This window comes from Delphinus delphis, chromosome 7 (genome assembly GCF_949987515.2).
Source record: "Delphinus delphis chromosome 7, mDelDel1.2, whole genome shotgun sequence".
Taxonomy (NCBI): Eukaryota; Metazoa; Chordata; class Mammalia; order Artiodactyla; family Delphinidae; genus Delphinus; species Delphinus delphis.
Genome location: NC_082689.1, coordinates 75,661,434 through 75,905,226, shown reverse-complemented (window position 1 = coordinate 75,905,226; position 243,793 = coordinate 75,661,434). Strand labels below are relative to the sequence as shown.

The 243,793-nt window shown below is 35.7% G+C and overlaps 1 protein-coding gene across 1 annotated transcript; it reads left to right on the top strand.

Annotated features, from left to right (window-relative positions):
• The first annotated feature begins 283 nt into the window (after positions 1-283).
• Positions 284-160,774, top strand: KCNJ3 (potassium inwardly rectifying channel subfamily J member 3). Its single transcript, XM_060015702.1, has 3 exons — positions 284-985; positions 11,410-11,626; positions 156,491-160,774. Exons 1-3 carry the CDS (start codon positions 284-286, stop codon positions 157,075-157,077), a joined length of 1,506 nt encoding a protein of 501 aa, XP_059871685.1. The 3' UTR covers positions 157,078-160,774.
• The last annotated feature ends 83,019 nt before the right edge of the window (positions 160,775-243,793 follow it).

Below are 243,793 nucleotides of genomic sequence, written 5' to 3'. Positions count from 1 at the left end.
GCGCTCGGGTTCCTGGTCCTTGCAGCCCTCCTGCCTTGAGTGTGGGAGAACACTTTTTTTGTTTTAAGACTCAGCGTGGAGAGAAAGCCTCCGTCCCAGGGGAGGAGAGGCGTCTGCGGGGGGCAGAGACCGCAGCTACCTGCCGGGTGCGCCCCCCGCCCCGGGCACGCAGGCGTTCGTCCCCCCTTTCTCTCCCGCTCCCACCTCCTCATTGGTGCTGGTTTGCAGCGCTCGGCTCCTGCGCCTTCGCTTCGCGTTTGAATCTGGCTCGCCCCTCCGTATTATGTCTGCACTCCGAAGGAAATTTGGGGACGATTACCAGGTAGTGACCACCTCGTCCAGCGGCTCGGGCTTGCAGCCCCAGGGGCCGGGCCAGGGCCCGCAGCAGCAGCTTGTGCCCAAGAAGAAGCGACAGCGGTTCGTGGACAAGAACGGCCGGTGCAATGTCCAGCACGGCAACCTGGGCAGTGAGACGAGCCGCTACCTCTCGGACCTCTTCACCACCCTGGTGGACCTCAAGTGGCGCTGGAACCTCTTCATCTTCATTCTCACCTACACCGTGGCCTGGCTCTTCATGGCGTCCATGTGGTGGGTGATTGCCTACACTCGGGGCGACCTGAACAAAGCCCACGTCGGCAACTACACGCCCTGCGTGGCCAACGTCTATAACTTCCCTTCGGCCTTCCTCTTCTTCATCGAGACCGAGGCCACCATCGGCTATGGCTACCGCTACATCACCGACAAGTGCCCCGAGGGCATCATCCTCTTCCTCTTCCAGTCCATTCTCGGCTCCATCGTGGACGCCTTCCTCATAGGCTGCATGTTCATCAAGATGTCCCAGCCCAAGAAGCGCGCGGAGACCCTGATGTTTAGCGAGCACGCGGTGATCTCTATGAGGGACGGAAAACTCACGCTCATGTTCCGAGTGGGCAACCTGCGCAACAGCCATATGGTCTCCGCGCAGATACGCTGTAAGCTGCTCAAAGTAAGTGCTACCCGCCCCCTCCCCACCTGGCGACCGCCAGCCCTCAAACCTGGGAATTAACTCACCTGAGAGCCACCCTCAGGCTCCTAGGCTTGCCTAAAGCCACAGGTAAACTTCCTTGTTTGGGAGCTGGGGAGGGCGTGGAGGACTGGGCAAAGAGAGTACAACTGACAGTTCTGTTCTTTTCCCACCCACTCTCGTGCTCTTATTTATTTTATTTTATTCTTATTTATATTCGTCGGATGTATTTGTGTCACTTTCTGGACTAGTAACGCCAGCGGAGTGGTGTTGGCTCCTGGACCTCTGAGGTACACGAGTGCCCTATTCTCCTTCCTACCCTTGCTGCTTTGCTCTTTGGAGAGCTTTTGAGTTTTTGTCAATAGGCTACTCCAGTAAACTTGAAGTATTAAAACTGAACAGCTTTTAGTTTGAAGAAAAAGGTGCTGAAATTGCTTTAATTTTCACTTAGGGCTTTTCTTTCTTTTTTTTTTTAATTTCTTTTTTTCCCCCTAGTAGTATTTAGCAGGTGGATTATTCCTTCAGACCCAAGAACATTTATTCTAACTCTATCTGTGGTCATCTTTTTTAACAAGTACACAGACCAGAGAAGCAGTTTATAAAGTGGAAAAACAACACCTGGTTGTTTTCAAGTTTTATTTTTACCAAATATTTTCCTAGAGAAATATTCTGTGAAAGCGTGAGTGCTTTTCCTGTAGAGTCTCTTATTAATTTTATTCTTAATTGCCGGTTTGTATGAAGCCTTTGTCAATTACAGATTTCACTTGAAGCTTTTCAGCATCCATTAAATAAGATTGCTTCCTACCATCAGCAGTGTAAATGCTAAAAGAAATTGCTCATGGAGTGATTATTAAAGCAAGGTCCATCTAGTCGTTAGAGGGCACCACTACAAACAAGAAGAGAAGCCCACTCTAATCACTCATCCAATTAGAGTCTAGGAATGAGGGATATGAGCCCAGTTCTCTATGTGTTCTTTACAATCCATCTTTTTGAGGGATTTGCCTTAGTTTTCAAATGTTCATAAATTGAAAAGATGACCTCAATACAGTCTTAAAAATTTATCTGAGATTGCATGGAAGAACCATAGCCCCATTCAGAACTTAGCATTAATAAAATGAAAACCTGAAATATTTAAGTTGAGATTTTGCCTTTGAGATTTCAATTTTACTCTACAGGTCCTCTATCGTTTTACACAGCCTCAGTTTATATGGTAGTTAAAAGTGGTCCAATGTGCTTTAAAAAAAATTTGTCTCTTGTGTCATTTTCATTACTCATTTACAAGGTCTTACCCTAATTATTCTTGACCATCTTGCTCAGTATAGTGTTGGACTTAAAGCAGCTCAGTTGTCCTGTCACTCCACATCATATGCATATTTACTATGCTACAGACAGTAAACAAACTAATTGTGTATAGCTTACTGGAAAATTTTCAACCTGGTTCTGCTGTATATGTTAATTAAGATAATGGTGAATACATAATTTGAGTAGATCATATTCTTTATAATTAACTCCAATGGGCTGCATGTAATTTTTTTTTAATTTAACTTAGTATCATGCTATGGACCACATTTGAACTGAGTTGTTTGGATCAGGCTAAACATGTTGTAGACATGTTTGTTGCAGGGGTGTTTGTTGTATGTGCCTATTTCTATGAATAGAACAAGATATATAACTCTCTTTTTAGGTTAGGCCTACCAGCAACACTTTGTAAATGTAGTGCAAAAGCCTCTGTCGTGGAATCCATGTTCATGTGTCACTTTGAGATTGTTACTGAAGAGTAGTTTATCATCTTGATTGGTGTATTGGAAACTTAAAATTAGACTTTAAAGGTCAGTTATTGCTGTTCTCTAGTTTTTCAAACATATAAATACGTTTATTAAAACAAATATCTTTTTGAGGAAACATATTTAGATGTTTTTAGACTATCAAATTTTATTTTAACAAAATCAGAAATAATTAGAATTAATCTACACAGTAGGTTCTTGTTTTTGTTTTTGTTTTTTTACAAAGTTGTAGTGAATCTGAAGCACCCAGTGTCTACAGTGGTTCAGGACACTGATAGTGATTTTTATGCAAGTATCACATATACCACAAGGAGTGTCCTGATCAAACAAAAAAAAAGATTTCTACTGTTGGCAAACTTGGAGCAAGGTGCTATATTAACACAAGGTGATAAAAACATCTAATTAAAACAATATGTATAATGTTCTTATAAAATTTTTTACTTTTGATTTGTTGGGAAGATGTCAGTGCTAAAAGTAAAAATAATTGGCATGTGGAGTCAATTTATATTTAAACAAAATTATGGTGAAATTCTGTCCTGCTTTTTTTGTGAGGGGAGAGGGTTGATCAGTGGCAGCTCTTCATCCAACCAGTTACTGTAGTTTGCTTGAAGTTGATTTGTCCTGTAGCCATGGTGATTAAAATGAATTCTCATAGCTCTTGTCATTTCCTTAGACTTCATTTAAAAGGAGCCATGTTTTATTAGGAAACTAATAACGTTCGGCAAAATCAGAGGGAAGATTTGCCTTTAATAAGTGACTCTCATTTTCTTTTAGGGACTGAGATGAAGTGATCCAAAACAGCCAGTTATATTTTTAAAGAGAAGCTATACCAAGATCTTAAAGTAGTAATATTTTGATATTGGTCTTATACATCCTTACTAAATATTATTACACATATTCAGTTTCTTCTCTTAACTCATGTTTGACATTTTAAATGTAAAATTTATGTATCTTTAATACAGAGAAATACATAGAATTTTAAGGCAACAAAACCATAATATTTAATAATAGTAATTACAGTCTATATGAGTTCTTCCTATTACCTAATTTAATTTCATTTATATTTTTCTATTGCTGTTTTCTTATTTGCTGACTAAAAGCTTATTTATCAGTATTACTATAAGAATTATATTTGATGATTTAAAGCACTTCTATTCTTGTAAAGAATAGAAAAATAAGAACATGCATATGACTTTCTAATCCTGGCTACTGTGAAGTTTTCTGTGCATTTTTTTTTTGAATTCTGTGTCTTGATGGAAGTTTTTCTCTTATAACTTCTCTAATTTTTAATTGTTGTTAACTTATATGAAAGCAAATTTTATTTCAACTCTATTCCCATCTTCCAAGCTTGCAAATACTGAAATTTATTTCAATATTTAATTATAGATCTTCCAACTTTATGCTTGGAGCAATCAGTCCTTTTTTAACTTAGAAAAAAAGAAAGCAGATTAAATAAAAATTTAAGAATATAATTGGAAGTTATTCTTTAAAATTTATAATGTTATTATGACTATAGCTCTAGAAAGCTCTTTTAAGATGAATGTTCTTTCTCTTTTCCTCTTTTCATCCCCATGAAGACGTTTTATTTGAATTTAATTTTTTTAACCTAAAATATAGGAACTAATGAATAGCAAGGTCATGTTAAGTTAATATGACATCCAGTTTAAAATTTTAATAAAAATGCTTGGATTAAGGAGTTGAGACTAATGGTTGATACATTGGACCCTGTAATTCAGTGTTGGGTTTAAAGGATTTGGAAATCTCACTCTCTCCTACAAATCTAATACTAATGGTTGACTGGCCTAGACTTCCATCTTATTAGGGAAAGATTTAAACTTTTTGATGCATTATTCAAGAATTTGCACACTTATTATCCAAAAACCATCCCAGTTACATGTATACATATGTGTGTGTATATATATATGTAGACACTCAGTCAAACCTTATTTACATAAAGTAAACATAAAATCAGTTATTGTTAGACATATATTTTGAAATTAAGAGGTAAGGTTAAATTTTTCTCATGGAAGTATAATTTTATATCTTCATATTTTTATTCATGGCATATAGTCATCATCTTCCTTTCCTAGGATGTCAGCTATGCAACCCTTAACTTTCACCTAATGAAAGGTAATGATGCCCAGTTATCTTCTAATATATCACATACATTATTTTTATACTCATCTTTTCTATTCTCCATTTATATGGATACTCAGAATTGAATGCTATCTAGTTTCCTCATATGAATGTGATCCAGTGCAGATGCAATAAAAAACAAAATTGCATCTGCAAAACTAACAAGCTCATCATTTTTTTCATATATCTTAATATTTTGTTAATCTTTTAACCGCAGTGATTCCTGGACCACTTGATTCCTGATTTTTTTCATATATTTATTAGTTTGCCTTCATTCCATACCTTGCACTTTAATGCAATTATGGTTTTGACTCTATATGACCCTATTCTGTATGACTGACTCTTTTCTCCAATTGGTCTTGGTCAATTTGTACTTTAGTTTTAATCTTGAGATCATTAGTTATCTCCTTTAAAAAATTAATTCACAAGTGAGTATCTATTAAAAAACTCTTCTTCTGAACATCGTACAAGTGGTTAGTAAAAAGATTCAAGGAGTCTAAGACTGAGTACCCCAGAACTCTTGGGGCTAGATCTTATAATGGTCAGTGAGTGTTTTTAGGTGGGTTTATTATGTCTTTAAAAAAGAAAGTACAGTTTCTATGGAGTCTAGCTTTGCCTTCTCTGACACAAGTACAGTAATTCTGTAATAGGTATAGAACTTGGGTTCTTTTTAAAGACTATAATTACTATTCTTCTTTTAAATAGTAGTCATATGTTGTTTTGTTTGTTTTTTTATTTTTAATATGGTTCCTGAAAAGGACAGGGTGGCTTGTGCTCAGGGGAATACAGTGTGAACAGAAATAGGGACATAAAGACCCAAAAATAAACAGTAGTAGGTAAGAACAAATGATGAAGAGAAGCAGGAAAAAGCACTTGATGGATTTGAGGGTGTTTGTTTGCTGAGTAGGAGGGGAATGTGCAAGTAGGGTTACAAATCCTGTCCACAGTTATTATTATAAATTCCATAAAAAGTCCTCAAGGAATTATAAAGCTGTTCTTTCATTTAAATAGTATAGAAGCCTCACAAAATTTATTACAGGATAAATTACATTCCATCTATAAGTTACTTTCTTTTCATAAAAGTGAACATATTTTTATGGGATAATTGGCTTAGCATTAAAAATCTTTATTTTAGCCTTGATGTTGGTCATATTTTTTTCCACCTGTGTATTGATGGAATTTCAAACTTAAGGAGTCAAAAGAGGGGAGTTCCCTGGTGGCGCAGTGGTTAAGAATCCTCCTGCCAATGCAGGGGACACAGGTTCAAGCCCTGGTCCAGGACGATCCCACATGCCGTAGAGCAACTAAGCCCATGCACCACAACTACTGAGCCTGCACTCTAGAGCCCATGAGCCACAATTACTGAGCCTGCGTGCCACAACTACTGAAGCCTGCGTGTCTAGAGCTCATGCTCTGCAACAAGAGAAGCCACTGCAACGAGAAGTCCATGCACCGCACCGAGGAGTAGCCCCCGCTCGCCGCAACTAGAGAAAGCCCGTGCACAGCAACGAAGACCCAAAGCAGCCAAAAATAAATAAATAAAATAAATAAATTTATAAGAAGTCAAAAGAAATGTACAACTGTAGACAGTCCAGATGAAATTCTAGGTCCACACTTTCTTCTACCTGACTTTAATTTTGGTCTGAGTCCCAAAATCATTGCCAGAAATGCTTTGAGTCACAAGGCATTGTTGTTCTTTATACTGGTACCTGCTTTTGGCTCATTTCCAAATTTTAGATTCCACGTAGTACTCTGACCTCATTGCATGTAATTTTATTTCTGACTTCAGCATATATTCAACACACACACACACACACACACACACACACACTGCACATTTAAAGAGGAGAAGTGACATTACAGATAAAATGGTGGGGAGGTGGTAGGCAAGAAGGGCTGCCCTCTCTGTCTTCAACTATGTTTTCCTTTCTGGACCACTGGCCCTCATTACCTTTTCCAGTAGGTACGTGTGAAAAGTGGTGGTGGTGGTGGGGGGGGGTGGATCAAGCCTTAGAATATTATAGAAGTACATCTCAAGAGTCAGATGTTAGAGATTAAATTTTTTTTTTTTTAAATTCCCCTAGCTTCCCTCCGAGCTAGGAAAGAGCACAATGGCTATAATTAGAACACAATAATGGGTTGGAGAGATGGGAGAAAGGCAGCAAAGAGATTGATTGTATTGGTGAAGTGTGTCCCTGCTGAATGAATGTGGGCAACTGATCACAAATATCCCAGAAGGAGGATGGCGAAATGTGGATCTCCTTATGCCAAGGGCAGTTCTAAATGTGTATCCAGAGCGGTGTGTGTGTGTGTGTGTGTGTGTGTGTGTGTGTCTTTGTCTTTGGATACATACGCTACAGTCCTTTATTTGTAATAAGAAAGCTGTCTGTCTGTAAAGTACATGATGATAATAATCCCTTCTAGGCATCTGTGACTTTTGATTCCCTTTCCACCTGTAGTCAGAAGTTGTAATTTATTATCTTGCAGGACTTTTTGGACTCTCAGGGAGTTCAAAGTCATTTGACATTAGCTGCTTCTTTGAAATTAGTACATGTAACTATAAAATGAGGCACAAACCTTAAGTTCTAGACATATATCCATGTGGCATATAATTAAAGTGTGTGTAATAGAAATACTACATTTCAATAGCAATATTTTTATTACAAAGAATAACTTAGAAATTATTGCCAAAATCTAAATTGCACACAATCATTTCAAAAAATCCAGGAGGTTCTACTTATAATGTTTTTGGACACTAAATTTAAACAAACTTTATGCCTTAGAGTTCCTTGAGTTTTGTCTTAACTCTCAGAATTTCCTATAATGCAACCAACCAGAAAGTCTTTAAAATGGCAGAAAAATCTTTATTTCCTTCCCCAAAATATTTCATACAATTGATAATAAAAGTTGTATGTTAAGTTATTCTCAAGTGCTAGTGTTTTCAAATTATGTTCTAAATTTTTAAGAATTACCAATTTTCCATGAACTGTTTTCCCTTCCACCTTTTCCCCACTTATTTATTCAATAGTTTCAAGATTTTAAATGATTATTTCATCAAGTAAATTCAACCTTAGAAATTTTAATAATTTATTGTAGCACTCTTCACCTTAAGCAATTGTTTAGAATTGTTGTTGATCTCGACTGTATCTATTTACATATTATCCAGGAAAAGGTCATGGTTCTGTGTTCCCTTTTGGAATTAGGAGGCTTATAGAACAAGAGGAGATAATGTAGACCAGGGACAAACTGCTCTACTAATGAAAGATTTCTTCTTTTATCATAATTCTTAAGATGACATAATAAATAAAGGTTAAATTGGTTTTTACCTACATTTTTTATGCCTATTATCAAAATTTCTGGGTGAAATATGGTAATTGGTATCTAAATAAGAGAACTAGAAATGGATGAAATATCATTGCTACTGATTTATTACATACTCAAGGTACAGATCACAGTTTAATTTTATAAAGGCACATCCATAACTCCTCTTTTTCCTTTGTATCTTTTATGTATGTGTTACAGTTCCTTGAACAAAAGTTCTCTAACTCCACTTATACCAGTTGAGAGAGTATAACTTACATATGCTTCTTTTCCCCCCTTGCTCCAGAAAAATCTCTGGAATTGCCCCAGAATTAGAAAAGCCTAGATTAGAATTCCTTGTAAACCTAGAGTAGAATGTGCATGCTTCTGCAAATGTATTTGGTAGAGATATGTCAGGTTCTGGGACATCCTATTTGCCTGAGTATTGATAAGATAACCTTGCTCTGCCCAGGAGCTCAGACTTCAAACAATTCCAGTGCTCCAGGCACCTGCCAAACACCCTTTCCTCCTCTAAACAGAAAAGCTTTCTCTTTAATTCACAGTGAGTAATAGGCTTCCCAGTCTATTACAGAGTCAGAGAAGCAAACAAAAATCAGGGAGGTAAGCATATTGATAGTTGAAATATCTGTTGGCCTAACAAAAAGGAAGAAGACGTGAAAGATAAAATTGTGGATGTGTGTAGTACCTCAGTGTCATTTAAAGTAAGATTAAATTTATCCACTGGAAAATAATTTTTAGTGAATAAGTAGGGAATTTCACTTATGGGAAAAAAGATGTAAGTGTGGAAAACATCTTTCAAAGAAATGAAGTATTATTTTCCCCATAGTATCACAAAATAGGTGCAGTTGTCAACTTTGTTTCTGCCAAGACTTGGATAGGATATAAAGCATTTGGGAAGGGGTATAGGCATAATTTTGAGTATATGGAACACATTTTTAAAATCGAAAGATAACGTGGAATCTGGAACGTTATGGACGTTAATGGAACAGATTCATGCATATTTAAGTCTCAATTACCTACATATGAATTAACTGCTTTGCTAAAAATAAAATATTTCTTATTCTAGGTTGGCATTCTCCTGATAGCCTATCTGTTTCTAGGCCACTTCTTTTTCATGGGTTATTGAATGAGCAGAGAATATAGAAGCTAATGGCTACTCTAAGAATGAGGTGCAAGTATAAATAACAAATATATAAGTAAGGGAGATGAATTTTAGCCTTGGCGTACGTATATAAAAATTAGAAAAATATATCTTCTTTGGGGGAAATTATTTTAAAATAAATGGGAAACTGAGTTTAAAAATTATGTTTGTGAATATTTTTATTTCATGCAGAAAAAGCAGAGCTTAGAATAGTTGGTAAAATGACCCAAATTCTGATCATTAATTATAAATGTCAGAATACCACCTTGTGTTTATATAGCACCTGTTTCTTAGTAGGTGAGAGAACAATGACCCAGGATTTTTTGTTTTTATTTATTTTTGTTTTGTGTTTGACTTTTATTTTGTTACATTAATCAATACATGTTATACAACTGTGTATTTGCAAAGATGCTGGTCTCATCTGTATTTTACCAATTTGAGAATATATATAGAAAGCTAAATGAATTCTACTGGCTTAGAAATGACTAGTTTTCTCCAACATTGGTTGTTAGAGCTGCTGTTTTTATTTTTGCACCATCAGGTTTTTCCATGTTTTTTTTTTTCTTGTCAGTAATCATTTTCTTCTTCTTTTTAAATTTTTAATCAACTAGTCATAAGGCAGAGAAGAAAAATAGTCTCAGTATTTTCATTGGACTTTTTTTCTACACAAATAAAACTCCTGAGTATCACTAATTACAAAGTAGCCTCTCTAATTGACTAGTTCTGCTTTTGAGACTCTGCAATTGCTGCGGTAACAATTTGCCACCAACTTGGAACTCCTGGTTTTGTTTTGCTGTGGAGAACAGCTTACTAAACCATATTTTTCAGTATTTTCAGGCTCGTTTACAAAGCCAGTGTCTTTCCGGGAACTCTGAAAGTAAGGATTTTGTCTTCAGTCTACCGATTCATTGGACAGACCAGTGTTGCAGAGTCTGTTTTGTTTATTAAATTTGCTTTGCAAAGAGTCTCTTAAAATATATTGGATTCTTCCAAACCCCATTCAACCAGCAGCAAGCCTCCCTCCACCCTGATTTTTTTAACCCAGCTTTTATTTTATCAACATCATCATATAAATATTTGCTTATCATGATCCTTATAAGCAACATATATGAAAAATGAATAGAAAAGAAAGATGTTTATTTTCATGGTTTGCTAATTGTTAATAATCGTATTTAATTTTTTTTAGCATGCAAGCAGTTTGTTGAATTAAGCTTTACAGTGATTTATACTGATACTGAGTGCCACTGCCATGTGAAAGTTTTAGTAAACTACAAGTTTGTCTAATACAGAGTTTTTAAACTGCATTTTGATTTAAAGAAATTCAGTTGAGCACAAAGTTTGACTAATTTTACAATATATAAAATAAATAGAGAAATAACTTTAATGCAGTTTATTACTAGTAGTTCGAAAGCCACTAGTTAACAGCATCTGCCTTTATTTTTATTATGTGAGCTGTTGTGTACATAACATTATTCAATATGATAACATCTTCACTATTCTATTCTAGTTTCTATCTATTTGTTACTTTTCAAAGGTCCTGGAAAAATAAATTATTATGTTTGCTTTGTAATAATGCAATAAATCTGTTTTTAAATTATGATCAACCTTTTTTAGCTTTAACAAACTCCGTAAGAATTGCCTACTTATTTGCTTTGGGAGGAAAAAACATCTGGCGTGTAGTGCATTATCATTTAGTGATTTATGTCAAGCAGTAGCACATATACACTTAGTTCCACAGTTTGTGTTAACAGCCATTGTTGGACCAGGCATTTCTCCAAAGCTCATGAGTTAGGGACTGGTAATTATAGTAAGTCGTGTATTATAAATAATGCATGTATGTTCCGCATGAGCTATGTGGGATTTCGGCCCATTTGCTAGAACATAGCTGCATAATGATTTGTTTGGATTTTGTTGCAGATGATTGATAGTGCAGAATGTTGGCAATGATGTAAATTACTGTTGGGCTGCCTTGCAAATTTCAGTACAAGTGGTGATTTCTTCTCTTTTTCTGTGTGCTTGTCTAGTCTCGGCAGACACCTGAGGGTGAGTTCCTTCCCCTTGATCAACTTGAACTGGATGTAGGTTTTAGTACAGGGGCAGATCAACTTTTTCTTGTTTCCCCCCTCACGATTTGCCACGTGATTGATGCCAAAAGCCCCTTTTATGACCTATCCCAGCGAAGCATGCAAACTGAACAGTTCGAGATTGTCGTCATCCTAGAAGGCATTGTGGAAACAACTGGTGAGTAAAAACATAGATATATCATGACGTTTCTTTATTCCATAATAACATTATATTATATGCACAATACCTATCATGGTTTGGGCTAAACGTCTCAGCTCGCAATAATGAAAGTAATGACTTGTCTGTTATTTCTTTGTAACATTAAGTTGATACTGCTTTGAAAATGAAGATTTACTGTTGTGATGATTGCATTTGTAATGTTAACTCAGAAATACTTACTGCAAAAAAAGAAAGAAAAGGAAACTGAGATGACTCCTAGAAATGATTATGATGTTCTAGTTTAACTGCAGACTTGATTTCCTATAATCATATATTTTTTAGAAGATTTAAGGTTAAAATAAATTCAGGGTAATTAGTGAGCAACCTGAACTCAGCATGCGTATTCTTGCCTTAGGGATGGTGATTCGGGTGTCATTGACAGAGTTTTAATATGCTACTATATGCAACCTCAGTGGAAAATTCCGTGTGTGTGTGTGTGTGTGTGTGTGTGTGTGTGTGCGCGCGCGCCCGCGGGTGGGCGCGAACCACACTAAAGTAACATTTTAATTTCAAAGTGGGTCAGTAGATTTCCCCAGCTGAACCTTGACCAAAAATTTTTTGAAAAGAAATTTTCCTTTTCGGCTTTGGTATAGCTATGTGCTGTATGTTACTTCTTAAGATGTGATATAGCGTTGCTATGCTGCAATACCCACAGTTTGCTACTGTCTGAGGAGAATAAGGTTGGCAAAGGAAAGAAACAATAAATCAGAGTATATTATTTGGGGCCTAAGCATTGCCAGTTGGTTTGGAACCTGCTGGATGCTTGAGACTAATAATGGAATATTTACATAATTATATCTATCTATCTTGAGTTTTACCCTTGCTACAAGTAGTGAGAGAGCAAGAAATAATTTAGCTTTTAATTTTTTTCTACCAATATCATTCTAATAATCTTAAAGTGCTAGTTATTATGTATAAACTATAGCATTGAAAGTAACATCGGCAATAGCATAGATACAGTCAAGCCTTATATCAAGCCTTACATAATGAAAGAATCTCCCATCTTGATATAAAGCTTTGTCCAAGGGGCAGGGGGAGGCAAGCCACTGTAATCTTATACATCTGTTACATAACACCGATTTGAAATTTGGGCAAGATACTTAATCTCCGTAAACATTTTTTCTCATCTCTCTAAAAGGAGAATGATATAATAATCACTTTGAAGCGACCTGTTGTATTACTATTATTTTATTATCATTAGTGCTTCAGTTTAAATTTAAGGTTTTTGAGAACAGTGAGTAAAGACTTAATTCATCAATCTATATCTGGGATTTGATTTCTGTGGACAATTTCATGGTTTAAATTCTCCAGTTTTTGAACTTAAAATTGAATTGATGTCATAGTATATTTCTAAAATATCATATATTGATAAATAATGAAACCAATTTATAAAGGCTTCTAGTTCAAGAAATCTTTACATTTAAATTTTAGTTTTTATTTGTCTCGTTTATTGAAGTAAAAATACATTGTTAGAGCTTAAACAGCAGATTTTTTACTGATTTATTTTTAAAGCATATGGTTCTATCTTTGACACAGCTGGTTATAGTTTATTAATTGCTTATTATTATTCTAATCACTGTCATGAGTAAAGTTTCTGTTTCACTTGACAGTCTTAGAAATCTTTCACTAGTTCTATCTATCTATCTATATATCTATCCATCCATCCATCCATCCAACCATTTTTCCTACTTATCTCTGGTTAGTGTGTATTTCTTAAGAATGAGAAAATTTTTCTACAAAATCACAGTGCAATTAAGAAAAAAATCAGGATATTAAACAATGATACAGTACTATTATTTAGCTCATAGTCTACCTTCTCATTTTATCAGTTGTCCTAGTAGTTTCCATCATAGCCCTTTTTCCCTGGCTCATCAATTTAAGGATTATGCCCTCATTTGTTTACTTGTATTCTCAGTAATTTCCATCATAGCCCTTTTTTCCTGGTTCAACATCAGTTTTAGGATTATGCCCTCACTTGTTTACTTGTCTTCTCAGTCTCATGATGAAATAGTTCCTCAACCTTACTTTGTGTTCTTGACCTTGATGTACTTGAAGAGTACAGGCCAGGTATTTTGTAGAATGTCTCTCAATTTGGATTTGTCTGAGGCTTCCTTATTCATTATATATTTTGTTGATTTTTGACTTCTACATAGGCATCTTAAGGGAATATTGAATCAGGTTGTTTTTAAAATACACCTATGTATTCTTGACTTAATTGATGTGTCTTCATCAGATTTCAGAGGATCATGGTTAGTAAATGATATTCTACATAAAGTCATTTGGAGTTTCGTAACATTAAATTATTCATTAGGACTGTAGATTTCGTTTTACCATTTTCTGCCCTCTCCCTTTTTTTTTTTTTTTTTTAATTATGAACTGGCAGAGACTACTTTCCACAGAAAATGTGAAAACTTGACTGGAGACTGAATTTCTTATTTAGAGATTGCCTTTTATGGAGAAAAGATTAAAGCCTGCCTCCTCTTAACCTCTTAACTAAGCCTGTTTTCTAGATTTAGTATAGCAAGAATAACAGCAAAAACATTATGAATAATTTTTAGAATTTATTTTGTGGAAAATGTATCTGACATTTTGTTTGTGTATATGCCCTAACTGATTAAATCACACATTATTCAAACTCTGAAAAATCTGTCTATATTTTCAGACCTCCCTGAGTCTGGTAAAAATAACATAAACATTCTTATGTCCATATGATCATTTAAAGTTATACTGAGATTTATTTAGATTCATTTTTCAGGATGTTTCCTCCTTTATCCTCCCATTCACAATACTTTCTCACAATATTTATTGCTTGGAATAAGACAAATATGATCTTTTGTGATGTTTTGAGACATCAATAATACTATTTTGGCTCCAGTGTTTTTTGTTATACAGGCTTGTGACTAAATGTTAACAATGTAACTTTCCATCATATTTAACATTAAAACACCAAGTTTTTAAATCATTCATTCATTCACTAGACAAATAACTGAATGTATGCTGTGTGCTTGGAAATATTTGAAATACTGGCAATATAGTGGTGACCAAGACAGGCAGAATCCCTTTCCCTATGAAAGTTATATTCTAACTGGAGGAGGAAGACTGCGAAACAAAACAAAAAAATAAATAAGCAAGGTATTATCACATAGTAATGTGTCAGGAATAAAAACCAAAACAAAACAAGGTTATGGAAAAAAGAGTGCATCCCAGGGTTAGGTTGACGGTTAGGAAAGGTCTCTCTGAGAAGGTGACACCTAAGCAGAGACCTGCCTGTCAAGAAGGACCTCCTGGGCCTGTCTGGAGGGAGAACACAGCAGAGGCTGAGAAACAGCTGGTACAAGGGTCCTGAGTCAGGAACCAGCCTGATTGATTCCAGGAACTAAAAGAAGGTGGTGGTGGTTAGAGCAGAGTGAACAATGTGGAGAGTGGGGTGAGGAGAAGTCTGAGAGGTCAGGGGTGGGGTGTGGGTGCACCTCTGCACTACAGATGATTGCATCGCGTCAACAGCGAGTGCTGGGATTCGATTCAAAAGCAAAGCCTGCATTTAAATGCTAGAGTAATAATTTAGTAATCTCAGACTCTATATAACAAAATAAAACACACATTTTTTTCCCCTAGTGGATTGCATGTAGTTTATTTAAAACCCAGTGACCCCAATGCCTAGGGAATGCATAAAACTTTAGACCGTTACCACTTTTCCGTTATTAACAGTACTACCTACACAGTCCCCAGCCCCCAAGACAGGCACATAATTGCTCACTTTGCTGCCGTCCTCTGATGAGAATCTTCTGATCTCATTTAGTTTTTGCTTCTTCCCTTCCTGTAGTCTCAGCAGGAGTGGTAGTGGTGGTGAGGAGAGAGATGAAAAATTAGAAGATTTCTCATTTCCTTGAAAGTTTCAGCTTCCAGCTCAGGACTCACAATAATTACTTTCCCCACTTCCTTGGAAATACTCCTCAGTGATCACGTTCAGGGATTGTTGCCTTCTTTGCTTCCAACGAGTTGGACTTTCACTTCCAACAAGGAACACAACATTTGCCTCTTCATGAATAACCTTTGCTTCTCGGCTCACGTAGCAAATTTCTAAACATAGGTTACCTCTAACTGTTGCTCTCTTTGCTGATTCTCCCGGGAGGGAGAACACTGCTAGAGGCAAACAGCATTGCAGATTTGGCTCATTAGAACCCGATGCTTTCAAACTTCAATCTGCTCTCTGCTGCTATTTGGCAGTCTTCTTAATTGTCTTTTCTGCACTCCCAGGCTCTCTCCCCATGGGATCTATTTTAGACCTTTTCTCTCCTTCCATGCCCCCAGTCCCAGCTGTCCTATCCCTTCCTAGGCCTACTACTCTCCACCTAGTTTATCGAAAAGAATGTGACACTTCAATTTGTATACATTTTTTTTACTCTCCTTATCCTTTTCTCATGGTTATATCCCCTTTTTCTTTGCTGGTGTCTGTGAGGAAAATGTCTTTATTCTTCTCCAAATGCACCTGCTTTATCGTCATGTTTATTACCTGTGACTCAAGCGCCAATACTTACTATACCTAATACCTAAAATCTCTTTGACTCTCTTTGTTCTCAAACGTGTCCAGGTCTTTCTTCATGAAAAACGTAATCCGGTTATTTATTCCTTTATACTCAAGGTTCATTCTGGGATTCAGAGACACCACATTTTCCCTCTCCCTCTTTTTCTGTTTCTTCTAATTTTTATTTTCCAGGTGTTCCTTATACCCTGCATGGCTCCCTCTTCTTATAAATTTTTCCTGGATCTCTGCCCTTGACTTCTTTCTTCTTGAATCTAGATACTCGATTTTAAAAAATGAACCCACAAAGTATGCACAAGTTCATTATTTCTTTTATCTCAAGCTATGAAATCTCTCACCTGCTGTGGCTTTATATATGCCATCAATTTCCAGGACATTTGTCCACTCGGATGTCACTATTTTAATTCAGAGTCAACTTGTGTAAATACCAAGTAATCATCTTACCCTCAAATTACATCCTCATCTGGAACGTTTGTCCCTATTAATCATGGCTCTTTTGTCGAAGGCCTCCTCCCCTTTCCTTTCTTTTTTATACCCAATTAAGTTGTTCATTCCACAATATTTGTTGAGCACCTATTACAGGCTAAACAGTATTCTAGACCCTGGGGACACATTAGTTAACAAGACACAATTCCTGTTCTTGTGGGTATTTATAATCATATATGGAAATCAGACAGCAAAATGACGAAGTGCCTCATTTAGAGTGTTAGAAAATAAGTGCTATGGAAAAAAAGTAAAGCAAGGCAAGAGGGTTTGGGAGTGTAGGGAAGTCAGAGTAGGCTGCAATGAGAAGGTGACATTTAAGCCCAAGCACAGTATCTTGAGTAAAACAAATCCCTTTGCTTTGAAGGGGATTTCAGGTAGAGGTTGAGCAATTGTAAATGCTCCAAGGGAGCAGGTACCTGGCTTCTGCTCTCTGTTAGTGGTGTCTCTGTAATTCAACTCTTCCTCTGAGAGTTCACATAATAGTACTTCTAAATCACAGTAGTTGTCTCAGGAATGGATTTAGTATCTGCTTACATGCAGATTGTGCACTATTGAATGTTTGCCTGGTGAATGTGCTTACAACACTACTATCATGATATACCTGTGCTCAAAAATCCCTAATGACTGCCAGTCAAAATGCATGTGTTTCTTCCTGAGACAATTAGGTTGCCCTGCTTACTGTAATGTCCATACACTCGTGCTCACTGTTGATTCCCATGTCTGCAATAATACCATTTTCACTACCTAGGATTCACTACCTAGGATAGCATTTCTGTCTTCTCTTACATGGCATAAGAACTGCCATATTTGTTCAGTCTTCCCTGGGCACTTTAGTCCATGTGCTTTCCTTTAATCACTTATTTAAAATACTGTGTTTTACTATGAAGGGGCTATTAAATACATGCTTATTATAGAAAAAATACAAATATGCAAAATAAAAACCTTACTCTTACTTTCAGCTACTATACAGTTAATGTATTGGTCATTAACCTTTCAGGTGTCTGTATTCAGATATATTGTTATATTATGCTACACGTACTATTTTATAACTTGCTTTATTGTATAATATGTTTTAACATCTTTCATGTCAAATTACAGTTCTACACCATTCATCTTAATGGCTTTATTGTATGCCAATTATGTATCTATCTTAATTTTTATTACCTATCTCCTGTCTGGAATTTTTAGGCATTTCCTTTTTAATGAGATAAATACTCTATAGTCCATAGTTTTAATTTATTTACCACCAACTTTACTATTTTATATAAATTCCTAAAGATGGAATTCCTAGGTAAAGGGACATATACATCTGTTGGTTTTTAATATCTATTTCAGGGTTGTTATACAGAAAGTTGGTACCAATTTACAACTGGCTATGAAGGTGCCTATTTCCTCATACCCTTGCCAACAATGGATATTATAATTGGTTTCATTTTTGTCTATTTGACATTATTTTATTCTTTTTGATTACTAGCAATGTTGAAATTATGGTATCTATTGGCTATGAATTTTATTTCCTGAATTCTCAGTCACTAGTGCTCATTTTGCTTCCAATTTATTGCTTGCATAAATTGCTTGTATAATTAGCACACTATTTTGAAAAACCCTGTCCCTAGTAGTCTGTCTACTATTATTAAAATAATTTCTTTATATATACATGTATAATTTTTCACATTCATCTCTTATGTGCTTTATTACATCTCCAGATAAACTGTAAACTGCCAAGATTGACTGAGGACTTTGTTTTGAGGCTGTATTTTTTTTTTAATGTATATCCTAGGTTGCAGAAAGTAGTAGATACCAGTAAACACTTCTGATCTGTTTGTTGTTATTTTTAACTGATTTTAATAGAGTTGCTCTCTTTTTATAAGCTCGATTTCTGAGTCATAAATTGTTTTCTTATAGGAAATTGATCAACAAATGCTTGTTGATTATCCATATTATAGTAGGTGTAAGACAGTACAAAGATGATTAAGGAGGAAGTCCACAGTCCAAAGGGAGAAAGAAGTTGAGCTAAATTGAGTGTTAGCAATATGTGGTCAAACAGATGTTATGTCACGCTACAGTATAGGCCCAGAGTAGTGGTCCCGGATGGATTTGTTCTTAAGGAGTCTGAGAAAGCCCCCTGCCCCCCGGCAGAGGACACAGCATGAGGTGAGACAGGAAGGTGAAGGAGAAGGTCATACAGAGGGTAAGGAGAGCTGGGCATTCTGGCCCAAGGAACGGCAAATGAGAATTCATTTTGTTAGAGGAGTCAAACCATTTGGTATGGTCTGAGTAGAGGACAGGCGGAGGGGAATTGGCTGGAGATGAGCCTATCCTTGAGGCATGGTTTGAACCTAATCCTATAAGCGATAAAGCCCTTGAAGGACTTGAAGCAGGAGAATGCCATGATTGTATTTGTAAGATTCAGAGATCCCTCTGGCTGCAGGTGGAGGATGGGTTGAGTGGGGCTGAGACTGGAGACAGACCAGGTGTTAGCTGTTACGGTAGGCCAGACCAGAGATAATTGGGTCCTGCATGAAATCGTCTGACTCAGGCAACTATGTGACTGTTGAAAATAATGAAAAAGGCCTCTGGTTCCAAAATAGTTGCTTATAATTAAACAAGAATGGGAAAAGTGCTCCGAGATCCTTCCCATTGAAGTTCCGCTCCCTACTTAGAAGAAGCTGAGACACCCAGAGAAACAAAAAGATAAATTGGGAAAAATAAATAAAACAGCACGAACAAGCCACTAACTCTTCTCCTGACTAGTGAAAAAAACAGTTGGAAATTTCCTAATGAGTAAATCACAGAGCAGAAGCTCAGCTTGTGAATAATTGAGATGTGCCTACAATTTTCCTCTATGAATGATTCTACAATATTTGGCTTTATGAGCTGTAATTAATCATTACACTTTAATGATCCTTCAGAAGATAGTGATCTGGCAAACCCCTAGTGTTACTGCAAATGAGCTAGCTCTCTCCTGACCATTGGAAATTTTATTCATCCTTCCTTATTGCAGGTTCTGAATCATTAGCCTGTGAGCTCCTTGTATCTGTTGTAGTCAGGACCTAAATCAGGGATGTCTTGTTTACTTCTCTGGTTTCCCTATTCCTGCCCAGATTGCTATTACCTTTTAAAGTAATTGCTGGTGTTTCAGAAAACTTACCTTATCAAGTAAAAGTCCATGACCCGTGGATCACTATATATTGGAACCCAAACTACCCTCCTCCAAGTAACTTCTATGATTATATATATTTTTAAATATTTATTATTTCTTAATTGTGTTTTCTTTTCTCTTTTAGAGATACCTTTTCAATAATTTGAGTCAAAATAAAACTCAAATTTTTGAGAAACATAGTTTTTCTATATAAGGCAATTTTTAATGAACAATTCCTAAATAAAATCCTAGTTTATCATTTTCTTTTGATAGCTGTTATAGACGTTTTTCCAGGGACTTTAAAAAATGAATGCCTAAATATTGAGGCATGAAGTAGGATGACCAACTATCTCCATTGACCTGAAACTGAAAGGTTTTCTGGGGCATGAGTCTTTCAGTGTTAAACCAGGAACTCTGAGCAAACTGGGATGGTTAGTCACCCAATTTAGCAGTCAGGAATGTTAGTTAAGCCTTCCTAGATATCTACTTCAATTTAATGGAGAAGTTTGCTTCATTGGTAATGGAATAGGTCTTTTCAAACTTATGATTGGAGTTACTCCACTGTTTTCCACTTTCCACATTCAACATTGAAGCCTCAAAAATACATAAAAAGAATATTTTCACATGTTATTTTCTCTATTATTTTCACTGCTATCTTGTATAGAATATTTAATTAATACAGTCCTTAGCATTTTAGAATGAAGTTTTTCATTTGTTGTGCCGGAGGGTGGTATGGGTAAATTACTGGGGATGAGGTGAGTTGGGGAGGGTTGACACTATATTTGTCACAATCTTGCCTATGGCAGATATGATAAAAGAAGTCAGCAAACCTTGTAGATAATCAAGCTAATTGTTAAATGTAAGCAAGGGGGATTGTAATTGGGGAAAGCAGTTTTGGTTAAGATGTGGCATGGTCCAGTGACACAGAACTTCATAGTTTAGACATTAACTAAGTAATTTTCAGAGATTTTCAAGGTGAAGTCCTGGTACTACCTGCATTGGAATCCCATGGGAAGCTTATTAAAATGCTGACTTTGGAGCCTTTGCCTAGACTTACAGTGTTCAAATATCTGATGTTTGTGAATCAGGAAATTTGCATTTGTGATAGGCACCCAGATGATTCTTATTAAGAACATTAAAGTTTGAGAACTACTCAATTTCAGCTAGTGAAGCCACTAATATTTATTGAATTAACTACTCAGCAGAAATATTTTGGACCAATTTAGCATATTGGCATGTGGTAAAAATGAAAGAGAACATAGCTCTTTAAATTTCTGAAGTCTTCAGAGATGAAGCTTGTTTTTTTTTTTAGAATGTGTATATATTATAAATAATTGGCCTATACAATTATGGAGGCTGGTGAGTCCAAAATCTGTAGTGTGGGCCAGCAGGCTTGATACGCAGGAGAGCTGATGGTGCAGATGAAGTCCGAAAGCATTCTTCTGGAGAATTCTCTGTTGTTCAGCAAGGACACTCTTTTGTTCTATTCAGGCTTCGAATGAGTGGATGAAGCCCACCCATATTATGGAGAGCAATCTGCTTTACCCCAAATTCACTGATTTAACTGTTAAAGAGATAAAGCTTTGTGTCGATTCAGACTGTGCTGATCAATGTAGCCAAATGCAAATTAATGTGGGTGGAAAACGGTGAAAATCAAGAGTATGGATTAAAATGCATTGCTATTCATCATGATAAGGAAGAACAAGATGTGATAGCTATTGTGGAACATTGTGTGAAGATGTAATATAAATACCAAACAAGGATGTTAGTGCCATTCACTGCTGGAGAGAATTCTGATCATTGAAATCACTACACATGGATTTGACCAGAACACTGCATGCATGTATTTACCGTTTCATAGAGGGATTATCATTATGCTTACTGCAAAGTTCAGAAGGACAATTTTTTTCATAATTTTACACTAAGACTACTGCTGGCTATTAGTCATTAAAGCTAAACTATTTGAGGGCTTTGTTTTCTGGGGTAAGTATTGTGGAGATTGCAGAGATTAAAGAGAAATATGCTTTTAATAGGAAATGGATAATGAGTAAGATTTGAGATCCAGATAGAGTGAGTTTATCTTGACAAGTAAGGATTCTAGACCCACTTTGCATTGCTTCACTTTGATTAGTTACTACTTTGTTCTAGACTCTATTTGAAAAAGAGCTAAGATCAGTGACCCATTCAGCTCATAGAGGAGAGCTCAGAACTGCAATTCAAGTGGGAAGTCATGGCTGCCATTGTTATTGTTGCAGTTGAAAATGAATGTTGAATAAAATAAAAATATATGAAGTTATTTTATAAACTGTGGCATTTTAATATTTATTAATGATGGTAACAAAGTGCCATTACAAGATTGAGAAGCTCTCAGCATGGGGCAGGGGAGGAAGGAAGACGATTAATTCTTTGTTGTCCAAGGATGACTTACCTTTGTAACCTACATTGTGTTGGTTATAGGTGGGGTGTATTTGCTGAATGTCTTGTGCCAACAATATACTCATGAGCCTGAAAGTAGCTCTAGTTATGATCATTCCTGCTGCCTAGTTCAAAGAAGAGTGATGTCTAGACTATTTCAGAGGGATGATTAAGATCTTAAAGGCTTTTGACGAAAGAGCATCTTAGTCTTCCTAAATTACTGTCAAGCAAACTTTTCGTACACCTGTAAATAATTTTTAATTTAATTTAGGCCTTTTATTTTATTTTGTTTAATTTTATTTTTGTTTTAGATTTCTTGTCATTTAAGTTGGAAAATGTCCTGATGTTAGTTTTCAAAGCCCTATTTAGGCACATGTAGCATATCTACAACTCTGTAGCATATCTCAACATTTAGATACAGGTAAAATCCGAGTCCATGAGAGGAGAACTTTCTTCCAAATACACATAATATGAGGGGATAACTTTGGGAAGTGAAGAGCGCAGGGTGCTTTGATGATTATAGAACGTTTCGACCTTAGGAACTGAGTGTATGTCTGTGTATAAGCTCCCAGCACTTTTTTTTAGTACTTTTTCGGTGCTAAGGGTTTACTTTCTGACTCATGCTCCTGATTCAGCAGTTCCCCAGAAATGGCTCCAATCCTTCCGTATTTGGCAGCACTACTTAGAGAATACAGAGAGAAAATGATGTAGCCTCTTTGTATGTGTGTATTTATTCAGATTAGCATTATCGGTTCCAAAAATGTTTTAACATGTGTTATCTGTTTCTTTCTGGTTTTGCTTTGCACTACATTTCTCCCAGTGGCTTTTTTCAAATATGCTTCATTACCCTCCATTTTAATTTGTATACATTAAATGCAAAGGTTTGTTAAGCTTATTTGGATTATTCTCTTCATTTAGTTAAGGGTTTAACATTTTATAGCCTGTAAATTACAAAATGGTAGTGACTCACCATAATCCCTTATCAAAACGTTTCAGAGCCTTAAGTTTTTAAGGCCAATTTGCTGAAATCGAGGACAGACTTTGGTCTTGAACTTTCAATGTCTCTCTTATGCAATACACTGATGGTCTATTGCTTTTTATTCAGTTATTTACTATTGTTTAAATTCAGTCTAACAAGCTGAATTTTGCTTATCTTTTAAATGTGTCTAAAACCTTACTAAAGAAGGGACCTAACATTTACAGAGTGCCCTCCTATACTCCAGGTTCTACTAGACCAGTACTACAGATATCAGTTAAAATACTGTACCTTATTTGAACTGATCATTTAATCATATCTGCCCAATATGATGTCTTCCCTGGCTTGGATATGCTTGGTTATATCTAATATGCTATTTTCAGCTTCAAAGAAACATATTTCTTCCTTTTCTTTACACAAGAAGCCATAATATTATCAGAACCAGAGAAAGTTGAGAGGAAGAAAAAAAAGGCACATTTATGATTTTTAAAACTTAGCTGTCACCTAATTAAATAGTAGAATTGGAATGATAGTATTATAAAGATAAAGTGCACCTTAGTGATAATCTAGTTAAATCGGAAATGGAAACTCTGATTCAGTGAGGTAAAACAACTTGCCCATCTTTTCAGAACCAGTTGGTGGAAGCGTCTGGAATATATTTTTGCACTTTGACTCACTGTGGCATTCTTCTCATCACCAACAATGATTCACTTATCTAAATGCAATTCTTGCTTACCTTCTTCAAAATAATTTATAATGATGGAGATTATATTTTTTTGAAACATGTCAAGGATTTTCTCCCTATTACCAGAGTTTAAATTTTAGATCAGATCAGCTAGTTGCCTAGCTGAGTAGAGGGGAAGGCCAGTCAAGAGATATATGCCTGGGCTTCCCTGGTGGCGCAGTGGTTGAGAGTCCGCCTGCCGATGCAGGGTACATGGGTTCGTGCCCTGGTCCGGGAAGATCCCACATGCCGCAGAGCGGCTGGGCCCGTGAGCCACGGCCGCTGAGCCTGCGCGTCCGGAGCCTGTGCTCCGCAACGGGAGAGGCCACAACAGTGAGAGGCCCGCGTACCGCAAAAAAAAAAAAAAAAGAGAGATATGCCTTATAAATAGGCCTGGTCTTAAACAACATTGCAAAGTCCTTTTTTTGGCTAAATACGATACAGCTGGTAGTTATTGAGATCATCATATTTTTTGACAACTATATATTAAGCAACCTCTGTATTTCAAGCAGTGTTCCAGGCACTGGGTACACAGTGATGAATAAGAAAGTCTGAGGGCCGCAGCCAGCAAAACTCATGATCCAGTGAGAGATAACACTTACCCAGGCAGTGGGAGTAATGTAAATTGGGAAATAAACCATGTTAGTGGGAGATGTGTAAAGACCACAACCTATGGTTAGAAAGGATAAGGGAGTTAGCTAGGCCAAGAGGGGTGGAAAGAGTATTATTGGAAGAGTGAACAAAGTTGGAAGAGACCTCAAGTGTAACAGAAACAGAAAACTTGCTTTGTTTAAGGTACTGAATGATATTCACATGGTTAGAGATAGAATATATGTAGGGTAATGGAGAAATAAAGGAGTTTCAGGAGATAGCAGCGGAAGAATAAAGGCTGGAAAATGTAGCAGTTTTAGTCATTTATGTTTTTGCACTGAATTGTTATGAGTAATGAGGAGCCACAGATGACTTTTAAGCAGAAGGATGACATGATCATAACTGCATTTTAAGGAAAAATAAATCACTCTGGCTGACCTTATAAAAAATATTTAACAGGAAAAACTAGAGATGGGTTGATCAATTAGGGTGTTAGAGCAGTAATTCAGATGAAAAGTGATAATCTGTTGCTAGGGGAAGTTTGAAGAAGCATCCACTTTTGGCTAGGATGTTGGAAAAGATTTGTTGAAAACTTGAAGTATGTAAAATTTCATGTTGTCCTTGATGAAATTTGATGCCTGAAGATGAAGGAGAAGACACAAGATGAAGCAGCTGCAGACCTGGGGGTGCAGAATGCAGGGACTATATAGCAGAAGAGTTTCTAAATTCAGATTTTGACTAAAGAGTGAGATGTACGAAGTGGAATAAGCCCAAAAGGTAAGGCTGGAAATGTATTGGGAGATCGTGGATAGGCCTGAGGGACAGAGCTTCAATTTATTGGGCAAAAAAGAAGGTATAACAGGTTTTAGAGCAGGAGAGCGCTATGGTCAGATTTGTACCTAAGGTCTCTGGATAATAGTATGTAAAGTAAATAACAGTAGTGTATATAACATTGTCTTTCTCATTTCATTGTTTTCTGTGTTCATTTTGTACCTCCTGGGAGAAGAAAGATAAGTAAAATGGATATGGTTTGGATTTCTTTAGCTTTTGAAAAATGCTTTACATCAATACGATATGTAAATTTTGTAAATCAGATGAGATATGCTCAATACTTTAGTTAAAATAAACGGTCCTAAATTATTATTTTCAATCAAAATTTGTTGCAAAAATTTATTCTTTAAAAAAATTTAGATACATAGAATGAGTTTGTCTTCAACATGATCTTTTAAAGATCCACTACAGTGTGGTATAAAAAATAAAGTGTCAAATTAGAATTGGAATTTAAAAACCTTTTTTAGAAGAAATCTGTGAAGATATTGAATTCATTCAGTTATATATTTGTACTCTATAATTTAAAATTAAGTTCTAGAGAGTGCTTTTGAATAACACCCCAACTGTCTTTCAGAATTCCTTAAGAAATAAAATTATGACTCTGTGAAGAAAAATAAAATCTCAGAAATTTGATATATGTTAAAATTAGATGAAAGCTTTGTGTGAAGATAAAAATGACAATTTTTATAGTTATGGAGATTAGTCTATTAGTGAAATATCTAACTAAGAAGATACTATGAGTACCTGAACTTACAAAATGTTGATGTGTGTGTTTGTATAAATGTGCTTTCTGATGAGAACACTTAAGATTAACCAAAAGCTGCTATTATTATTATAATATTTTGATCTTTGCTATTATAAGGATAACTTAGTTCAGTGAGTGCTAGGTATAGATAAATTCTGCCCTATTTTTTGAGTAAAATACATTTTAAATTGATCTAAGGGAAAATAGGTATAGATAAGTCCATTTTTCCTTGGGGTCAAGGATTTTCTTTCATTGTGTTGCCACACTGAACTTCAAGTTGTTATACATTTCCTGCTCATGCAGTGGTTTTTACTCTGCAAGCAAAAGTGAGAGTAGAAAATAACCTGTTGAAAAATGCCTTCACTGACACCTTTCATTTCTTGGAATTGTACCAGCAGTCATGTGCCCTAGGAATGGGTTTTTGCCTGTACGTGGTAACTTTGCCATGCCTCAATACAGTGTAGTTTCAAATTAGAAAATGATCTTAACTGTCTGGGCAAATAAAGTCTGATGTAATGGGTGAAAGTAAATTCTATTCTAGTGTTATAAATGTAATGTTTCACTTTACATTATTTGTAAAGTAAAATGTTACATTTTATTTTTATCCTACATATCTACCTTTAATGTAGAGCTGAGATGTGAAGAAGTATTACTTAACTCTGAAAGAGTTTTTATGACTCATCTGGACTTTTAGTGTTTCCCTTGGGAGATTATCCTGCAACTTAATGGTTCATATTTCAAAAATAATTTTCTTAGACATTCAAAAAATCTCCTTCAAGAAATAAAACTTCACTGATAATATCAACTAAAGCCTTTTGATTTTTTAAAAAATGAAATCTTTAAGATTTTTACTGTGGTTTTTTTTGAATTTTATTTAATTAATTGTTTTATACAGCAGGTTCTTATTAGTTGTCAATTTTATACACATCAGTGTATACATGTCAATCCCAGTCTCCCAATTCATCGCACCACCACCACCACCCCATGCCACTTCCCCCCTTGGTGTCCATACGTTTGTTCTCTACATCTGTGTCTCAATTTCTGCCCTGCTAACTGGTTCATCTGTTCCATTTTTCTAGGTTCCACATATATGCGTTAATATACGATATTTGTTTTTCTCTTTCTGACTTACTTCACTCTGTATGACAGTCTCTAGGTCCATCCATGTCTCAACAAATGACCCAATTTCGTTCCTTTTTATGGCTGACTAATATTCCATTGTATGTATGTACCATATCTTCCATTCATCTGTCGATGGGCATTTAGGTTGCTTCCATGACCTGGCTATTGTAAATAGTGCTGCAATGAACATTGGGGTACATGTGTCTTTTTGAATTATGTTTTTTTTCTGGATATATGTCCAGTAGTGGGATTGCTGGATCATATGGTAATTCTATTTTTAGCTTTTTAAAGAACCTCCGTACTGTTCTCCATAGTGGCTGTATCAATTTACATTCTCACCAACAGTACAAGAGGGTTCCCTTTTCTCCACACCCTCTCCAGCATTTGTTGTTTGTAGATTTTCTGATGATGCCCATTCTAACTGGTGTGAGGTGATACCTCATGGTAGTATTGATTTGCATTTCTCTAATAATTAGTGATGTTGAGCAGCTTTTCATGTGCTTCTTGGCCATCTGTATGTCTTCCTTGGAGAAATGTCTATTTAGCTCTTCTGCCCAGTTTTGGATTGGGTTGTTTGATTTTTTAATATTGAGCTGCATGAGCTGTTTATATATTTTGGAGATTAATCCTTTGTCCACTGATTAGTTTGCAAATATTTTCTCCCATTCTGAGGGTTGTGTTTTCATCTTGTGTATGGTTTCCTTTGCTGTGCAAAAGCTTTGAAGTTTCATTAGGTCCTATTTGTTTATTTTTGTTTTTATTTCCATTACTCTAGGAGGTGGATCAAAAAATACCTTGCTGTGATTTATGTCAAAGAATGTTCTTCCTATGTTTTCCTCTAAGAAGTTTATAGTGTCTGGTCTTACATTTAGGTCTCTAATCCATTTTGAGTTTACTTTTGTGTATGGTGTTAGGGAGTGTTCTAATTTCATTCTTTTACATGTAGCTGTCCAGTTTTCCCAGCACCACTTATTGAAGAGACTTTTTCTCCATTGTATATCCTTGCCTCCTTTGTCATAGATTAGCTGACCATAGGTGAATGGGTTTATCTCTGGGCTTTCTATCTTGTTCCATTGATCTATATTTCTGTTCTTGTGCCAGTACCATACCATCTTGATAACTGTAGCTTTGTAGTATAGTCTGAAGTCAGGGAGCCTGATTCCTCCAGTTCCGCTTTTTTTCCTCAAGACTGCTTTGGCTATTCGGGATCTTTTGTGTCTCCATACAAATTTTAAGATTTTTTGTTCTAGTTCTGTAAAAAATGCCATTGGTAATTTGATAGAGATTGCATTGAATCTGTAGATTGCTTTGAGTAGTATAGTCATTTTCACAATATTGATTCTTCCAATCCAAGAACATGGTATATCTCTCCATCTGTTTGTATTATCTTTAATTTCTTTCACCAGTGTCTTATAGTTTTCTGCACACAGGTCTTTTTTCTCCCTAGGTAGGTTTATTCCTAGGTAATTTATTCTTTTTGTTGCAGTGATAAATGGGAGTGTTTCCTTAATTTATCTTTCAGATTTTTCATCATTAGTGTATAGGAATGCAAGAGATTTCTGTGCATTAATTTTGTATCCTGCAACTTTACCAAATTCATTGATTAGCTCTAGTAGTTTTCTGGTAGCATCTTTAGGATTCTCTATGTATAATATCATGTCATCTGCAAACAGTGACAGTTTTACTTCTTCTTTTACAATTTGTATTCATTTTATTTCTTTTTCTTCTCTGATTGCCATGGCTAGGACTTCTAAAACTCTGTTGAATAATAGAGTGAGAGTGGACATCCTTGTCTTTTTCCTGATCTTAGAGCAAATGCCTTCAGTTTTTCACCATTGAGAATGATGTTTGCTGAGAGTTTGTCATATATGGCCTTTACTATGTTGAGGTAGGTTCCCTCTATGCCCACTTTCCAGAGAGTTTTTATCATAAATGGGTGTTGAATTTTGTCAAAAGCTTTTTCTGTATCTATTGAGATGATCATATGGTTTTTCTTCTTCAATTTGTTAATATGGTGTATCACATTGATTGATTTGTGTATATTGAAAAATCCTTGCATCCCTGGGATAAACCCCACTTGATCATGGTGTATGATCCTTTTAATGTCTTGTTGGATTCTGTTTGCTAGTGTTTTGTTGAGAATTTTTGCATCTGTATTCATCAGTGATATTGGTCTATAATTGTCTTTTTCTGTAGTATCTTTGTCTGGCTTTGGTATCAGGGTGATGGTGGCCTCATAGATTGAGTTTGGGAGTGTTCCTTCCTCCTAAATATTTTGGAAGAGTTTGAGAAGGATGGGTGTTAGCTCTTCTCTAAATGTTTGATACAATTCAAACATTCAAACATGTGAAGCCATCTGGTCCTGGACTTTTGTTTGTTGGAAGATTTTTAATCATAGTTTCAATTTCATTACTTGTGAATGGTCTGTTCATATTTTCTATTTCTTCGTGGTTCAGTCTTGGGAGGTTATATTTTTCTAAGAACTTGTCCATTTCTTCCAGGTTGTCCATTTTATTGGCATAGAATTTCTTGTAGTAGTCTCTTAGGATGCTTTGTATTTCTGAGGTGTCCATTGTCCTTTTTCATTTCTAATTTTATTGATTTGAGTCCTCTCCCTCTTTTTCTTGATGAGTCTGTCTAATGGTTTATCAATTTTGTTTATCTTCTCAAAGATCCAGCTTTTAGTTTTATGATCTTTGCTATTGCTTTCTTTGTTTCTATTTCATTTATCTCTGCTCTGATCTTTATGATTTCTTTCCTTCTGCTAACTTTGGGTTTTGTTTTTTCTTCTTCCTCTACTTCCTTTAGGTGTAAGGTTAGATTGTTTATTTGAGATTTTTCTTGTTTCTTGAGGTAGGCTTGTATAGCTATAAACTTCCCTCTTAGAATTGCTTTTGCTGCATCCCATAGGTTTTGGATCATCGTGTTTTCATTGTCATTTGTCTCTAGGTATGTTTTGATTTCCTCTTTGATTTTTTAAGTGATCTCTTCATTTTTTAGTAACGTATTGTTTAGCCTCCATGTGTTCGTGTTTTTTTTTTTTTTACCTGTAATTGATTTCTAATCTCCTAGTGTTGTGGTCAAAAAAGATGCTTGATATGATTTTAATTTTCTTAAATTTACTGAGGCTTGACTTGTGACCCAAGATATGATCTATCCTGAAGAATGTTCCATGTGCACTTGAGAAGAAAGTGTAATCTGCTGTTTTTGGATGGAATGTCCTATAAATATCAATTAAATCTATCTGGTCTGTTGTGTCATTTAAAGCTTGTGTTTCCTTATTTATTTTCATTTTGGATGATCTGTCCATTGGTGTAAGTGAGGTGTTAACGTCCCCCAGTATTATTGTGTTTTGTCGATTTCCTCTTTTATAGCTGTTAGCAGTTACCTTATGCATTGTGGTGCTCCTATATTGGGTGCATATATATTTATAATTGTTATAACTTCTTCGTGGATTGATCCCTTGATCATTTTGTACTGTCCTTCCTTGTCTCTTGTAACATTCTTTATTTTAAAGTCTATTTTATCTGATATGAGTATTGCTCCTCTAGCTTTCTTTTGATTTCCATTTGCATGAAATATCTTTTTCCATCCCCTCACTTTCAGTCTGTATGTGTCCCTAGGTCTGAAGTGGGTCTCTTGTAGACAGCATATATATGGGTCTTGTTCTTGTATCCATTCAGCGAGCCTGTGTCTTTTGGTTGGAGCATTTAATCCATTCATGTTTAAGGTAATTATCGGTATGTATGTTCCTGTGACCATTTTCTTAATTGTTTTGGGTTTGTTTTTGTAGGTCCTTTTCTTCTCTTGTGTTTCCCACTTAGAGAAGTTCCTTTAGCATTTTTTGTAGAGCTGGTTTGGTGGTGTTGAATTCTCTTAGCTTTTGCTTGTCTGTAAAGCTTTTGATTTCTCCATCAAATCTGAATGAGATCCTTGCCAGGTAGAGTAATCTTGGTTGTTGGTTCTTCCCTTTCATCACTTTAAGTATATCATGCCACTCCCTTCTGGCTTGTAGAATTTCTGCTGAGAAATCAGCTCTTAACCTTATGGGAGTTCTCTTGTAGGTTATTTGTCATTTTTCCCTTGCTGCTTTCAATAATTTTTCTTTGTCTTTAATTTTTGTGAATATGATTATTATGTATCTTGGTGTGTTTCTCCTTGGGTTTATCTTGCCTGGGACTCTCTGATTTCCTGGACTTGGGTAGATATTTCCTTTCCCATGTTAGGGAAGTTCTTGAGTATAATCTCTTCAGATATTTTCTCAGGTCCTTTTTCTCTCTCTTCTTCTTCTGGGACCCCTATAACATGAGTTTTTGGTGCATTTAATGTTGTCCCAGAGGTCTCTTAGGCTGTCTTCATTTCTTTTCATTCTTTATTCTGTTTTGTGACAGTGAATTTCACCATTCTGTGTTCCAGGTCACTTATCCGTTCTTCTGCCTCAGTTATTCTGCTATTGATTCCTTCTAGTGTATTTTTTATTTCAGTTATTGTATTGTTCATCTCTGTTTGTTTGTCCTTTAATTCTTCTAGGTTTTGTTCTTTAATTCTTCTAGGTCTTTGTTAAACATTTCTTGCATCTTCTCCATCTTTGCCTCCATTCTTTTTCTGAGGTCCTGGATCATCTTCACTATCATTATTTTGAATTCTTTTTCTGGAAGGTTGCCTATCTCCACTTCATTTAGTTGTTTTTCTGGGGTTTTATCTTGTTCCTTCATCTGGTACATGGTCCTCTGTCTTTTCATTTTGTCTGTCTTTCTGTGAATGTGGTTTTTATTCCACACTCTGCAAGATTGTAGTTCTTCTTGCTTCTGCTGTCTTCCCTCTGGTGGATGAGGCTTTCTAAGAGGCTTGTGCAAGTTTTCTGATGGGAGAGACTGGTGGTAGTTAGAGCTGGGTGTTGCTCTTGTGGGCAGAGCTCAGTAACACTTTAATCTGCTTGTCTGCTGATGGGTGGGGCTGAATTCCCTCCCTGTTGGTTGTTTGGCCTGAGGCAACTCAGCACTGGAGGCCACAGGCTCCCTGGTGGGGCCAATGGCAGACTCTGGGAAGGATAACCCAGAGAATCCAAAGAGCACCCTCCAGAACCCCCGCTGCCAGTGTCCCTGTCCATGTGGTGAGCCACAGCCACCCCCTGCCTCTGCAGGAGACCCCCCCTATCACTAGCAGGTAGGTCTGGTTCAGTCTCCTGTGGGGTCACTGCCCCTTCCCCTGGGTGCTGATGCACACACTACTTTGTGTGTGCCCTCCAAGAGTGGAGTCTCTGTTTTCCCCAGTCCTGTAGAAGTCCTGCAATCAAATCCCACTAGGCTTCAAAGTCTCATTCTCTGGGAATTCCTCCTCCCATTGCCAGATCCCCAGGTTGGGAAGCCTGATGTGGGGCTCAGAACCTTCACTCCAGTGGGTGGACTTCTGTGGTATAAGTGTTCTCCAGTTTGTGAGCCACCCACCCAGAGCTTATGGGATTTGATTTTATTGTGATTGCGCCCCTCCTACCATCTCACTGAGGCTTCTCCTTTGTCTTTGCATGTGGGGTATATTTTCTGGTGTGTTCCAGTGTCTTCCTGTCAATGACTCTTCGGCAGTTAGTTGTGATTCTGGTGCTCTTGCAAGAGGGAGTGAGCCCACGTCCTTCTACTCTGCCATCTTGAACCAATCTCCTGGCTGCCTCATTTTTTACACATTATTTCAGGGTTAAAAGCAGAAAGAGGAGGGAAGAGGGAAGGATAACAGAGCTTTCTCCTAGAGAGACTTTTACATTGTTTTTAGGAAAAGACATTTCCTAGGAGATTCTCTCTCCATTGCATTGGTCAAAACCTCCTCCAACTCTCTTGTCCCAACTGGAAGAATTTTAGAAATTGAATATTTTGAGCAGTGCATAATTTCTTCGATGAAATAAATTTTTAAAAGTTAGAATGAAAATCTTGCCCTTTACATGTCAAAGTCTCCACTTAAACCCTGTGAGGTAAGCCAGGATACCTACTTAATAGGTTAAAAGGGGCTAGTACTGCACTTTGTGTTTATTTTTTTTTCCTGCCATTATGAGACTGCTTGTAGATAAAGCTTGGTAGAAAGTGAATTTTTCTGCTGTGTCTTATTCTGCATTTGTTTGTATTTGACATTTTGAAATGTCCTAGATATCCCAGGACAATTTTGTTGCTATGGAATTTGTCATTGTTTCTGAATTAACATAGTATTTGTGGACTTTCTCTTTCTCAACCCTTACTTCCTTTTCTTCATGGCAGGCCATACATTTCTTAGCCACTGGTGTTTAGATAAATGAAAGACAATTGCAGACTTCAGTGGACTCTTTAGAAACATAAAAGCATCTTACAGGGTCATATTTTGGAACAGGATTCAAAAAGATTTGTGGCTCTAATCATTTTTTTCCCTTTTGTATCACCACTTGGTTTGAAGTTTTCCTTGGACGCAGTGCCAGTCTGGCAACTCAAGTAGCTCATTAGCTGTTCATTTCTGCCTCCTTTGCATTATTTCACTAACTCCCATCAAAATTCAGTGTGTAGCTCTGAGCCTGCTAAGAACAGTCTGGCCAGATATCATTCAAAAGCATGTATTATTTACAGATCACTTGAAAGTACCAGGGATTAATCAAGGATGGAAAGTACAGAATCACATTTAGCTTTTATCAGTGATTTATTTTAAAAGTGGAAAATAATTCAGATGTTTAGTGCATTTCTAGGAAACAGAGGCCAAGTCTGCCCGCCACAACATTAGAAAAAGCAAACAAATAAAAGCTTTAGTATTGATTTTTGGTTTAACCTATTGATATGTAGACATTTTGTTTCTCAAAATCTACTTTCCTTGTACAGAGTTAGAGACTAAACCAGCCAGTTAACCTATGGTAAGAACCCACTGAGTATTGAAACAGATTCTGACCCTAGCAGATTCCATTTTTTTTACCTTTTTTTAAGTTACTGTAGTATAACTGTCACTGAATTGGCTGTGTATGCTTAAACCTAATTCTCAAATGATTCTTTCTTACTCTATATTAGTTATACATTTAAATTTAAAAAGCATAGATTCTTACCTTCTATAAAATTAATCTTCAGTATTCTGCTTTTCATTGAGATATGCTACACATTTCAGTGAAGGGTCAGCTTTCTTTCCATTTTCCCTTACAGAGAAAAAAATGTCGTCCCCCGCAGGAAAATAAAATAAAATAGAAACTAAATGTGTCCTCCTGAATATTTTCACCAGTTTTAAGTTGAGACTGTCTTTTGGATGACAGAAACAGCCTGAGTAAGGGATGCAATGCAAGCCTGCATTGTCTCAGGTACATGCTTACAATAATAGAGAATTACATGAAATTTCCATATTGCTTTGCATTTTAAGGCCAAAGTTCCAAAGCTGAAATTCCTAAGTGATAAGTGCCTTACATTATAAGGTAGTGCTAGATATGCTTATGTAGGACTTTTAAAAAGATAGCAAAATTGGTGACTATTAACCCTTATTCCCAACTTTCATTTGGTAGGCTATTGTTGAGATGTGTTAATGTAGAGTATGTCAGTCTACTGGAGAGTTTTTTGTCCTGGGGCGCTTCTTCATCCCTATGGCATAGAAGATTAGAGGAGAGATCCTAGTGAGAGTTCCTATTAGAAGCTGACGTGAGTTTGTCTTCAAGTTTGGTGAGCATAAGTGAACACAGAGAGTGCTTGGAGAAGATCAAAATTTTGTGCAAATTTACTTTTGCAAAATTTACAAACTATTTGACTACATGACTATATTGCTAAAGCCCTTTTCAGAGATTTGGAAGGATCCCATCCAAAGGGCCCTGAGCTTAAACTACCTTATGTTTATGATAAATCCACCTCTTATATAAACTAATATTTGCTTCCCATTTTCTAAATTCATGGAAATTCATGAAAATTTACTGGCGATGCTTGAGATGACAGAGTTCTGCATGACTGAAAAAGGCTAATGTATCTTGAATTTTGCCTGGCAAGCATGCCTTAGTTTGCCAAAAGCTCACTGCATACCAAAGGAAGTGGCTGGGCTTCATCTCCCCTGAGGGAATCCTGCCCAAGAGGGCTTTTTGCTGGAGGGAGTTAAGAAAATCTGGGATGATTGATTCCCCATGGTCTGGAATTACAGTCCCCTTCACCGCCCCTGACCCCACACAAAGGCAGTGTGAATTAGTGAAACACCAATTATAAGAAATTGTGAAGTGCCTACACACACACACACACACACACACACACACACACACACACACACACACACACACACACACACACACACACACACCCCTCCTATGAAAGAACCAGCAACTAATGATTGCTAGAATGGAGAACAGGACAACCAGCTTGTGTTAAACGAGACGGAGCTAGAGAGGTGTCAGTGTTTCAGTCCTCTGCTTCTAATCACTACTCCCACTGGCCTTTCCAATTTTGCAGAACCAGCGGATGGAAAGAGGGTGAGGGAGGCGATGGAGAGAGTGAAGGACCAGACCACATGCCCCTGCTGATTTGGAGTAACAAAAATTAAATTTGACATTGAAGTTTGATTTTAGACAAGACTGAGCCATTTAGTAGTAAAAGTGAATTGTAATGATCAATAAAGGGACTGTTCTCTCCCTGAAAGTTGAGATGTTGTCATTCTTTGAAGAATCAGGATCCAACAGAGTGAACTAAAAGGCAGAAAATAGAGAAAAAGGAAGCTTTTTTCTCCTGTTTACATCAAATTCAGGTTGTTCAATAAGCAGGTTCCGTTTATGTTCAGTCAAGTAATAGCTAGCATTGGCTTTAGCTCTCCGGACTTTGCACCCCATTGTGGGCCTGTCTCCAGGTCACGGGAATGAATATCTTAATCTGTGTTCCTATTGACACAAACCACCAGAGACTGTAAGGCAATCAGCCTTACAGGGTAAAAGGAGACATAATTATGTGGCAGCTTTTCTCCAAGCATGAAGGGAAACCCTGGAAATATGCTTAGTAAAATCCTACATTATTTTGTTTCCATCGGGGATATAGTTAATTAAATTTGCTTGAATTATTGATGTAAGTACAAAATATCTTTGAATGTTAAGAAATCCATTTTAAAAGCAGAACTTGGCATATGTAGACACATTGCTAATTGCTCTGAGAATTTAGTTTGTCTTTATATATTATCATAGATGGCTTCATTCATTTATCATTTTAATATTTATTTCCTTCAGAATAGTCAAACTTTCTGAAAAAAGTCACTGTTTGTGTATCTTTCACATTTTCCTCCATAATATCTTTTAAGAGAAGCAAAAGAAAACTGAGAAATTTTGATTTTGAGTGACAGTTCCTGGACTGTTTCACAGAAGGGTATTCTGGTTAGAATTTTAGCTCTATCCTTTTAATTTGATACAATAAAATATATAATAAGCTCAATTATGAATTTTAAGTTATAATTCTTGACTGTTAGGAGAAGGCTACTGTGTCCCCATAAATGTCCTAGGGCAGTGTGTACAATGTACGTGGCATTATTTTTTGGAAATTTGCAGTGTCTTCTGAATCATTCTTGCAGTTTCTCTTTCCTATGTGCCTTTCTCTTTCTCTCTTGTTGCTGTAAACTATATAGAGTTTTCCTGAACTTGTCATTCATTTGTTGGTATAATAACTCATAAAGTTAATTATTGCAGCCCTTGATGCAGGTCATTTTAATGTCTAGAACCAGAGCCTGTTTCAAAACTAAGAGACACTCAAAGCCATTACCTTCCTGCCAGCGTATCTTGCCTTTTTAGAGTGGGAGAAAGTGGCAGGGAGTCACTGGTCCTAAGTAAAAAGCAACAAAACAGGGCTTCCCTGGTGGCGCAGTGGTTGAGAGTCCGCCTGCCGATGCAGGGGACACGGGTTCGTGCCCTGGTCTGGGAAGATCCCACATGCCGTGGAGCGGCTGGGCCCGTGAGCCATGGCTGCTTAGCCTGTGCGTCCGGAACCTGTGCTCTGCAACGGGAGAGGCCACAGCAGTGAGAGGCCCGTGTACAGCAAAAAAAAAAAAAAAAAAAAGCAACAGAACAAAACAGAAAGACCTAACATTGGATTCTGCTTTTAGCCATGCTTGTTTAACTTATGCTAGTACCACTTACTAATTCTGAGGGTTTACAATGCATGTATTTAACAAGGGAATAGAAACTGTAAAGAGTAATGAATGTGGGGAGGAAAGATCAGACTCTTACTCTTAAAATTATACATGTGAAAGAAAAAACCCCCAAAATTTCTATGCAAACAGAGTGACAGAGACAAAGTATACTATCCTGCCTGAATCATCTAAAAAGGGAATGCACTGTATTAGACAACAGTTGTCAGGACATTGGATATCAGACAAGGAAAGGCAGTGATCCCTGAGAGACAAAAAACAAATGAGGTGAGCCCACGACTGCCCCTGCTTAATGCCTGCACAGCTTCCAGACTGCAGTGCAGGGAGAGGGCACCAGGTGGGGCCTGGGGGTTTCCCTGAGGGAAGGGAAGGAACTGGGAGCCCAGACAGATGAAAGTGGAAGAATATTCCAGAGGAGAGAGCTGCACAGAGACAGACCTTTGGAGATCTGCTGAGGTCTACAGTCTTCAGGCTCATGTGCATGGGGAGACTACCCCAGGTGAGGGAAAGAACCACTGAAAAAGATTAGAGGGACCAGTAACCAGAAATCACAAATGGCCAGGGAGAGTTCTTGTTCTCACCGGCCAGAGTGGAAAACCTCTTAATTCACGGGACCTCGTATTTCAGTCTTAGGGGAGAATGCGCATAAAAATATACTGAAGAGTACTCAGGCTAATACTTCAAGATATAATCTTCAATGTATCCTTTGACAAATATGTTCTTTCTGCCTTTATCTTGACATTGGGGAAATAATTCAGTATTTTCATTTGCGTTTGGCAACTGACTAATATGGTATTGTGTCTTATAGGCATGTATGTGAGTTTTCTTCTCTGTAAATAGAAATGAGAAGCAGTGAAGTGTAGAAATGGAAAGACTGACTGATGGGAAGAAAATCTCCTTATCAATTTGCCTTAGAATGAAATGAAATAAAAGTGGATACTAAGGGTTTCCTGGAGGGAAGTAAAATTTGAAGTTGACAAAATGTTCACCTATGGTACTTCTTTTATTAACTCTTTTCTTTGGATTATTTTTATTGGTGGTGTTTGTTTTTACTCATATATTTAAAGAGAAAAGAGGATTTATTTATTTGAGTCTTTTATAGAGCTGTCTTTAGTAGCTCCTATCTCCTTAAAACACAGTCCTTATTAATGATTTTATTTTCCTCTGAAACACTGAATAAGCTAATAACCGGTCTGGGTTACTTTAGTGCTTCTTGTCACCTAAAACACAAGTAGAAATCTATATTGTTCTTTTACCTTTTAGAAATAAAATAAGAGCTAGATTTTTGTCATTTTTCCTTTCATTTCTAGAGAATCTAGAATTACTTCTGATATTGGGGTGCTGAATAAAGCTTTATAATCCAGTTTTTCTTACCCAGTTTAGATCTTTTACTTACAAAAACTGAACAGAATTTGCAAATCACAGGGCTTTATCTTCATGTAAAAAGTCATATGATTTTCAGCTTGCATGGCTATATCGTCATACTTCCCAAACAAAGCAAAACAAACAAAACAGTTTTCTTTACATTTATGAGGTTTACTTAAAATGGAGACCTTTCTAGAGATTACCATCTGGCAATCTGTGTGCTGGATTTAGTTTATTGATGTATATGATGCCCATAGTTTTAAAATAATGCTTGATATTTCTTTCTTTTTTTTTTAAAAAAAAGAACACTTATATAACTTGGAGATTCAAATAGAAGTATGGATTTTCAAAATTTTTCTTGAAAAATGAGATTCAACAATACCAGGCTTGCTTTATTGTGCCAAGCTGAATAGCAGCCATTCTCTGTCCCTGGGTCACTCTCTCTCCAGTTTCCCACAGTCCTCCGACTGTTGACCTCACTCATTCGTGTTACCTGCTTGACACTCTTTGAGTTTGCGAGCTCTGCTTTAGAAACTAAAGCCCCAGTCAGCAAGTACAGTTTCAGATTCAGCCTGGTTGTCAAACAGCTGAAGATTATGAAATCTTAAAAGCCAAATTCCTCCTCTGATAGAAGTGAAAATCTAAAGGGACTAAAAATCCAGGTTCAACAATACTTGAGTAAGCTTGAAATAGGTTTTACTGAAGGCTTTCTGTGTTTCTGGATCATAAATTCCCCATGTAATGGTATTAATTATAGATTGTTTTTCATTTTTAATTCTGACTGCTGTCTTTGAGTTATCAGTTTTCATTATCAGGTCTCTGTCTCTGTATTGTTAAAACAGCAGGAGAGATTTCTTTATTGTTTTTCTTCAACTCTGCACTGTCACTGGAAACTATTTTTAGCATGGCTTCTGCTATTATTATTTTCCTGATTGATCATATGTTCCCTGTTGTTGCCAATGATTAAAAAAATACCTCCTGGTCTCTTGGAAACTAGTTCAATACAGATTTTACTTCCCATCCCACAAACCAATATGTTCATTTTTGTTAATAGAATTTTAGTAGTATAACTATTTAATGGAAGCCATTCTTCATTAGGGAGGGTGCTTTTGTTTTCTCCTTAATACTTTGATGCCGTTGTGATTACTGATGCTTTTTTAGAGAGAAATTGTAGAGCTCTGATGTCATGCCCTAGATGAGACTTTCCAATTTTAGCATCTGTCCCCTTGGCGTAATTCCTGGTGTTGACAGTTGGGTAAGAAGACACCCCTGGGTTTTAAGAAGTCCTCCTGCTACAGATGGTGAGTTTTTGCTTGAGTCTGCTTTAGCACTGACTCTTTAATCTCCTTCATAGTTTTTTTTTTTTTTTTGGTTTAAGTTTTATGTAATCAAAAACTGAGAAGTTTCTCATATAAAATCAGTATAAAATCATTTTACTGTGGCATAAGATATGAAATCAACAACAAATTTTGGACTGACCAAATCTACCAGTTCTGGCTCTGCTTTTTACCAGACAGAAAGTAAGACAAATTGCAAATAAGACCAAGACAAAGAGTTCAGTCATTTTTCTTGAGCTTTTGTACTGAGTACCTAATAACAATATTTTACTCACTATGACATAGCTTTCCAGAGAATCTTATAACTGGAATAATTAAAGTTGAGAGGATATATGGTCTGTATTTCTGGTCAGTGCTACCTCTATACTTTTTGAGAAACATATTTTAATAATCTTAAGAAATATTTATTGAGCACTTATTATAGCCTAGTTCTTATTTTACGTGTTTCATATATTATTTAAACCTCTTATCTTATTAGGGAGACACTGTTTTCACATTTTACAGATGATGAAAGTAATTGTCAGAGAGGTTAACCCTAAAGCCACACAGCTAACCAATGGTGCCTTTGAGATAGGAGCCCTTGCGGTCTGCCTCTAGACCATGTGCTGGTGACCAGTATGCTGCACTGCTTAATTATCTCCAGGTTACTGTATAAACCCCTTTTGTGCCACATTTGTTTGATAAGTTTAATTCAAACTATCCTGTATAGAAATAAAAATATATTCTGTTTAGCTTTGCTATAACATTGTTCAGTATTGTATTTTAATGGAAAGTTTTGCTCACCTACAACCTTAGACTTTTTTTTTTTTTTTTTGGTCTTCTTTAAATGGGTGACAAGGAATTGATTGTGTTACAAATTATAAGAATTGTTTTATTGATATTGGGACATGCTCATTTCCTCATTCAAATCTGTGGAAGCAGGTAGAACTGGATGAAAATTTGAGCAAAAAATATTCCCAATATCTATGTGGAAAATCATAGCTGGAAACAAAACTTAGAATATTGACTTGAGGTTTCAGATGGCAGGTTTAACATGAGTTTAGTCCAAATTTCATGGAAATGACAGAAAAATGTATGTGCAAAAAAGTGAGTCCATATAAGAATCCTGGGAAGCAGGAAAGGATACAATCAGTAAATAAGCCATTTTGATGTATTTCTAAAGTGCGTAAAACAAATGAAATGGAGTAAGGGAGGAATCAGAGGAGAGAAATTCAGAACAGAAATATCGAAACTGAAATTTGTTTCAGAGCAAAGAGACATTGCTGCCTATGGACCTCACAAAAATCTTCCCCTTAGGGAGGCTGATAGACAGGGATACTTGAAGACAGTTTGCTGAAGAGGTGGTCCATGTGGGCCCCTCTGCCCCTCTGCTTGGCTTCAGTGTTTGTAACCTCAATAAATCTGGGAGAACAGTTGTTTAGGTTAAGTGAGAATTTTCTCCTGTGGGGCTGAGGGAAAGATGATGTGGGTATGGACTGAGAGAAGAGCCAGGCAAAGCCCATCGAAGCCTCAGGACTCCACACTGCTAAACCAGAGGTGCTTTTCCTGTTTGAAAGGGGCTCTTAAATTTAGATGACACAGCTCTGAGATGCTTAAAATGACAAAGAGAAGTCAGTTAGGGAGATGAAGCTATTATAGCAAATGAATAGACAAAGATGTACCAGGTAAAATGAACTCAATGATTTTTAAAAAATCAAGTAATATATTATTTAGAGACTAATGCACCAAATAGAAAAACAATTGTTAAACGTAGCAGTCCATCAGAAGATAGGGCTTAAACCTTTTGGGTAATACATATAAGAGACTCAAAAACAAATACAAAATAATAAAAATGAATTATAAAATACAAGGGCAATTTGACAAATCTACAATGATACCATATTTCTGTCAAAAGTAATACATCAAACAACAGCAAAACTAAGTAATATATAGAAGATATTATTCAAGAAGATTAGCAAATTCAGTTTATTATATGTATTGTAAAGTGACCACGGTACCCTACTGAGAATAACTTTTATTTTTTTTTTTTGCGGTACGCGGACCTCTCACTGTTGTGGCCTCTCCCATTGCAGAGCACAGGCTCCGGACACGCAGCCTCAGCGGCCATGGCTGACGGGCCTAGCCGCTCCGTGGCATGTGGGATCTTCCCGGACCGGAGCACGAACCCGTGTCCCCTGCATCGGCAGGCGTACTCTCAACCACTGCGCCACCAGGGAAGCCCAAGAGAATAACTTTTATAGATTTATAGAATATTTGCAAACATTAAACATACATTAGGCTATGGAGAAAGTTGCAAAATATTTCCAAAATTGATGCTCATTTGGCCACATTTCTTGCTACCATGAAATAAAAATAAAAATTCATAGCAAAAGATATATTCTTTACCTGACTAACCCCAATCTATAGCTGAGGAAATTTAAAAAGTTTAGAAAATGTAAAAATCAAACAAGCAACAATTTACTTTATGAAATTTGAGTTCAAATAATTCAAGCTAAATTTACAGACTATTTGATTCAAAATGACTAAGAATTCCACAAATTAAATCCTGTGTGGTGTGCAAATTTATAGTCTTAATAGTACCTATTAGCAAATAAAAAAAGGCATAATGAATTCAACTTAAAATAGAAAAGAACAGGGCTTTCCTGGTGGCGCAGTGGTTGAGAGTCCGCCTGCCAATTCAGGGGACACTGGTTCGTGCCCCGGTGTGGGAGGATCCCACGTGCTGCGGAGCAGCTGGGCCCGTGAGCCATGGCTGCTGGGTCTGCGCGTCAGGAACCTGTGCACCGCAGCGGGAGAGGCCACAACAGTGAGAGGCCCACACACCACAGGAAAAAAAAAAAAAAAAGAAAAGAACAATGAAATAAAGCTACAGAGGTAAATCAAATGGTTAGAGAGTAAAACAGAAATTTGTTAATTAAACCTCTCCAGTCCCAAAGTAGAAGAGAACACTGAACCCCCAACCTGATTGTTTAAATGGGCAAGAAAATTGACAAATAATTGGCACAGTAGAGAGACAGAGAGAGACAGAGTGAGGGATGGGAGGGAGATAACATGCTATGCAAATGACTCTTTGAGAATAATGGTGAATAGCTATCTTGATATCAACAACAAATAAAATAAAGATGAATACATAATATAATTGTGGAATTGAGATTTGCTACTCATAAGACATGCTGCATATATGTCACCTGTGGGTTCTATTTAACTTACTTTAAAGTTTTTTAAAATTAAAATCACAAAAGGCTGGCTTTGAATTACTGATTTCAGATTATGTAGGTTTCTAAGGAAAAAATAAAGACATCTACGTATATATTGCAAGATAGTGTATTTAGATGTCTTATGTTTTCTAAAATAACCTTGCTTTGATGAAAAGTATCTGATTATATTCACATTACAGATTGGAATATTTTATTTGTATTGTTTTGTCATGAAACAAACTTTCTGTGTGCACTAAATATTTATAATTATACCTTACAGGGTTTTTTTAACTTTTTATTTTATATTGGAGTATAGCTGATTAACAATGTTGTTATAGTTTCAGGTGCACAGCAAAGCTATTCAGCCATACATATGCATGTATCCATTCTGTCCCAGACTCCCCTCCCATCCAGGCTGCCACTTAACAGTTATTTATATATATATTTTTAGAATAGTTTCACTTTTGCTAAAGTGATCTATAAAATGTATATATCTACAAATATAGGCTTTTGTATACGACAATAAAAGTATCTTGACTTTTTAACAATGAATCTAAATACCATAAATAAATATATAATAGAGTAAGTGTGCCAATAAAAGGGCTTAGAAATTAACATGAATACCTCTTTGGTTCTTTATAGTATTGAGCTTAGAGTTAGGAAAAATCAAGGACTCAGTCAATTGCCCTACAATTATGACATGCCTCATAAGGATCATCTTCTCCATAAATTTCTTGTTCAAATTTGTAATGGAGTTCTATTTGATATTTCCATTAGGAAGTCCAGTATATATTTCAGGTTCAATCAGGATGAGTCTAAAAGATGTGGATCTGGGCAAACTCCTGCCTTTCATAGGTACAGAAAAAAAAGAAAGCAGATTTACTGGTTTCAAAAAGCACACCATTATATTTTAAGATGGAAATGTGATGAATGTAGTTGTTTATTTTTTAAGATTGTAAGGCAATTTAAATTGCAGAATACAAGAAGATAAGCTTTAGTCAAATATCTTCTAACCTGATGATCTTTTCCTTCTATAATGTAGACTTGGGACATGAGATTTACATGTAGACTTGATTTTTATTGACTTTTGTACAAGTAATCAACGTCTGTCACCTCATTTGATCCTTATAAAACCACTGTATATTTAAAATATTCTAATTTTATTAATGGAGAAGCCGAGAACCTCAAAGAAATTCAAAAGTTTGTGCAAAGGTACATAGCTCATAAGTGGTGGAACAACTCAATGTGCTATCCTGCAAACCTATTTACTCTTGAACTTAATGTTCATTAATGGTATTACTTATAATAAACTATTTTGCACTTGTATTGTTATTACATTTTTAAATCCTTCAGGACAGATTTTATGCAATGACTTTCCCAAGTGCTAAATATTTCTGGTAGGCTCTGCATAAATGTTCATTAATTGATTTTTTTTTTTTTTTTTTTTTTTTTTTTGGCTACACTGGGTCTTCGTTGCTGCCTGCAGCCTTTCTCTAGTTGTGGTGAGCGGGGGCTACTCTTTGTTGCAGTGTGTGGGCTTCTCATTATGGTGGCTTCTCTTTGTTGCGGAGCATGGGCTCTGGGTGCACAGGCTTTTGTAGTTGTGGCTTGCAGGCTGTAGAGCACAGGCTCAGTGGTTGTGGCACATGGGCTTAGTTGCTCTGCGGCATGTGGGATCCTCCTGGATCAGGGCTCAAACCCGTGTCCCCTGCATTGGCAGGTGGATTCTTAACCACTACGCCACCAGGGAAGTCCCTCTTAATTGATTTCTGAACCAGACTGGTCCCTGGAGGGAGAGAGGTAGTTGTTACGTAGGAATTAACCTTTGAACCAGTGAAAAGTGAAGTAAGTTATGTACCATCAAGAGCAAGGTAGCCAAGTATTTGAAACTCCCAGGCAATTTTCTGTTTCCAAATGTTCTGCTTTCTGGCTTTCCCATAGTCTAGGCAGGAAACAACATTTTGCTTTTACTTTTTGACTGAGATCTCCTATTCTTGATCTTGCTTCTGACTTGACTTTTTCTCTTGATTGATCTGCCGGTTTTAGAACCATCAGCCCTTCTTCCTGATTACTTCTCTCATTTCAAGCTTTTGTTTAGGTTCTGTGCTATACAGTTGGCCCACCATATCCACAGGTTCCACATCTACAGATTCAACCATGGATTGAAAATATTAAAAGAAAATTTCAGAAAGTTCCAAAAAGCAAAATGTTGCCACTCACTGGCAACTATTTCCATGGCATTTACATTGTATTTATAACTATTTACATAACATTTACACTGTATCAGGTATTATAGGTACTCTAGAGATGATTTAAAGTATATGGGAGGATGTAGGTAAGTTATATGCAAATACTACCCATTTTATAAAAGGGAATTGAGAAACCTCTCAAATTTTGGTATCTACAGAGGTCCTGGAACCAATTACCTGTGGATACTGAGGAATGACTATATTCTAAGTCTGATTAACTCAGGCAGAGTGACTCAGAAGAAACAGCTAGGGCATCTTTCTTGCCAATTTCAGAACCAGTTAACATTTTTGAGCCTTAATTTTTTAAATTAAACTTTTTATTTTGAGATCATTGTAGATTCACATGTACTTGTTAAGAAGTAACACAGATCCCCATGTACCATTTTACCTCATTTCCCCTAATGGTAGCCTTTTGTAAAACTACAGTACAGTATCACAACCAAGATAGTGACATTGGAACAGTCAAGATACAGAATATTTCCATCACTACTACATGGATTGCTCATGTTGAATTTTGAAAGTTCTTTATATATTCTAGACGTTAGTCTTTTGTTGATTATGTGGTTTGCAAAAATTCTCACCCAGTCTGTAGACTTTTTATCATCTTCACAGGATCTTTCAGAGGGAAAAAATTTTTAATTTGAATGAGGTCCAACTTATCAACTTTCCCCTTTAAGAACTGTGCTTTTGGAGTGAAGTATAAGAACTGTTTCCCCGGCCCTAGGTCCCAAAGAATGTCTCCTATTTTTTTCTAATAGTTTTTAATTTTACATTTTACATGTAAGTCTGTGATCAATTTCGAGTTAATTTTTATATAAGGTGTAAGATCAAGGTTCATTTTTCCATGTATGCCAATGAATGTTGAATTGCTCTAGCACTATTTGTTGCAAGTGCCATCTTTCCTCCATTTAATTGCTTTTGTACCTTTATCAAAAACCTAGAGGGATAGGATAGGGAGGTTGGGAGGGAGGCGCAAGAAGGAGGGGATATGGGGATATATGTATACATGTAGCTGATTCACTTTGTTATACAGCAGAAACTAACACAACATTGTAAAGCAATTATACTCCAATAAAGATGTTAAAAAAAATCAGTTAGGCATACTTGTGTGGATCTGTTTTTTGATTCTCTAATCAATTCCGGTGATATATGTGTCTATTCCTTTGACAAAACCAAATAGTCTTATTTCTATAGCTTTATAATAAGTCACAAAATCAGGTAGATAGATTCTTCCCATCCTATTCTTTTTCAAAGTTGCTTAACTATTCTAGTTCCTTTGCCTTTCCATATAAATTTTAGAGTAATCTTATGTCTATAAAACATCTTGCTGAGATTTTGATACAAATTGCTTTAAACCTATAGATCAATTTGGGGAGAATTGGCATCTTTACTATCTGCCAACTCAGGAACAATATATGTCTCCCCATTATGTAGATATTCTTTGATTTATACACTCAGCATTTTATAGCTTTTCAAGACACAAATCCTATATGTGTTTTGTTAGATTTACTCCTAAGTATTTCCTTTTTTATTGATTGTGAATGGCATTATACTTTTTAAATTGTGTCTATGTGTTCATTTCTAGTATATAGAAATAAAATAGATTTTTAAAATATTTATATTCTACCTTGATATAGACTGAATATTTGATGTCCTCCCCCTCCCCCTCAACTCATATATCGAAATCTAATCCTCAGTGTGATGGTATTTGGAGAGAGAGCCTTTGATTTGATTCAGTCATGAAGGTGGAACCTTCATGAACAGAAATCGTGTTCATATAAAAGAGACCCTAGAGAGCTCCCTTGAGAAGACACAGGTAAAATGGCCTTTTTTGAGCCAGGAAGACGACACTCACCAGACAACAAATTTGCTGGTGCCTTAATCTTGGACTTCCCAGCTTCTAGAACTGTTTGTTTATAAGCCACCCATTCTAAGATAATTCTGTTATAGCAGCCTGAATGGACTAAGACATACCTATAACCTTGCTGAACTCACTTATTAATTCTAGGAGAATTTTTATTGATATGTTTTTTGTAGAGTTTCTGAAATTTTCTACATAGAAAATCATGTCATCTATGAAAAAGCACAGTTTTATTTATAAGTTTCTTTCTGATGTGAATGCCATTTATTTTCTTTTCTTGTATAATTGCACAGGCTTGAACTTCCAGCGCTATGTTGATTATGAGTTATTGGTATGGACATTCTTGCCATATTCTCTATTTTAAAGAGCAGCATTCAGTTATTAACATTAAATATAGTATTACCTATAATTTTTGCAGATATTCTTTATAAAGTTGAAGAATTTCCCCCTTTAATTCCTATTTTCTGAGTGTTTTTATTATGAATGAGTGTTAAACTTTGTCAAGTATTTTTCGGCATCAATTGATATGATGCAGTGATTCTTCTCTTTTAATGGGCTAATGTGGTAGATTATATTAACTGATTTTTAAATATTGAACCAGCTATGCATCGCTGGAATAAACCTCACTTGGTCATGGTTTATAATTATTTTTATATGTTGCTGAACTCTATTTGCTTATATTTGTTAGAGATTTTGGCATCTATGTTCATGAGGGATATTGACCTGTGGCTTTTATTTTTTGTACTGTTTTTGTTTTGGTATAGAGTAATATTTGCTTCATAAAATGAATTTGAGAGTCCTTCCTTCCTTTTCTATTTTTTTGGAAGGGATTATGTAGAATTGGTGTTAATTCCTCTTAAATGTTTGGTAGCATTCTCCAGTGAAACCAGCCTGAAGATTTCTATTTTGAGAATTTTTAATTAGGAATTAAATTCTTCATAGTTACAAGGCTATTCATATTTTCCATTTCATACTGTATTTTGCTAGTTTGTGTTTTTTTAAGGAATTAGTTCATTTTATCCAAGTTGTCAAACTTTTGTGTGTAGAATTGTTCATAATATTTTCTTATTAAACTTCTAATGTCTACAGGGTCTGTAGTGATAGCTCTTGTTTCATTACTGATGTTTATGTTTACCTTCCTTCTTTTTTTGTTAGACCTTTGATAAAGGTTTGTTGATTTTGTTGATTGTTTCAAAAAAACAGCTGTTTGCAACATTGATTTTTTTTTAGCTGTTTTTATTTTCATTGTTTATGCTCTTATCTTTATTATTTCCTTCCTTTTGGCTTCTTTGCACTTATTTTGCTTTTCTTTTTCTAGATTCTTGAGGTAAGGTTTTAGAGTATTCATTGGAGGCCTTTCCTCTATGCTAATGTATGCATTTAGTGCTATACATTTCCCGCTAGTGTTGCTTTGTCTGTATTGAGCTAATTTAGATATGTTGTATTTTCGTTTTCATGCAGTTCAGTGTGCTTTTTTGATTTCCCCTGAGATTTCTTCTTGACCCATGAATTATTTAGAAGTGTGTTGTTTGGTTGTCAAGTGTTTGGACATATCTTGTTACAGGTTCAGTGGGTACTGGAAATGAATGAATATTCTGTTGTTCATTAGTGGAATATCTTATAAATGTTGATTAGCTCCTGTTGGTGGCTGATGTCTCAACTTGTTCTATATCCTTTCTAGTTTTCTGTGTAATTGTTCTATCAATGGTACAAAAAGGGACTTTTGAGTTTCCAACTATAGTTGCCAATTTGTGTACTTCTCCTTTCATTTCTGTCAAATTTTGTTTCACATATTTTTCATCTATGCTGTTTGGGTACATACACATTTAGGGTTGTTATAACTTCTTGGTGGATTGGTTCTTTTATCATTAATTAATGTCCTTCTCTGTCCCTGGTAATTTTCATTTTAGTTGTTGTGTTTTATACTTCTAAAATTTCCATTTTGTTCATCTTTATGTCTTCTACTTGTTTGCTGAGACTGTCTTTTCAATTTGTTTCAAGTGTCTTTACACTTGCTCACTAAAGCATTTTTAGGATGTCTGCTCTCAGTGTTTTCTCAGATAATTCCAACATCTTTGTCATCTTGGTTTGATATCTATTGGTTGCCTTTTGTCATTCAGTTTGAGACCTTTCTGTTTCTTGTAGTGACAAATAGACATTTTACGGGTCTCTGAACCTCTAGTTTAGGTGGCTTCCTCTGACACTGCTTGGATGGGGGAAGGTAAAGTATGAGTAGAAATCTAGGTTCTCACTAAGCCTCCATTGACATTGGAGTCTCCTCCTTACTGATGGGCAGGAGTGGGAATTCTGGCCCCCTACTAGGCCTCCACTGATACCTTGCAGGCTGGGAGGTGCAGCAAAGCCACCTTACTTCTCCCCAGGTGGCCTCCACTGACTGTATAGGTGGAGGGGTGTGACATGGTTACTGGTAAAAGTTCTGTCTCTCTAATAGGCCTCCTCTTACACTACCATAACAGCATGGGGGTGAGGGGGATACTTTGTTACTGCCAGCTGGGTATAGAAGTCCAGGCTCCCATGTGGTCTCCACTGACAGAACAGGGGTGAAGGTAGTGCTAAAGTTTTTTCTGTGGTGTTTGACTGGAGTAAGATTATTGCCTAACAGCTTTCCATCTTGCTGGGCTATCCTTTTTCTTTTCCTTTGGCTAGAGGGAGCTAGCTTTTGTTGGGGCTTTTCATATCTGTGCCCATTGGTGTTTCTTGGTTGTGAGTTCTTTTGTTCCAAGTCTGGGATATATATGAAGTAAAAAGGAAACCCAGTGAATTAATTACCTTGTCTTTCCTTGGGCCCTGAGATCCACTGCCATTTTGCCTTTTTCTTTTTCAGTTGTCTTGTGTTTGCTTTATATATAATGTCCATGGAGTTTACTTGTACTTAACTGGAGAAACAGGGATAAGTATATTCACTATATCTTCCCGGAAGTGGAAGTCCCTCTGAACTTTAATTACTTTATTTATAAAATGTATATCATATAATCTATTAGCTGGTTCCCTCCTAGAGAAATTTATGAAATTTTTGATTCTTAGACAAACATATACTAAAATTATAAAAACATGTAATGATATTATCCTCATTATCATACTGGTGGTAAGGATATACATACACACATATAATATATATTTATTTGAAATTTATTTATTTTGAAAAGGAATGACAGTGAGCACAAAAAGTTCATAAAGATGGCTGAAGTGACATAGGAAATTCATAAGCACCAAACTCTTCTCTCAGATATTTCTTGTTATAACTTCCTGGAAAATCATTTGTGAAATGTATTTCCTAACTTATTACATCATAATTATATGGACAGTGTTTTTTTTGTTTTGTTTTGCAGTACCTGGACCTCTCACCGTTATGGCCTCTCCCGTTGCGGAGCACAGGCTCCGGACGCGCAGGCTCAGCGGCCATGGCTCACGGACCCAGCCGCTCCGCGGCATGTGGGATCTTCCCGGACCAGGGCACGAACCCGTGTCCCCTGCATCGGCAGGCGGACTCTCAACCACTGCGCCACCAGGGAAGCCCTGGACAGTGTTTTTATCTAAATGAGAATAACAGCACACTACTCAGATCATAGAAATAAAATCTAATCTGCCTGTTGTAAAATGACAGTAAGAGCTTCTAGCAAGGAAACTACTTCCGGCTGTTGCTATTGAAAGATCAGGGAAGCCCCAGAACATTACTCTTGTGCAGCAGGCGGTACATACCAAACTTGCAGTACTTTTTCATTGCATAAACCACTTTAGGGTTGTACTTTATAGTCTATTAAGTAAGAAGTGAATTGAAAATAATGCCTCTCTTGGGCTTCCCTGGTGGCACAGTGGTTAAGAATGTGCCTGCCAACGCAGGGGACATGGGTTTGAGCCCTGATCCGGGAAGATCCCACATGCTGTGGAGCAACTAAGCCCGTGCACCACAACTACTGAGCCTGTGCTCTAGAGCCCGCAAGCCACAGCTACTGAGTCCACGTGCCTAGAGTCCGTGCTCTGCAACAGGAGAAGCCACCGCAGTGAGAAGCCCACACGCTGCAACAAAGAGTAGCCCCTGCTCGCCGCAACTAGAGAAAGTCCGCACACAGCAACGAAGACCCAATGCAGCCAAAAATAAATTAATAAAATAAATAAATTTAAAAAAAATGCCTCTCTTGAGAAGTCAGTATTACACTTGTCATAAAATGTATACCTTTTGAGCTGTTAACAATTATTCCTTTTACTCATTTATCATTGTGATTAAGACTATATTCTCTAGTTCTTTTAGAATGATTTGCAAAATAGAAGAGTTGTAAGGCTAAAGAATTATTGAGGGGGAAATTGAGAAAATTCAATTAGAGTTCTACTTCACTTTTTATCTTTTTGATTTTTTTAAATAAAATTTATGCAACAAGGTATATTCATAAGAAGAAAATTAGTGTCCAGGATTTTTTTTTATTGTTGTTGCTGTGGTCCCATTAGGGAAGAATTAATCTAATCTGTTTTCTATCCCTATTGTGGGAAAGTGGGGGGTGAAGTAGGGGGGTAAAGTGGGGTGGTAAGTCACCACATTAATGTTCTTAAAAGTCTGAGCTCTCCTTACACTACCCCCCATCTACCCTCACTACAAGTAAACAGTCTTGCAATCTCATGCCTGTTCCAGATACAAGATAGAAGAGACTGTTGCTTGAATTTGAAAAGGATAAATAACCCACCATGAAGGTAATTTCTCAAGAGAAATGGGCTTAAAGCTATAGGTCTTAGAAATGGTAAAACTTTGATTGAGCCCAGAACCCTATGGAACCCCAGAGGAAGGCCAGATGTTTGATGGAGTGATATTTGGCTACTGGGAGCCAAATACCAAGGACTGTGACTTTGGGAAATAAGGTGAGAGATTCCAGTGCCCAAGGTAGGAAAGCAGCTCATCTTCAATGAACACACGGGCTTGGTCAGGGAACATCCCCACAGTGACCAGTTCACACTAAACTTAAAGTTCTTCTTCAAGTTTTCTGGATAAAATATGCCTCCCTGGGACTCTAGTAAATCCCTAGAGATCATTAAGGGTCCTTGCCTCTACCACGTCCCACCCCAAAATATAATACAGAAGTAAGTTAGAATTTTCTGTCACTCTTTTGTGACAAGAAGAAATAAACCATATAAGATTGTTTTGATTTAAAAAAATAATATCTTGACTTTTCTTCCACTTGAGTTCATGAACCAAATTCACACCTATTGCACATATGCCTATTTAAACAATATTTTTTAAAAAGTGACTACTATTTTAAAATCAAATTAAAATTGATTGATTGCCTGTTTTCTTTTTTCTCTTTCATGTGCTAGAGATACAGTAGCCTTTCAAATAAAACTTCTGTAAAAATTAAAAATGTGTTGGCCTCTTAGAGGTGTGATAGCTCACCTTGATAGTCCCCTTTAAGAACTGAAAAGTCGAAAATTATACGTGGGTTCTATGGTAGAGGCTGGTTTTTCCTTTCCAATTGTTGAGGTGTATGATATTATCCAGTGAGAGCAAGTGAGAAAGCAATTCTATGTGACATTTCTAGGATGACTGGTGCCCTTTGTCTTATATATTGGAACCAAACTCATTCAGTTGTAAGATCTAGTTTAGAAGAAATATGAGTACATTGAAAACTACATTGATTAACAAATTTCTTAGAAACCTATACTTTTCTTTATTCAGATGAAAATAGAATAAGTAATGATTTACGTGCTCAGGAAACAGTGATCAAATTCAAATTTTTCTTTTAACTATAACTTTCAGTGAGAAGACTGCTATACTGGGAAACACAAATTGTTTCATATGATTTTAGGAGATTAGACATTTGGTAAGTATACTACAGATATGGACGTATTAACAATTCTCTGTTAGCTGCTTGACTTTTCCGTAGCTCAGTGTTGAAAAATGAAGTAGCTTGCAAAGCACTGCACAGGTTTCAACTAACCAGACTCATTGCAAGGAGAACTATTAATATTTTCATTATTCAACATTAGCAGGAGTCATTTTCATTTCATTTTTAAAAGTTACCAGATGCACTACATAAAGGGAATCACTGCTTGTATTTTGGGTTGGAATGGGCAATGGTGGGATAAATTCATGTCAGCATACAAGTCAATCTGTTCTTATAGAAGCTATTAATTTTGTATAAATTATCGTTTAGGAATTTAGCCACTCACCACTAAATAACAGATTCACCGACAAGTAAAAGACCTTTTAAATCCGTTTAGTTGATACCAAATGACCCCCCCAAAATTAAAGTTTTCTCAGATATCTACATTTGTAGCAGGCTCATCTGTACGTCCATGGAAAAGTTGGACTTGCTCAAAAGTTTCAGGAGATCTGCTTTATCATGGTTCATGAAGGTAGTTAGCTTGCCAACTCTCAGGATGATTCCCCAGTTTTCTGTCAGTGTCAATGTTCTGCGAGTATGCTGTGGACAAACAAGTAAAATAATCTTTGGTTGCATCTGATTGTCATAATGTTGCATAAACATAACCCCAAACTGTTGAACTCTACAAGAATGTGACTCATCTCAGAGGGTTGTAACCCAAGATATTTTATCATTTGCTTTTCTGTATTTTAAACTGTCGTTGAGTACTGTTTTTGTTTGTTTGGTTTTGGTTTTTTTGCTTAGTGTTATGATCGTGGTAAAGAAACATAACTTCTCTAATACTTATTTCTCTCATCTAAAATGGGAACAGATTATTTCTGAGAGTACGGTGATGAGTATACATTAGCCACTAAATAAATATTCACTCAACTACCTTTTTATAGACTCAAAACTCTTAACATCCAATTAAGATGCTACATTTTCAGAAGTTATCTTTTTCTCATATTTCTCCCTTTGAATAATGTTTAACAGTAGACCTATATAAATATGTTCAGCATATAAATGGAAAAGAGCCATGTGAAGACCTTCTTTATATTTTATTTGAGCACAATTATATTATGCTGCTATAATTAATCAGGTGATTAATTAACAAAGCCTCTTAGCTTCAATATCTATAGGGTTTGGTTATAAGCTTTGCTAATTCATAATAGTATTGTAATACTAATTATTGCTAATATAATTAAAATATCTATACTGAACAAACTTTCAGACAAAACAAATGTGTAAATTATGGAACTTTAAAAAACTTAACCTTTTGTTTTCACTTAATACAATGGTGACATATTCCAAAACTGATTAGAATTCCTTATATGTGACTTTCTGAGAATTCTTACCTTGAAATTATACCATTTATTGGAATAGGTTCTGAACTGTGGTCTAATTCCATTGTTTCATGTCAGCCTGGCATAAATAAATAGACAAGCAAACACGTAAGCAACAATGGTGAAAACACTACATTATCAATTTATCCTCAATCCCGTGGATGCTTCTGCCTCTTATACAACTTTATCACAAGATAGAACTAATTAAAGACATGGCTTTGATTTACCTTTGTGGATTTGTTATTAGTCATAGGCCTTTGCTAGTTTCCTCTTCATTGCAACTCTTCATAGATCATGAGTAGAATGCTAAGATATATAAGCTGTGTAGCTAGAATGACAAAAAAATCTTCATAATTGCCTATATTTTCTAGCGAGAAATGAGTATTTTTCACTTTTGCCTTCAGTGATAAGGAATTATTTTTCTTCAAATAAACTTTGAAAATTCGTATTTGGAACTTGGCAAATTGAGCTTCATATACGATCATTATAATGGCACAAACTCTTTACCATCCATATTGCTTTAAAATTATAAGGCTCTGATGAATTTTCATTTTTCTATTTTTTTGAGATAGAAGTTTAGCCTGCTGACTTCCAGTCGTTTCTCTTTTCAGATATATGTTACACATTTCCCTCTAAGATACAAATTCCTCTCTAAGGAAAGCTTTAGCTTTATTTCACAAATTTGGATAAGGTAGTTTTTCATTAAATATAAAAATATTTTCTATTTTCTAACCATTTTTAAGCTAGGGTATTTAGAATTCATTTCATAATTTTCCCAAATATGTGGCATTTCAATTTAAACTTTGTTATTAATATCTATCTTAATTGCTTTCCATACAAAGAACATACCTTATGTGATTTGCATCCATTGAGCTACAGTGTACAGTAAGTCCCCTACATATGAACCTTCAAGTTGCTAACTTTCAAAGATGTGAACATGCATTCACATGTCCAATCATGTAAGTTAGTTCCGGTGTCTGGCGTACATTGTTACGTGCAGCTTGCCCTCCCGTCTCCTATTGCTGACGATCCTTCAGCTCTACTGTCTCCCACCTCCTTTCCCTCCAGTCAGTAATTCTTCTTGCCTGTTCACTCGATGCCAGCCCCTGTATGCCAGCTGTTGTACTGTCCTACTGTACTTTTCAAGGTACTGTACAGTAAGATTAAAAATGTTTTCTTTATTTTTGTGTTTGTTTTTTATGTATTATTTGTGTGAAAAGTATTATAAACCTATTACAGTACAGTACTACATAATCGATTGTGTTAGTTGGGTACCTAGGCTAACTTTGTTGGACTTACGAACAAATTGGACTTAATGAGTGTGCTCTCAGAATGGAACTCGTTCGTATGTAGGATACTTACTGTACATCTTTATTGTGTACTCCTTTCTATGTATTTGTTACATTTCACTGTAAAAGGTTGAAAGACTAAAATGAGTTCTCATAATATGTAATAAAATCATAGAATTATATTTTCCAGAAAAAAATAAAAGACTTAATTGTTTGCTTCTATTTCATTAGTTTGCTAGAGCTGCCTCAGAAAGTACCGCAGACTGGGTGGCTGAAACAACAGAAATTTATTTTCTCATACTTCTAGTGGCTAGAAGACCAAGATCAAGGTCTCAGCTGGGTTAGACCTTGGCTTGTAGATGGGCGTCTTCTCCCTGTGTCTTTACATGGTTTCCTTCCGTGTCTGCCTCTAGTATCTCTTCTTTCTATGACATAAGTCATATTGGAGCAGGGCCCATATGTGATCTCTTTTCAATGTAATTACTCATTTAAAAGCTATCTGAAAATATAGTCACATTCTGAAGTGTTGGGAGTTAATTAGGGCTTCAACGTATGAATTTTGGGGGGACACAGTTCAGCCTGTAACATCTATTAAAATTGCTTTTAATACATTTAAAGAAATATAATTTCTTTCATTGCAATTAATTCCCTCTTATAACTATCCATGCAAACAAAATTGCATGGTGTTTTCTTGAGTGCAGAATAAAATATAATCTTGAATACAGAAACAACATATTGGTGTACTCAAACTGAGATTACTTTTCTTTTAAAATATACATTATCATTAAAAAATTAATACAACAAAAAACGTCATTTTCCTTTACAACACCAATGACCAATTAAGAAATGTGATGGAAAATCAAATCCATTCATAATAACAATATAAACTACCACACACACTACAAAATACATATGAATAAATTTAAGAAAGGTGGAAGATACACAAAAAGTATGAGGCTTTATAGAAAGATATAAAAAACTTAAAGAAATGGAGAGAGATGTTTCTAGTTAAAACTAAACTCTATGATGTAAAATATTAGTTTACTAAAAATTATCTATTTGGTGTATCCTTAACTGCAGGAATAGGAAATATTATGAAACTTCATTTGATGATAATAATGGTGATCATGGTAATGACTAACCAGTAGCCTTTCCTGAATACTTACTCTTTGTAAGTTCCTAAAGTTCTTCAAACACATATTGCTTGTTAGGTCCAAACATTTCTGAAATAGTTACTCTTTGTAAGATCCTGTATAAACCTTTGTACCTCTAAATACCTTGGTCTCCTCAACTGTAAAATTGGGATACTAATTGTTCTAGTAAGACATGAAGTGTTAGGAAGTTTGGGATTCTATTGAAACTATTGGATGTAAGGATATAGAAGTGTAATAAGTAAAGGAAGCTGTTGTAAATGTGACTAGATGCATATTAAAACTTTTGTAACAAAAAACATCATGAATAGAGTTAAAAGATGAATGGCAGTCGTAAAGAAAACATACATGAAATATGACAAATTATAATGTCTAAAACATTTAATAGATGTAACTAATCAGTATATGAGACAGTTTAATAGAAGTAATATTAAACAGTTCTTATGTACCAGTTATTGTCCTAAAACAGCGATCCTATTTGATTAGTACTATTATTGACCTCAGATGAAGTCCTTAATCCTGTCTTATTGCACACAAATTTTGTCTAGTGAATTATAATATAATGACCATTGTTTTTGTAGCAAGCCTTTTTGAGCTATTGAAATATTCTTTGTAATGGTCTGCTAAAACTATAATTTTGAGGTCAAAGGCCAATAATATGACAGCTCCCCATGCTTTCAATACAGGTTATATTAGTTATACTGCCCCATAAATGTTTATTTATGTAATGTTTATTAATAGCAGAATTTCTGATTGACTTGAAGCCACTTAGAAATAGCAAGCTGGCTTATTAAAATTTTGTTGACACTAACATTAGTGAAAATGTCTCCTTTATTTCATTTGTTATTTCTTTATTTATTGTTGCCTTTACTTGGATTTAGGATGGTAAGATATCATCTTCATTGTAGTATTAGTTCTGAATCTCAGCACTGGAGCATAAATACCTTGTCCTCCACCCAAATTTTAATTTCCAGGGAGACATTTTTTTTTTCTTTGTTTTGTTTTAACCATGTGAATGCCTTTTACTCACAATTTTAAAATGGCATTTTGAAAACATAGTGTATCTGAAAACCTTGAAAAAATGGAGGTGGAAAAGGCTTCCAGAGACTACTGAAAGGGTGGGGTGGGGGAGAGGAAAAATTTTGGCATTAATATATTGACAGATTTTAAACATCGTTCAGATGATATTTCGAAAAAAATTTTAATATATTTATGTCAATACTATGATACATAGCTGCTTATTTATCCATGAAATTTGTTTTATCCTTTCTTTTAAGAAACATTATTTTGAGATAATTTTATATTTACAGAAAAGTTACATAAATAATATAGGGAATTCCCACTTACACATCATCTAGCTTCTCTTTATGTTAATATCTTTTATAACTATAGTATAATTGTGAGAACCAGAAAAAACATTAACTCAATAATTCCTTACTACATACCTAATTTGAATTTTACTAGTCTTTCCACTAATATATTTTTTAAACAAACTTTTTATTTTAGAATAGTGTTAGATTAATAGAAAAATTGCAAAGTTTCCTTCTATTTCTAGTTTGTGTCAAGAATAAGTGTTGACTTCTATCAAATACTATTTCTGCATCTACTGAATAGTCATTGTTTTCATTTACTCCATTGATGTCTAAGTCACATTGATTATTGGGTGTTTAATCAGCCTAGCATTCCTTCAGTAAACCTTGAATAAAACTTTCCTTCAATAAATACTTCAATATGTGATATACTATCCTTTTTATATAATGACAAATTTGATTTAGAATTTACTTAGGACTTTTCATGTATATATATAGTATATATATATATATATATATATATATATATATATATATATGTATTTAATATCCATCCATCCCTTGGCAAGTTGGTTATGGGATTATACCAGCTTTATGAAACCAGTTGGGAAGACCTTTTCTCTATCTGAAAGAATTTGTTTAACATTGATATTATTTCTGCCTTAAATGTTCAATATAATTCACTAGTGAAGTTATCTGGGTCTGGAGTTTTTATTGAAGCAGTGTTGCTATCTTAATCTTTTGAGGAATAATTCACAAATATAATTGGATGTATTTAAATTGTACACTGTGTTGATTTGATATATGTATACATTGTAGAATGTTTACCAGGACCAGGATAATTAACACACCCATCACCTCACATAGTTAACATAGTTATTAACCTTTTTTTCATGGTTGGAATGCTTAAGATCTACTCTCAGAAACTCTCAGGTGTACAATACCATATTATTAACTATGGTCACCATGCTGTACATTAGATCCTCAGGATTTATTCCTCTTGTAATTAAAAATGTATACCCTTTGACCTATATCACCCTATTTCCTCCTTCTCCAGCCCCTGGCAACCACTGTTCTATTCTCTGTTTCTGTGAAATCAGCTTATTTCATTCAGCATAATGCCCTCCAGGTTCATTCATGTTGTTGCAAATGGCAGGGTTTTCTTCTTTTTTAAAGCTGACTAGTATTCCATTATATCTTTTTCTCAGCGGCCATGGCTCACGGGCCTAGCTGCTCCGCGGCATGTGGGATCTTCCCAGACCGGGGCACGAACCTGTGTCCCCTCCATCAGCAGGTGGACTCTCAACCAATGCGCCACCAGGGAAGCCCTTCCTTTTCTTTTTTAATTTATTTTTTATTGAAGTATTATTGATTTAAAATATTGTGTTAATTTTTTCTGTACAGTAAAGTGACTCAGTTATACACATATATACATTTTTTAATTATTCTTTTCCATTATGGTTTATCCCAGGATATTGAATATATTCAATAGTTCCCTGTGCTATGCAGTAGGACTTTGTTGTTTATCCATTCTATATGTAATAGTTTGCATCTACTAACCCCAAACTCCCAGTCTGTCCTTCCCCACCTCTCCTCTCTCTTGGCAACCATAAGTCTTGTCCTCTATGTCTGTGAGTCTGTTTCTGCTTTGTAGATACGTTCATTTGTGCCATATTTTAGATTCCACATATAAGTGATATCATACGGTATTTGTCTTTCTCTTTCTGACTAACTTCACTTAGTATGATTATCTCTAGTTGTATCTATGTTGCTGCAAATGGCATTATTTCATTCTTTTTTATGACTGAGTAGTATTCCATTGTATATATGTACCACATCTTCTTTATCCATTCATCTGTCAATGGACATTTAGGTGGTTTCCATGTCTTGGCTATCGTGAATAGTGCTGCTATGAATATAGTGGTGCATGTATCTTCTTGAATTATAGTTTTGTCTGGATATATGTCTAGGAGTAGGATTGCTGGATCATATGGTAATTCTATTTTTAGTTTTCTGAGGAACCTCCATACTGTTTTCCATAGTGGCTGCACCAACTTACATGTCCACCAACAGTGTAGGGAGTGTTCCCTTTTCTCCACACCCTCTCCAGCATTTGTTATTTGTAGATTTTTTAATGATGGCCATTCTGACTGGTGTGAGGTGGTACCTCACTATAGTTTTGATTTGCATTTCTCTAATAGTTAGCGATGTTGAGCATCTTTTCATGTGCTTTTTGGCGATCTGTATGTCTTCTTTGGAAAAAGTTCTATTTAGATCTTCTGCCCATTTTTCGATCGGGTTGCTTGTTTTTTTGTTGAGTTGTATGAGCTGTTTGTATATTTTGGAAATTAAGCCCTTGTTGGTTGCATCATTTCTTTCTTCCTATCTCTCTCTCTCTCTCTCTCTGTCTCTCGATATCTATCTATCTATCTATCTACCACATTTTCTTAATCCCTTTATCCATTGAAGGAAACTTAGGTTGCAAGTGTAATTTCTTTATCAGGTATAGCACTATTCAGACTTTCTACTTTTTCTTGTAGCAATTTTGTCAATTATTTGTTTATTTATTCTAAGTTGTCAAATTTACTGATGCAAGTATTACAAGCATTATCTTTGTAATATCTGCAAGATCTATAATGATGCCTCTCTTTTCATTCCTATAACTGGTAATATGTATTTTCTCCATTTTTAATTCATCAGTCTTGCATGAGATTTATCAACACTTTAAAAGACTTTCAAAAGATAAACTTTTGACTTTATTGAGGTTCCCTCAATAAAGGTCTGCCACTTTTGTCATTGACTTCTTATTAACATTTGCCACTTTTGTCATTGACTTCTTATTAACATTCTTTTTTCCTTTTTTCTATTTCTTGTTGAGTTGGGTTACCATATTTTCTTAGCTTTTTGAGATGAAAGCTTAGATTATTGATTCTGGATTTTTCATTTAATTCAAAATGTTACCTAGTTTTCGTATGACAAATTTTGTCACATAGGTTTTCTTTTTAGAGTTTTGATGCTAAATATTATTTGAATATTTTATTTAATCTGATATTTTATGCATTTACAAACATTATTCTGCCTAAGCAATTCATACCAAAAAAGATTAAGACTCCCTGTGAATATTTGTGGCCACAAAAATTACTCAAATTCAAATAATTTTGATTTTTGGTGGAGTATATTAGATTGTTTCTCTCCGTAGTCAACATTTTATGTTCATAAAACCTGAAGGCAGAGGTAGATATTTCATCCTAATGTTCTCACTCGTGTTATTTTTCCACAGAAAACTGGTTTCCCTTATAGTTTGGTATTGAATCCAGACTAACATGTTCTTTATTGCTTTTAAGTTTACATAGAAATGAAATTACACAAAAGAAATGTAAAAAATATAACATAATTTAATCTAAAGGTTAGTGAGATAGATTGGACAGTTTGGGTTTGGAGTTTGCCTCTGGCTTCTACTAGCTTTTTGATATCAGATAAGTTAATTAAACTTTCTTAGAGTTTCTTCATCTGTGAATTGGGGATAATTAATATAGCTGTAGATATCTGGAAGATTCTGTCACCAATTCTGTTATGTTTTAAGTGTGCTATTGTTCTTCTACACCATCTGCCTCTAAAGATGTCACTTTGAGGACCTTCACTTTTTACTTTTATTCTGATGGTCTTCAGCAGTTTTACATTATGGTTCCTGGATTTCCAGACAGTTTATATCTTTATATAAATAGCATACATGGTACATGCCTCCTTATTATCAGTATTTGATCGATCCTAGAATCTAATCTCCGTCTTCCTCACTTCAGGTCAATGAGAATTTCATGTTTAGATATAGATGGTGCTTCTGTTCTACAAGTTTCTTATATTCTTCATTTTGTGTACATATAATGGGACTTGATACCAGTACCAAAGGGAGTTAGCTATTATCTATGAATATAAATAATAATGATGGTGATTGTAGCAATTATCATATATTTTAGTCACCTCCTATATTTAAAGTTCTATCTTAAGCATTTTATATTCATGTTATTTTATTTGTCAAAACAACACTGTACTGTGTACTCAAGAGCTGATATCCTCTAGTGTAGTTGTGACTCATGTTTGATAATTCAGTGAATATTGAATAAATTCATATTTTTATGTATTAGAAATCCATACATTAGATTTCTATAAACCTGCTTCTGTAGAAGGTTCTATGTTCATAGTGCCATTTTTTATTAAATATGCTATGTGGTATAAGAGAACAAATACCTTTATTTTCATTTTAATTTAATATTTAGGACAAAAGAATTTGTTAAAATTTGTAAATTCTAAGAAATTTATAGTAGAAAGAGCCCAAGATATATGTGAGAGGATTTTCTCTGAGATTTACTGGGGAACTATATGATCTTGGAAAAGTTATAAAACTTAACAATTCTAGGCTTCTCTATCCTTGAAAATTAAATAAGTAAAAAGAAAAATGATCGGCCACTAGAAACACATTAATAATGAATTTAAAAGGTACTTTTAAATGACAAGGCATTATATAAATATTTTCACAGCAAGTATGAGTTTTTTTAGAGTGAAATACAACATATTAATAGATAAAATATTACAAATGAAGAATATAAGTCAACATATTTGAATGCAACAGAATGTTCTTTCCATTCCTCATTTTTTTTTCTTTTTGGCTCTTACTTTCTGGATGAGCAACCAAGGAAAGCTGCTGATTTTGTATTTGTGAGCAGCAGAGCGGTATAATAAGTGAAGTGAATATTTTGAGGGAAGAAGGTTTAGTATTGCGACATCTGGTTCAGGCTGTTCCCTTTATCAGAAATAGTGCCTCTAAACTATCAAAAGTAGGAATAGGAGCTTAAAATACAATTTTCACCCAACCAAGTAAACTCTGCCCTTTTTCTCTTCTTATATTCGTCTCTGTATCTCCCAACTTACAAATGTGCACATTTTGGCTTTTTTTTCCCCCTTCACATGAGATCTTATTAAGTAGTATGAAATAGAAGAAAGATTTGGATACTTCACTCTATTTTGCAAGCTTAGTTTTAATCTCCAATTTTGATGGTATCCTTAAAAATTCTCCCCTTAAAGTTGGAGAAATGCTCAACATTTCAAGCTTATTGAATATAATCTTGACTAAGTAAGTTTCCTTAATTTGAGGCATTTTTGTAAATCTCTTGACAATAGAGAATCTTTTGACAGTTATTCCCTACATCTAAGTAGAGTGCTTTTGCAGGGATGTTGGTGGGGAATCCTTCAGAATTTCAGAATTATTTTAGTGTGGGGAGGATGGCACTTGGTCAGCAACATTGTTCAGAATTTATATCAAGTTTGACTTCCAGAGAAGTGGTAGTATTTGAAATGCAATTGAATACAAATTAAAGACATAAAGCACACAAGTTAGTGATGTCCGAGCTATTTCTAACCAAGTACATTTGCTTAGTACTGTTGGGTGTCCCTGGAGGGATTGCAATCTTGGACAACAGGTGAGATGTGACAAAGGGAAAAGCTTCTTTTTTGCCATGAAACAAATGCTGATTCTCTTAATTGGATTAAATAATAAGCTGAATATATAAGAGGACAGTTTAACTACTCAAAAATCCAGTTTTAAAGAAAAGGGTACTTCTAGATTGTCTTGACAGCTCTTTTTTTAGCCTTTCTTCAGGGCATTATGCTAAGTGATTTTAAGTTTGCAGCTTACACTGTTGATTGGACTCGAGTTTGTCTAGAGGCCTCTGACAGCAGTAAAACAAGGCTCATAAGCAAAGAATTAAAATAGATGATGGAAATTCCCTGGTTTTGCTGACTCACGAACAGATGGTGCTCCTCATCCTTCCATTAAATGCTCTTTTATAACATTCTTGTCTGTAGCCAACCCAGAGTGAGTCTCGTGGCTGTAAAGCCCAGGTTTGTGTGGAATTAGGCTGAATTTTGGAACAAACTCACAGTGCTGGGACACTAATGTCAATTTTAGTCCTTTGTACAGTTGAACTGCACCCCAGTCTAGTGTTTGGACTAAGATGACTGACTTTCAGAGGTACCAGAAGGATGTTGCACTTCTGATATCAATGTGGTTCTAAAAGTCCATTGATTTGCCATTTGAGCTGGTTCCTTTTGCAATATACTTTAAGGGCCTTCTTCATATTGGTTCTATTTCAATTTAATTTTATTTATAAAATATTTCAAACATATGGGTAAGAAGAAATATTTGTGTGTCCACTATCCAATCTTAACAATTGTTTACATTTTGAAATGTTTGTTTGAAATTTTGTGTTTTAAAAACACAAATCGCTAAGACCTAACTACATTTTTCTTTCCACATTCTCCTTTCCCCAAGGAAATTACTATTCTGAAATGACAAATATCAATACCATGCACAGGTTTTTATTTTCATCATATCTGTATGCATCCATAAAAACAAATTTTGATTATTCTGTTGATATTTAAAATGCAAGTAAATTTGCTACTTGCTTTTTTTTTTAACTTCACTGTATGTGTTGAAAACTTACATCAGCTTATCAGTTTCTGGAAAAAGACTTTCTGGAATGCTGATTGGAATTTCATTGAACTTTTAGATTTATTTGGGGATGTTTGAAATTTTCATAATATTTATTTGGAGAGACTCATAATCTTCATAATATTCCCATCCTTATATGTTTTCAATATTTTTTCTTGTTTTATTGTGCTTTTTAGGACACTCATGTATACTGAATAAAATAGATGATATCCTTTGACTTTATTACTATTCTGTACTTTGAAAGGAGTGCTTCTAGATTTTACCATTAAATATGAATCAGATTAGGTTTTTCTAAACTTCTTAAAATAACTGCCTCAGAGCTTGTGAGAATTATGTAAAATGTGGTTATTTATTCTACTTGCTTTTTAAAATTTACCTTTTGTGGTAGGCAGAAAAGTGGCCCCTCAAATATGTCCATGTCATAATCTCCCAAACATGTGAATATATTACCTTACACATCAAAAGGGGCTTTGCAGATGTATAAATTAAGGATTTTGAGATGGGGAGATGATCGTGGATTAGCCAGATGGACCCAATGTCACTTCAAGGGTTCTTATAGTTTAAAGAGGAAGGTAGGAGGTAGAGAAAGAGTTGTACTGATGGAAGGAGACTAGGTTGATGTGGCCACAAACCAAGGCATGTGGGCAGCTTCTGGAGGCTGGAAAAGGCAAAGAATGGATTCTCTCCTAGAGCCTCTAGAAGGAACTCAGTCCTACCAATTCCTTGGTTTTATATTTCTGACCTCCAGACATGTAGCATAATAAATTTGTGTTTAAACCACTAAGTTAGTGGTAATTTGTTACAGCAGAAATAGGAAACACATATGCCTTCTGAAGAAACTGCTTTGCAAGACTCTGATCTGATTCAGTGTGAGGAAGAAAATACCTTTAATATTATGTATCAAGTAACAAATGCTGTATCTACTTTTAAAAGTTTTTTATTGGGCTTCCCTGGTGGCGCAGTGACTGAGAGTCTGCCTGCCGATGCAGAGGACACGGGTTCGTGCCCCGGTCTGGGAAGATCCCACATGCCGCGGAGCGGCTGGGCCCGTGAGCCATGGCCGCTGAGCCTGCGCGTCTGGAGCCTGTGCTCCGCAACGGGAGAGGCCACAGCAGTGAGAGGCCCGCGTACCGCAAAAAAAAAAGTTTTTTATTTTGGTGAGATTGATCTAGAGGTTCATTCAGTCTTACCAAGTGTATATAGGTGATGTATCCACATGCCCCCCAGAGAGTGGGCCAGCATTTTAAGACTGGTTGAAGATGAGGGAAGCAGTTACTTGTTGTAAGTGAGATCCGGACTAGATGTTTGAAGACCTGACAGTTATTTATTTGCAAAAGTGTCCCCAGCAAAACCAGTTCACCTCCTGGGAACTTGGTTTCCATTTTTTTGTGCAGCAGGATTGATAATATTTCCTATTTCCAAGGGTTGTTGGCAGAAACGAATAGGATTTTGTATATAAACAGTCAAGAGATAACACAGAGGGATATGGTAAGAGGGTCTCTAATCCTGGAGGCCTGCACATTGGGAAATAGTATCAAAAAGAGAAAACAAATTGAAAATCAAAATGGATGAGATCCTTTCTAACTGTGGCTGTCATATTAAACTTCATATTGACTTGAAAAATATTGTAGGTAACCTCCACTGGTTATTGAGAAGGCTGGGAAGCTTTGGAGGAAATGGGTTGGGGAGGGGTGGGAAAGGGTTCCCTGCAGATGGTCTGCTGAAAGTGCAGAGAATTCCCCATTCTACCTTGAATTATCTGATCAGGCAGGTTATTTAATTCTCCAAGCCTCAGTTTCTTCATCTGTAACACGAGGACAATTCCAAAGCTTTCCAAAACTGTTGTGATGATAAAATAAAGTAATGAAAATACCTAGTCCAGTACATTTATATTAGTAACTTTGGGATTTACACTTCTGGCAATCAATTTTGTGAGATTTTCACCTGGTTATTAAAAGGTTAAATATGTTATACAGTGCCTTTCTAATTTCTTTTTTATGCCATGACCAGAATGAATCTAGTCTGATTTGGACAGGTGACTTCTTGTATGGCCTCAGTTTTCTCTGCCTTAACATGAGGATATTTGAGAAGCTGAATATAAACAAGTGAGAAGATTTAGCTCTAAACCTATCACATACAAACTAGATGTTTAATAGAAAACCACATCCTTTCTCTTTCTCTTCGCTGTTGTGCAGCTACTCGTATTAGGAGGACTTTTTAAAGAGTGTATTCTGCTTATCATAGCCTCTGTCTGACGGTTTATAGCTGGTGTATGGGGATCCCACCTGGATTATCCAAAGCTGTCGTTTAAACAACGAGTCTCTCTGTACTCAGTTGTGGCATCAGTTTCTGTTGTCAGCTTACTACATCACCAAATTAAGTATGAAAATACTGTAACTATATCAATTATATTCTGGGATAAAAGAAATACCAGTGTTAAAAGTAATGAAAGTAATCATTTAAAATGGAAGCTAAAGGGTGAAAGCATTTCTGATCATAAAATGCCCTCCTTTCTTTGTCCCTTTAGGTTTTTTGGTTTGACCAAGTTATGCTTGATCAACTGTAGAATCTCACAGCTGCTCAGAGACCAACACAAGCCATGATACAGCCATTTAATCACTGTGTAGGCCTTTGTGTAGATAACTTATTTTCCTCACTGTGTCACATTTTACAGCAGAAGGAAAAGTTGAATACCACATACATGTAGCCTGGCATTTCCTTGAATAATTAAAATTACAGCCACTAATCTCTTCTTCCTTTTACCCTAAGGATTATTCAGACAGAATAGCCTTTTTGATCACATTTTCCCCTACCTTTCTTGAGCGAATTTTGAGAATTTGCAATTGTTTACACTAGCCTCCATCTATACGAGCCCTCTCTTGGTTCAGTGGATGCACTATATTCTTACTATTTAGGAGTCTGCACGTGCTGTTCCCTTTTCCTGGGATGCCCACTGATCCCCGCTGACCCCAAACACACACCCACATACATACCTATTTAAAAGCTTCTCAGCATCGTGAACATTTTGGGTCAGATAATTCTTTGTCAGGGTGGTGGTGCATGCAGGCTGTGCTATGCATTGTAGGATGTTTGCAGCATCTCTGGCATCTACCCACTAGAGCGCCTGCAGCGTCCCTCCCAGTCATGACAACCAAAATGTTTTCAAGCTTTGCCAGATGTCCCATGGGGAGCAAACTCACGTTCCGTTGAGACTCACTGCTTTAGTGCTTACTGCAACTGTTACTTCTTTTAAGGAGGACTTCTTGGACCCCTTAAAGTAACATGACTCCCTCCACCCTTATCTATTCTCAAATCAGCCTATGCTATTTGTCAGTTTCCTTTGTAGTACTTACCACAAATAAAATGACATCATGAATATTTATTTAGATATTTTGCATTAGTTGTTTTTGCTAGAATGTAAACTCCAGGAAGGAAGTGACTTTTTCTGCCTGGTTCTGCACCATATTCCTAGTGCCTCATGCTGCTGCCCACATATGGCAGGCACTCAATATGCATTTGTCACCTTAATGATCTTTGATGTTCATTTCTTACTGCATAAAATTAATAGTTTTTAAATGAATGATTCTTTTTTTTGTTGTTTGTTTGTTTTCAGTGTTTTTTTTTTTTTTTTGGCCGCATGGCTTATAGGATATTAGTTCCCCAACCGGGGATTGAACCCTGGGCCCATGGCAGTGAAAGTGCCAAATCTTAACCACTGGACCGCCAGGGAATTCCCTGAAATGAATGATTCTTTGTGATCCCTAGAGTGCCAACATTGAGTTTTGTTATTGTGATTATATTCATCCTTAGCCCTGTGGTTCCCAAACCATGTGCCAAGGTACCCCACTGAACTCACAGGGGCTGTGGAATATTTTACATTTTCAAGGAAAATACAGTAACATTTGCCATAAACCCTGCAAACGACTAGCTCAGCTTAGTTCAGTTTTTAACGTTAGACTGCATTACATTACTTTTGATGATGTCATATCTTTGTGAAGGGTAGGTTTTCGACAGTGCTGTGATATAAAGCTATTACCAGAAGGAAGGTTAGTGTGGAACAGAAAATGGAGGTAGTGATGTTCAAAGTGATTACAGGATTTGAGATATGGTGCCAAACAGGTGTGCACGTGCCAAGAGTAAGTACCTGTGGTTATTTAGGAATGAAATAAAATGCTATTTTTCTTTTGATTTATGTTACTAGTTTTTCAAATGCCTACCAAGTTATTAAGGACGTAAATAATGAGTAAGTTGTTTGTATTTAACTATTTAATGAACAGCATAAGTAGATATTTCTTTTGGATAAAAGGGTAATGGAAAAATTACTGAAACAGGAAGGGAACAATGAAGAAAGAAAGTGTGGAAATCTCTGCATTTGCCAATTTAACCATTTTCATTCTAAACACTTTTTTAAAAAATTGACACCAGTTTCTAGTTCCTTATATAAACAGTAACGTACTCTAAAGGGTCATACTATAATATATTTCTGACATGATACATCATTATGACTTGTAAAAGAATATGTGGTAAGAAACTTAAGATGGATATGAACTGCAAATTTTCTTCTGCCATTATGCTAAAGCTCAATCCTCAAAGAAAATGAGATTGGTTTTAGAGGATTTTCTAAGTTACTCAAAGTAGAAATTTTAGTGAAAATAATCCATTCTTATTTATAGTTTTCATTTTCATAGGGAGTGTCTGTTAATGCTGAAACTGAGCTATTATCTTAAGTATGTGTTAGACCTTATCATTGTATCTACCAGAGGGTTACTAAGCTGCTCGTAGGTTATTAATATCTTGGCTGTACTAGGTAAGGTTCTTGTAGGAAGTTATTTGGAATGGGCCTTAACTGTCACTTTTAATTAAACTCCAAATCTCCTTGCTTTTGCTTTTTCAATAACTTTTACTAAATTGTGCCATAGATTGCATAAATGCCATTATAATTAAAGCAAATTTATTTTAGCTGAAAATCCAAATCCTATTTAATTGCTTGGACATTCTTTCCATTTGTAATAGATTCTATATACCAATCCCAACATTCTGTGGTTATATGAATTACTGCAGATATGGGTGGAAGGGAAGCTTTATGAATCCTGAAACTATTAATCAACTTTGCTTAGTCATATTATTCCTCTATTGGTAGTTTTAATGCCAGTAAAGGAATAATATGAAATAATAATATATACATTTTCAGTAATAAATTGAAGTCTTTTAAAAGAAATTTTTAATTGTGATTATGTCTACAGACTTGTATTATCACCAGCTCTGGAAAAGTACTACAATGAGAGATGAAATTTTGAATTGAGTTCCATACTTCGAGGAAATTCAATAATTTACAATTCTCAGTATTAAACATATTTACAAAAATATAATATTTTTACGCTTTCACATGTACTTTCCATTAGTTCATATCTTTGCATTTCACAGCTGTCTCAACAGTCTTCTTTGAAATTCTAGATATTGTGCACCAAACAAATTAGTTAAGAATTTGTGTCACTGAGACTTCTTGGAAAGATGAGTAGAATTCATGTTGGTGAAATCTTCCTAGTCCTATATTCTGCTCCAGCACAGCTCTTGGAAACTGGAAGCAGTGTATATAGCAGATTGAAGGAACTGAGAAATAGGATTTTTTTTACCTCTGTTTTTAATTTTTTTTTCTTTATCTCTTTCTTGCCTGCAGTGTTTTAAGGATGAATTATTGTATCGTGATTATTTTGTACCATTTCTAATTAGATGATTTTCTGATTTAAGGGGGTTGTGTTTTGTTACTTTATTCATTTCACGACTGATTAATTTTAAAATATTGTTCTTGTTATTGTTTTGAAATATTGGGGAGGTAGTTAATTAGGGTTAGGTTAGGAATCATAAAGATCCTGTAATTTTCATTATCTAGTTTATTAGAAGGAGTTTTGCTTTTCCCTACTCTAGTCTCTGGATGACAGCTCCCTTAGAGCAAATTACTGAAACCATACTTTGGAGGGCGTCAGCAGAATTTGGTTGATGTGATAAATTTGGTTGATGTGATAAATTTGTGATAAAATAAATGTTAAATTTCCTTTCATAAACAATAAGCCTCATGAAGATAAATTTTAAAGGTTATTGGTTAAAAGTAATTTGTTCAGAAGATGAAAAAAGAAAAAAAAAGCATTTAGTCTATTACACACACACGCACACACACGCAAACAGGGCTTTTTAATAAATGATACAGGGCTTTTGATAAATGATGCTGGGACAAGTAAATGGTCGTCTGGAAAAAAAATAAATTTGAATCTATAGCTCACATACATGAGGTAAATTGCAAACATATCAAATATAAGAAATGAAGTTATGAAAGTACTAGATAAAAATATTGAGAGATTGCTTGATGAATGTGGAATGAGGCTGTGGAAAGCTAACTTGATAGCAATAAGAAGGAATCTATATGAAAGTTTAAAGTTACTGGGGTCAGATAGCTGGAAAGATAAAGGTAAGGAGGCAGAATAGGACAGACCTAACTCTGGGAATTGAGAGGTAGTGTATTCCAAAAGGTAGAACCCGTTATACCTTGGGCCATTTATCAAGCCGTTGTTCTCCATTACAGTTGGTGTCAGCTCTATCCAACATGGTCACAGTGTTCTGAGAGTCCAGTGGAAAAGAAACAAACACTTTTCAAGAGGAAAGTAGACTCTAGGTACTAGACAATGCCATTGATTGATGGCAAGACCATAGCCTTACACTGAGGTCAGGTGGTGGATTCCTCTAATCATTACGGGATAAACTGATACTAGCAAGGTGGGTTACACAAGTTACGAAATAAAGAACTTGGAGCACAAAATTAGTGGTGGCTTCACACAAAGGGTGACTTGTTACAAAGTATCAGGAATAATATACTAGTTTGAATGACTCTTGTTTATGTTTGGGATTAATAAGAGAAACCACATAGGGTCGTGGACATTTAGCCCATGTGTGCTGGGAAACAGATACCAAGATGGAAATGAAAGAAAATCTGTGTCAGGATGCTGGAAATACATAAACTGACACTGAGAAAGATGACTGGTTTTGAGTGAGGTCATAAGCCAACATTGACATTAACCAATCGTCTGTAATGAAAACTTGAATTTACGGAGAAATCTAAACAGAGATAAAGGATTTTAAAATTGTTTGCAAAGATGCAGGAATGTTTTTGTATTTTATATACCAAATAATATACTCAGTGGATCAGTCTCATTCCCCTATCCCCATCTCCTTACATTTATTTTCTCCCTGGGATAGTACATTGAAAAAAGAGAGAGAACAGAGATAAAAGCTGAGAATGACTATGGTAACAATTTCTTTCTTATCTCAGTTATTTTTTAATTTGTTGCATACTCCTGGAATAAAGAAAACTGTAATGTACAATTCATGGGTATTAAAAATGCATCTTGGAATTTGGAATGGTTGAAACACGGTAATATAAAATCTACGTTAACAGTTGCTTTTGTTCTTGAAATATGGTTTTTGACGGTGTGATGATGAATGGTAATCTTAACCTTTTACTTTCCTTGTTACTTTCCCTTAATTGGTGGAAAAGAAAGTGTACTTTGGCAAGTAAAAACACGTCTAAAATATTTGATTGATTTTAAACTTTACCTCAGAAAATCAGAGCAATGCGAAAGCTGAGAATCATTCTGAATTATTATCCTTAAATTTCTGTTTTCAGAGGCCACTTCTTGTAGTTCGGATCAGAAATGGCAGTGGCAGTCTTTTCAAGCCTTCTTGCCTTTACCAATCTCGGTGTCTAAAAAAGCTCAGAAAGTTATAATTATTCGACTGTGCAGTTAACCAAATGTGTTGAAATTTCTTTTTCGAAAACACTTATACTAACTCAGTATTGTGTTAAAATAATATTTCCAAGTTTAAATTTACTTTATTATCATTCCTGTGAAAATCATTGGATAGTTAGTGCCTTTTGGTGTACAGATCATCGGCCTTTAGGAAGTCCGGTGGCAAATTCCAGTGAACAGATTGGGACAAAGCAGTAAAGTGAAGTAAACTTGGGGACTAAGAGGTTCTGGGTTCAAAGTTATATTCAATATGGGGTAAATGACATATTTTAACAATTGCAATTAACTTTTAATTTATATTAATTGATTTATACTTATTTTAATGTAGTCTTTGCTTTCAATACATAAGCACCTCCTTGAATAATTTACTGAATTTCTTCTAAGCATGACACCATGGGATTGCTTTCTGTTTTGATAACTGCTGAGATTAGCACCAAAAGATGAATTTTAAGAGTGTGTCTGAGGGATGGTTGTTAAATCTGGCATATTTTTGGACCATGGGCCATTGTACTAGGTAGTTAGCTTAAGTGTGATTCTTAAAATAGGAATTCGGGAGTAGTCTAATGGAAGCATTAGAATATTAGGTACCTAGAGTTTGGGGAGAGATTTTGTGCTCCAGAGTTTCTTTGGAATACTTTTTGGTTTTGAGCAGATCCGTGGTGCTGCCAAATTCATTTCTCTCCCACATGTCAAGAACCGTTGAGCTAAGAGTTATGTGAAGTCGTGTTTCAGTTAACACCTTTTGTTTCTGATGTGGTATCACTAGTATTTTCATGTTATTTTAATAATTCAGACCTTGCCCTTTGGGGTTGCATATTTTTCTTTTATGCACTTCTAAAAGTTTTAAAGGGTTATTAAAGTGACTGAATGTCTAATATTCATACTTGAGAGCATATCCTAATATGTAAATTATGCCTGCTAAAAACATTTGTGTAGTCATTATGAGATGTTACATTATTTCTTTAATACTTTGTCAGAGAATAATTTTTAGATACCAATTCATTAGTCTTCAGCTATTTTTATACTTACTATACAACTGTTAATACCACCAATGCATAATTGCTAGAGGGTTTTCTTTAACTCTGTCCTTTCCTAAGAGTTCATATTTCCAATTATGGCATCCCAGTGGGCTGCAAAAAACGTCATCAAATGTAGTTTTGTCACATTAAGTTGGCCAAGGATGGATATTGGTCTCCGATTTTATTAAATTAAAAAATTTTGGACACTAAACTTTAATATTCTAATTATTTCCAAGTATACCTTCTATCATTTGCCAATCATAATTTGCTTTCAAGCACATAATTTCTGGAATGACACATATCCTCAAAAAAACCAAAAAAACCTCACTGGTCCAGGACAAATGCTTTAAAGGAAATGTTTTAGAGTAGAACTAGTTCCCTCAGATGGAAACTAATATCCATGTCTGTAAACTCTGCTTCATTTCATCTCCAACACTGACTTAACAGCACTTGGATAAAGAAGGCTATACTTATCCATTTGCATTTCTTCGGTGTTTTAACTTGAAGTAGTTTATGGTCAGATGAGTAAATTTAATATTTTGTATCAAATATTTATATACAGTACAATCTTTATTATACCCCAATAATATAAACATTCAAAGTAAGAGAATTGATTGGTTTAGAGTTTTATATTCACAAATGACTAATATTATAACTCCCTGCAACATCTTTGACTTATTTTAGGATTTAATTATTTAAATTAATCATTCATGGAGAAATATTTATTTTTTAAAGCATTATGTGCTTCCATTATTATAAAAAACTAACTGTAGTAATAAAGGGGCAAATATTTTGATGAAATGGTGAAATCAGGTGGGAACACTATAATTAACAGTTGATGGAAACCAAGTACCCTGCTTAAAATTACCAATTTTATAAGTAATGTGTTGAAGCAATTCTGTAATTAGAACTTAGAATTCTAAACATGTTAGCAAAAGCAAATGCAAAGTAATTTTTCGAAACCATGATTAGCTTTTAAGGATGTCACTTATTTTTAGCATTTATAAAGACAATATAATAATCAGGCACTTTTTTGTTATTAAATTCAAATGAACATCCCATGCAGCTATTACTCTTTTTTAACCTCTCTCATTGAATTTTATTTTTGCTAAATTTTATTTCTTCTAAGATAAAAGAATTGCCTTCTTTATAATACTTATTGAATATCACAGAACAGTGTCTTTCCTGTTGGGTGAAATTTTAAAAAATAATTTCAAAAAAGCTTGGTCAGTTTATTTTGTTATTCAGGAACCAGTATTTTGTAGAAGAGTTTTTGCTAAACCACTCATCTATGTTATTTGTATCATATTCCTGTATTACAGGGCTGTTTGCTTCACAGAATTGGGTGTCTATCTTTTTCTATGTTGGATGTTTCCTAAATACATAAATTCTTCATTTTTTTTCTTTCCTAAAAGTTACTACTGCTAAAAAATTCAAGATTGAATTTATAGCATATTTTATAAGTAAACATTAAAAATAATCACATAATAAGATTTTATTAAATATACTAATTGAATTAAAATACATTTTATTAATGTCGTTATGTAACACAACATTCATTTTAGAATCAAGGGAATTCAGTATGTGTCCCTTTGGAATTGTATAGAACTTTTCTGCTAAATGACTGGGCATAAGTAATTGCATAGCATTGAAAGGAGAAGACTTTAAACCAGGGCAACCTGGGGAGATGGGAAAAGTACCAGGAGGGAGGGAGACAATGGAGTTTAGGTACACTTGACTTGTCTATGAGATAGACGAAAATTCTCTTCAAAATGCTGAGCTTGCTTTTTTCTTATTTTGTTTTGCAGTTCATAGCAAACTGCAAACTGAAAAAAAATTTCTATGAGCATTTTTAAATGGAACAGGAGAAAGGAATTCTTAGGCCTTCTTCCCTTCAACTCTCTCATGTTTTTCTTTCTCATCCTCCCTCTCTGCCTGGAAGTTTAGAGAATAGATGGGGAAGGAACTTGAATAAAAGCAGTTGCTCACTGTTGGTCATGATAAAGAAGTGCACAGAATATATTGACATACATATAATTAAGGAATTAATTTATAAACTATTTAATTAAATTTAGTGTATTTGAAACTGAAGATTTCAGACATTTCATGGTAATTTTCAACCATAATATTTAGTAAAACATGTTTTTTCCATACCTAATACAGGAAACATTCTTTCAATTAGGTGATCATATCTCTACAATATGGTTCAGTAAGGACAGATAAGTACTTTACAAAATTATTCTTGATTATATTGAATTAATATCCTAGTCTCACTGAAGATATAGTTCAATGCTGATAATACTGGAAAGAGATGACAGTACTAAATGTTTAACAATGTTCCACAAGATTATTAAACTTTTATTATTTTTTGTCTTGTATATTTTTGTTTTGTGTAATCCACTGGCAATAAATAGGAAAAAATCCTTCCACATTAAAAAAGTTAGATTTTCAGAAGAGTGGAATTATATTCTGATGTTTTATTTTAAAATGACATCACACATACCAATCACTCAGTTTCTAAATGTTCCAAAGAAATTTTTCCAGAAGTCTTTTCAACCAATTTTCACACGCACACACACACACACACAAGCACCATCATCATCATCAAATTGGAAAGATGCAGTTGGGGCATGAGTTGACTTTGTCTGCCGTCAAAAATTACTGACCCAGTGCAAGCCAGACAACTGTCAACAATCCTGTGAAAGTCATAAGTTATCTTCCTCTTTTCTGTCACTTTGACAAATTCTCTTTATCTTTTGTTTCTATTTCACTATGCCCCACTTTCCCATTCACTGCCAGTGACCTGATACTTTTTATAGCTCTGCATGGTGAAGGATGTTGGAAAGTGATAGTTATTATTATAATGTTACTTTTATTTCATCAATATTTATTAAGTGCCACCAAAAGCTCCAGTTACATGTTGAATAGATTGAAAAGTGATAGTTGTACCATTCTTGCTCTTGAAGGGATCAAATTCCAGAGAGGAAGAGAAATGAGAGAGAGGGGAAGAGAGGAGAAGAGGCAAGAGGAATGCGTGTGTGTGCATGTGTGTGTGTGTATGAGAGAGAGAGAGAGAGAGAAATGTGGGAACACATATTCCAGCGTAATGTGATAATCTCACTAATAGAGTAATATATGCTGTTATATAAGGGGATACAGAAAAGGAAAATCCTACTTGGAAAGGCCAGGGAGGAATTTACTCACGAGGAAATATTTGAACCGAATTACTAAAAGGAGTTTTTGAGGCACACAAAGAAGGGATTTTTATGAAAGGGAAAAAAGGTACAAAGGTAGGAGATGGTCTGGCAAATGTGCACAATAAGTATTTCAATATGGAAAGGTGTGTGCACGTGCGCGCGTGTGTGTGTGCGCATGTGCACATGTGTATGTGTATATGTTGTGAGAGAGAGGGTTGTGTGTCAAGTGATTTGACTGCTGGATACTGAGGCAGATTACTTTCTCAAATGACTTAGTTTTATCCCGTAGGTGATGGAGAACTATTTTAGTCAGAGGGGATGTAATAGGATTAACGTCATAGGAACTGACTGTCATCAGTGGGAAGGATGTTAGAAGAGGAAAAGACTGGTAACAGTGAACAGGGAGAGCAAAAAGAACATGGGCTTCAGATCAAGGCAACAGAAGTGGGGACGGAGTAGAAGAACCTGATTATTGCTGAAGTGGGTTAGCTGGAGGGAGAGGGGATGGGTCCAGTGAGAGACACCTGAGTTCCAGCTTGCACAGTCTCTCAGGTGTGGGCTACAGGAGGTTTGTGGTTGTGATGTTCTTGATTTATCCATAAGTATTATTCATATATGTTATGCACACCTATTTAGAAGCTATCCCCAGGATTGCCGGCTTCCTCAATAAAGCTATCCTTCCTTTTACCCTCCCCCCAAATAAATAAATAAATTAGGGAGAGTATCTTGAGTTATTTGAGGCGGTCCAGTGTATTCACAGAGGTCCTTAAATGTGGAGAAGAAAATCAGAAGAGTCAGTGTCAGGGTGATGAAATGTGAGAAGGACTCAAATAACCATTGCTGGCTTTGAAGACGGAAGGGGGCCATGAGCCCAGGAATTAAGGTAGTTTTTAGAAGATGGAAAAAATCAAGGAAATTAATTTCCTCTACGGCTTCCAGAAAGGCATGCAGCCCAGACGATACCTTGATTTTATCCCAGAGAGACCCATTTCAGATTTCTGGTTTATATAACTGTAAGGTAATAAATTTGTTTTAGACTACTAACTTTGTGGTAAATTGTTATAGCAGCACTAAGAAATTAATTCACCCTGGAAAATCAATGAGCCTTATGACTGTAACTTTTTCCCTACAATCTTGTGCTCAGTTATTTACATGCAGATTACAAGTGTTACATTAGTAGTAAAACATCAAAAACCTTTGAATTTTAGTCTTTTGTTGACAGTAAAAACAGTCTAGAGAAAAAAAAGAAGCAACACAATAATAAAACAAAGATACAGATGCAAGAATTAGCCAAGAGGACTCTGTTTAGAAATTTGTACTTAAGTAATATGCATTTTAATTAGTGAAATGATAGAATTCCATAGCATTCAAGGTCTTGGCTTCTGATTGGCTTGCTTCTTGGCTACTGAAGATATAATAAGATAAAAATAGATCTTAAAGGAAAAAATAGATATTTGGATACTTCTTACTTGTCTGAACTGTATCATAATTTATTTACTGTAGCTATATCTACATATAGAGATGAATGATCTAAGTGTGCAACTCATCTGTGACTGTTTATTTCTCCCACTTTGCCTACCTTATACTTAGTGGTAGCTCAGTAGAGACTTAATGAATTCAATTGCTTTTATTCAGTGTTTTATTGGGTCAGGCTCACAATGGTGAACCGGTGTGTACTGCTGGGCAGAACGTTCAGTGGTTTCGAGTTCTGTGAAATGTTCTCAAATGGATACATAATTCTTTGTGCCTTTTAAGCTGTTCTTGTGATTATTTGGCCTGTCAGTGAAATTGAGTTAAGCAAATTATTGTTTAATTTGTGATATCTTAGGAGCTTCTTCTTGCTCATGTGCATAGTGATTATTGGTTAGTGTTATCTGATGAGGTAGTTTAAAGAAGCACCATAGTGCTTGAGAAGAAGAACTATGGGGCCAGAATACCTGGTTAAATGTGGTTCTGCTATCTGCTTACCATGTAATTCTGGGCAAGTTCCTTATCCTTTCTATGCCTCAGTTTCCTTATGTGTAAAATAGCGATAGTAACAGTGCTTATCTGAGAAGGATGTTGAAAGGATTAAATGAATTAATATATTTAAGATACTCAGGACAGTGATTGGCTCATGGTAAGTGCTAGACAAATGTTAGCCATAATTATTTACTCTCCATGCGATTGAAAATGGGTGAAACATCCATTTTAAACTGTTGTGAAACATAGCATAAGTATTCATATGTCTACAAAGCCCGTGCACACACACCACACACACACACACACACACACACACACACACACACACACACACACTTTCACCTCCAGCATGCATTTTACAGATCTGAAAATGGAGGCAAAATGACATGATAAACTATCTGCTAATAAAACTATGTCCCCAACTGCCTGTCTGGTGCCATGCATGGGAACTAATAAAATGTTCCCTTGCAATCTGCCTCAGTGAAAGATTTGGAAGAGAGATAGTTTCTTACAGTCTTCTACTCAGATCAGTCACTACAAGGTATTTCCGTTTATTTTGTTTCCTTTCTCAGTTGACCAGGGTGTGTGAAAATACAAAATGAGAATAAGGGTTAAACTTACATTACTTCAGCCAAAATTTCATATGCCTTTTGAATGAAGAGCTCCACATTTAAATCATGAAAGAGTACTTTCAGCATGTTTTGGTGAAGAAACACTCGGAGGCGACTTTGGAGCAACAAAAATGGCTTGGATTTCAAGAGCGTTGGAATAGGCACAGACGTTAAAAGATTTTTATCTGCATCCCCCAGTGCATTTTGCATGATTTCAGGATTTTTTTTAAGTAATGTTCACAGATCTGTTCCTTGTTTTTTGGACTTTTTGTTTCACTTGGAATCAGACAGAAACAAGGAAACATAGGAATACGGTTTTTCATGACACAGTAAGAGAACAGCTCTCAGTACATGTGTTTCTGCCACCACTAACTTCCTGGATTAACCACAAAATTATAATATTTCTATGTCTTTAAAAAACATATAGAAGATACCATGACTAAATCACAGTTTTAAGTGACTTATAAATGTTAACTTGTTAAATCATCATAAAAACTCTGTAGACACTAGATTATCCCTATAGAGCAGAGGAAAATGAGGCACAAAGAGGTTAAATAACTTGCCCAAGATCTCACAGCTACAAAGTGGTGGAGTCATATTTGAACTCAGGTAAGCTTATACTCTAGGTTTCTTTTCTTTTCTTTTTCTTTTTTTTTTTTTTTTTTTTGCGGTACGTGGGCCTCTCACTGTTGTGGCCTCTCTCTTTGCGGAGCACAGGCTCTGGACCCGCAGGCTCAGCGGCCATGGCTCACGGGCCCAGCCGCTCCGCGGCATGTGGGATCTTCCCGGACCGGGGCACGAACCCGTGTCCCCTGCATCGGCAGGTGGACTGTCAACCACTGTGCCACCAGGGAAGCCCCTACTCTAGGTTTCTGAACTATAAGACACAGTGTTTCTTTTCCATACAAGAAACTCATTAGTAATTATTTCAATTATTCTATTTTTTAAATGCCTAGTTTAAATTCTATGTATGCTACAGCCTGGGAGTGTATTTGGATTACTACTCTTTTATTGGATTTGGTGCAGTAAACTATTTCTCAAACACATATCATAATGAAATTCAACTTGGATATATGAACAAATGATGGAAGAGTTTGGTACTCTTTCCATTTTATAAACTTTAAATTAAAATCCATTTTTAAAAATTTTTTTCTTTATGGGAGATAAAGTTGGAAGTTCATAATATACCTCATTAAATTTTAAGGTATTTTAAGGTATTACTTTAATCATATAGCAATAACTGTGGCAAGAGTAATTTGGTTTTCCAATTGGTAATGTTACCAAGGATTTTCAAACAATGTTTAATATTTACAAGTTCTCACTTATCACACAAATATTATTTATGACCACTTCTAAACTGGACAAAATTTATATTTAGCTTATCTATCTGAACCAAAAAGTTATTGACATTATATAAAAGAAAAAAAAAGAACTTTTGAGTAGAAAACAGATATGACTTTTATAAAAGATTTGGCTTTTATAATAAAGCCAAAATGGAAGACAACTTCACTTTCTAAAAGGCAGAGTGCTATTTTTAAACCCTATGGTGTCAAAAATAGTCCCAGTCGGGCTTCCCTGGCGGCACAGTGGTTGAGAGTCCGCCTGCCAATGCAGGGGACGCGGGTTCGTGCCCCGGTCCGGGAAGATCCCACATGCCGCGGAGCAGCTGGGCCGGTGAGCCATGGCCGCTGAGCCTGCGGGTCCGGGGCCTGTACTCCGCCGAGGGAGAGGCCACAACAGTGAGAGGCCCGCATACCGCAAAAAAAAAAAACAAAAAAAAGTCCCAGTTGGGCTGCCTGGATTTGTGCCTTTGACCAAGTTACCTACCTCCCTGTGTCCATTTCCCAGTTAATAAAATGATCACAGTAACTGTGGAACCACAAGAATGAAGTGCTTCAGTATGTAAAGCATTTAGAATAGTGCCTACAACATACTAGTGAGATTTTGTTGCCGTTGGAATAATTGCTGGTGGTGGGGAGGAGGGAGAAGAGGAGGACTAGGTGTGGGAGAGCTTTCCTGGACTGTGACCCAAGTGTGCTAAGAGCAGATAATACAAGTCAACGTTATGTAAGTGAAACCTACTCCAAATGTTGCTATCAACTGTTCTCTCATAGAGAATATTTGATGATTAAATAAAATGTGCAGTTTCATGTATAAAGATGTGTGGTAAAATCATTGTATTCGTTTACTACGGCTGCCATAACAAAATACCACAGACTGGGTAGCTTAAACAAAAGGACTTTATTTTCTAACCGTTCTGTAGACTAGACGTCCAAGATCCAGCTGTTGGCAGGTTTAGTTTCTTCTGAGGTCTTTCTCCTTGGTTTGCAGATGGCCACTTTCTCACTGTGTCCTCACATAGTATTTCATCTGTCTGTGCTCATCCTTGGTCTCTGTGTCTGAATTTCCTCTTCAGTCGGATTGGAGTAGGGCCCACCCTAATGGCCTCATTTTACTTAATTACGTATTTAAAGTGCCTATCTCCATATGTAGTCACATCCTGAGGTACTGGGAGTTAGGGCTTCAGCACATGAATTATTTATATAAAAAAATGCAATTCAGCCTTTAAGAGTCATATTTAGGGCGAATGAATTTAAGACTAATGACTAAATGTCTGGACCAACTTTGAAATGTCACCATCTCCTTTCAAAGTTTCAATCTTGAAATTGATGGGTATCTGTCTTTTAGGATTACCTGTTGTGATATGAATGTCATCTTCTAAGGAAATGGATTGACTATAATATAACCGCTGTGCTCACTCAGAATGAACTTATTTTAAAAATATGATGGAAACTTTTGAAATAGAGTTTTGACTCCATATATTTAGAACTGAAATGACCACTAGTTAGAAAATTGTGTTTACTTTTTATCCCCTCACTTTAAGAACTGATGTGAGAAAGTTATAAAATTTTCCTTCTATAGACCCTTGGGAACTTAGGGACACTAAAGGCCCTTTCTGAAAAAAAAATTACTCAAAGTTATAGATATTTTACTCATTTATGGGGTATTAGACAATAGACATGAGGAATGTTTTTTGGATCAATGATGTTATCCACCAAAGCTACAAAACTAACAATTGGTTATTGGACACCATTTATATGAGGAATGAAATGTCATTCCCCGTGTTACTTCCAGTCAGTCAAATTGTTTCTTAGTACTCAATGCTATTGTATTTTGTACCATTGAGGTGCAGATATATTTTCAAGATTCCTCTGTTATTTATCACACCGGCCCAAACAAAACAAATCAAAACCTTTTCTGATGGCATCAAGATTGCTGTGCATCATTAATAAAGGTATTATCATAAAAAGAGTTTCATTTTAGTCAAGTGAATAAAGCGGGAAAATATATATACTCCTTTGTTTAGCACAGTATTTTCTAAAAGCTGAATTATAAAGTGTATTATTATTATTATTTACATCTTTATTGGAGTATAATTGCTTTACAATGGTGTGTTAGTTTCTGCTTTACAACAAAGTGAATCAGTCATACATATACATATGTTCCCATATCTCTTTCCTCTTGCGTCTCCCTCCCACCCTCCCTATCCCAGCCCTCCAGGCGGTCACAAAGCAGCGAGCTGATCTCCCTGTGCTGTGCGGCTGCTTCCCACTAGCTATCTACCTTACGTTTGGTGGTGTATATATGTCCGTGCCACTCTCTCACTTTGTCCCAGCTTACCCTTCCCCCTCCCCATATCCTCAAGTCCATTCTTTTGCACTGCTGGTGGGAAAGTGTATTATTTTTAATGAAGAGCAAACCAAGGATGAATTAGCCATGTTATATCAGTATAATGCGTATGTTACAAGGGAAGCAGAAGATTTAATAGTTATGTTTGCAAATATAAACCAGAGAATATTCATTTGTTATTTTCAAATTTAGTTTACTATACAACTTAGAGGACTCGAGATATCAAGTGGGAACAACTGGTGATATTGCTTGGCTTTTTTTTTTTTTGAGTCTTCAAATAAATGTCTTTTCTGCCACTCTAGAGAATGTATGTCAATTTAAAAACAGTTAAAAAATATATTGAGATGAAAAAAATTTCCATACTTGGAACATGAAGGAAACATTTTTTTGTATTCTGTTTCGGAATTAAGGTTCCATTTCATTCTCCTTGCATTTTCTGTAACATGAAATATTGCTGACATTGCATTGTCTTCCTCTTGTTGTTTTTCCAGCTCCTCCATTCACTAATGGCTCTTTCTCCCAGCATTCTTTCTGAAAAAAAATTGATTTTCAAAATAGTTTTTTCTCTTATTTGCCCTTTTCACTGTCTTTTTGAATAAAACTTCAGTAGAATTTCAACATATCTTTATGGAACTGCTCCGCACCAGGGATTGAGTCAACCTTGTTTGTTCTTCTCTCCTTTTGCCTTTCCCCTTTCCCCACCACAGCAACCATTGGATGCTGCTTAGAAACCCTAGGGAACTAGGAGCAAGATATGAATGTGACTGCTCCAAGCATTACAGAGGTGTTTATTTACCTCTTCTTTTTTTTATATATAAATTTATTTGTTTTATTTTATTTATTTTTGGCTGCGTTGGGTCTTCGTTTCTGTGCACAGGCTTTCTCTAGTTGTGGTGAACGGGGGCTACTCTCCCTTGAGGTGCGCGGGCTTCTCATTGCAGTGGCTTCTCTTGTTGCGTAGCACGGGCTCTAGGCGCACAGGCTTCAGTAGTTGTGGCATGCAGGCTCAGTAATTGTGGCTCAGGGGCTCTAGAGCACCAGCTCAGTAGTTGCGGCACATGAGCTTAGTTGCTCCGCGGCACGTGGGACCTTCCCGGACCAGGGATCGAACCCATGTCCCCTGCATTGGCAGGCTGATTCTTAACCATTTTGCCACCAGGGAAGTCCCTATTTACCTCTTCTTATTCTTTCAGTTTTCTCAAACTTCCCCAAGTCCAATTCTCATGACGAGCAATTTAATAGATACAAAAGCCGTATCTGGGTGGATTTAGATGTAGATAAGTGTGGCATACTTTCCCCACTATTCAACCTGTATTTCTCAGGTTCCTTGAACTTACACTGTGTCCTTCTGCATTCATATTTTTTTCCCCATGATTTTCCCTCTAAGTGGAAAACAACTTCTTCTATCTGCCTTTTGAGAAGCCATATATCCTTTGGTGGTCATCTCAATTATTCCAACTATCATTCCATGGTGCTTTCCAACTAAATGAGATTCAAAGATGTTCATGACTGTAATCTTACCCTTCCTTGTAATATAATCCAAAGTATACTTGTGTTAATTGGTCAAAAAACTCCTTGAGTAGAGGGAAGAATGTTCAGGAAAAGACTTAGGCATTTGTCCACACCATTTCTTCAGTTTGGAAAGTTAAGAAATTTAAAAAAGAGAGTGGCTGATATTGCCATGAAATGCATGAAAAGTGAGATGAGAAGAGCCTTGAAGATAACCAATATTTAAGATACAGTAAAGGAGGCCAATCAGAGAGAGTAAGAAGAAACACACACATACCACATATCTATATTCTTTACTGATAAATAAGGTAAGTACAATCTACATGAATATAGTTCATACAAAATGTGTACCAGGCAGAACAGAAATATTGAGAAGATATAATAAAGAAACTACAAATTATTGTATTCAGTTGCTTTTGGGTGGATAGGGGTTACTTAAATATGAACTCATGAGTGGTCCTGGTGTACACCACAGACTGCTGGTATTCTAGAATTTGAATTGTGGTGCTGTACTGCTACAATTGAGAAAAATGGCAGTCTTCTCATTTTACAGAAGCAGCAATGTACTGTATAAATTCTTCTTGCATCTAAATGGATGTTTTGCCATTTTCTCTTATTCCTTTGATACCACAGCTTGTCTGCTAACAAATGTAGTCTTTTATATAAATATTGATGGGAAAATTTGAGGAGGCTGGTGACATTTATAATAGACAGGTGTTTTGCATGGCTACGTGTTCTTCTTATTTTTAAAATATTAATTTAAAATATATTTATGTTTTCTGATATTAGTATTGCTATAGTCTGTAAGATTGAGGAAAAGATATCTCTAGATGAGTTTGAGATATTTTTTAACTCAAGTAGGAGAACAACTAGTCAAACATATTTGAAAGGATAATTTTCAAAAAGTGAGGTGGCATGCTCCGTGAAAAATGGGGAAATCCTGGAGAAAACATGTTATCCAAAATTTGCCTTGGTGTGAATAAGAGGGTTTTAAACAAAACTATGTTATCGTCTCTTGATTTAGAGTGATTCGTGATTCGTCAAATATTTGTTGATGTGAATGTTAACTTTTGCTATTATTGGTTGTCCTGTGTTATATTGTTTTCATAACCCTTAATTAGCTGAAGGCTTAGAGATTATTTTACATTTTGTAAAATATATTACTTATGTGGAAAATGGTACATTTTTTGTCTTTGGTTTCAATTCAGTTTTTAAAATGTTTATTAAGTACTCATTGTGTGAAAAGTACTGTGTTTGCAGCTCTAGGAAATGCAAAGATACAATTTCAGACTATCTCCTGGAGTAGATACACTCAAATACCCTTAACTCTGATAAAATCAGACTGGGAAGTATACTCTATATGAGTAAAAACAGCAAGTTAAGACATGCTAGGAGCATTCTTCAGTTGAAGTGATTCTCTCAAGTGTGAAAGTGATAAATAATTTTGGAGAAGGTAACCTGCTATATTCTTGAAATCTTTATACTTTAAGCACATCATTATTCATTTCAACATTGTTAGAGAATAAGGATTTGTGCATACATAAATTTTCCAGACAACTGTTGCTTACCTCCTCAAACACCAATTCTTTTTTCGAGCATGATTTTTAAAATTTACTTAAAAAGTAAAATAGAACAATATAAAAAATGAAAACAAAATTGTTAAAATCTCACTGCTGGGACTTCTAGCTTTAGCTTTGACATAAAGAGCTTGAGACTTTTTCTTAGTTGTATAATATTGCAATAAGAAAAAGCACAAGGATTTCTGAGTATTAGATTTATTTCTAACCAGCAAGCCCAGAAGTTACCGTGTACCTAGGGCCTAATAGTAATCAGGCTAAAGTGAAGAACTCATTGGCCCCAGAGGAAATTAAACCCACTATTTCTTTGAATTTACTTTGTTTGTTGGAATATCATGGGGCTCTTATATGAGGAAAACACTAAGGATACATATTTACTTTATCTAGGAATCTGAATTGTGTGAGTTTGCTTCATGAAAGCCTTTATTGGAAAAGAGGAGCAAAGGGATCTTGGAAACTAGAATTACTTTCTTTGGAAAATACTAACTCTATGTGTTATGATCGTAATAGACTTGAATAGGGATAGAAGTCTGCTCTGATTGTTGAGATAATGCATTCAAAAAAGCCTTGAAATATACAAAACACCATTCAAAGGTTAGATATCATTATTTTATTAAAACATAAACTCTTCCTGACAAAATGAAGAATTAGCCATAAAACATACATAAAGAAAATAATTTTCTTTATCCTCTCTTCTCAGCATTATGGATATGTATATTTACCCAGGTATTCCACATTGTCCTCTAGAATCTAATATCTTTGTTGAAATTCTGTGCAGAAATGTGTAATTTTGACATGGAAGAGCCCAAACAGGAAAGGCTTTGGATATTCAAAATAAATAGGTAGATAGAAGAAAAAAGTTTAAAGGCAGTGTGATGGAGAGAATAAAGATTTGTGACAGAGAGCATTTGAAGCAAAATTTAAGTAAATAAAATGAATACTAATGTGATCAGAATTCTCTAGTAAGAATATTATTAATAATACATCCTAATATTTTAGAAATTCAGAGAAATCAAGTTCCATCCAGTCTGTTCAATAACAAGCAGCTGTTTTACTATATGTAGGAAAAGGGGAAGGCAACTGATCTGTTTCATAAATACCACTGATATCATGGGGCATGATCTTGGCTCCCTTTCATGAACAGATAGATACCAGATAGTATTCTGACAAAAGTCCAAAAATAGCACAACTTTCAAGACAGGTTGACCAAATCACACAAAGTAATACAAAGAACTAAAAAGATATCCTATTTTGCCTTCACAGGTAATACAGTCATGTATGGAACAAACCTGAACTTTAGTGAATCTAACTTTGACAACCAAATTACTAGGGAAATAGAGCAACAGACACCAAACATAACTTGTACCTTCTTCTGACACTTTTAATGTTTTCCTAATTATATTGTTGCATGAACTTCAATTATCTCCTCCACTTACTAGGGAAATAGAGCAACAGACACCAAACATAACTTGTACCTTCTTCTGACACTTTTGATGTTTTCCTAATTATATTGTTGGATGAACTTCAATTATCTCCTCCACTTGCTTTCATTATTCCTGTTAATACTCGTCCTGAAATGGACACTCTTAAATTACTCTGAGGCTTCTCAAATGAATGATTAGCGAGGCAGGATGATAGATACACTAACATTTAGCTATTTCGTTTGTCTTTCATTTCTCACTGTAATTTTGTTGTGAGGTTATGTACTTTGCAGAAAGTTGCCCCCCCTTCAAAAAACTCAAACAGCTTTATAAGGGTAATCATAAAATTTAAGAGTGTTTCCTTCTTTTTGATTACTAAGATTCTGGGGTTTGAGGGGATGAGTTTCCAATTAGAAGGCATATGTTTTCAAATCTATATGCCTCCAAAGGTGGTGGTCCTAGCAGAGAAAAGCTCTCTGGAATGTACAGCAGGAGTTGAGTAAGAGTCCGGAGGGTTCTGCTAGGGAGTTTTTGCTCCTTCTGCCTAGGAATGGGATAATGGGAGGACCCCAGCAAGGTAAGAGGGTGATCTTTGAATAAATCAGAAAAGTACCCCAATAGAGATGACAAGTATTTGGATTTCGACAGCCTTAGTTAAATAAGACTTTGAACTTATCCTCTTGTTTCTCCTCACCTTCTTCAGTCTGGGGAGTCAGAAGATGTCAAGTGATAAGAGGCTAGGAGGAGGTGGAACTTAAAGGAGGAGGGGAAAACAGGGAAGAATACCAAAAAAAAAGGGAAGTCCCGCCTCCACTGTCAGCCTCTGGAAATTATTAGTTGTGCCTGATCTAGGGCAGTATTGCAGTTTCAATTGGTTAAGATTAAAGTTTTAGTAGTTTAAAATATGTAATATAAGAACTGCTTGTTAATTAACTTCTGAAAGTGGTTAAAAATCAAAAGTATGTGCCCCAATTTCTGTCCAGGGAAGAGGAGGAAAGGGGCATACAAAGTTCATTTTGGAAAGCTATAATGTTAAAAACATAAAGTTTCTTATTGCTCGTTGAACTTTCTGAGTCCATCCTGTTCAGCGAACTGTTGACACATGCTTTACCTCATTTAATTTTCATGAGGTGGATTATATTATTATCATTTTAAATAATGTGAGTCGAGGAGAGATTACAAGACCTGTCTGAGTTCATACAGCTAGTGATTAACTAAATCAGATTTTGAAACTAGACTCTGACCAAGAAATCTGCTCTTTTAACCAATATGGACAGGTGTCAGAGCTGGTAGAATAGGAAGTAAGGAAGTACAACTGTAGAGAACAGAAATAAACTCCTGATCTAAAAGCTCTGAGGGAGATAAAGGCAGGAGAGTTAAAGCAGGGGTCTGGGAACCAGGGCATCCAAGCAGAGACCAGAAAGCCTTTAGTATTATTTGACAAGAACAAGTCACATTTTTTCACAGCCAAGGATGGTGATTCAAGCCGAAAGTACACCAGATCAAAATGGTTAATCAGCAAGATGCCTAATAGAATGGGACAAATGCACTGGCAAACAGAATTTATTTATTCATTCGAGAAAAATACATTAAAAATATCTAAACCTGCAATTACGGGCCAGGTTCTGTGTTACTCCCTGAGATTAAATTAATCTAAAAAGCAAATAAAAGCTCCAGTCCTTATGCAGCTTCTTCAGAAGGCAAAGTGGAATTAGAAGTGGACAGGTTTTTCTTGAACTTTTTTTTTTGGTATTGGCTTGTTATGTATTTTAGATTTCTCAATCTAAGATATTTTCTTTCTTTTTCCTCTATTTTACTGAGGTGTATTTGACATTTGGCACTCTATAAGTGTAAGGTGTGCAGCATAATGATTTGATTTACAAAACTTCATGAAGTGATTTTTTACAGTGAGTTTAGAGAACATCATCTTGTATAGATACAAAATAAAAAAATAGAAAACCCTTTTTTCCTTGTGATGAGAACTCTTAGGATTTCCTCTCTTCACAACTTTCATGTATAGCATACAGCAGTGTTAATAATATTTACCATGTTACACATTACATCCCTAGTACTTATTTATCTTATAGCTAGAAGTTTGTACCTTTTGATTACCTTTCTCCACTTCCCCTCCCTTCACCCCCCACCTTTCGTAACCTCTTTTTCTATGAGTTTGTTTGTTTTTCATTTTTAGTTTATAGGGTTTCCCAACTGTAGGTACATACAAATCAATTTTCAGATCTGTTGCACAGCAGTCCACTGTGGTCCACTTGACGTCTTACATGTGTTGCAGAATGTGCCAAACCATCCTTTACCTATGCCCCTTCTCAGGGTTTTTTATGCAGCTGCTGATTCTGAAAAGTAGGGAAATGCATCCTAGGAGTGCATCACTTAGTCCTGAACTAGACTTGGTCTCCCTGTGGGCAGAGCAGAAACTCACCTCCTGCTTGCATGTAAGAGCAGAGGATTCCCTGAGCTCAGAGTTCCTCTCTGATGGCATGTCCCACTGCACTTACAACTCCACATAGACCTTTCGGTTACCTTGTGGAATTTAGGGCTCAGGGAACTAGAGCACCGATGCTCAAACTTTGGCTACTGACTTTGCTGTGAGTAATAAAGTTAATTGTCCTCGATCCAGGAGTCCTGTGTCTTCTGTGAGAATCCATGGAGCTGTGACAGGCTAACTTATGAGCTCATATAGTTATTTCAATGTGAATTCTCCTGCTTCTAGCACTTAATCACACTTATTTAAGTAGTGTAAAATTCTATTTGGAGCAATGCAGATTTTGTTTAAATCAGTCTATCACAGATAAGTGATTGTATTGGCCTGAAAAACCATTCTGTATTTTGATCATAGCCGAGGGCAAAGATAGAGGTCTTGTGGCCTCACAGAATGATTGACCTTGTTTATTTATTTCTCCTTTAGTTATTTGTGTGTTTTTAGACATGACTGTTCTATCTTAAAATATTAACTTAGTTTATCGTGCTGTCAACCATACTTCAACCCATTTGAATAGAGAAAGGTCTTCTGAACAAAGTTGCCATTTATGATTTTAAACAAAATCACGGAATAGGAAAAAGATAAAGGAACTCTTTATCACAAACTCCTAGCATAATTTTTCAGAAGGGAATTAAAAATAAAATGAAATTTTATTGGAAATGAAAACCCGGAGTTGTACTAAATAGAGCATTGGAAAGTGCTTCTTAAAATGGTCAGTTTAAACTTAGGCACCGGGCTGACTCAATTTTTTCTTTCCTCAGAATATAGTATAGTTTCTAAGGATTCATATCATGGCTGTTGAAAGTAAAAGACTGCAAGTTCTTGGGGAAATAAGTGAGCTAATGAAAAATGCAAGTCACATCATAAGAATTATATTGGTGAGCTTGCGTTGTGTTTTCCCCTCTCTTTGAGGCAGTTCAATACCTGCAGTCTGCTTTTCACCACTTCTTTTTGCTCCGTGGAAAACATCCACTGATGACATTGAATCGTTTTGAGTAATCAAAGGCAACTGCATAAAATCCATCAGGATTGTGCCTTCCAGGCACACGCTCATCAATTTATGGTGAAAGCTGGAAACCGTACGCATATATCTGAGCAGATGAAAAAGAGGAACACTGCGGTGCTCGAGTGCTCTGCCTTTTCACATCTTTTTAAAATCATGATTTCTAGGACTATACTATACCACAAAAATTCAGAAAAATGTGATTGCGAGACTTTACCATGACTACACGATCCTCAATCTTTATTATAATCCTTACATGCATAAAGTTTTCTAAAGTTATTTCAAAAAGCAGTATGTGTCATTTAAAACCTATAAACAGAAATCTTCTGAATGAGAACATTGCATCATACAATATTTATCATCTTAAGCTTCTCAAATTTTAGGTTTGCCAAGTATTGGCTATTGGATAGTTCTTTTAAATACACACACACACACACACACACACACACACACACACACACACACACACACACACAGAAGCTGGGCTGGGATTTAAGTTTCCAGAAACTGGTGACTAACCTTTAGTACATATGTCTGTAAGCTCAGCAGCTAGTACAAGGAGCCTGGCATTTAACAAATATTTGTTGGTTGAATGAATAAATGAGTGAATAGTACCACAAGAAATGGCCATGATTTGAACATAGGTAATTGGATTTAATGCCTCTAGGCACTCATACTGCAGATTCTGAGCCTTGACATTATGGTAATTCTTTTTTTTTTTTTTTTTTTTCATGAAACAAGTGCCTTGCTATTTTCAGGGACTGTTGTGTGTTCTCTTCCAGCAGTGTAAGGTGGAGGTGTCTGGAAATGCCTCCAAGCTTATCTATGAGGAAAGTTTGGTTTTGCTGAATTGGGAGCTGACAGTTCAAATCTAATTGGGAGAATCAGATTATATATAAATTTATATCTTGGGCCACTAAGTAAGAACTTCTGTTGCTTTATTGATAGGAAGCTATTGTTCAGATTGAGTTGTTTTTGTCAGATAGGAGAGAATATATATTTTGTTGTCATTTCTCTTTGATGTTTTTATTTCCTTTAAGAGAACTGATTTTACTTTAGAAACTTTTGTTCTTATTCAGTATTTCCTTTCAATGTTCTTTAAAACATATCTGCCAAGAAAAATAATTCACCTTCTTGCAAAATGTTAACATTTTCAATTTTAAGTAAAAGCCACCTTGCCAACAGTGTTATTTCAAAACGTTTGATTTGTCATGATATGTTCAGTCTATTTTTAAGGTTCTCCAAATTGAATTTTGAAGTTGGTGCTTGTTCCAAGTTAAAGCAGTGTGCAATATGTTGCAGTACAACTGAGTGGAGGAAAAAAAGTGATCCAGGAATAAATATATCTAGAAGAGCACTCACAGCTACATTCTCTTTTTTCATTTCCCCAGCAAAGGGGATTAACCTGCCAAGTGGTATCTTGCCCTCAAAGTCATACTGGATCTCATTTATGAACAAGTGTAATCATTACTTTTGATGAATATTTCCACTTATGTGAAGCACTAAATATTGTTGAATAATAAATAAATCTTCTGAATTCTCATTCTTTTCAATCAAAGGTAATTTTGTACCTAGTTCTGTTGACATAAATTTGTAAACAATACTCAGCATGTAGTAGATGTTCAGGAAATATAAATGAATGATGCAGTGTTGATATCCATTTTAAAAAGCCTAGCACTTTCCCTATCAAAGAATGATTGCAATGTATTGTTTTCTTTCCTAATTCCCAAACTGCATGCTAGCCACTGTGTAATGGGATATAAAAATGAGTATAAAACAATGTTGCAGCCATCAGGAAACTCACAGTAAGCCAGGGATACAGGTCTGTAATACTAAGGGAGAAATGTTACACAGGACACTTCATCAAGGAAGGCTATCATTTTAGTAACATTTGCAAGTATTTGGGAATAATCTGATTGAAACTACCATTTTGAAGAATCTACTTTTCGAACAACCATAATTTTCTTTTCTCTATGAAGCCTATATTTTAACTTTAGCAAATGAGTATGCATAGTTGAACAGAAACATGCATGTCCCTTGTCACAAATCAATGCTCTACAGTAAGTAACTTTGGTTGACATCGTGTAACTTTACTAGATTATATTCAGATTTATAATATTGAAAAATATATGCTGATTTCATCTATGCATAACCTGTTTCAATTTTGTTAATTTTTTTCTTCACATGTTCTATGCCTAAGGAAGCCTATTATGTTGACTTTCTCGTTCCTCCTTTAATTGGCTTGGTGTACAATTATATATTTTCTACAGTTTTAGAGGAAAATGAGTGTTTTATAAAATTGGAGATCATAAATCTATCATCTCAAATTAGGAAAATAAAAATCAAGTCAAACTGTCTCTTTGAAGCTGAAATTATATTTTACTGCCTATTGTATATATGAATATTACATACTAGGTGTTCATATATACATGTATGTGTATAGTGAGTGTGTGTATAGTGAGTATGTGTGTATGTGTGTGTGTATATATATATATATATGTATTGCTTCTCGTTTAGTGGGCAATCAACACTTAAAATTAATTCCCTATGGCTATTTCACTATTCTAATATAATAATATTCTTTATTATACTTCTTTTTATAAATGTTTCAGAAACTTTAAATGCCAAAACTCAATTTGTTTCTTTTTTTTATTATCTTCATGTATAACTTTTTTCCTATTTAAAAATTTTCAAGTCTTATAGCTTCTTAAGGGCATTTTTATTTAGTATTCCAGAGCCAATCTAGTAGGCTAAAAGTCTTTCTTTTAAGTGCTTTATAATATTGATTTGCTACCTGTCTAGATGAAATAGGTTATGATTGGTATTTTTGTTCTTTAGACTCTTGAAAAGCAGACCTTTTTTTGGAGTAATAAAAGAAACCCTGGTGTTTTATTTTTGCATTTCTTTGTGAGGTGATTTTCTTTTTATCCTCCCTGTTAAATCAGTGTGGAGCCCAAAGCATCATTACAGAGTAAGGAAAGACTTAAATAATTGGATTTCTACCTGGGAAATTGGATTTTGAGGAATTAGATTTCCCCATTGGAGTGTGAATGTCAGTAACTCAAATTCTAGGGGAAGGGCATCCTTTGGAATATCCTTGCAGACTAATTCACAAAACCCTGGACCATTGTTATTTTCTACTAAACTGCAGATTTTTTCATTGGCATTTCTCCTACTATCACTTGCATACCATGGGTTATGGATTAAACAGCAAACTATGCTGAGTGTCTGAACAAAGATTGTGACATAGTGCTGAATTACATAATCGTGTGAGGTTATCTGAAGTAATTGAAGTCTATCTTCTAGGTAGAAGATTTACAAAAAAGAGACTCATTTTAGGAATGACACTCAGGATATACAGTAAGAAAAGAAAAGATGCCAAACCAGGTAGATACTCAATAGAACTTCTGTGGATTTCTGTGGATATAAAATATCCTGCAGAGTATCTTCATGCAAAAGGGAAAAAATGCAATTTTTCCAATTATGTTGTCTAGACAATGTTTAAGTATCCCAGTTAGCTGCCTTTATTATTTTCTCCCAGTGATTCACTGATACGTTGACATAATTACTTGTTTTGTGTCTTTTAAACAGTAGCCACCTTGTTCAATGAAGTGACACCTTTTGGTCCTTACTCAGTTGCTGTTCCTGGGTCGTGTTTTTCCATCAAATGCAGGCAAAGTATTTAATATTTGAAAAGCTAATATGGAAGTCTGTGTTGCTCACTCATTTTTGAGTCACTTAATTAAAATCATGTGTTAAAAGATTATAATAATAATTATGAAATAATAATTTGTGATAGTAATTATGAAAAAAGATACTATATAGCAGAGTTGAATGGCTCTGTGCAGACACCATTTAAAGTAGGTTACCTGGGTTATCAACTGAATACTTTGTTAGTTTTTTTGCTGTTACTACTTAAAATTTGGAAGGGTACTTAAGAGTCATCAAATATATTTATTAGGAGGAACAATAAATTCAATTGTGTAAACTATTCCTTTAAAGATAGAAAAGTCTTGGGCTTCCCTGGTGGCGCAGTGGTTGAGAGTCTGCCTGCCGATGCAGGGGACACGGGTTCGTGCCCCAGTCCGGGAGGATCCCACATGCCGTGGAGCAGCTGGGCCCGTGAGCCATGGCCGCTGAGCCTGCGCGTCCGGAGCCTGTGCTCCGCAACGGGAGGGGCCACAACGTTGAGAGGCCCGCGTACCGCAAAAAAAAAAAAAAAAAAAAAAAAAGATAGAAAAGTCTTTTCAGAATACTTCTTCAGGATCTGTGGCTATAGCTGGCTGAGTCTACTCTAGACCCATTCTCGAACCAGATTTACACTGATGACCAAAAGGCACATAGCCTGTTCTGGAGTGTCTAGAAAGGGCTCACCTGCTCAGGGTGTAGGAGAAGGAAAAGCCTCATCTAAAGCCTCAAACTAGATGTTTAGACTACTGGCCTATAAATATAATCTGTCTCTTATTTGTGTCATTGAGCACCTACTGAGACATACTATGCATCACCTAATGTTCTAGCTGCTTGGCATATACAGGCAGCTGTCACCTTTCCGGTGCCTAAGCATTCCCATTACACCCTAGGAGCATCTTCTGACTTCTTCACTCATTTTGTAAAATTGAATATTAACATGTGTGATTGTGTTTCACAAAGTTGATGTGAGACTTAAATTAGATAATGGATATTCTTCAAAAAGCCTGAAATTTGATACCATGATACATGTACAGATATACATTTAATTACAAAAGTAAAACATGAAATATGTCCTTTGTTTAAAATTTCCAGTAACACAGAACTCTGTAAAATAAAAAGTGAAGTCGCTCTTTCCCAAACCTCATTGTTCACAGTTTAGTGTGTTCTCTGGTGTTTTTAGCCATGTCCATGCATACAATGCAAATACATTTATTTTTGTTATTGTTCCTGTTTTAGTGTTACTATTTTATAAAAATGGGAACATATTTTATATGTATGTATCTATGTATATATATATATGCACATGCATACATATATACATGTCCATTAATATCATACTATAACTTGCTTTTTTTTCCTGAAAGATATATTGTGGGCATTCTTCCCTATATACCATATTTTATGGTATGTATGATGATTTATTTAACCATCTCCCTTAGGTTGAACATTTAGGTTGTCTCTACTTTTTTTTAACATTAAATGAAGTTGCAACAAATGTCATAGTTCATTTATGTTAATGCTCAGCTTCCAATATTCATGGGCTTTATTGTTTTTCATTGACTTATTTCTGCACTGAAACCACACTATATTAGTCACTGCAACCTTTTGTATGTTTTGATATCAAGAAAGGCTAGCCTTCCTTATTACTCTACTTTTTCCAGAAATATCTTGGCTGTTCTTACACAGTTTTTTCTTCCAGATGGACTTTAGAATCAACTTGAAAAGTTCTACAAAAAAGAAAAAAAAAAACCCACAAAAACAAAAAAAACCTTGTTGAGATTGCCCTGAATTTTAGATGTATTTGGGAAGAGTTCACATAATTAAAGTGTTGGAACTTTTGTCTAGGAACCTTCAAAGTTTAACCATGTGTCTTAAATTTGGTGTGTGGTGAGCAGGATTGCTGTGGCTGAGGAACAGACTGTGTGTGTGGTGAATGCGTGTGTGCATGCATAAGTGTACGCTGGGCTGGGAAAAAAAGAGGGCTGAATACATAAGATTGGCGTCTTTGAGGATTCTATGTATGATTTTACAAACTTGTGGGAGGGTGGCATAGAAGAAGGGGATGGATAGAGAAGCCAATAATGTGGTCAGGTCCTAGATGTTTCCCAGGCTCTGCTTGTTGGATTCAAACATCCACTCTTCTTTTACCTTGGACAACTCAACATGTAAATCCTATTGTCTCTAGAACTGTCTCCAGAATTCTTAGAATAAAATCCTCTTCCTCATTATTTGACTCCCATCTACCATGCCAGCCACTTTTCTGGTTCTTCTCCAAGTGTAGGTTCTTGGAACCTGATATTTCTGTGTATGTGTCCTGCCCTCTGACCCCTTCCTGGGCATTTTACTCCTTAATAAAGCTAACACTTAACTGACACATAATATGTGTCAGGCACTGTTCTCTGTTCTTGGGACTTATCACTGAATAGCACAAAAAATTCCAATCCCTCATGAAGCCTATATTCTAGTCATAATATATAAGAAATTATATTGTACATTAGTATGTGCTAAGCACTAAGCATAAATAAAAACAGAGCAGAGTGGGATCATGTAGGAAGTAGGTTGTAATTTTCAATAGGATAGTCAAGACAGAGTCAACAAAAAGGTGACATTTGTACCAAGTCTTGAAAGTGGCAGGGGGATTAGCAGTGCAAATATCTGGGCTCTACAGTAAAAAGCTTGCTTTCATTGAAACTCAAAAACAGGTCAAGAAAATATATACATATTCCTTCATTTGTGTTATGTTTGTCTAGTGTTCAGTGACTTATTTTGATCTATAGGTTCAGGTTGGCCCCCCCGCCACCATTCTACTTCCCTCATATCTATTATATTTACTATAGCTTTTTTTTCAGTGACTTTCTTCTTTATGTTCAGCATACTTATGTTTTTCCTCTACATCACTAATTTTCAGTTTTTATTTCTGCTCTTTTTAAAAATTTAGGTTTTTTTAAATTTGTTTTTATTTTTAAAATTAATTTTTTAAACAGCTTTATTGGAGTATAATTGCTTTACAATGTTGTGTTAGTTTCTGCTGTATATGAAAGTGAATCAAATATACGTATACATATATCCCCTCTTTTTTGAATTTCCTTCCCATTAGGTCACCGCAGAGCACTGAGTAGAGTTCCCTGTGCTATACAGTAGGTTCTCCTAATTCTGCTTTTTATTGCCTTCGATATGGATTTTAATTGAGCTTTAGTATTTAGGATATTTTGCATTTTCCCCTTATTTCTGCCAACTTCTTTTATAATATCTTGCTCAACTTAGCTTGTCTTCTCCTTGTGGCCCATTTTCTTGTTTCATAGAGCTTGATGCTCTTTGATAATACCAAACAATTATTTTCAAAAGTATATTTGAATCCTATTTAAAAACTATTTTTTTGTTTTACTGTAGTGCTTTTCCATAGTGCCTTTAGAGGAAGTTTTGGCTTGTTGTGTAGATTATGTTTTAAGTTTAAAAAAATATAAAAGCCTAATTAAAAGATGGCTGTGCAAAGCAGGACACTTGGTATCATCCCCGTCAGAGGAGCAAGCTCCCATGACCTTCCTGTCCCCAAGAGCCTCCTGCCTATCTGTATCCCACATGACTTGGAGGAGGCAGCCAGTAGTGTTTTTAGAATCTGTTGTAGACATTCTCACTTTCTTTAAGCCTCAGATGTAGAAGATAAAGTGAATGTTAAGCCTGTGTACTCCGCCACATGCCTGAGTTTAAATCCCACTTTTGCCCACTTGTGTTCACTGCATGACCAAGGACAAGTCACTTACCTTAACTTGGTAACTTACTTGGCTTCATTATACTGATCTATAAGATAGAAATAGAATGCCACTGACTATAGAGGGTTGTCGTTAGGATTAAATGAATGGATATATGTTAAATATTTTAAAGAATAATTAGCACATAGTGAGAATTTAGTAAGAGGAACACTAACTCTAAGTGTTAGCAAATTTATTCTTAATTTTAACGATTATGTATAGATAACAGAGTTTTTACTTATTGTTTCTGTTTACTCAGCTTTAAAAGAGAACAACACATATATCAGTTGTTAGCTTTTGTGTTTACCTATCTCAGTTTTCCCAGGCTCCTGCAATATTCCCCCTTTCGTATTATACCTAGAATTAAAACAAAGCAGAACCTCGAAAATTAAACTTAGCCCCATCTTCTTAGTATGTATGAATGTGGTTTGGATGTGTATGCTGCTGCTTTGGAATTTGATCCTGCTCTGACTATTTGATTCTGACTGTATTTCAGTCAGGGCCAATGTGTAAATGTTTATATGTGTCTTTGAAGAAAGAACCTGCTACCCATTATGTGATGTTATCAGGGTTTTAAAAGGGGTTTTGTTTTTTGTTTTTGACAACAACTCTTCAGCTGTACTGTGCCTGTAGTCTTTTTGTCTATAGAAAGTTCTGGTGGGGACAGAAGAAGAGTCGCCATGTGGGGAGGCATGATTCAGTATGGCCGGGGGGAGGGAGCAGAGTTGTGCTGCCTGGTGTTCTGGTCCCTGCTGTGACTTGGTTCTGTTATCTCATACATACTTTCAGTTACTATTGCCAGTTTGGAGCTGTGTATCTCCAAAGTGTTTTTGAACAGAGAGCTTCAGAGAAAAACTTAGAAGATCTGGATCACAGGTTCTTAATCATGATTTTATCCTTCATTCTTGAACTAAATTATTGTATCTCCTTAATCATAACTTCAAAAACCTAGGATTTAAATTCTGGCTACTAAAATGCGTACTTTCACATGGGGGTGTGCTGACTTTTTTTTATCCTCTGTCATGTATTTGAAATCAGAGTGAAAATAGTTAATTAGAGCATCTCGTTAACAAGATGCCTATAGAAACAGATGTATTGTGGCATGAAAAGGAAATGTAGTCAAATTAATAGTGACATTTGAGCTGAAGTATAATACAAAATTAGTAAATAATGCTGATTACCTTGTAGATGAATAATAATGCTGTTCTTATTATGAAAATTATTCTATTTTAAATATTATTTTTGAATTGCAGGAAAAATTAAAAAGAACACAAGAAAGATTACAAAATCTAAAAGTTGTGATAGTATCTTAGTATTTCAATGCATTCTATATTAAAGTATTTTTTAAAGCTTTTATATTTCTAAGAAAGATTTATTTCAGGGTTATTAGGGCTATTTAAAAATTTAGAGGGCTAGAATTTTATTAGCTAGGATTTTTCTCAAAACATTTTATTTTTTGAGCATTGGTTTTATTTATAAATAATGAAAATAATACCTACTCCAAAGAGTAGTTTTTCAGATGCAGTGAACGATGATACATGAAAAATAGCACAACACATCATGTGGCACTAAAGATAGTGAACATTAAATTTGATTCTGACTGTATACAGGCTTGTGGGATACCTTGAAGAAAATAGTTATAAGGGTTTCAACTTAACAGACAAGTGCAAGTTTTAGCTAAAAATCTAATCAGTAAATTTACTGCAGAGCTATTTCTGATATCATGTCATGTGCTTTGCTCGTCAGTCACACAGGCCTTTCTTTATTTCCTCCATTGTCCTTATTTGCAAAAATTCTGTATTTCCAGATTTTCTAGCAGATATTTCACATTATTGTAACGCAGAGAAGTGGTCAAGTAACTGAGGATGAAGGAGAAATCATATCCCACCATATTCTCATGATAAATTTTCTGCTGAATTTCTCATGAGATAATAATAGCTCAAATATACTCCGCTGTGACGAGTAAGTGCCAGGTACCATGCAAGGTGCTATTTACGTAGCATCCAACCCTGTAAAGTAGATGTTATCCACATTTTACTGATGAATAATTCCAGAGGGAGAGAATGGAAGAGTTTATCCATGTGCACATACTAAACAACAATGGTGTTGAGGTTGAAATCTGGATAAGTTACACTCAAAACCATGTTCCCAATTGGAGGAATGCTTGCCAACGTTTGACATGTTCTTAACGTGTTGTTGTTTTTTTTTATTGGAGTATAGTTGATTTATAATGGTGTGTTAGTTTCAGGTGTACAGCAAGGTGAATCAGTTATACATATACATATATCCACTCTTTTTGTAGATTATTTTCCCATATAGGTCATTACAGATTATTGAGTAGAGTTCCCTGTACTGTACAGTAGCTTCTTATTAGTTATATACTTTATATATAGTAGTGTATATATGTCAATCCCAATATCCTAATTTATCCCTCCCCCCCCCTTATTCCCTGGTAACCATAAGTTTGTCTTCTACATCTGTGACTCTATTTCTGTTCTGTAAACAAGTTCATTTGTACCCTTTTTGTAGATTCCACATAAAAGCGATATCATGATATTTGCCTTTCTGTGTCTGACTTACTTCACTCAGTATGACAATCTCTAGGTCCATCCATGTTGCTATAAATGGCATTATTTTGTTCTTTTTATGGCTGAATAATATTCTATTGTATATATGTACCACATCTTCTTTACCCATTCCTCTGTTGATGGATATTTAGGTTGCTTCCATGTCCTGGGTATTTTAAATAGTGCTGAAATGAATATTGGGGTGCATGTATCTTTTCAAATTTTGGTTTTCTCCAGGTATATGCCAAGGAGTGGGATTGCTAGGTCATATGGTAGCTCTATTTTTAACTTTTTAAAGAATGCTCCATACTGTTCTCCATAGTGGTGGTACCAATTTAAATGTTTGAGGTTCCCTTTTCTCCACTCCCTCTCCAGCATTTATTGTTTCTAGATTTTTTGATGATGGCCATTTTGACCGGTGTGAGGTGATACCTTATTGTAGTTTTGATTTGCATTTCTCTAATAATTAGTGATGTTGAGCATCTTTTCATGTGTTTGTTGGCCATCTGTATGTCTTCTTTGGAGAAATGTCTATTTAGGTCTTCTGCCCATTTTTTGATTGGGTTGTTTGTTTTTTTGATATTGAGCTGCGTGAGCTGCTTGTATATTTTGGAGATTAATCCCTTGTCAGTTGCTTCATTTGCAAATATTTTCTCCCATTCTGAGGGTTGTCTTTTTGTTTTGTTTATGGTTTCCTTTGCCATGCAAAAGCTTTTAAGTTTAGTTAATCCCATTTGTTTATTTTCGTTTTTATTTTCATTACTCTAGGAGGTGGATCAAAAAATATCCTGCTATAATTTATGTTATAGAGTGTTCTGCCTATGTTTCCCTCTAACAATTTTATAGTATCCAGCCTTATATTTAGGTCTTTAATCCATTTTGAGTTTGTTTTTGTGTACGGTGTTAGAGGGTGTTCTAATTTCATTCTTTTACGTGTAGCTGTCCAGTTTCCCTAGCACCACATATTGAAGAGACTGTCTTTTCTCCATTGTGTATTCTTGCCTCCTTTGTCATAGATTAGGTGACCACAGGTGCATGGGCTTATCTCTGGACTTTCTATCTTGTTCCATTGATCTATATTTCTGTTTTGGTGCCAGTACCATACTGTTTTGATGACTGTACCTTTGTAGTATAGTCTGAAGTCAGGGAGTCTGATTCCTCCAGCTCCATTTTTTTCCCTCAAGACTGCTTTGGCTATTCAGAATCTTTTGTGTTTCCATACAAATTGTAAAATTTTTTGTTCTAGTTCTGTGAAAAATGCCATTGGTAATTTGATAGGGATTGCATTGAATATGTAGATTGCTTTGGGTAGTATAGTCATTTTCACAATATTGATTCTTCCAATACAAGAACATGCTATATCTCTCCATATGTTTGTATCATCTTTCAGTTCTTTCATCAGTATCATAGTTTTCTGAGTACAGGTCTTTTGCCTCCTTAGGTAGGTTTATTCCTAGGTATTTTATTCTTTTTGTTGTGATGGTAAATGGGATTGTTTCCTTAATTTCTCTTACAGATCTTTCGTTGCTAGTGTAGAAGAATACAAGAGATTTCTGTGCATTAACTTTGCATCCTGCAACTTTACCAAATTCTTTGATGAGCTCTAGAGTTTTCTGGGAACATCTTTAGGATTTTCTATGTATAGTATCATGTCACATGCAAACAGTGACATTTTACTTCTTTTCTACTTTGGATTCCTTTTATTTCTTTTTCTTCTCCAATTGCTTTGGCTAGGACTTCCAAAACTATGTTGAATAATAGTGGCAAGAGGGGACATCCTTGTTTTGTTCCTGATCTTAGAGGAAATGCTTTCAGTTTTTCACCATTGAGAATGATGTTTTCTGTGGGTTTGTCATACATGGTCTTTATCATGTTGGGGTAGGTTCCCTCTATGCCCACTTTCTGGAGAGTTTTTATAAGTGGGTGTTGAATTTCATCAAAAAACTTTTTCTGCATCTATTGAGATGATCATATGTTTTTTATTCTTCAGTTTGTTAATATGGTGTATCACATTGATTGATTTGGATAGATTGAAGAATCCTTGCATTCCTTGATCATGGTGTATGATCCTTTTAATGTGTTGTTGGATCCTATTTGCTAGTATTTTGTTTAGGATTTTTGCATCTATATTCATCAGTGATATTGGCCTGTAATTTTTTGTGATATCTTTGTCTGGTTTTGGTATCAGGGTGATGGTGGCCTTGTAGAATGAAATTGGGAGTGTTCCTTCCTCTACAATATTTTGGAAGAGTTTGAGAAGGATAGGTGTTAGCTCTTCTTTAAATGTTTGATCAAATTTGCCTGTGAAGCCATCTGGTCCTGGCCTAACCTGTTTTAACATTAAGCATAAATAGGCTATAATAAAAAATAATCACGCATTATCAGTTTTCCATTATTACATCATTTGAGTTTTTCTATATTTTAATATAGAATTTTAGGCAGTTCCCAAATTGCAAATGGATTCTCTTCCAAAAGTTCATTTCCAAATCAGACTTCAAAACATGAGGATAAGAAATAACTTTTATTTAAATTTGACAAAAAGCAACTATTGACAGAGGAAATAAAGAGTTAGATGGAGCTATATAAAACTCCAAAGAGGGACTTTTTTTTTTTTTTTTGCGGTACGCGGGCCTCTCACTGTTGTGGCCTCTCCTGTTGCAGAGCACAGGCTCCAGATGCACAGGCTCAGTGGCCATGGCTCACGGGCCCAGCTGCTCCGCGGCATGTGGGATCTTCCCGGACCGGGGCATGAACCCGCATCCCCTGCATCAGCAGCTGGACTCTCAACCACTGCGCCGCCAGGGAAGCCCCAAAGCGGGACCTTTTTTGAAGTACTAATGAAAGGAATCCTGAGAAGAACAAACAATTTTCCTAGGAAGTCCCTTCAGCAATTGGAATATGCATGCATGTGAAAAGTCATAATCTATAGGTATGTGTACAAAAGAGGTGGGTTTAATACCTGGGAAAAGACTTTTAAATATAGGGCTGAATGTGCAGTATTTTGTACAAACCCTGACATAACAGACTAAAGAGAGGACTGAAAGGAAGTGATGGACATTTGGGGCAAAATAATTTCCTCCTGCGTTCCTGAGGTGGTGCCATCAGTCTGTGGTGGCTCTGTTGTTGAAATGGTGTAAGTGGCTGGATAGGAGCAGAAACCTGGAAGGATTAGAAGAACCTTGGGCTAAGATGAAGTAGAAGTCTTATGAAGATGACTTATTTTGTACTCAAAATAGGGTATCTGTAAGTATCTGTATTTTTTTCTTTTTCTGCTTCAGAAAACATATCAATAACACTTTGAAATGATTTTAAATTTGTCTTTTTCTCTTCTTGATTAATTTGTCAATGGTAGTACAGGGATAATTTCAAAGTGGCCTCATCCTATGAATTACAAATTGTAAGAAGTAACTGAAAGAGTGTATTTTTACTTTGTAAACTCTTGGTATCTAGATTTCCGGAGCTTTGCAATGAAAGGACTGTAATATAAATATTTTTAATAGTGAATCAAACTCCTTTTAACTGTTTGCTTTATTCAAATGACAGAATGTGATATGAAACATGGGCATGTTGCAGTTACATAGTGTGTTTTAAAAAAGTTTATATATCATATACAAATTAAAGAGAATGATGATAATATTTGTCAAATTTAAATAAAGTGATTACCAGTTTAGAAAATAGGACTTTGAAAAAGTTGATGTTTAATGAGCTATAAACAGGATTACATAATGCAGACATGGGAAATTTACTAAATAAAATGCAAAATATTCCAATGTTTTTAAACTACATTAACATACAAGGAAATACAGGAAAGTAGTTAAAAATGTGTTCTGTGTCCATATTTGTGGCTCAAATTCTAGTCCAGCTACCTTATAGCTAGTGTGCCTTTTATGAATTATAAGGACGTATTCAGGTTATTTTTTTGGAAGACAATGAAGAGATGTTTAAATAGAATACAGTTATATCCCATTCAAAATAATGTTGTTTCTCTCAAGAACTGTGAAGGTTCTGAAACTTGATTTTACCCTATTTGCAAGCTAACAAGCCAGCTGACCACCATTATATGCATGCTGGCAGAAGGCACAAGACTCCTCAATTGGAGACAATGGACCTTATTACACATGGCACAGAAAGCAGCATGAGCATCAGCATATTTGTCTGTCCCCCATGCCTCCCATGTCCCATTAGGGCCATGCAATGGGCCCAGAGAGATGCTGCACATGCAGTGGGTTTGTTTCACAGCTGAGGAACCCAGGGACAAGTACTTTTTGAGCAAGCAGAAAATATCACAGCACATGGAAGAAAAGCAGATCCCTCTTCCACTGGAGAGCAAGCAGCTACGTGGTTGTCACAGTCTGGTGGACTTGGCCTACTTAGTTGCTTCTGTGACTAACTAGAAAAACTGCTCCGTATCAGGAGATGGATAAATTCTGCATTTGGCACACTCAGCAAGAACATGCAGGGATGCTCAGAGTCCTGGCACACTGCCTCTCCCCTCAAAATACCCTTTAACCCTACACTTTCTTATCTGTATTCAAATTTTTACATGAATATTTCACCCTGTGGGCCACTCTGGTTAATCTGATCAAGAGACTAGACCTATATTAGTTCCATTTGTCTCATAGAACATTTAATTAAAGCCAGGACTCCAAGCAGCGGCATGGAGCCAACCTGCAGTATTGACCTCAAACCTGACCCCCAGGGTCGTCCCAGACTCAGCCAGCTGAACAAATTCCATAAAAACCAGAGTATATATATACTTTAGAAAGGCACACAACTTTCTCTTTAAGTCTCTGCATTAACCTTTCTTTTTTTCAGAGGAATTACTCCAGGTACAGAGGTGTATTAAGGATTTCACCCGTTCCACCTTGGTCTGAAAGAAGGATTTGTAGAACAATCTTCCGTAACAGTCTTGGCCAGTGAGTTGAAACTGACCTAAATACCTTCTATGTTCAAAGTAGTATCATTGATGACTTCATCTAAAGTTAGGGACACATTTCTTACCACTTTTCCTAATTGGATGGCTCCTATTGTAGGGATAACTACCCAATGAGTAAATATACCAGACGTCAGTCATTCATCCCTCCTGGGAGCTTCCCATGTAACTAAGGGTGTCCCATTCCCAATAAATCTCCACAGTCATCTGAGAACTACGTGATCCACTGGTAGTGTTTCCTTAAACACTTGAAGGGCTCTTATGACCACTCCTAAGGTACAAGTCAAAGCAATTTACAGACAAGTTAATGTCTGGCTTCCACAGAACTAGTACAGTCCCAGAGGCAAACATGGTGCCCCTGGAAGGAAGGTGTTAATTGCAATGCTTGTTCACCCCAAGTATGATCTACGTCAGTCAGGGGACACAGGGTAACAGTATTTCCAACGTGGCCTCCTGGCCAGCTGGTAAATCTTAAGTTCCCCAATTCTAGTTCAGCCTGTGTCTTCAGAAGGATTGTCTGAAGGCAGTCAGTCTGACCTATAGTATTTTTCTAAACCACATACCAGGTAGGTGGCACTCATCCATCCCGTGGAATAACCTAGTGAGAGAGATGGGAATGGAGGTGGGGAGACACTTAGAGGTGCTGAAAGGCATTTTGCCTGGGAGCTGCAGGAGCTGGGACCACCTTCTCATGCTTCTGATTGACTTCTCTCTAAAGTTATAGAACCTGGAGATCAAGTCAGGGTCACCACCATTTCATGGGGAATGGCAGATCTAGGAGTCATTTACATGTAAGCAGTTTACTACCCTTTGGGAGAGTGTAAGGCTGTTTTTCTTTTTTTGTGACGAAGGCTCCAGAATGGCTTGTAAAGGCGAAAGATCATTAATGTCCCTCCCTGCTCTGAACCTCCTGAGTTCTAACGTGATCCCTCCCCAGATGTTGGCATTGTTACTCTCCCTGTACTCCTATAAAATCAGCATATCTTGTTCCAGTAACTATAAATTCACCTTTCCTCTAACCATCCTCTCCATGCATCCAGACCTTTCATCCAGAGTGTCAGATGGAAGACGGTTTCAGATGCATTAATAACACCCCCCCCTTGCCTCACTTGGGTCTCTGTCATGGACTCAGACATCAGTGTATTCAACCTAGTGATTATTATCTTTATGACCTGAGGACCGTAGCAACCCAACAATAGAATTCAGGTGGCTGAACCAGAATTAAGTTTGAATTCCATAGGCCACATTTTGGCCAGGCTGCCACTCAGAAATTACCTGCCAAGCTGGCCTGAGGCTGTTATTAGAGGAGAAAAAGAAGCACTGTGGGCAGGAATGGTACGACGGGATCTGAAAGTTTCAAAAAGAGGTCTATATAACTCCTCAACCCTGTGGTCCTCATCGTTACCCAAGAGATGACCAAGAAAAGATGAACTATTTGGGAAAACTGCCATATTTAGTAAACTGCCTTTACTAAGGTGTGTGGATCAGAAGAAGGTGAGGGAGGTGCAATCAAAAATCTTTTTCAGGGGCTTCCGTGGTGGTGCAGTGGTTGAGAGTCCGCCTGCTGATGCAGGGGACACGGGCTCGTGCCCTGGTCCGGGAAGATACCACATGCCGTGGAGCGGCTGGGCCCGTGAGCCATGGCCACTGAGCCTGCACGTCCGGAGCCTGTGCTCCACAACGGGAGAGGCCACAGCAGTGAGAGGCCCGCGTACCGCAAAAAAAGAAAAAACAAACAAAAAAAAACAACATTTTTCAGAGTAGTTTTTCAAAATCCACGCCACTTCTTAATGACAATAGCATTTAAGGATGACGAGAAGCGTGAAATGTCCACCAAATACCTGGACTGCTGGCTTAATGCTGGGCAGTTTTTGTGGCAAATGTTGTATCATTGTCAGAAGTAGGTAGATAAGTTGTCTGGAAAACTAAACACATGACACAGTTTAGTTTCATAGGTCACAGTGATGTAGCTGGGGTTGTCTAAGCAGATTGGAATAGTAGTTGCTTCATGCTCCCCCATCAGCTTATTTCACCATCTCTAGGCACTGCAGGTAACCCTGCCCAGAGTGGGCATCTTACCACATAGCAGAGGAAGGGCAGCAGGACGAAAACCTTCAACTCCTGATAAGTCACCCGGTTCTTTCTTCTGATCTTCCCGGTCAGATGGTAAGACCGGGTGAGAGGGATTTCCCCAATATCTCAGATCGATGAGGACTTCATTTCAATAGGCAGAAAACTGGGAAAAGGGGGGAATGATATCGCCTAAACAGCGCTAGACTACACAGTAAGCAAATTACATAAGATAATCAGGTTAATTGCCAAATTGAGAGGCAAAGTGAATTGTCTACAAAAGCAATTATCAGAAACATGCATACAAGGCTGAGAATAAGTAACATTGGATCGACAGAGTACTCAGGTTTTTGTTTCAGCAACATCTACCATAGAAAGCTTTGGCTTGGGGTTTTTCTTTTATTCGCCACTTTTCTGTCAGAAGCAGAGAGGTCAATGGTGTCTTTCTTTTTTTTCTTTTAAATCTTTATTGGAGTATAATTGCTTTACAATACTGTGTTAATTTCTGCTGTATAACAAAGTGAATCAGCTATATGTATACATACATCCCCATATATCCTCCCTCTTGCGTCTCCCTCCCACCCTCCCTATCCCAGCCCTCTAGGTGGTCACAGAGCACCAAGCTGATCTCCCTGTGCTATGCGGCTGCTTCCCACTAGCTATCTATTTTACATTTGGTAGTGTATATATGTCAATGCCACTCTCTCACTTTGTCCCAGCTTACCCTTCCCCCTCCCTGTGTCCTCAAGTCCACTCGCTACCTCTGTGTCTTTATTCCTGTCCTGCCCCCAGGTTCTTCAGAACCTTTTTTTTTTTAGATTCCATATATATATGTTAGCATACAGTATTTGTTTTTCTCTTTCTGACTTACTTCACTCTGTATGACAGATTCTAGGTCCATCCACCTCACTACAAATAACTCAATTTCGTTTCTTTTTATGGCTGAGTAATATTCCATTGTATATATGTGCCACAGCTTCTTTTTCCATTCATCTGTTGATGGACACTTAGGTTGCTTCCGTGTCCTGGCTATTGTAAATAGAGCTGCAATGAACACTGTGGTACATGACTCTTTTTGAATTATGGTTTTCTCAGGGTATATGTTCAGTAGTGGAATTGCTGGGTCATATGGTAGTTCTATTTTTAGTTTTTAAGGAACCTCCGTACTGTTCTCCATAGTGGCTGTATCAATTTATATTCCCACCAACAGTGCAAGAAGGTTCCCTTTTCTCCACACCCTCTCCAGCATTTACTGTTTGTAGATTTTTTGATGATGGCCATTCTGACCTGTGTGAGGTGATACCTCATTGCAGTTTTGATTTGCATTTCCCTAATATTAGTGATGTTGAGCATCCTTTCATGTGTTTCTTGGCAATCTGTATATCTTCTTCGGGGAAATGTCTACTTAGGTCTTCTGCCCATTTTTGGATTGGGTTGTTTGTTCTTTTGATATCGAGCTGCATGAGCTGCTTGTATATTTTGGAGATAATCCTTTGTCAGTTGCTTCGTTTGTGAATATTTTCTCCCATTCTAAGGGTTGGCTTTTCGTCTTATTTATGGTTTCTTTTGCTGTGCAAAACTGTTAGTTTCATTAGGTCCATTTGTTTGTTTTTATTTCCATTTCTCCAAGAGGTGGGTCAAAAAGGATCTTGTTGTGATTTATGTCATAGAGTGTTCTGCCTATGTTTTCCTCTAAGAGTAATATAGTGCCTGGCCTTACATTTAGGTCTTTAATCCATTTTGAGTTTATTTATTTGCATGGTGTTAGGGAGTGTTCAAGTTTCATTCTTCTACAGTAGCTTTCCAGTTTTCCCAGCACCACTTACTGAAGAGGCTGTCTTTTCTCCATTGTATATTCTTGCCTCCTTTATCAAAGATAAGGTGACCAGATGTGTGTGGGTTTATCTATGGGCTTCCTATCCTGTTCCATTGATCTACATTTCTGTTTTTTTGCCAGTACCGTACTGTCTTCATTACTGTAGCTTTAGTATAGTCTGAAATCAGGGAGCCTGATTCCTCCAGCTCTGTTTTCCTTTCTCATGATGGCTTTGGGTATTTGGGGTCTTTTGTGTTTCCATACAAATAGTGAAAATTTTTGTTCTAGTTCTGTGAAAAATGTCATTGGTAGTTTGATAGGGATTGAATTGAACCTGTAGATTGCATTGGGTAGTATAGTCATTTTCACAAGGTTGATTCTTCCAATCCAAGAACATGGTATATCTCTCCATCTGTTTGTGTCATCTTTCATTTCTTTCATCAGTGTCTTATAGTTTTCTGCATACAGGTCTTTTGTCTCCTTAGGTAGGTTTATTCCTAGGTATTTTATTTTTTTTGTTGCAATGGTAAATGGGAGTGCTTCCTTAATTTCTATTACAGATTTTTCATAATTAGTGTATAGGAATACAAGAGATTTCTGTGCATTAACTTTGTATCCTGCTACTTTATCAAATTCATTGATTAGCCTAGTAGTTTTCTGGTAGGATCTTTAGGATTCTCTATGTATAGTATCATGTCATCTACAAACACTGACAGTTTTACTTCTTCTTTTCCGTCTTGGATTCCTTTTATTTCTTTTTCTTCTGTGATTGCTGTGGCTAAAATTCCAAAACTATGTTGAATAATAGTGGTGAGAGTTGGCAACCTTGTCTTGTTTTTGATATTAGTGGAAATGGTTTCAGTTTTTCACCATTGAGAATGATGTTGGCTGTGGGCTTGTCATATATGGCCTTTACTATATTTAGGTAGGTTCCCTCTATGCCTACTTTCTGGATAGTTTTTATCATAAATGGGTGTTGAATTTTATTGAAAGCTTTTTCTGCATCGATTGAGATGATCATATGGTTTTCCTCCTTCAATTTGTTAATATGGTGTATCACATTGATTGATTTGGATAGATTGAAGAATCCTTGCATTCCTGGGACAAACCCCACTTGATCATGGTGTATGCTCCTTTTAATGTGCCATTGGATTCTGTTTGCTAGTATTTTGTTGAGGATTTTTGCATCTATGTTCATCAGTGACATTGGCCTGTAGTTTTCTTTTTTGGTGTCATGTCTGTCTGGTTTTGGTATCAGGGTGATGGTGGTCTCATAGATTGAGTTTGGGAGTGTTCCTCCCTCTGCTCTATTTTAGAAGAGTTTGAGAAGGATAGGTGTTAGCTCTTCTCTAAATGTTTGAGAGAATTTGCCTGTGAAACCATCTGCCTAGGCTTTTGTTTGTTGGAAGATTTTTAATCACAGTTTCAATTTCAGTGCTTGTTATTGGTCTGTTCAAATTTTCTATTTCTTCCTGGTTCAGTCTTGGAAGGTTATGCTTTTCTAAGAATTTCTCCATTTCTTCCAGGTTGTCCATGTTATTGACATATAGTTGCTTGTAGTAATCTCTCATGATCCTTTGTATTTCTGCAGTGTCAGTTGTTACTTCTGCTTTTTCATTTCTAATTCTATTGATTTGAGTCTTCTCCCTTTTTTTCATGATGAGTCTGGATTGTGGTTTATCAATTTTGTTTACCTTCTCAAAGAACCAGCTTTTAATTTTATTGATCTTTGCTATCATTTTCTTCATGTCTTTGTCATTTATTCCTGATCTGATCTTTATGACTTCTTTCCTTCTGTTAACTTGTGTTTTTTTTTTTTTTCTTCTTTCTCTAATTGTTTTAGGTGTAAGATTAGGTTGCTTATTTGAGGTGTTTCTTGTTTCTTGAGGTAGGATTGTATTGCTCTAACTTCCCTCTTAGACCGGCTTTTGCTGCATCCCATAGGTTTTGGGTTGTTGTGTTTTCATTGCTATTTGATCTAGGTGTTTTTTGATTTTCCTTTTGATTTCTTCAGTCATCTCTTGATTATTTAGTAACATATTGTTTAGCCTCCATGTGTTTGTGTTTTTTACAGATTTTTTTCCTCCTGAAATTGATATCTAGTCTCATAATGTTGTAGTTGGAAAAGACACTTGATATGATTTCAATTTTCTTAAATTTACCAAGGCTTGTTTCATGACTGAAGATATGTTCTATCCTGGAGAATGTTCCATGAGCACTTCAGAAGAAAGTGTATTCTGTTGTTTTTGGATGGAATGTGCTATAAAAATCAATTAAGTTCATCTTGTTTAATGTGTCATTTAAAGCTCGTGTTTCCTTATTTATTTTCATTTTGGATGATATAGCCATTGGTGAACATGGGGTGTTAAAGTTTCCTACTATTATTGTGTTACTGTCAGTTTCCCCTTTTATAGCTGTTAGCATTGGCCTTATGTATTGAGGTGCTCCTATGTTGGGTGCATAAATATTTACAGTTATTATATCTTCTTCTTGAATTGATCCCTTGATCATTATATAGTGTCCTTCTTCGTCTGTTGTAATAGTGTATTTTAAAGTCTATTTTGTCTGATATGAGAATTGCTACTCCAGCTTTCTTTTGATTTCCATTTGCATGGAATATCTTTTTCCATCCCCTCACTTTCAGTCTGTATGTGTCCCTAAGTCTGAAGTGGGTCTCTTGTAGACATCATATATATGGATCTTGTTTTTGTATCCACTCAGCCAGTCTATGTCTTTTGTTTGGAGCATTTAATCCATTTACGTTTAAGATAATTATCAATATGTATATTCCTATTATAATTTTCTTAATTGTTTTGGGTTTGTTATTGTAGGTCTTTTCCTTCTCTTATGTTTCCTACCTAGAGAAGTTCCTTTAGTATTGGTTGTAAAGCTGGTTTGTTGGTTCTGAATTCTCTTAGCTTTTGCTTGTCTGTAAAGGTTTTAATTTCTCCGTCGAATCTGAATGAGATCGTTGTTGGGTAGAGTAATCTTGGTTGTAGGTTTTTCCCTTTCATCACTTTAAATATGTCCTGCCAGTCCCTTCTGGCTTGCAGAGTTTCTGCTGAAAGATCAGCTCTTATCCTTATGGGGATGCCCCTGTGTGTTATTTGTTGCTTTTCCTTTGTTGCTTTTAATATTTTTTCTTTGTATTTAATTTTTGATTGTTTGATTAATATATGTCTTGGCATGTTTCTCCTTGGATTTATTCTGTATTGGACTCTCTGCGCTTCCTGGACTTGACTATTTCCTTTCCCATAATAGGGGAGTTTTCAACTATAATCTCTTCAAATATTTTCTCAGACCCTTTCTTTTTCTCTTCTTCTGGGACCCATATAATTCAAATGTTGGTGCGTTTAATGTTTTCCCAGAGCTCTCTGAGACTGTCCTCAAGTCTTTTCATTCTTTTTTCTTTATTCTGCTCTGCAGTAGTTATTTCCACTATTTTATCTTCCAGGTCACTTATCTGTTCTTGTGCCTCAGTTATTGTGCTATTGATTCCTTCTTGAGAAATTTACATTTCATTTATTTTGTTGTTCATCATTGTTTGTTTGCTCTCTAGTTCTTCCAGGTCCTTGTTAAACGTTTCTTGTATTTTCCCCATTCTATTTCCAAGATTTTGGATCATCTCTTCTATCGTTACTCTGAATTCTTTTTCAGGTAGACTGCCTATTTCCTCTTCATTTGTTTGGTCTGGTGGGTTTTTACCTTGCTCCTTCATTTGCAGTGTATTTCTCTGTCTTCTCATTTTGCTTAACTTACTGTGTTTGGAATTTCCTTTTCACAGGCTGCAGGTTCGTATTCCCATTGTTTTTGGGAATTGTTTTTGTCCCCAGTGGGTAAGGTTGGTTCAGTGGGTTGCGTAGGCTTCCTGGTGGAGGGGACTGGTGCCTGTGTTCTGGTGGATGAGGCTGGATATTCTCTTTTTGGTTGCAGGACCATGTCTGGCAGTGTGTTTTGCGGTGTCTGTGAACTTATTATGATTTTAGGCAGCCCCTCTGCTAATTGGTGTGGCTGTGTCCCTGTCTTGCTAGTTGTTTGGCATGGGTTGTCCAGCACTGGAGCCCACTGGTCATTGAATGTAGCTGGGTCTTAGCGTTGAGACAGAGATCTCTGGGAGAACTCTCACCGATTGATATTATGTGGGGTTGGGAGGTCTCTGGTGGTCCACTGTCCTGAACTCAGCTCTCCCACCTCAGAGGCTCAGGCCTAACACCCGGCCAGAGCACCAAGACCCTGTCAGCCACATGACTCAGAAGAAAAGGGAGAAAAAGAAAGAAAGAATAAATAAAATAAAATAAAATAAAGTTTTTAAATGAAAAATTAAAAAAATTATTAAAATTTAAAAAGTAATAAAAAAGAATGAAATAAGAGAGCAAGGAAACGAATAAACAAATCCAGCGATAATATCAATTACTAAAAACTATACTAAGAAAATAAATAAAATAAAATAAAATAAAAGCGGGCAGACAGAAACCTAGGACAAGTGGTAAAAGCAAACCTATACAGACAAAATCACACAAAGAAGCATACACATACACACTCACAAAAAGAGAAAAAGGAAAAAATATATATATATATTAAAAATAAAGGAAGAGAGCAACCAAATCAAGCAAATCAACCAATGACAATAAGCTCTAAATACTAAACTATGATAAACATAATACCAGAAACAAATTAGATACAGAAAGCAAACCCCAATTCTACAGTTGCTCCCAAAGTCCACCGCCTCATTTTTGGGATGATTTGTTGTATATTCAGGTATTCCACAGATGCAGGGTACATCAAGTTGATTGTGGAGATTTAATCTGCTGCTCCTGAGGCTGCTGGGAGAAATATCCCTTTCTTTCTTTGTTTGCACAGCTCCTGGGGTTCTGCTTTGGTGTTAGCCCTGCCTCTACATGTAGGTCGCCCTCTGGCGTCTGTTGTTCACTCAGACAGGAGGGGTTTAAAGAAGCGGCTGATTAGGGGGCTCTGGCTCAGGTCGCGGGGAGTGATGGGTACGAAATGTGGGGCAAGCCTGCAGAGGCAGAGGCCGGCGTGACGTTGCAACAGCCTGAGGTGTGCCATGTGTTCTCCCAGGGAAGTTGTCCCTGGATCACGGGACACTGGCAGTGGTGGGCTGCACAGACTCCTGGGTGAGGAGGTGTGGATAGTGACCTGTACTTGCACACAGGCCTCTTGGTGGCTGCAGCAGCAGTTTTAGTGTTTCATGCCACTCTCTGGTCTCCCGCACTGATAGCCGCGGCTCATGCGCGTCTCTGGAGCTCGTTTAGGTGGTGCTCTGAATCCTCTCCTCGCGAAACATTGGTCTCTTGCCTCTTCGGTAGCTCCAGACTTTTCCCCAGACTCCCTCCTGGCTAGCTCTGACACACTAGCCCCCTTCAGCCTGTGTTCACGCAGCCAACCCCAGTCCTCTCCCTGGGGTCTGACCCCCAAAGCCCGAGCCTCAGCTCCCAGCTCCCGCCTGCCCCGGCAGGTGAGCAGAGAAGCCTCTCGGGCTGGTGAGTGCTGGTCGGCCCTGATCCTCTGTGCAGGAATCTCTCTGCTTTGCCCTCTGCACCCCTGTTGCTGTGCTCTCCTCCGCAGCTCCAAAGCTTCCCCCCACCTCCCACCCCTGTCTCCACCAGTGAAGGGGCTCCCTAGTGTGTGCAAACTTTTCCTCCTTCACAGCTCCCTCCCAGAGGTGCAGGTTCCATCCCTATTCTTTTGTCTCTGTTTTTTCTTTTGCCCTACCCAGGTATGTGGGGAGTTTCTTGCCTTTTGGGAAGTCTGAGGTCTTCTGCCAGCATTCAGTAGATGTTCTGTAAGAGTTGTTCCACATGTAGATGTAGTTTTGATGTATTTGTGGGGAGGACGGTGATCTCCACGTCTTACTCCTCCGCCATCTTGAAAGTCCCCCACTGTCTTTTTTAAAAATTAACTTTAAACTGAAACCCATAGCCTTCTTGACTGTGTGCTAATATAGATCAATAATAAACATACTTCCTAGAATAAAATATTTTTATTTTATTTTTACCTGATATTCAAAGAACTAGTATTACATACCTAGTTTATACAAGTTTTTATACCTTTGTATGACTCTTCATAAAGAAATAACATTACCTATTTCACATAATGAATATGAAATTTCACATCATTGAAAAAATGTGTATTATATATATGCATATTTATTTAACTTACATTTTTATGTTATTTACTTATATTTTTCCAAAATTTAGTTCCGTACCACATATATATGTACAGGGCACTAAATATGGTTAAAGGTGATTAAGACTTGTTCTCTACATTAAGGTTAAAGAGTAAGAAAAACTGGCAAGACAAGAGCACATTTAAAAACATGTCCTACTGGATAGGCCAAATTAAGGGCTAATTATTAAAGCAATTTATGAAATTAAGAGATTATGTTCTTAAAATAATACTATCATAGGAACAGAAAGAAAAGTTAATCAGAGCAGAAGACCCAGAAATAGATTCAGCATATCTTAAACTTAGCATTTCAAATCAATATTTATTTTTAAAAAATCATTAAATGGTACTGTAACAGTTGGTTTACTATTTGAAAAATGTTCAAAAATATAAAGTTCACGTGAAGAAAAAAATAAAAATCAAACCAAAATTAACTAGATGGAAATGTAATTTAAATATTAATTTGAGCTCAGTTGTGAGTAAGCTATTAATTAGATCAGTAAAAAGAAACTATAATAGATAAATACATAAAACTTACTTTCCTGGCAAGTGCTCTGGTACTCACTCTCTTATAAAATTTTATCAGAATAAAGGCATTTTATTTGCCAGTCGTCATGTGTGGTCCTTCCGCTATTCCAAGTTAAAGCTTATTTTAGAGTTTATTATTATGATGTCTCTTGCATTCTCTTGTCCAGAGCAGAAATAGGATGACTAGGTTTTTTCCTGTGTGGAATAAAGCCTGGATAACTTCCTTTCAACCTTTATGTATTTATTAATTTAACTGTATATTTACTATGTTCCAAGCAGTACTCTAAGCACAGTGTAAAAGACTCACTTAAACCCAGTATACTCTGATTGACACCTGGATTCAGATGAGGGACCTGAGTGGGGAAAGGCCGTGGGGAAAGACAAAGAGTCTTTTGGGGACACCTAAATCTGAAATTCATGGTCAAAAGAAAGATAGGAGACATGGCAGGTGTTAAATGATAGGTTGTGGACTTTTTGATGATGGGCATTCTGACCTGTGTGAGGTGATACATCATTGTAGTTTGATTTGAATTTCTCTCATAATTAGCGAAGTTGAGCATCTTTTCATGTGCCTTTTGGCCAACTGTATGTCTTCTTTGGAGAAATGTCTATTTAGATCTTCTGCCCAGCTTTTTGATTGGGCTGACTTTTTTCTTTTTTCTTTCTTCCTTTTTTGTTTGTTTGATATTGAGCTGTATGAGCTATTTGTATATATTTGTACATACATTTTGGAGATTAATCCCTTGTCAGTCGCATTGTTTGCAAATATTTTCTCCCATTCTGTAGGTTGTCTTTTCGTTTTGTTTAGTTTCCTTTACCGTGCAAAAGTTTTAAATTTAATTAGGTCCCTAATACAACATTGTAAATCAACTATACGTCTATTAAAATATATATTAAAGCAAGAAAATATCAAATGAACCTGAAAAAAAAAGAAAAGACAGCTTGTATGAAATGTGATAGGGATGAGAGAGTGATGCCTCTAAAGTGGTTCCTTATGCTTTTATGCTTTGGGAGCCTCTGCTAATGAAGTAGTTCCTCAGGAAAGATAGGAGTGTTTGGGAATAGTTTTCAACATTGTTTCAAGCCCCAGCATCACTTCCTTGGAGAGCAGTAGCTTGGCCCCTATCAGCTAACCATGACATCCCCCCCACACACATTTTGTCCCTTCTTGTCCCATCACCATGAGTTGCTCCAGCAAGACTTCAAGTTTCAGAAATGTCCAGGAAAGAAGCAATTTTCAGTGTGCTTTGAGCTGTCAGTGAAAAAGGATAGGAGAAGGAGAATTGCAGGTGTGCAACATAAACTGGTGGTATTTCATCCAATTCTGCCACACTTAATAAGCCTGGAGGAAGGGTTTGGTCCCTGTTGCTTGAAATTCTCTTTAAAATAAAAATTTAAAAAAATGCTAAAAACCTCCTTGGGTTTTAGATTGTTCCCTAGGTGTCAATTGATGGGCAAAGGGAAAAGTCTCACTTAGCAGCATTTCCTGCTGGTGACAACTAGATAGAAAATTCTGTAAGAGGAAAACGATTTACTTTACGAAAAATACAAAATACCTTGAATCAACTTGAAAAAAAAATTTAGGACCTATTCTAAGAGCATTACAAAAATAATTGAGTAGCATTTATTTATTCCTTAGACTGATTATTAAACAAAAGAAAATTTGAATGTCATCACCCTCGATGAGAAGAACCAATATTAGAATTTAAGTAAAACTTTACTTAAATTGATCTCTAAAATGAATGCAGTTGTAATCAAAAGCTCAGTAGAATCAAACAGGCACTTATATAATCAAGGAAATTTTGACAGACTGCCTTGCCACAGTGTGGAGGATAATGAAAGTATCCTATTTGTTAGTTGAAAAAGAAACATAAGGACAAAAATTAATATATATACATATATATGTGTTTCTATATATGCATATGTATTTTTTTAATTTTAAAGAAATCTTAAAAAAAAATCTCGATCCAAGCTTTCCTAGTGTATTATGACCATTCTATTGTAAAAGCTGCAGAATATTTTGAGTTCTGTTAAGGAAAATTAGAAACTTTCTAAAGCTGTTTCATATTTCTTGTAGGATATTGGTTTCATGGTAAGACAGTGATTCTGAGTCTCCAGGGTAACCCCCTTTTTTCAGACTAAAGAATCTTTTTAAACATTGACAGATCTTTCTATTTTCTCGTTCTTATAGGCACAGTACAATTCTGGGAGTTGATGTGGGCTCTACAAAAGTTTGTTTTGATTAATTTGGTTCTCCCAAACCCAGGTGAAGAGACATTAGCTTGTCTACACTTTATTTCGCTATGTCATATGTCAGATTGCCTAACATATGACATAGTCAGTGAATGAAGCTGGAAAAGGGGCAATAAAAGCTTCATTACACATATTATGGACATTATCAATAATAATGATCAAAACTAACATTTACTGAGCACTTCCTGTGTATCTCATATATGTTACTGCTTTTCACTCAATGTCTCCGTTAATTCGGGCAGTATCCACAAGCTAAATATTATTACCGACATTCCTGTTTTTCAGATGCAGGAATTGACATTAGTAAGGAATTGAAGTTAACTTACTAACCCAGGTTACACAGAGAGCAAGTAGCTGGATTTCACACCCCTAAGCATTGTTTCAGATGGCTAGAGTTTCTTTTGTATACTTAGTCATCAGCAGGGGCTGCTGTCCCATGTTTTTTGTTTTGTGTTTTTACTAGCCTATGTGCCCTCATTAGTAACCAGCTTTCAGCCATGCCCCAGTTTCTCTCTGCCTGGCACAGCGGTCTTTTCCAAGTGCAAACCACAAGCCTTACTTGAAGAGTAGCTGACATGAAGTTTCTTCTTGGAGAGCATGGTATTCATGGTCCTCTAAGAGCGGCTCCACTTGTTTCTGGAATCATGAATCAGAGTCACCTTTCCATTGTCTGATTCTTTCCACAGTCTATTTGCCAGAATTTACTTCTATTAGGATCTGGATTTAAGTCATTTTTTTCCCCTTTTTCTTACATGTGTTTGCTTACTTTGGTGAATTCTGATAAAGCATAACTTTAGATAGATATGGTAATATGCCACTGTTGAAGATACATTTGTTATTATTTGGGGTTAGTTTTATAATTTTCTCAGCAAAATATGAAATAACATGTATTAGATGTTGACATCATCCAGTAAGTTGAAACAAATTTCACTATAGAAACTGAAATGCGTAACTCTTGTGATTGATCTTATAAATGCAACTTTTTGCCCTAAGGACAAAATGTTAAGAGTGGAGGAGATTTTGAGTTACAAACTCTGATGGTGTCAACTGGTATCTTCCTCACATATAAAGAACTACGCATTATACCCCGACTGTGTCAGAGACAAATGCATTATCCTTATAATAGTGTGTTTCAAAATTGGGTTTACATGCCCCAGATAAATAGTCACAACTTGTAGCTTTAAAGATGTGTATACTGATCAACTGGTTGTGCTGTCTACACAGTTGCCACTCACTGTGCAGTTACTACATTTCTCTTTAACTAAATGGTGTCACTGATTCCAGTCTTCACACATCCTCTTCTATCCTGTCATTACTTCCTCAAAACATCTGCCAATATTATTACCTGATGCACACATTTTTTAAAGAGTAGCTTTTCTTTTTTAACTAAATTGAGTGATTTCTCTTGGTTTTTACTTAATTGTGTGACTTTTGACATAGATGACATAGCTCCATTCCTAGGGGACAAATGTCATTTTATGAATTACAAAGCTTTCGAATATATCATGCTTAATATAATGTACAGGGGTAATAATTGTGTAAGCCATGGTGATTTGTAGAATATAAAAATAAAGTATGTTAAAGGAGGAAATCAATATAGTAAGCTGATAAAATTATTTTTGCTCACTTTTCGGTCTATTTCTTTTATAATTATCTCAGTAGAAATGCCTTCCAGGGCCTTTGGGTGAAAATATACAATCAGTGATGTTAGGTGCATTATTGTGAAAGGTGACCACCCAGGACCATTTTAAGATCTTTGTAAATCCTAGGAATACAGTGGTAACAAAAGGATTTATTGTAAACTGGCAATTTAACAAAATACTTTTAGAGCCAGAAAGCAATTCTGGAAAAGATTACAGCCATAAATAGGTAAGACAGTTGAAGTAAGCACCATGACTTCTACAGAAGCAAGGCTGGTGTATTTATGGCATGTTGAAAGTGCAGGAATAGCTGCTGTGGCCCCCAGGAGTTAGGCAGATAGGAGAGTAGAGTTGCCTAATTTGTTTGACTTGTATTCAATATAAACATTTCCTTTAAAGCTATATTTCAATATAATTAGTTTTCTGTATCCTTCTTTTTTCTCCTTAAGGAAGAAGTTCTTCTTAGCTTCTTCAATATATGTTTTGAATTAAACTCAGTCCTAATAAGGTAAACATATATGGTTATTAATTCTGCTATAGAGAGTACTCAGGAATTTTTAAAATATCAACAGCTAATTCTGTTCCAAAGACCTGTATTAATAATTGAATAGCAAATAGGTTCTCCTGCATTTTATTCAGTTCTTTATGTCCTCTTTTTGCTTTCTAAAACTGCATTAGACATTAATATTGATTGTAGAGTCAGCTTTCAACAGTGTCCTTCTTTGTAATTGATTTATAGGTTTATTATACATGCCCTTGTTCACCAGAAAGAGTCAATGCTGAATAGGTGGAAAATGTATAAGTCAACCCAGTTTTGACCTTATGTGTACTTACATGTAGGCATATTTGAAGCACTCATGTGGTTTGACTGGGGACAGATCCCCTTCCTGTCTTCCTCATATCCTGGTCTCCTCCCTTCATTCTACAAGGTCCACATGAGCAGACTCCCTGACTTCACTCTTAACATTCACAGCCTCACACTCTGCCCTTCAGTCATACAGGACCCCTTATTGTTGTTTATACTTGCCAACTTTACACCCACCCAGGGCCTTTGCATTTGCTGTCCTTTTGTTGAACCCCTGTTCTGCCAGATATTTTGCTGGTTCCCTTTGCTCACTTTATTTATACATCTGTCCATCAGGGAAGGTGTTTCTTGACACCCGACATATGGATGCATACTCTATCACACTGCTTTATTATTCCTCAAAGAGCTTATCATTGCCTAGCATGATGTTATTCAATTATTTATCTTTTGTCTCTCTTCCCATTAGAATATGTATTTCATGAGGGTGTTCCTTTGCCTGGCACATAGTAGATTCTCGAAGTTGTTTATAATTGAAATAATTAAGGAATCCTTTAGGAGAAATTCAGAATATTTTTAATGTAAGGGAGTAAATTAGTTAACATAATCAAACAAAAAGATATAAAAACTACAGTAAATGAGAAAAAATTGCTGTACATAATGCTATGCAAAACGGACTCTTGATTGTGGGACTTAATCAAAGGTTTTAAAAAGTTGTACATTTAAAAAATTTTTCACACTACAGTATGATTATCACTGACTCAAAAGAAAAGAAATCGTAGTTATTTTTGGTTTTGACTTGTTTTTAACTTTTCATGTGTGTTACATTTTGAAGCCTGCTATCTATATGTAGATATAGATACAACTATAGATACATACTTACATATACATATATTTATGCCTCTATACCTCTATATCCATCTGTCTGTCTACCTATCTATCTATCTAATCACACAAGGTGGTGTTTGGATAAATGAGATTCCTAAGCCAAAGGAAGTCATATTCGAGTTGGGGAAACAAAGCACATCCACAAATATTATTAAAGATATGTGAACTGTTGAGAATATAAAAGAACTAAAAATTGACTGTAATAAGTTATATGTGTGCTAGTTAATAAATGTAAATAGGTATGTATTGATTGACCAGCAGCAGTATTCTTTATAACTCTGGGTTATAAAGTAATAGAAAATTATGAATACATCAGCAAATGTTATAGTAAATAACTTACCATTAAACTTTCAGTTTATGGAAGTCTTGGAAAAACAAATTTCCATGGGATGACGTTTTCATATAAGTGTGGATAATTATTCTATAGATATATTCTGAAATATGGATTTAAAGTGAGTTAGTCCTTTATCCTTATTGCAATTTCTCATTGACTTTTACTTTCGTCACTAATAATAGTTTCATATCTAAATGACAAAGCCTTGTGAGAGGTTTTAAACAGCTCAGGATTTTGTTTTTGTTCTCCTGGCAAGTCATTTGGCCCTGAGGCATTATGTCACATCCATGCAGGTCCTCAGTTATAGAAGTGACTAATGTGAGAAAACAAGAGGATGCCACAATCATTTTAGTGCATTAATTGCATTCAAGATACAATCTTTTTCTTCCCGCAGATAATAAGAACCCACGTTTGTTTTTCTTCCCATTTATTTCATGTTCCTTTATCATCCTAATAATAACCTGCAATCTGCTGCCTTAATCATGATAAGCAGTCTCAAGTCACTTTGTCTCATCACACTGTTGGATAAACACTTCTGATTTAAATTTCAATAATTCTACATTAACAGTGCTGATATGAGCCTTAGATGTCTGATGGAAATTCTGCACAGGGATTACTTAGTAATTATTGGTTTCATTGAGGTTTATGTTAGAGCTGTAGTTATTGCAGTGCCAGAAGTCCAAGCCCCAGAGAGCAAGCCAGGCCAAGCTTGCATGATCACTGCAGTTCACCTATTAAATATGCCATAAAAAATGAAATTAAAGTCTCTACTGGGTGATCAAACTGACTAAAAGTCATATAGAATTTTAGAATCATGGACATTTAAAGATGTGACAGCTCTATTACATTATCTAATCAACCTCCCACCCCTATCTTTCTCTTGAGAGACTGTTCTCTTAACGCTGTTTTTGATTATTTTGTCTAGTCTATTTGAAATGACTTGGCCCATAAGCCTTCTATACTTCCCCCAGGAGAACTTTCCCTGCTCTAATAGATTTCATTGTTAGAAGTGCTTCTTAATTGCTAAATCTTTCCCCTTTAATTTCATGCTATTGTCTTATTTTAACCTTTGTTTTATTGTCTGGTTGTTTCTATACTTTATATACAGACCACATCTCAAATAAGTGGTACATTTATCCAATTGGGATTCAGAACATGGGCAACAAGAAAACTTATGAAAGGTAAAACTTGGTCAACCAAAGTCATATTTATTCATCAACTAAGTAGTTCTATTATTTAATATGTCTGTTAGATACTGAAATCATCATTTTTATGTAATTGTCTCTTCCTCCATGTTCGTATATTAAAATACTGAGCCATGCTTGGTCATTCAGAGATGTTCGTCCCCTCACCCTTGGTGGTGGAGGGAGAGTTAGAACAAATATTCCACTGACATGTGCTGTGGACTGAATTGCGGCCCCTAAATTCATTTGTTGAAGCCCTAAACCCCAAGGTGACTATATTTGGAGATAGGACCTTTAAGAGGTAATTAAGGTTAAATGAAGTCATGAGGGATGGACCCTAATCCAGTAGGACTGTTGGCTTCATAAGAAGAGGAAGAGAGACACCTTTCTCCCTCCCTCCCCCCATCTCTCTCTCTCTTTCTCTCTCTTTCTCTCTGCCCCCGAGCCCCCCCTCCCCTGCTGCCGTACACTCAGAGGAAAGGACACAAGAGCCCTTATTGAGAAGGTAGCCGTTTGCAAGCCAGGAAGAGATCTCTCCCCAGGAACTGAATTGTCTGGTGCCTTGATCTAGGACTTCCAGTCTCCAGAATTTTGAGAAAATAAATTTCTGTTGTTTAAGTCACCCAGTATGAGGTATTCTGTTGTGTCAGCCCAACCAACATGATGGATGCATCTGACATTTTGTTTGTCAGTAGTGTGCTAATATAATAAAAATCCCATAGCACTTGCATTTTAGTTGCAAAAGCTTTTTTTTTATTACCTTGTGAGATTCTCCTGCAGTCCTCATAGTGGGCACAGAGACTGCCAGGCAGCCCTCACTGGTCATGAGGCAGTTGGGGCACTCAACAACAAACAGCCAGGGAACGATGCGGAACGGGGCTGAGAATGAGCCCAGAAATCTGTTCTGGTTGTATGACCAAGCAAAAGTTAAAGAATATAAACTTTTTAAAAACAAACACAGATGTGGAAAGGATGTTATAATGAACTCCCATATACCCATCCCCAGATTCAACCAATATCAGTGAAACATAATCAGTGCTAATTTTCCTTCCTGTAGAATTTTAAAGTCAAATCCTTGACATCATAACATTTATCTCTAAATACTTCTGTATTTTTTTTTGTTTGTTTTTTAATTTATTTTTGGCTGCGTTGGGTCTTCTTTACTGAGCGCAGGCTTTCTCTAGTTGTGGCGAGCGGGGGCTACTCTTCGTTGCGGTGCAAGGGCTTCTCATTGCGGTGGCTTCTCTTGTTGCGGAGCAGGGGCTCTAGGTGCACAGTCTTCAGTAATTGCAGCACGCAGGCCCTAGAGTGCTCAGGTTTAAGTAGTTGTGGCACATGGGCTTAGTTGCTCTGTGGCATGTGGGATCTTCCTGGACCAGGGATCGAACCCATGTCCCCTGCATTGGCAGGCGGATTCTTAACCACTGAGCCACCACGGAATTCCCCTTTATATTATTATTATTTTATTTTATTTTTTTGTTTATTTGTTTTTTGGGCACACCATGTGGCATGTGGAACTTCCCTGACTAGGGATCAAACCCGTGCACCCTGCAGGGGAAGCGTGGAGTCTTAACCACTGGACCACCAGGGAAGTCCTTTATATTTGTTTTTTTTTTCCAAAAATAATTTGTTCTTCTACATTCATAATACCATTATCATACCTAAAAAATTAAGTATATCTAATACTGAATTCATATTTGAATTTCCCAGATTGTCTTTAAAAATGTCCCTTTGCAGGTGATATGTTCAAATCAGGAGCCGAATACACTGTGCACTTTGCGTTTATTGTCTCTTTTTTTTTTCACTTTCAAATTTGAAATAATTTTAGTTATTGAAACATTGCAAAATATTACAGAAAGTTGCAGAATAGCCTTCACTCACCTTCCTCTAATGTTACCATCTTACATAACCATAGTTTAATGATCCAAGGAAAGAAGTTAGTATTGGTAAAAACTATACACTTCATTTGAATTTTACCAGTTTTTCACTGATGTCTTTCCCCTCAACCTCAGAAGCCAAAGGGTCCCTTATATATACAGCCCAATCTCCCACTCCCTTACCCCCAGTCAACTAAGTAAAACAACCAAAACAATTGATGGGCAGAATGTCCTACATTCTGAGCTTGTCTGAATGCTCCCTCATGGTCTTACTGAATATAGACCTGCATCTAGTGTATTTTCTGAGAACTGGAAATGAAAGTCAAAAAATTAATTCAATTTAGGTTTATCTTTTTGACAAAAATATTTCAAAGCTACTACTGTGTACTTAATGTCATATTACGTCAGGGCACACATAACGTCTGCTTGTTCCACTTTAGTGATGGAGATAGGTTGAGGGATGCAGGTGGTCCCAGCCAGGTTTTTCTATTGTAAATTTCCCCATCAACTTTTCTCATGACTTTAGTATCCACTGACGATCATTTCCTGAATCATTATTTCACCTGGGGTTGCAAAATCATGGTAATTTTCTAATTTTGTAGTTTCTTTTATAATTTGATATCTGGAATGATACTGTAAAGACAAATTTGCCCTTAATGACTAGAGTTTTTTAGTTACCTTGTGTATTAGTTGGCTAGAGCTGCCATAACAAATTATTACCATGCACTCAGTGGCTTAAAAACACTCTTAATTTTTTTTTTTTTTTGGTCACAGTTCTGGAGGTTGCAAGTCCAAGACCTAGATGTCAGCAGGTTTGGTTTCTCCTGAGCACTGTCTCCCTGGCTTGCAAATGGCAGTCTTCTCACCATGTCCTCACATGACCTTTTCTTTGTGCTCTTGCACATCTGGTTTCTCTTTCTCTTCTTATAAGAACACTAATCCTATTGGCTTAGAGCCCCACGCTGATGACTTCATTTAACCTTCTTTACCTCTTTAAAAGCCCTGTCTTGTAATACAGTCACATTCTAAGGTATGGGGGCCTAGGCCTTCAGTTTATGAATTTTGAGGGAACACAATTCATTCCAAAACACCCTGAATTTAAATTTTACATTTAATTACCAATTTTTTATAGTAAAGGGTTGGTGCTTCAGCTACCTCCAATGAAAATGAGAAATTTTATTTTTTCTCTTTTATTTTGTTCATTTGAACACTTTGTCTCTCTTTATATCTGCATCTGTCTATATCTATTTATATAGATAGATATGTTTTTAAGTATTATTATGAGTTCATGGATTTTTGTACATTCAGTGTTTCTATTAATTGTACTAATTATTCTTTTTCATGCTGTAATTACCCATCTCTTATTGGTACTAACCCTATCAACCTGGTTCCAGTGGTCTTTTTACACACTTCCATTAGATTTTTTAAAAAATATATCTTTATTGGAGTATAATTGCTTTACATTGTTCTGTTAGTTTCTGCTGTAGAACAAAGTGAATCAGCTATACGTATACTTACATCCCCATATCCCCTCCCTCTTGCGTCTCCCTTCCACCCTCCCTCTTTGTGGTCACAAATCACCGAGCTGATCTTCTTGTGCTATCCGGCTGCTTCCCATTAGCCATCTATTTTACATTGGGTAGCGTGTATATGTCAATGCCACTCTCTTACTTCATCCCAGCTTACCCTTCCTCCTCCCCCTGTCCTCAAGTCCATTCTCTACATCTGCGTCTTTATTCCTGTCCTGCCCCAGGGTTCTTCAGAACCAGTTTTTTTTAGATTCCATATATATGTGTTAGCATACAGTATTTGTTTTTCTCATTCTGACTACTTCACTGTGTATGACACATTGTAGGTCCATCCACCTCACTACAAATAACTCAATTTCGTTTCTTTTTATGGCTGAGTAATATTCCATTGTATATATGTGCCACATCTTCTTTATCCATTCATCTGTCGATGGGCACTTAGGTTTCTTCCATGTCCTGGCTATTGTGAATAGAGCTGTAATGCACATTGTGGAACATGACTATTTTGAGTTATGGTTTTCTCAGGGTATATGCCCAGTAGTGGGATTGCTGGGTCATATGGTAGTTCTATTTGTAGTTTTTTAAGGAACCTCCATACTGTTCTCCATAGTGGCTGTATCAATTTACACTCCCGCCAACAGTGTAGGAGGGATCCCTTTTCACCATACCCTCTCCAGCATTTACTGTTTGTAGATTTTCTGATGATGGCCATTCTGACCGGTGTGAGGTGATACCTCATTGTAGTTTTGATTTGCAATTCTATAATGATTAGTGATGTTGAGCATCCTTTCATGGGTTGGTTGGCAATCTGTATATCTTCTTTGGAGAAATGTCTATTTAGAATTCAGCCCAGTTTTGGATTAGCTTGTTTGTTTTCTTGATATTGAGCTGCATGAGCTGCTTGTATAATTTGAAGATTAATCCTTTGTCAGTTGCTTCATTTGCAATTATTTTCTCCCATTCTGAGGGTTGTCTTTTCGTCTTGTTTATGGTTTCCCTTGCTGTGCAAAAGCTTTTAAGTTTCATTAGGTCCCATTTGTTTATTTTTGTTTTTATTTCCATTTCTCTAGGAAGTGGGTCAAAAAGGATCTTGCTGTAATTTATATCATAGAGTGTTCTGCCTATGTTTTCCTCTAAGAGTTTGATAGTTTCTGGCCTTACATTTAGGTCTTTAATCCATCTTGCATTTATTTTTGTGTATGGTATTAGGGAGTGTTCTAATTTCATTGTTTTAAATGTAGCTGTTCAGTGTTCCCAGCACCGCTTATTAAAGAGGCTGTCTTTTCTCCACTGTATATTCTTGCTTCCATTATCAAAGATAAGGTGACCATATGTGCGTAGCTTTATCTCTGGGCTTTCTATGCTGTTCGATTGATCTATATTTCTGTTTTTGTGCCCATACCATACTGTCTTGATTACTGTAGCTTTGTAGTATAGTCTGAAGTCAGGGAGCATGATTCCTTCAGCTCCATTTTCCTTTTTCAAGATTGCTTTTGTTATTCGGTGTCTTTTGTGTTTCCATACAAATTGTGAAATTTTTTTGTTCTAGTTCTGTGAAAAATGCCATTGGTAGTTTGTTAGGCATTGCACTGAATCTGTAGATTGCTTTGGGTAGTATAGTCATTTTCACAATGTTGATTCTTCCAATCCAAGAACATGGTATATCTCTCCATCTGTTTGTATCATCTTTAATTTCTTTCATCAGTGTCTTATAGTTTTCTGCATACAGGTCTTTTGTCTCCTTAGGTAGGCTTATTCCTAGGTATTTTGTTCTTTTTGTTGAAGAGGTAAATCGGAGTGCTTCCTTAATTTCTCTTTCAGATTTTTCATCATTAGTGTATAGGAATGCAAGAGATTTCTGGGCATTAATTTTGTATCCTGCTACTTTACCAAATCCATTGATTAGCTCTAGTAGTTTTCTGGTAGCATCTTTAGGATTCTCTATGTATAGTATCATGACATCTACAAACAGTGACAGTTTTACTTTTTCTTTCCCCATTCGGATTCTTTTTATTTGTTTTTCTTCTCTGATTGCTATGGCTAAAACTTCCAAAACTATGTTGAATATTAGTGGTCTTGTTTCTGATCTTAGTGGAAATGGTTTCAGTTTTTCACCGTTAAGAATGATGTTGGCTGTGGGTTTGTCATATATGGCCTTTATTACATTGAGGTAGGTTCCCTCTGTGCCTACTTTATGGAGAGTTCTTTTTATCATAAATGGGTGTTGAATTTTGTCAAAGGTTTTTCTGCATCTATTGAGATGATCGTATGATTTTTCTCCTTCAATTTGTTAATATGGTGTATCACATTGGTTGATTTGCATAGATTGAAGAATCCTTGCATTCCTGGGATAAACTCCACTAGATCATTGTGCATGATCCTTTCAATGTGCTGTTGGATTCTGTGTGCTAGTGTTTTGTTGAGGATTTTTGCATCTATGTTCATCAGTGGTATTGGCCTGTAGTTTTCTTTCTTTTTGACATCTTTATCTGGTTTTGGTATCATGGTGATAGTGGCCTCATAGAGTGACTTTGGGAGTGTTCCTCCCTGTGCTATATCATGCAAATTTTGAGAAGGATAGGTGTTAGCTCTTTTCTAAATGTTGGATAGAATTCACCTGTGAAGCCATCTGGTCCTTGGCTTTTGTTTGTTGGAAGATTTTTAATCACAGTTTCAATTTCAGTGTTTGTCTGAAATTGGTCTGTTTATATTTTCTATTTCTTCCTGGTTCAGTCTTGTAAGGTTGTACTTTTCTAAGAATCTGTCCATTTCTTCCAGGTTGTCCATTTTATTGGCATATAGTTGCTTGTAGTAATCTCTCATGATCCTTTGTATTTCTGCAGTGTCAGTTGTTAATTCTTTTTCAGTTCTATTTCTGTTGATTTGAGTCTTCTCCCTTTTTTTCGTGATGAGTCTTGCTAATGGTTTATCAATTTTGTTTATCTTCTCAAAGAACCAGCTTTTATTTTTATTGATCTTTGCTGTTGTTTCCTTCATTTCTTTTTCATGATTTCTAATCTGATCTTTATGACTTCTTTCCTTCTGCTAACTTTGGGGTTTTTTTTTTCTTCTTTCTCTAATTGCTTTAGGTGTAAGGTTAGCTTGCTTACTTGAGATGTTTCTTGTTTCTTGAGGTAGGATTGTATTGCTATAAACTTCCCTCTTAGAACTGATTTTGCTGCATCCCATAGGTTCTGGGTTGTCGTGTTTTCATTGTCATTTGTTTCTATGTAGTTTTTGATTTCCTCTTTGATTTCTTCAGTGATCTCTTGGTTATGTAGTAGTGTATTGTTTAGCCTCCATGTGTTTGTATATTTTTACCGATTTTTTTCCTGTAATTGGTATCTAGTCTCATAACGTTGTGGTTGGAAAAGATACTTGATGTGATTCCAATTTTCCTAAATTTACCAAGGCTGGATTTTGACCCAAGATATGATCTATCCTGGAGAATGTTCCATGAGCACTTGAGAAGAAAGTGTATTCTGTTGTTTTTGGACGGAATGTCCTATAAATATCAATTAAATCCATCTTGTTTAATGTATCATTTAGAGCTTTTGTTTCCTCATTTATTTTTATTTTGGTTGATCTGTCCATTGGTGAAAGTGGGGTGTTAAAGTTCCCTACTATTATTGTGTTTACTGTCGATTTCCCCTTTTTGGCTGTTAGCATTTGCCTTATGTATTGAGGTGCTCCTACGTTGGGTGTAGAAATATTTACAATTGTTATACCTTCTTAGGTTGATCCCTTGATCATTATGTAGTGTCCTTATTTCTCTGTAGTAGTAGTTTTTGTTTTAAAGTCTATTTTGTCTGATATGAGAATTGCTACTCCAGTTTTCTTTTGATTTCCATTTGCATGGAATATCTTTTTCTATCCCCTCCCTTTCAGTCTGTATGTTTCCCTAGGCCTGAAGTGGTCTCTTGTAGACAGCATATATATGGGTCTTGTTTTTCTATCCATTCAGCCAATCTATGTCTTTTGGTTGGAGCATTTAATCCATTTACATTTAAGATAATTATCGATATGTATGTTCCTATTACTATTTTCTTAATTGTTTTGGGTTTGTTATTGTAGATGTTTTCCTTCTCTTGGGTTGCCTGCCTAGAGAAAAGTTCCTTTAGCATTTGTTGTAAAGCTGTTTTGGTGGTGTTGAATTCTCTTAGCTTTGCTTGTCTGTAAAGTTTTTTATTTGTCCGTCGAATCTGAATGAGATTCTTGTTGCATAGAGTAATCTTGTTTGCAGGTTTTTCCCTTTCATCATGTTAATTATGTCCTGCCACTCCTTCCTGGCTTGCAGAGTTTCTGCTGAAAGGTCAGCTGTTAACCTTATGGGGATTCTCCTGTATGTTATTTTTTGCTTGTCCCTTTCTTCTTTCAGTATTTTTTCTTTGTATTTAATTTTTTGTTAGTTTGATTAATATATGTCTTTGCAGGTTTCTCCTTGGATTTATCTTGTATGTGAGTCTCTGCACTTCCTGGACTTGACTCCCTATTTCCTTTCCCATAATATGGAAGTTTTCAACTATAGTCTCTTCAAATATTTCCTCAGTCCCTTTCTTTTTCTCCTCTTCTTCTGGGACCCCTGTAGTTCGAATGGTGGTGCATTTAATACTGTCCCAGTGGTCTTGGGGACTGTTCTCAATTCTTTTCCTTCTTTTTTCTTTATTCTGCTGTGGTAGTTATTTCCACTATTTTATTTTCCAGGTCATTTATCTGTTCTTCTGACTCAATTATTCTGTTTTTGATTGCTTCTAGAGAAGTTTTAATTGCATTTATTGTGTTGTTCATCATTGTTTGTTTGCTCTTTAGTTCTTCTAGGTCCTTATTAAATATTTCTTGTATTTTCTCCATTCTATTTTGAAGATTTTGGATCATGTTTACTATCATTACTCTGAATTCTTTTTCAAGTAGACTGACTATTTCCTCTTTATTTGTTTTGGTCTGGTGGGTTTTTCTTTGATCCTTCATCTACTGGGTATTTCTCTGTCTTCTCATTTTGCTTAACTTACTGTGTTTGGGGTCTCCTTTTTGCAGGCTGCAAGTTTGTAGTTCCCGTTGTTTTTGGTTTCTGCCCCCAGATGGTAAAGTTGGTTCAGTGGGTTGTGTAGGCTTCCTGGTGGAGGGGACTGGTGCCTGTGTTCTGGTGATGAGGCTGGATCTTTTCTTTCTGGTGGGCAGGACCACGTCCAGTGTTGTGTTTTGGTGTGTCTGTGAACTTATTATGATTTTAGGCAGCCTCTCTACTAATGGGTGGGGTTGTGTTCCTGTCTTACTAGTTGCTTTGCATGGGTATCCAGCACTGGAGCTTGCTGGTTGTTGAGTGGAGCTAGGTCTTAGTGTTGAGATGGAGATCTCTGGGAGAGATCTCGCTGATTGATATTATGTGGGGCTGGAAGGTCTCTGGTGGTCCAGTGTCCTGGACTCTGCTCTCCCACCTCGGAGTCTTAGGCCTGACACCCACCAGAGCACCAGGACCCCAAGTACATGGGGAGTTTCTTCTGAGGTCTTCTTCCAGCATTCAGCAGGTGTTCTGTAGGAGCTGTTCTACATGTAGATGTATTTTTGATGTATTTGTTGGTAGGAAGGTGATCTCAACGTCTTACTCCTCTGCCATCTTGATGGTCCTCCTTCGATTAGAGTTTGACAGTTTTCTTGTTTTTCAGCACACGAAGTCAGAGTTTCATCTTGTGCATTTCTTTTCCAAGACCTGGAATGTGAAAATTCTTCAAAATACCCAAGTTCTTTGTGGGTTAAAATGATATTGGACACATGAGTCAAAAACATGGACACTATCCCCTTGAAGTGCACTATTTTCATGGACAGTTGACTATTGTACAATTACTGGGCAATTGACTATTAGAAAGTAATCTACTGTAATGGTTTAAATGTTGAACATATTTAAAAGGAATATTTTCCTGTATCCTTTCAAAATCAAGTTATCTACAAATCATTGTCTGCAGAGTACTTTAAACAAAATTCCATTAGTTTTATATTCCTCCTTTCTAGGGATGGCTTTCTGATTTCAAGAAAGGAAAACCAGCCTCAGTCATTGGATGGAAACGCTTGCACCAAAACCTTTCCAAGAAAGAAAACAAGAATGCACTGATTTTTTCAAATAAGTGTGCATCTCTCTGGCAGAACTACACCAAAGACTGCCATCATGCTACTTTTTAGTCTATGGACTTAGAACACCTCAGCATGCCGCTGTTACTCCTCACTACCTACAGTCCACTTATCAAAGTTAATGATGTTGTTCTCCACAAAAACATTAAAAACCAGGTGCAGTGTAATATTTTTCTGACTCCAGTATTTAAGATGGGAGCATGATCTCTGCAGATGTTTACAAATGAAATTGAGCAGGTTTTTAAATATCTGAGGTGGAGTAAGTCTGTTACTTTTTTTACTGTGTGAAATTAACACTACAATACTAAAGAAGGTATCCATACTACTTTCATCTCCAATCTCTATGCCTTATAATTATCTTGAACCACTGGGACATTTCAGCAGCTCTAACTGACCTAGGACACCATTTAAATATGTTTTATTCAATTTCTGTCATTGACAAAATGAAATATTGAGTGTGACATATACTAGAAGAATTGGACCCAAGACAATCTGTCCGTTTATTGTTATCCAGAAAACCAGTCTCTTTCCATTTGCCTTTGCTTCGTTGACAAGATGAACTGTAACCAGTTTAGCCACTGTAGTTGAAACTCCATGTAGCACAGTTTCTGAACATTGTATTGTAATGATGGATACTATGTTTCCATGGGAACAGAATATACCTATTAGATTACAAAAGTAAGGTTCTAATTGCCACAAGTAAATGAATCATTATTTTAATTAATATGCTAATAAGATATTGTTAAAACTATATTTTAATTGCTCAAATTAGTATAGCAAAAATATCTTTTCTAAAAACATCAGCATTTGAGTGTACAGCGTACCCATAAAGAGTAGGATAAAAAAATCTGGTGTAGTAGAAAAACAGTTCATAGTACTTTATTATAAATGCTTTTAGCTTGACTAAGCAGTAGCTGAGTCTATAAGTTAAATTTAGCATTGAATATTTTGTGAAAATATTGAAGTTTGGGATTTTTTCTAACATGAAGGATATTATTTTAATGAAGTACATGATACTATTATATCCATTTTTTTGATAGCTTGGAACTTTAACAGATGATTCTTCACAATTTATATTGCAAAATAATATTGATACAGCACTAATAGAAAGTATGCCATATAAATCAGGCATATGCAACATTGAGTTTTCTTTTATCCATTTCCTACTGTACACTAATGTAATTTTATGAATAATAATTGAAAGATAAAAAGACAGTGATACAATGAGGAACAGTTAATGTTGATATAGAATTAAAACATTGAAGGGGAATAGAAAACAAAGGCCAGGGTGAAGTAAAGTGGACTGAGATACCATAGAGACTTCTCATATCTAGTCAGTGAATGAAGTCCAGTAATAATTCATGATTTTATTTATTCAACCTTTTCTTTTTTCCCCTCAATCAACAAATATTTTTCAAGGACCTAACATATGGTAAGGTCTCATAGATCCTAATGCCTTTGTCTCTCGCATGTAATCACCTGTCTCTAATTTTACTGCTTTCATTAAACCTTGAATATATCATATCCATTCCTTGTCTTATATTGCCCCTCTCAATCATATAAGTATTCCATATATTTTAAGCTCAGTTCATATGTCTCTCCTTTTTTTTTGGCCACGTTGCATGGCATGAGGGATCTTAGTTCCTTGACCAGGGATTAAACCCACCCCCTCATCAGTGAAAGCATGGAGTCCTAACCACTGGACCACCAAGGGAATTTCTATATGTCTCTCTTCTTGAATGGTGTTTCTGATCTCACCCACAAAGACCAATATTAATTACTTTCTTTTCTGTTATCTCAATATGTGTACATATATTTCTTACTTTATTCATATTGCTTTTTTGTGAGCTATTTGTTTATAATTTTGCTTCTATATAAGGCTGTGATGTCCATTGAATTAGGGGTTTTGTGTTATTTATTTATCTCTGGTCTGATGACCTTTAGTATTTGGCACAAAGGAAGCACTCACATAATTGTAGAATGAATGAGTGGATTTTTGGTGTGCAGTATTTGGCCTCTTTGCTTTGGTTTTAAAGGAATGTGAATTTGAGAAAAGTTTATTTGGTCTTAAGTTATATTAATTATTAATATATGAATTAATTAAATATAAAGGTTGAATATATTAATTAATAAAATTATTTATTTCTTGAAATACTCATGCCAATCTCCTTAAATATTAAATATCAGCCTTCTTTTTTTTTTTTTTTTTTTTTTGCGGTACGTGGGCCTCTCACTGTTGTGGCCTCTCCCGTTGCAGAGCACAGGCTCCAGATGCGCAGGCTCAGTGGCCATGGCTCACGGGCCTAGCTGCTCCGTGGCATGTGGGATCTTCCCGGACCGGGGCACGAACCCGTGTCCCCTGCATTGGCAGGCAGGCTCTCAACCACTGCGCCACCAGGGAAGCCCCAGCCTTCATTTTAAACAAAGATTTGAATGCCTAATGTAATAGATATCAAAGTCACACTGCACCAGATTTTAGTCCTTTCAAAACTGTTTAAAAGTCAAGGTTCATTGTGGGTCTATCACTGAAATAAAACCAGTGAACAATCTATAAAGAACTTAAGATATACCTCTTGCCTACAGTGGTGTTCCTTCTATTTAGAAATATTTAAATGCATTTTAAAATATAGGGAAACTGTATATATATATATATTTAATTAATTAATTAACTTATTTATTTTTGGCTGTGTTGGGTCTTCGTTTCTGTGCGAGGGCTTTCTCTAGTTGTGGCAAGTGGGGGCCACTCATCATTGCGGTGCACGGGTCTCTCACTGTCGCGGCCTCTCTTGTTGCAGAGCACAGGCTCCAGACACACAGGCTCAGTAGTTGGGCTCACGGGCTAAGTTGCTCCGCGGCATGTGGGATCCTCCCAGACCAGGGCTCGAACCCGTGTACCCTGCCTTGCCAGGCCGACTCTCAACCACTGCGCCACCAGGGAAGCCCGGGAAACTGTATATTTTTAAATTTTATGACACAGATCATAAATATGCATTTTCATGCATAGAAATCAGAAAGCAGAATCCAGCCACAAGAAAACCAGATGAGGAATTGTGAACTAGAAAATGGCTTATATCAAAAACATGTTTATAGTTAACCTTCCAGGGGATGCAGGCCAAAGCAACTACTGTAAACTAATGACTGTAATAGAGTCTCCTTGAAAGGACTGTAGTAAACCACACGTGAAACCCCTTTAAGGGAAAATGGTCATGTGGATTATTTGGTGCTAACAGTCCTGTGCAATCTACTTATGGGAGATTTTTGAAAGGGAAATCAAACAATTCTGAAAGGGAAGTGATCCCTGCTAGGTATGTGACACATTTAAAATTCTTCAGTGCTTATGTGTTTCCCTTAAAGTTCAATCTGCTTAGTATGGTTTCATGCCTATGACCTGGTTACTACCTACTTATTTGGTATGTCATCATTGCTTCCTTATTTTTAATAGTATGTGTTTGTCCGTAACTGGTTTTCTTCAATATATTCGATGTGTTTTCTGGCTTCCCCTTTGGGCACTCTAGTTTTCCTATCACTTGGCTTGGAATAATCTTCCTCCCAATTTACCTTTTCATTATCATCCCTCTGTGTACTCTCTACCATTGGAGACCTTCTTTCCCTGACCTGGGTGGGTGCCTCAGCTTTGTGTTCCAGAATTTCCTAGAGGGAAATTATCACATTTTATTGAAATGTTGTATTTAGAAATATATTCTTTGCTATACTCTTATATCAACTAGAGTGGGGAATCAAACCTCTTTTATTGATCGATTTGTATTCAGTGCCTAGTACAATGGTCAATACCTAAATGCTTGAATAAGTGTATTAATGACATAACTAAAATATGAGAAATGTTAAGTAGCAAGTTGCAATCTTGAGGAGTTAGTCATGGGAATGAAGACTTGGGGCCCCAAGGACCCTGCAAGATTTTTCATTAGCCATCATCTATCACAAACGAGCTTAATCGTACATTCACACTCAACCAAGAATACAGGGCTGGGACAGAAATTTTAATAGTTAAAGATCAGTGGTAGAATTACCTAACATGAACTCACTCACCATTTGTTTTGTTGAAAACGTTCTCAGTAATACTTCTCTCTTATTTTTTGGCCTTATAGGGAAGGCATGGTACATATTTAAATTAGAGGGGAGAGTAAGAGAGAAAGAGAGACTGATTGAGGGTCTGACTCACTTCCCCATATCATCCTTGGTCACTTGGGTACTCAAGATCCATGAATTGTTTTCTGAGGGCCAAAAATGCAACTAGACTCACCTGATCATTACCAAGGGCACAGACGAATAAGGGATAGTCTTTGCCCAGTGAGGTATGTGAAAATGTCCCTGAAGAGTAGTTCAGAGGACATAGCATTTGACCAACAACAGATTTTTTTCCTAAAATGTTATTAGCATCTGAAAATTTTCTGATACTTATAAAATATTTATAGAGTTTTTAACCCTATGTTATTTTCTTTTTATTTATATAAAGGGAATTTGATGAAGATATTCATTTACAACGTCAGTTCATGGAGTTTTGCTAATTTAACTTAATGTGGATACAACTTTCCCACACAGATAAAAAACTGTTTCCACACATATAATTTAAGGATTGTCACTAACCTTTGCTTTTCAGAGATAAGAGATGTTAAAGTTAATTTTGTATTGAACTAGAAATAGATACATGTAGATACTTTTGAACAGTTTTTTCTCTTTGACAAGAGCACTTCAATAATCAGGGTATTTAGATTAGGTGTTATGGGTTCCGGCAACATGACTTGCTCTGAAAATGCTGCACGATGAGTCCAGAGAGTACCAATTCTGTTATGCATATTTTGACTGGACATTTTATTTTGAAGATAATCCTACCTGTACATGTATTTGTATATGTGTAAGTGTGTGTTTGTTTAGGGGGATATTTTCTGCAATTTCATTTTAATGTAAAGCAGATACACTTCATGCAATAGAATAACTTACTAAATTTGCATACATTTGTAATTACTGCTCAAAAACAGCATACATGGTTTAGGGGCCCCTGGTCATCTTGTACAGTTTCGTTTTCAAGAACAGGTTAGAATGTGTAAATCTCCATTCCTTTTATGTGTGTGTACCTGAGCCTCCAAGATCCCCATTTCCCTTTATTACTGGTACGTTCTGTTCTCTAAGATGATAACCTTTTGCCAAATCAAATCCTTCACTCCTTCCAACTTAATAAATCTGCCTTTATTCCACATTCTGATCGTGTAATGTAAGCATAGCTTTTAATTAATTTATATCCTCCTTGATTTACTGAGAAAAACCTAACTCCTCCAAGCAAAGTGTTCTAGACCTGAGCTGCTTTTTGGCTTAGTTTTTTGGCTAGTGATATACATTTCTTTTATACTTCAATTAAAGAAGTTCTCAAAAGAGCCCCTCATTCCTGTTGACTTGTGTGTTGATAAAATCTATCACTTTTCTGTGGCTCAGTGCTCTAACTGAGAAATTTCCCTTAAGACTTTTGAAAGGTGATATTTTTCCTAAGTCAGCTTAACAGATATTCTACTAAATAGGCTGCTCACGCTGATGACTCTCTCTGCTTGTCAAGTATGAAGAGACCATTGCCCCTTTCCAGTGATGACCCCTACTTGAAATACAATTTATAGCAGGCGCTAAACCTCTAGGTGTCTCACAGGATAATGATATTTGGAGGACAGAGGTTCAATGGGGAGGAGTAAACAAATTGAAGATGGAAATGTATAGCTGCTTTCACATGTTCAGAAAATTATCAATTTTATTTAAACAGGTACATTTAAAAAGTTTCATGCGTAATTAGTTTGTTTTTTGTTTGTTTGTTTGTTTGTTTTGCGGTACGCGGGCCTCTCACTGTTGTGGCCTCTCCCGTTGTGGAGCACAGGCTCCGGACGCGCAGGCTCAGCGGCCATGGCTCACGGGCCCAGCCGCTCCGCGGCATGTGGGATCTTCCCGGACCGGGGCACGAACCCGTGTCCCCTGCATCGGCAGGCGGACTCTCAACCACTGCGCCACCAGGGAAGCCCCGTAATTAGGTTTTTAATATAGATGCTATATCCAGTATAATATATTCCAATCTAGTAGATTTTAATAGACATTTATAAATATAAATGCATTTTATAAGGCATACAGTTCATGATAAGCATAATAAGCAGTCTTGTTCTCTGATGTCACTATTAATGATTCTAATAATCAGATTCTGGAGAGGACAATATTTTTTCTGTAATTCAGATTTTAGAAAATATAAGCAGACTGTCGGAAGACTAATAGTATGTTAGTATGTTATATATACACCATATCCATATTATATATATAATATTCTGTTATATATATAAAAAAACATATGTATATATATATGCACACTAACATGTAATATGTTAGTACAGTCTAACAATATGTTAGATTCAAGAACACATTTTTGAGTGCATTTCTATACTCTATTAACCTTCATATGAATTAGATGACATGAGTTTGACATTTGCATTTTAGTTGTGTTAAAATTAAGTCCTAGAAGATTAAATAAACGGCCAGAACAGAATGACTCCATTTTCAAAATTTCTACTACTTATCTGTTAGCATATGCATTTAAAAATTTTAAAGCATGCTTTTCACATGATCACTGTGTGTGTAGGTTTCATTGACAAGAGCCATCCTCTGAAAACCTCATGCACCTGAACCTTGGAAAACCTACCCAAATGTTTTAATAGATATCAAAATCTTTAGGTAGCATAGTAGAACTCCCAGTGACTTCAGCCCTGCCCACTTCCCACATGCAAGAACAACCAAGGTAGAGTAGGGTAGATTCTCAAATGCTGAAAGAAAGGAAGTTTGAGTTAAAAGTTTCCAGTATGTTTAAGATCATCAGTTTGCTGGATGAGGGAGGAGTGCTGGCATTTCTGGGTATTGATTTGGGAAGACCGGTTGAAGAATTTGAAGTAATCAGATTCTTCTTTAGTACCATCAGGGTTGAGTAATGTCAACATGGAATGACAATGAGAACAGCAGTTCAGATGGACTCTTGGTTCAGTTAAAACAGAGCTATTCTATTCTCGCTTGAAGCACAAGGTTAGGACATAGGCTTCACTCCCAAGCTGCTCCCTTGAATGGTGCTGCCTCTAGCAGAGGTGGGAAATCTCTTATTCCTCTCTCTTTTTGTCCATGTCTTTGGATATGTAAAATCTTATATCCTTTCAAGATCATGAACTTTTGCTCTATATTGCTAGATAGATAGATTTAGGGATAAAATATTTAGTTTGAATTTTTCAAACAAAAGACAGTGGAAAGTAGAATTTACTTAACCAATTCACGGTATTAAAAAATGTGTCATGCCAACTATACTGTCTTAGATATAATAGATTTTATGTAATATTTAGGTCTAAAGTAATAAACTTTAAAAAACCCTCTATACCACCCACCATACCATCCTGGTTCTGTTATTTGCCTCCTTGCCCTAGTTGAAAGTAGCTGATGGGACCTCGGAAGAGGTATACCAAGGTTTAAAACACAAACATTATTTTAAGATGGCAGTAAAGAGAGAGACAGATGGCTGTTCCCTTCACATATTCTATTAACAACCAGAACTGTTAATTAAAATAAGAGGTAACTCAGAATGTAATTAAACCTATACTGAGAATGGAATTAATCTGGATGACGCAGATAAGATCACAGCTCTCTTCATTTTAAAGCAAAGCTTTGTTTTAGATTGTGTTCAAATTAGGTGGTCATTGAACTCACATTCCCATTTCACTTTTCTAGTGTTGAAATCATCTATAAATTGAATCATGTTATAAATGAAAATAGGTGAGGCTGGCACCTTTACAGGAAGTTGCTCCTGTACCTCAATTTTCCTCTTTGACATAAAGTAGTGTTTTAGATTATGTTTCCTATGGCCTGTCTAACTCAAATTATTCTGAGTTTCTTTAATTGTGCTATTCAGGCTAATAAGATTGTTCAGCTTACTGTAGACATAATTCTTTGTCAGAGTTCTTAATAAAGTACATTTTTTCTATGCCTATTTTGCTCTCATATTCCTGGAAAAGGAACAGTGAATCGTGGCTGTATTCCAACAAATTTCTATTGATTACAGGAAAGTTACTGGCTTCCATCAAAACTATATTTTAACATCACCAAATCACTGTAAGATTATTGATACCTGTTTGTTCGGAAAGGAGCCTTGGAAAAACAATTGCATTAAGATGCACTTCATGTATTTCAAACTCAATGTATTTAATCTAATTAGTTGGCTGAGACCCAGCTGGTGCTTTGTCAGCAGATCGGGAGTAAAACAAAGAAGCTATAATTAATGAAATTAATGCTGGATATAGAAACTTGAGGTTTGAGGAGACATTTCAGTCATAACATTTCCTTTGAGCTTAGCAGAATGGAGAGACAGTTTAGTTGGAAGTAATTGTTCTTAGTTTAATGGTACATGGTTAGATGAGGATGATTATTTTTCTCATGCTACTGGCTGCTAGGACTCTAAGTTGGCAGGCATGATGGTACAAAACTGTCAGACAAATTTAATCAGAAAGTTCAGAAAATAAAAGGGTATGATTTAATTTACTATTTTTATCTTCGCTTTCCTATGAGAAGTACAAGTAAAATTTCATGGTATGTCCATCCATCTTCGTCATTCTAACAATATGAAATTGTGGTCTCCAGTCTTTCTCACCTTCTAAATCCAATCGGTTTTCAAGTCTTGTTAAATTTGCCTTCTAAATGCCTTTTCAATCTATCTCCACAGCCATTGTCTTTTAACACAGCTTCCCAACTGGTCTACTTGTTTTAGTCTTGCCCTGATCAGATATTTTCTCCATGGAGCAGTCAAGGTGATTTCTACAAAACGCTGCCAGACAGTGTCACAACCTCTGAATAATACACATCAATTACCCCCCACTGAGTGGAGCTACACATTTTTTTCAGGTGATATGTACAAATTTCCCTCAATATAAAACACCAGATACTTCTTATCAGGTAGAGGTTTTTCAGCATTCCAAGGAATTGAAAGAGTTTAACCTTTCACTATAAAAATAGTTTTGTATAATAAGATCTTGGTTCTTGAAAATTAATATTAAAATCTTGATAATAATATTAGTACTAATAACAAACATCTATTGGGTTCTCCATGAAATCAAAGAATGGAAATTGTGAGGAAGAGACCTCAGGCTAATTGCCAGGTGCTGTGGAAGGCTGTTTCCTGCACTAGCTTTGGGCTGGGGAAACATGATGTCAGATGAAGAACAGTGTTCAGTGGGCAATCTGTATGGATAAGATGTGTACTCGAGGTGAAATAGGGAATGCCTATAAAAGGTATGCATGTGTAATTTCCTTCCAAAGTTAATAAATATTAAGAACAGATAAATTATAAAACAATTGCACCAAAGTAATGGCAAATCTTTTTGATTATGCATGCAGTCTATGTCACTGAGCCTTGCTTTGACTGCATGTTATAGCGCTTTGTGGGTGCAAATCTAGGCAGGGATGGATGCTTGCATAATTTGGGGAGGTCTTTTTTTTTTTTTTTTTTTGTGGTACGCGGGCCTCTCACTGTTGTGGCCTCTCCCATTGTGGAGCACAGGCTCCGGACGCGCAGGCTCAGCGGCCATGGCTCACGAGCCTAGCTGCTCCGCGGCATGTGGGATCTTCCCAGACCAGGGCATGAACCCGTGTCCCCTGCATCGGCAGGCAGACTCCCAACCACTGCACCACCAGGGAAGCCCTGGGGAGGTCTTTTTAAAGAAGAAAGAATACAAAATTATGAAACCAAGTGTATGAAAGTGAAAAGGACTTGTGCTAGTGAAAGTCCTTGATGCTTAAGCTGCATAAGTATCAGCTTAAATCCACCTCTGGCATATTGAGGTTTTGAATGTTTACTTTCTGTTTCTCTTGAAAAATAGTCTATGTACATTTTCCTCTCTCTTATGGTGATAGGAACATTTCTTCATTAAGATCCTCGAATATTTTCATAACAGTCCTAGACTTAGAATGTATATGATAAATACTTTATAATAAGTTCTACTTCTTCCACTGTTTATTAGATATTATATGCACTTAAAGAATTCATGTCTGAAGGAAGATTAAGAAAAGAGTATATGTATCGATTAGGGGAAGAAGTAGATTAAAAAGAGCATGAGAACAGCCTAAAATAACTAGGAGCTGTCAGTATCAGAGGGAATGGAGCCCCTGTAGATGGTATAAGCAATAATGATGGTTTAAAATTACAGAGGGGAAATTTTGTTTATATTTTTTAAAGAATGATTACATAACTATATCTTTGTTTGAGGAAACTTTGGCATTAAACTTAGGTTTTGAAAATTAGCTTAGTCTACATAGAAGACATACCTATTTCTTGCATCCATTCATTTTGTGGAGATAAAATACAGTCACAGTAAGAGAGATGTGCCCACTTACACTTATGTGAATAGGCTAGGTATTGCCCAATGTGGTGAGCGGGGTGTTTAGAATATACAAATTTAAGAACAACAAAATAAGGTGTTTGATTATGTGATTTTTCATTCCACCCTTAAAAGTAATGTTTTAAACATTTTTAAGTGTTTAAGACCCCTTTATGGATTCTAATAATCAAAATTTAGAAATTGTTAAAGAAAACAGATTTGGTAGTACATCTCTGTCAATAATTTTTTTTTTTTTTTCCCACCATATGCATCATGGTACCTAGGTTCATCTTTAAGGCATACTGAAATGGTTGAAATGTAGCATATAAGCATAGATAAGGGCTCCTGAGGTGTGAAAAAGTTAATTCCCAAAACAGAAGTAATCTGGCTTCATCACTTACAATCAATGTACCGACATTGACACATCCTTGTCAGCCTACGTCCATAGTTTACATTAGAGTTCACCTTTTGTGTTGTGCATTCTAAGTTTTGACAAGTATATAAAGACATCATACAGAATAGTTTTACTGCCCTAAAAATCCCTGGTGTATCAGCTGCTCATCCCAAAATGCTGTATTGATTAATCTTTTCACACTCTCCATCATTACCTTTTCCATAATGTCATATAGTTGGAATCATAAAGTATGTAGCCTTTCCAGATTTGCTTATTTTCACTTAGTAATATGCATTTAAGTTTACTCCATGTCTTTTTGTGGCTTGATAGCTCATTTATTTTTATCACTGAATAGTATTCCTTTGTGTAGATACACACGAGTTTGTTTATCCATTTACCTACTGAAGGACATTTAGGTTGCTTCCAAGCCTTGGCAATTATGAATAAAATTGCGATAAACATTTGTGTGCAGATTTTTTGTGGACATAAATTTTCAACTCATTTGGGTAAATACCAAAGAACCTGATTGCTGGATCATATGGTAAGAGTGTGTTTAGTTTTGTAAGAAGCTACCAAACCGACTTCCAAAGTGGCGGTACCATTTTGCATTGCCATCAGCAGTGACTGAGACTTCTGGTTGCTCCACATCCTCACCAGCATTTGCTGTTGTCAGTGTTCCAGATTTTGGCCATTCTAATAGGTGTGTAGTGGTATCTCTTTGTTATTTTACTTTTCAGTTCCCTAACAGCATACAATGTGGAGTATCTTTTCATATGATTAATTACCATCTGTATATCTTCTTTGATGAAGTGTTTATTCAGATCTTTTACCACCCCCATTTTTATTAGGTGCAGGTTTATTAGCTGAAAATGAGATAGTAACTACTTCACAGGGATTTTGAAAATAAAATAATTCATTTAAATATTTTAGCATAGACTCTAGAATATATGTACATAAATTTTAGAGGATATTGTTATAGACTCTCTACATTACATCATAATAACATGTCTGAAACAAAATTTACTGCCCACACCTCATCCCACCAATCAGCTTCCTTTCCCATTTTTTTAAATCAATAGCACCAAAATTCTTCCTTTTGATTTTGTTTAAAAGATTTCTATTATTCTTGACTCATCCCCTAAATGCAGACAAATTTATATCATTTTTCCTATGGAAGTTTTGTTAGATAAAGACATAAATTAGTGAATAAAAGTCTTAGAATAATTTTGGATACCTTTATGTTAATATCATACACATTTCATATATTTTTCAGGTCAATCGAATGAAATATAACCTTGTTTAACTTTGAGAATGTTTATCAGGAAGAATAAAATATTACTTGAAATAAAATAACTGCATGATGTTATTTTCTAATCCTTGTTTTTGTTGTTCAAAAAGTGATGTATCTAAGGATGAACATCAGTAGCTGCAAGTCTATTAAAATAGGTAGAATATATAAGAAAGTAGTTTCTAATTATGACTTATACAAAAATTGATACCTGTGGGTATGTACAGTCACAAAATGAACCTCTTCTTTACCAATTATTAATTCTATCTTATGATTCCTAAGTGGGCCTCTGGCCAGAGAGCTTGAGTCTTAATATTCCAAGTGGATTAATTCACTTGCCTTCTCTCCTTTCTCTTTCCCTTCCTTATTTAGACCTTGGTTATTACGTCCTAATTTAGACCCTTGTAATATTAACAAGCCTTTGAATATTAGACAGTTTTATGTATTATATATCTTAGCATCTTTTATATGATATAAATAATTCTGTTCATAAATGTCAAAACTTTCTGCAAACATATATACAATAAAATTTCCCCACAAGTCACCAGGCCAGTTGAGAATTTTGCCTCCAGATCTTGGATACCTTAACAGAATGCTGTAGACAGATCATTTTTTACTTAAAACCTGGGGAAAAAATCTAGGCTGTCTTAGGAGTTGAACTATATGTTAGCATAAACTTACAGAGTTTTGTTATCACTTCCTTTCTGAAATGTCAATTTTAAGGAAGTTACTATTTGCATCTCATATGCTATTTTCCTCAGCATTTTTATATCATTGACTTTTACTTTAAGTGATTTTATTTTGTTTAATTCAAATAATTTAAAGTACTGTCCAAGGAGATGAGAAACTATGTAGTTTAGGGAAACATTTTTTGTTTGTTTTCATTTTTATTAGAGTATAGTTGCTTTACAATGTTGTGTTAGTTTCTACCATACAGTAAAATGAATCAGTTCTATGTATACATATATCCACTCTTTTTTAGACTTCCTTCCCATTTAGGTCACAACAGATCACTGAGTTGGGGTTCCCTGTGCTAAATAGTAGGTTCTCATTAGTTATCTATTTTATACATAGTAGTATACATATGTCAGTCCTAATCTCCCAATTCATCCTCCCCTGCTACTTCCCCCACTGGTATCCTTATGTTTGTTCTCTACAACTGTGACTCTATTTCTGCTTTGCCAGTAAGTTCATCTGTACCATTTTTCTAGATTCCACTTATAAGCGATATTATACGATATTTGTTTTTCTCTTTCTGACTTACTTCATGCCGTATGACAGTCTCTAGGTCCATCCATGTCTCGCAAATGAGAAACTATTTTGTTCCTTTCTATGGCTGAGTAATATGCCATTGTATATATGTACCACATCTTCTTTATCCATTCCTTTGTCGATAGACATTTAGGTTGCTTCCATGTCCTAGCTGTTGTAAACAGTGCTGCAGTGAACATTGGGGTCCATGAATCTTTTTGAATTATGGTTTTCTCCAGATATATGCCTAGGAGTGGGATTGCTGGGTCATATGATAGCTCTATTTTTAGTTTTTTAAGGAACCTCCATACTGTTCTCCATAGTGGCTGTACCAATTTACATTCCCAACAACGGTGCAAGAGTGTTCCCTTTTCTCCACACCCTCTCCAGCATTTATTGTTTGTAGATTTTGTGATGATGACCATTCTGACCTGTGTGAGGTGATATCTCATTGTTTTGAAACTTTTAATATTTTGACTTTGAAATACCTGTTTATGTCATGGCAGAAAAATTAATTCTTTCAGAAGACTTGTACATACATGTTCAACCCAATCATTTTCCTTTAAAATACATGTGCTAAAATGTCATATATTTTGTGATTATTACTGTGATATGGCATTTTTCATACCTAAAATAAAAGCCACTCAGTAATAGTTCCCATAAAATTATAGGGACTTTATTTTTCATTTAGTCTTTGTAAATAACGTAACAGCAAAATTACAAGCAAAATTCTCTGACTTTTTACTGAAAAGCATAGAACCAGAACAACTGCTGAATTGCAAATATTTATTCAGGTTCTGTTCTAAGCCTGCAAGCAGACAAAATGTATTTGAATTTCTGCCAAAGAAGATGTTAAAAAAATAGATATAGTTTGTGATTGAAAAAGATATAGCAACCTATATAAAAAGTCAGTCTCATGAATTAAGGGGAAAATAAGTTTTCAATTGTCAGGTAAAAATGGATTTGCTCCATTTTCTAAGGTGATCAGTTATAGTTGCATAAGGGATAGTTTCCTCAAAACTTTAGATTTAACTAGAGGTCAGGTATTCAAGTGTATCAAAATATTCAAGTAATTTAATTATCGTATGGTTTAACGGTTAAATGCAGATAAATCTAACTTCTAGTAAATATATCTGGTTGTACATCTGTCAGTGTATAATTTCAAAAAAATGTAAGGAGAAAACAGTGGTTTCAGTGGATAACAGACTGGTTATCACTGAGTGTGATTTATTATTAGCAAGCGTGTCTTGCTTCTTTGAGCAAGAATCATTCATATTCTATACAGTGATTATATATATTTTAATATTCTTCCCTCCCTACTTTACTAATTAAAATAAGAAGCTCTTAGTATAGATGTTTCAAAGTCAATTTTTGAGTTCATGTGTTGAATTAATTAATAGATCATCACCTTAAAAGCAAAGAAAAAATCAAGATTGACATATATCTATTTCATTAATAATTATATCCCTTCTTTTTTTGTTGGTGACAATCTCTACTGGTGGTGAATAAATTACTAATGGGTATGGGAGCTCTGATTCATTCAAAAAGTTGACTTTTCCTGCACTGCCATTTTAACCTTCCCATTTTTCCTCTTCCTCCATTCCTTCTACTGTCTCTCCCCAAGAAAGCATTGAGCATCTAATACCTGGCACCATGTTGGATACTAGCGATGCCAAGGTGGATAAGAGTTCTCCTAAGAAGCTTATTCTAATGTGATATTTGTCTGTAACCGTAATGAATGAACAAACAGGAACTGTATCCTAAATTCAAGTACAACTGGTTGTGCCCTTACACAACCAGATGTGTGCACAAGTCTTTCCCCACCCCAGAATGTGTTTTTCTCACATGGTAGATATGGACTATGTGGTAAACTACTACTCATTTTTCAGAACTAGGTTTAAACATGGAGGTCGAGAGGTTGATCCTTCAGTCCATTGCCATAGTACCTGGTAATTCAGCACCTAGAAGAGTGCCTGGCAGAAAGGAGATGTTTAACATGTTAATAAATGTTAAGTATTATCACTGATTGAAGTCAATTATGTATGTCATTTACAACACCTAGTGGTCAGGGAATATTGATGTGTGTGCCTGTGCATACGTGCATGACAATAAGACACATTTAAAAGACAATAAATTAAAATAGAAAAATCGGGAAAGACTTCATAGAATTAATGACACTTTGATCTGAGCTTTGAATATGAGGAATTATGTCAACAGGTAGAGAGATGGAAGAGGACATTTTAAGCAGTTGAAATAGCATAAACCAAGTAATATATATGGAAAACAGTACTTACTAATAGGAAAGTCATCCATTTAAGAAAATTGGAGCAGAATAGAATAGAGGTTAAAAAAACTGGCTCTGGATTTACCATCCTTTGTCATGTGACATTGGAGAAGCTACTTCCCCCTCCTGATACCTCAGTATCGTTGTCTGTCATATGAAAAAAGAATAGTACACACTTCATAGAATGGTGGGGAGAATTATACGATAATACATATAGAAAACACTTAGGATCTGGCATATATATTTTGCTGTGTTGTAGTTATTGTTGTTAAGGTTTTTAAAGAGCTAAAACTATAGTGGTAACTTAGAGCTAGATTTTGAAGGAACTAGGAAGACATGCTAGTAACTGTGGGGTTTGTTTTTTATTTCTTGACTAAATTTTATTTATTTAGTTTAAATATCACATATTCAAAAGTTACTAAGCCCCACCGCCTAATATCATCACATTAGGGTTTAGGGTGAAAATTCAACTTATGAATTTTAAGGGAACACAAACAATTGAGTCCCATACATTATAGAAAGTGGTTCTGAGTGACATTTTAAAGCAAAGTTTTAAGAATATCTTTTCTTTTTTTTTTTTGCGGTACGTGGGCCTCTCACTGTTGTGGCCTCTCCCATTGCGGAGCACAGGCTCCGGACGCGCAGGCTCGGTGGCCATGGCTTACGGGCCCAGCCGCTCTGCGGCATGTGGGATCCTCCCAGACCGGGGCACGAACCAGTGTCTCCCACGTCAGCAGGCGGACTCTCAACCACTGCGCCACCAGGGAAGCCCAAGAATATCTTTTAAAATGGATTAATCTAAGCATTTAATTGCTGTAATTTGTGTGCAATATTTTTTTAAAGTTGACAGGTGGTATTGCTTCAGATAATATACCAAAAGTTTTCCTTCTCAATGACTAGGGATAATGTTCACCAAAATGATTAAATTCCAGCGTTATCTGAAAGATGTTCTGTTTTCTTTTAAGCTAGAAATTTATTACATTTTCCCTTTGAAAAATATCTTTTATAATGTAGGATATTTCCCAACAGTAATTAGGTTACATTATACCTATACCATTAAGATGCTTTGGAAGCTAAAAATCATATCTTAACAGGAGAAAACAATAGCATGAATGGATTTTGGGAGCTTTGTTTTGTTTCTGTCATTGTCAATGCAAGAAAGTATGTTTTAATAGGTACCATGAAGGAAGAGAGGAAAAGATAAGCAAGAGTGGAACACTTCTACAGTTAGGGTAAGGGAGTTATAATCATTTGAAAGTGTGCTGGGTAAATTCTGCAATGCTTCTGTATGAAGTGAGAGTGGAGGGCTGAAGATAGTGCCTTGTCAACAAAGTAGAGAAGTTAATTGTATTTTGAGGGAAATAGTTGCTACTGTAAAGTTAGTCACACTTGTGCAGGGCAGGCCAGGTTGACAGTGCTAGAATTGACTCAGTTCATTATGTGTATAATATAGGCCTTTCCTCATACTCCAGATAAATATAGACAACATGGTCTATATCAAGTTAATAGAAACTAACAAGATGAGAATTATTTCACTTGCCTTGAGTTGATTCTAAGAAAGAAAGTGATCACTAAAGAATTGAAATATATCTAAAATGACCTTTTAACTAGCTGGAACCCCAATAATAATAATAATTGATAATAGCTACCACTTATTGAACCTTTATTATTTTAGATATATGGTAGACCCATTAAGTAGGTATTATTTATAATCATGATAGCCTTATAAATATGTTATTATCCCTTATTACTATTGATATTTTTTAGTAAACAAAGTTCAGATCATTGAAATAATATGCCTAAGGTCTTACTAATAATGTATGGTTAAAACAGCAACAATCTCATTTATATTCAAAACCCATGTTCTTTTGCTTAATATTACCTTGATTCTCTTAAATATATTTTCAGCAGTATGATAATGAATTCCCTGTCATATTGTCCATCTGCCATTGACCCTTAGCACCTGCACTTATAGTCCTTTCTGGGAATCTAACATTTTGTTCTGTTGGTCATGGTTAAAAGTCTATTTTCTTTTCTTTTGTTCTTCTGGGAACTTAGTAACCTAAAGTAGTACATTTGAAACATTTATTGCTAAATTTCTTATTGACACTTTATTTTCTTTTTTTAAACTATTTTCTAACAAATATAATTGGCTTTTTCTTCTTGTTTTTATTTTTAGTTTTTTAGATTTCTTTGACCTAGCTTAGGGAATAATAGCAAACTGATGTCTGAGAACACATTGTAAGACCAAATGCTTGTAAATAATAGAGGATAATATTGGGTTGAATGTATGCCAGAAACTTCTACTCCTCACTAAAAGTCTGTCTGAGCAAAATATGTTGAACTTTGAAAGTGAAGAGATTCCATTTCTTTGAAAACTGCAGTTTCTGGTAGCCATTTATGTATTCTTAGTTAGCTTTTCAACCAATATCCCAGAAGAGCCTGGTGCCATGACCTTAGTATTATTGAACAGCAGTGTACATGGGGTCTTTGTATTTTGTAAACAAGATAAAAAAGTCCCAAACATCATGTGCTTCCTCAAAAAGTTTATAGTTTAAATTTGGGTTCAGCTCAGTGCAACACAATAGAGAGCATGCAGAGAATGCCAAGTGAGCCTTACAGTTATTACATCTAGGGGGATGGGTGAAATTTTGGAAGTGCTTTAGGGAAGTCACAGCTACAGATCTTATTCAATAATCCTCAGAGCAGTGCATAGGGTGGACTAGGAAATAACTTTGTGATATAGCCCATGCTGTGCATGTTAAGCTAGTAGTCAATTCAGTTATAAAGACCACTGCCAATTCAAAGAAAAAAATAGACAAAGGGGACAGATTTAAGATATTATTACTTGGCTAAATATTTCAGTTGTGTGTACGTATGTGTATAAATGAAATTTGTAGAGTTATGTAGCCTGTATTTAGGGACTTATGGATGAAAATGACCAATTTTTATTGTACAAGCAATGTGTATATATATATATATATAAATTACATATATAAGTTACATATATAACTTAATTGTATATATATCTATTAAATAATTTCACTTAATTCTCAGAATATTCAGGTGAAATCAGTAGGGGGGGTCCTTAATTTTACAGATGATGAAATTGAGGATTAAGAGATTTGGTAGTTTTTTTAAAGATCATGTATTAATTAGTGGTGGAGCTGGGGTTCACATGCCTTCCTCAGACAGTTGTGAAGATTCCAAAAAGTGCTTAGAAAGATAGTTGGCACATAGTAAGCCCTATAGTGATGTTACCTATTATTATTATTACAACACGGCTCGTTTGAAGGAGATTTGCTTTTATTTTCCTTTTTGTTTAGTGCACACATGATAAAGTGCAGCTACAGCCACCATGTGATTGGAGAACTTCCCACCCCCCCACACCCCCTCAGCAACTTCCATACTGAGTAAGCTTTAGATAAAGCCTCTGCTGTGCAGAAGTTATCGATTGCTTGGTATTTTCTGTGTCGCAGGATCCAGACATTCCCCTTGGCCTGTAGTTATACTGCATTTAACCATCTTGTGCTCATCTCACGTAGGTGACATATGCACCATCTCTGTTCAGAAGAAACAACAGAAAACAACTGAGTTAGAGGTATTCTGAAAGTTTAATTAAGGACTTGTCAAAATAACAATTCAGTTTGCCATTTTCACTCAAAAAGCTTTCATACTTCTTATTTGAATTAATGTTCAATTAAGTTAGGGAGATGAACTTAACGATGTAAAGGCAGAATCAGGAAAGAGAAAAGTCAAAAATAAAGAGATTAGACTACATTGCCTCTATCATTTTAAATTGAAACACTACTTTGGAATAAATTAAACAACAACATATAGTTTCTTTGTCCATGAATCAAGACACAGGATAAGTCATTTTTTCGCAAAATGTTTTTCATCTAAGGATTCAAAAGTCCCAGCTATTTCCAGTTAAAGCAGCATCTGTTGCTTTGCCAGTTCCCACAGAGATGAGCTCGTGTTGATTTTCATCACATTTGTTCAAGCCTGGAATCTGGTTAAAACATGCAAACAGTCACATTGCCAGTTAGGAGGTGCAATCATATAGTATCTTTTTACCTGCATTTATTTTGATTCAAATGGCATTTGTAATTATGAATCTAAGCATGGATTATTTTAAATAATTTGGCTTCCAGTAAGTAGTATCATAAGATAAAGCGTTCTAGAAGGAAGAATACTTAATATATTCATGTTCTTAGAAAACAATTATATTTACTTTAAATCTTCTCAATTGAAATCTGTATTCTATATTTTCAACACCATTTTGGGTGTTACTTTTTTGGGATAACTTGTAAAAAGAAGTAGTTTCTCAATTACATCTTATTTTAGTAGATTGTCTAAACTGCAGATTGACCATCATAGAGATCTTCCTGTTATCCAATTAATAATGTTTCCATATCATTATCCATATGTTGATTGCACATTAACATTCTGAGGTGAAATCAGATTTTAAAACGATGATGTTGTTGAATTGGAAATGTCTGATAGTTGTGTACCTACTTTTAATGAAAGTGTAAAAGGAACAGTAGAAGAACAAACAAAGGTTAAAGTGCTGGCAAATGTTCTTCATTACCAAAGTATTATAGCGGACTGTAGTCACTCACCTTGCCGAGGCCTTTTTAATACACCCCAAGTTTCCATACTTAGTCTTCGCAGCTATTCTAGATAATTAGGTGGAAAATGTTGAGAAACCCTAAAAAGTGAGAAGATGAGTAATGTATCTTCTTCTGTAGTTTTGAAATATTTTGAATGTTTAGTTGACCATTTCAAAAGAAAATTGCTATGTGATACCTAGCAATTTTTAAGTTTAATATCCTATATTACTAATATGGGACAAATTGCTAATATGTCAAAATTCTCCGCTTATATGAATGCATTATCACTAATTTCCAGGGAAAACAGGAAATGCAAATGATCACCCACAGAATGATAAAAAGAAAAGCAGTTATGATGGAGCATTGCCTGATACCAAACACTGTTTTGTACACTTCACTTATCTCAAAGTCTCAACAGCTTTGTAAGAGGATATTGTTATCCTTACTATGTAGAAGAGTAAACTGAGGCTCAGAGAGCTTTAAGTGATTTTTACAAGCTGCTTAGTAGTGTAATAGGAAGCCTAATTTATATATTTTTCAATTATATAAAAATGTTGCCTCACCAGTATTAGTTTGCTATGAAAGGAAGTAAAGTCAATTTCATATAGTAGAATAAAATCCCTACCTTCCTTTTCAGTCAGAATTATCCACTGGCATTTTAGTAATAATGCTTACAGGTATTTTTACATGAACAAACATTTGAAATACCTGTTTCCATTGTGGATGTTATAGTACCTTAATTATCAATATCCTGTTTCCTCAAAGTAAAAATTTTACAAGATTTTATTTCCCCCATTTTTTTCCCTTCATTTAAGGCTCTCTAGTTCTTCTCTATGACTTCTGATAACTACATATGAAACAGCTCAGGGTAGGCATTGGGGATCAGCAACACAGTACATTATAATGATAAATAATGGGGACAGAATTTTTATTTTTAATTTCATAGTCCTTTCTTAATGTAAAGAAAAAAGTCGCTAAATATGGGCTAAGAATGTGATAGGAATCAAATTTTGTTTCAATATGTAATCTACTGTTGTTAGAAATAATTGAACAAAGTTCATAATCTTAATTTACTTCAGCTCTTAATATATACATGCATTTATAGTGATCCTTTTTCATAAATTTATATAAATTAATACCCTGAACTGGCAAGTATACATAAAGAATTCATGAGAGTGATTGCTCTTGGAGAGAAATTAAAGGGTACTTATTCAATTAAACAATAAAGGGTACTTACTCATTTTATTGTTTCATATACTAATGGATAAAAACATCAATATTTGTTCTTTATCCCAGGTAGTTTGCTTAATATTTAAACATCTCAAAATAAAACCAAGTAAATATATTGGGAAATATACTTTTTATCTTCTCTAAATAAGTGATGTTCTATAATTTTTTCTCATGAAATATTGTCAGAAACTAGAAATCTGAAAATACAGAATGATACTGTGTGCATGTCTATAAAATGTACAAATCACTTTTTAGTCTAATTTTGTTATCTTCACATATAAATATTTCTGGGTGCTACTCCTGATATGATAATGATTATGAAGACTAGTATTGGGTCGCTGTCAGATTTCCACCATGACAGTGAGATTGATAAGTTGTTTAGAATCAGGTTCCCAACTAAAATACTAGAGACATCATGGCAAAGTAAAAACAACAACAAAAACAGAAGTTAGAATAATACCAACTTTTCTCTACAACTTCCTAGATCTGTGTGCCAGGAAGGGCAAGAGATTTAAACTCTCTGAGCATTATACTCTTTGTCTTTAAAATAGACATAAAAATATTTTCTTATCAAGATGATATTGATGATTAGAAATAATATGGAGAGAGAGCACCTAACATAGTGCCTGAGATGGGCATTTATTTTCTACATAAATTTCTTTAAAAGCTGTCTGGAAAAAGACAATATATATATCATAACAACTGATTCCCTGGTAATATAGAACTGATAATAATTATAAGGTAAGATTTTGGAATGATTCAGTGAAGGATTTAATTTATCTTCAGTATGGTTTTTGAATTATGCAGTTTATTTCTAATTCTAAGTATTGCATGTATGATTGCTAGTCAGAGGAAAAAATACAGAATATCTCTTTATCCAAACTATACCAGGCTTAAACACAGTAGAAATTATTTATAAAGTGACAAAGGGAGAATAGAAATGAAAGAAGAAAGACTGTCATTACTTGTTTAAATTATACTTAACTATTGGAAAGATGCATTTTTTAAATTCATCTATTATTTTACACTTTAATAACCTTTAATAGATGTCTGATAGTAAAGGTAGAGGACAGTAATGACTTTTGCAACTTATAGAAAATTGTACCTTTTGACTAATATAAAACTGAAATGTAATATATGGCTTTAATTTATTCATATATTTCCAGTCTTCACAAAGGAATATTCAGAGGCTGACTGATTTAAGCGTAACTTAGTCTTAACATATGATTAATGAGAACAGAATTGAGTTGATCAGAGTAGCATAAGGTAAATGATATCCAAGCAACATAATATATAAATGGCAGCATTTCACATCTTATATCCAGCATCCAGTTTCAGAAATTTGTATAGCAGGAATAGAACTTGCAACATCACAGTGGCCCAGATTACTGATTTTAGCATAGGATTTCTGAAACTTGAACAAAAGTTCATTCTGGCCCTAAAGGTCCAGAAGAAGGGAATCTCTACAATGACTTTACATTATACAACATAGAAATATTTTCAACTTTTATTCATTTAACAAATACTTGGGATGGTTATCTTTGCTTTCATTTATAAAAGCCAACTATTTTGGCTCGTTTTACATTTCTGTACGTGTAATTTTATTTCATGATCACAGCAGTACTGTAAGACAGGTGTTGCTTTTTATATTTTACTCTACAGAAGAGGAAAGTGATACGCAGTTAAGTATCCTTCTTAAGTTAACAAGCAAAATGAATTCCTTAGTTCAAAATGCCTTAACATGTGCTTCTACTATGCGTAATTTATCAAGGACTTCCTTTTTGCTTTCAGGGATGACTTGTCAAGCTCGAACATCATACACTGAAGATGAAGTTCTTTGGGGCCACCGTTTTTTCCCTGTAATTTCCTTAGAAGAAGGATTCTTTAAAGTTGATTACTCCCAGTTCCATGCAACATTTGAAGTCCCCACGCCACCTTACAGTGTGAAAGAACAGGAGGAAATGCTTCTTATGTCGTCCCCTTTAATAGCACCAGCCATAACTAACAGCAAAGAAAGACATAATTCTGTGGAATGCTTAGATGGACTAGATGACATTAGTACCAAACTTCCATCTAAGCTGCAGAAAATTACTGGAAGAGAAGACTTTCCCAAAAAACTCTTGAGAATGAGTTCTACAACTTCTGAAAAAGCCTACAGCTTGGGCGATTTGCCCATGAAACTTCAACGAATAAGTTCAGTACCTGGCAACTCAGAAGAAAAACTGGTATCTAAAACCACCAAAATGTTGTCTGATCCCATGAGCCAGTCAGTGGCTGATTTGCCACCAAAGCTTCAAAAGATGGCCGGAGGAGCAGCCAGGATGGAAGGGAATCTTCCGGCAAAACTAAGAAAAATGAACTCTGATAGATTCACATAACCAAACACCCCTTCAGGCATTATTTACTGTTTGATTTGGTAATAGTCCAATATTTGGCTGATGAGGTAATCCTCTTTAAGGAATCTGAAAGGTACATTTTTTCCCCCAGTCATATATACATATTTGAGAACCTTCCTTTTCAAGTATTGCTAATGTGCAAAAGATAAAGTTGTAAAGGGAGGACATCAGAAGGAAGTTCTATTAACGGGCATGTATTATCACATCAAGCATGCAATAATGTGCAAATTTTACATTTAGTTTTATGGCATGATTTATATATGGTATATTTATATTGTATATTATGGAAAATGTATATATATATATTTAAAGGGGTAGTACCCTGCACAACATTTCTAACATACGTATTAAGCCAAACATGAATTGATAGCTTTCAGGGTGATAAAACTATATATATATATGTGTGTGTGTGTGTACACATAGTTTTATATATACACACACATATATGTACATATATACACATACACACACACGTACATACATATATCTGATAAAATTGTGATGTTTCGTTCAAAGTTGTAGTTCTTGTGCATGTTTACTTTATTAGGCTAGGAAGGCTTCTGGCATTAATTATTAATACCAAATATTTTAGCCTTAAATTATTTGTCATTTTAAAATCTGATTTAATGTTTTCTGCTGTTTAAGGTCCTGGAAGGTTTTCAGTTGTTCTTTATACGAGGGAGTCACACAAGTCTGTGCTACTTATGGCCCTGCAAAAATATAACCATTATATGTTTAACTTGTAAATTTTGAAGCATACTAATACGCTGACAATTTCTTATGATTTTTAAAAGTTGCTAGTACTGGGAAAAAATAAATATTGCCATTTTGAGAGTTGGTCCTTTCCTGGACTGATTAAAGTCTGGAAATCTCTTTTACGTACAATCTAATACAAATATGAGCTCTGAACAAATGTTGAATCACTGTAATAGTCAGTAGCGAAGTTATATTGAATATATTGGAATCTGTGTGAAATTACATAATTAATGGTCCCTGTTTCAAACTGAGTCAATTGGTAACATTTTCACTCTTTCTCTCAAACTTTTGTCATTTTAAAAATCAGTAATTTATCTTTGAGGAGATAAAACAATACAATGAAACAGATGATAGGTATTTATGTGTAAAATCTGTATGTCTCATTGAGTCTCTTTTTATGCCATTCTCCTGTTTGTGGCACTTGTTATAGCAGGACAGACTCTTTTCCTCACCTGGGGAACCTATTTCATCCCTTGCCTGTCACTCAATTCCGAAGGAATGTTTTGTATATACCTGAGAGAATTTAAAATCAGATAACTTGAAGATATTTTACCCATGTGAGTTTTTTGTTTTGTTTTGTTTCGGTAAACACTCAATTTATTGGTGTCTTGGATCTCTGGCCCACCAAAATAATTTTAGCAGTACTATTTTTTGAACCCAAAGGTTTGATATTTATGACTCATTAGTAGGAATCAAAACTGTTCCTCAGAAGAACACATGAAAAATAAAGATTTGAAATGCAGAGATTTTAATGAAAATTTACAAGTGCTTCTTGTCAGAATATCATGGATTTTCCTATAAAGCTTTTTGGGGTATTGCAATCTAAGTCTGTCCAGAATTAATCTACTTCTCCTTATAAATTGTAAATCCTTAATAGCTGGTTTGGGCTCCCACCATTTCCCATTGTTTTTAGCAATCCTGTGATGATTTTCGTATTGGAAAATTATTACATCAACAATTCTATCATTGACTACAATAATACCTTCTGGCTACCTCTGTATCAACCAAATTCTGCAGGTGCAAACATATACCAGGGAATTGTTACTGGCAAAATGATCAACCTTGAGCATCCAACCACTGTGAATAGAGCTGGTTGCCCTAACCCTTACCCCCAAACTTTCTTATTTACTGGATATAGGAAATGAAATAGTAGCAGAGAGAGAAGGGGACCCAGGGGTCACAGTATATTTATTATCAGTGGAAGAGACTGCACAGATCATTTAGTCCAACCACTTAAAACTAAACAGAGCCATAATTTAATTTAGAGAGTCATTTTAATTTGTTTTTGGCACCAAGAGGATTATGAGACCAAAAATAAACTCTCCAAATATATTCATTCATTCATTCAACAAAATTTTTGCATGTCTTTAATGTTCTAGGCATTTTTAGCTCCTGTAGATTTGGATATGACTAAGTCAGAGGAGGTCACTGCCCATTCAAACACTGCATATCAGTAGGAGTGGGGGGAGGGGAGACAAAAAACAAATGACACAATTTCAGAGTCAAAATATCAGTTAAGGGAAGGAAAACGGTAACGTGATGGAAAATGACTGGGTGAAATAAGAATTGATTATTTTAGAAGAGGTGACTGGCTTAGGGAGGGGGTGATCTTTGAACAAAGACCTGAATGATGAGAAAGAACCACTGTTGTCAAATTTTTCTTAGTGAATGCTGTTCCTTTAACTTTCCCACATATGTATGGGAAAGGTATGATTTCTGCATGTAATTGCAGTTTAACCCCTATTGCTAAGTTGATCATAGGTCCCGGTTTACCCAGGAGAGTTCCAGTTTATACCTGTTGTACCTGTGTAATTATTACTAATACTCCCTTTCACTCTTATAATGTCCTGGTTTGGATGATATATGGTGACTCTACGTTTTTGTTGAAACTAAATTATGAAGTCTGATATATTTGGATAAAAATAAAGAATTGCTTTTTCTTCTCATTTTGCTGATTTTTTTGACACTGGTCATTCCAAGCAAAGTCATCTCAGTTTCATATATTTTAGCCTGTAGGACTTCTCATCAAAGTGATTTCCTGTAACATTTGTTCAATCTGTACATGACATGTTTTCCTAGCAGTGAAAAGTTATGCATTTTATTGACTGAATAAAAAATTAACCTCTGGTGTTTCCATTTCAGGAATTTGTAAGAGCTCACATCAAAGGGAGTAAAAGTCAACTTAAGTCAAGATAATTTTCAGCCCACCAGTGTGGTGACTGAAAAAAAAAAAAAAAGCAAAATCTAATGTGTTCATTGAACTGAATAATTCAACTTAACTAGAAACTAGTCCCTTTTAATGGGATTTTCATGGTATAGCTCCTGTCATGGTAAAATATTTCATTCTGTTTATCAAAATGATGTAAATTAAAAAAACACAATTATTTTGATAATGCCTATTTTCAATTTAAATATCCTCATAAATATGTGAATATGCTTTTGTAAATATATATTAAACTAAAAATAAGGATATTTTATTATTGATTATTTCTGAAGAAATTCTTATGCTGTTTTAAATTCATCCATATATGGCATTAAATATTCTGAAAAATATTTAGTTGTCTCAGTACTCAAGAGCCACTTTGTGGAAATAGAATGGAACCATAATGGATGATTTCTCTGGGAGGAAAAGTGAGATTCTGGGGAAGGTGGCTTACATTCTATTTGAATGAAAGTTTCTACCATTTCATACCATGAAGAGAGTTCAGTGTGACTGCACAGCACATCTGTGAGCTCTATTCCGAGTATGTGCTTGAGTTCTGTTGTACATATTCAGATTAGCATCAAACTAATTGCATTGTCCAGCATGCATTTTATTATTATTTAAATGTACAAGGTCATTTAGGTTACAAAAGCAGAAACTTATGTAATCAATACTGCAAGTTCAGTTTTATAAAAACTGTATTAAACTTTCAAAATATGATTGGGTTAAATTTCTGTAGCGTGCTCATCATTTTTCTACTTCCCAAGAGTTAATTACTCACATTACTTGATTTGGTTTATCGTAAGACTTTTAACTCCTAAAAATCAATGATTAAATGATTGAAAACTTAAATCATTATAAGTCATTCCTTGAGGGTTACATTTATTTTGGCTCCTTACTGGTGAGATGCTTCAGCAATATGGAACCTGAATTTAATAATACAGATTATTTGAGACCTGCATTTCTTGGAGGAAGCTTCATGACCATCTTACCCTTTGCTGAACCTGAGTCTCAAAAGCCACAGTAAGTAAAGCAGACAAATACACTGTTTTCCTGATTTTGTTTAAATATCAAATCACCTTTTAGAAAAGCGCTCAGTTACTTTTTCTGACAGTGTTTCAAAGAAAAAGTGTTTTCCTAATTTTAGATCAGATGAGTTCAATATGTCATATGTCCAACTCTCTGACACCTCACAGAATTAATCTGCAAAGCCAAGTTCCCGTAGCTTCTGACCTAGAGGAGTTCAAAAAGGATGATCCTCCTCATCCAGTAGAATTTTTTTCCAAATCATGATTTTTTTTACCTGAAAAGTTTTCTTCAAATCATGGCTGTTTCTGAATATTCAGGCTGTGTAGGATCAATGAACAAAAGATATGGTAGGGTCCATTATCTCTTCTCATTGCTTACTAAGATCAGTATCCAATATAACTCTTGCTTATCCTTTCCCAGCTCCACGAGTCAATCACTTGCATGCTGATTTGCACATAGTATTTGGATCTTCACAACAGTTCTACATGGTAGAGATTATCCCCATTTTACACTTGAAGAAACTGATTCTCAGACAGGTTGTTTAGAGAATCCGCAAACCTGAGTAGTCTCTGCGCTCTTTGGTGGTTCTACTGATATGCAATTGCTTCTTCTGGATTTTCCATTTGGGGGCATTTTCTGTTTACTTTACACAGTGGTAGATGAAGATCTGGTTCTATTTCTAAAACTTGCTGCCCACCATACCTCTACTACATACACCCTACCCTAAATTCCCAATATTGTTATATGGTTTTCATATTTTTAATTAGATTAATTATCAGTGTTTTAAGTTCTACTGCATTTGAGCCCATATGTTTTGATCATTTTACTCACCCTTACAGCCTTTTCCTCCCTAGAGTTGATAGTCATTTTTTCTTTGCTTATTTATACATGTACTTATCGCTAATTTAGCCACAGCGTCCTTTCCGATTATAAATACTTTCCTGTTAATTCTTCAAACACATAAAATATTGGAACAGTTTTCTCTTCTTGACGAAATCCCTACCAAAGCATCCTGATCTGCTCAATTTTGTAAATTTCTCTCAATTTATAGCTGTTGTCTTGGGATCTCCTTTTATCATCATCATGGGGATTCCATTCACCTCTTTCTAGGTATAGAAACCCTGTTTCATGGTAAATATGCAGTTTTCTTGGTTTACTCCTTGGTTTTCCTTTTTCTTTTTTTTGTTTTTTTGGCCATGCTGCACGGCATGTGGGATGTTAGTTCACTACCAGGGATCGAACCCGTGCCCTCTACAGTGGTAGCGTGGAGTCTTAACCATTGGACCACCAGGGAAGTCCCTAATCCTTGGTTTTGATAAAGCACATTTTCCAGGAGTTTCTCAGGGGGAAAAAAAAACCTGGTAGTAAACTTTTTGAAACCTTGATTTCTTTAAATAAATTAATTCTTCCCTAATAATTAATATTAAGAGTCTGGACTAGTGTAGAAATGGCGTTCCTTCTGAATTTCAGCAACACTGTTCCTTTTTCTCCTAGTTTCCAGTGTTGCTATTGAGATGTCTGATGCTATTAAGTTTTAATCCCTTGTGTGAAACTGATTTCTCCCCTTAAAACTTATAGGATATTCCAATCTTCCCTGGTGTTCTAAAATTTCAAAATTTCTGCCTAAATGTGCATCCATTTTAATCTTTTGCCATGTGCTTTCAATCTGGAAACTCATGCCCATCAGGAAAATTTTCTTAAGTTTTTTTCCCTTTATTTACTCCCTTCCATCTTCCTCTGTCCTCCTTTCTGGAATTTTCATTATTTGGATGTCAGAACTCTTGGAATGATTTTCTAATATTCTCATTTCCTCTTTTATTTATCTCTTTGTATCTTTTCTCTATTTTCTTGGAGATTTTCTTAATTTTATCATCTATGACTTTCATTTATATCCATCTATTTGATTTCACTTAACTTCCAAGATGTTCATTTCTCACAGAGTAGTCTTAATTTTCAAGAACTTTTTGTTGTTCTCTAAAGGTTTCCTTTTTTAAAGGGTCTTTTTCTTGTATCATAAGTGAAGAATTTTAGCTCTCTCAAATTTTTGATAGTGTGTTTTAAATGTTTCTTCTACCTTCATTCTGTTTCTAATATCTTTTAATACATATGATTTTGAATTTATTTTCTATGGAAGCAACTAAAAAGATTATTGAGGCTCTGTGCAATTGTATGCAGTATGTCCAAGCATACGTAGTCTTCACTTTTCAGTGACATGGTAGGACTATTTATGGAAGTTATTGATAGTATCTTTAGGTTTCTTCTTTAAGGTCAATGACATTGCCCAGATAAGACTCTTTTAATCACCTTCCTACAGAGGAGGTACCTGGCCGCCATTGTTCTGAGGACCAGTTGAGTTGATTAAAACAAAGGAAAGTCTGCTTTTTAAACAAACTTTCAGGAGTTCTTCTTGCTACTGTCTCCTTTCCTGACCTTTATTCCCTGCTATGCCTTTAAAATTCCTCTACTATTGTTTCAATAATTTCAGGAAGTAGCAGTAGTAAATACTTATATTTAATCTACCATTTTGAGAAGACAGGCCAGCTTAAGTGTATTAGTTTTCTATCACTGTTATAATCAATTACCACAAATTTGGACCATAAATAACACGAATGTATAATCCCACAGCCTGTAGCTAGAAGTTTGACATGGGTCTCACTGGGCTAAAAATACGTTACTAGGGCTGCAATTCTATCTGGAGGCTCTAGAAGAGAATTCATTTCCTTGATATTTTCAATTTCTAGAGGCCATCCATATTCTTTGGCTCATTGCCCTCTCCTTGCATCATCAAAGCCGAGAAAGTTGCATCTCTTTGTGCCTTTCTTTCATAGTCACATCTTCTTCTGACTCTTCTACCTTCTGCCTCCACTTTTAAGGGCCATTGTGATTACACTGGGCTCACGTAAATAATCTAAAATAATCTTCCCATATCTGTCCTTAACGTAATCACATATGCCAGTCCCTTTTGCCAAGCAAGGTAACATATTCACAGGTTCCAGAGATTATAATGTGGATTTCATTGGGGACTGCTATTCTATCTCACTAATCTTTCTTACTTATCCCCTTTTATATAAAAAGAATGTAGTTTCAACAAAATATTTTTCCCCATATCTAAGTATATTTAAAAATAGGGGCAGCGTTTATTTTCATTAATGACGTCCTTCCTTGTGAAGAAACGTATTTAACAAGACATTATTTAATTATTCTCTTAGGAGTCTATTTTTGACCTAGTTGTGAGAAAATGTCTGACCAGGCTTTATTTTCCAGTTCTTCACAGAAGTGGAAAAAACAAAATAAAACAACAAAGCAATGTTTCATTAAATAGATTGAAAATAACATCCATAACTTCAATGTCCTGAATCTAAGCTTGTACATCAAGTCTGCTTTTCTTGGTTAGCGTCCTATGCTTTGGTCTTAAAAAATATCAAAGGTGGATTTAAATTTCAGTACATAACTTAAAAGCTAGTATCAGTAGTGTCAGCTAGTGTCAGTATTTGTTGGCAGAAAAATATGTGCCACATAGACACTTAAAATGTACGAAAGCTTGTGACCTAGAAATTAATTTTAGAAAATAAATTCCATTGTATTTTAACCAAAAGAACAATGAACTGTATGCAGAGACACTGGATGGGCCCATGGGAGTTGGTATTTTGATCAACGTTTACGTTTCAGTAGCTGACTGAATGAGAAGGGGAAATCAGAAAATGTCACGTAGATGAAGTTTTATTTTTATAAATCAAAGTTGATAACATGTCTTCTACCCAGTATTCCATTATTACAATGATATGGACTTACAGTGATAAAGACTTGTAAAGTCTATGAGATATATGGCTTCCTTTTTTGTTAAAGCTTCCTAAATAAATGATTGGTTTTTATAATCAACTTTTATCTCTTCTCTCTCTTACACTGATGAAGTGACTTCTTGGTTTCATAAGCTATTTGTATTAAAAGGAAAATTGTGCACAGAATTGTTGCAGGAAGGGGGGCCCAAGAGTGGCTCTTGTCTAACACTCGGAAATGAACTGTCCGAGGAGACACACGTGCTGACAAAGCAAGAGATGTTATTGGGAAGGAGCACCCAGGCGGAAAGCAGCAGGGTAAGGGAACTCAGAACTGCTCTGCTGTGTGGTTTGCAGTCTCGGGTTTAATGGTGATGGGATTAGTTTCCGGATTGTCTCTGGCCAATCATTATGACTCAGGGTACCTTCTGGTGGTGCATGCAATCACTCAGCCAAGATGGATTCCAGCGAGGAGGATTCTGGGGTGTTGGTAGGACATGTGGACTAGCGTCTCCTTTCTCCTTTTGACTTTTCCCGTATTCTTGTGGTTGGTGGTGGCTTGTTAGTCCTTGTTAGTTCAATCTCTGTCGTAAGATAACTCATGCAAATTGTTACTGTCTTTGCCTGGCCAGGGCAGGCGGTTTCAGTCAGTGTTTCCCCTAACAGAATAATACAATTAATTATATTATAGACTTGTATTTTTGTATAGGTTTGACTTCACTGGCTCTCACTTTCCCTGTATGTAAGATTTATAGTATGAAACTATATTACATTACATTCTGAGATTTGTATTTCACATTATTCAGAATTTTTCTTAAAATATCTAGATTTGGACATGTGAATGAACTCTCTCATCCACCTGTGGTTTTTTGACTAAGTTGACTCATGTTTATTGTCAGACACTTTCCATTCTTGATGACTTACAGAGTTGATATTTAACAGTAAAGAAAACATTAAGTGGCAGATATTTGGTAAATTGAGATCTATTCTGTGATAAAGTATACAGTTTCTTAAAGAAAATAAGATTAATGATAAATCTTAGGCTAGTTAGTGGATAAAATAATTATTGATGATTAAGTTGGAGGACAAAAAAAAGTTTACATGGAGAAGTATACATTACAGTTAGTCTTGAAGCAGGTAGTTTCCCTCTTGGATGAGAATCAAATGTTGGTACAGTTGGAATGGAGCACTAACTGCGAATGACCAGTATTTATACCAATAATGTATTCTGAATCCATAAGTTATTTTTTAGTCACTGGTTATATATTTTATCTTGTTTCTTTTCCCAATACCTTATATTAATATTTTCCAAATTGTCAAGCATGCCTTTTATATAAGGGAGCTCTTACTTGAGGATGATGGAATCAATTTTACCTTATGCAGAATCTGTACCACCTGTTGTCCATTGACATGAACTTTCTGGGCACTCATCCAGTTTGAAATTAACTTCAGGGTTGCCACCTCCACAGAGACCCATCATCTTAAAAGCTTCAAATCAATAAACCCTTGTTTGGTCAATTTTGTGTGCCTACTATGTTGTAGGTGTTATGATATACACTAGAGTTATAGAAGGTAATAAAAGCTTTTCAAACTTGTTAGAAATGACTTAATGAAAATACACTTCTGAATGTTTTGAAACATAACTGCATAGGATACTATGGGCACACTGAGGAAGAAAGTGATCCAATTCATATCAGGTGTGGGATTGGGGTGGGGTTAAAGAGGGTGGAAGGATCTTGAAAAGTATTTTGCAGGAAAGGTTACTGGGATTGTGTTTTCAGAGATTTGGAGAAATTACATAGATAATGAAAAGGAGAAGTAAAGGAAGCAGTGTTATAGATTCATAGAGTTTGGAAAACATGTGTTGCAAATATAAGTAGCTCAGAAAGACTAGAACATGGGGTATGATCATGGGGTACATTAGATCATGAAGTACATTAATATAGGAGATAATCAGACAGGTAAGTAGGGACCCATTCATAAAAGATATTATAGCCCTCAAAAAATAGTTGGGTTTTTATGTGGAAGACAACTTTTAAAGATTTTGAAAGGACGATGGAATCAGATATGTATTTTTAAAAGTTCATTCTTCCAATATACACAAGGGATAAATAAATAAACTCCACAATTTTTATTTCATTGGAACCAATATATTTTTCATTATACTTTATTTACAGCTTACATCCCTCAGAATTTATGAGGCTTGCAAAATGTTATAGGAGAATATAAGTAAGACTGAATACACAGAGAGATGAGAAAAAAAAACCAAAAAAACATATTCTTACTGTAAAGTTAATTTAAATACTATAACTGAATGTAATATTTCACTCCTGGCAAGTAGGGGGAAAAAAAGAAAATCATTTTATGTAGTTCCCCTTATCTGAAAAGGAAAACGCTAGAAATTCCCCAAAGAACAACCAACAATTTCAGATCTTTTTAGCTCTCATTATACTTTCACAACATTGTCTCTTTTCTCAACCATTGCAATTAAGCACTCCGAATTACCTGAACTGGTCCCCAAAGGAAAGTGTTATTTGAAAGTGTATTTCCTCTCTTTCATTCACTTGATGCATTTAAGAGCATTAACTTGATTTAAAGAAAGATGGTAAAATTCAAACTCTGAAGAAGCAAATATTAAAACAATATAACAGTTTTAATATTGGCAGCTTGCTAATCAAGAGGTCATTTTTGTATCAGCTATGTGTTTTAGAGGAAGAACTCCTTTCATCTCTAATCCAAGACGGAATTTCAGAAAAAGCAATATCTGGTGTCGGCACATAAATTTGAGTAGTCTGGAATAATATTATAGACTTTCCATTATTTAAAATTTAATAATTAAAGATTCACTGGTTAAATCACTAGAATTTAAAATTTATGCAACAAAATGTCTTTTTCCGATAATTATTTGCAAAGAAATAAAATCTTGATTGTTATTAGACACCACTCAAAGAAATAAATGTTCTTGCATTGACCCTTTCATTCAACCTTGGGATTCAGCATAGTGACCCACCAATGTAGACCACATCCCTGGAATGGTGTGAGCTTTGATAAGATACAAAACATAGTTGCTGCTTTACAATTTTAATTTATAGCTTTTACCACATCTAGGGAAAGAGAAATAAAAACAAAGCCAATCAATGGTATATATCTTGGTGTCCCCCAAATCATATAGATCATTTGAAATTTCAATAAAATTTAATTGACCTCTCTAATCAATATCTGGAATGATGGGCACAGATACAGTGTATTCTCTGAGTATCTTGGTTGGGTTAGACAAATGCCAACCTCCACTTGGTTTCACCATATAACCCTGGCTTAATTTATATATAGTGAAAAGTGAAATAAGCATGGCAGACATTTTTTTTGCCATACTAAGATAGATTTAATTTTAATTAAAGGTTTAACTTTCATTTTCTTTCAGAATAATTCTTCAACTTAGTGTGCTTTCTTGGAAGAAATTCATTCCTGAACTATCTGAGTATTCAGTATGTTTACTGGTAGCTGACTTGGCCAAAACCAAACAGGAAACAATAGTGAGAAGCCTGAAGATAAGAAAGCAAGTCAGCCAAACTCCATCTCAAAGTAGTTTAAAAACATCTGAATCTCTGATCACCATTCCAAGTACTTGCTTTAATTAGTGTTAGAATTCATACCTATTCAGTGCATTAAAAATAACTAGATCATAGTTTAAAAATAATAAATGACCTGATATATTTTGGTGTACATATATTTATACACATTCCCAGAAAGTTTGAAATGTAGAAATAATACTCTTTGTTTGAGAGGGAGGAAAGAGACTACAATAATTATTTTAGCTGTTTGCATTCACATATATAAATGATTTCAAAATAAATACGCAAGTTGTAGAAGAATTATAAAATACTCATAATTTTTTAAGACAAGAGGAGGACTATTTTTGTATTTATCTGTGAATGAGACACTCAGGTCATAGAATAATTTTAGTTGAGTCTAGAAGAGGAAACTAGTTCTAATGCAGAAAATTCAGTGACTCTAGTCTGCACCAGGCCTCCATGTAAACAAACTGAATGGTTTGAATAGATCGCCACATACTGTGACTTGATTGTCACTAATTCTTTACAGGAAACAGGTGACCCCTTATTTGCCAAAGTGTAGAACCATTTTTTGTTCCATATTCATCTTCCAGATAGAAGTTACTCCTATGCCAGTGAGGACATATTGGTATTGAATTACATCACATTCTCTTCCAGGACTATGGTACTGGGTGTGCAATTACTGTTCCAACTATCCTCAGAAAGTTTTAGATACATGCCCACTGAACTTTTTTTTTTTTAACATCTTTATTGGAATATAATTGTTTTACATTGTTGTGTTAGTTTCTGCTGTATAACAAAGTGAATAAGCTATAGGTATACTTATATCCCCATATCTTCTCCCTCTTGTGTCTCCCTCCCACCCTCCTTCCAGGTAGTCACAAAGCACCGAGCTGATCTCCCTATGCTATGCAGCTACTTCCTACTAGCTATCTATTTTACATTTGGTATTGTATATGTCCATGCCACTCTCTCACTTCGTCCCAGCTTACCCTTTCCCCTCCCCGTATACTCAAGTCTATTCTCTACCTCTACGTCTTTATTCCTGTCCTGCCCCTAGGTTCTTCAGAACCTTTTTTTTTTTTTTTTTAGATTCCATATATATGTGTTAGCATACAGTATTTCTTTTTCTCTTTCTGACTTACTTCACTCTGTATGACAGATTCTATGTCCATCCACCTCACTACAAATAACTCAGTTTTGTTACTTTTTAATGGCTGAGTAATGTTCCGTTGTATATATGTGCCACATCTTCTTTATCCATTCATCTGTCAATGGGCACTTAGGTTGCTTCCATGTCCTGGCTATTGTAAATAGTACTGCAATGAACACTGTGGTGCATGACTCTGTTTGAGTTATGGTTTTCTCAGGGTATATGCCCAGTAGTGGGATTGCTGGGTCATATGGTAATTCTCTTTTTAGATTTTTAAGGAACCTCCATACTGTTCACCATAGTGGCTATATCAATTAACATTCCCACTAACAGAGTAGGAGGATTCCCTTTTTCTCCACAACCTCCCCAGCATTTATTGTTTGTAGATTTTTTGATGGTGGTCATTCTGACTGGTGAGTGGTGATACCTAATTTTAGTTTTGATTTGCATTTCTCTAATGATTAGTGACATTGAGCATCCTTTCATGGGTTTGTTGTCAATCTGTATATCTTCCTGGGAGACATGTTTATTTAGGTATTCTGCCCATTTTTGCATTGGGTTGTTTGTTTTTTTGATATTGAGCTGCTTGAGCTGCTTGTATACTATGGAGATTAATCCTTTGTCAGTTGCATCATTTGCAAATATTTTCTCCCATTCTGAGGGTGTTTTTTTTGTCTTGTTTATGGTTTCCTTTGCTGTGCAAAACTTTTAAGATTTATTAGGTCCCATTTGTTTATTTTTGTTTGTATTTCCATTTCTCTAGGAGGTGGATCAAAAAGGATCTTGTTGTGATTTATGTCAGAGAGTGTTCTACCTATGTTTTCCTCTAAGAGTTTTATAGTGTCTGACCTTACATTTAGGTCTTTAATCCATTTTGAGTTTATTTTTGTGTATGGTATTAGGGAGTGTACAAATTTCATTCTTTTACATGTAGCTGTCCAGTTCTCCCAGTACCACTTATTGAAGAGGCTGTCTTTTCTCCATTGTATATTCTTGCCTACTTTATTAAAGATAAGGTGACCATATGTGTGTGGGTTTATCTCTGGGCTTTCTATCCTGTTCCATTGAACTACATTTCTATTTTTGTGCCAGTACCACACTGTCTTGATTACTGTAGCTTTGTAGTATAGTCTGAAGTCAGGGAGCCTGATTCCTCCAGCTCTGTTTTTCTATCTCAAGATTGCTTTGGCTATTTGGGGTCTTTTGTGTTTCCATACAAATTGTGCAATTTTTTGTTCTAGTTCTGTGAAAAATGCCAGTGGTCACTTGATAGGGAGTGCATTCAATCTGTAGATTGCTTTGGGTACGATAGTCATTTTCACGTTATTGATTCTTCCAATCCAAGAACATGGTATATGTCTCCATCTGTTTGTATCATCTTTAATTTCTTTCATCAATGTCTTATAGTTTTCTGCATACAGTTTTTTGTCTCCTTAGGTAGATTTATTCCTAGGTATTTTATTCTTTATGTTACAATGGTAAATAGGAGTGTTTCCTTAATTTATCTTTTAGATTTTTCATCATTAGTGTATGGGAATGCAAGAGATTTCTGTGCATTAATTTTGTATGCTGCTACTTTACCAAATTCATTGATTAGCTCTAGTAGTTTTCTCGTGACATCTTAGGATTCTCTATGTATAGTAGCATCATGTCATCTGCAAACAATGACAGTTTTACTTCTTCTTTTCCTATTTGAAATGCTTTTATTTCTTTTCATCTCTGATTGCTGTGGCTAAAACTTCCAAAACTATGTTGAATACTAGTGGTGAGATTGGGCAAACTTGTTTTGTTCCTGATCTTAATGGAAATTCTTTCAATTTTTCACCATTGAGAATGATGTTGGCTGTGGGTTTGTCATATATGGCCTTTATTATGTTGAGGTAAGTTCCCTCTGTGCCACTTTCTGGAGAGCTTTTATCATAAATGGGTGTTGAATTTTGTCGAAGGCTTTTTCTGCATCTATTGAGATTATCATATATAAACCAGAAGTTTTTATATGTTTAAAAATTAAGAAAGCACTTCAAATTGTCCATCATTCATAGAAGAAATTGTAATGGGGATTAGATTATATTTAAGAATGCAGTTAAAGCAAAAGAGAATTTAATACCTTAAGTGCATGAAAATATTAGAAGAGGAAAGTAATTAAAATTAATGAGCTAAGAATATCTCTCAAGAAGTTAGCTATTTAAAAAGAGCATAATAAAAGCAAAGAAAATCAGGTGAATAAAATAATCGAGAAAATAGCAAGAATTAATGAATCATAAAGCAAATAAAAATTAGTGATTATTAGCAAATTTAAAAATTTGACAACCTATTGCAAAATTGATCAAGAAGGAAAAGTAGGTACCAAAACGATATCAGGAATAAAGAGGTGAGTATCACTGCAGATGCTGCAGTTAATAAAAAGATAAGAAAAGGAAATTATGAACCATTATTTTGATGCCTTTGAAGATTTAGATGAAATGGAAATTTTTTCTAGAAAATATTTCAGTTGCCAAAATTGACATAGAAATGTACAGAAATTATAAATCTATAATCATTATAGAAAATGAATCAGTAAATTAAAGTCTTTTTAATATTTATTTGTTTGGGCTGTGCTGGGTGTTAGTTGTGGCACAAGGGATCTTCGTTGCAGCACGTGGGATCTTTAGTTGTGGCCTGCAGACTCTTAGTTGCAGCATGTGGACTTCTTAGTTTCAGCATGTGGACTCTTAGTTGTGGCGTGTGAACTCATAGTTGTGGCATGCATGTGAGATCTAGTTCCCAGGCCCCCTGCATTGGGAGTGCAGGGTCTTACCAACTGGACCACCAGGGAAGTCCCAGTAAATTAAAGTCTTAAGACAAAGAAAACTCCGTGGATGGATGGTTTCTCTAATAAATTCTATCAAACAGTCTTGAAATAATTTATTTAAATATTAAGCAATTTCAGAGAATAGAGAATGAGACACTCCAGATTGTTTTAAGTGATCAGCATAATCTTAATACTACATCTAAAACAACATTTTTAACTTTGCCACTGTTTTAATAAAAGAAATTTTCCCTGTCTTTCCCCAGAAGTGATGTCCTTGTGATTAGGAGGAGACAGGCAAAAATCTTGCATTTTGTTTTAATTGACCCTTCCATTGATCCAAGCTACAATCTTTACGGTCTTTGTTGAAACTTAGAAACAGATTGGGTTTATAAGTGTATTTCAACTTTGGACACCATAAAAGGAAGATGGGGGTATCAAATTGTGGTTCTTTCAAGCTGATGTTGTCCTTTAAGTTTACTGTCTCTCTGTATCTTTAACTATGGCCTCCTGATAAACAAATACACTACTCAATGGTAAAGAGTTATTGGTTGCCAAAGACCAAATACTTTACCTAACACATTTCATTTTTAGTAGGACATTTTCTGTCAACACCAAGATCTTAAGCCAAAGCAATCACAATAATTAAAAAAAAACACACACAAGTGTATGCGGGTAGGCCTCTTGTTGTTCTAAAAGCACAATATATAGATAGGTAGGTAGATAGGGTTTATAGATAACTACCATTTATATGTAATATACCAAGTTGGAAAGATGACACCTGGAAGATAAGACACCTAAGAACTGCCTCCTTAAAAAATTGCACAGAAGATAAAAGAAAGGGGCCTATAAACAATACTACCCATAATGGACAATTCTCTCTATATTTTGATAACTCAGTTTAGTATGCATCATTTTTTTCAGTATATTTCATTAGACCTTTATCTGATTTTTCAAAGCCAAAGTCTAAATCACCAAATAGATAACAATACATCTCTTGAGAAGATGCATCACTCTGAATGCACTAATGGGTATTCTAAAAAAGTCTGTCCAATGTCATACAGAAATACAAATGTATTTTATGTGGTATTTCCCAGATATGCATATTATAAGCAGATCTTTCTTGGTAACTTCCAATAATTGTAATTTCTTTTTCTATGTCCTTTTAAATTATTACCTTAGAGATATATGATAGGAAGAAAAGGATACATAAAACTGATGTTCAATGAAAGAGTAGCTCTAGCAGTTAAAATTCTTTGTAGACAAATTAATATATTAATTCAAATTCCTTTCCATGGTAACACAGTCCTCAGTGAACTGACTCTGGCCTATCTCCAAATTTTCAGTTTCTCCTCCCACTTCCGAATCCAACTTGCCAGGCCACCAAAATATATTTCTTGAAATAAGCCTCAAGCGAGTATTAGTAAACATAGACAGAAAACAAAGTTTTAATAGGTACAGAATTTTTGGAGAGCAAAGTCATATACAGGTATTAACCTCTAAAAAGTACAAAGACACGTGTGATTCATTTAAGACATGCATGATTCATTTAAGTCATGCATAGTCATGATTATGCTACAATCACTAACTCATGATATCACACAAAACACTTTGTGTTTCTGCTCTGAATTCAATGGTAATGCTTTGGGGTTCACATGAAATTTGGTTTTTAACCCTTTTGGTTTAAGTGCAGTTTACATGAAATTCACTCATTCTAAACACTCAAGCAATGACTTTTAGTAAATCCACAAAGCTGTGCAAGAGTCACTTAATCCAATTTTAGAATCTTTCCATTATCCTCAAAGATCTCCCCTTTGCAGTCACTATTTTTTCCAATCCCCACCTGCAGGCGGTCACTAATCTCCTTTCTGTCTCTTACAGATTTGCCTTTTTCTGAATATTTCATATATATAGAGTCATAAAAAATATAGTCTTTTGTGTCTAAATTCACCCACTTAGCATAATACTTTAGAGGGTCATCCATGTTGTTACATGGTACATCAGTAGTTTCTTTTTTATTGCTGATTAATAATATTCCATTGTACAGCTATATCACCTTGTGTTTATCCATTACTCTGTTGATGAACATTTAGGCTGCTTCCAGTTTTTGGCTACTGTATCATGAATAATACTGCAATAAACATTCTCATACAAATCTTTTTGTGGTCCTGTGTTTTCATTTTTTGGGGGAAGAATCCCAGAAGTGAATTTGCTGGTTTGTGTGTAAATTTATGCTCAATATTTTGAGAATTACCAGTTTTTCAAATTGGGTCCACCATTTGACTGTTCCACTAGCAAGGTGTGAGGGTTCCCATTTCTCCATATCCTTACCACACTTACTACTGTCTGTTTGAGTATATATTATCCTAGAGGGCATAAAGTGATATTTTATTGTGGTTTAACTTACATTTCCCTAATAACTAATGACATTGAGCATTTTCTCATAGCACTTAGTGGCTAAGTATATATTTTCTTTGATGAAATATCAATTTTAAGATTTTATTAATTTTTATTGGGTCAAAATTGTAATTGTATATATAAGATACAAATAGTTTTACCATATCTGAATTATAATTATTTTCCCTTTTGTTTTTCATTTTCTTAATGGTGTCCTTAGAAATAAAGTTTTTAATTTTTATGAAGTCCAATTTATCGGGGTTTTTTTGTTTTGTTTTGTTTTTTTCGGTACGCGGACCTCTCTCTGTTGTGGTCTCTCCCGTTGCGGAGCACAGGCTCTGGACATGCAGGCTCAGCGGTCATGGCTCACGGGCCCAGCCGCTCTACGGCATGTGGGATCTTCCCGGACCGGGGCACGAACCCGTGTCCCCTGCATCGGCAGGCGGACTCTGAACCACTGCGCCACCAGGGAAGCCCTATAGTATTTTTTAGTGCATCATGCTTTTAGCATCACATCTTAGAAATCTTTGACTAATCAAAGTCATGAACATTTTCTTCTGTTTTCTTATGAAATGTTTATAGTTTTAACTCTTGCATTTAAATCTGTCAGGCATTTTAAGCTAATGTTTGTGTATGGTGTGAGATACATATAAATATCTGCATGTGTATATCTTATTGTTCCAGGATGTTTTGTTGAAAAGTTCATCTTTTCCCTTCCAAAATGATTTGACACCTTTGTGAAAAATCAATGTACCACAAATGTAAGTGTTTATTTTTGTATTATCAAACCTGTTCTATTGATCTACTTCTCATGATATGATCAGACTGTCTAGATTATTGTAACTTTAAAATTAGCAAGTTTTCAAAGTGGATGAATAATTTAACACAGGCATACAGTGTTATGTATCTGTGTTCATGTGATGAATTCACTAACTAAATCATCACATGAACACAGATAATCTTTCTATTATTGGAAGAAATGCAAATTAAAATAATTTTTAAATTCAAATAAATTCTTATTAAACTATAACAATGAATTAATGAGTTATAAAACCAAAAATCAACTTAGACTGTGCATTTTTATGTTTGAGTCTACACCCTGGAAATATATATGAAGAAAAAAAAGCTTTTTAAAAAATCTTTTAGCAAGGAACACAATACAGTGTACTGCATGAAAGTAAAAAACTAGACAAGCAAAAAGACTGTCCCAAGCAACCAAAAAAATTGAGGATAAACCATATGGAATACCACAATGTCAATAAACTGAGAAAAATGTGTACTCTGTCAGACATGAAAATACAGTATAAGAAATATATTAAGTTGCATAACCAGAGCTGAAAATAAAACAGAAATAGTGATTAGAGCATTTTACTATATTGCTTTGGATAAATGACAAAGGTCAGATGTAAATTTGGTGTGATTAAATAGCTTTATTAACCTCATGTTTGTTTGCCTTGTAAATTTACCTAACTTTCATTGGATGTACTTCTTCTGTATAATTGCCCAGGGTCATAATTATTACATACAAATACATATTGTTCACTACACCTATTCTACATTTCTCCTGTCCTCATATCTCTTATTATCTCCAGGCTATTATTGTTGACTCCATCTTTGAAATGAAAGATGTTACCATAGGTTAGGGTCTCAGCACTACAGAGCATCTATTAGCAAGAAACCCAAGGGATAAATAGCAAATGATTAGTGTGTCTCATCTGTCCTCTGAGGCTAAGATAGCACTATTAGTGCTTTTTCCTACTGTGAAAAGAAAGCCAAGGACCAAGCTAAGATTTAGAACAAGAGATTCTGGTAAAGACCTCTGTTGCAGTACAGTTTACTTTCCGGCATCCCAACACACAGAACACTGACGTGCTCTGTGCAAAAATTTGATATCAGGAGATTTCAGAAATAGGCATTGAGATATAAAATCAGACAGTTTTTTCCTAACCATGGTGAATTTCTGTATTATTCTCCTAATATTGAGTTACTGCTGTGAAAGAGGGAACAGAAACATTTTTTCCTGCTCATGAGATGGCCATTATTAAAACAGTTTCATACAAACACATGTATTAATTGTGATTTGACTCTGGCAAATTTGATGTGTTTTTTAAAAGAATCTTCCTTTTTCCCTCCTATAATCATCCTATGGATTGACATGTTAGCGTAGTCTTTTCCATTGTTCTAACAGCCAAAAGTAACCTGTATTCCTTTTCCATTTAGGTCATGGAGGTTAATTGGCACTGTGCCTACTGACTTCTTAATAACGGCTAGCATGCAGAGGACTTTTTTTATTAAACCATTCTGCATTCAATTTATGATGCCTGTGACTCATTATAACGTTGTAATAATGCTGTAACTGTAAGAAGAGTATTTATGATTTTTGATTAGCAAAAGAAAGATTAGCTTCACCTTGTAATGTCAATTAAAAAGAAGAGAAGGGCTTCACTGGTGGCACAGTGGTTGGGGGTCCGCCTGCCGATGCAAGGGGACACGGGTTCGTGCCCTGGTCCGGGAAGATCCCACATGTCGCGGAGTGGCTGGGCCCGTGAGCCATGGCCGCTGAGCCTGCGTGTCCGGAGCCTGTGCTCCACAATGGGAGAGGCCACAACAGTGAGAGGCCCACGTACCACAAAAAAAAAAAAAAAGAAAAAGAAAAAAGAAGAGAAAAGCATAATGAGTCTTCCAAATATATAGTTCACAACATAGTTGTAAACACTTTGATCTCTAAATCAATGCTTCTGTCCAAGAGAAAACATAATTGCCTTCTACTACTAAATTTAGCAGTTACCAACAATTTTAATTTTTGGTTGTTAGTCCACAAAGTATGGTGAGATCCTTTAAGACACAATTCTGTAGTTATCTTAATGATTTGCATGTTGGCTTTTATGAAATAGTTTTAAGTTTCTAAAAGGTCTGGTTTTACTGATTGCTTTTGCTGATTACTTGGGAATGAATTCATTGCTTTTGGAAAAGCGTCATTCAATAGATTTTCACTTTTCTGCTCATTTATAAATTTTAATGTCGAATATAAAAGTCACTAAAATGATTTAATTATAGCTATATGAGATTATACAGAGGTATTCCCTGGATGTATCTGAATGAGAAGATGACTGGTCTCCCTTCTTCTGCATATGTATACGAGTATATGGTTCTATTATATTTATGTTTCCATTCCATTCCAACGAATAGTGCCGGAAGACATTCATTAACAAGTAGGGTGGAAATAAGGGCTCAAATATAGGGTGAAGAAGAAGAATAAAGAGGAATAAAACAAAACTGAAGAAAAAAAGAAAAATACTGTCTGAAAATAAAAACAATTTGGTATGTGGTTACATTATTTTATTCAAGTAAATTAAATATACTTGATAATATATATGTAAATATAATAATTAAATTTTTTATTTAAAATGCTAAGATCAATCAATTAAAAAACAAATTAATCAAACTGATTTTAAAGCCTTGGTGAGAGACAATTTCTTTGTAAATAATGAGAGCCAGCGGGATTCTTCTTTGCAAACCCTAGTGACACACATGGATTTGTACTATGCATACGTTTGACAATAAAGAATGCATATTCTTTATTATTTGGGTAAAAAATTTATTTTAACTATTGTCACAAGAGAATCCATGAAGAAGGAATTTTTAAAAACTTACTTATTGTTTCTAATTTGGGAAGGGTACTTTGAGTGACTGCCCTGGGAGGGGAAGTCTAGGCCTTTGATGCCTTGTTCTGTACAAAACAAAGTAATAACCATACTGTTATTCATAAAACACTAATAAGGAATTTGGAGTTTGCTGTAAGCAGGGAGAAATTGGAGTGTGGGAAGGGAAGTAGTCAGGCAACAAGACACATAAGGCTGGGTTTCTGGGGAAGGATGGCCAGAGAAAAATGCCCACTTATGATGAGGCCAAAGATCTTTTAAGGATAACTGGACATGCAAGCTTTTCTGACATATAAAAGTTGTTCACCACTCAAAATATTCACTAAAATTTCCCATGCATTAAAAACTTCGGATGCAACAGTTGGGGAAAAAATGAGCAAAAGTGATTTAGTTGCCTGTCTAGGTTAGTGTTGTAAAGCAGAAAGCAAGTGCTCATGGAGAGAGCGGTTCAAGTCAGAATTAGTTTATCAGAGGTCACAACTGGTAGTTCAAAATTGCCATGAAAATGTAAACTGTCAAAATTTTACTTACGATTTAAGGAAAACTTTCCACTTCCCACAGTTGTTTCTGAATAACACTGGAAGTCAAAATCAACTCAAAGACTCAAGTAGATAATTTGGGGTTTGTATGTTGTTTCACATGTTATTTTGTGAATAACCTTCCCTGTATGTTAACAATGCCACAGGTGTATCCAAGTCCATTAAAGTTTTAGAAGCCTAGTCCTATAGCACTACAGGCCAGATCCATGCTGTGCTCTATGCAGAAGTGAGATAAATGTTAATCCCTCATGATTTCTCATCTGGAGATCTGAGAGCTCTTTATGCCTTGTGCCTGGTGTAAAAACAGTTTTTTATTTTCAGCCTAGAGTTTGTGTCTCCTTAAGCCCTCAGGCACAGGTTCATTGCCCCTGCCAGGGAATTATTATCCAAGACAGCACTATGCTATCTTCAGCACAGAAATCTTTTCTCTAATTCTTTTTTTAGGTTAAAAAAAAATCTGTCTTGCAAATAACTCCTAGTGGACTCACCAAATGTTCATCAGACAGGCCTAGAAACAAGCTGACTCAAAATCTTGTGACATTACATCCAATTATAAAGTGATATAGTGACGTGATTGGGATAGATCTCTAAAGCTACATTGCCTGGATTTGAATCCTTGCTTCTTCATTTACCTTCTGTAAGATCTCGGGCAAACTACGAAATATTCCCTCAAGTCCCCATCTATAAAATGGAGCTAATTATAGCACTTATAGATTAATTGAGTTAACCTATGTGAATGTAAATATTTTAGAAACTTTCCCAGAATAGAAAGCATTAGACAATATTAAATATTAGAAATATTATATATGAGAAAATGTTGAATGATACATATTAGATAATATTGTTTCTATAGCACAGCAATATGATTTAGTCACTAACAGTGACCGTGTTTCTTTTTTTCTACTTTAACTTTTCCCTTGGATCCCTGGGTCTTGAAAAATATCATATGGGCTGATTAGGCAATGAGCTAGCCATTAGTACATGCAATTAGGATGTGAGTGGTAGTCCAGGGCCTTCATGCACTCATATACTCAACAAATATTTATTGAGCTCCTAATATGTACTATGACTATGCTAGTGTCTAGGAGCACAGTGATGACAATAATTAATCCCCGTCCTCAAAAAAGTATGCAGTTTATTAGATAGGTATGCAAATTAAAAATTATAAAGACACTAATAATAATGAGAATAATGTATGAGAAGAGGTGGGAAAATAATCGAAGAAGATATTAGGTTGATTTGTAAGAGCAACATAGAATGTCACAGAACAGGCAACAGTAACCTAAGACTTGAAAGAAGAGTAAGATTTTTTCCATAAGTAAATCAGGTTGAGTATTTCTGAGAAAAGAACAGCAAATGCAAAGATGGTAATGCAAATGGGAATTGTGCTTTGGAGACTGCAAAGAATTACAAATTCCTGTAGCATAAAGCTTGGGGGTGGTAGTGGTGGGCAAGGGGGCCAAATGACAAAGGCCCTGCATGCCATGTAGTAAATGTGAAAATTTCTCTTTCAGGTGAAGAGAACCATTGAAGAAGTTTGAACAAGGGCGTGAAAATGATGTGATTTACATGATGTCTCCCTGACAGACGTGATGACAGAAGGACTCAGGTACCAGGAACCAGTGAGGCAGCTATTGGGTGTTCAGGCAAAGTATGATGATGAGTTCCTTGGTTAGAGGGAAGCTAGTGGGATAGAAGACAAGGGATTTAAGAAATACGTAAGTGGGAGAATGGTCTCAACTTCATGATTGTCTGGGTGCTGTGAATGTGGAAATATGAGGAAAGAACTGCTTCTGTGTTTCTAGCTAAATGCTGTTGAATAGATGGTGAAACTGACATGAGGTTCTAACTTCACTTGCCTTATAGCCTGAAACGCTCGGCAATGTGGATGACCTTTACTCTACAAGGTCACTTCAAAACTGCATAGGAATGACCTACACAAGGAGGACTGTCACCTGCCATTTCTACCTAAGAACATATTAATACAGTTTATCACATTAATCATCACATTGAAATATATCTTTATAGCAGAACCTTGGAAGTATAAACCATATGGCACATTTAGGATTTAGGTCTGTAAGACAGCACTGTGAGAGCCCTGCTTCATGAAGAGCAGAGACTTTACTGGAGGTGGGGAGTGGGGTCAGATAGGCTAGAGACTATGCAAATAGATACACACATATACTGTGAAAAGTTAGGAATAAAGTGATAGAAGAAGCAATGAGTAAATTAAAACTCATAAAAAAGTAAATGAGGGTCAGAAAGTTCTCAAAACTTTCATACTTTGTGGGTCTGTGCTGATTATTTAGGCAAGTGAATAGTAGACAGTATACAATAGTAATGAGAAAAATGTATATTTAATTGACATTATATAAAATAGTTTAATATTATATAATATTAATGCAACAAATAATGTATTATGTTATAACATGTACCATATATAATATAATAAATACATAATAAAAAATAGTAAGCAAAGAGACTGATAGCATTTAGGCATGTTCATATGAAGTAACTACAACTGGCATCAGTTTGCTAGTCAACAGTATTGCATCTACATTATGTCATCATCAGAGAGAAATACAGGGAGGTCAAGGTTGATTTCTCACCTGTGATTCTCAATACAATCATTTTTCTCCATTATCTTGTAATATATAGAGTTTTAAAATATGTTCCTTTTATGATTTTTAATATACAGTTTAGCTTCTTCGTGATACATTAAAAGTGGTTCAGGAAATTATTAAAGTGTTGGGGTAGATTTGGCTACACATATGCAATTAAATTCGGAAACATTTATCAAACCCTGGCTGTAAGGCTCCAAGATATTAATAATTACATATAAGAATGTGTGATAAAAATTGAACTTTGGTTTTTTTTTTGGATACATTGATTGGCTTTATAAAACTATTATACTAGTGGTAAATCAAATTACATAAAATCTATATGGGCTACCTTACTCATAGAAACATTTTATTCATATCCTTAAATTGATTATGGTAATCCCTGCACCTGACATTAAGGTGGTTTTAGGAATTTGAGGCATTTTCCCCTTGATCCCAGGAAACATTTACGGAGTAACAACCATGTGTTAGATAATAGGGCACAGAGATAAGACATGGTTTCTGTACTCAGGGAACTTACAGTTTAGTGGGCAGACATAGATAATGCAGTACATAATAATAATTCAGCTTGTTAGGTGATATCACCTGTAAGGACCAACTTTATGATAGACACTGTAAATAATAGTTATTTATTAGCTTTCTTGTGTCAGGCACTATATATAACATTATCTATAATTACCACAGAAACTCTGCAAGGCAGGTTTTCTTTTGACTTTTATAGATAAGGAAAAGAAAGATTAAAGAGGTGATAGATTGTTAATGTCATAGCTGCAAAAGGATGGTTTCAGTCAGGATTACATTCCAGGGCTACCTGACTGTGTTTACAACTTTGTGAGCTGCATGTCACCCTCTATTCCATGAAACTATTTTTCGAAGCGTAATGATATAAAGGCAACTTCTATGTTTAAAATTTATTTTCTAGGATTATCTAAATAATTTGTATGCGATTGAGCCACTAAAACTGCTATATCCATCCAAAATAAAGAATAACAAACTCTAGATTGTTTATCAATAAGTTGTCTACTACATTTGAAGAATTAAAGCCTTTTTCTTGATGATATTTTTTGAAGCTAGTGAGCTTCTGTTGGTGTCTTTCTATCTTCACTGGGATTTGCTGAGCTACAGTAAGTCTGTCCCTTTCAAAATCTCTTTGCTTTCAGAAAATACCTCGGATCTAATGTGGAGCAAAGCAGGACATAAGCCCAATGGCTACATGTAGAGAAGCTCTAGGAGGAATGAATTGGGACATGATCAATGTAACCTGACGGCTGAATCACTTGGCACTAAAATTAAACTCATCAGAATTATGTTCCCCAAAACTATAGGCTGAAAATATGTAACACATTGCTAATTTGAGACAATAACACACAGATGATTTTTTTGTTATATTAACTTATCTGAAGCAATGTAATCATTTGTTGTTTGCAGAAAGCAACCTGTCCATAAACTACATTAACTTTACACCATTTTGGCTTGAATTCTTTCTTAGGTGTTTAAGCAGTGCAAATTCCCTCTTTCCATCTTTCTGCTTCACTCTGTGTTATTCAAACTTGAAAAAGGTCTCATCACTTGAATATCCTTAGTCTCTATCACAATAATGGCTAGCAATTTTACACTGGGTTTGTCAAAGTGAGTTTCCTGGCTAGTGGCCACTCCTCAAGGTCTACTAATACTGGATACATGGAAACATTCACATACTTTTGATGGGAAGGTTCTATGACAAACTTTACTGGACGGCAATTTTGCAGTATATTTCAAAAATTAGAACATACTTAGCCCCTAAGCAATTTTCCTGTGAGAATATATCTCACAAAAAATATGGAAGAAAGCATGAATAAATATGGATAGGAATATTCATCAAAGAAACATTGATATTAGTAATAGTAGTTGGGAAAAATAAATGCAAAAACTTAATGGTTGTTGTTAATATAAATGATACTATTAATAACATTAATAATGCCACATACAAATTAACACTTTAAACATGATATAATAGTAACATCTCTCTTTACAAAAACTGTAAAAAATCCATGTGGCAAATGTCTTTGCAGATCAATAAGATTTACACTTGTTCAATTTATACTTGAAATATACATATATTTTTTCAATAAATGGATGTTACTACTGTATTTTCAAGTGCATAAGATAGAGTTCATTGACATAGTTGAGATGCAGAACATTTCCATTACCACAAGGATCCCTCATGCTGACCTTTCAGAGCTACACCACATCCTTATATGTCCACTCTGTCCCTGACTCTTGTGACTACTAATCTGTTCTCCAGTTCTATAATTTTGTTATCACAAAAATGTTATAGCAATAGAAATATAAAACAGGTAACCTTTCGGGATTGGGTTTCTCATCCACAGTTGTTTGGAAATTTATTCAACTCACTGCATGTATCAAAAGTTTGTTATTTTTTATTGTTAAATGATATTCCATGTGTGAATGCAACACAGTTACAGTAGTTGCGTGTTTAGTTTTTAAGAAACCGCTAAACTGTGTTCCAGACTATCTGTATTCTTTTACATTTCTACCGGTAGTGTATAAGTTATCTAGAATTTCCCGCTAGCATTTGTTTTTGTCACTATTTATCCTTGCCAGCATTTGTTTTTCTCATTATTTTTAAAATTTTAGTCATCGTGATAGGTGTGTAGTGATATCTCATTGAGGGTTTCATTCCCTAATGGCTAATGATGTCAAACTTTTTTCATGTTCTTTTTGCCAACTTATAGTCCCTTTAGTGAAATATCTGTTCATATTTCTTTCATAATTTTGTCCTTCTATTTTCTTTATGACATTTAGATTTACAACTCTAGCATCCTCAATCAAAACAAAAGTATTAATAAAAACATAATCATATCTTAGCTTTCAGAACAGTTTAGGTAATTTTCTCATTCAGTTGAAAATAGTGTGGAGTCATATGGGCCAGAAAATAAAATTATAATACCCCCAGACCTCAGAAATATAGATTAACCAAATGTTTGTATTTAGGTGGACAAAAAATGTATATTGTGAAGGATCAAATATGTAATTATTGACACTAATATATAGTAGGATATTTCCACTGAACTCAATCTTTATTTTATGACGCAACATTTTTATCTCTTTTTTTCTTAACATCTTTACTGGAGAATAATTGCTATACAATGGTGTGTTAGTTTCTGCTTTGTAACAAAATCAATCAGCTATACATATACATATATCCCCATATCTCTTCCCTCTTGCATCTCCCTCCCTCCCACCCTCCCTATCCCACCCCTCTAGGTGGTCACAAAGCACTGAGAGGATCTCCCTGTGCTATGTGGCTGCTTCCCACTATCTATTTTACATTTGGTAGTGTATATATGTCCATGCCATGCTCTCACTTTGTATCAGTTAACCCTTCCCATTCCCCATGTCCTCAAGTCCATTCTCTACATCACCGTCTTTATTCCTGTCCTGTCCCTAGGTTCTTCAGGACCACTTTTTTTTTTTTTTTTAGATTCCATATATATGTGTTAGCACACAGTATTTGTTTTTCTCTTTCTGACTTATTTCACTCTGTATGAGAGACTCTGTGTCCATCCACCTCACTACAAATAACCCAGTTTCCTTTCTTTTTATGGCTGAGAAATATTCCATTGTATATATGTGCCACATCTTCTTTATCCATTCATCTGTTAATGGACACTGAGGTTGCTTCCATGTCCTGGCTATTGTAAATAGAGCTGCAATGAATATTGTGGTACATGACTCTTTTTGAATTATGGTTTTCTCAGGATATATGCCCAGTAGTGGGATTGCTGGGTCGTATGGTAGTTCTAATTTAGTTTTTTAAGGAACCTCCATACTGTTCTCCATAGTGCCTGTATCAATTTACATTCCCACCAACAGTGCAGGAGGGTTCCCTTTTCTCCACACCCTCTCCAGCATTTACAGTTTGTAGATTTTTTGATGACAGCCATTCTGACCGGTGTGAGGTGATACCTCATTGTAGTTTTGATTTGCATTTCTCTAATTATTAGTGATGTTGAGCATTCTGTCATGTGTTTGTTGGCAATCTGTATATCTTCTTTGGAGAAATGTCTATTTAGGTCTTCTGCCCATTTTTGGATTGGGTTGTTTTTTTTTTGATATTGAGCTATATGAGTTGCTTGTATGTTTTGGAGATTAATCCTTTGTCAGTTGCTTCATTTGCAAATATTTTCTCCCATTCTGAGGGTTGTCTTTTGGTCTTGTTTATGGTTTCCTTTGCTGTGCAAAAGCTTTGCAGTTTCATTAGGTCCCATTTGTTTATTTTTGTTTTTATTTCCATTTCTCTAGGAGGTGGGTCAAAAAGGATCTTGCTGTCATTTATGTCATAGAGTGTTCTGCCTATATTATCCTCTAAGAGTTTTATAGTGTCTGGCTGCAGAAAAATATAAGACACTGATGAAAGAAATTAAAGACAATACAAACAGATGGAAAGATATACCATGTTCTTGGATTGGAAGAATCAACATTGTGAAAATGATTCTACTACCCAAAGCAATCTACAGATGCAATCCCTATCAAACTACCACTGGCATTTTTCACAGAACTAGAACAAAAAATTTCACAATTTGTATGGAAACACAAAAGACCCCAAATAGCCAAAGCAATCTTGAGAAAGAAAAATCAGGCTCCTGGACTTCAGACTATACTACAAAGCTACAGTAATCAAGACAGTATGGTACTGGCACAAAAACAGAAATATAGATCAATGGAACCGGATAGAAAGCCCAGGGATAAACCCACTGACATATGGTCACCTTAGTTTTGATAAAAGAGGCAAGAATATGCAATGGAGAAAAAACAACCTCTTCAATAAGTGGTGCTGGGAAAACTGGACAGCTATTTTTATAACTCTTAAATGATGTTTATTCATATATAATATGATAAACTCTTAAATGATGTTTATTCATATATAACAAAGTAAAGTAATTACTTTACTTTACTTTATTTCACACCTAGATTGATGAGAATTTTATCTCAAAGTTCTGGCAGATTATTGCATAATTTTTGCATTACTTTTATTTTTTAGGGTGTTTCATTATCAATTTCTAAATATGGAAGTTGGTTCTTCAAAAACATGTTATTACTTGTTAAAATGCTAGAATACAAATGTGATATTATTCACATGTTAAAGCCTTATATTTGAATGAGAGATAATGTAGACTTAAAAAAAAATTTTGGTATAATAACCTACCACTGCTGACCATTTTTGACCTTTTGTCACAGAAGGATAACTAAGACCAGTATGTAAACTGTTATAGTTTCCATCTTGAGTTCATTGTTAAAGTAGACTTATAAAAGATAATAGAAAATTATAATGGGCTTCATATATTATTATTTTTTAATTTTGCCTTTATAAATAGATTCTCTATGAAGTTAGCTATAGTCCCTCCTTTTGTGCATTAACCTCCATCCCCCACCTACCCAGGGACATCATGCTTGGACAGGAAAATATAAGATTTTTTATTTGAAGACTACAATGAGACATTGAGAATTGAAATTAAACAATACTTCTTATAATAATAAGAAGATGGAAGATTTAGAGATTTCTACACTAAAACCTGCAAAACATTGTGGAGATAAATTAAAGAAGACCTAAGTAAATGCAAATATGTACCATGATTGGGGACTGGAAGAAAATAGTGTTTAGATATTGAATTCTTTCCAAAATGATCTATAGAATCAGTGCAATCTCAACCAATTTCCTGAATTTTTTTTGTAGAAATTGACCATTCAATTATAAAATTTATATGGACAACACCAGAACAGCCAAAGCAAATTTAAAAACTAACAAATAAATTGGAGAACACAGAATATTAAATCCCAAGACTTGCTGTAAATGAAAACATTTCAGAAAAACAAAAGCTAAGAGAATTCAAGGCAGTGTTGTTTTAGAAAAGGAAAGACATATGTATCAGTGAACATAACAGAGTCCAGAAATATACCCACATATATAAGTTTATTGATTTTTGACAATGGGATCAAATTAATTCAAAGGGAAAAAGAATAGTCTTTTGAACAAAGGGTGCTGTAATAAATGAACTTCCATATGCAAAAAGTAAATTTTTATTTTTACATCACATTATATACAAAATTAACTTGAAGACATAGATCTAAAGGTAAAACATAAAACTGTAACAGTTTTTGTACCTTAGGTTAGGCAAATATTTCTTAGAACAAAAATAACATGAACCATAAAGAAAAAGCTAATAAATTAAACTTTATCAAAATTTAAAATGTCTGCTCTTCAGAAAACACTGTAAAAAAAAATTTTCTGCCAGTGGAATGGCAGAAAATACTTGCAAAACACATATCTGTTAAAGGACTTTTATCCAAACTATATGAAGAGCTCTTACAACTCAATAATAAAAATGAAAACACCCCAACAAATTACAGAGCTAAAGATGTGAACAAAAGAGCATATATGCATAGGAAATAAACTCATGAAAAGATGATCAGCATAATTAGTCATGAAGGAAATGCAAATTAAACTCATGATGAGATAATTCTACACTTCTGCTGTAATGTTTAAATTTAGAAAAACTGATAATTCCAAATCCCGGTGAAGATGCAGAGCAACTGGAACTCTCCTACATTGTTTTGGGAAAACAGTATGGTACAGCACGTTGAAAAACAGTTTGGCAGTTTCTTATAAATTTAACTATACACAACATATGAACCAACAATGCCACTTCTAGGTATTTACCCAAGAGAAATGAAAACCTATATCTACATTAAGACCTGTACACAAATAGCTATAGCAGTTTCATTCATAATTGCCAAAACTGGCAACAATCCAAATGACTACCAACATGCAATGGATAAACAAATGTGGTTTTTCTATACAATGGAATATTTCTCAATAATCAAAAGGAATGAATTACTGATATATGCAACAATATGGATGAATCGCTAAAGCATTAGGCTAAGTGAAAGAAATCATTTATAAGGCTACATACTTTATGATAGCATTTATAAGACATTGTGGAAAAGACAGAACTATAAAGACAGAAATTAGATCAGTGATTTCCAGGGATTTGGGATAGGTGGAGGGAATGAGTACAAAGTTCATGATGGAAGTTTGAGGTGATGAAAATGTATCTTGATTATGATGTGGTTTCAGTAGTATATTCATTTGGCAAAACTCATTGAACCACATGCTTAAAAAAAGGTGATATTTACTTTATGTAAATTATACTCCAAGAAACATGACTTAAGATGCATTAAATTAAAATAACCACAGTGCTTATAAAATTTGGGTAGGTGTTTCTGATTAATAGATTTCATATAGCCTTCTTTGTTTCTTATGATTATGGCCAATCCCCAATAGCATTTCAGAGGGCAGAGAATTCTAAAATGAGATAGTCTATTTTCCATCCTTTGGGAACTCACAATATGACAGATATCATTATAACTGAGGACATTTGATTATTGTCAAGGATTAAAATAATATGATGAAAAATCAGTGGTATAATAAATGCTTTGGAGGTGGTAATGCTCTCTCTCTCTATTTTTTAAAATTAATTAATTAATTTATTTATTTATTTTTGACTGTGTTGGGTCTTCGTTTCTGTGCGAGGGCTTTCTCCAGTTGCGGTGAACGGGGGCCACTCTTCATCGCGGTACGTGGGCCTCTCACTGTCGCAGCCTCTCGTTGTGGAGCACAGGCTCCAGACGCGCAGGCTCAGTAGTTGTGGCTCACGGGCCCAGTTGCTCCGCGGCATGTGGGATCATCCCAGACCAGGGCTCGAACCCGTGTCCCCTGCATCGGCAGGCAGACTCTCAACCACTGCGCCACCAGGGAAGCCCAATGCTCTATATTTCTATTATTTAAATTTGTAAGTCAATATTTGCGTTATTTCATTATTAGAATTCTTACAGTTAATTATGCAGTGCTTTCTAATTTTAGAATCCCTTTTCAATTAATGCAACACAAGGAGTAGAGAGCTTTCTAACAACTCTTACTCTAAAATTTAAGGAACAAAATGCTTATTTAAGAAATGGATATTCTGAAACCAAATTTAATTTAAAATTACCTTTCTATTTTTCATTAATCTGCAGGCATACTATACATAAATATTCAGATCAGGTTGAGCAAACAAATAAGAGGAGGTTACCGGAAGAAATGTAAAAGAAATATCAGATGGGCAAACAGTTAATTATTCTGAGCACTTACCATGTGCCAGGGTCTATTATAAGCGCTTAACAGGTATTAATTTACTTAATGTTCAGAAAAAACCCTATGAGATAGATCTTTTATTATAACGAGGAAACCGAGAATCTAAGAATGTAGTAAATTGCCAGAGGTTGTATGGATACTAACAGAACTCATATTCCAACCCAGGCAGTCTGGTTTCAGAGTAAAAGCATCTATAACTGTCCTTGGAAGATATAGAGTCATAGTTATATGAAAAGAAAAAAAGTTCATTCCTAGTATAAACCAGCAAGAGGGTGGGGAGTGAGGGAATTAGGGAAGACTATGTGGGAGAACTTCTGAAGACCTGGGGAATGTCCAAATCAGATATAAACTCATAAAAGTCCAGGAAAAAGGAAAGATCAGGAGATAAAACACACTCTGACCAACTCAACCACGTTGTACTGTTTTGGAATAATCTCTGGCTCCTTTAATCAGGAAATTATTAAACTTCCACTGAGATACAGATCTGTATTTCTAATGGGAAACAGATTTGGGGAGTAGAAAGTTAGGCAGGATTTATATTATTAAAGGGTAGAAGCATCATCCTCGTTCTCATTCTGAACTAGCCTGTATCTGACGATGAAGCTTCTGGACAACAATAAGTTGATACCAGAATTCAGCCTCTCTGGAACCACCCCCATTGTGGGACCAATCAAATAAAGTCTAATTATAAAGAGAGATTAAATTTGTTGAAACTAGGAAATATATACACATCAGCTACTAATGTCTCTGACAAGTTTCAAGACCGATGAACGTCTAATACCATCTTTTAAATCCCTGGTTATCTCTCACTTTGCTCCAGAATACAAAATCTGTTCCTTTTAAATGAAGCTCCTCGTTAAATAGACCCTAGTAATGTTCACTTTGCTGACTTATCTAGTTTCCTTTTCTTGTAATGCACTTGATTGCTCTTTTCAAATTCTTTGATTTTTGAGGCTTATTTGAGATTACAAATTTGTGCACATTTATATTGCCTTCACTTGTGTCAGTTTCTTCTGCCCTATTACACTTATATTTCATATTCATATATCATTGCATTTCATGTCATACATTTATATTTCATAGTTCATGACACTTATCACTTATAATGATGTAGTATTGCTTGAGAATGAAGATAATATTTTATATGTAATGCTTACTCTTTGCAAATAAATTTGCACAGAATAGACCCTTTATATGTAGCTGTTGATTCAAATAGAAACTATCAAATTAAATAGGTAAAGGGGCATCAATTATGAGATGCAGCCTGACACAAAGTATTCTTATTTTGATACTTTGAAAATTAATAATAACAATAGTAATAAAATACAGAATAAAATATAACTGAATCCATGTATGCCCCACTAATATTTGTCAAATGTTAATATATAATTTTGCTTCAATTTTTTCATGAAAGTAGAACATTATGCATAAATTTTAAATCTATTTTTTTTCTCCACAGTTCTGTTGCCCTTTTACTATGTAGTTAGTAAGTATTCTTTTAGATCATGAGTATTATAAAAATCAGATTAGTTAATTCAAATAGTCTTACAGTTTATGGCTTTATCACATATATATATCAATTAATATATATATATGTATGTGTGTGTTTATCCTATATGTACTTCAACAAGTAGAATACATATACATATATATATATATATATATATATATATACATGTATACATATAAAAGCAAGAAAGATACCGAGGACATGGTCGAGGAAGCTGAGAAGTACAAAGCTAAAGATTAAAAGCAGCAGGAAAAATTGTTTTCCAAGAATTTGCTTGAATCTTATGCATGAAAGCAGCTGTTGAAGATGAAAAACTTCAAGACAAGATCAACAATGAGGACAAACAAAAATTCTTGATAAGTGTAATGAAATCATCAACTGGCTTGAAAAGAATCAGACTCCAGAGAAGGAAGAATCTGAACAGTTGCAGAAAGAGCTAGAAAGTCTGCAATTCCATCATTACCAAACTCCAGAGGACAGGAGACAGGCCAGGGGACTTCCCCGGTGGTGGAGTTCTTCCATCTGGTGTGGCCTCCTCTGGGCCCACCACTGAAGAGTTAAGTCAACCTTAGCATAGATTTAACATTGTTCCACACAATAAAACACTGAAGGACCCAAATTTGTAACAAATAGCATTGCATCTTAATCAGTCTATTCTAAGTGGAAAATGCAATGTCTTAAATAAAACTGTATTTAAACTTGGCACCATGAAAATGTATACATATGTGTACATACGTGTATATACACATATATATATCAATATATATGTGTTTATATTATTTCCAAGTTTCACTTCTTTTCACTATTTCAAACAATGCTGCACCTAGCATTCTTTACAGCTCTTCTTGTGTACATGTTGTGTTTCCACAAGGAGAATGACTACCAAAATTACATTAGTTATATGCATTGCAAATATTTTTCTGACTGTAGATTTCCTTTAACTTTATAGGGATAATTTTGTCCTTTTTTTTTTTTAAAAATCTTTCTGCATTGATGTCACAAAGATGCTTTTACTTATTTTCTTGTAAATGTTGCAATGTTTTGCTTTTTATGTATAGGTATTTAACCCATCTGGAACTTATTTTTGAGTATGTTATGAGGTAGGTATCTAATTTATCATTCTCCATATGGAGAACCAGTTGTCCTAGTATCATTTATAGGAAGAGTGTGTCCTTTCCTTGCTGATGCATAGCATTCTGCCAAAATCACCTTCCAAAATATTCAGAGGTGTGTTTATGCCACATTGCCATGAATTTTTTGTGTGTCTTTTACTAGTCTCTCTATTTTGTAGCATAACTATATACTTGGCTAACACTACTCTGAAACCACATTGTTTTAATTAGTTGATAAATTTTGAAATATGATGGACAAGTTCCTGTTACTTATTACTTTTTAAAATTGTTTTGGCTACTCTTGCATTTCTTTATATGCCTTTTAGATAGCTTGGTAAGTTTTATGAAAAACCCTGCTGGTATTTCTTTTGGAGCTATGTTAAATTTATGAGTAATTTGGAGAGAATTATTATCTCCAAAGTGTTGAATTTTTCCATAAAATGTTGTATTTCTCATTCTTTACTTTCTTTCATGCCTTTTAATAAAGCTTTATTAATTTATACATTTAGATGTTGGACATTTGATTTCCTTATTTATAGATATGTTATAGTAATTTAGGTATTTAGAGTAGGATTTTAAAAATTATGTTAACTTGTTCCTGGTCTATAAAATATATTAATTTTATATAAATTTTATAACTGATGATATTGCTGAATTTCTCATGAATTTTCATGATTTTTTTTTGTTTTTGAATTTTTCTGTGTTTAAAAATCTAACATCTATGAATAATTACAGTTTTTTTCTTTCAATCCTTAAACCTCCTAAATATCTTTTGCTAATTAATTGCATTGAGAAAAATATCCTCTTGATTCAGTTTTTAAAATGCACAATTTAGATTAAGGAAGTAATTCTTTATTTTTCAAATTTATTTTTGTAATGTGGTTTATAATACTTTCTTATAACTACATATAACTATGTCTATCTCAAGCATTACTTTTTAACTTTTTATTGAAGAATGATATATACACTAGTCATAAATGTATGATGATAAATTTATATATATATATATACACCCAATTTTCTAGTGTTTATATCAATTTAAACTCCTGCCAGAAATGTACAAGAGTTCTAGATGTTCTTCCTTGGCATACATCTGGTATCATTAGCCCTTTTAATTATAGTTTTGTGATGGGGTATAATGATCTCCTGGTTTTACTTTGAACTTCCTTGATGACTAATGATGTTGCACATATTTTTCCATGCATGCTGAATAATTTTATGGATATATTTTATTCAAATATATTATTGCAATTCTGATTTTCCTTCTTATTCTCTTATTATTATCATTTGATGAACAGAGGCTATTTAAATTGTTTTTCTTTTATGGTTACTACTTCCTGTGTCTTGTTTAAAAAATCATTACTATCCCAAGGTTATGAATTTATTGCCCTAGGTTTTCTTCTAGCAAGCTACTGTTTTATTATCAACATTTAGGTCTAAGATCCATCTCTAATTAACTTTTATGCATGGTTTGAGATAATGGTCAAAGTTTTGCTCTGTTTTCTTTTTTTAATAGATATATAATTGACTGAGCACCATTTTTTGATAAAGACTATTGTTTCTCCACTAAATTGTGGTATTTCTTTGGTCATAAAACATGTCACTGTATATGTTTGTGTCTATTTTTGACTCATGTTCTAATTATTTGTTTTTCTAAACTTATGCCCAAACCACCTTCTTAAATATAATAATTTTGAATAAATCTAGATATCTATTAGTCTAAGTTTTTAGCATTTTATTTTCATGTTTCTAAGAGTATGTAGGTTTCTTGTTTTCTAAGTCAGTCTCACTTTAATTTTTTCTCTTTCATGAGTGTTTTCAAAGAAGCTTGTTTTTCCATTTTTTTGTTATTTCTTTTTTTTGTCCTTTCCTATTTTAATTATTCCTACAATTATCATTATTTCTCTTCTTTTTGCTTTACATGTTGTACTTGTTTTTTACTGTTGCTGTAACAAATTACCACAAACTTTGTGGCTTAAACACACATGTTAGCTTATAGATGTGTAGGTTAGAAGCCCAGGTGAGCATTACTGATTCCTCTGCTCTTGGCCACACAAGGAGAAAATCAAAGTGTTGGCTCCCTGGGCTCTTCTTGTCTGAGGGAGAATCTTCTAAGCTCATTCATGTCATTGGCAAAGTTCAGTTTCTTGTGGCTGTAGGGCTGACATACTCATTCCCTTGCCCTCTGACAGCTAGGGGCCTCTCTCAGCTCTTTAAAGCCATCTGCATTGATGTAATGTTGAGCCCCTCCATCCTCAGAACAGCAAGTCAAGTCCTTCTGGTGCTTCAACTATCCCTGACTTCCCCTTCTGCCACATCTCTTCTTCTTCCAGAAAGTTCTCTACTTTTAGGAGCTCAACACCAAACAGAACATGTTATACAATTTCATCTATGGTTATAAAAAGGAGATCAGTGGTTGCCAGGGCCACAGTAGGGGGTTAGAATTAATTGGGCAGGGTTGGGGAAAGATTTTGGGGGATAGAAATCTCCTATATCTTGCTTATGTTAGTGGTTAAAAGGTATATGCATTTGACAAAACTCTTGAACTGTCAACTCAAAACGGATTCAATTTGTATAATGCAATTTATACCTCAATAAAGTGGATTTCACAAAAACATGGTTCACTGTTGTTTAGGTGAACAAGTTTATAAGTTTGATCATTTGTTTTGAGAGATGTCATAATGTACTAGAAAAGAAAGGTAGCTTTGTTTTATCCAGATATACGTTATAAAAGTTTTAAAATAAATGCTATATAGCAGAATAATTTTTTTTTTTTTTTGCGATATGCGGGCCTCTCACTGTTGTGGCCTCTCCTGTCGCGGAGCACAGGCTCCGGACACGCAGGCTCAGCGGCCATGGCTCACGGGCCCAGCCGCTCCGCGGCATGTGGGATCTTCCTGGACTGGGGCACGAACCCGTGTCCCTTGCATCAGCAGGCGGACTCTCAACCACTGCGCCACCAGGGAAGCCCAGAATAAATATTTTTTGATTATAAAACAGAGGAGTGTTCAGAAAGGAAAAAAAGCTTTAATGTCCTTCAGGGCCTCAGGCTGAATCCCAGCAGAGAGAAAAGATACAAACATTCATTCTAGAAATTTGGAGTTCTGAGAGTTATAATTGTCTGTACTAGATTATGCATTTGCTATGCTTTTCTATCTAAAATTTATTTTTTGGACTCCGCATTTGGAGTGTTTCTTCCACAGCTTTAATGACTTATATGCCAATAAATGCAAAACATTTTAAAATAAGAATAGCTTCTGAGAAAGTCAATTTCAACTCCTTTTTGGATGTCTTGCAACATATTTTCCATTTTGTGCGAACTACAATATTGATGATTGTTTAGAGCAATAGCAAATCCCTCTCCATAATTAAAATGTCCTATTTTAAGAAATAATCGTCTCAGAAAAATTCCTTTGATTTGATACATGTTTAGATACCCTCTAAACAGGTTTGTTTTTCAATTTTTCATTTAATTTTTAAAATTATGGTAAATTAATGATGCATAACCATACATAATGTACAATATACCATTTTTAAAATTTAAGAGTATAATTCAGTGACATTAAGCACATTCACATTGTTGTGTAACTATCACCACCATCCATCTTCAGAACGTTTCATCTTCCCAAACTGAAACTTCATAATCATTAAACAATAAAGTGTCACTCTCCTTTTCCCCAGCCCCTAGCCACCATTGTTCTACTTGAATCATCTCTGTGAATTTGGCTATTCTAAGCACCTTATAAAGTGGAATCATATATTTGTCCTTTTCTGAATGACTTATATCACTTAGTATAGTGTCTTACTATTTAATGTAACAGGATTCATTCATGTTGTAGCATGTATCAGAATTTCCTTCCCTTTTCAGGCTGAAAATTTTCCATTATATGTGTGCACCTTCACGTATGACCCAGGAACTTTGTTATCTGCTGCTTCTGTACTGGGGGTTGGAGCAAGTGAGTTTTTGCATGCGAACTTCAAGTGCAAATTCATCATTTCCTACAGCCCTCCAGGTCTCCCAGATGTAAGCCCTGCTGGCTTTCAAAGTCAGACATATGGTGGTTCACCTTCCCAGTGCAGGTCCCCAAGGTGGGGAGCCTGATGTCGGATTCAGAGCCCTCACTGTCCAGGGAGGACCTTTGAGGCTATGCACCCCTCCTGCCTGTGGTTCATAGCACCAGGGGTGTGGGTCCCAGTGAGACCATGTTGCCACTGCTCCTAAACATCTCAATGTGGCTTTTTCTTTTTACCCTCGGTTTCAAAAAATCTTTTCTGCTAGTCTTCAGCTTATTCTCACAGATAGTTGCTTTACAAGTAGTTGTAATTTTGGTGTGTCTGTGGGAGGAGACAAGCCTAGGATTTTCTTACTCCACCATCTTCTAGCATGAATTTCTTTTTTCTTCTTCACAATTTCACAGATAGATTTGTTCTTATCATAGATCTTAGCCACCTCAGCGTATGATTATTTTCCTTTCCTTTTCAAGTAGAGAACTTTCATCTTTTCACTTAAAGGAAGCACTTTATTGCTTTCTTTAGCATATCTGAATTGCCAACATTACTACTTTTGCACTTTGGGGTCATTATTAAGGAAAATAAGCGTTCCTTGAACACAAGCACTGAGATATCAGAATAGTTGACCTGATAACCGAGATGACTACTAAGTGACTAATGGGCAGAATGCACTGGGCAAAGGGATGATTCAGGTCCCAGGCAGAAGGAGCAGGACAGCATGAGATCTTATCGTGCTATTCAGAAAGGCCTGGCCTTCAATTTAAAACTTACAAATTGTTTATTTCTGGAATTTTCCAATTGATATTTTCAGACCATAATTGACCACAGATAACTGAAACCACGAAAGTAAAACCACAGATAAGGGGGGGCTACTCTATAAACATAACTCACATTTTATACACACATATATATAACTACCTAATACAGATACACTGCCTAATAAAGATACTAGTATTCTAAAGCTGATTATTGAAAATATTAGACACATAACCTACAAATTACCAGTGAATAGTTATCATCATTCTTCAAGTGTGTATTTTTCTCTCAGTTGGTGATTCAGTGTATCTCATTATTATCCATCTGTTAAATTAGCCTTACTTATAATTAATGTCATCTCCATTCAAAACCTCCTACACTTAAATACAACAATGCATTAAAAAACCGGAAGTTCTTTTTTCTAATAAATGGAAAGCACTTCAAGTAAAAATTTGAAGCAGTATTGAAAATATCATTTCCTATTAGTAGGTTGCATAAAAATTATATTAAATGAATCAGAATGGCTTGAGTCCTCTCCATGCTTAACAAGTTGGACAGTAATGGAGGTGTGATAACCCTTCACAACCACTGTGTTAATGCTTACTTCCAGCTCATATATCTGCCTAGGACAACTCAAAACTCTGTGATGGTGTTAATGATAGAGAGAGAAATCCGAAAAGAGCCTGCTTATAGAGTACAGTCGTGTAGATTCTTACACAAGTCTTACACAAGATAGCAGGAACTTTCCTGTTCGCAGGTTTCCAATATCTGGGATTTATTTCTGGTAGTGAGTTCTGGTTTACTAGTTATGATAATGTGAATATATAACCACATCGTTTATTACTTATTTTCTTCCTCTCTACCAACCACTTTGCCACCCAAGAAAATGAAAATGATGTTAATAAAGGGAAGAACCATATTAATGAAAAATGTTTTATTTTTTAGATAAGAGGCATCATGCTAAGAAGTTTACCTTCATTAGCTCATTTTGACCTGAGAAAACTGTGGCTTAGGAAGAATAAATGTTAGAGTCAAACCTAAATTAGGAGTTAAATAAATCTGATTTTGTTAGTTTGTCATAATAAATGTAATGAATATCAACCAAATATTCTAGAAGAGTTTGTGGTTAAGATCATGTCTTTAAGACCACCTTTTCCAACTGCAGTGCTCCTATCCTGAGGCAAAATTCTAACAGTCTTTGTGTTTTAGTTTCTTTCAGTGATTTCTTCCATATTTATAGATAATGTTGTTTAATGTTAATTTTTTAAATATCTTTACTGGAGTATAATTGCTTTACAATGGTGTATTAGTTTCTGCTGTATAACAAAGTGAATCAGCTATACATATACATACATCCCCATATCTCCTCCCTCTTGTGTCTCCCTCCCACCCTTCCTATCCCACCCTTCTAGGTGGTCACAAAGCACTGAGCTGATCTCTCTGTGCTATGCGGCTGCTTCCCACTAGCTATCTATTTTACATTTGGTAGTGTATATATGTCCATGCCACGCTCTCACTTCGTCCCAGCTCACCCTTCCCCCTCCCCATGTCCTCAAGTCCATTCTCCATGTCTGCATCTTTATTCCTGTCCTGCCCCTAGGTTCTTCAGAACCATTTTTATGTTAATTTTTTTATTTCATCAACTTCAGGCAATACTTCTTGACTGCTCTTATAAAGCTAATGATTTATCTCATTTTACCTCCTCTTTCTTTGCCCTCTCATCTTCTCAGTGTTTGATAGTTATATTATTATTTTATTGGTACTTATTGCTTACTTAACTTTAAATATTATAATTGCATTTTTATGTATTCTTTTAGTCACTTTGAAGTATTTATTGACATCCTTGTTTTGAATATGAGAATGATAGTGTCTCTAAAATTCTTTCCCTTTTCTTCCCCCTTTCCATATACTGTCTTTATTCTTTTTAAGCTTACATTGTCAAGGTAATTAATGTTACATTATAGCCTTGATCACAGTTAAATCTATGTCTATACTTTGGCTCTGAAATTTGAGGATAACTTTAATATTTTGATTAGGCAAATATTGTTCATCACTAGCATGCTCACATTCAATTTCATTCTAATGTCACTGTCCCTGAGTAATCCAGTTAATTCATAGACAGACCTTCATTTCACTGCATATACATGCTAATTTTAGAACCTCGATCCTCTGCTGGGTTCTCACCAACAGTCACATGGCCCTACCTCTTTAGCATCCATGCAGTAGCTTCTGGTTTATATTTTCTAGAAGTTTAAAAAATCCTATTCTATAATAGTCACTCCTATTCACTCTCTTTGCTGTTATGAATTTATTCCTTCTGTGTACTTTTAAGAAGGTTTTGTGGCTGAAAAGAGGGCAGTGCATTTGCACAGTCTGCCACCTACAAAAGAAATTCATGAAAATTGTAACTTTGCTCAGCTGTCTCTATGGTCCCATATTCTTCTAAATGAATATGGATTCTATACACAGAAAATCCTAAAGAGGCCACCAGAAAACTACTAGAGCTAATCAATGAATTTGGTAAAGTTGCAGGATACAAAATTAATGCACAGAAATCTCTTGCATTCCTATACACTAACAGTGAAAGATCAGAAAGAGAAATTAAGAAAACAATCCCATTCACCACGGCAACAAAAAGAAAAAAATACCTAGGAATAAACCTAACTAAGGAGGAGGAAGAGCTGTATTCAGAAAATTAAAAGATGCTGATGAAAGAAATCAAAGATGACACAAAGAGATAGAAAGATATACCATGTTCTTGGATTGGAAGAATCAATATTGTGCAAATGACTACACTACCCAAAGCAATCTACAGATTCAATGTAATCTCTAGCAAATTACCAAGGACATTTTTCACAGAATTAGAACAAAAAAATTTACAATTTATATGGAAACACAAAGACCCCAAAATAGCCAAAACAACCTTGAGAAAGAAAAATGGAGCTGGAGGAACCAGGCTCCCTGACTTCAGACTATACTATAAAGCTAGAGTAATCAAGACAGTATGGTACTAGCACAAAAACAGAAATATAGATCAATGCAACACGACAGACAGCCCAGAGGTAAAGCCACACACCTATGGTCACCTAATCTATGACAAAGGAGGCAAGAATATACAATGGAAAAAAGACAGTCTCTTCAATAAGTGGTGCTGGGAAAACTGGACAGCTACATGTAAAAGAATGAAATTAGAATACTCCCTAATACCATACACAAAAACAAACTCAAAATGGATTAAAGACCTAAATGTAAGGCTAGACACTATAAAACTCTTAGAGGAAAACATAGGCAGAACACTCTGACATAAATTGCAGCAAGATCTTTTTTGACCCACCTCCTAGAGTAATGAAAATAAAAGCAAAAATAAAATAGGACCTAATTACTCTTAAAAACTTTTGCACAACAAAAGAAACCATAAACAAAGCAAAAAGACAACCCTCAGAATGGGAGAAAATATTTGCAAATGAAGCAACTGACAAGGGATTAATTTCCAAAATATACAAACAGCTCATGCATCTCAATATCAAAAATAACAAGCAACGCAATCCAAAAATGGGCAGAAGACCTAAATAGACATTTCTCCAAAGAAGACATACAGTGGTCAACAAACACATGAAAAGATAATCAACATCACTAATTATTATCACCTCACACTGGTCAGAATGGCCATCATCAAAAAATCTGTAAACAATATATGCTGGTGAGGGTGTGGAGAAAAGGGAACCCCCTACATTGTTGGTGAGAATGTAAATTGGTACAGTCACTATGAAGAACAATACGGAAGTTCCTTAAAAAACTAAAATTAGAATTGACATATGACCCAGTAATCCCGCTCTTGGGCATATACCTTTAGGAAACCGTAATTCAAAAATATACATGCACCCCAATGCTCACTGCAGTACTATTTACAATAGCCAAGACATGGAAGGAACCTAAATGTCCATCAACAGAGGAATGGATAAAGAAGATGTGGTATATATATACAATGGAATATTACTCAGCCATAAAAAGGAATGAAATTGTGCCATTTGCAGAGACGTGGATGGACCTAGACCCTGTCATACAGAGTGAAGTAAGCCAGAAAGAGGAAAACAAATATTGTATAATATCATTTATATGTGGAATCTAGAAAAATGATACAGATGAACTTATTTGCAAAGCAGAAATAGAGACATAGATGTAGAAGACAAAGGTATGGCTACCATACCTTTGGAAGGGTGGGAGGGATTGGGAAATTGGGATTGACATATATACACTACCATGTATAAAACAGATGACTAAATGAGAACCTACTGTACAGCACAAGGAACTCTATTCCATGATCTGTGGTGACCTAAATGGGAAGGAAATTTTAAAAATAGGGGATAGGTCTTCCCTGGTGGTGCAGTGGTTGAGAGTCCGCCTGCCGATGCGGGGGACACGGATTCGTGCCCTGGTCCAGGAAGATCCCACATGCCGCGGAGCGGCTAGGCCCGTGAGCCATGGCCACTGAGCCTGCACATCCGGAGCCTGTGCTCCGCAACGGGAGAGGCCACAACAGTGAGAGGCCCGCCTACCGCAAAAAAAAAAAAAAAAAAAAAAAATAGGGGATATATGTATACGTATAGCTGATTCACTTTGCTGGACAGCAGAAACTATCACAACATTGTAAAGCAACTCTACTCCAATAAAAATTTTTTAAAAATTAATATGTTAGTGCTGGATTCAACATCTGGACTCTTTTTCAATTATGTGTGAATGGCACTGGAAGTTTTCCAATACCACTCTTCTAGGAAAAGTCAAAAAGGTTGGGTCAGGCCTCAAGATATCATGTAAACAGGTAACATATGTACTATGGTTAGTGTTCCTGGGATGGCAAATCAGTAATTACACAGTATTCTTTCTCCCTATTCCTTCTTACCAGCTTACCCCAGGGAGCGGACTTAATTCTCGCTATTATTTTACACCTAAGAGTAGTGTTGGGTTTCCAATTATTGTTAGCTTACTACTTTATCTTGCTTAGGGAGACTAAGAATAAAAAAAAGCATACTATTTTATTCTTCATCTAGAACTGACCAGTAGAGGCTTGTTGCTTTTTTATTGATGAGAAGGCACAAATGTAAGATCACTATCCTTTAATAACCTCCCAGGAAAAGAAAATAATCACAATAAGATTTCATAATTACTGTTTCTCACTGTAGGTAGGCTGGTGTCAGACACAGAGTACTGAAAATCCACAGGGGAATGGTGACTTGAGGGAAAAGTAAGCAAAAGAAAAAGGAGAAACACCAGAGTGGGACAGGTGACCTCTTCTGTTCTGGAAGGAAACTAAGATCCAAAAGGATAAGAGAAACTAAAAACAAAAAAGGAAACCAAAAATTCCAAACAGGTTGGCTTCAGGCATTTAGAGGAACCACTTTTATAGGTAAGAGTTCAGGGTTAGGTAAAGGGAAAATGTTGTATCATTTCAGCATTTGGACAGCATTATTTAGAACCAAATTTAAGTTTGTGTTGATTACAGGAATGTCCCAATAAAGATGAAAAATATCAGAATACGGTCCCGCACTAGGAAATAAGGTAAATGACAAGAGAAAAAATGTGGAAGGGCTCTTGTTCTTTGACCAGCATACAGATTATGTTATTTGAACCAAGGAAGTGGGGAAACTTTAGACAGAATCTACTAACCTGAGGCCAATGCTTCCCATTGCATCTCAGTTCTGTTACGCCGTAGGTTCTCTGTTCTAGAGCATAGGACGACAGACTGCTTCCAAACCCCACTTGTTCTTGGCAATAGATTTTCTAATACTCTGCACTCCCATCTTCTTTGGTTAGGCTGGGAGAGATGTGGATTAGTAATTTACCTTTCAGCTTTACAAAGTTGAAAACTTACTTAAATATGATTGTAAAATTCTTCTTTAAATTTTATCTAAGTGCCTCATGCTACCATTTTATTTCAGTTCTTCCTTTTTAACCTCTTTACTGCAAATTCTAAAATCAATCCTTGAATACACAATGCTTTCCAGCAGGTATCCACAAGGACATATCAGACACCCCCTCATTTCATGCTCCGTGAACTCTATATAAAGGTAGATAGAAAGGTGAATTGACACAATTAATCCTCTTTCTCTGATTTTCTATTTCCTTACTTTTTCCCCCATATCCTACATTAAGCACCCACCCAAAAGCTTTATCAGAAAATGTACAACGTTAAAGAACAACTTGCTTCTTTAATGCTGTGAGAATCTATACCATATAGAAAGCTAATGTGGTAAATTCAGGATAATTTCAGTCTGATGAACATGTAAGACTCAATCTGACTTCAAGAACCAGATCAATCTAAAAGTTTATCATAAATCACTTGGGTCCAATCTGTTTATTATCTAGTGCTATCACCTAACTTTTTAAGAATCTCCTAAAACCAGACTTAATTATGGCAAAATGGGGTTATCAAATGTAGAATACCAGATGTAAGCTAAAACTGAAAAATTGTATGAAGCTTGGATCGAACACATGCTGCAGGACAAAAGCACGTAATTTAGTAACACGTTTTTTAAAAATATAATTTGTCTCCATTTAAATGCAGCAACATATGTTTATGAAAAAATGGAAAATATAGACAGGAAGAATATTAGAATGTTTAAAACAATAAGAGGGTTTTTTTCGTTGTTGTTGTTCCTATTTCTTTTGTTTGTTTGTTTTAAATCCATTGACATGCCCAGAGCAGAGACTTGCACTGTGAAATTTTGCAAAGAATTCCACTTCTAGAAAGCAACCTACATTAGGCCTAATGTTTAAGAATAGCTTGAGTTTTATAGGCAAATGGTGGCAAAAGTACTTTAATAAAGCTCACCCATGCTGTTCATGCTGATGGTACCTCCTGCAATGCATTAAACCTTCTCTGTGTGCCAAATAGCTGTGGTTTTAATCCACGATCATTAAAATACCGAGTTTTAAAAATCCTGGAGGCACGGAGCTTATAACTAAGAAATATGAAAAAAGAATAACAATGTTCCAAGGAGGAATCCAGTTATCTCTAAGATCATCATGTAATTATTTCTAATTGGTTGGCTTGTGGACAAAAACAAAAACGTGGGTCTCCCCTGGTGGTGCAGTGGTTGAGAGTCCGCCTGCCGATGCAGGGGACACGGGTTCGTGCCCCGGTCTGGGAAGATCCCACATGCCGCAGAGCGGCTGGTCCCGTGAGCTATGGCTGCTGAGCCTGCGCATCCGGGAGGCCACAACAGTGAGAGGCCCGCGTACCGCAAAAAAAAAAAAAAAACAAAAAAACCCAAAAAAAACAAAAAACCTGGATTCTGTCAAAGAGTATCTAAAAAACAGATTTTTCTGAATTGAGTTTTAATTTTTTGTTTTTATAAACATTGGTGGTATGTAATTAAATTACTATGAAATTCGCATATTTGTCCTATAGAAAACTGCCAGAAATTTAAAAGATGATAGAAACTCTAATTTTCCCAGTTAGACAAAAAGTCAAAATTAGGGATAATATGGGTTGCAAAAATGGATAGAGAATTCACATTTCATAGTCACCCCAGTATTTCAAATTTAATCATTCTCACCAGCATAGAATGTTTTCTTATATTTCAACTAATATGAATTTATTATTTATCACAGGTGACACTTTCTATTTGCACAGCCTCATTATAGACCAGTAAACACTATCAGTTTAAACACTTACAGGTGTATGACTGCCTCTTTTTAGAATTAGACAGACGTTGCATTTCAATATGATAAAAATACTATTGATTATCTAACACTTAAAGTGGTTTGGTAACTGGACTTGAAGTGGTGATCATTTTGTAGTGTGTACAGATGTTGAATTTTAAGCTCTAAACCTGAAACTTATATAATAAAGCAATGGTTTTAAATGATGATGGATCACATGTAATCCTGTGCCAGTTGATGGGTCCAAATATAAATAAGCAATGCATCTTTACTTGATTTGATATTCACAGCTACTATATTTAGCACAAAGTCTCTTGAGTACAAAGTACAATTCTCTGGTAATTTTAACTAACAAATGGTAAATTCTTAACTTATTGGTCATTTGGAATTGTTTCTAGTTCTTCTGTTTTCCGAGGTATAGACAGGTTGCAATATTGTGGTATAGTGTAAGCTTTTATTTACCTAGAATACAATTTCTTTTAGTCTAAATCTAATTTAATTTCTCATCTAGGGATCCTATACTAATCAGAGATCAAAAAGCAGCTTGAGTTATTCTATCATCAGCTGCTCAAGGTGCTGTTAGCTCTCACTATAACTCTGTGCTAAGGTGGGGAAAAGGCAAATATGGGATGAATTAAGCAAACATCCAAAAAAATTAAATATAGAATAAAGATATAAACTCAGATATTGCCTATGAATCTTGAATGGTTACGTTCTGACAGGTATGAGGAAGCACTGCATTTCCATAATCAGTTTTCACTGCTTAAATATCTAATCACACACATCATAAGTGGGGCACTTAATTGAGACATAGAAGAGATAGTGTTATATAAATAATCTGTTTTGCTGAAATATCTGTATCATAATCTTCTGCTTTCTTTTTTCCTTTTCTTAACATTATAATTTGAAGTTAAGCTATTATTTGCCTACAATTGGTTTTATAAAATTAAAGATATTTGATATTTAACAAGAAGATGTATGATAATACAGAAACATATTTTATTAAGTTCAGTAGATCTGTCTTTTGAACAGAGGTGGCTGCCTACATTCTAGTGATTTCATTTGTGATATCAAGTTACACTTAAGGAATACAAGTCTTAGCGATCATGTTTTGGTTCTGCTACTGAGTCTCTAAGAAAAAATTGGTAAGAGTCAGACATAAATAAAATTTTATTTAAATTAAGAATTTTTTAAAAAAGGACAACTCATTAATTATTTGAAGGGAAAACTATTATAAAGTCAAAATCAATGAGTACAGATCAATATAAATGGAATTGGACCTTTGAACCAGGCTGTATGGGTTCTAATCCAATCCTGACTACACTACTTAATAGCTATGTGACCTGGGACCAATTACTCATCTGCTCTGTGCTCATCTCTAAAATGGGGATAAAGGAGTATCTACTTTGTAGGTTATTTTACAAATTGAATTTGTCAACGTATAGAAAAGATCTTAGAGTGTACTTGATATAAATTAGTATTATATGAGTATTCCTTCTTATTGTTATTATTATTTATTTAAATGAACTATTTTCTCCATATTGCTATATAAAATGACCCCCTAGTTCATGTTCAGTGGGCTGACTATGAATCTAAGTGAAGATAACAGATGTGAAAGCCTTTATGCAAAGGATTAGCACTTTGTATTATTTAATACCTAGCCTAATCCAAATGTTTTTGATATGCTGTATGGCCCTTGCAGTCATTTAATATTATGATGTGATACAATGGAGAGAAACTTCTACCCAAATCAATCTTCTAAAGTATTAGGATCAAAACTCTAATGTCTTTACAAAACATGAGAAATTTCAAATCTCATTCCTCCTTTCCTGCATGCCCTCTAATTTACCCATGCCTCTCCTTGTCAATAAACACTGAGACTCTGTTTATCTGATAACAGGCTTTTGTAGTACACTCCTCTATTCTTTGATTGAACCCTATGTGTTCTCTGTGCCATAGTGAACTAAAAAATACATTTATTGTTGGAGTTGTTATTTTATAACATATATTACACATTTTATTTCAGAAAGAGATACTTCAATGTATTAAAGGTTAATATCTTTCTCGGGAAGATTGCCTATCTCCACTTTGTGCCTATGCTGCTGGCTGCTGGTTAGCAGGGCCTGATCACAAGGCAGCTGTCTGCAGGAGCCCAGGGGCCCCTGGAGCTGGTGCTGGCTCACTAGTGGGTGGAGTCAGGGTTCAGAAGCCTCTGGGCCTGTTGCCCACCCGCAGGTGGGTGAAGCCAAATCCTGAGGTTACTCCTGGCAGGCAGAGCAGGATCCTGGAGTCTGGCTGCAGAGCCCAAAGATCAAAAGCTGGTATCAGATTGCTGGTGGGGACACCAATTTCTGACAGTTGGGTTTGGGGTCCCAGGTGTCCTAACGCTTGCATTGGCCTGCTAGTGGGCAAGGCCTGGGCCCAGCTGGTCCCAGGATAGGGTCTGACCTTCTGTGGTTAGATCTTCAGGCTGCAAGATTGTGGTTTTCTTGCATCTGGTGCCGGCCTCCTAGTGGCTGAGGCTGGTCTAGAGGCTTGTACAGGCTACCTGTCAGGAAGGGCTGGTGCCTGCCCACTGGCGGGTGGAGCTGGGTCTTGGCTCTCTGGTGGACAGGGCTGTGTCTAGGGGCGTGTCTAGAGGAAGCCGTGGGCTCAGGAAGTCTTTAGGCAGCCTGTCTGCTGGTGGGTGGGGCTGTATTCCCACCCTACTGGTTATTCGGCCTGAGGCGTTTCAGCACTGGTCCTACAGGCTGTTGGACAGGGCTAGGTCTCGGTGCTAATGAGCGACAAGGAGGCGCCCACGATGGCGGCTGCTCCAGTGTCTCAGCTGAAAGGAGCTCCCAAGTGAGGCGGCCGCCTGTGTGTATGTCCCCAACGCAAGCTGCAGCCAGCCCCTTGCCTCTCCAGGAGACCCTCCAAGACCCGCAGGTAAGTCTGACCCAGGCTCCTATCAAATTACTGCTTTTGCCCTGGGTCTCCATGAATGTGAGATTTTGTGTGCATCCTTTAAGAGGGATGTCTTCGTTTCCCCCAGCCCTGTGGGGCTCCTGAAGATAAGCTCTGCTGCCTTTGCCTCACACTTGTCAGAATGGCCATCATCAAAAACAACACAAACAAGAAATGGTGAGGGTGTGGAGAGACGGGAAACCTTGTACACTGTTGGTTGGAATGTAATTTGTCTTTTCCAACTTCCACAGTATGGAGGTTTCTCAAAAAACTAAAAATGAAACTGTGATCCAGCAATTCCACTCCTGGGTATATATCTGAAACAAACAAACAAACAAAAAACCCCACTAATTTGAATAGACACATGCATCTCAATGTCCATAGCAGCATGATTTGCAAAGATACAGACACAACCTAAGTGTCCATCAATTGATGAATGGGTAAAGATGTGGTATATATATATATATATATATATATATATATATATATATATATATATATATATATATATATAATGGAATTCTATTCAGCCATTAAAAAGAATGAAATTCTGCCATTTGCAGCAACATGGATGGATTTGGAGGGCATTATGCTAAGTGAAATAAGTCAGACAGAGGAGGACAAATACTGTATGATATCACTTATATGTGGAATCTAAAAAACATAGCAAACTAGTGAATATAACAAAAAAGAAGCAGACCTACAGATATAGAGAACAAACTAGTGGTTACCAGTGGAGAGAGGGAAGGGGGGAGGGTTAACAGAGGTGTAGGGGAATAAGAGGTACAAACAAATAGGTATAAAATAAGCTACAAGGATATGTTGTACAACACGGGGAATATAGCCAATATTTTATAACAACTATAAGTGGAGTATAACCTTTAAAAATTGTGAATCACTGTATTGTACACCAGTAACATATCATATTGTACAGCAACTATACTTCAATTTAAAAACAGTAATATTTTTATAATATTGTTATTTAGGAACTATGAAAACTATTAAAATGATTACTTTATATAAAACACAGTCTATTGTGTAAGTGCATTATTCCAAAGAGCAGTCTTAAGGAATAATAATAATTTTCTTACAATATATACAATAATAATTATTACTTTATTTTAAGTATCTTATTGATAGAGAAAAGAATTTGTACTCTAACAAGTATAATTTGTACATGGATTGAAATGACCTTTGTGTGGTTTAAAATAACATTGGATGGAATCACATGAAAATTACAAGCCTTAAGGATATTTAATGTCCCCTCATCTTCGCCAGTACATCTTGGTTTGTTTTGTCTTTTCTGTTTCTATTCAATGAAGAAACAAGTGGTAACAGTGTACCTCGAGTCTCTGTTCTCTATTTGTCTGGGACCCAAGGCTTGAGAACTATTGAGATGAAAATCTTATCAGGTTCCAACTGCATATAGAGTAAAGCAAGATGGACCTCTATTGAACTTTAGTCTCAAAAAAACAAATCTCAGTGGCATCAAAATGTCTCTGCTCTTCCCATTCTTGTTTCCCTTTTCAGTAAAATGCCTCTGCTTAGGGCAAGAGTAAAGTGCTCCTCTCAGTTTCAAGGCCTATTAGTCATCAGAGTAACAAATACCTCTATGACACCGGAGTTATTATTGCTTCAAAAATGTTTCCTATTTTCTTAGGAAATAATAATGAGGTAGAATTTTAAAAACAAAACAAAACAAAGAATTTGTAAGTATGGGGGCATTAAAAAAATCGTCCTGGGACCTCAGTTTAAGTTAGAAAAAGCCCAAATTTCATTAGCCACAATATCCATACACTTTGCACGTAGTCTGCACCTACGTATTTTGTCTTAAATTCTTAGTATTTATTTAACACTTTTCTACATAATGGAGAAACCAAGGGCCTGAAGACTTTCATAAATATGCAAGCAATTCAGTCTACAGTAAGAATAGGAAAACTCAAGACTGTAGGCAACAGTGGGAAAGGCATGAAAATTAATGCCATGTAGGGTCATATTTTAGATAAGGCTTATTATAACCAGAATGCAGCAGTTCAAATGTTTACAACCCATGGTGCGTAGCCTTGAGAACAAAAATAATTGGAGATAGACAATATTCCTTTAGCTGGTTATTTTACAAAAACCCAAATCAAGGAGCTTATCTAGAGAGAAAGTAGTCAATCACAAAATCATGTCACAGGCGGAAAAAAATCACAGTTCATAAATTGGTGGCTCAGCAGGTGGAATCCACATTAGAGTATGCGTGTTTGAATCCTCGATCTTCCACCTGCTAGTTGGATACCTCCAGGAAAGTCATTTCACACCTCTATGTTTCATTTTTCTCATCTATACAATGGTGATGATAATAGTAGCAGTACTTTCTTATAGGACCACTCGAAGATCAAATTAAGTAAGAACTGTAGGGCTTCCCTGGTGGCGCAGTGGTTGAGAGTCCGCCTGCCGATGCAGGGGACGCGGGTTCGTGCCCCGGTCTGGGAAGATCCCACATGCCATGGAGCGGCTGGGCCCGTGAGCCATGGCCGCTGAGCCTGTGCGTCTGGAGCCTGTGCTCCCAACGGGAGAGGCCACAACAGTGAGAAGCCCGCGTACTGCAAAAAAAAAAAAAAAAAAAAAAAAAAGATCTGTAAAGTGTTAAAATATCTGATCCTTGTAGGTATTTGATGGTTTATTGCTATTAATGAGTGAAGAAAAAAATGAAGAACTATCTAATGAGAAGAGGAATGAATATGTAAGGCGGTGGCAAATTTTAAGTAACAACATCATCAGAGCATGTCCATTGTTTTTGCTTCATTTAAAAAATCACATTTAAAATAATAGATTCAGAACAATCTAAAAAATTTATGTAGGGTAGATTAAAGGTGATATTTTTGTCAATCAATATATTTAGTTCAATTCTTATAGCATGTGCAGATCAGAGTTACAGGAAAATTTATTACAAACATATTTCAAGGTTTATCAAATTTTGGAAAGTTTATGAATATACCTTTCCTCTCCTGTATCCCTTAGCCTTTTTACTTGTCTTCTATGCTTCTCAGTTTATTTTTTGATTTTGAGCACACTTTAATATCCAAATTATTTCAACATCGCACACTAAAATGTTATTTTTCCCCAAAGACTGCCCTCATGATGTATTTTATATTATTTAACTATTGCCTAGGTTCATGGTTTTATTTTGGTCAATCATAGGTGATACCAAAAGTTAACTTTAGGTTATTATATAGCCTGTTCCAAAAGTATCTGGTAGAAGGACCTATGGGTCCTTCGGTTTTTTCGTGGGAACTCTAGTTGCATCAACATTCATTAGTTTTCATACAGAATTACAAATTCCCTGGAACAATTTTAATATAAATTTTTCCCCTATTTTCTTTTATAATTTCACATTATGATCTGCATCATTTAAACGAAGTATAAATAAAGCAACTGTTCTGAACAAAGCAGACAAAGGAAGCAGTCGCCTAGCAACAGAAATCACAGAACAGATCCTGAACTCCTACTCAGATGGAAGCTTCCTACCCCAGCTCCGTGGTGAAAGCATTTCTTAGTATCCATTCTCTCACCGTGCATGACCCTGACACTGGGAGAACAGGCACCTTTTGATCCTGCAATTAGATGGAATTGGAAATTAATAGGCTTCACTAGAGTTTGTACCATTTTCTTTGAGGTCCATGAATTACTATACTGAAGATGATGAATAAGTTACATGCCTGACATGCTCTTACTTTTGTTTTAGAGCTGAGTGACTGTGTACCTGAGAATTATTCTGAATGCTCAAGGGATGACCATATGGGCTGAGATGGAGATTAAAATGCATCTGAATCTGTGTGTGAACAAATCCAAAACAAGCACTGGGACAGCCTAGAAACCAAATCGGCTTGATGCACCCTTATTGAGAATGCTGTTGTTTACAGCTCTGGGAATTACACGTGAGGCTTTGTGAAACCATGCAAATTACAACTAATTTAGATTTTAATTCATATCATAATTCGCTGTGTTTGAACATAGCAATCTTCAAAAATGATGTCAGAGTTTGTTGTCTTGCTTTATGTGTGTGTGTTTTAAATTTCTCTCTGAAATTAGTATATTAAGAAAGACCAATATATTTTAAAATTATTTTGAGACTGTAAGTTAAGCTTTTTTTTCTTTATAGATGTCAGGTGCACATTATTGAACTGGGTCAATCTTAATTTCTATTCCTTGTATGATATCATCATTGGTCCTTGTAAGGCCCCCTGCATTTAAAATATTTACTTAGCTAGCAATATTTTTTGAGTGCCAACTATATGTCTGGTTGCCTCATGAATAATGCAAGCCTGGTCACTGATGCTAAATCTGTGGGCCAATTCATGTATAGTTTCAGGGTGGATGAAGCTGGAATGCCCTCCCACGTAGGCAAACTAAAACTAATTCAAATCATAAGTACCAACCTGAGTGGAACATAATTGAAAAAGATCATTTTTAATGCAGTATGAAGTGTAAGGGGAGAGCATGTGAGACAACAGACAAAAGAGAAAGACAATAGAACAGGAGCCAAGTTGTTCATGGAAGCATGAAGACAGTGTAAAGTGGAATGAGGGATGTGGTTGAGGACCCAGACCATGGATTTTTAGTGGGGACTGTCTATGTGGGTATGGGGAGGGGGCAAGTTGGTGGCTGAAAGTACTATGTTCCAGTTGTGCCAGGCGTTGTGTTCCAGGTTTTGAAGATCAAGTGAATAAATAAATAAAATATGGTCATTGCTCTCAGGAGTTAATGGGAGAAGATGAGCACATAAATGAATGATTCCTATAAAGTATGGCAAGCTCAAGAACAGAGATATTCCCAAGGTACGTTGCAGAATAAAAGGGAATTAAGGGGGAATAACACTGCAGACGGGAGGTGTAGTCAGAGTATGATTTGCTTACATAGACAGCACTTTCTGTCAGTTCCAGAATAGTTCAATTCAGCATGATGGTAAGGGATTTCCAGGTATCTCTTCACAGAGATTCAGTATCCACTGCACAGCGGTATCTACTTTCCAAAGACACGGCTTCCCACAGTTCCTAGAGTCCTATCAGTTTCTATCATTATGTACCTTTTCTCACCTGTCCAAATTAGAACTCCTCTAAGGCTTACCCTCTCAGAGCAGTTGGCTTTTCTCCCTCTTGAAGATAAATGCCAGTATTCTTTTCCAAAGTTCTCTTTCATTTTAATAAAGTAGGTTCTTTCTTTAAAGACTGCACAAAAGTAACACAGAATGTGAACAGCTTATGGGCACTCAACTAAATGTTCTTTTTCATTTTATGATTGTTTTCATAGTTTCAAACTTGCTGTGAAATGAAAACAAGCATAAAGCTAGAAAAAACTACTGGAACTGGCCAAAGTGCTAATTATTTATTTTCCTCTCACCTCGTTAATTTATTGTGGTGAAAGGCATGTGATCAGCATAGGGATTCATGGCAGGTAGGTGGCTCCTCTGATAGATTGTTCTGCCCACATCATTAAAATCTCCACATTTCATAGACTCATCCTGCTTGAACCTCCATCTTCCACATTGTTTAGGAATGCAGAGTTCGTTTGGATTGAACATTAGGATATTTTCCTATTCCTAATGGTTTCTTCTTTCGGTATGGCATATAATATTAGAAGGCACCAGAGGCTCCTTGAATTGGGTGGAAGTTAAACTATGATCAGTGACATTAAGAATTATTCATTTAGCTCTGAAGCAATATTCTTCCATGAGGGATAGCAGGGTGAGAAGAAAATGCACAGGAAACTGCAGATTTAAAATGGTGTTTTGACTCCATCATTTATTTATCATATGGGTTTGTTAGGTAGTTGAGGATCTAGGAGCTCAGTTTCCTTTGCTGAAAAATTAGAGTAACACCTAGTTCTCTGTGTTGGTATCAGAGGATGCATTTTTTTTGGCTGCCCGCAGCATGCGGGATCTTAGTTCCCCAACCAGGGATCGAACCCATGCCCCCTGCAGTGGAAGCGCGGGGTCTTAACCACTGGACTGCCAGGGAATTCCCTCTGTTGGTATCAGGATTAATTGAGATAAGCAGAACAAAAGGTCACATAAGTGCTCAACAAATGTTGGACTCCCTTTCGTTAGTTTCCCTTTTGCTTTATCCTGATGCTATCAGTCTTTTTCCTGGGCAAGACTTTGGTGGCATATCTATTAATTACTGTTAATGTGTGAATTTAAGCACTGAATATTGTCGCACCTCTGCTCTAGTGAAAAACTACCTGCTGAAAGATTTGCATCCCATCCTTCTAAATTTTGTGTCGTCTAGTTTTTTTATTGTTAACCTGACATTCCAAGTGCATTCTCCTTAATTTTCAGGCCCCACTTGCATAGCTGGCAAGTGGAGTTTTTTCTGGAATTTACAAAAATCTTCAGCCTTTGCCATGATATTTACACATAGTGGTATCTATGACAATTAAACTTGGCCTTCGGAATTCTTCCTCCAGCTACATAGGGAGAGCTCTTGACAGCTGAGAAGAAATGTTTCATATACACTGATAAGAGAGCATTGGTAGTTAGGGGTCTGTCCTCTCCCAAATTTTGACAGAGATATTTCCCTACATTTGTATTTGTTCATTTATTACTTACTTGTTCATCAATCGTTTAATGAATGCTGATTATATTACAAAGGCCTTGCATTTGCCAGGCTTTATGCTGTAAGGCATAGACTGTGACTTTTGCTTTCCCATAGTAATGTACTTAGTAAAATGTCTTACACATTAATATCTCTCAATTATCCTGAAAATGATGCTTGAGAAAGAATTGCTTCAATAATTTACCATTTTCTGGCTCCCTATGAGCTGATGGATAACACACGAAAGGAGATGGATTAGTGGCTTTTATTAACATAAAGGGAGTAACTTTTACATTTTCTATGTTATGTGTACTGATCTTTCATTATCGGAAATTGGTCAGGTATATTGCATCATACTCATGCCACATCTTTGTCAATTCAGTATTCCAGTGACATTTTTTAATAAATAGAAAAATTTAGTAATTGACTATAGAATAATGCAAAGGTCAGATTTCTTTGGGATCTGGAAATACCCTCGTATGAATTTTACAGATGATATCAGTAAATGCCAAAGGACAGAAAGATCAATCATTGACCATCTTAGGGCCAATATAATGTAATATAATGACTCTCTCTCTCTATCTCTGTCTATCTCCCCTTCCTCTCTCTCTCTCTCTCTCTCTCTATTGAGAAAGAGAGGGAGATTTTTAACTAAGTGATATATTTTCAAAATATCAATTCCATTTCATTTTCTTTTACATCTTTATTGGAGTATAATTGCTTTACAATGGTGTGTCAGTTTCTGCTTTAAAACAAAGTGAATCAGTTATACATATACATATGTTCCCATATCTCTTTCCTCTTGCGTCTTCCGCCCTCCCACCCTCCCTATCCCACCCCTCCAGGCGGTCACAAAACACCGAGCTGATCTCCCTGTGCTATGCGGCTGCTTCCCACTAGCTATCTACCTTACGTTTGGTAGTGTATATATGTCCATGCCACTCTCACTTTGTCACAGCTTACCCTTCCCCCTCCCCATATCCTCAAGTCCATTCTCTAGTAGGTCTGTGTCTTTATTCCTGTCTTACCCCTAGGTTCTTCATGACATTTTTTTCCTTAAATTCCATATATATGTGTTACCATACGGTATTTCTCTTTCTCTTTCTGACTTACTTCACTCTGTATGACAGACTCTAGGTCTATCCATCTCATTACAAATAGCTCAATTTCGTTTCTTTTATATGGCTGAGTAATATTCCATTATATATATACGTGCCACATCTTCTTTATCCATTCATCTGATGATGGGCACTTAGGTTGTTTCCATCTCTGGGCTATTGTAAATAGAGCTGCAATGAACATTTTGGTACATGACTCTTTTTGAATTATGGTGTTCTCAGGGTATATGCCCAGTAGTGGGATTGCAGGGTCATATGGTAGTTCTATTTTTAGTTTTTTAAGGAACTTCCATACTGTTCTCCACAGTGGCTGTATCAATTTACATTCCCACCAACAGTGCAAGAGGGTTCCCTTTTCTCCACACCCTCTCCAACATTTATTGTTTCTAGATTTTTTGATGATGGCCATTCTGACTGGTGTGAGATGATATCTCATTGTAGTTTTGATTTGCATTTCTCTAATGATTAATGATGTTGAGCATTCTTTCATGTGTTTGTTGGCAGTCTGTATATCTTCTTTGGAGAAATGTCTATTTAGGTCTTCTGCCCATTTTTGGATTGGGTTGTTTATTTTTTTGTTATTGAGATACATGAGCTGCTTATAAATTGTGTATATTAATCCTTTGTCAGTTGCTTCATTTGCAAATATTTTCTCCCATTCTGAGGGTTGTCTTTTGGTCTTGTTTATGGTTTCCTTTGCTGTGCAAAAGCTTTGAAGTTTCATTAGGTCCCATTTGTTTATTTTTGTTTTTATTTCCATTTCTCTAGGAGGTGGGTCAAAAAGGATCTTGCTGTGATTTATGTCATAGAGTGTTCTGCCTACGTTTTCCTCTAAGAGTTTGATAGTTTCTGGCCTTACATTTAGGTCTTTAATCCATTTTGAGCTGATTTTTGTGTATGGTGTTAGGGCGTGATCTAATCTCATACTTTTACATGTACCTGTCCAGTTTTCCCAGCACCACTTATTGAAGAGGCTGTCCTTTCTCCACTGTACATTCCTGCCTCCTTTATAAAAGGTAAGGTGACCATATGTGCGTGGGTTTATCTCTGGGCTTTCTATCCTGTTCCATTGATCTATATTTCTGTTTTTGTGCCAGTACCATACTGTCTTGATTACTGTAGCTTTGTAGTATAGTCTGAAGTCAGGGAGCCTGATTCCTCCAGCTCTGCTTTTTGTTCTCAAGATTGCTTTGGCTATTCGGGGTCTTTTGTGTTTCCATACAAATTGTGAAATTTTTTGTTCTAGTTCTGTGAAAAATGCCATTGGTAGTTTGATAGGGATTGCATTGAATCTGTAGATTGCTTTGGGTAGTAGAATCATTTTCACAATGTTGATTCTTCCAATCCAAGAACATGGTATATCTCTCCATCTATTTGTATCATCTTTAATTTCTTTCATCAGTGTCTTATAATTTTCTGCATACAGGTCTTTTGTCTCCTTAGGTAGGTTTATTCCTAGATATTTTATTCTTTTTGTTGCAATGGTAAATGGGAGTGTTTTCTTGATTTCACTTTCAGATTTTTCATCATTAGTGTATAGGAATGCCAGAGATTTCTGTGCATTAATTTTATATCCTGCTACTTTACGAAATTCATTGATTAGCTCTAGTAGTTTTCTGGCAGCAACTTTAGGATTCTCTATGTATAGTATCATGTCATCTGCAAACAGTGGCAGCTTTACTTGTTCTTTTCCGATTTGAATTCCTTTTATTTCCTTTTCTTCTCTGATTGCTGTGGCTAAAACTTCCAAAACTATGTTGAATAAGAGTGCTGAGAGTGGGCAAACTTGTCTTGTTCCTGATCTTAGTGGAAATGCTTACAGTTTTTCACCATTGAGGACGATGTTGGCTGTGGGTTTGTCATATATGGCCTTCATTATGTTGAGGAAAGTTCCCTCTATGCCTACTTTCTGCAGGGTTTTTATCATAAATGGGTGTTGAATTTTGTCGAAAGCTTTCTCTGCATCTATTGAGATGATCATATGGTTTTCCTCATTCAATTTGTTAATATGGTGTATCACAATGATTGATTTGCATGTATTAAAGAATCCTTGCATTCCTGGAATAAACCCCACTTGATCATGGTGTATGATCCTTTTAATGTGCTGTTGGATTCTGTTTGCTAGTATTTTGTTGAGGGTTTTGCATCTATGTTCACCAGTGATATTGGCCTGTTGTTTTCCTTCTTTGTGACATCCTTGTCTGGTTTTGGTATCAGGGTGATGGTGGCCTCGTAGAATGAGTTTGGGAGTGTTCCTCCCTCTGCTATATTTTGGAAGAGTTTGAGAAGGATAAGTGTTAGCTCTTCTCTAAATGTTTGATAGAATTCGCCTGTGAAGCCATCTGGTCCTGGGCTTTTGTTTGTTGGAAGATTTTTAATCACAGTTTCAATTTCAGTGCTTGTGATTGGTCTGTCCATATTTTCTATTTCTTCCTCATTCTGTCTTGGCAGCTTGTGCATTTCTAAGAATTTGTCCATTTCTTCCACGTTGTCCATTTTATTGTCATAGAGTTGCTTGTAGTAATCTCTCATTATCTTTTGTATTTCTGCAGTGTCAGCTCTTACTTCTCCTTTTTCATTTCTAATTCTATTGATTTGAGTCTTCTCCATTTTTTTCTTGATGAGTCTGGCTAATGGTTGATCAATTTTGTTTATCTTCTCAAAGAAACAGCTTTTAGTTTTATTGATGTTTGCTACCATTTCCTTCAATTCTTTTTCATTTATTTCTGATCTGATTTTTATGATTTCGTTCCTTCTGCTAACTTTGGATTCTTTTTGTGCTTCTTTCTCTAATTGCTTTAGGTGCAAGGTTAGGTTGTTTATTCGAGATGTTTCCTGTTTCTTAAGGTAGGATTGTATTGCTATAAACTTCCCTCTTAGAACTGCTTTTTCTGCATCCCATAGGTTTTGGGTCGTCGTGTCTCCATTGTCATTTGTTTCTAGGTATTTTTTTATTTCCTCTTTGATTTCTTCAGTGATCACTTCGTTACTAAGTAGTGTATTGTTTAGCCTCTATGTGTTCGTATTTTTTACAGATCTTTTCCTGTAATTGATATCTAGTCTCACAGCGTTTTTGTTGGAAAAGATACTTGATACAATTTCAATTTTCTTAAATTTACCAAGGCTTGATTTGTGACCCAAGGTATGATCTATCCTGGAGAATGTTCCATGAGCACTTGAGAAAAATGTGTATTCTGTTGTTTTTGGATGGAATATCCTATAAATATCAATTAAGTCCATCTTGTTTAATGTATCATTTAAAGCTTGTGTTTCCTTATTTATTTTTATTTTGGATGTTTTGTCCATTGGTGAAAGTGGGGTGTTAAAGTCCCCTACTATGGATGTGTTACTGTTGATTTCCACTTTTATGGCTGTTAGTGTTTGCCTTATGTATTGAGGTGCTCCTATGTTGGGTGCATAAATAATTACAATTGTTATATCTTCTTCTTGTATCGATCCCTTGATCATTATGTAGTGTCCTTCTTTGTCTCTTCTAATAGGCTTTATTTTAAAGTCTATTTTGTCTGATATGAGAATTGCTACTCCAGCTTTTTTTGGTTTCCATTTGCATGAAATACCTTTTTCCATCCCCTTACTTTCAGTCTGTATGTGTCTCTAGGTCTGAAGTGGGTCTCTTGTAGACAGCAAATATATGGGTCTTGTTTTTGTATCCATTCAGCCAATTTGCGTCTTTTGGTGGGAGCATTTAGTCCATTTACATTTAAGGTAATTATCAGTATGTATGTTCCTATTCCCATTTTCTTAATTGTTTTGGGTTCGTTATTGTAGGTCTTTTCCTTCCCTTGTGTTTCTTGCCAAGAGAAATTCCTTTAGCAGTTGTTGTAAAGCTGGTTTGGTGGTGCTGAACTCTCTCAGCTTTTGCTTGTCTGTAAAGGTTTTAACTCTGAATGAGATCCTTGCTGGGTACAGTAATCTTGGTTGCAGGTTTTTCTCCATCATCACTTTAAATATGTCCTGCCAGTCCCTTCTGGCTTGCAGAGTTTCTGCTGAAAGATGAGCTGTTAACCTTATGGGGATTCCCTTGTGTGTTATTTGTTGTTTTTCCCTTGCTGCCTTTATTATGTTTTCTTTGTATTTAATTTTTGACAGTTTGATTAATATGTGTCTTGGCATATTTCTCCTTGGATTTATCCTGTATGGGACTCTCAGTGCTTCCTGGACTTGATTAACTATTTCCTTGCCCATATTAGGGAAGTTTTCAACTATAATCTCTTCAAATATTTTCTCAGTCCCTTTCTTTTTCTCTTCTTCTTCTGGAACCCCTATAATTCGAATGTTGCATTTAGTGTTGTCCCAGAGGTCTCTGAGAGTGTCCTCAGTTCTTTTCATTCTTTTTTCTTTATTCTGCTCTGCAGTAGTTATTTCCACTATTTTATCGTCCAGGTCACTTATCCGTTCTTCTGCCTCACTTATTCTGCTATTGATCCCATCTAGAGTATTTTTAGTTTCATTTATTGTGTTGTTCATCGTTGTTTGTTTCATGTTTAGTTCTTCTAGATCCTTGTTAAATGTTTCTTGCATTTTGTCTATTCTATTTCCAAGATTTTGGATCATCTTTACTATCACTATTCTGAATTCTTTTCCAGGTAAACTGCCTATTTCCTCTTCATTTGTTAGGTCTGGTGGGTTTTTATCTTGCTCCTTCATCTGTGGTGTGTTTTTCTGTCTTCTCATTTTGCTTATCTTACTGTGTTTGGAGTCTCCTTTTTGTAGGCTGCAGGCTCGTAGTTCCCGTTGTTTATGGTGTCTGTCCCCAGTGGCTAAGGTTGGTTCAGTGGGTTGTGTAGGCTTCCTGGTGGAGGGGACTAGTGCCTGTGTTCTGGTGGATGAGGCTGGATCTTGTCTTTCTGGTGGGCAGGTCCACGTCTGGTGGTGAGTTTTTGGGTGTCTGTGGACTTATGATTTTAGGCAGCCTCTCTGCTAATGGGTGGGGTTGTGTTCCTGTCTTGCTAGTTGTTTGGCATAGGATGTCCAGTATTGTAGCTTGCTGTTCGTTGAGTGAAGCTGGGTGCTGGTGTTGAGACGGAGATCTCTGGGAGATTTTCGCCATTTGATATTATGTGGAACTGGGAGGTCTCTTGTGGACCAGTGTCCTGAAGTTGGCTCTCCCACCTCAGAGGCACAGCACTCACTCCTGGCTGCAGCACCAAGAGCCTTTCATCCACACGGCTCAGAATAAAAGGGAGGAAAAAGTAGAAAGAAATAATTAGTAGAAGTAGAAAGAAAGAAAGAAAGAAAGAAAGAAAGAAAGAAAGAAAGAAAGAAAGAAAGGAGGGAGGCAGGAAGGAAGGAAGGAAGGAAGGAGGGAAGGAAAAAAAGAAAGAAGATAAAATAAAATAAAGTAAGAAAATAAAGTTATTAAAATAAAAAAATTATTAAGAGAAAGAAAAAAAATTTAAAACAAACAAACAAAAAAACGGACGGATAGAACCCTAGGACAAATGGTGGAAGCAAAGGTATACAGACAAAATCTCACACAGAAGCATACACATACACACTCACAAAAAGAGGAAAAGGGGAAAAAATCATAAATCTTGCTCTCAAAGCCCACCTCCTTAATTCGGGATGATTCATTGTCTATTCATGTATTCCACAGATGCAGGGTACATTAAGTTGTTTGTGGAGCTTTAATCCGCTGCTTCTGAGGCTGCTGGGAGAGATTTCCCTTTCTCTTCTTTGTTCTCACAGCTCCTGGGGCTCAGCTTTGGATCTGGCCCCACCTCTGCGTGTAGGTCGCCAGAGGGCGTCTGTTCTTCGCTCAGACAGGACGGGGTTAAAGGAGCCGCTGATTCGGGGCCTCTGGCGCACTCAGGCCGGGAGGAGGGAGGGGCACGGCGTGCGGGGCGGGCCTGCGGCGGCAGACGCAGGCGTGACGTTGCAGCAGCCTGAGGCGCGCCGTGCGTTCTCCCGGGGGAGTTGTTCCTGGATCCCGGGACCCTGGCAGAGGCTAGCTGCACAGGCTCCCCGGAAGCGGAGTGTGGAGAGTGACCTGTGCCCGCACACAGGCTTCTTGGTGGCGGCAGCAGCAGCCTTAGCGTCTCCTGCCCGTCTCTGGGGTCCGCGCTTTTAGCCGCGGCTCGCGCCCGTCTCTGGAGCTCCTTTAAGCAGTGCTCTTAATCCCTTCTCCTCACGCACCAGGAAACAAAGAGGGAAAAAAAAGTCTCTTGCCTCTTCGGCAGGTCCAGACTTTTCCCCGGACTCCCTCCCGACTAGCCGTGGCGCACTAACTCCCTGCAGGCTGTGTTCACGCAGCCAACCCCCGTCCTCTCCCGGCGCTCCGACCGAAGCCCGAGCCTCAGCTCGCAGCCCTGCTCGCCGCGGCGGGTGAGCAGACAAGCCTCTCGGACTTGTGAGGTGAGTGCCGGTCGGCCCTGATCCTCTGTGCGGGAATCTCTCCGCTTTGCCCTCCGCACCCCTGTTTCTCTGCTCTCCTCTGAGGCTCCGAGGCTCCGAAGCTTTCCCCCTCCTCCACTCGCAGTCTCCGCCCGTGAAGGGGCTTCCTAGTGTGTGGATACCTTTCCTCCTTCACAGCTCCCTCCCACTGGTGCAGGTCCCATCCCTATCCTTTTGTCTCTGTTTATTCTTTTTTCTTTTGCCCTACCCAGGTACGTGGGGGGTTTCTTGCCTTTTGGGAGGTCTGAGATCTTCTGCCAGCGTTCAGTATGTGTTCTGTAGGAGTTTTTCCACGTGTAGATGTATTTCTGGTGTATCTGTGGGGAGGAAGGTGATCTCCGCGTCTTACTCTTCTGCCATCTTCCTGGAAGCCCTCCCATTTCATTTTTTTTAAAAAGAGTTTTCCCTTTTTATTTTGTAAAATTAATTAATTAATTAATTAATTAATTTATGGCTGCGTTGGGTCTTCGTTGCTGTGCATGGGCTTCTCATTGCAGTGGCTTCTCTTGTTGTGGAGCATGGGCTCTAGGTGCGTTGGCTTCAGTTGTTGTGGCTCGTGGTCTCTAGAGTGCAGGCTCAGTAGTTGTGGCACATGGGCTTAGTCGCACCGCGGCATGTGGGATCTTCCTGGACCAGGGCTCGAACCCGTGTCCCCTGTATTGGCAGGCAGATTCTTAGCCACTGTGCCACCAGGGAAGCACCCATTTCATTTTTTGAAAGGTGTCCTTATGTATAGTCTGAATATAGTCAGAGAATAAATATCGGAATGCTGATGGATGTTTAACTTAGATTGCATTTTTTCTTCAAGCTACAGTGAAAGTTATATACTGGTTCTTACCAGATGCTCATCCAATTAAATTATCATTGGTGTATAAAGTTTAAATATCAATAATTTATAACATATTTTACACACTTTATAGTGATGCAAGTAATTTGATTTCATTTTACAGATGATGAAATTGGAATTTAAGGAATTATAAAAGACTTGTCCTTTACAACAAATTCAGGGCTTCGAAACTTATGTATACAAAATCATTCCAACTCTGCTTAGTTTCTATTTCCTAACATGACTGATTTTTGTTGAGGCTATATAAATGTGTAGGTAGTCTTACAAAAAATACAGAAAAATAAGACGTGGATTTTGCTGACCAACATCAACACCATTTGTTGAGACATTTATATTCTTGCTTTCAAATGCACACATGGCCCTTTCTCTACAGAAGGGCTTCCCAAAGGGTAGTCCACAGGCTCTATCCATCAGAATCACCTGATGGATAGAATCGCCTACCGCCTAAACTACCTGGATCAAACTCAATGGGAGTAGGAACCTGGGAATTTATCATTTTAACAAGATTCTCTCATCATTGTTATGTATACTAAAGTGTGAGAACAGCCACTAAACTATTGTGCTGTTCCCGCAAGATGAGAATGTATTTCCAGACACCTTCGATTATCTGGAGAAGTCATCCAGGCATGCAGATGATACTTGATAGTATAGCACAGTACAGTCCTTTCAGAGAAAAAAGAAATCCACACAGAGCACAGAATGTGATGTCTCTGCGGCTTGAAACAGGGAAGCATATTCTTGGGAAAAGTGAATTTCTTTTAAGTGTGATCAGCTTTATTGTATGGAAAAAGGAGTATATTTGTAAGTTTGAGTCTGGAATCACAATCTGCTTTTTAAAAATGTGTTTAACTTCTCTTAAAAAGGCAGTAATCAACTGAGAAATTGTCTATATGGTCTATCTAATACAACGTTGCCCAATGCTAATATAACATGAGGCAAAATGTGAGCCACATATGGAATTTCAAATTTTTCTGGTAGCCACATCATAAAAAAGGAAAAATAAACAGGTGATATAAATTTTAATACTATATTTTATTTTAACCAATATACAAAAAGTTTAATTTCAACATGCAATATACAAATTATTAATGAGATAATTTACATCTTCTATTTCATCTCAAGTTTTCAAAATCTGATACGTATTTGGCACTCATATCACATTTCAATTCAAACTAGCAGTATATCAAGTGTTCCATAGTCACATGTGGCTGGTGGCTATCATATCAGACTGTGCAGGTCTAAAAGAAAAAGAAGAGTTTTTTTCCAAATCTTGTGATTACCACTTCTATACCTGGTGATGTCTGTCAAGTTACATAACTTTTAGAGCGGTAGTTTTCTCATCTGAACAAATGTAAATTGGGAACAATACGTAATATATATCTTACAAGACCTCCATGTCAGTTACTCTGTAAGCACAAGGTACCAGTTATCTCTGTGCATGTATTGATATGTGCTGGTGTGATGGTATTAGGAATGACTAACAAAAGGAAATCTCCGTCATCTTCAAGTTTAATAAAAAGATGAGGTTAAGATTGTCCAGGAAGTTAAGGGCACAGAAATGTTGTTTGGAGGGTACAGAGATAAAGGTTATGGGCCTAATAACTGAATTACAATTTTGTTTTTTTGTTCATGAAGGTCCTTTATTCTCACAGAGATGGGGTGTAGATGACAAAACCACAGTATCTGCTGCACAACAATATACCATCAACCTGTGCTTTTGTTCATAAAGGCAGATAAGGACAGCTAAGAACAACCTGATTTTAGTGACTTATTGTGCAGCTTAGTTATCCATCAACATCCCAGATCTATAAATTGAAATGGTTATATCTTAACAGATCACCTCATCAGGAAAAAACATTACCTAAACTGTCTTGTATTTGTGCTACATAACACTAAAAGAAGTTCACCAAACTACCTTAGAGGTCTATAACAAGTATGGAAAAGTATTGGCATTCTAAAAGACACATCTGAGACTATTTCCTTTTATTTTTACTTTAAAAGATGAGGCTGTTTCTGAATACAAAAGTATTAGCTATGCTTCAGTGTGTTCTGGGATTATATGATTTATAGCACAGTTTGTGGCACAAAATGAAATGACAAAGGGGTAAAAGGGATACTTACTTTTATTTAGATAGTTCATGTAAGGAGAGAAGAATGGATTCTAATGTGTTTTATTTATTTATTTATAGGGAATAAGTACAGTGAAGCAAAAATTGTACAAAGTTAAATATTAAAGCAGGTTTAATAACTACTAATTTATTTATTTATTTGTAAAATGTAAAGGGAAAGATGAGTGGGGAGAGACAGAAAGGCTTGGGTTTTCTTACTTTGATTAGGGTGAAAAATTTTGAAGCTAAAGCTATAAATGACAAGTTTTCTTACACTCAGTCTGCTGAAATTCATGGCATTTTTGGCTTAAAAAATTCCCTATTATTTGTTGGTGCAGGCTAATGTTTCTGATTTTTTTTTTTTTTTTGAGAGACAGGAGTTGGTGTTCTCTAACCCTTTCTTTCTACGGCCTGAACACACAGATGGCTAATAATTGAAATTATGTGTTCATGGCTTACCTTATTTTTGCTTGTTTATTCAGTCTGCAATGTTCTTTTTGGAGCTTTGCATGTCCAAAGTAGTAAAACAAATTAATGTATCTTTTGTTTTCAGCAGACCTGTCTCCAGAGGTAATTTCCTTTAAGTTAATGATTTAGGTTATTCTTCCCACATATGTCACATGCCATGGCTTGGCATGATTTTGTTTGCACTTCTCAGAGTATGAGACCCAGACAGCATATACAATATTCACAACAAGGATTAGAGACACCTTGTTGAAAGCAAAACAAAAAGCTGAAAATATCAAAGCCCACATCCCACTTTTTCTTCACTTCTTTTTCTCATTAGCACAGATTATTTTCCAGAAATGGCTCCTTACCAGATGATTCAATGGCAAACATCTTTTTAAAGTTCACTTTCTCTCTCATGAGCCAGTTCTAATTTAGGGTGGTTGGAAGTGTTGATTATTAACACCGTCCCATTCAGATACCTCAGCAAGGATCTTCCGAGAGTCAACAAAAATCTGATGCTATGGTGGGATTTGTGTGAACAAAACAGTGCACCTTAAAGGACTGTCATTCTTAAGAAGCTTATAAAAATAAGAAATCAAAATATAGGGATTCATAAGAGAGATCCAAAAAATATTTGAAACAACATACATGATTAAGAGAAACTAGCTTTAAAAGCCATAGCACAGTTGTCACTTGGTATCTGTAGGGGATTTGTTCCAGGACCCCTGCAGATACCAAAATCCACAGATGCTTAAATCCCTTATATAAAATAGCATAGTAATTGTATATAACCTATGCACATTCTTCCATATATTTTAAATCATCTCTAGATGATTTATAATACTGAATACAATATAAATGCTATGTAAATAGTTGTCATCACGTGGCGAATTCAAGTTATGCTTTTTGGAACTTTCTGGAATCTTATTTTTCAAATATATTTGATCAGTGGTTGGTTGAATCTGGCAACATGGAACCCATGAATAAGAAGGCTGACTGTATCTGCAAAAATACCTTAAGTTTGTACAGAATTCAGATATTACTCTTAACAAGTGTAGTTATGGCATTCTTAATATCAAGGAAGACTGTGTCAAAACCCAAGAAGAGTAAGATGTAGTTCCTAAATTCATATAGCTCGAGTCTGGTGGAGAGAAAGTCACATGTGAATAATTTTAGTACAGTAGTCCTCCCTGGTCCACATGGGATACTTTCTAAGACCCCCAGTAGATGCCTGAAACCACTTATAGTACCAAACCCTATATATACTATGTTTTTTTCCTATACGTACATATCTATGATGAAGTTTAATTCAGAAAGTAGGCATACTAAGAGATTAATAACAATGACTAATAATAAAATAGAACACTTATAACAATATACTGTAATATAAGTTATGTGAATGTGGTCTCTGTCTCTCTCTTTCAAAACGTCTTATTGTACTGTACTCACATTTCTTCTTGTGATAATGTAGAACAATAAAATTCCTATGTGATGGGATGAAGTGAGATGAGTGACATAGGCATTGTGATATAGTGTTAAGCTGTTGTGACCTTCTGACAATATGTCATAAGGAGGATCATTTGCTTCGGGTGATCTTGAATCATTGAGCCATGATGACGGCAGTGGTTGGATGTCAGGAGCAGACGATGGGTGGGGATCCCAAGTGGGATGGAGTAGGATGGTGCAGGATTTCATCACACTTCTCAGAACAGCAAGCAACTTAAAACTTATAAGTTGGTTTTTCTGGCATTTTCTATTTAATATTTTCAGACCTAGGTTGACTGTGGGTAACTGAAACTGAGAAAATTAAAACCATGGATAAGATTGGGGAGGCGGAGTGACTACTGAAATACATAAGAACTATTTAGTAGAATTATGTCTGTAATTCTTGGAAGGCCAAGAGGTGGGGTTATTTTTCCCTGATTGAGGAGAAGGGTTCCAGTGGGGCTTGACTGAAGAAGTGATACCTGGATGAAGCTGGAAGGATGAGTATATGTTTGCTAAATTGACAAGAGGATGAAAAATATTCCAGGCAGAAGAGCCAGCAAAAGAGAACATGACTCATTTAGCAAAATGTGGGATGTTAAGGCATACATGGGGATATGTAAGGATGTTTATAGGAAATAGGTACAAGCCAGATCCTGAAAAGACTAGGTTTTCTTGCTATATTTGAAATTGTTGCTTTGTGGCTCATCTAAAATAGGAGATTATTACAATTAACTTCTTTCCTTGAAAAAACACTCTGCCTGAAGGTTCTGTAGGCATAGAATGAGACTTGGAGGGGAGTCCAGGTAGAAAGCTATTATAATAATCAAAGTAATGGATGAGGTGGGCACAAACTAAGGAAGTGGAAGTAAAAATGGAAAAGAGCTGGATTATAGAGATATGTGGGAATGGGAATTAACAAAACGATGTCTGAATGGACATGGAAATTGAAAGAAGCCAAGAAATTAAAGATAATTCCTATAATTTGAAGACTGGACAACTGGATGGATGTTCATTCCCCAAACCAAAAACCTAGTGTATAGGAATAGAGGCAAGTTCAAGATGTGGGGTGGTTGCTATAGTTTATATTCTACTTGTTGTCTAAGGCTTATGGCATGAGGAAACGGAGGCCTGCACTCGTAAGAATTCATAAAGGATCCTAGAACTAAAAACTTCTTAGTTCTAGGAACAATCTACTCCTTTTATTCTCCTGTATTATTCTATGGTATTGCTGAGTGTACTTCTAAAGTAGTCTCAGTTCAAGGCTGCAGGTCCTTTCTTCCTCTGCTAACCTCCCATGATTTATCGTAGGTTCAAGCTCTTTTTGTTGGAATTGCAAAACATTTGGACTGAAGTCAGATATCTCACTGAAGAAGTAGTGAGAAAAAATGAATAATAGAAAATTGGAATCCAGCAGGTGATTTGACAGAATTAGAGAAGGTCTGTGGGACAGTGAACGTGATAGCAATTCATTCTAGAGACCCTCTATTGTAGGCTTCCAAAATCTATTACACCATAGGCGACAAAGTACTAACTAGATTTTAAACTGCAATACTCAAAGACTCAATCAGAAATTGACAAAACCACTGAAACAGTAGATAGCCTAGTCATTGGGTCCAGCTGGTTTAGATGTTATTTTCCGTAGTTCTTCCTTCCTTCTGGGATGGGAATGAATTAATGCCAGTGCATTATGTCTCTCTGAGTAGATGAGTAAATTGAATGAATTTACAATAGTATTGTAATCTCCAAATCTCTACAGACAATCAAGATCAGAGAATTTCTGTAAGGAAATTGTGACCCTGGAAGCATGCCATGTAATATGCATTTTTGTAAAACAGAGCCTAGAGATGGTTGAATTGAGGATCCCACAGTTTTCTAGGGTAAAGAGAAAAAACAAATGTAGGATGATAGAAATGTTTTTCTAACATTCTGTTAATGCATGGACCATGTGCCTTTTTTAGGCAATTTCTCAACTCAAGGTGATCAGATGTTTCATGTGCTAGGAATGAGGTTGTTTATTTCACTTTAGGCAGAATTAGATATAAGCCAAGTTTATCTTTGGCATTCAAATTTGCATTTTCTCTGCCTTTCTCCCCAGTCACACTGGCTGCCCTCCCACTCCAACCCCTCCAGACACTCTGCATTATACTCCTTTCTTATTTTCTCCATCCTCAGTCTGCCAAAGATTTCTTTCAAGAAGGCAGTGGGTAAACTCCTTCACATTAGGGTTTATATTTTTGATGAGACTTAAAATGTTCATTCTCTTTTTGGGGGGAGATTAGCTTTTCCTTCAGCCACAGGAAGGAAATGTTGGTAAGAGTGAAACTGAAAGGTGCCAGCAAACAAAGTGAGTGATGGGAAGACCACTTCCATCATCTTCCTTGGGTCTGCCTACCATCACCATGCTCTTACTAACTGGCAGCATTGAAAGACAGATGCTCTCTTTGACTCTCTGCTTTTACACGTAGAAACAAAACAAAGTACGCTAAAAGTGATTTGGATATCCAAACTGGTTTCCTGCCTCCCTGCTCTTTACCAGTGACATATGAGGATATTCCAGGAGATTATCTACTGTCAGATTAGTTCTCTCTACTGTAGTTTTGTTTTGAACTTTTTTCTTTCTTCTTTTCTTTTCTTTTCTTTTTTTTTTTTTTTGCAGTTAGTCTAATGGCTAAACATGTTCTCCTTTCTTCTCTATATGTTCTACCACATTCTTTCACTTGGAATTCTTTTCCATTCTAGGTCTGTTTCTTCCCCACCCCCACCCCCCTGCCATGTATTCCAGGTTTCCTTCATTAAAAAAGAAGAAGAAAAAAAAAAGTTCTTTAATGCTCATCCCTATGGGGCAACATGCAACTCATAAGAATAATAACTAACAAGGGTAAGTTCTGAATAATAACCCCTTTGAAGACTCATAAAGGGCCTTCCCAATGCTCCATATACCCACCTACAAACCATAGAATTGTCTTTTTCCCTGGTTCAGTAAAAAGATCTCAGATATGCTGAAAGCTGTACGTGGAAATGCAAAATTATTATTATATTTTTAAACTAAGAACTAGAAAACAAATAAAAAAATGAAATAGAAATATTTTAATTGGTAAATTTTTAAAGGAGGAAGTAATTAAAACCTCCATAAATAAACAAAATTAATACATATATATTCTTTCATACCTACTTTTAAGAAATATATCAATTTAGCTTTACTGATTGATTAAGTTTCTAGACACAGAAGAGTCTAAATTTTTTCTGAAGACATCATCAGAGGAGCATGAATATGGATAAGTATATATATATATTACTTAACCAAAAATAATACAAGCAATCATTAAACAGATGGATACTTTTATTCACTTTTTAGTTCCTAAAGATTTTTCATTACAAACCCACGTCATGTGGATATTTTAAAAATACAGAAATAGATATTTATTCAGAGTACATTAACTATCAGTGACAAAGTTTTATTCTTCTCTAGCCATTCCTCCTTAGAACGATTTTTTTTCCTCAAAAAATCAGGTATGCAGGGAAGACAATGCACATGGTGAGTAGGAGGAACGGGACCAGTTCAGTCCAAACACAAACTGTCCTCACTTGGCCCTCTTTGAAGTTGAAGTTAGGATAGTTTGAGTGGTTATTTTCATCTTTAAAATGCATGCCCAGGAGCCCTAACGTAATTTGTCAAGATAGAGGAATTTTAGAACCTTCCTAGGCCAAGTTATTTTTCCGCTATGATTGTCAACCCCAAATTCTCATTCAAAATTCCAAAGAAATGACTCCTGAGAATTAAGCAAAACCTAATCTCTTTCCTGAGAGATTCCTCTTTCATTAGCAGAACATTTTGCAGGCTTAATCAAGGAGATACCTCATTTGTAAAATGGCTCAGTGGGAACGGCCATCTTCCACCCACCCTCACTCTCCGTATAATAAATGATCATGAGAAACCTCAGGAAATGGGGGAGGGAGAAACCCCAACAAATAAAGATGGCTATGGATTAAACAGCAGAAACTGAATAGGCTTCTCCACTAGAGGGTCACTGCCTTTGCGCAGTGAGGGCTGATGGTGGACACAGCTTAACTTTTGGATTTGGATTTTGGATGCTCCGGACATTTCATAAAACGTAACATCTCCTGCAACATAATCACGACACAGAAACCTTTAACTGAAAGTTCCCTATTGTATAGTTTACTTAAAAAAAATTGATCAACATTCTATCTGTTAAGGTGGTTGTTTTGTAAGGTATGAGATGGGGATCTAATATCCTAAAAACAGCAGTAACAAGAATAACAAGTGGTTCAGTTTTATGTGCTGAAGATTGTTTTGTTTCGTTTTGCTCTTCTTGGATTTTGGGATCTGGCTTTAATTTCAGAATGTGATTTTTTTTTCCTTGAATCACTCCTGAAATATTCATTTTACTAATTTTAATATAGGCTTTTCTTCTATTAATTCTGTTCCTGTGGATTTAGTTTTTCAATTTGTTCATATTGATTAGTCTCTTTGATTCGGTTGCAACATCTCTGAAAAGACGAGTGGTTGCCTTTGCCTGTACTTGCAGAGAGGGGAGTGAATCATAGACTTGGAAAATAGACTCTATTTCTTAAGCTCTAAGGAGTCACGCTTTTTTTTTTTTTTTTTTTTTTTTTTGCGGTACGCGGGCCTCTCACTGTTGTGGCCTCTCCCGTTGCGGAGTACAGGCTCCGGACGCGCAGGCTCAGCGGCCATGGTTCATGGGCCCAGCCGCTCCGCGGCATGTGGGATCCTCCCGGACCGGGGCACAAACCCGTGTCCCCTGCATCGGCAGGCAGACTCTCAACCACTGCGCCACCAGGGAAGCCCGGAGTCACGCTCTTTATCCCCCGTGGCTTTTGATTATAATAAAGCTCTCAGGTGATTATTTGAGAGAGGGTCGGATAGGAGACAGAGTATACTGGATGACTTATCACGGGCACTGCTCTGATTCTCAGGCGCCAGCTCCCATGCTTACTCTGAGAGTGTAGGGTCAGAACTCCCACCTCAGAGAGCAGTGCTGACTTCTTTAGCTTGGGTCCCTGTTCTCCAGTCTGCTGCTACTGAGAGTAGGGAGAGTCATATTCAATTAAGTTTATTTTGACCATATCTCATGTTTGCCAGCCTTTATTTCCTCTCTTCCTGGTTCTCTTGAGAGTTCTGTTAGGAGAGAAATGTGTTTCGTTACTATTCATGTTTTCTTTCTTTTGTTTCTTTCTTCTTTTATTTAAATGCCTCTGGCTTCTGGTTTCTGTTTAGGGTAGTATGCTGTGTTCTGTTGAGTAGACTTTACTCTCAGTCTACAGTCATCTGCTGTACTCCATCTAGAATACCCTCAACTCTCTTACTTTGATAGTGGTATTATGTACTTCTGATTTTACTTTAAAAGCATATTTATTGTGTACTGTCCCATGGATTTGAGGAGGGAGGATAGGTTATTGGAACTTTCCTTTCTTGCTTTCTGATACAATTTTTCTCCCTCTTTCTTCACCATCACTTATTCTACCTGTCATTTATCTTCACCTATGATTTTGAAGGTGTGTAAATGTATTAAGTTTGGTTTTATCTTTCTATTCAGTATTTGTTAACATACTTTGAAAGTTGATATCCAAATTATTGTGATCACAACTTTTTCTATGACATTTCTTCTCTTCAAATATAATTGTTTACTTTTGTTTTCCATTTTAGTCATATTTGCAGATTTACTGAAAAAGAAATATTTGATGGCTTTTAAAGATCACTGTCTGCATTTTTTTTTACTTAAGTCTGAGAAGTTTTTTGCTTTGATGAAGTGAAAATCCTGAGTTTCCTCATGCCCTGACCCTGAGAGACATACGTTATTCTCTTAGAGAATATGTATTCCCTAAGTCTTTGCATTCCTGGAAATGTCCAAGTACTGCTTTCACTCTAGAAAAGCAACTAGGAAGGATATAAAATTGTATGTACATAGAACAAATATTTCAACTGATATTTCTTCATTGTCTTCCAGCATTTCTTATTGATTTTTTGTGGCCTCACTTACTATCCATGCATGTGCTAGTTAAATCCTCTTCCTAGAAATATAGCTGGGGGTGGTAGAGGGAAGGTTGATGTGCAGATCTCCCAGAAAAATTTTCAGATCTCAGAAGGCATTTATCTAATTTCCCTCTGTTCCTCTGAAGTGCTTTTTCTGTACCTACAATTTTGTACTCCACCACTTTGAAATGCTGGAGCACTTAAAGATATCAGAAGTCTACCTCCCAACATACACCTACATACCTACACACGTATGTGCCCTCCCCGACCCTGGCCACCTCAGGTTTTAGAATCAATCAGTCTACAAACAGAAGTACTGAGTTCGGTTTGGAATCTGGAAATCAATGCTCTGATCACCTAAGGGTTATAATCCTTAGCGTCAAAGAATTGCTCTCCATTTTCATATCTGGTGGAGTTGTTTTTCTTAACTGAATCTGATATTTTTGTAGTTAGTGGAAAAGACTTCTTGTACTTAGTAGCAGTTCTAAATTTCAGCAGGTATTCTTTTTCCATTTACCTTACAGGTTTTTCAGGGATAGTTGTGATATGTTTCATTATGGACGCTTGCGAGACACTACTTCCCTGTTGGTTCCAATACCAGTGCTTTTCTAATGTAGTCTCTTAAAGGGTGTGCATTCCATTGATATTGTTCTTCATTCTACACTCCTGAATTACCTGTATATACTGTTAATGTCTCCTCAGGTCCAACCCACAAGGCAAAGTTCAAAGCTTGTCTCTATGATTGTATTATTTCTTCAATTCTCTCAATATCATCTGTTATTTTAAACCTATGTTTAAAGAAAAAAAATGCTGCCCTGGACATCCACAGGAGCTCTCACAGTGGAATTAAGCAATCTTAAATGCTTCAAAGAAACGGAGTGGTCAGTTCTCGTCAGAACCACAACATTTAAAAAATGATCCACTGTGTCTTCATTGATAATAAATTGTCTAATTCTATTCATACCAATTCAACCTGATGCAAAGAATAGTCTCTAAGAACTAATTTGCTTACCCCTTGTAAAGAACACAATGGCTTCTGTTACCTTAAATAAATAATTAAAATTATATACATTTTAAAACTCAAGTTTTTATAATAACAGTATAAGAAAATAAGTTATAGATGAAAACATAATCAAGTCAAACACTATATGTATATTTTATACGGGCTTCCAAATTTATCAGACATCCTTATAAGAATTTCAATTTAAAAAGAACAAATGTTAATTCAATAACATTAATATAAATTACTATGCTATTATTGTTTACGTAAGTATGGAAAGTTAATTTCCTTGAAAAAATATATAAATAATATAGAAAGAAGTATTATCTAATAACAATCACACAAAAACATCACAAATGACAACAGGGGCAACTAATTATTCATAAAAATTCCAACACTCAGAAAACTATATGAAACATTTGTAAACTCAATTCTCCTAAACAATATGCATTTTCTTTTTCCCCCCTCATCAAGTAAATGTTTAAACTTTAAAAAATCAGTTTCAAAGTACACAGGTAATCTTTTTATAGTATAACAATTTGAATGGACATTAGTTTTCAAAAAAGAAATGGATAAGAGAAACTTTTTCCAAGAAACATAGAGGCAAATACCCCAAGCAAAACAATCTACTTAGTCACTGTTGCATTGTTATTAGAAAAGCACTAGCGAGTTCTGAGTGATATAAAGGGAACTTCTGGACACAAGATTCTTTGAAGCCTTGTTAGTAGCCAGTAACATTATCTCTAAATACAAGAAGGACAATCTAGTATCATGAAAAGACCATGGAATGCAGATGTCTGCAACCTCTCTAAGAAAATTATGGCGTTTCCTAATGTTGTAGAATCAAATACAGAAAAGCATGAATGGGCTTTACAAATTATAACACTGAACTAAAATCCGATAGTAATATCTGTCATCCAAAGTTCTCTTTGTGTCACAAAAATCATAAGTGCACAGTAAGGACTCAACCAAACAAAAATGTTTGAGATTGCTTATGTGGTTTGTAAAACATTTATAAATGTGTTGAAGAAGTCAGTTTGGTATTTGGAATTTAACATTATTTCCAAGCCCACAGTAGATGGGGGCTTGGAAATAAGATGATCTTCACCTTAACAAAAGCAAATTTGACTCAATCTAATGTAGAAAAGAAAGTGGTTTTCAAATTGAGTCATGTTTAAAAATGAGCAGAAGACCTAAATAGACATTTCTCCAAAGAAGATATACAGATTGCTAACAAACACATGAAAGGATGCTCAACATCACTAATCATTAGAGAAATGCAAATCAAAACTACAATGAGGCATCACCTCACACCAGTCAGAATGGCCATCATCAAAAAATCTACAAACAATAAATGCTGGAGAGGGTGTGGAGAAAAGGGAACCCTCTTGCACTGTTGGTGGGAATGTAAATTGATACAGCCACTATGGAGAACAGTATGGAGATTCCTTAAAAAACTAAAACTAGAATTACCATATGACCCTGCAATCCCACTACTGGACATATACCCTGAGAAAACCATAGTTCCAAAAGAGTCATGTACCACAATGTTTATTACAGCTCTATTTACAATAGCCAGGACATGGAAGCAACCTAAGTGTCCACTGACAGATGAATGGATAAAGAAGATGTGGCACATATATACAATGGAATATTACTCAGCCATAAAAAGAAACGAAATTGAGTTATTTGTAGTGAGGTGGATGCACCTAGTGACTGTCACACAGAGTGAAGTAAGTCAGAAAGAGAAAAACAAATACCATATGCTAACACATATATATGTAACCTAAAAAAGAAGAAAAAGAAGAAAAACCTGAAGAACCTAGGGGCAGGACAGGAATAAAAACACAGACATAAAGAATGAACTTGAGGACACTGGGAGTGGGAATGTTAAGCTGGGATGAAGTGAGAGAGTGGCATGGACACATATACACTACCAAATGTAAAATAGCTAGTGTGAAGCAGCCGCATAGCACAGGGAGATCAGCTCGGTGCTTTGTGACCGCCTAGAGAGGTGGGATAGGGAGGGTGGGAGGCAGACGCAAGAGGGAGGAGATATGGGGATATATGTATATGTATAGCTGATTCACTTTGTTATAAAGCAGAAACTAACACAGCATTGTAAAGCAATTATCCTCCAATAAAGATGTTTAAAAAAAAAATCTGTGGTAAATGTGCATGAAAATAAACCAGTTTGAAGTTCAGAGAATAAAGAAATGCTTGCAAATTGAAAAAAAAAATTGAGTCACGTTTAAGACATAGTGGAAAGTTTAACAACTTAAGGCAACATTTGAATCTATCTTTATAAGCTCAAATTCATATTCTGCACTAATTCTATTTGGAAATATGTTTTTCACATATTTCCACATGATAATGGACATTATCATGGTAAGTGCATTCCAATGAACTGATTTTGACTTTCTACATATAAATGTTTCGCTGCTAGGCATGCTTTTCTTAGGTGATACACCCCATTTTTTCACGGTGACAAGGATACCTGGGGAGAGTAAGTAAAGGCAGCATGGTTTAAAGACAGCACTGCTCTGATTCTGACCAATAGACCTTAAAAGCAAAACACAAAAGGTTTAAACTTATTCCGAAAAACTTAATTTTGTCTCAAAAAGATCAAGAAGATTTATAGAAATACAAAAATATTCAAAACCCAACAAGGTAAGCTTAACAGTTTCTTATATCCACTCAAAAATTACCAAAAATAAAAGGAAACAGGAAAATGCTAATCATAATGTGGATGAAAACTGACCCATAACTGACAAAGATGTTAGAATTAGCAGACAATGGCATTAAAACAACATTATAACGGCTATCCATTTCTTCCAAAACTTAAGGATCTATAGAAAAGATATTAAAAAGAAAACAACCCAAATTCAACTTTTAGAATTGAAAACTATACAGTGTGAGGTGGAAAATAGTCTGCATTAATAGTAGATTACATAGTGTAGGAAAGGTTAGTGGAATTGATGATATAGCAATAGAAATGATCCAAACTGGGAGAGAATGAGAGACAGAGAATAAAAACAAACAAAATGAATAGTGCCAGTGACCTTTGGGATAACTTTAAGCTGCCTAACATAGGTGCATTTGAAGCCCTCAGAGGAATACAAAGGAAGGAGAAGAGAGAGAGAAGGGTCAGGAAACAAAATATATGAAAAAGTAGTAACCAAAATTTTCCCAAATTTGATGCCAACTATAAACCCACAGATCCAAAACTCTCAATGAATGCCAAGCACAAGAAATATGATAGAAACTAAATTAAGGTACATTATATTAAAATTGCACATACTCAGTAATTAATAAAGAGAACACGTTAAAAGCAGTCATATGTAAATATGTTACATATAGAGGAACAAAAATAAGATTGACAGATTACTTGTTGAGAACAATGCAACTACAAGTATATGTCACTACCAATACTTGTACGCACATATTCACAGAAACTTTACAGTATCCCCAAACTGGAAACAACTCAAAATTCCTTAAAAAGTTGAATAGATACCAATCTGTGGTATATGCACACAGTGAAATACTACTCAGCAACAAAAAGGAACTGGCTTTTGATACATTGTACAACATAGATGAATCTCAAAATAATTATCCTGAGTGGAGAAGTCAGACCAAAATTAAGCATATCCTTTCTGCTTTTATTTATATAATTTCTAGAAATAGAAATACATCTCTAGTGACAGAAAGGCATTTAATGGTTGCCTAGGGATAGAGTGGGGGGTAGACAGGAGGAAGCCATTGAAAGGGACCCAAGGAAACTTTAAGGTGGTGGATATTTCATTATCTTGATTGTGATAATTATTTTACAGATGTGTAGATTTGTAAATACATATCAAACTGTATAGTTTAAATATGCACAGTTCATTGCATGTCAACTGTAATGTAATAAAGTTAAGGGAGGGGCGCATGATTGAACTTAATAGTAGAAAAAATCAACTCAAAGCATTTTTCCCATATGTGTGTACTACCAATGAAACTTCATCCAACTATCAGTAAATTTAACTATAATTAAGAAAACTGGAGATTTTTAAAATTTCAAAACATGTAAAAATCTAGATGTATAGAAAATATAATTAATTATAGCTGGGAACAATCTTAGAGAGTACTTAGTTTGAAATCCACAATTCTTGAGTCATGGATTACAGAATTTAAGAAAGCTGAAACAAGCTATGTGGGATAGCATATCCACACTTATTATGATATAGATAAGGAATCAAAGTCCATGAAAGCTTATACTGATTTGTGAAAAAATATCTCCAGATTCTCAGTCTACAGCTTTTTCCATTTCTATCATCTTGTCTCAATTAATTTGTGTATCATTCTTTTGTGCATTCAATTATATTTTCCTCAGAACACAATAGTATACTTTGGCATTGTGTCTCCATTAATAAAAATTGTTGAATTACTGTCATTTGTCAACTGATGGGAAATTTAAATGCTTCATTTTGTGGGAACATAAAAATTTCATCAAAATTATGAAATTTGATCTTTACTTTTATTTGAACTTGAGCTTCACGTTCCTAGTGAAAAATCTTTTTGGAGTTCTTCTGACTTAGACTTTTTGGACAACCACAATTCCTGGTTTAGCCATTCTAATCTGGCCCTATTACTTAACTTCTTGACTATCGAAAAATTTCAATTCTCTGTTTCTGGTTGCTTCTCACTTTAATTCATAGCTGTGTGATCAGTTTTGCTAAAGCTTTAATTGTTCCAATCTCTTGCTCAAAACGTAGCAGGGATCCATTGTTTTTTTTTTATTTTAAATGTCACTACTCAAAGTACCATTATGTCCTTCTTTATTCTTGCTCTTCTTTATATTTTAAATTGGATATTGTATTTCCCCAAAGGAAAGCACGAGACATTTATTTCATATGTTTAGAATATTCCTCATCTTGATGTACACTTGTTGTGATCTCATAAGTCTTGACATTCCAGATTAAATATCACCATCCACCATTTCTAACAAGCATTGCCTGTTCCTACAAACCACAAGTGATATCTCCTTTTCTTGGATTCAATTATGTTTCCTTGCCTTAAATTATGCATTTAATTTTGACTAAAAGATCTACATCTGCCAACATATAAATAGGAATAAAAATTTAAACACAATTTCCTGTATGTTCAGCTAGGGATAGTGAATGGTGCCTGTGATTATAACAGAGGAAGTTACCCTAAAACGGTGCAGCCTTGATTAATGTTGTAGTCCTGATCTGGTAAATAGTCCCCTGACCTCCAAAACCCACAGTAGTTTATGTAATTTCCCTTTTTCTGCTACATAATGTAAAATAGAGAAAAATCCATTTCTGGTGCTAGCAGATAGCAGTAGCAGTTAATTTGCAGAAATAAAGGAGAGTTGAGATTCCTCAACTTGCAGCACTGATATCAAACTGTATGATAGCTAACAGGAAAAACCATACTATGTGTATATATCTTTGATGGAGACTCAGTAATAAAGCCAAGACTTGAGCAATTATAGAGAGATATTGAAAATTTTCAATTTTTATATCTTTGTACTAGTATGAAATACACAAAAGTATCCGAAGCAGCCACCAAAGAAGATGATCCAGACAAGATCAGAATGGAAACATGTATGGTATTCGTATCTGAATAGGAGTATAATAAGCCATTTCCAAAGTAGAAGAGATTATAAGAAACCAGAATGAATTTCATTTGTGCATAAAAGCTCAGATTAACTGGTGTTTGTACTCTAGGTATTTTTTTCCCCTCTCTGAGTTATGAGAGCTCAAGGGGGGATAAGCAATGGTGGCCAGTAGTCTTGCTTTGAATCCAGGTCTCACTTCTCTTTCATCTCCCTACCTCTCATGTTAGGAAAGGTATTCCTAACATGATCCTGGTATTCTCCTGTGATTGCACATTGGAATATTAAGCCAAAGAGCAGAATTATAAAACACATTCATTTATTGGTTCGGGTCCTAGGTGCACTTTGTACCTCATAACGAGGGTGGTCAGTGGAGAGTAGGGTGGAGATAACTAACGTCTTGAACCTAATTCCTCAAGGTAATCATTGCACCCTAAATTTGTCTGTTTCTGTAAGTTTGAGAATCATTCTAACATAAACAATCTCATTTGGTCGTCATAGCAATGTTTAATGGCAAATGTTCTGAGCCAGGCCTTGTGATTAGTGTTGTGGATACAGTAGTGAAAAAAAAGACTCATGGACATTATAGTCCCATAAGAAAACTAAAAAAATTATATACTATCAAAGTACAATAAGGCATGTAAAGAAAAGAATAAGTTTCCATAGGAGAGAATAATACGAGGGAACAAATTTATTTTGGAGAGTCATGGAAGCCCTCCCTGAGGTGATCATAAAGGTGAAACTTGAAGAACAAGAAGGATCCGGACATAGGAAAAGTTTGAGAAACAGTTTCCAGATCTAGGCAATCATTTTGGGGATGTTTCAAAGTCATGCATCTAATTAGGTAGCAGAGCTGAAATTTAGCAGAAATTTCTGAAAATGATAATTAACATTTGTTTAGCACTTTTCAAAATACTTTCAGGTTTATAATCTCATTTAATAAGCACACTATGATTGGGAAATGATTGATAGGTAGAAAACTTGCCATCCTCCTTTTGACTTAGTTTCTATTACTAATTGTGAAAGAAAAGAATCTGAGATTAGGTTAAAGATATTCTGAGTGACATATGAATTGTTTGTAGGTAAAATATTCAGTAAGATACTTCCCATTTGAACAACGCTGAGAGTGAATGTGTCACCCAGATATTCAGAAGCATGTGATTAGCTGCTAATCATTTACCTTAATTGAGCTACACTGTGTTTAGAGCTTTGTGTGAGGTATTTTAAGAAGAAAAAGGACTGCGTGGAGAAATAAGCGAAGTTTTAAAACATGCAAAAATCTTTCAGTATGGACGTGGTAGACACACAAGTATATTTAAATATTTCTAAGCAGTGAATCTGTGTGTATACCAATGTATATACATGTATATATATAATAGATAATATATATGTATTTATGTATATATATATGCCATAAATATGTTTTAGTTCATATAGTCTGTATCAAATTATTCTCCTACTAAAAATGACAATACATATTAGCTTACCTAAAGTATTGCTAATTAAATGAACAGATCTTAGTTGAAACTATGACAAAAAAACCCATTAAAAATATGTTAATATGCTGGAACAACTGGATATTCACCTGCAAAAAAATTATCTCAAAAAGGATCATAGACCTAAATGCAAAAATCAAAACTATCAAACTCTTAGAAGATAACATAGGAGAAACCCTAGATGATCTTGGGTATGGTGATGCCTTTTTAGATACAACATCAAAGACTTGATCCATGAAAAAAATAATTGGTAAGCGGAGCTTTATTAAAATTAAAAACTCCTGCTCTACGAAACACAGTGTCAAGAAAATGAGAAGACAAGCCATAGACTGGACAAAAATATTTACAAAAGGTATCTGATAAAGGATGGTTATCCAAAATGTACAAAGAACTCTTAAAACTCAGCAATAAGAAAACAAACAACCTGGTTGAACAATGGGCTAAAGACGTAAATGGATACCTCACCAAAGAAGATATACAGATAGCAAATAAGCATATGAAAAGATGCTTCACATCATATGTCATCAGGGAATTGTAAATTAAAACAACAAAGAGATACTATTACACACTTATCAGAATGACCAAATTGTGCAATGCTGAAAATAGCAAAAGCTTGTAAGGATGTGGAACAATAGAAACTCTCATTCATTGTTAGTGGGAATGCAAAATGATTCAACCACTTTGGAAGCTAGTTTAGCAGTCAAAATTAAACATACTCTTACCATAGGATTCAGCAAACTGGCTCTTTGATATTTTTTGGGATGAGTTGGAAACTTATGTCCACCCATAAACCTACATATGGATGTTTGTGGCAGCTTTATCCATAATCTCCAAGACTTGAAAGCAACCAAGATGTCCTTCAATAGGTGAATGGATAAATAGACTGTGATATATCCAGGCAAAGGAATATTATTCAGTGTTAAAAAGAGGTTCTCTGTTTTAGCATGCAGATGATCCTTGTGGGCTCACAATTATATTTTTTTTATTAGTAATTTTATTTGAAAACATCCTCGAACTTACCAAAAGGATCCAAGGACAGTAAAATAAACTTTTTTTTGCAGAACCATTCAAGGATAAGTTGCCAACCTGACGCTTCATCACCACAGAACATCTTAGTATATAAATCCCACGGTCAAGAACATTCTCACAGATAACTGTAATACAACCATCAAATTCAGGAAGTTAACATCGAACTATTGTTCTTTTTATTATTATTAGTGCTTCACCTGGCTTTATTGGCTGAAAATAAGTAAAAGGAGCAAAAATAAGAGAGTTGTTAACAAGAATTTTTGCAAAATATTTAAAGCACATAGCTACTACATCAGTGAAAGTACTGAACAATTCATTTGGGATAATGTTGCAATCTTGCTCACATAGTTATAGTAAGAAAATAAATTCTGAAAGTTAAGAAAATAAACCTCATTTCGTATTTCATTCTTAAGTTCTAATAAGGGAATGGCTATTTTAGTTCATATCTATAAATGCAAATGCATTACACAGAATAAATATATTTGTTGCAACTTATCAACCTATCTTGATCTCATTTATAACAACTGCATGCTTGATTTTATTATTAAGATATTTTTAAAATAAATTCCCTCACTAGAATATGTGAAAGAATTATGATAAGCCACTTTAGGAAGGCTTTTAACTATTTGAGGTTGTTATATAATAATCATCACCATAATGTTTTAGAGATTCAAATTCTAAGGAAAAAAATAACGTGTGTGTAAGCAAAAGCTTCTTTTTTCTTTAATTTTTAAATTTTATTTAATTAATTTTTTTATACAGCAGGTCCTTATTAGTCATCAATTTTATACAAATCCATGTATACATGTCAGTCCCAATCTCCCAATTCATCACACCAACATCCCCACTCCTCCCATGGATTTTCCCCCTTGGTGTCCATACGTTTGTTCTCTACATCTGTGTCTCAATTTCTGCCCTGCAAACTGGTTCATCTGTACCATTTTTCTAGGTTCCACATATATGCATTAATATACGATATTTGTTTTTCTCTTTCTGACTTACTTCACTCTGTATGACAGTCTCTAGATCCATCCACGTATCAACAAATGACCCAATTTCATTCCTTTTTATGGCTGAGTAATATTCCATTGTATATATGTACCACATCTTCTTTATCCCTTCATCTGTCGATGGGCATTTAGGTTGCTTCCATGACCTGGCTATTGTAAATAGTGCAGCAATGAACATTAGGGTGCACGTGTCTTTTTTGTGTGTGTGTGTGTGTGTGTGTGTGTGTGTGTGTGTGTGGTACGCGGGCCTCTCACTGTTGTGGCCTCTCCCATTGCGGAGTGCAGGCTCCAGACGTGCAGGCTCAGCCGCCATGGCTCACGGGCCTAGCCGCTCCGTGGCATGTGGGATCTTTCCAGACTGGGGCACGAACCCATGTTCCCTGCATCAGCAGGCAGACTCTCAACCACTGTGCCACCAGGGAAGCCCGCACGTGTCTTTTTGAATTATGGTTTTCTCAGGGTATTTGCCCAGTAGTGGGATTGCTGGATCATATGGTAATTCTATTTTTAGTTTTTTAAGGAACCTCCAGACTGTTCTCCATAGTGGCTGTATCAATTTACATTCCCACCAATGGTGCAAGAAGATTCCCTTTTCTCCACATCCTCTCCAGCATTTGTTGTTTGTAGATTTTCTGATGATGCCCATTCTAACTGGTGAGAGGTGATACCTCATTGTAGTTTTGATTTGCATTTCTGTAATAATTAGTGATGTTGAGCAGCTTTTCATGTGCTTCTTGGCCATCTGTATGTCTTCTTTGGAGAAATGTCTATTTAGGTCTTCTGCCCATTTTTGGATTGGGTTGTTTTTTTTTTAATATTGAGCTGCATGAGCTGTTTATA

Excerpts from the sequence above, each read along its gene's own strand:
- KCNJ3 (XM_060015702.1), top strand. The coding sequence starts at position 284 with ATGTCTGCACTCCGAAGGAAATTTGGGGACGATTACCAGGTAGTGACC. Across the intron at positions 986-11,409 it reads TACGCTGTAAGCTGCTCAAA|TCTCGGCAGACACCTGAGGG; the intron begins GTAAGTGCTACC and ends GTGCTTGTCTAG. Across the intron at positions 11,627-156,490 it reads AGGCATTGTGGAAACAACTG|GGATGACTTGTCAAGCTCGA; the intron begins GTGAGTAAAAAC and ends TTTTGCTTTCAG.